The 288,358-nt window shown below is 44.9% G+C and overlaps 1 protein-coding gene across 3 annotated transcripts; it reads right to left on the bottom strand.

Moving 5' to 3' along the window:
* Positions 1-90,445: 90,445 nt before the first annotated feature.
* On the bottom strand, positions 90,446-244,194 carry LOC121002964 (sulfotransferase 2B1-like). Of its 3 annotated transcripts, none has more exons than XM_040434567.1 (7): positions 244,177-244,194; positions 176,195-176,338; positions 138,182-138,393; positions 118,231-118,357; positions 118,060-118,154; positions 107,204-107,384; positions 90,446-90,707 (listed from the first exon to the last, which is right to left on the bottom strand). In XM_040434567.1, the coding sequence occupies exons 1-7, from the start codon at positions 244,187-244,189 to the stop codon at positions 90,583-90,585; spliced, it is 897 nt and encodes a 298-aa protein (XP_040290501.1). In that variant the 5' UTR covers positions 244,190-244,194; the 3' UTR covers positions 90,446-90,582. The 3 variants fall into 3 exon arrangements, with proteins under 3 accessions (XP_040290501.1, XP_040290502.1, XP_040290503.1); XM_040434568.1 differs by lacking the exon at positions 244,177-244,194 and adding an exon at positions 230,725-230,828; XM_040434569.1 differs by lacking the exon at positions 244,177-244,194 and adding an exon at positions 209,525-209,550.
* Positions 244,195-288,358: the final 44,164 nt, after the last annotated feature.

Genomic DNA, 288,358 nt, shown 5'->3' with positions numbered 1-288,358 from the left:
GGCTACTAATGCACTCTTGAGGTGGAAAAGTGGACATCCTCACCCACTCAAAAGAGGCATTCCTAAGGGGCAATACCTTAGAATAAAACGAAATTGCTCTCAGTGGTCTGACTTTAAGGTATCAGCGGATGATCTTCGGAAACGGTTTGTGGAGAGGGGTTACCCAAAAACTGTCTTGAAGGAGGGCTATCAGTGTGCGGCCGCATGCGATAGGGAGAATCTCCTGCATCCCAAAAATAGGGTATCTGAGGATGCTCAACTACGTATCATAGGGACCTATGATACAGCACATAAAGAGATACGTGCATTGTTGACTGAACACTGGGAGATTCTGAGAACGGACCCAGATGTTGGGCATCTATTAGGAGGATATCCTATGATTACATATCGTCGTGGGGGGAATATAAAGGATAAGGTGATCCATAGTGCATTCAATTCCCCTACCAATGAAACCTGGTTAGCGGCGAATATACCAAATGGCACATATAAATGTGGTAATTGCATAGCCTGCAAAGTGATCTTGAAGGGTGCATATTTTACTAGCTCGACCACTGGAAATAGATTTAACATCAAATCCTTTATTAATTGCAAGACAGTAGGGGTGGTGTATCTCGCGACCTGCATTTGTGGATCACAATATGTAGGGAAAACAAAGCGCGAATTTAGGAGACGCATAGGGGAGCATTTACTGAAGATCAGAAGTCATGGTGATACCCCTATTGCGCAACATGTGGCAGCCAATCACCCCATGACAACAGACTGTTTTAAATTTCAGGGGATAGAACATGTGCGACCACCACCTAGGGGGGTAGATGTGGACACACTCCTCCTCAGAAAGGAAGCACAGTGGATTTTCATGCTGAATACAGTGAAACCAAAGGGTCTTAATGATGCTATCTCATTTGCATGCTTTATTGAATGAACAGCGTTGCCCTTTACTATTCAGTTCATATTATACATCCTCTGCCTTTCCGTCTATCCTGCTTGGTTGTCACCCCTACCTGTGATCTTTCTCTACCTGCCAGACATAGAGACAGGAGCTAATTAGTTCCATTACGTTTCTAGTGGGAGAGGTAGTGACTGACATTTCTGCTTAATGTGGGTCACTGTCTATGGCAGGTATGGTTTGACCTGTTCCAATCTATAAACATCAGTTTTAATCCAAATCTGGAGACACTTCATGGGCCCCATGTTCCCGTTTAGTTATAAGCCTAGCATTCGTCACCATAATACTAACTCCCCACTGCCAAAGCAAAAGATGACGACAGGAGGAGGCATGGCCGGCGATAGCGGTCGTGCGCATATTGGCTGCCATTCAGAAGTAAGTGATGACGGCAGGAGGAGGCGTGGCCAGCGGGAGCCTATTGGCTGCCTGTGAGAGGCTTGGCAGTGAGAGGGGAGGAGCCATCTCCATTTAACCAGCGCATACCTCGCGCTCGCCACGGCCACTACAGTGCCGGGAGGCTCATTGTTTGCTGCACGCACACCATCAGAGGCGTGCAGCGTCTGTAATCAAGTTACATAGTCAGCAATTAGATCAAGTGTACTGGCGTGATTGCTGCGTACCCACCATCAGAATCGCAGTGTATAGTCTTGGCCGGACACTTAGATCAATGCTCCTGATGAATCACCGACACAAATCGGAAGGGAAACGCGTCGAGCATTAGCACTGCAAGATATATTTGATACCTGCAGGCTGACTCTCTTCCTGTTAATTGAACCCCAATAGGGAACATTCCTCCTGCATATTGGTCCTATACAGATATAGGGTACGCACTGTTTATAGGGACTGCAGCCCTGAGGGACTAGTGCAGATACACTCTTAGGACTGCAGCAGGAGTGTTCCTTTGTTTTCCATACTCCTATACACAATAAGGAGTTCTTGTGGTAGAGTCAATTTAGGAACCAGCATAATTATTGGTCTGAATCCGTTCCAGTTCACCCTATCAGCCTATATTTGTGGAGATTACTTTTTAATAAAATGAAATAAAGTGTTTTTAATGTACTTCATTTAGGCAGTAAACGTTATTTTCAATTAATTGAATGTTCAAAAAATGTTTAGTCTCACTCTCATTTTTTCTTGTTGCATGTTGAAGCTCTACTTGGAACCTTGTTAAGATCCAACAATGTAAAATATGATTTTTTGCCATTTTTCAAGTGGTCTTAAACTTTTGATTAGGACTGTATTATAGGTATATCGCACCTCTGCCTCAATCAGATTTTTTTGGGGGCAACTGGTATATCACACCAGTTGTAATTAGTTGTTCCAATGTCATCTGTCCCTCTGTATAGCTGCGGTATCTCAGCAGAACCGCACACAAATGCTGCACAATACAAATGCACTATATAGAAATTATATTCTAGGCATATCACACCCCTGTCTCAATCAGATTTTTTGGGGGGGGGCAACTGGTATATCACACCTGTTGCAATTAGTTGTTCCAATGTCATTTGTCTCTCTGTATAGCTGCGGTATCTCAGCAGAACCGCACACAAATGCTGCACTATACAAATGCAGGAGAAAAAGATGGGTTATTGGTGGCTCACCTGATCACTGCAATGTATAGGTGCTCTGGTTCTGGACTGATTCACCCAATCAGGAGGGTAGTTTATAGCAATAAAGGTATATAATGGAGAACCGGCACTCTACATCTATCAACGTGCTAAAGAGGCAATAAACACAGGTGATGGTAAAAAATATATATTTATTTTTGTGAGGATGGGTTTGGGGAGTTCTAAAATTGTAGAGGTTCTAAAAAATGGGGTACTCAAGGAAAAAATGTTGATTTGCAACAGTGGGGGTGCACAGTAAAAAATTGTGCGGGGTGGGGGTATGACAATGCTGTGATTGTCTAGTGATGGTTGCCCCCTTTCAGTAGGTACAATGGGTAGCTGTGTCCATTAGTATCCAGTCCATAAAAATGTCTTTATGTAATACCACATAGAAATAATGTAAAAAATATATAATGTGGATAGGACAATAAAAGAATACAAGGTAAAAAATAAGTGAAAAATACTGGGTAAAAAATAAGTGGTATATCAGTCGGGTGCTGTACTTTAGTGTGGCGTCCCACACATTTGGTAAAGACTGCACCCTGACTGTTTACCTGCTTTGTGGGGTATGGATCTCCTGGCTGTTGGAGCAGCCTTACAGCGCTCAGCGGTGTCTGTTTTCCCGGTCTTCTCGGCGTGCCGCGTGTGTGTGACGTCACTTTTCTGGCGTCTCGCGTGTCTTTGCCGGATTCGGTATTGGGATCTTCGCTGGTGGTCTTTTTTTCGATCCAGGGGACTTGGACGAAGTTGATGGTGTGGAAGCGCTTCCAAAAAATAGAGTTCTTGGCAGGTTTCTAGAGGGAAGTCACCAGACGCGTTTCGAAGGACTGAGCTGCCTTCTTCATCAGTGGTAGCCCTCTGACTGCTGTTGTACTGCCTTTTATGCTGCCCGTGGATCTTTCAAAAACCTGGACTGGATCTCATTTTGTATGGTCCAGACTTTTGGATGTGATGGTTCCATCGAAAATCTGGGTAAGTGCTGTTTTACTGTTTTCCTATGTTTGCTCTTTTGTGTGTAACTATTTGCTTTTTCTATTGCAGTTGGAGGTATGGTGTGTGTGCTGGTTATTGTTTTGGTGCTTTATTGTGATTTCTGTTGTGATTTTGCGGTTTTTGCAGTGTCTATGTTTGCTGCGGTACCGCTGCGTTATCCGCCGGTCTGTTATGAGACTTTGCTTCTACTGCCGCTATGTTTTTCTAGTGGTTAGTTCTTTATTGGTTGCTGTTTTCTATTATGCTCTGGATTCTGTTTCTTTTTCTGCGTTTTTTTTTTTTTTGTCCATGTTGTGTTGTTGTTAGGGATGTTTGATGTCTAAGGTGCCGATTTTTTGTTTTGTTTTGTTTCTGTTGTTGCCCTGCGGTTTTTTCATGGTTGTTGTGTCAAGTGGTAGCGGAGGATGTGTCTTAGGTGACGTGGGTGATAGATAAAGGTGAGTGGTTGGGGTAGTGTGTTCTGCCCTGGGTGCTGGCGAGGAAGGATTTTTTGTTGCTGTGCGTTTTATCCTTCGTGAATTTAGGTGCATTTTTTGGGTTCTATTGTGGTGATTTGTGTGGTGTTTTTTTGTCGATGGTGTGTGTTTCGAAATACTAGTATCTGGTGATCCATATTGGAGATATGTGTGTGTATTCCTGCAATGTCGTAGTGTTTCTAAGTGCGTTTTTTGGTGCGTTTCTTTGGTGCGTTTTTTTAGTGCGTCTTTTCAGCACTGTGTTTTTTGGGGGTATTAGGGTTTTTTTGTACATATGGGAGTGAGCTTTGTGTTAAGGCGGCCTAACGTGATTTTTGTTTTGTGTTGTGGCTGCAGTGTTTGGTAGTGATGTGTTCTGGGGAGTGTTTGTGAGATGGTGATGTCTAAATGGGGGTATGTTGTGTGACGTGGGGGTGGTGTGTTGGGTGTGGGAATGGATTGTGTTGGTGGTGCTTGCGTGTATTGTCTATGATTGTGTTTGTATGCTCATTTTTGGTGCAGTTTATTGGGATCCGGTTTTTATGTATACTGTAGTGTGTAGTTGGGATTGTTGTTGCGGTATCTAGGAGTGTCTGTTAAGGTCTCTTGTGGTACTGCTGTGGGGTTGTGGGGCTCAGTCTTGAGTTGTGTGTTTTTGTGTTTGTTTTGTTTTTGTTTGGTCATTCTTGCGGTGGTTGGTTTTTCAGTCTTTTTGATAGTGTTTTCTGTAGGTATATCTATTTCTTCTTTTTCTTTTTCTTTTTTCAGTGTCGGTAGGGTGGCGGCCACGTGTCAAGTGTCGGTAAGGGTGCTGGTAGACAGCCGGACGCCTACCGCTAGTCAATTAGCGGCGGCCACTCTTTATGGTGATTTATAGGAATCCGAATAGTTCAAAGTCGGCGTTTAGGCCTCCTGGTATGATTGTATTGAACTCAAAGATGAACTTTGATTCAATACGGGACATCTTGGCTATGTAGTTTCCTCCTCTCCAGTCTGTTTTTACCTTTTCCAGTGCTGCGAAGGATAGTCCTGATGGGTCTTGTTTGTGGTGTGTTTTGAAGTGTTTGGAGAGTGAATGAGTTTCGAAACCTTTTTTGATGTTGTTTATGTGTTCTGATATACGTTTTTTTAAAGTTCTTTTTGTTCTGCCGATGTATTGTTTTTTGCAGGGACAGGTGATGATGTAAATTAAATTTGTGCTGCTGCAGGTAAGGAATTCTTTTATTTCGTGTTCTAGTGCTGTGGTTGTGGATTGTACTCTCTCGGTTTTTTTCTTAAATGAGGTGGTTTTACAATTGGAGCACTGATTGCATCTATAGAACCCTTTGAGATTTTGCCATGTGTTTATTGTGAGGTTGTGTTTTTTCTGTTGTGTTTTGACAGATGGCGCAATTTTCAGGCCTAGATTTGGGGCCCTGGTGTATATGATGTGAGGTTTTGTGGAGATGGATGGACCTATCGTTTTGTCCTTTTGGATGTGGTGCCAGTGAGTGTTGATAATTTTTTCAATATTTTTGTGTTGTGTGCTGAAGGGTAATATTAGTTTTGGGGTTTCGTTTGTTTGTATTTGTGTTGTCATTTTCTTCTCGGGCTTATCATTGAAGAAAGAGGTTCTGTTTAGTTTCCTTACTTTGGTGAGGGATGTTTCTATTTTATTTAGGGGATACTCTTTTTCAATAAATTGTGCTTTTAGGGACTCGGCTTCTTTTTCAAATGTATCGTCTTTTGTACAGTTGCGTCTCAGGCGTCTGAATTGGCTTTCAGGTATGTTGTTTAGCCATCTTGGGAGATGGCAACTGGAGTAGAGGATGAAACTATTTTTTGCTGTTGGTTTGTGGAAGGTGCAGCATGTGAGTTTATTGTCTTCTACTTTGATGTTTAGATCCAGGAATTCTATTTCAGTTTTGTTTATGTTGGCTGTGAATTGTAGATTTATTTGGTTGTTATTTATTTCTTCCAGGAATATTTTTAGATCGGCTTCACTTCTTTGCCAAATGAAGACCACGTCGTCGATGTAACGTTTCCATAGCACCAGATCCGTCCCCAGCCGATGCTGTATGTGGTCATCCTCCCATTGCGACTTGAAGAGGTTTGCATAGCTGGGGGCGAATCTGGTGCCCATCGCTGTGCCCCTGGTTTGTAGGTAGTAAGTGGAATCAAAGGAGAAATAATTGTGTCCCAGAATTAGCTCAACACCTTCTGCTATGTAGTTTATTTGTTCTTTTTTGAATTCCTTACTTTTTTCTAGTTGTGTAGTCAATGCTGCGATCCCATGTTTGTGGTCTATTATTGTGTATAGTGACTGGACGTCTAGAGTTGGGGTTGTAGTCTATGTTTTCCATTGTCTTGATTATCTGTGTACTGTCTTTGATGTATGTGTTTGTGTTTTTGACAACTGGTTGGAGTAGTCTGTCGATGTGTTGTGAAAGGTTTGATGTGAATGATCCTATACCGGAAATTATTGGGCAGCACAAATTTAATTTGCATCATCACCTGTCCCTGTAAAAAACAATACATCGGCAGAACAAAAAGAACTTTAAAAAAACGTATATCAGAACACATAAACAACATCAAAAAAGGTTTCGAAACTCATTCACTCTCCAAACACTTCAAAACACACCACAAACAAGACCCATCAGGACTATCCTTCGCAGCACTGGAAAAGGTAAAAACAGACTGGAGAGGAGGAAACTACATAGCCAAGATGTCCCGTATTGAATCAAAGTTCATCTTTGAGTTCAATACAATCATACCAGGAGGCCTAAACGCCGACTTTGAACTATTCGGATTCCTATAAATCACCATAAAGAGTGGCCGCCGCTAATTGACTAGCGGTAGGCGTCCGGCTGTCTACCAGCACCCTTACCGACACTTGACACGTGGCCGCCACCCTACCGACACTGAAAAAAGAAAAAGAAAAAGAAGAAATAGATATACCTACAGAAAACACTATCAAAAAGACTGAAAAACCAACCACCGCAAGAATGACCAAACAAAAACAAAACAAACACAAAAACACACAACTCAAGACTGAGCCCCACAACCCCACAGCAGTACCACAAGAGACCTTAACAGACACTCCTAGATACCACAACAACAATCCCAACTACACACTACAGTATACATAAAAACCGGATCCCAATAAACTGCACCAAAAATGAGCATACAAACACAATCATAGACAATACACGCAAGCACCACCAACACAATCCATTCCCACACCCAACACACCACCCCCACGTCACACAACATACCCCCATTTAGACATCACCATCTCACAAACACTCCCCAGAACACATCACTACCAAACACTGCAGCCAAAACACAAAACAAAAATCACGTTAGGCCGCCTTAACACAAAGCTCACTCCCATATGTACAAAAAAACCCTAATACCCCCAAAAAACACAGTGCTGAAAAGACGCACTAAAAAAACGCACCAAAGAAACGCACCAAAAAACGCACTTAGAAACACTACGACATTGCAGGAATACACACACATATCTCCAATGTGGATCACCAGATACTAGTATTTCGAAACACACACCATCGACCAAAAAACACCACACAAATCACCACAATAGATCCCAAAAAATGCACCTAAATTCACGAAGGATAAAACGCACAGCAACAAAAAATCCTTCCTCGCCAGCACCCAGGGCAGAACACACTACCCCAACCACTCACCTTTATCTATCACCCACGTCACCTAAGACACATCCTCCGCTACCACTTGACACAACAACCATGAAAAAACCGCAGGGCAACAACAGAAACAAAACAAAACAAAAAATCGGCACCTTAGACATCAAACATCCCTAACAACAACACAACATGGAAAAAAAAAAAAAAAAAACGCAGAAAAAGAAACAGAATCCAGAGCATAATAGAAAACAGCAACCAATAAAGAACTAACCACTAGAAAAACATAGCGGCAGTAGAAGCAAAGTCTCATAACAGACCGGCGGATAACGCAGCGGTACCGCAGCAAACATAGACACTGCAAAAACCGCAAAATCACAACAGAAATCACAATAAAGCACCAAAACAATAACCAGCACACACACCATACCTCCAACTGCAATAGAAAAAGCAAATAGTTACACACAAAAGAGCAAACATAGGAAAACAGTAAAACAGCACTTACCCAGATTTTCGATGGAACCATCACATCCAAAAGTCTGGACCATACAAAATGAGATCCAGTCCAGGTTTTTGAAAGATCCACGGGCAGCATAAAAGGCAGTACAACAGCAGTCAGAGGGCTACCACTGATGAAGAAGGCAGCTCAGTCCTTCGAAACGCGTCTGGTGACTTCCCTCTAGAAACCTGCCAAGAACTCTATTTTTTGGAAGCGCTTCCACACCATCAACTTCGTCCAAGTCCCCTGGATCGAAAAAAAGACCACCAGCGAAGATCCCAATACCGAATCCGGCAAAGACACGCGAGACGCCAGAAAAGTGACGTCACACACACGCGGCACGCCGAGAAGACCGGGAAAACAGACACCGCTGAGCGCTGTAAGGCTGCTCCAACAGCCAGGAGATCCATACCCCACAAAGCAGGTAAACAGTCAGGGTGCAGTCTTTACCAAATGTGTGGGACGCCACACTAAAGTACAGCACCCGACTGATATACCACTTATTTTTTACCCAGTATTTTTCACTTATTTTTTACCTTGTATTCTTTTATTGTCCTATCCACATTATATATTTTTTACATTATTTCTATGTGGTATTACATAAAGACATTTTTATGGACTGGATACTAATGGACACAGCTACCCATTGTACCTACTGAAAGGGGGCAACCATCACTAGACAATCACAGCATTGTCATACCCCCACCCCGCACAATTTTTTACTGTGCACCCCCACTGTTGCAAATCAACATTTTTTCCTTGAGTACCCCATTTTTTAGAACCTCTACAATTTTAGAACTCCCCAAACCCATCCTCACAAAAATAAATATATATTTTTTACCATCACCTGTGTTTATTGCCTCTTTAGCACGTTGATAGATGTAGAGTGCCGGTTCTCCATTATATACCTTTATTACTATACAAATGCACTATATAGAAATTATATTATAGGTATTTCACACCCCTGTCTCAATCATATTTTTTGGGGGGCAACTGGTATATCACACCAGTTGCAATTAGTTGTTCCAATTGAGTTTGTCCCTCCTTTATAGCTGCGGTATCTAAGCAGAACCGCACACAAATGCTGCACAATACAAATGCACTATATAGAAATTATGATCTAGGTATATTGCACCCCTGCCCTAATCAGATTTTTTGGGGGGCAACTAGTATATAACACCAGTTGCAATTAGTTGTTCCAATGGTGTTTGTCCCTCTTTATAGCTGTGGTATCTCAGCAGAACTGCACACAAATGCTGCACTATACAAATGCACTATATAGAAATTATATTATAGGTATATAACCCCCCTGCCTCAATCAGATTTTTTGGGGGGCAACTGGTATATCATACCATTTGCAATTAGTTGTTCTAATGGCGTTTGTCTCTCTGTATAGCTGCAGTATCTCAGCAGAACCGCACACAAATGCTGCACTATACAAATGCACTATATAGAAATTATATTATATGTACAGTACAGACCAAAAGTTTGGACACACCTTCTCATTCAAAGAGTTTTCTTTATTTTCATGACTATGAAAATTGTAGATTCACACTGAAGGCATCAAAACTATAAATTAACACATGTGGAATTATATACATAACAAACAAGTGTGAAACAACTGAAAATATGTCATATTCTAGGTTCTTCAAAGTAGCCACCTTTTGCTTTGATTACTGCTTTGCACACTCTTGGCATTCTCTTGATGAGCTTCAAGAGGTAGTCCCCTGAAATGGTTTTCACTTCACAGGTGTGCCCTGTCAGGTTTAATAAGTGGGATTTCTTGCCTTATAAATGGGGTTGGGACCATCAGTTGCGTTGAGGAGAAGTCAGGTGGATACACAGTTGATAGTCCTACTGAATAGACTGTTAGAATTTGTATTATGGCAAGAAAAAAGCAGCTAAGTAAAGAAAAACAAGTGGTCATCATTACTTTAAGAAATGAAGTCAGTCAGTCAGCCGAAAAATTGGGAAAACGTTGAAAGTAAGGGCTATTTGACCATGAAGGAGAGTGATGGGGTGCTGCGCCAGATGACCTGGCCTCCACAGTCACCGGACCTGAACCCAATCGAGATGGTTTGGGGTGAGCTGCACCGCAGAGTGAAGGCAAAAGGGCCAACAAGTGCTAAGCATCTCTGGGAACTCCTTCAAGACTGTTGGAAGACCATTTCAGGGGACTACCTCTTGAAGCTCATCAAGAGAATGCCAAGAGTGTGCAAAGCAGTAATCAAAGCAAAAGGTGGCTACTTTGAAGAACCTAAAATATGACATATTTTCAGTTGTTTCACACTTGTTTGTTATGTATATAATTCCACATGTGTTAATTCATAGTTTTGATGCCTTCATAGTCATGAAAATAAAGAAAACTCTTTGAATGAGAAGGTGTGTCCAAACTTTTGGTCTGTGCTGTATATCACACCCCTACCTCAATCAGATTTTTTGGGGGGCAACTGGTATATCACACCAGTTGCAATTAGTTGTTCCAATGGCGTTTGTCCCTCTGTATAGCTGCTGTATCCCAGCAGAACCACACAAAATTCTGCACTATACAAATGCACTATATAGAAATTATATTATAGGTATATCCCACCCCTGCCTCAATCAGATTTTTTTGGGGGCAACTGGTATATCACACCAGTTGCAATTAGTTGTTCCAATGGCGTTTGTCCCTCTGTATAGCTGCTGTATCTCAGCAGAACCGCACACAAATGCTGCACTATACAAATGCACTATATAGAAATTATATTATATGTATATCACACCCCTACCTCAATCAGATTTTTTGAGGGGCAACTGGTATATCACACCAGTTGCAATTAGTTGTTCCAATGGCGTTTGTCCCTCTGTACAGCTGCGGTATCTCAGCAGAACCGCACACAAATGCTGCACAATACAAATGCACTATATAGAAATTATATTCTAGGTATATCACACCCCTGCCTCAATCTGATTTTTTTGGGGGCAACTGTTATATCACACCAGTTGCAATTAGTTGTTCTAATGGCGTTTGTCCCTCTTTTTAGCTGCGGTATCTCAGCAGAACAGCACCCAAATGCTGCACAATACAAATGCACTATATAGAAATTATATTCTAGGTATATCACACCCCTGCCTCAATCAGATTTTTTTGGGGGCAACTGTTATATCACACCAGTTAGTTTTTCCAATGACGTTTGTCCCTCTGTATAGCTGCATTATCGCAGCAGAACCCCACACAACTGCACAATACAAATGCTCTATAATATACTTTATATGTTAGAAAGTAGATTATAAGTATATTACACCCCTCAGTATGTCACACCTATTGATAGCACACCTATACCAGTCCTTAAAAGGACTTTTGTGGCCCTATTAGCTAGCGTTTGGTGTCTCTATACTCTCTAACACTTTGTCCCTGCACCACACAGCAACCTCTCTCTACACTGGCAAAAGACTGAATGTAAAATGGCTGCCAGATAAGGTTTATTTATAGGGTAGGGGGTGTGTCCATATGCTGAAACATCTCATATGGCTGTCCTGTCCCACCTGATTGATGTGTCATGGGTCAAAGTTCTGCACAATGCAAAGAACATGGTGCCGGCGGACATCGGCGAACGAGCAAAGTTCGCCGTAAAACGACCGCCGGGTGAACCGCAAGGCCATCTGTAATGAAGATATAGACTTCCTGAGGTTTCTATGGTGGGAGGACGGAGATACAGATACAGAGCCAGTAGAATACAGAATCTGCAATCAAACTAGTGAAAGAAAGCCAAGAGTTATGCGGAAGAGGAATCCTGCGCCTTCACAAATTCATCTCAAACAACAGAGAGGTACTGGAATCCATCAGTGACTCTGAACGTGCATCAACATTGAAGAATGTGGATCTTAATTATGATTATCTTCCAGTTCATAACGTACTTGGATTGGGATGGATTGTAGAGAATGACAAGTTCTTTGAAGTATCTATTGAAGAGAAAGTAGCAACTAGACGCACCATTCTTTCAGCAGTGGCTTCTATATATGATCCATTGAGATTCTTGGCCCCAGTAATCCTCAGAGCAAAAAAAATACTACAAGAATTATGCAGACAGAAGTTAGGATGGGACGAGCCTATGCCTGAAAATTTGAGGCCAAGGTGGCAGAGTTGGATAAGAGACTTGCAAAACTTGAGAGATGTTTTGTACCTCATGATTTTGGAAAGTACAAGAAAATAGAATTTCATCACTTTTCAGATGCCAGTAGTTATGGTTATGGTCAGTGCTCCTACATCAGATTGATAGGAGAGTGATAGGAGAAGAAAATATACAGTGTGCCCTGCTTCTGTGACAGTCAAATACAAGCTTTAAATACTGCAATAATATTCTGGGTTTAAAAAAACACAAATCTTTGGCAATACCCTACATCTGGGGCCTTTGCTGCATTTTTTTAAGTGTGAAATACAAGCTTAAAATACTGCCATAATATTCTGGGTTTAAAAAAAAACCCATTTTGGGCTATACTCTACATCTGGGGCCTTTGCTGCATCTGTCAGTAATACGCCAAAGAGAGAAAGATAGGGCTCGCACTCAGTAATATTATGAATATATAAATTTTATTAGTGTCTCCATATGAGACAAATCACAATAAAAACACATAGAAAACAGTAGATGGTGGAAAATGAGCACACAGAATGACACGGAGCACAACTAATACCTGGGATGGCAAGTAGATACAAACAATGAGAATATAAATGTAGCACTAATGTGCATATGGGCCAAATAGGATATCAGAAATACATGTAGTTAGGCACCGCTGTAAAGGCTAGGTAAAGGTATCATATATAATAACCAACATATAAATATAAAGTGCAAAGTGCAAATATATCAAAGTGCATAGATAGCAAAAGCTAAGTAGTTAGTAAAGCCATAGACAAAGTACCTGTGTAATGCTCCAACAACCCCGACGTACGTTTCACGCAAGGCTTCTTCAGGGGGAGGTGTGTATGGCATCTGTCAGTGTAAAATACAAGCTTGAAATACTGCCATAATATTCTGGGTTAAAAAAACACCCATTTTTGGCAATACCCTACATCTGGGGCCTTTGCTGCATTTTTCAGTGTGAAATACAAGCTTGAAATTCTGCAATAATATTCTAGGCTTAAAAAAACACCCATTTTGGGCAAAATACAAAATTTGCGGCCTTTGCTGCATCTGTCAGTGTGAAATACAAGCTTGAAATACTGCAATAATATTCTGGGTTTAAAAAAACACCCATTTTTAGCAATACCCTACATCTGGGGCCTTTGCTGCATTTGTCATTGTGAAATACAAGCTGGAAATACTGCGATAATATTTTGTTATTAAAAAAACACCCATTTTGAGCAAAATACTAAATTTGCGGCCTTTGCTGCATTTGTCATTGTGAAATACAAGCTTAAAATACTGCCATAATATTCTGTTATTAAAAAAACACCCATTTTGAGCAAAATACTAAATTTTCGGCCTTTGCTGCATCTGTCAGTGTGAAATACAAGCGTTAGATACTGATGTTATATTCTATTATTAAAAAAACAACCATTTTGAGCAAGATGCTAAATTTGCGGAAAATTTGTAAAGGGCCAAATAAGGGACGTGGTCCCGGTCGTGGTGCTGCTGGTGGAGCTCCTGTTGCAGGGAGAGGACGTGGTCGATCTGTGCCAGCTACACGCACAAGTGAAACACCTTCGTCAGGTGCGAGTAGGCGACGACAGAACCTTCAGCGTTATTTGGTTGGGCCTAATGCGGCTCTACGAATGGTGAGGCCAGAACAAGTAAAGACGATAGTAGATTGTGTTGCTGACAGTGCCTCCAGTTCCGTCGCATTGTCTCCCACCCAGTCTCCTGCTGAAAGATCAGAGATGGCACCTGCAGCCAAAGTCCATCAGTCTTTCACCTCACCCCCTTGCAAATCAGCCAAGCAGTATGAGCCCCAAGTCATGCAGCAGTCTCTTCTGCTTTTTGATGACTCTGCTAGCAGGGTTTCCCAGGGCCATCCACATAGCACTGCCCCAGAAGTGGAAGAGATTGAGTGCACTGTTGCCCAACCAGTAATGTTTCAAGATGAGTTCATGAGAGGACCACCGCAGCACGTCTCGGATGATGATGAAGCACAGGTGCCAACTGCTGTGGCTTTCTGCAGTGTGCAGACCGACAAGGAGGGCAGGGGTGAAGACTGGATGGAAGATGATGTGGAGGACAATGACGTCCTCGACCCCACATGGAATCAAGGTCATGTAAGTGACCTGTGTAGCTCGAAGGAAGAGGCGGTGGTCGCACAGAGCCACCAGCACAGCAGAAGAGGGAGCAGGGTGCAAAAGCGGATTGGCAATCCCATAGACAATGTGCTGATGACAAGACATGAGTGGTTTGCATGCTGTGCAATCAGAGCTTGAAGCGAGGCATTATCGTTCTCATCCTGAGCACAACCTGCATGACCAGGCATCTAAGTGCAAAGCACGAGCTGCAGTGGAGTAGACACCTCAAAAACCAAGAAAGGTCTCTGGCTCCTCCTGCTTCCTCTTCTGCTGCAGTCTCGGCCTCTTCATCCCCCTCTTGAGTGACAGAGCCACCTGCCACCCCGCAAACAGAGGATCTGCCAGCAACACCACCACCTGGGTCACCAAGCATCTCCGCAATGTCCCATGGAAGCGTTCAGCTCTCTATCTCCCAAACACTGGAGAGGAAGAGGAAGTACCCCCCTACCCACCCGCAATCCCTGGCCCTGAATGCCAGCAGTTCAAAATTACTGGCCTTTGAAATGCTGTCATTCCGTCTGGTGGAGACGGAGAGTTTTAAAAGCCTTATGGCGGTGGCTATCTCACAGTATGTCGTGCCCAGCCGCCACTACTTTTCCAGGCGAGCCATCCCTTCCCTCCACAACCAAGTGGGGGACAAAATCAGATGTGCACTGTGCAACGCCATCTGTGGCAATGTCCACCTAACTACATATACGTGGACCAGTAAGCGCGGTCAGGGACGTTATATCTCCCTAACAGCACACTGGGTAAATGCAGTGGTGGCTGGGCATGAGGCGGATGGCAGTTTGGCGCATGTCCTTCCACCACCGAGGATTGCAGGGCGCTTCAGTTTGCCTTCTGTTGCTTCCTCCTCCTACTCCGCTTCCTCATCCTCTACCGCCTCCTCATCCGGTCAGCGTAACACCTTCACCACCAACTTCAGCACAGCCAGGGGTAAATGACAGCAGGCAGTTTTAAAACTTATCTGTTTGGGGACAAACCCCACACCGCGTAGGAGCTGTGGACGGGTATGGAACAACAGACCAATGAGTGATTGGTGCCAGTGAGCCTCAAGCCCAGCCTGGTGGTGTGCAATAATGGGAAAAATCTCGTAGCAGCCCTGGGCCTAGCTGGTTTGACGCACATCCCTTGCCTGGCGCATGTGCTGAATTTGGTGGTGCAGAGGTTCCTGAAAAATTACCCCGATATGTCAGAGCTGCTGCAGAAATTGTGGTCCGTCTGTACGCGCTTTAGGCGTTCTCACCCTGCTGCTGCTGGCCTGTCAGCGCTGCGGCATACCTTCAGCCTTTCCGCTCACCGCCTCATATGCGACGTGCCCACAAGTTGGAACTCCACCTTACACATGCTGGCCAGACGGTGCGAGCAGCAGCAGGCGATAGTGAAGTTTCAGCTCTAGCACGCACGGGTGAGTTGCTCTGCGGAGCAGCACCACTTCACCACCAATGAGTGGGCCTCCATGTGCAGTGTCCCACTACGTAGCCGCGGGCACCGCAAACTTTTTTTATTGTGTTTTATTGTCATATATTATGCCTGTATGCTGTACTTCATCTCATGTCATATTATCCCATGGCATTATATGATTTTTACATGTAAGGTCCTTTACACAGGCCTAGTTAAGGTGCACTACACTAGTTTCTCCACAAGATGGGGCAGTGTTACAGTGTATATATAGCTTAGCTCAGGCCCAAGTTAGGCAGTTCAGTCCAGTTCAGAGTAGTCTTTTCCTGAAGTTTAGTCAGAGAGCAGCCATGATGTAGCTGCCTGCTGGAGGGAGGCCTCCTTCCTCTCTGCTCTCTCCCTGTTGGCTCCACAGTCCAGGGTTAAAGCCTACAAGATTCAGCCCAGAGGTGAGAAGTCCACTTCTACAGCTCACTCCTCCAGGGTGACCAGTGACAAGCTGCAACTGCAGGTATTCAAGTGTATTATTATGCGTATTTCAAGTCAGAGGATATTAAACAGTCATACTTAAAGGCTTCCCAGGCACCTTTGCAAGCAGGTCTAGGACACAGCTTCTCACATCCACACCTTCCAGTTTAAACCCTGATGACAGATAGGCCGTCAGAAAAGCACTGGAAAATAGAGGTTCAAGGATTCTGAAAACCACCTTCAAGTCAGGTTAGAATTAGAAGGAGTCCAGTTAACTCTGAAACGCGTCTGGTGAAGGATAACCCCATGAGACTAAATATACATTGAAGCGCTTCAAATTGACCAGGAATAGTGGGATCGGTATCCAAAAAATTTGGTAAAGAAAAAACCTGAAATCAACAGCCGCAGTGACATCTGACCTGCTTGCTTGATTGAGCACCTGTGCAGGAACTAAACCACACAAAACCACTGAGACGGCACTCCTACAGTTGATTGCTGCAGATCCCTGAATCTATCTCCTGGAAACTACATCGCAGCCTGTAAGCGTACTATACGTGGGACGCCACGTCAACCGCAGTACAGCCGGCACAAATCTACAGAACTGTAAGTAAAACCAATGCCGTATGGATGTATACACAGGCAAAGTGATTGGATGTATTGCTAAACTTGTAGCAAAAGAAATGTGAGTGACTCAACCACACATCCTCACTTTGGCTACATTGAAACTAACCTGTGAACTTCCTAAAATCCTGATTACCACGGACTGCGTCCAAATAGCGTGGATATCAGGTCCACTGAACAATTAATGTAACACGGACATTCAGAGTAATAGAAAATAACAGAAAAATCTGAGACTCTATTCAGGACATTTCTTCCCTAGGATTTTTTACATAATTTTATATTTTAGTGTTGCTTTCTATGGATGTTTGCAATTTTAATAATTTTAAAGTGACTATAAGTCTATATAGCATGCAAATATATGTTTAATAATATTTTATGTATATATATATTTTCTGGTATAAATAAATTTATTGTCTAGAAAAACTCTTCCATGTGTATCTGAATGTAGGTGTGCCCTACTCCTTCAATTTATCTATACAATTTTCTTGAAGATTGGGTGTAACCTTCTTTGTAGGTGCACCCACTCCATTTTTTGTCTAGGATGTGAGCCTTCTCTAAATACATTTTCAGGTTAGAATTAGGCAAGAGTTTTTACCAGCCTAAGATTTTTATTACTTCAAAGCCTAGTCTGAAGCAGTAGCTTTCATATATATATATATAGACTAAGAGCCTGTTTCTTCTGAGGACTTACATTACCCTACCCCTGTATGCATGAGACTGTATTTCATACTTGGATGTACCAACAGACTGTTTATTACTTGGATGTAATGTTACCAGGAGCAACGTTCGGTAAAAGTTCTAAGTTGGATTGCACCATCCTTTTCTTAGTCTTCTGTTCCTCAATTAACACTACAGTAAATGGTTGTACCACCACAAAAGATACTAGCGTCACGACTAAAAGGAACCTTGCCATAGGCACATTAATACAGACCATCAAGGGCACCTTGAACCACCATCTGGCCTGTGTCCCATACACTAGAGTGTGCCCCAGAGAATTCCTGTGCCGTTCTCCTTATCACTTATGCGAGCCTGAATAGACTGTTAGAATTTGTATTATGGCAAGAAAAAAGCAGCTAAGTAAAGAAAAACAAGTGGTCATCATTACTTTAAGAAATGAAGGTCAGTCAGTCAGCCGAAAAATTGGGAAAACGTTGAAAGTAAGGGCTATTTGACCATGAAGGAGAGTGATGGGGTGCTGCGCCAGATGACCTGGCCTCCACAGTCACCGGACCTGAACCCAATCGAGATGGTTTGGGGTGAGCTGGACCGCAGAGTGAAGGCAAAAGGGCCAACAAGTGCTAAGCATCTCTGGGAACTCCTTCAAGACTGTTGGAAGACCATTTCAGGGGACTACCTCTTGAAGCTCATCAAGAGAATGCCAAGAGTGTGCAAAGCAGTAATCAAAGCAAAAGGTGGCTACTTTGAAGAACCTAAAATATGACATATTTTCAGTTGTTTCACACTTGTTTGTTATGTATATAATTCCACATGTGTTAATTCATAGTTTTGATGCCTTCATAGTCATGAAAATAAAGAAAACTCTTTGAATGAGAAGGTGTGTCCAAACTTTTGGTCTGTGCTGTATATCACACCCCTACCTCAATCAGATTTTTTGGGGGGCAACTGGTATATCACACCAGTTGCAATTATTTGTTCCAATGGCGTTTGTCCCTCTGTATAGCTGCTGTATCCCAGCAGAACCACACAAAATTCTGCACTATACAAATGCACTATATAGAAATTATATTATAGGTATATCCCACCCCTGCCTCAATCAGATTTTTTTGGGGGCAACTGGTATATCACACCAGTTGCAATTAGTTGTTCCAATGGCGTTTGTCCCTCTGTATAGCTGCTGTATCTCAGCAGAACCGCACACAAATGCTGCACTATACAAATGCACTATATAGAAATTATATTATATGTATATCACACCCCTACCTCAATCAGATTTTTTGAGGGGCAACTGGTATATCACACCAGTTGCAATTAGTTGTTCCAATGGCGTTTGTCCCTCTGTACAGCTGCGGTATCTCAGCAGAACCGCACACAAATGCTGCACAATACAAATGCACTATATAGAAATTATATTCTAGGTATATCACACCCCTGCCTTAATCTGATTTTTTTGGGGGCAACTGTTATATCACACCAGTTGCAATTAGTTGTTCTAATGGCGTTTGTCCCTCTTTTTAGCTGCGGTATCTCAGCAGAACAGCACCCAAATGCTGCACAATACAAATGCACTATATAGAAATTATATTCTAGGTATATCACACCCCTGCCTCAATCAGATTTTTTTGGGGGCAACTGTTATATCACACCAGTTAGTTTTTCCAATGACGTTTGTCCCTCTGTATAGCTGCATTATCGCAGCAGAACCCCACACAACTGCACAATACAAATGCTCTATAATATACTTTATATGTTAGAAAGTACATTATAAGTATATTACACCCCTCAGTATGTCACACCTATTGATAGCACACCTATACCAGTCCTTAAAAGGACTTTTGTGGCCCTATTAGCTAGCGTTTGGTGTCTCTATACTCTCTAACACTTTGTCCCTGCACCACACAGCAACCTCTCTCTACACTGGCAAAAGACTGAATGTAAAATGGCTGCCAGATAAGGTTTATTTATAGGGTAGGGGGTGTGTCCATATGCTGAAACATCTCATATGGCTGTCCTGTCCCACCTGATTGATGTGTCATGGGTCAAAGTTCTGCACAATGCAAAGAACATGGTGCCGGCGGACATCGGCGAACGAGCAAAGTTCGCCGTAAAACGACCGCCGGGTGAACCGCAAGGCCATCTGTAATGAAGATATAGACTTCCTGAGGTTTCTATGGTGGGAGGACGGAGATACAGATACAGAGCCAGTAGAATACAGAATCTGCAATCAAACTAGTGAAAGAAAGCCAAGAGTTATGCGGAAGAGGAATCCTGCGCCTTCACAAATTCATCTCAAACAACAGAGAGGTACTGGAATCCATCAGTGACTCTGAACGTGCATCAACATTGAAGAATGTGGATCTTAATTATGATTATCTTCCAGTTCATAACGTACTTGGATTGGGATGGATTGTAGAGAATGACAAGTTCTTTGAAGTATCTATTGAAGAGAAAGTAGCAACTAGACGCACCATTCTTTCAGCAGTGGCTTCTATATATGATCCATTGAGATTCTTGGCCCCAGTAATCCTCAGAGCAAAAAAAATACTACAAGAATTATGCAGACAGAAGTTAGGATGGGACGAGCCTATGCCTGAAAATTTGAGGCCAAGGTGGCAGAGTTGGATAAGAGACTTGCAAAACTTGAGAGATGTTTTGTACCTCATGATTTTGGAAAGTACAAGAAAATAGAATTTCATCACTTTTCAGATGCCAGTAGTTATGGTTATGGTCAGTGCTCCTACATCAGATTGATAGGAGAGTGATAGGAGAAGAAAATATACAGTGTGCCCTGCTTCTGTGACAGTCAAATACAAGCTTTAAATACTGCAATAATATTCTGGGTTTAAAAAAACACAAATCTTTGGCAATACCCTACATCTGGGGCCTTTGCTGCATTTTTTTAAGTGTGAAATACAAGCTTAAAATACTGCCATAATATTCTGGGTTTAAAAAAAAACCCATTTTGGGCTATACTCTACATCTGGGGCCTTTGCTGCATCTGTCAGTAATACGCCAAAGAGAGAAAGATAGGGCTCGCACTCAGTAATATTATGAATATATAAATTTTATTAGTGTCTCCATATGAGACAAATCACAATAAAAACACATAGAAAACAGTAGATGGTGGAAAATGAGCACACAGAATGACACGGAGCACAACTAATACCTGGGATGGCAAGTAGATACAAACAATGAGAATATAAATGTAGCACTAATGTGCATATGGGCCAAATAGGATATCAGAAATACATGTAGTTAGGCACCGCTGTAAAGGCTAGGTAAAGGTATCATATATAATAACCAACATATAAATATAAAGTGCAAAGTGCAAATATATCAAAGTGCATAGATAGCAAAAGCTAAGTAGTTAGTAAAGCCATAGACAAAGTACCTGTGTAATGCTCCAACAACCCCGACGTACGTTTCACGCAAGGCTTCTTCAGGGGGAGGTGTGTATGGCATCTGTCAGTGTAAAATACAAGCTTGAAATACTGCCATAATATTCTGGGTTAAAAAAACACCCATTTTTGGCAATACCCTACATCTGGGGCCTTTGCTGCATTTTTCAGTGTGAAATACAAGCTTGAAATTCTGCAATAATATTCTAGGCTTAAAAAAACACCCATTTTGGGCAAAATACAAAATTTGCGGCCTTTGCTGCATCTGTCAGTGTGAAATACAAGCTTGAAATACTGCAATAATATTCTGGGTTTAAAAAAACACCCATTTTTAGCAATACCCTACATCTGGGGCCTTTGCTGCATTTGTCATTGTGAAATACAAGCTGGAAATACTGCGATAATATTTTGTTATTAAAAAAACACCCATTTTGAGCAAAATACTAAATTTGCGGCCTTTGCTGCATTTGTCATTGTGAAATACAAGCTTAAAATACTGCCATAATATTCTGTTATTAAAAAAACACCCATTTTGAGCAAAATACTAAATTTTCGGCCTTTGCTGCATCTGTCAGTGTGAAATACAAGCGTTAGATACTGATGTTATATTCTATTATTAAAAAAACAACCATTTTGAGCAAGATGCTAAATTTGCGGAAAATTTGTAAAGGGCCAAATAAGGGACGTGGTCCCGGTCGTGGTGCTGCTGGTGGAGCTCCTGTTGCAGGGAGAGGACGTGGTCGATCTGTGCCAGCTACACGCACAAGTGAAACACCTTCGTCAGGTGCGAGTAGGCGACGACAGAACCTTCAGCGTTATTTGGTTGGGCCTAATGCGGCTCTACGAATGGTGAGGCCAGAACAAGTAAAGACGATAGTAGATTGTGTTGCTGACAGTGCCTCCAGTTCCGTCGCATTGTCTCCCACCCAGTCTCCTGCTGAAAGATCAGAGATGGCACCTGCAGCCAAAGTCCATCAGTCTTTCACCTCACCCCCTTGCAAATCAGCCAAGCAGTATGAGCCCCAAGTCATGCAGCAGTCTCTTCTGCTTTTTGATGACTCTGCTAGCAGGGTTTCCCAGGGCCATCCACATAGCACTGCCCCAGAAGTGGAAGAGATTGAGTGCACTGTTGCCCAACCAGTAATGTTTCAAGATGAGTTCATGAGAGGACCACCGCAGCACGTCTCGGATGATGATGAAGCACAGGTGCCAACTGCTGTGGCTTTCTGCAGTGTGCAGACCGACAAGGAGGGCAGGGGTGAAGACTGGATGGAAGATGATGTGGAGGACAATGACGTCCTCGACCCCACATGGAATCAAGGTCATGTAAGTGACCTGTGTAGCTCGAAGGAAGAGGCGGTGGTCGCACAGAGCCACCAGCACAGCAGAAGAGGGAGCAGGGTGCAAAAGCGGATTGGCAATCCCATAGACAATGTGCTGATGACAAGACATGAGTGGTTTGCATGCTGTGCAATCAGAGCTTGAAGCGAGGCATTATCGTTCTCATCCTGAGCACAACCTGCATGACCAGGCATCTAAGTGCAAAGCACGAGCTGCAGTGGAGTAGACACCTCAAAAACCAAGAAAGGTCTCTGGCTCCTCCTGCTTCCTCTTCTGCTGCAGTCTCGGCCTCTTCATCCCCCTCTTGAGTGACAGAGCCACCTGCCACCCCGCAAACAGAGGATCTGCCAGCAACACCACCACCTGGGTCACCAAGCATCTCCGCAATGTCCCATGGAAGCGTTCAGCTCTCTATCTCCCAAACACTGGAGAGGAAGAGGAAGTACCCCCCCTACCCACCCGCAATCCCTGGCCCTGAATGCCAGCAGTTCAAAATTACTGGCCTTTGAAATGCTGTCATTCCGTCTGGTGGAGACGGAGAGTTTTAAAAGCCTTATGGCGGTGGCTATCTCACAGTATGTCGTGCCCAGCCGCCACTACTTTTCCAGGCGAGCCATCCCTTCCCTCCACAACCAAGTGGGGGACAAAATCAGATGTGCACTGTGCAACGCCATCTGTGGCAATGTCCACCTAACTACATATACGTGGACCAGTAAGCGCGGTCAGGGACGTTATATCTCCCTAACAGCACACTGGGTAAATGCAGTGGTGGCTGGGCATGAGGCGGATGGCAGTTTGGCGCATGTCCTTCCACCACCGAGGATTGCAGGGCGCTTCAGTTTGCCTTCTGTTGCTTCCTCCTCCTACTCCGCTTCCTCATCCTCTACCGCCTCCTCATCCGGTCAGCGTAACACCTTCACCACCAACTTCAGCACAGCCAGGGGTAAATGACAGCAGGCAGTTTTAAAACTTATCTGTTTGGGGACAAACCCCACACCGCGTAGGAGCTGTGGACGGGTATGGAACAACAGACCAATGAGTGATTGGTGCCAGTGAGCCTCAAGCCCAGCCTGGTGGTGTGCAATAATGGGAAAAATCTCGTAGCAGCCCTGGGCCTAGCTGGTTTGACGCACATCCCTTGCCTGGCGCATGTGCTGAATTTGGTGGTGCAGAGGTTCCTGAAAAATTACCCCGATATGTCAGAGCTGCTGCAGAAATTGTGGTCCGTCTGTACGCGCTTTAGGCGTTCTCACCCTGCTGCTGCTGGCCTGTCAGCGCTGCGGCATACCTTCAGCCTTTCCGCTCACCGCCTCATATGCGACGTGCCCACAAGTTGGAACTCCACCTTACACATGCTGGCCAGACGGTGCGAGCAGCAGCAGGCGATAGTGAAGTTTCAGCTCTAGCACGCACGGGTGAGTTGCTCTGCGGAGCAGCACCACTTCACCACCAATGAGTGGGCCTCCATGTGCAGTGTCCCACTACGTAGCCGCGGGCACCGCAAACTTTTTTTATTGTGTTTTATTGTCATATATTATGCCTGTATGCTGTACTTCATCTCATGTCATATTATCCCATGGCATTATATGATTTTTACATGTAAGGTCCTTTACACAGGCCTAGTTAAGGTGCACTACACTAGTTTCTCCACAAGATGGGGCAGTGTTACAGTGTATATATAGCTTAGCTCAGGCCCAAGTTAGGCAGTTCAGTCCAGTTCAGAGTAGTCTTTTCCTGAAGTTTAGTCAGAGAGCAGCCATGATGTAGCTGCCTGCTGGAGGGAGGCCTCCTTCCTCTCTGCTCTCTCCCTGTTGGCTCCACAGTCCAGGGTTAAAGCCTACAAGATTCAGCCCAGAGGTGAGAAGTCCACTTCTACAGCTCACTCCTCCAGGGTGACCAGTGACAAGCTGCAACTGCAGGTATTCAAGTGTATTATTATGCGTATTTCAAGTCAGAGGATATTAAACAGTCATACTTAAAGGCTTCCCAGGCACCTTTGCAAGCAGGTCTAGGACACAGCTTCTCACATCCACACCTTCCAGTTTAAACCCTGATGACAGATAGGCCGTCAGAAAAGCACTGGAAAATAGAGGTTCAAGGATTCTGAAAACCACCTTCAAGTCAGGTTAGAATTAGAAGGAGTCCAGTTAACTCTGAAACGCGTCTGGTGAAGGATAACCCCATGAGACTAAATATACATTGAAGCGCTTCAAATTGACCAGGAATAGTGGGATCGGTATCCAAAAAATTTGGTAAAGAAAAAACCTGAAATCAACAGCCGCAGTGACATCTGACCTGCTTGCTTGATTGAGCACCTGTGCAGGAACTAAACCACACAAAACCACTGAGACGGCACTCCTACAGTTGATTGCTGCAGATCCCTGAATCTATCTCCTGGAAACTACATCGCAGCCTGTAAGCGTACTATACGTGGGACGCCACGTCAACCGCAGTACAGCCGGCACAAATCTACAGAACTGTAAGTAAAACCAATGCCGTATGGATGTATACACAGGCAAAGTGATTGGATGTATTGCTAAACTTGTAGCAAAAGAAATGTGAGTGACTCAACCACACATCCTCACTTTGGCTACATTGAAACTAACCTGTGAACTTCCTAAAATCCTGATTACCACGGACTGCGTCCAAATAGCGTGGATATCAGGTCCACTGAACAATTAATGTAACACGGACATTCAGAGTAATAGAAAATAACAGAAAAATCTGAGACTCTATTCAGGACATTTCTTCCCTAGGATTTTTTACATAATTTTATATTTTAGTGTTGCTTTCTATGGATGTTTGCAATTTTAATAATTTTAAAGTGACTATAAGTCTATATAGCATGCAAATATATGTTTAATAATATTTTATGTATATATATATTTTCTGGTATAAATAAATTTATTGTCTAGAAAAACTCTTCCATGTGTATCTGAATGTAGGTGTGCCCTACTCCTTCAATTTATCTATACAATTTTCTTGAAGATTGGGTGTAACCTTCTTTGTAGGTGCACCCACTCCATTTTTTGTCTAGGATGTGAGCCTTCTCTAAATACATTTTCAGGTTAGAATTAGGCAAGAGTTTTTACCAGCCTAAGATTTTTATTACTTCAAAGCCTAGTCTGAAGCAGTAGCTTTCATATATATATATATAGACTAAGAGCCTGTTTCTTCTGAGGACTTACATTACCCTACCCCTGTATGCATGAGACTGTATTTCATACTTGGATGTACCAACAGACTGTTTATTACTTGGATGTAATGTTACCAGGAGCAACGTTCGGTAAAAGTTCTAAGTTGGATTGCACCATCCTTTTCTTAGTCTTCTGTTCCTCAATTAACACTACAGTAAATGGTTGTACCACCACAAAAGATACTAGCGTCACGACTAAAAGGAACCTTGCCATAGGCACATTAATACAGACCATCAAGGGCACCTTGAACCACCATCTGGCCTGTGTCCCATACACTAGAGTGTGCCCCAGAGAATTCCTGTGCCGTTCTCCTTATCACTTATGCGAGCCTGAATAGACTGTTAGAATTTGTATTATGGCAAGAAAAAAGCAGCTAAGTAAAGAAAAACAAGTGGTCATCATTACTTTAAGAAATGAAGGTCAGTCAGTCAGCCGAAAAATTGGGAAAACGTTGAAAGTAAGGGCTATTTGACCATGAAGGAGAGTGATGGGGTGCTGCGCCAGATGACCTGGCCTCCACAGTCACCGGACCTGAACCCAATCGAGATGGTTTGGGGTGAGCTGGACCGCAGAGTGAAGGCAAAAGGGCCAACAAGTGCTAAGCATCTCTGGGAACTCCTTCAAGACTGTTGGAAGACCATTTCAGGGGACTACCTCTTGAAGCTCATCAAGAGAATGCCAAGAGTGTGCAAAGCAGTAATCAAAGCAAAAGGTGGCTACTTTGAAGAACCTAAAATATGACATATTTTCAGTTGTTTCACACTTGTTTGTTATGTATATAATTCCACATGTGTTAATTCATAGTTTTGATGCCTTCATAGTCATGAAAATAAAGAAAACTCTTTGAATGAGAAGGTGTGTCCAAACTTTTGGTCTGTGCTGTATATCACACCCCTACCTCAATCAGATTTTTTGGGGGGCAACTGGTATATCACACCAGTTGCAATTATTTGTTCCAATGGCGTTTGTCCCTCTGTATAGCTGCTGTATCCCAGCAGAACCACACAAAATTCTGCACTATACAAATGCACTATATAGAAATTATATTATAGGTATATCCCACCCCTGCCTCAATCAGATTTTTTTGGGGGCAACTGGTATATCACACCAGTTGCAATTAGTTGTTCCAATGGCGTTTGTCCCTCTGTATAGCTGCTGTATCTCAGCAGAACCGCACACAAATGCTGCACTATACAAATGCACTATATAGAAATTATATTATATGTATATCACACCCCTACCTCAATCAGATTTTTTGAGGGGCAACTGGTATATCACACCAGTTGCAATTAGTTGTTCCAATGGCGTTTGTCCCTCTGTACAGCTGCGGTATCTCAGCAGAACCGCACACAAATGCTGCACAATACAAATGCACTATATAGAAATTATATTCTAGGTATATCACACCCCTGCCTTAATCTGATTTTTTTGGGGGCAACTGTTATATCACACCAGTTGCAATTAGTTGTTCTAATGGCGTTTGTCCCTCTTTTTAGCTGCGGTATCTCAGCAGAACAGCACCCAAATGCTGCACAATACAAATGCACTATATAGAAATTATATTCTAGGTATATCACACCCCTGCCTCAATCAGATTTTTTTGGGGGCAACTGTTATATCACACCAGTTAGTTTTTCCAATGACGTTTGTCCCTCTGTATAGCTGCATTATCGCAGCAGAACCCCACACAACTGCACAATACAAATGCTCTATAATATACTTTATATGTTAGAAAGTACATTATAAGTATATTACACCCCTCAGTATGTCACACCTATTGATAGCACACCTATACCAGTCCTTAAAAGGACTTTTGTGGCCCTATTAGCTAGCGTTTGGTGTCTCTATACTCTCTAACACTTTGTCCCTGCACCACACAGCAACCTCTCTCTACACTGGCAAAAGACTGAATGTAAAATGGCTGCCAGATAAGGTTTATTTATAGGGTAGGGGGTGTGTCCATATGCTGAAACATCTCATATGGCTGTCCTGTCCCACCTGATTGATGTGTCATGGGTCAAAGTTCTGCACAATGCAAAGAACATGGTGCCGGCAGACATCGGCGAACGAGCAAAGTTCGCCGTAAAACGACCGCCGGGCGAACCGCAAGGCCATCTGTAATGAAGATATAGACTTCCTGAGGTTTCTATGGTGGGAGGACGGAGATACAGATACAGAGCCAGTAGAATACAGAATCTGCAATCAAACTAGTGAAAGAAAGCCAAGAGTTATGCGGAAGAGGAATCCTGCGCCTTCACAAATTCATCTCAAACAACAGAGAGGTACTGGAATCCATCAGTGACTCTGAACGTGCATCAACATTGAAGAATGTGGATCTTAATTATGATTATCTTCCAGTTCATAACGTACTTGGATTGGGATGGATTGTAGAGAATGACAAGTTCTTTGAAGTATCTATTGAAGAGAAAGTAGCAACTAGACGCACCATTCTTTCCGCAGTGGCTTCTATATATGATCCATTGAGATTCTTGGCCCCAGTAATCCTCAGAGCAAAAAAAATACTACAAGAATTATGCAGACAGAAGTTAGGATGGGACGAGCCTATGCCTGGAAATTTGAGGCCAAGGTGGCAGAGTTGGATAAGAGACTTGCAAAACTTGAGAGATGTTTTGTACCTCATGATTTTGGAAAGTACAAGAAAATAGAATTTCATCACTTTTCAGATGCCAGTAGTTATGGTTATGGTCAGTGCTCCTACATCAGATTGATAGGAGAGTGATAGGAGAAGAAAATATACAGTGTGCCCTGCTTCTGTGACAGTCAAATACAAGCTTTAAATACTGCAATAATATTCTGGGTTTAAAAAAACACAAATTTTTGGCAATACCTTACATCTGGGGCCTTTGCTGCATTTTTTTAAGTGTGAAATACAAGCTTAAAATACTGCCATAATATTCTGGGTTTAAAAAAAAACCCATTTTGGGCTATACTCTACATCTGGGGCCTTTGCTGCATCTGTCAGTAATACGCCAAAGAGAGAAAGATAGGGCTCGCACTCAGTAATATTATGAATATATAAATTTTATTAGTGTCTCCATATGAGACAAATCACAATAAAAACACATAGAAAACAGTAGATGGTGGAAAATGAGCACACAGAATGACACGGAGCACAACTAATACCTGGGATGGCAAGTAGATACAAACAATGAGAATATAAATGTAGCACTAATGTGCATATGGGCCAAATAGGATATCAGAAATACATGTAGTTAGGCACCGCTGTAAAGGCTAGGTAAAGGTATCATATATAATAACCAACATATAAATATAAAGTGCAAAGTGCAAATATATCAAAGTGTATAGATAGCAAAAGCTAAGTAGTTAGTAAAGCCATAGACAAAGTACCTGTGTAATGCTCCAACAACCCCGACGTACGTTTCACGCAAGGCTTCTTCAGGGGGAGGTGTGTATGGCATCTGTCAGTGTAAAATACAAGCTTGAAATTCTGCAATAATATTCTAGGCTTAAAAAAACACCCATTTTGGGCAAAATACAAAATTTGCGGCCTTTGCTGCATCTGTCAGTGTGAAATACAAGCTTGAAATACTGCAATAATATTCTGGGTTTAAAAAAACACCCATTTTTAGCAATACCCTACATCTGGGGCCTTTGCTGCATTTGTCATTGTGAAATACAAGCTGGAAATACTGCGATAATATTTTGTTATTAAAAAAACACCCATTTTGAGCAAAATACTAAATTTGCGGCCTTTGCTGCATTTGTCATTGTGAAATACAAGCTTAAAATACTGCCATAATATTCTGTTATTAAAAAAACACCCATTTTGAGCAAAATACTAAATTTTCGGCCTTTGCTGCACCTGTCAGTGTGAAATACAAGCGTTAGATACTGATGTTATATTCTATTATTAAAAAAACAACCATTTTGGGCAAGATGCTAAATTTGCGGAAAATTTGTAGAGGGCCAAATAAGGGACGTGGTCCCGGTCGTGGTGCTGCTGGTGGAGCTCCTGTTGCAGGGAGAGGACGTGGTCGATCTGTGCCAGCTACACGCACAAGTGAAACACCTTCGTCAGGTGCGAGTAGGCGACGACAGAACCTTCAGCGTTATTTGGTTGGGCCTAATGCGGCTCTACGAATGGTGAGGCCAGAACAAGTAAAGACGATAGTAGATTGTGTTGCTGACAGTGCCTCCAGTTCCGTCGCATTGTCTCCCACCCAGTCTCCTGCTGAAAGATCAGAGATGGCACCTGCAGCCAAAGTCCATCAGTCTTTCACCTCACCCCCTTGCAAATCAGCCAAGCAGTATGAGCCCCAAGTCATGCAGCAGTCTCTTCTGCTTTTTGATGACTCTGCTAGCAGGGTTTCCCAGGGCCATCCACATAGCACTGCCCCAGAAGTGGAAGAGATTGAGTGCACTGTTGCCCAACCAGTAATGTTTCAAGATGAGTTCATGAGAGGACCACCGCAGCACGTCTCGGATGATGATGAAGCACAGGTGCCAACTGCTGTGGCTTTCTGCAGTGTGCAGACCGACAAGGAGGGCAGGGGTGAAGACTGGATGGAAGATGATGTGGAGGACAATGACGTCCTCGACCCCACATGGAATCAAGGTCATGTAAGTGACCTGTGTAGCTCGAAGGAAGAGGCGGTGGTCGCACAGAGCCACCAGCACAGCAGAAGAGGGAGCAGGGTGCAAAAGCGGATTGGCAATCCCATAGACAATGTGCTGATGACAAGACATGAGTGGTTTGCATGCTGTGCAATCAGAGCTTGAAGCGAGGCATTATCGTTCTCATCCTGAGCACAACCTGCATGACCAGGCATCTAAGTGCAAAGCACGAGCTGCAGTGGAGTAGACACCTCAAAAACCAAGAAAGGTCTCTGGCTCCTCCTGCTTCCTCTTCTGCTGCAGTCTCGGCCTCTTCATCCCCCTCTTGAGTGACAGAGCCACCTGCCACCCCGCAAACAGAGGATCTGCCAGCAACACCACCACCTGGGTCACCAAGCATCTCCGCAATGTCCCATGGAAGCGTTCAGCTCTCTATCTCCCAAACACTGGAGAGGAAGAGGAAGTACCCCCCTACCCACCCGCAATCCCTGGCCCTGAATGCCAGCAGTTCAAAATTACTGGCCTTTGAAATGCTGTCATTCCGTCTGGTGGAGACGGAGAGTTTTAAAAGCCTTATGGCGGTGGCTATCTCACAGTATGTCGTGCCCAGCCGCCACTACTTTTCCAGGCGAGCCATCCCTTCCCTCCACAACCAAGTGGGGGACAAAATCAGATGTGCACTGTGCAACGCCATCTGTGGCAATGTCCACCTAACTACATATACGTGGACCAGTAAGCGCGGTCAGGGACGTTATATCTCCCTAACAGCACACTGGGTAAATGCAGTGGTGGCTGGGCATGAGGCGGATGGCAGTTTGGCGCATGTCCTTCCACCACCGAGGATTGCAGGGCGCTTCAGTTTGCCTTCTGTTGCTTCCTCCTCCTACTCCGCTTCCTCATCCTCTACCGCCTCCTCATCCGGTCAGCGTAACACCTTCACCACCAACTTCAGCACAGCCAGGGGTAAATGACAGCAGGCAGTTTTAAAACTTATCTGTTTGGGGACAAACCCCACACCGCGTAGGAGCTGTGGACGGGTATGGAACAACAGACCAATGAGTGATTGGTGCCAGTGAGCCTCAAGCCCAGCCTGGTGGTGTGCAATAATGGGAAAAATCTCGTAGCAGCCCTGGGCCTAGCTGGTTTGACGCACATCCCTTGCCTGGCGCATGTGCTGAATTTGGTGGTGCAGAGGTTCCTGAAAAATTACCCCGATATGTCAGAGCTGCTGCAGAAATTGTGGTCCGTCTGTACGCGCTTTAGGCGTTCTCACCCTGCTGCTGCTGGCCTGTCAGCGCTGCGGCATACCTTCAGCCTTTCCGCTCACCGCCTCATATGCGACGTGCCCACAAGTTGGAACTCCACCTTACACATGCTGGCCAGACGGTGCGAGCAGCAGCAGGCGATAGTGAAGTTTCAGCTCTAGCACGCACGGGTGAGTTGCTCTGCGGAGCAGCACCACTTCACCACCAATGAGTGGGCCTCCATGTGCAGTGTCCCACTACGTAGCCGCGGGCACCGCAAACTTTTTTTATTGTGTTTTATTGTCATATATTATGCCTGTATGCTGTACTTCATCTCATGTCATATTATCCCATGGCATTATATGATTTTTACATGTAAGGTCCTTTACACAGGCCTAGTTAAGGTGCACTACACTAGTTTCTCCACAAGATGGGGCAGTGTTACAGTGTATATATAGCTTAGCTCAGGCCCAAGTTAGGCAGTTCAGTCCAGTTCAGAGTAGTCTTTTCCTGAAGTTTAGTCAGAGAGCAGCCATGATGTAGCTGCCTGCTGGAGGGAGGCCTCCTTCCTCTCTGCTCTCTCCCTGTTGGCTCCACAGTCCAGGGTTAAAGCCTACAAGATTCAGCCCAGAGGTGAGAAGTCCACTTCTACAGCTCACTCCTCCAGGGTGACCAGTGACAAGCTGCAACTGCAGGTATTCAAGTGTATTATTATGCGTATTTCAAGTCAGAGGATATTAAACAGTCATACTTAAAGGCTTCCCAGGCACCTTTGCAAGCAGGTCTAGGACACAGCTTCTCACATCCACACCTTCCAGTTTAAACCCTGATGACAGATAGGCCGTCAGAAAAGCACTGGAAAATAGAGGTTCAAGGATTCTGAAAACCACCTTCAAGTCAGGTTAGAATTAGAAGGAGTCCAGTTAACTCTGAAACGCGTCTGGTGAAGGATAACCCCATGAGACTAAATATACATTGAAGCGCTTCAAATTGACCAGGAATAGTGGGATCGGTATCCAAAAAATTTGGTAAAGAAAAAACCTGAAATCAACAGCCGCAGTGACATCTGACCTGCTTGCTTGATTGAGCACCTGTGCAGGAACTAAACCACACAAAACCACTGAGACGGCACTCCTACAGTTGATTGCTGCAGATCCCTGAATCTATCTCCTGGAAACTACATCGCAGCCTGTAAGCGTACTATACGTGGGACGCCACGTCAACCGCAGTACAGCCGGCACAAATCTACAGAACTGTAAGTAAAACCAATGCCGTATGGATGTATACACAGGCAAAGTGATTGGATGTATTGCTAAACTTGTAGCAAAAGAAATGTGAGTGACTCAACCACACATCCTCACTTTGGCTACATTGAAACTAACCTGTGAACTTCCTAAAATCCTGATTACCACGGACTGCGTCCAAATAGCGTGGATATCAGGTCCACTGAACAATTAATGTAACACGGACATTCAGAGTAATAGAAAATAACAGAAAAATCTGAGACTCTATTCAGGACATTTCTTCCCTAGGATTTTTTACATAATTTTATATTTTAGTGTTGCTTTCTATGGATGTTTGCAATTTTAATAATTTTAAAGTGACTATAAGTCTATATAGCATGCAAATATATGTTTAATAATATTTTATGTATATATATTTTTTTCTGGTATAAATAAATTTATTGTCTGGAAAAACTCTTCCATGTGTATCTGAATGTAGGTGTGCCCTACTCCTTCAATTTATCTATACAATTTTCTTGAAGATTGGGTGTAACCTTCTTTGTAGGTGCACCCACTCCATTTTTTGTCTAGGATGTGAGCCTTCTCTAAATACATTTTCAGGTTAGAATTAGGCAAGAGTTTTTACCAGCCTAAGATTTTTATTACTTCAAAGCCTAGTCTGAAGCAGTAGCTTTCATATATATATATAGACTAAGAGCCTGTTTCTTCTGAGGACTTACATTACCCTACCCCTGTATGCATGAGACTGTATTTCATACTTGGATGTACCAACAGACTGTTTATTACTTGGATGTAATGTTACCAGGAGCAACGTTCGGTAAAAGTTCTAAGTTGGATTGCACCATCCTTGTCTTAGTCTTCTGTTCCTCAATTAACACTACAGTAAATGGTTGTACCACCACAAAAGATACTAGCGTCACGACTAAAAGGAACCTTGCCATAGGCACATTAATACAGACCATCAAGGGCACCTTGAACCACCATCTGGCCTGTGTCCCATACACTAGAGTGTGCCCCAGAGAATTCCTGTGCCGTTCTCCTTATCACTTATGCGAGCCTGCCCAGGGACGACATAACTGTGAGTAACCAGAACTGTATTTACCTCGGCTCACCTATTGCTCACACCGTGACCTTACATGTAATTCCCCTGTTGGTCTGGCATACAGCACATGCGAGACCTGTGTGCCTTGTTGCGCTGTTTCGAGTACTCCACCAACATGGCCAGTGCCGATGACGCCGTTCTCAGCGTTACTATCCCACTTCTATGCCTCCTTGAAAAAACTCTTTGGGCGATGATGGAAGAGGATGTGGCACAGGAGGAGGAGGAGGAGGAGGAAGAGGGATCATTTCATAGGGTTTCAGGTCAGTCATTCACAAGTGGCTCCGAGGGTGGGTTCCTGCACCCACAAACGCCAGGTACACAATTGTCCAGCCAGGGCACAGTTCTGGAGGATGACGAGGTGGAGGATGAGGAGATGGAGGAGGAGGAACCATGTTCACAACAGAGTTGCACCCAGACCAGCTCATGGCCATCACTGGTGCGTGGCTGAGGGGATACAGAGGGCACAGACGATACACCTCCCACAGAGGACAGCTTGAATAACCTGAATACCCGACAGGCGAACCGCTACATAGTAAAAGCGGGGAGCAAGATATGCTCTATGTGAAAGAATAATGTTCATTGCGGTGCTGACCTAGTTCGGGGTCAGCAGCGCTGCGGCTAGTCCGAACGCACTACTATAAGTATCACTACATGCGGCCATACAATGTATTATTAAATGTATCAATATGTGTACTATTAAATCTGCGATTGTAACAATATAACAATACATGTAACCTGACTGTGAAGCGCCTGACCCTGCGCTACCCAGTCTGTATACCACAGCAAGGGTCGGACACTTAACAGTAATTGCCACGGATCACTAGAGATACTGGCAATCAGGCTCACTATACCAAGCACGCCCACCCCACCCCCTGTACCTCCCCCTTTTTAACCCGCCAAAACAGCGTTTTAAATATCCCGATCACAAGTGTATCTTCATTCTGTATATTGTCCTGACGAAGGGGGCCCTTTGCCCTTGAAACGCGTTGACTATAATAAAAAGAATCTTATTCATCTCAAGGACTGATTTCTATGCCTGCAGCGCCGGACAGTGGTCTGAGTTTTTTAAGGAATTCTGCATATCTATTTCCCTGGAACCATTTGGACAGGAAAAGACCCAGGCAGCAGCACCCCCTAATGCTGGTGGGGAAATATACCAGCTGAGGCACATCCAGCTGTTGTGACTTTCACAACAGAATCCGGTAAGCGCAATACGCACCATAATTGTATATCTCCATAAGGCGGTACCACACATGAGGCGCTGTGTTTTTTTGTCTTTTCTCCTTCTATGATCAATCCGGATTGAGTGTTTTATACCAAGACCGGAGGACGTACGTCCAAACAGCTGCCCAGAAAGAGGAACGCCTTGACCGACTACTACCAACACACCATGGAATACTTCTCACAGAGAATCCAGCAACGGAAACTCATAATATCGCGGTTCACCGCTCGCAATGAGAAAGGTACTTTTACACTTGGGGCCACAAGTGAAAATATAACAAAGTTTTCAAAAGAAGAATCTGATAAGATGCTGGACTTGTTTAAATCATTAGAAAGCAACTTAAAAAGCGAACTGTTTCACTACCTTGATGTAATGTTTTTAGATATGTATCTAAAAGAGAATCTGGCCCCTAGAGGTTTAAGACTGTATATAAAACCAACATTTCCAGATGATCCGGATTTTATATACGAATGGAATAATCATCTTGACCAATGCTCTGCGGGCCTCATTAGAACGGTTCTTAATAAAAGAAAAATACTAACCGATATACACACTAAAGAAATAGAGGCAAATATTATGGAATTACAACAATTTAGAACACATCCCGACTTCTCTACTATCAATCTGAGTGTAACCAATAGAATATATGAAAATGAGCAGGATATAATAGCAAAAAAATCTCACAAACTAATAAGAGACAGACTGGATAAAGAACAAGACACCTACCGCCACCCTGCTAATAGGAATAAATCCAATATCCAGACACAGGAATCAGTACCTGGGGATCCCTATAAAAACGCGGGGAAAATAAGGGAGCAGACCAATAAAACCAGAAGATATGAAGGGAATCCAAAAACGAGATCCTTTACCAACCAGACATATACGAGGAAAACGAACACGGACATGACACAAAGAAGCTACACACACCATAGGATGGCAGAGTCCGATCCACAGTCCAATAAGAACACCCATACCAATAAAACAAAAACGGACGAACCCGCAAACACCTCCAGACCGTGCCAGGAGAATGGTAATCCCACCCACACCCAAACCGCTACCTCTAGCATTATACCGAACACTAAAACTGTGGAGACAGATGAATTTCTGGAAAGATTTAGAGCCCTAAAATCAAAGTACTTTGAATACAAATCCAAACAGAACTTACTCCACCATGATACACCACACAGTACCCACCATACCCCACCCACACCCATACCTATAAACACCATAGGATCCCCCATTATAGGATCCCCCGTCCTTGGTACCCTTTTAGATCTCAATAACATATCCCACACAGGGTCCCCCCCACAGGACCCATGCGACACACGCAATCTTCTGGATTATACTGTACACCTCTCCCCCACTCCCAGTTCCCATACCTACCCATTGATTGAAATTGAGGAACATATTTCTGTCATAGATAACACTGCGTCAGGTTCCAATGCATTCGTACCCTTTCTAAACCACGCCAGACAGTCCAATACACCAAGTGTCTCTTTTTTAGGGGCAAAGACATATCCCCTCAACCCCCCTGTAAAACCAAACGTACAGATCACCCAGTATTTCCAAAGATAAAAAGAAAATTAGAGCACGAGGAAAGAGAGGAGGACAACACCAAAAAAGGAAGAGTCGTATAAAGATACTTGAGCCCCCCATCTCCACCAGAGACACACCTACGGTGAAAATATTTAACCTATCCACACATATGCTTACAGCACATGAAAATAACCTTTTACAAAAAGGATTGTCTTTTTGCCCCCAAAATCGGGTCGACCCTCTAGGCCTATTCATAGACATCCAGAAATTCAGGCGCAATCTAACGATAAAGAGACATTTTGATATAGAAAAGAATAAACCACCACCCCAAAAAACAAGAGATAAACCTGTCAGCGACAAGGACAAGAAGACCATAGGAGACAATGGAGAAATCCAACAAATGGAAACAGACAACTATAAACATATAGAGGTCAGACCTAAATCCAATTTCTTCCCACTATATAGTCAGGGACACTGTATCCCGACCTTTTTTGATCTTGTATCAACAGACATAAAAAAACTAGCCAATGGAACAAAAACTGACAAAACCTATACACCGAAGGGAAATCTAACACACCACGAACGCAGAGCATTAGATGCCCTAAAAAAGAATGTAGAATTGATCATCCGACCTGCGGATAAGGGAGGGGGACTGATCATACAGAATTATGATGACTACGAAAAAGAGGCACAAAATATTCTTAGTGATACCAATTATTATGAACCTATTTCATATGATCAATTTCCCGAAATCACAAAGAAACTAAATTCCCTTGTTAAAAATGCATACGAGAAAGGGTACATAAATAAAAAAGAACGCAATTTTCTGTTCCCCAAAACACTGTGCACCCCATATTTTTACCATTTACCCAAAATACACAAAAATATACAAAATCCACCCGGCAGACCCATCGTATCCAACACAAAATGCGCCACCAGTAATCTATCACAGTTTATGGATATATATTTACAACCATACGTAAAGAAATTACCAAGCTACCTACATGATTCGAGCCAATTTATCCGAGAACTAAAACAAATAGAGTGGAAAGACACATATGGCCTACTTACTATGGATGTGACAGCCCTCTATTCCAATATCGAACACGACATAGGAATAGAATGTGTAAAAACAACACTACAAAAAGATGACACACTAACATCGCCCCAAATAGAATTTCTTCTGGAGAGCTTACGCTTTATTCTCCAGAACAACTATTTCATATACCACAATACGGTTTACCACCAGCGCAAAGGAACCGCTATGGGGACGCGAGTAGCGCCGGCGTTCGCAAACCTATTTATGGGTGAGTTCGAAGAAAAATTCATTACCAACCACCCAGAGTGCCACAAACAGATCGTGTATTACAAAAGATATATCGATGACCTGTTCATTATTTGGGATGGGAATGAAGATAAGGCGAAAATTTTCTGCAACTCCCTCAATAACACAGACTGGAGAATCTCCTTCACTCCAAATTACAATAAAATAGAGATAGAATTTCTGGACATCGTCATCTCATGCCACAACAACCATCTAAGCACGAAAACATATTTCAAAACAGTGGATACCAATAGCTATATCCATTATTCCAGTTACCACCACAAAAAGTGGCTTCAGAATATACCTTACAGTCAATGCAAAAAGATTAGACGTAACTGTACAAAAAATGAGGATTTCAAAACCCAGACCAAAATTCTTGAAAATAGGTTCCGTGATAAGGGCTACCCCAAAAAACTAGTTAAAGACGCTATAAAAAAGAGCAGCCTACAGTCACAAACAACAGGATCCTATAGAAATAGTCCGGTTCATTACACAATACAATACATCCAATGGACAGATACAAAAAATCTTGAAAAATCACTGGCATATCCTTCTTCAAGATCCGTATATAGCAAAATACCTACCTACCATACCGAAAATTACTTACAGACGAGCACCAACCATAAAAAATACACTGCTCAAAAAAATAAAGGGAACACAAAAATAACACATCCTAGATCTGAGTTAATTAAATTTTCTTCTGAAATACTTTGTTCTTTACATAGTTGAATGTGCTGACAACAAAATCACACAAAAATAAAAAAATGGAAATTAAATTTTTCAACCCATGGAGGTCTGGATTTGGAGTCACACTCAAAATTAAAGTGGAAAAACACACTACAGGCTGATCCAACTTTGATGTAATGTCCTTAAAACAAGTCAAAATGAGGCTCAGTAGTGTGTGTGGCCTCCACGTGCCTGTATGGCCTCCCTACAATGCCTGTGCATGCTCCTGATGAGGTGGCGGACGGTCTCCTGAGGGATCTCCTCCCAGACCTGGACTAAAGCATCTGCCAACTCCTGGAAGGTCTGTGGTGCAACGTGGCGTTGGTGGATAGAGCGAGACATGATGTCCCAGGTGTGCTCAATTGGATTCAGGTCTGGGGAACGGGCGGGCCAGTCCATAGCATCAATGCCTTCGTCTTGCAGGAACTGCTGACACACTCCAGCCACATGAGGTCTAGCATTGTCTTGCATTAGGAGGAACCCAGGGCCAACCGCACCAGCATATGGTCTCACAAGGGGTCTGAGGATCTCATCTCGGTACCTAATGGCAGTCAGGCTACCTCTGGCGAGCACATGGAGGGCTGTGCGGCCCTCCAAAGAAATGCCACCCCACACCATTACTTACCCAATGCCAAACCGGTCATGCTGGAGGATGTTGCAGGCAGCAGAACGTTCTCCACGGCATCTCCAGACTCTGTCACGTCTGTCACATGTGCTCAGTGTGAACCTGCTTTCATCTGTGAAGAGCACAGGGCGCCAGTGGCCAATTTGCCAATCTTGGTGTTCTCTGGCAAATGCCAAACGTCCTGCACGGTGTTGGGCTGTAAGCACAACCCCCACCTGTGGACGTCGGGCCCTCATATCACCCTCATGGAGTCTGTTTCTGACCGTTTGAGCAGACACATGCACATTTGTGGCCTGCTGGAGGTCATTTTACAGGGCTCTGGCAGTGCTCCTCCTGTTCCTCCTTGCACAAAGGCGGAGGTAGCGGTCCTGCTGCTGGGTTGTTGCCCTCCTACGGCCTCCTCCACGTCTCCTGATGTACTGGCCTGTCTCCTGGTAGCGCCTCCATGCTCTGGACACTACGCTGACAGACACAGCAAACCTTCTTGCCACAGCTCGCATTGATGTGCCATCCTGGATAAGCTGCACTACCTGAGCTACTTGTGTGGGTTGTAGACTCCGTCTCATGCTACCACTAGAGTGAAAGCACCGCCAGCATTCAAAAGTGACCAAAACATCAGCCAGGAAGCATAGGAACTGAGAAGTGGTCTGTGGTTACCACCTGCAGAACCACTCCTTTATTGGGGGTGTCTTGCTAATTGCCTATAATTTCCACTTGTTGTCTATCCCATTTGCACAACAGCATGTGAAATTGATTGTCACTCAGTGTTGCTTCCTAAGTGGACAGTTTGATTTCACAGAAGTGTGATTGACTTGGAGTTACATTGTGTTGTTTAAGTGTTCCCTTTATTTTTTTGAGCAGTGTATATTAGCCCCTAGCAAACCCAAACAACATACCCAAACAATAGAGGTAGACAAACCAAGCCGGGGAAAAGGGGAAGATAAAGAAAAAGGGAGCTATAGGTGCGGAGCTAAGAATTGCCTGTGCTGCAAAATTATCACACACAAACGGACGTCCTTTACCTCCAACTGCAATGGCACATCATTTCCCATAAAATATCACCTCACTTGCCATTCCACCTACGTCATTTACCTCATTGAATGCGGATGCGGCCTGCAATACGTAGGCCGCACTACCCAAGCCCTCCATTGCCGGGTGAACCAACACAGGTACAATATCCGTAAACAGTATTTGAAACATGGGGTGTCCAGACATTGCGCATCCACGCCGGAAAAAGAAAAACATGAGATTAAAATTACCCCAATTGATTTCATACCGGAAAACCCTTTTAACCGCTTTGAAAGACTACAAAAAAGGGAAGTGTATTGGATGTATCAATTAGACACACTGAGCCCACGAGGCCTGAACAAAATCAATGGGACCATCATATGATAAATAACATACATATATAGGCCAACACACATCAATAGGACCTAGGCTCCAGGACAGACACCGATATACGACTGTGTGCGTGTGCGTATTCATACACACGTGTATATAGAGAGATATATATCTGTTCAACATCTCGGAGAACTGTTAATAATATAGCGATTGAAGTATTGTTAATATACACCACAACACAATACTTATATACAGACCTAATCACGTATGCACCATTCATACGTATTTATTTATTATTTATTATTTATTATTATCCTTATTATTATTATTATTATTATTATCATCGTCATTATAAATTTTCCCCTACCAGTTATTATCCTACTGACTCATATATTAGACTATAATATATACATAAATATATGCCAGCTCCATTTGAACGTATCCTAATATATGCATACCAAAAAGTACACAATACAACCCTGCCTTATTGCAGTACATCCCTCATGTCCACAAACAAGGGATCAGTTAGGGATCTAGCGATCCATCTCATTATAATTATAGGTACATAATGACAGCTTTTAGACCACAGTGATAGTCATGAGTATAATACCAACAGATGTTTCTAATTCCGTTTTATACATATTTTATAACTTATTATGGATCCTGTATTGTTTAAGAGTTCTGTTACTCTTTTAAATAGATTTTACCCACTTCCCTAAAAAGACCATAGCTGGTCAAAAAGGGTTTTAAACAGTATCATTCATATTCCTGTACCACATATAAGTGGCTGGCATATGATGAGAAATGTAGAAATGTACCCCATAGCCTGGCGTTTTTTTAAAAAAATACCCCATCTGCCATATATATTTAATTCATGCCAATCCTTGGGAAAAAGGATTTAGAAGTCCCCAGAAGCGACCACACTAACTAACATGGAGAATGAAACTAATATAAACATCAGCACTATACTATACCGATCTGTGTCTGGGTCTGAGAGATCAGGCAGCGCTGAGTGTCACAGCACGCAGGAGAAGTCGGGAGATCCTGCTTGAATAACCTGAATACCCGACAGGCGAACCGCTACATAGGACAACGTACCGTCCTTAATTCCGTCACTGGAGCGTGATCGTGAGATGCGTGAGTACAAGTGCACGCTGGTAGACTTGCTGCTGGTGGCATTCCCACCTGACAGCGGGGGCACAGTGGAAGCACAAGGCGAAGGCAGAGGAGGAGGAAGAGGTCACCAATGCAGCTGGGGGAGCACCTCAGAAAGCAGGGTTAGCATGGCTGAAATGTGGAAAAGCTTTGTCAGCACGCCACAACAACCAGCTCCACCAGCTGATATGGAACGTCTTAGCAGCATTTCAGCAACATGGTGGAGCAGTATGTGTGCACACGCCTACACATACTGATGGTGGTTTTCAGAATCCTTGAACCTCTATTTTCCAGTGCTTTTCTGACAGATGGGCTATATTTCACTAATTTGTCTGATACATTGTTGGGTTACATATCCCAAATTTTGGGCTGAGATATACCCCTGCTCTACCTAGTGGAGAGGTTAATACATTTCAATAATTTTTCTGTTACATAGCTGGGTGACTCACCAATTTTTGGCTGTGATATACCCCTGCTCTACCTAGTTGACAGGTTAATACATTTCACTAATTTGTCTGTTACATTGTCGGGTGAAATTCACCAATTTTTAGCTGTGATATACCCCTGCTCTACCTAGCGAACAAGGAAATACATTTCACTAATTCGTCTGTTACATTCTTGGGTGACATTTTACCAATTTTGCCTTATACAAACCCCTGCTCTGCATAGGTGACAGCGACCTAATTTTAGTAAAATCATCTGTTCAATTGCTGGGTGATATGAACACAGTTTAGCAGTGAGAAAACCCCTTCTCTGCATAGTTGACAGGGCCCGAAATTTTTAAAAATCTTCTGTTCCATTGGTGGGTAACATTAACCCATTTTTGCCGATGAAAAACCCCTGCTCTGCATAGGTGACAGGGACTTAAATTTCTAAAATTCGTCTTTAAATGGCCCTTTCATTCGATCCTTCTGCTTTAATAACTTATCCCGCATTTCAGCTCGATCACATTGCAGCCATTGACCTCCCTTGGATGTGGTATCCATTTCTCATGCTCCCTCTCCGGCATGGAACCCTGATTCGCCGCTAACCGTGATCAACATGGTAGGCGCAGAAAAGAACATCGAAAGTTGATATAGAAGATATCCAATTGGATCGTGGACGTCACGGGGACGTGCGATCAGGCAGAAGTTATCCAGAGTCAACAAAGCGGCAGCGGGGCCTCTCCTGTCTAACGTTTCCAAATCCAAAATACCCCAGTGACATTCCCTATAATTTTTTATTAATCATTCCAATAACAGGGCATCTTAAGAGTCCTGTATTGTTATTTATCGTCACTAGTGCATCGAGTGGGTAATTGCAGCCGGCCCCTCCTTTACTTCTTCGGCTTCAATAATTTATCCTACATTTCCACTCGATCGCATTTAATTTCATCCATTGACCTGACTTGGATGTGGTATCCCTTTCTTACGCTCCCTCTCCCGCGTGGAACCCTGAATCGCCGCTAACCGTGATCAACATCGAAAGTTAATAGAGAAGATATCCAATTGGATCATGGACATCACGTGGACGTGCGACATGGTGGAGCATTATGTGTGCACACGCCTACACGTATGGCTGTTTTAAACAATTAACAAATAAAAGTAAAGTTTTGAAAAAATATACAGCACATAAAAAAAGACATATTAAGGTCAGAAGGACCATCTATATTAGTTACTTAAAAAGTTAAACGTCTATGTATGCTGTGAGGTCCCACCTATTTTGTATATTGCCACGCCTACACTTACTGACTGAAGGGGTCTGCCAAATTTAAACAAAAAAAAATTATATAATAAAATAAAAAAACAAAACAAAAAAACGGTGTTAGCTACTTCCTCCATCTCCACCACCGCTTCCACCTACACCGCAACATCCACCGCCTCCTCAACCTCCTCCGACCTCGTCCTCCTAGATGAAGATTATAATTTTTTATTTTTGCATATTTTATGTTATTTTAAGTCATATCCCTATCCACATTTGTTTGCAGAGCACTTGCCATGCTCTTAACCACATTTCGCTGCCATTTGCAGCCCTCTAGCCCTTTCTAGGACTTTTTTTTAAAGCCATTTTAGTGCTCAAAAGTTCGGGTCCCCATTGACTTCAATAGGGTTTGGGTTCGGGGTCAAGTTCGGGTCCCAAACTCAAACTTTTTTGTGAAGTTCGGCCGAACCCGTTTAACCCGAACATCGAGGTGTCCACTCAACTCTACCTATAACACCAAGGGCACCTCAACCAACATCTGGCAGAAAATCCCTGAACACCAGAGTGTGCCCCGAGGGAATACGGTGCTATCCTTTCCATCACTGGGTGCTGCAGAAACGTGATTGCCAACTACTACACCCATCGGCCCACTGCACTCACGCATTGCACCCCTGTGGTCCTGGTCTCTGCGCAATATGCATATTATTGCTGTTCTGGCCTGCAATCTCCTTCAGATTATTTGACAGTAAACACAGAATATTAATCAGCTCTGGCATACCCACTTCTCCAACCCCAGTGCTCTCCTGCCCTACAGTTGGGAGCCCTTTTTCTGCCATCTGCTTGAGAATATGTGATCAGGAACATCCAGCTCCTTGTCTCTCTGCATCTTGCTGACTCTTCTAGGACATGGAGACTTTGAAGGATGATTTGGAAATTAGGCCAGCAAAAGATAAGGATGGTCATTATTAAGACCTGGCCCCCCTAAGGGGGTGCAGACTGGATGGTATAGGTTGGCACGCTGGCAGTGGAATAATAAAGGCTTCCATCTTATTGGTATTAAATTATATATCTTAGTTTACAGCTGATGTAGGAATAAGTAAATAAACATGACACAGATGTCTCCCTGCACTCTCCCTGCAGTCTCCCTGCATTTTCCCTCTCCAATATTCTTCTATTAATCGTTTTCAGCAACACTGTCCCTTGCGCATAAGGGCTTGCCACGTCTCTCTCTATGCCCAGTAGTGATGAGTGGCAGGGGCAATATTTCATGAATTTTTTTTAGAATATTCATCGTATATTCGTGAATTTGCGAATTTCGAGATTATATTCTTGATTGCGAAAATCGGCAATGCAATATTCGCGTAATGCGCGCGAAATACAGGCGTGGGTCACTTATGCTACATTTTTCAAGCTGATATAAGTTTCATGAGACTGGAGAAAATGGTTGGCACGGCAGAACATTAGAATAGCTGTATATGCAGATAGAGTGCTCCAATATATTCGCGCTTGCGAATTTTCAGCATATGTTTTCGCTGGGGAGGTTCTTTTTATATAGTAAGGGGTAGGCAACTTTTCTATCGGTTGCTAGTGATGTTTCTAGCTGTGACAAAGCCTTCTCACTGGCCCACAAGCTAGAAGAAGGGAGGCATGATCACCTGATGTGTACTGTGTTAAAAAAAAAAAAAAAAGAAAAGAATATTCGTCATTACGAATATATAGCACTATATTTTAAATGTTTTCGAATTCTCGAAGTGCCGATATTCGCGATAAAAATGAGCTTTTCCAATATTCGCGCTGAACACTAATGCCCAGCTCACAGGACAATGGAGAAGACTGCACAGGATGAGGGTCGCACGGCATTATGGGTAATCTCACGTTCTCAGGCTTCTTACTTTCAATTTGTAACATGTGCAGCTGCCATTTTAGGAAAAACTGATTTGTTATCACGAAAAGCGAGGAAATTCTAATTCGTGTGGAATCAACACTAATCAAGTCCCAGGTCCAGGGTAGTGCTCAGTAGTTTTCTTATTCCCTATCCCTTTCCCTAAGTTCTGGCATAGTAATCACATAGAGAAGCACGTGAAGCTGGCCAGACATATTTCATTCATTAATCCCTACTTCTAAATCTACAGACATTTATATTTATATCTTGATCTAGACAGTGGAGAAGAAAATTGTGGGGGCAATACATACCATATGTATCTCTGGAGCTACAGTATACGTGAGGACTATTTTCCACACAAGGACAGACATGTAAGTGCTTATTACAATGTATACTGACAGATGTAGGCACTTAATTGTGTAAAAGGGAACAAAGTTCTGCAGATAAGTAGCCAGTAAAAAAAAAAAAATATTTGTTGGATAAGCCTTTAAAAAAGGATCAAATGAAGAGTTCTAAAATTTGCTTACACAGTATGGCCCCATGTTGCTATATACTTTAAACACTAGGTGGCACCATACTACTGTAAGTAAATATCACAACTTCACAGGATAGTTTTTTTGAAACACCATGTAGTGGGAAATATGCATATTTTATAATCTACAAAATGAAATTATGAGATCATGAAATATAATGGTGGGACAACCACTTTAAGCGTGCATTTATGCCACAGTAGCATCTCAGCTCTGTACAGAGAAAAGGACTCCTAATTTTTAATAAAGACTAATTGAAAAAATGATTTTTACCTCATTATAAGTACAATTCCGTAATTAAAAAAATTGCCACCAAAGGTGTGCATAGCCTATAAGGACTAAGCATATTTTTTTAATTCAACGTCGTATTCTAGGAGGCATAACATTTTTGTCACGGGTAAGGAAGGTAGAGAGGAAGTGCACCCCCTTAACTGCCACCCTCAACCCTGTCCCTGCCTACTTGCACCACCCGCCCTAGGTGATGGAGCGCAACTGGGCGACGGTCCCTGACCTACATAAGTGCAGAGTAGAGCGAACAGAGACAGGGAGGAACAGACAACCAAGGCAGAAGGCGGTACGCGAGACTTAGGCAAACAGATAGAAGGTTGATAAGACAAAAGTACCAAGTGATGGGAAAGGCAATGGCCGGTCAACTAGCCGAGATCGGTCCGGGAGGTCACGTCAATACAAGGGATGAGGCAGGAGACAAAATTCGAGAACGAGCCGAGGTCAAATCCGAGAGATAGCGTAAGTACCAAGGGAGCGGGCAAAAGCAAGGTCAGGAAACGAACTAGGTCAATACCAGAAGTCAAGTAGGATGCTAATAATAATAGTACACACAGCCCTAGAGACAAAATCACAGGCAACCTGTGGCCAGCAGGTTGCCTGTTTTAATAATAATGGAGGAGAGGGATCATGTGACGTGGACAGCGTCACATGATTCATCCTCCCTGACTGTAGCCGAGCGCCGAGTGCCCAGCTCAGCGCTCAGCCCCTCCTGGTTCCCATGGCGACGAGGAACGCTGACCGCTCCTGCAGGAGGAGTGCGGCCGGACGTACCGCGTCCCGCGTCACCATGGCGACGGAGACGCCGGGAGCCAGGACGCGCAGCCAGATGCCGCGAGCGTCCAGGCTGCAAGGAGATCGGGAGCATCGAGAGCGCAGGGGGACAGAAGCCCGCCGCCTGCCTCTCGTGACAATTTTTAAATTTTTCTATCGATGTTGCTCTATGAGGGCTTTTTTTGCAAGATAGGTTTTTTCAATGGCTCCATTTGGTGTACACATTGGGGAATATATAACTTGTGATAATACAAATTTTTGACTATTTCTGTGAGGGAGTAGACAAAAAAAATTAATTTCTACATTGTTTTCTGTGTAAAAATTCAGTGTGATTTAGTGTGGCATAAATAACACTTTTATGTTATGGGTCAGTACAATTAATAAATCAATACAAAACATATTAGAGTACGATAAGAAATACTCCTATATTAGGCGTATTTCTCTTGCAGATTGCTGCGCAAAGGATTTTTGTGCTGCAATCTGCGTCGTTTTCCTGCTCAAGCCAGGTCTAAAGAAGTTGGCATGGTGTGAATGGGGAAGGGGATGGGCCAGCAAGCCCATCTCATTCATCATTTTCTTTGCCTGTTTTAGGTATAGAAAATGGCTTGTGCCTCTACATAACTTCGGCGGATCCACCACCAGTGCAGGGACTTACTAAGTCCGCCGTATAAAACAATAAAAAACTCTTTAAAAAATAAAATATTTATTTTCAGGCAGCCACATTCTGAGATCCATAATATTTTTATTTTTCTACTGACAGCTGTTTCAGGCTTCTTTTTGAAGGATGATTTTTATGGGTTTGTTGGTAGAATTTTGTGGCACCTCAGACATAAGAAACATTTTTTTAAGCATTTTTTTAACTTTTTTCAGGACATGGGATGAACAAAAAACAGCAATTCTGCAATTTCTTTTCACACCATACAGATTTTTTACCATAATAATATTAGAGCTTGGCCATTATGGACACAGCAATATCAATTAGGAATATTTTTGTTTTGTTTTATATAATAAAATATTTTAATTAAGAATCACATTACGGCCCTTTCAGACAACAGGAAGCTCATCTGTGTTCTGACCAGACAAGTTTAAAATGGACAATGCACAAATTCTGTTTGATCACCTTTTTTTTCCCACAGGCCCATTCATTTAAATCAGGCATGCTCAACCTGCGGCCCTCCAGCTGTTGGAAAACTACAACTCCCATACAGCCTACAGCTATCAGCCTACAGAAGGGCATGGTGGGAGTTGTAGTTTTACAACCACTGGAGGGCCGTAGGTTAAGCATTTCTGATTTAAATGAATGAATTTTGGAGGGAAAAAAAACAGGCAAGGAAGATCATGCTGTAGTTCTCTCAGCAAGGACTGATGCTCCATCGGCAAATCACTCATGTGAAGATAACCAATTAAAAGGGTCAGTGTCCAGTCTCGGTGTATAAAGCCCAACAGTGGTATATCAGTGATGCTATAATGTGTCCACCTGAGATAAAAGTTCTGGTGAAGTATGGTGTAGCACTGAAATCAAATAGATAGTCCGATTAGTAGTAGAAGTCTCATATTATTATTTTTTTTTTAAGTGTCTGGCTATGAAGCTTTATAGTGCAGTGGTCAAAGTTTTGGGCTTTGATGCAGAAGCTGTGAGTTCAAATCCTGTCATAAACTTTTTCAGAAATAGAGGCTAAACTTAATTTAAATATATATATGTACCTTTTTAGCCATAATATATTTACACATATTATATATTTAGAATATATAACATATTATAATATATGTAAATACCGTATTTTTCGCCCCATAAGACGCACCCCCCCCCCCCCAAAAGTGTGGGGGGGAATGCCCCTGCGTCTTATGGGGTGAATTCTTCAATTTTACATCGCAGTCTGCGATGCTGCAGCATCGCAGACTGCGATGTATGAGCCGGGAGAGAGGAGGTGCTGGAGTCCGAAACTAGGGGCAGGTCCCGGTGCAGTCACTGTACTCTTACACCGGGCCCTGTCGCTCACCGAAGTATTTATAAACATGAATCCTTATCCTGTTATTAAGTTTAACTAACGCTTCGCTCTCCCATGTTCCCATGTTCCCCTGTATCCCCACAGCACTTACGAACAAGCTTCAATAGCAGGCAGAGCGGACGGCAGCAGTAACGTCACTCACTGACGTCAAGCGCCTGCTCCGCCCACTTTATGAATGAAGCAGGCGGAGCAGGCGCGCGACGTCAGTGAGTGCCTGCTATTGAAGCTTGTTCGTAAGTGCTGTGAGGATACAGGGGAACATGGGAACATGGGAGAGAGCAGCGTTAGTTAAACTTAATAACAGGATAAGGATTCATGTTTATAAATACTTCGGTGAGCAGAGGGCCGGTGTATTGGGGACCACTGTTATGAGGGGGATCTGTGGATGACATAGCAGTGTCATCCACAGATCCCCCCATAACAGTGCCATCCACAGATCCCCCACCCCATAACAATGCCATCCACAGATCCCCCATAACAGTGCCATCCACAGATCCTCCATAACAGTGCCATCCACAGATCCCCCATAACAGCGCCATCCACAGATCCTCCATAACAGCGCCATCCACAGATCCCCCATAACAGTGCCATCCACATATCCCCCATAACAGTGCCATCCACAGATCCACCATAACAGTGCCATCCACAGATCCCCCATAACAGCACCATCCACAGATCCCCCATAACAGTGCCATCCACAGGTCCCCCATAACAGTGCCATCCACAGATCCCCCACATGACAGTGCGTCATCCACAGATCCCCCATAATAGTGTCATGCACAGACCACCATTAATTCAAAACCCACCAAAAGCACACCTTTTGGTTAAAAATATTTTTTTCTTATTTTCCTCCTCAAAAACCTAGGTGCGTCTTATAGGCCAGTGCATCTTATAGGGTGAAAAATACGGTAGATTATGGCTAAAACATCAGTAGTAGTTTCCCACATTTTATGCATTCATATATATCAGAAGTATGATAATATATATATATATATATATATATATATATATAATTATTTTAATTTATTTTTTTCTTCTAGTAATTACACATTTATTTTGTGCCACACATTTTTTACAATTACTAAAAAAATATAAAATATATAACTCTATTTCTGAAAAAGTTTGTGATGGGATTTGAACTCACAGCTTCTGCATCATAGCCCAGAACTCTAACCACTACACTATATAGCTGCATACCCAGTTACTAAAAATATGAGACTTCTACTGTATAGGTCTCAGTAGAAGTACAGTACAGTAGAAGTCGATTTTTTTTTTAACAGTAACTGGCTATGCAGCCATTATAGCTGAGTGGTTAAGTGCCTTGCCTCTAATGCAAAAGGTTGTGAGTTCGAATGACAGCAGAAACTTTTCTGAAATACAGGCTAAATTAGATTTAAATACACTAGTCGCAGGATGCTCAACCTGCGGCCCTCCAGCTGTTGTAAAACTACAACTCCCACCATGCCCTGCTGTAGGCTGATAGATGTAGTCTGTCCAAGCATGCTGGGAGTTGTAGTTTTGCAACAGCTGGAGGGCCGCAGGTTGAGCATCCCTTTACTAGGGTGTCCCTAAGCACTGACTCCATATATTGACATAGCTATATATGGAGTCAGAGCAGGGACTCCTAAGCCGCTGACTCACATTGGGGGATTCCCTCACTGTACAGCGATCTTCTGCATAGAAATAGAGGCTAAATTAGATTTAAATACACTGACTCGAGCATCGCGCTCGAGCCAAACTGGTGTTCAGCCGAGCATGATCGCTCAACACTAGTTACCCAATACACAGCATCACATCCCAACAGCATCATCACAATTTTTTTTTTTACCATTGACTACATATAACCAAGCACTTGAACTTAGCTATCTCTGGCAGTCCTATAAAGATGAATGGAGCATGTGTATTGCACATGCTTAACCTACAGCTACTTCATTTTTGGGACACTGCGAGGTACAGGGGCTCGTTTGTTGTGGTTGCTGAGGGTCCTAGCACTCAGAGACCCCCATTTATGTAAGTATTTTATACTTTCCTTCACAAACATTGAACATTAGAATACCCCTTCGGGGCATTTTTCTTATCACAATTTTAGATAATTTTCAAGTTTTTGTTCAACATCCTTTACTTTCAGTATATCTGCAGACTGGTTTGCTTTCTGTTTCACATTCAATCCTTTAGACAGCAGCTCTGATGGCTCCATGTATGGCCCTTATCTCTGAATTCCCTTATCAAACTCATAAGGGTTTAGCTATAATGAGTATTTATATTTGTCAGGAGTTCAGAGATAGGCAGACAGAAAGTTTGACTTGTTGGGGCAGATGAGCTTGACTTGCTAGGACAGAGATGTTCATATCTTTTAAACTGCAAAACTTACGTATTTACCATATTTTAAATTTGAGACAAACTAGACTGCAAATAGACAGAAACAGAAAACTGTACAGGAAAAGCTGTTAAAAAAAATGACAAAATGATTTTTAGCTCAAAATGAGTAAAATGTAGTAATAAAAAAAATTGCCCCAAAGGTGTTTGTGTTGAGCAAAGCATTTGAAGTAGAATTTGGTCTGAAGATTACGAAAACGTAAATTCGCCTCAAATTTGGATTTTCTTGTGCTTCGAGGTAATAAATCAGGTTTTCCTAAAGTGTCGGCTGTACGTGTTACAAAGCGAAACTAAGTGTGGAGTAGACAAGCCCTGGAACACAACATCACTAGTGATGAGCGAGCATGCTCAGCCGAGTACTGGTTCGGCTCGAGCATCGCTATGCTAGGCATGTGGCGGTACTCGGCCGAATACCACGTGTGCTCGTCGCATTGCTCAAGTCTCCTCCCCGCACGTTTGGTGCCTCCTAAGCAGCCAATCAACGTTCAGGTAAGTAATTCCCTTCAGTGTAATGCCATAGCTATGTTAGCTATTAGCCTTACACTGATTGGCTGGCCGGAACACGTGATACCAGTTTATATAGGAGCAGATGTCCCGCGCTCGGATCATTCAGCGTCAGGGAGTACCGACAGTAGGCAGGGACAGATAGCGTTTTGCTGGAAATTCACACATTTAACTCCCCAAAAAATATTGAAAAACCAAACAGTCCTCTTAAGGACTACAGTGTTTGTTTGACAGCAGTGCAGCACCTTTTTTAGTTATTTTTTACCCGGGGTTAAATTCAGCAGTATCAGGGACAGGCGTCTTCAGGAAGGGACAGATAGTGCAGGGCTGGAAAATCGCTTTTTTAAGTACCCAAAAGCTTTTAAAAGACAGAACGATTTGATATTAGTGAGATCTACAGTACGACATCAGAAAGCAGTGTGTTTAGCAGACATTATAAAAAGGGGCTTATTTACTAGAGTGTGCCTGCTAGTGAGATATACACCACGCCATCAGAATTTTTTTTTCGGTGGAGATTAACCTAATTTGTGCCACATCTGTGTGTGCGTTCAATCCACACACGTTATATACAGTATTCCAGAAGAGAATTATTTGTATTTGGGACACATTTAACTACTTTTGGGCACATCTCTGTGTGTGCATTTAGGCTGCAACCATATATACAGTATTCCAGCAGAGAGTTATTTGTATTTGGGACACATTTAACTACTTTTTTTGGGCACATCTGTGTGTGCGTTGAATCCACAAACGTTATATACAGTATTCCAACAGAGAATAACTTTTATTTGGGACAAATTTAACTAGTTTTAGGCACATCTGTGTGTGCATTCAATCCACAAACGTTATATACAGTATTCCAGCAGAGAATTATTTGTATTTGGGACACATTTGACTACTTTTGGGCAAATCTGTGTGCGTTCAATCCACAAATGTTATATACAGTATTCCAGCAGAGAATTATTTTGCTGGGGGCAACATCTATTGAATAAACCTTTTAATATGAAGAAGGTGAGCACTAAGGGACGGGGAAGTGGGCGTGTTGCTGACGGTTCAGGCAGAGGCCTTGGCCCTGGGCGCAATGAAACTGTGCCAGCTGCCAGTGAAACTGGAAAAAATAAAAAATCAACCATACCTAGTTTCATTTCACAGTTAACCGGGCATTGCAGGACAACACTGTCCAAGTTGGACCAGTGCGACCGGGTGGTCGGTTGGATGGCAGAAGATAATTCTTCCACCCTCTCTTCCACCAAGACCAGCCTCATTAGCAAAGAGTCTGGTCCACAGAATCCTCACCTTGATCCTTCTTCTTCCCACCATGTAGAGTCAGGAGTCGGACAAACTGTAATAACTAGATTTGGCCCTCTCGTTAAGCTCGCTTGAAAAGGCACAGATCTTGTGCCTTGATTCACAACCTCTTGACCTATTACAGGGTCAAAAAGATGAGGATGAGACACAGTTGTCAATCACTGAGGTTGTGGTTAGGTCAAGTCAGAAGGATGGGGATGAGGAAGTGGAAGAGGAGGTGGTGGACGATGAGGTCACTGACCTAATTTGGGAAGGTGAAAAGCCGAGCAAGCAAAGCAGTAGGGATCTGCAGCACCGCAACAAGCTGTAAGAGGCAGTGGTGTGGCAAAAGGAAGAAGTCGGCCCACACAAAACGTGCCCGCAACCATTACACGGAGCACCCACATGCGTAAATCTCCCTTGCCAAGGGGTAGGTGTTCCGCAGTATGGCGCAACCTGTGCTGTACCAAAATGAGCCGGGGAGCGAACACCAGCAACCTCACCACCACCAGCATGATCCGCCACATGGCATCCAAGCACCCTAATCAGTGGGCCGAACGCCTGGGTCCAGAATCTGGGTCTGCAGGCCACCCCACTGCCTCCTCTTCCCCTGTGTTACGCACTTCTGGCCAATCCCCTGTCGAAGGAGCAGGGCCGGATGCCCCTTGCCCTGCATCTGGCCCTTCGCATGCACCATCAGCAACTATATCCACTTCCCTGTCCCAGCGCAGTGTCCAATTGTGCTTACCCCAGGCATTTGAACGCAAGCGGAAATACCCAGCCACCCACCCACTGTCCATAGCACTAAATGCGCAACTTTCAAAATTACTGGCCCTTGAAATGTTGCCATATAGACTTGTGGAGACTGAGGCCTTCTGCAGCCTGATGTCGGCGGCCGTCCCTCGGTACACAGTCCCCAGCCGCCACTATTTTTTAAGGTGTGCCGTGCCCGCCTTACACCAGCATGTGTCCCAGAACATCACCAGTGCCCTGACCAACGCAGTTACTGGGAAGGTCCACTGGACCACAGACACATGAATAAGTGCTGGTGGCCAGGGACGCTACATTTTCCAGACTGCACAATGCAAAGAATATGGCGCCGGCGGACATCGCCATATGTTCGCCTGTTTGGCGAACAGCAAACAAGCAAAGTGCGAAACGACTGCTGGGTGAACCGCAAGGCAATCTCTAATAGTGAGTGCCTAGCCGGGCAAGGATTTTTTTGTTTTGTGTTGATGTAACACATTGTGATGTGAAGCTACGACTTTATTGTGCCAAGTGATGCCAAAATTTGAAATGGGATGTGCTGTGTGACAAATAAAGCACTATTTGAGCTTGAAAACCCCCTGTTTGAGGATAAATCTGTCATTGCCGACCCCCTATGAGAGAGCGATCCCTTACAGGCTGGACACAATACAGTTCAAAGGACCAGAGCTTTACTCTGGGGCACAAATTGTAGTGGTTACAGACAATGACACTTGGTAGTTACAGTCTTAGATTGGTATGTAGCTTGGCGGTTACACGTCAATTGTAGTGTTGAGCACAAATATTCGAATCGCGAATTTTAATCACAAATATGGCCACTTCGAGAATTCGAGAATATTTAGAATATAGTGCTATATATTGGTATTCGCAAATAGTTTTGAATATTCTAATGGCAAATTTTTCGTGAATCTTTCGCAATCAAGTAAACAATGACTGGATATCATGAATTCTCAAATTTATGGCAAATATTCGGCGCCAAAGGCGCACTTGGTCTTGGTACCTATAACAATATCTCTGGGGGTTAATAAATGGCCGGGTAAGGCCTTTATTGGCTCTGGTTCAGCGGCCAGCTTTATTGACTCTGAGTATGCCATTAGACTGGGTATTCCAATTTTTTCTCTTCCTACACCTATCCATGTCATGTCTATTGACGCCACTCCCCTGGTAGGTGGTATGGTGAGGTCATGTACCTCAGAGATTTCTTTAACTGTGGCGGTGTGCCACTCTGAGAAATGTTCCCTCTTAGTCCTGGAGAACTTACTGGTCGAGGTGGTACTAGGGTTGCCTTTGCTCCGATTACACAACCCCACTATTGATTGGTCCAGGGTGGAGTTGGTAAAATGGGGACCTAAGTGTGACTCGTGCTTGTCTGTGGTACAAGCTGGGGTCTCAGTAGAATCTGATATATTACCCACGGTCATTAGGGAATATTCTGATGTGTTCTCATCACCTACCCCGGAGGTTCTACCACCCCATAGACCTTATGATTGCGCCATAGAGTTAGTAGAAGGTGGCAGGTTTCCTAAGGGGCGTATTTATAATCTCTCTAAGCCCGAACGCAAGGCCATGGAGGATTATATTAAGGAAAGCCTCTGTAAGGGGCACATTAGACCTTCTGTCTCTCCTATGAGAGCGGGGATTTTCTTCATTAAGAAGAAGGATGGTGTTCTTAGGCCTTGTATCGATTACCGGAAATTGAATAAGATCACTATCCAGAATAGATACTCTCTCCCATTGATTCCAGATTTATTTAACCAGGTTCTGGGGACAACCTGGTTTTCTAAGATTGACCTGAAAGGTGCATATAATCTAATCCAAATCAAGGAGGGAGATGAATGGAAGACGGCGTTAAATACTCCGGCAGGACACTTTGAATATCAGGTTATGCCTTTTGGACTCAGCAATGCCCCAGCTGTGTTCCAAAACTTTAAATTTATTAAGAATTTTTCAGTTATTGCTAAACCGTTGACCGACCTTACTAAAAAAAAAAGGGCGGATTTGGAGAACTGGTCTACTGAGGCTATTACTTTGTTTGAAACACTAAAAAAGGCATTCAGTAGCGCTCCCATTCTGATCCAGCCAGATCAGGAGAGACCTTTTATTGTGGAGGTGGATGCGTCTGAGGACGGCGCAGGAGCAGTCCTTTCACAAGGTCCTGCTAGTCTAACTAACCTGAGACCGTGTGCATTCTTTTCCAGAAAATTTTCTTCCACCGAGAGAAACTATGACATAGGGAATCGGGAGTTTCTGCCCATTAACTGGGCATTTGAGGAGTAGAGACATTTTCTGGAGGGGGCAAGGCATTGTGTAACTGTTGTCACTGACCATAAGAACCTTATGTTTCTCGAATCTGCTAAGAGGTTGAATCCCCGTCAGGTTAGATGGGCTCTGTTTTTTACTCGTTTTGAATTCTCCATTACTTTCAGAACTGGAAGTTAAAACGTGAAGGTTGATGCATTATCTCGGAGCTTCCATGCTTTTCAGCCTACAGAAGCACTGCCTGAATCCATCCTACCAGCAAATATCTTCGTAGCAGCCTTAACCCAAGATATCTCGGCTCTCATTAAGGCTGAACAACATCTGGCACCGACAACCACCCCAACAGATAAGTTATTTGCCCCCATAAAATTTTGTCTCCAGCAGTTGGGTGAGTGTCATGATTCTGCCTTTTGTGGACATCCTGGTTTTGAGGGCACTAGAGAGCTGGTTTCTAGAGCTTATTGGTGGCCTACTCTATTTAGAGATGTCAAGTCCTACATGTCAGCCTCTGAGGTTAGTGCTAGGTCTAAGACACCTAGGACTCGCCCTGCTGGTAACCTATGACCCCTACCCATTCCCAGTAGACCCTGGTCCCATATCTCGATGGACTTTATTACTGACCTGCCGCCGGCGGAGGGTAAGACTGTGGTTTGGGTAGTGGTCGATAGGTTTAGCAAGATGGTTCATTTCATTCCTCTGTCTAAACTCCCGAATGCCAAGACCCTGGCGTCTATTTTTGTGAAAGAAATTGTACGGTTACATGGTATCCCGGAAAATATTGTATCTGACAGGGATGTGCAGTTTGTGTCCAAATTTTGGAGGGCTTTCTGTCAAAGATGTCAGATTTCGTTGTCTTTTTCCTCCGCCTACCACCCTAAGAGTAATGGGCAGACTGAACACCAGTCTGTGGAACAACACTGAACATCAGTCTGTGGAACAATTCCTGAGGTCGTATGTTGCTGATGACCAGCAATTATGGGTTAAATACCTTCCGTTGGCAGAATTTGCTTTGAATAACCGTGTTAATTCTTCTGCTGGGGTCTCCCCTTTCTTTTGTAACCATGGTTTTCATCCCCGTTTTCATTCTGGGTCGTCCGTCTCCTCCTCTAACCCTGAAGCGGATAAACTCTCCTCCGAACTGTGCACAGTTTGGGCCCAGGTTCAATCGAACCTAGAAAAGGCTCAAAGTTCCCAAAAACTCAAGGCCGATAGGAGACGTTCCAAGGGGGTGAACTTTCAGGTTGGGGATAAAGTATGGTTGTCCTCCAAGAATCTATCTCTCAAGGTAGCTTCTAGACAATTTGCTCTTCGTTTATTGGACAGTATAAGATCAAGGAGGTGATTAATCCGGTATAGTTTAAGTTGGAGCTGCCCGAGTCGTTCCACATTCATAATGTATTTCATAAATCTCTACTTAAAAAATATTTTGAACCTGTTGTACCGTCGAAAGCCTCGCCTCCGCTGGTTCTTGTTAATGATGCTATCGAGTATGTGGTGTCTAAGATAGTGGATGTCAGGAGAGTGCGTAATTCCTTACAGTACCTGATTCACTGGAAGGGGTATAGACCCGAAGAGAGATCTTGGGTTCCTGCTAGGGAGGTTCATGCTCCTAGACTGGTTCAAAAATTTCATTTAGAACACCCTGAAAGGCCATCGCCTGAAGTCTTGGGTCCGGTGGCCCCTCGTAAAAGGGGAAGGGGTACTGTCACGGGGAGCCAAAGGTGCACTCGGTCTCCCATCAGCCGAAGACCTGCTGCTTAGCTTTGGGAGCAAGGATCTGTGTTTGGCCTCATCCTAGGTCTGCCTTGAGCGCTGAGCTGATCACTTGGTGCTCGACTTGTCTGTCTGTCGGTCATGTGACGCTGGCCACGACACATGACCCTCAGACCCCGCTATAAATACAGGCAGCCTGCTGGCCACAGGTTGCCTGTTAATTCTAGGTTCTCGGCTATTTGTCGGACTACTGATTACTCACCTGATCCTGTTCCCTGACAATCCTTTGCCTGCTCCTCCTGTACTGCGCATCCCTCCTGGTATTGTGACCTTGGCTCCCACCTGACTACTCTTTGCGGACTCCTCTGGTACTTCTCTACTCTGCTGGTATTTGACCCCGGCTTCTCCTGACCATTCTTTGCTTAACCCTTTGTACTGCGTAGCTCTCTTGGTTCTGACCCGGTCCATTCACATTCCGTTATTTGTCTTGTCTGTCTTCCCAGCACGTATCCTAAGTTAGGGACTGCCGTCCAGTTGTCCCCTGTCTTTAGGACTTGCGAGGCAAGTAGGCAGGGCCAGGGGTGAGGGTAGAGCGCAGTGGTCACTATCCTCCCCCCTGTGTGTAGTGTACGTGACAATATCGCAAATTTGAATATAGCTTGTGCCGCTCATCACTAGTCAATGGCATTCAACTTAGCATTTATAGCCTCTAATAGGTACTCAGTTTGGCAGTACTCGTCTTTAATAGACAAGAAGCTTGGCAGTTCCAGTTTCTAACAGATTTTTAATGTAGAATATTGGATTGGAACAGTGTGGGGAGATCATAGGTAGAATTTTTATACACTGTAGGGAGAGCATAGGGAGACTGCAGGAACAGTGCAGGCTCTGTGTAATCGCCCTGTGCATCTTGTTCATCTGCTGCGCCATTCATGCTTAATCTGTTCTGTTATACATAGACTTACTGTGCAACATACTTATTGCCAACAGGTGGTCTAATATACTGTATAGGCATATTTTTCTAGTTCATCTGCTGTGCTATTTAAATTTAATCTGTTCTGTTATACATAGACTTACAGTGAATCAAACTTAGCATCAATAGGCTGTCTAATATATAGGCACGTTTATCTAGTTGGCTTACAGCACCATTAATACTGGATCTGTTCTGGGATACATAGACTTACTGTGCATCAGACAGTCTTAACTGGCGGTCTAGGCACGTTCAACTTGTTCGCTTACTGCGCCATTAGTAATCTGTTCTGTTATACATAGACTTACTGTGCAGCAGATTCATTATCAACAGACAATCTAATATTTAGGCGCGCCTATCTAGTACACTTACTGTGCAATTCATACTTAATCTGTTCTGTTATACATACATTTACTTTGTGTCAGACTTATTGTCAACAGGAAGTCTAATATATAGGCGTGTCTATCTAGTACACTTACTGTTCAATTAATACTTAATCTGTAATGTTATACATAGACTTACTGTGCTTCAGCCTGATTGTCAACAGGCGGTCTAATTTATAGGCGTGTTTATCTAGTTTGTTTTCTATGCCATTAATACTCAATCTGTTCTGTTATACATACAGGGAGTGCAGAATTATTAGGCAAGTTGTATTTTTGAGGATTAATTTTATTATTGAACAACAACCATGTTCTCAATGAACCCAAAAAACTCATTAATATCAAAGCTGAATATTTTTGGAAGTAGTTTTTAGTTTGTTTTTAGTTTTAGCTATTTTAGGGGGATATCTGTGTGTGCAGGTGACTATTACTGTGCATAATTATTAGGCAACTTAACAAAAAACAAATATATACCCATTTCAATTATTTATTTTTACCAGTGAAACCAATATAACATCTCAACATTCACAAATATACATTTCTGACATTCAAAAACAAAACAAAAACAAATCAGTGACCAATATAGCCACCTTTCTTTGCAAGGACACTCTAAAGCCTGCCATCCATGGATTCTGTCAGTGTTTTGATCTGTTCACCATCAACATTGCGTGCAGCAGCAACCACAGCCTCCCAGACACTGTTCAGAGAGGTGTACTGTTTTCCCTCCTTGTAAATCTCACATTTGATGATGGACCACAGGTTCTCAATGGGGTTCAGATCAGGTGAACAAGGAGACCATGTCATTAGATTTTCATCTTTCATACCCTTTCTTGCCAGCCACGCTGTGGAGTACTTGGACGCGTGTGATGGAGCATTGTCCTGCATGAAAATCATGTTTTTCTTGAAGGATGCAGACTTCTTCCTGTACCACTGCTTGAAGAAGGTGTCTTCCAGAAACTGGCAGTAGGACTGGGAGTTGAGCTTGACTCCATCCTCAACCCGAAAAGGCCCCACAAGCTCATCTTTGATGATACCAGCCCAAACCAGTACTCCACCTCCACCTTGCTGGCGTCTGAGTCAGACTGGAGCTCTCTGCCCTTTATCAATCCAGCCACGGGCCCATCCATCTGGCCCATCAAGACTCACTCTCATTTCATCAGTCCATAAAACCTTAGAAAAATCAGTCTTGAGATATTTCTTGGCCCAGTCTTGACGTTTCAGCTTGTGTGTCTTGTTCAGTGGTGGTCGTCTTTCAGCTTTTCTTACCTTGGCCATGTCTCTGAGTATTGCACACCTTGTGCTTTTGGGCACTCCAGTGATGTTGCAGCTCTGAAATATGGCCAAACTGGTGGCAAGTGGCATCTTGGCAGCTGCATGCTTGACTTTTCTCAGTTCATGGGCAGTTATTTTGCGCCTTGGTTTTTCCACACGCTTCTTGCGACCCTGTTGACTATTTTGAATGAAACGCTTGATTGTTCGATGATCACGCTTCAGAAGCTTTGCAATTTTAAGAGTGCTGCATCCCTCTGCAAGATATCTCACTATTTTTGACTTTTCTGAGCCTGTCAAGTCCTTCTTTTGACCCATTTTGCCAAAGGAAAGGAAGTTGCCTAATAATTATGCACACCTGATATAGGGTGTTGATGTCATTAGACCACACCCCTTCTCATTACAGAGATGCACATCACCTAATATGCTTAATTGGTAGTAGGCTTTCGAGCCTATACAACTTGGAGTAAGACAACATGCATAAAGAGGATGATGTGGTCAAAATACTCATTTGCCTAATAATTCTGCACTCCCTGTAGACTTACTGTGCATCAGACTTAGTCGCATCAGGTGGTCTAATACATAAGTGCATTTATCTAGTACACTTATTGCACCATTAACACTTAATCTGTTCTGTTATACAAATCTACTGTGCATCAGACTCAGCGTCAAAAGGCGGTCAAAGATATAGGCGCGATTATCTAGTTCACCTGCTGGGCCATTCATACTTAATCTGTTACATTAATGATTCAGTTACTGTACACTATCACCAACAGACAGTTGCCTGGGCCTACAAAATGAACAGACAGTGGCAAAACTGTTGTTGGATTCTGCACAAGTAGCAGCAGAAGGGGTCGTAGAAGCAGAAGCCACAGTAGCAGGCTAGAGCTGCCATTCTGTCATCAAGTGATCGTGTTTTTACGAACAATCCAGCTGTATTGGAATGGTTGACTCACTCTTCCACATCATCTTAGATGACAACAGCTACACAGACAGGAATTGGTGGGTTTCTCTGACACCACACTTAGTTGGCATGGCCTAGGAACAACCTTTGTGCCCTCACCTGTCCTGCAACTACCTCTTTCTTTTGCTGCTCCTTTTGCTTGCGAAGTAATGCATGCTGTTGGCTCTGCTCAGCTTTTCAGTGAGGGCGAGCAGAGTAAGAACAGTCAGTAGCTACAGGCCAGCACAGACTTGTAGGTCCGCTGTGTCCTCCCTTGGCGGGCAACCAGCAATGATGACAGTCAGGTGGCAACACGTGTTGTGAGCGGTCAGGGACGTGACTGGTGAGGGTGACATAAGTGATGAACAGGCATTAGTTAATGATCATGTAGCCAATGGCATGTGGGAGCCGGGTGAAGAGGGGGCATCATCATCATCAGGGGGTGAGAGTGGCAGTAGGCTCCTGAGACAGCAGCAGGGTGCCAGCATGCCGATGAGCCAGCAGGGTGAAAGCAGGTGGAGATCAGGAGCAAAACGCACCTGCGTAGACCGTCTGCTACTCAGGAGCCTACCTGTCAGGAAACAACTAGCAGGGTATGGGTCCATAAATGCTGCGGCTAGCAGTCAGCACAAAATGTTGGGGGTAAAGTGCCATACTGCAGGATATGTGGGCAGAAGGTGAAGCACGGTCAGGATGCTAATGTTGGCACCACGGTCCTTCGTCAACACAAGTAGCATCACCATAAAGTGGCCTGGGAAAAATGTGGCACTAATATAGTGGTACAGCCTGACACAGCAAACGCTAAATCCTCGGGCAATTGAAATCTTTTGACAGATTGTGGTGTCTAATCATGATCTGCTGCTTGCAAGCAACCGTACAATTGGGGACGAGTATTGCTTTAACAATTACTCCTCCTTATGCTGTGAAGGAGATCGCTGCATGTAATAGCAGCGGTCTCATCCACTAACAAGCAGGCGATTAATGCGAAGGAACGCTTCTTTCCCGACAATCGCTAGCAGAATCGGGGTGTCTACAGTCTTAACTCCATTAATTATCATTCATTGTATGCAGAGGCTATATCATCAATAACCACCACTAGCATCAATAATATGCAAGTGGAGATGCTGATATAGTGTGCAGGCTGTACTTTAACCCCTTAGTGACCGGCCTGTTTTGGGCCTTACTGACCAAGCGGTTTTATTCCTTTTTTCATCGAGAGCTATAACTTTTGAATTTTTCCGTATATACAGGGAGTGCAGAATTATTAGGCAAGTTGCCTGTCAAGTCCTTCTTTTGACCCATTTTGCCAAAGGAAAGGAAGTTGCCTAATAATTATGCACACCTGATATAGGGTGTTGATGTCATTAGACCACACCCCTTCTCATTACAGAGATGCACATCACCTAATATGCTTAATTGGTAGTAGGCTTTCGAGCCTATACAGCTTGGAGTAAGACAACATGCATAAAGAGGATGATGTGGTCAAAATACTCATTTGCCTAATAATTCTGCACTCCCTGTATAGCTTTATGAGGGCTTGTTTTTTGCAGGACAAATTGTAGTTTTTAATGGCGCCATTTTAAGGTAAATTTTTATTAACTCTTTCTGGGAGGGAGATGGGAAAAACTGCAATACTGCCACTGCATTTTTATGTTATAAGTTTTACGGCGTTCATTTTTTGGTACAAATAACATAACATATTTATTATCTGGGTCAGTACGATTACAATGATGCTAAATACATATATATTTCTTTACGTTTTACTACTTTTTTGCAAAAAAAAAAATCTGGGTCTTGCCGCATTCCAAGACCCATAACTTTTTTTGTTTTCTTTCTATGGAGTTGTGTGAGAACTTTTATTTTTCATTGGTATCATTTTTGAGTAAATGAAACTTTTTGATCGCTTGTTATTAAGTTTTTTCGTTGACAACCAAGAAAAAATTATAGTGACCACTGCGCTGCACCCTCACCCCTGGCCCTGCCTACTTGCCTCACGAGTCCTGATGACAGGGGACAACTGGACGGCAGTCCCTAACTTAGGATATGTGCAGGAAGGACAGACAAGACAAATAACGGATAGTGAACAGACCGGGTCAAAACCAAGAGGACAACACAGTACAGAGGGATAAGCAAAGAAAGGTCAGGAGAAGCCGGGGTCATAAATACCAGGAGAGTCGAGAAGTACCAAAGGAGTCCGCAAAGAATAGTCAGGTGGAAGCCGAGGTCAATATACCAGGAAGGATCGTCAGGGAACAGGATCAGGTAAGTACACAGGTATCCAACAACTGCCAGGAACCTAAATTAACAGGTAACCTGTGGCCAGCAGGCTGCCTGTATTTATAGTGGGGAGTGAGGGTCATGTGACGTGGCCAGCGTCACATGACCGACAGACCAACCAGTCGAGCACCGAGTGATCAGTTCGGCGCTCAAGGCAGACCTAGGAGCAGGGAGCCTCCCAGCTAGCAAAGCCGCCCTGGGAACGAGGTCAAACACAGATCCTGGCTCCCGAAGCTAAGCAGCAGGTCTGCGGCTGATAGGAGACCGAGTGCACCTTCGGAACCCCGTTACAGTACCCCCCCTTTTACGAGGGGCCACCGGACCCAAGACTTCAGGCGATGGCCTTTCAGGGTGTTCTAAATGAAATTTTCGAACAAGTCTAGAAGCATGAACCTCCCTGGCAGGTACCCAAGATCTCACTTCAGGTCCATACCCCTTCCAGTGAATCAGGTACTGCAAAGAATTACGCACCTTCCTGACATCCACTATTTTAGACATCACATACTCGACAGCATCATTTAACAAGAAGCGGTAGAGGCGAGGCTTTCAATGGTACTACCGGTTCAAAATATTTTTTAAGTAGAGATTTATGGAACACATTATGAATGTGAAATGACTCGGGCAGCTCCAACCTAAATGATACCGGGTTAATCACCTCCGTGATCTTATATGGTCCAATAAAACGAGGAGCAAACTTTTTAGAATCTACCTTAAGAGAGAGATTCTTGGAGGACAACCATACCTGAAAATTCACCCCCATTGAACGTCTCCTATCGGCCTTGAGTTTCTGAGAACTTTGAGCCTTTTCTAAGTTCGATTGAACCCGGGCCCAAACTGTGCACAGTTCAGAGGAGAGCCTATCCGCCTCAGGGTTAGAGGAGGAGACGGATGACCCAGAATGAAAACGGGGATGGAAACCATGGTTACAAAAGAAAGGTGTACCCCCAGCACAAGAATTGACACGGTTATTCAAAGCAAATTCAGCTAATTGAAGAAATTTCACCCATAATTGCTGGTTATCAGCAACATACAACCTCAAGAATTGTTCCACAGACTGATTAAGGCGTTCAGTCTGCCCATTACTCTCAGGGTGGTAGGCAGAGGAAAAAGACAATGAAATTTGAAATTTTTGACAGAAGGCCCTCCAGAATTTGGACACAAACTGCACACCCCTGTCAGAAACAATATTTTCTGGGATACCATGCAATCGAACAATTTCTTTCACAAAAATAGACGCCAGGGTTTTGGCATTCGGGAGTTTAGACAGGGGAATGAAATTGACCATCTTGCTAAACCTATCGACCACTACCCAAACTACAGTCTTACCCTCCGCCGGCGGTAAGTCAGTTATAAAGTCCATCGAGATATGGGACCAGTGTCTACTGGGAATTGGTAGGGGTCGTAGGTTACCAGCAGGGTGAGTCCTAGGTTTCTTGGACCTGGCACAAACCTCACAGGCTGACACGTAGGACTTGACATCCCTTGTTAGAGTGGGCCACCAATAAGATCTAGAAACCAGATCCTTAGTGCCCTCAACACCCGGATGTCCACAAAAGGCAGAATCGTGACACTCACCCAACAGCTGGAGATGAAATTGTACGGGAACAAACAACTTATCTGTTGGGGTGGATACCGGTGCCAGATGTTGTTCAGACCTAATGTGAGCCGAGATATCCTGGGTTAGAGCTGCTATGAAGATTTTTGCTGGTAGGATGGATTCAGGTGGTACCTCAGTAGGTTGAAAAGCATGGAAGCTCCGAGATAATGCGTCCGCCTTCACATTTTTACTTCCCGGCCTGAACGTAATGGAAAAATCTAAACGAGTAAAAAACAGAGCCCATCTGGCTTGACGGCGATTCAACCTCTTAGCAGACTTGAGAAACATAAGGTTTTTATGGTCAGTGACAACAGTTACACAATGCCTTGCCCCCTCCAGAAAATGCCTCCACTCCTCAAATGCCCATTTAATGGCCAGCAGCTCCCTATTCCCTATGTCGTAGTTTCTCTCCGTGGGAAAGAATTTCCTGGAGAAGAAGGCACATGGTCTCAGGTTAGTGAGGTTAGCAGGACCTTGTGAAAGGACTGCTCCTGCGCCGTCCTCAGATGCATCCACCTACACAATAAAAGGTCTCTCCTGATTAGTCTGGATCAGAATGGGAGCGCTACTGAATGCCTTTTTTAATTTTTCAAATGAAGAAACGGCCTCAGTAAACCAATTCTCCAAATCCGCCCCTTTCTTAGTAAGGTCGGTCAACGGTTTAGCAATTACGGAAAAATTCATAATAAATTTACGATAGTAATTGGCGAAACCCTAGAACCATTGTAAGGCCTTTAAGGATGAAGGTCTTACCCATTCCTTAATTGCTAGTACCTTAATAGGATCCATCTTGAAGGCGTGAGGAGTCAGAACATGCCCTAGAAACAGAATCTCCTGTACACCAAAGACACAGGAAGGATCGTCAGGGAACAGGATCAGGTAAGTACACAGGTATCCAACAACTGCCAGGAACCTGAATTAACAGGCAACCTGTGGCCAGCAGGCTGCCTGTATTTATAGTGGGGAGTGAGGGTCATGTGACGTGGCCAGCGTCACATGACCGACAGACCAACCAGTCGAGCACCGAGTGATCAGTTCGGCGCTCAAGGCAGACCTAAGAGCAGGGAGCCTCCCAGCTAGCAAAGCCGCCCTGGGAATGAGGTCAAACATAGATCCTCGCTCCCGAAGCTAAGCAGCAGGTCTGCGGCTGATGGGAGACCGAGTGCACCTTCGGAACCCCGTTACAGGACCTTTATGCTTTTTATACGGAGGTCCCTTTTCAAACACTAGAGCATGAAGGCCCCCATTTGCACTAAATTGGAAGCAGTGGAGCGTCCTGGCTCCTGCTCATCGCCCAGCAGAATGTCGTCCTCGGTCTCCTCCCCCAGCCACGGACAAGACCAGGGATCCTTGAAAAGTTTAAAGCCTGCTCTTCTTTCTCCTCCCCCTTCTCCTCCTCCCCCCCAGCCATGATTCCTCCTCTGACTCCTCTTCAGACTCCTGCTGTATTGTCTCAGATTGAGTAGCCCCACTGGGAATTCATTCAGCATTGCAACTTCCTCATCTTCCAGCTCCTGCTCCTCGACGGCTTGATCAATGACACGATGCAATGCACACTCCAGAAAGAAGGCGTAAGGTACAAAGTCATTGATGGCGCCCTGGCTGCGACTGACCAGTTTGGTGATCTCATCAAATGGCCGCAGAAGTTTGCATGCGTCGCGCATGAACTGCCACTGGCGCGGTTAAAAAAAAAAAACCTCCCCAGGACCTGTCCTGCCGCAGAGTTCGTAGAGGTTAACGGCACGTTTCTGCTGGAGCAGCCTATCAAGCATATACAAGATGGAGTTCCAGCGCATTGGGCAGTTAAAAATCAGACGTCTGACGGGAAAGTGGTAGAATAATACAGGATAAGCAGCACTACAGATTCCAACAATTGGAAGAAGTATCTACCATTAGTAGGAAAGGTGGTGCTCGCGGGTAGAGATCCTGGCTGGGGGTCCCGACATGCACCAAAAATATGTAGAAATCAGCAGCACTGTTCCATTTGTGAATAAAAAGTCTTTTATTTAAATCAGCAGCATAGTGACAGCGACGTTTCGACCGTCTCTGGTCTTTATCAAGCAGTTCTTGATAAAGACCAGACATAGTCGAAACGTCGCTGTCACTATGCTGCTTATTTAAATAAAAGACTGGATTTTTTTTCACAAATGGAAGAGTGCTGTGAATTTCTACTTATTTTTGACGATCAAGTGGTTTCGACGCTAAACATCAGCAAGGAGAGCCATGGCTGTGTAAGATCTTCTAAAATGTCTACAGATTTTCCTGGCCTGCCGCAAGATGTCCTGGAACCTGTGGTATTTTGCAACGAATCGCAGCATGACTAAGTTCAGGACGTGTGCCATGAACAGCACGTGTGTCATTTTGCCCTGTTTCAGCATGCTTAGCAGATTGGCACCGTTGTCCCACAACACTTTCCCAACTGTCAAATTGAGCGGGGTTAGCCACTGATCGGCCTGCGACCGCAGAACTTAAAGGACTGCGGGACCAGTGTGGCTCTTGGCTTCCAGGCACAACAGCCGCAGCATAGCATGGCAACGTCTCACCTGGGATGTCAAATAGGTTCTAGGGAACTTGGGGGGTGCAGCGGAAGAAGCGGTAGTAGTGGAAAAGGAGAAGTCAGCCGAGGAGTAGACGGAGGATGGAGTAGGAGGAGGAGAAGAAGATGCAATCCTGAATGCAATCCGTGGTGGTAACACCAAATTCAAACAGGTGCCACAGGTTACATGCTTGACAGCCGTCAGAAGGTTCACCCAGTGGGCAGTAAAAGTTATGTATCTTCCCTGCCCGTGTTTGCTAGACCACGTGTCTGTGGTCAGATGTATCTATCTTTGTATAGTTCAGGGATACCCTTTTGGGAGAAAAATTTCCTTCCGGGGACCTTCCATTGCGGGGTGCCAATGGCCACAAATTTTCTAAAGGCCTCCGAGTCCACCGATTTATATGGCAGTACTTGGTGGGCTAGCAGTTCCGACAAGCCAGCCATGAGCCGTTGGGCAAGAGGATTATCCAGCGACATCAATTTTTTTTACGCTCGAAAATTTGGGCCACAGAAGCCTGCCTTGTGTCAGATGAACGCAAAGATGGCACAGTGGAGGACAAATGAGAGGAGATAAGAGAAGGAAAAGAGGCAGGACGTGGAGCGCCAAGAGTGTGGCTTTGTGGGTTCTGACGGCGTTGCTCCCACTGGGCTCGGTGATGGGAGGCTAGGTGCCTTCTTAAGGCAGTCGTCCCTAGGTAAGTGTTTGGCTTACCGCGACTTATGCGTTTACAGCACAGGCTACAGATGGCAAAACTATTATCAGCAGTTGACATGTTAAAAAAAGTCCACACTGCGGAGCCATGTGCCGGCGTCCTGGGTAGCGCAAGATGTGACCGTGCATGGTGGATGACTCGCTCCAGATACTATTGCAGTCTGCTTTTTGCCTCCTGTGCACTGCGAGTTCTGCCTGCTTCTCCTCCTTCTCCTCCTTATCTGCTGCTCCGTCTCTCTTCTTCCTCTCTTGTGGGCAACCACGTGATGTCCATCAACATGTCATCATCGTCACCTTCACCACCAATGACATTAGAGATCTCGAAGTAGGCAGCAACAGCGGGGACCACCCTAATTGGGCTGATCTGGGAACTGTCATCAGACTGCTGGGTGGCGGATGTTGCTACCTCCTCTTACTCATCCGATACGAAGAATAGCTGTGAATCAGTAAGGTCTGGGAATGGATGGGAAGAAAAATCTCTGACTCGAGTGGAGGGGCTATGGTGGTGGTAGTGGTGGTGGTGTCTTTGGGGGTGCACACAGCAGAGAATGAGAAAGGTGCAGATACAGAGGATGTGGAGGGTGCAGAAGCGGAAGGCTGAGTGAGCAACTCCACCAACTCTGGTGCGCCCTTTGAAGTTATCGTACACACCTTCTCCAACTTCCCAATTAGCCTCCGACCTGGTGCATTTGCCCGACCCCTACCATCCCTGTGGAATAGTCTGCATCTTCCTCTGCCTGTTATTTTCTAAATGACCCTCTGCCTAAGACTGTATGGAAGAGCAGTATTTCTGGAGGCAGGTATATCGCAGCCCTCAATCAGTATTTGGTGGAAAAAAGCATATAGCAATTGCACCCCTCAATCAGTATTTGGCAGAAACAGGAATATAGCACCCCTCAATCAGTATTTGGCGGGAACATGTATATGGCAACCCTCAATCAGTATATTGTGGAAGCAGGTGTATTGCAGCGCTCAATCAGTATTTGGTGGAAGAAGGTATATAGCAATAGCACCCCTCAATCAGTATTTCGTGGAAGAAGGTATATAGCAATAGTGATGTCGCGAACATAAAATTTTCAGTTCGCGAACAGCGAACGAGAACTTCCGCAAATGTTCGCGAACTGGCGAACCGGGCGAACCGCCATAGACTTCAATAGACAGGCGAATTTTAAAACCCACAGGGACTCTTTCTGGCCACAATAGTGATGAGAAAGTTGTTTCAAGGGGTCTAACACCTGGACTGTGGCATGCCGGAGGGGGATCTATGGCAAAACTCCCATGGAAAATTACGTAGTGGACGCAGAGTCGGGTTTTAATCCATAAAGGGCATAAATCAACTAACATTCCTAAATTGTTTGGAATAACGTGCTTTAAAACATCCAGTGTGTGTATACGATCAGGTATGATGTTGTATCGATCAGGTAGTGTAAGGGTTACGCCCGCATCACAGACATTGACAGACCAAACTCCCCTTTTAATGCACCGCAAACAGTTCATTTGCACAACCGCAAACTCCCCATTTGCACAAGGTTGGATACCAAGCTAGCCACGTCCCGGTGATGTCATTGAAGGTTTCTTCCTCCACCCAGCCACGTACAACACCAAGGGTCCCCGAAAGGTCAATTGAATTGATTTTTCGAACGGGGAGATGGTTAAAAAAACGCTGGCTCCCTCCCCTTTGTTTTTATCCACGGTGACTGCGTCTGCGCCGTGCAATTTACTGTCACACCCGATATGAGTGGTATTTTCTGTAGTACTATTCTCATCAGTTTAATCCCTCTAACGTCCCCGACTCCCCAATCTGGGGGCCATTTATTAAACAGATTTTTCGGACGGGGAGATGGTTAAAAAAACGCTGGCTCCCTCCACTCTGTTTTAATCCACGGTGACTGCGTCTGCGCCGTGCAATTTACTGTCACACCCGATATGAGTGGTATTTTCTGTAGTACTATTCTCATCAGTTTAATCCCTCTAACGTCCCCAATCTGGGTGCCATTTATTGAATAGATTTTTCGAACGGGGAGATGGTATCAGTGGTTGGCACTGGCAGTGGGCACACTACAGTCAGTAGAAGCGGGCCTGACACACACTGGCAGCAGGCAAGCAACTGAAATTACACTAAAGTGTAAAAATTAAATGCCTTATTTATCGGCAAGCTACTGTGCCACCCGGTATGAGTGGTTGGCACTGGCAGTGGGCACACTACAGTCAGTGGAAGAGGGCCTGACACACACTGGCAGCAGGCAAGCAACTGAATTTAGACTACTGTCTAAAAATTAAATGCCTTATTTATCGGCAAGCTACTGTGCCACCCGGTATCAGTGGTTGGCACTGGCAGTGGGCACACTACAGTCAGTAGAAGCGGGCCTGACACACACTGGCAGCAGGCAAGCAACTGAAATTACACTAAAGTGTAAAAATTAAATGCCTTATTTATCGGCAAGCTACTGTGCCACCCGGTATGAGTGGTTGGCACTGGCAGTGGGCACACTACAGTCAGTGGAAGAGGGCCTGACACACTGACTGGCAGCAGGCAAGCAACTGAATTTAGACTACTGTCTAAAAATTAAATGCCTTATTTATCGGCAAGCTACTGTGCCACCCGGTATCAGTGGTTGGCACTGGCAGTGGGCACACTACAGTCAGTGGAAGCGGGCCTGACACACACTGGCAGCAGGCAAGCAACTGAATTTAGACTACTGTCTAAAAATTAAATGCCTTATTTATCGGCAAGCTACTGTGCCACCCGGTATCAGTGGTTGGCACTGGCAGTGGGCACACTACAGTCAGTTGAAGTCGGCCTGACACACACTAGCAGCAGGCAAGCAGCTGAAATTACACTAAAGTGTAAAAATTAAATGCCTTTTTTAAGCAAAGTCCTGTGCCACTCGGGATGACAGGGGTGGGCACTGGCAGTGGGCACACTACAGTCAGTTGAAGTCGGCCTGACACACACTGGCAGGCAACTAACCTTAGATTAAAGTGTAAAAATGAAGTGCCTTTTTTTTAAGCAAAGTCCTGTGCCACACGGGATGACAGGGGTGGGCACTGGCAGTGGGCACACTACAGTCAGTTGAAGTCGGCCTGACACACACTAGCAGCAGGCAAGCAGCTGAAATTACACTAAAGTGTAAAAATTAAATGCCTTTTTTATGCAAAGTCCTGTGCCAGCCGGTATGAGTGGTGGGCACTGGCAGTGGGCACACTACAGTCAGTGGAAGTCAGCCTGACACACACTGGCAGGCAACTAACCTTAGATTAAAGTGTAAAAATTAAGTGCCTTTTTTTAAGCAAAGTCCTGTGCCACACGGAATGACAGGGGTGAGCACTGGCAGTGGGCACACTACAGTCTGTGGGCCTGCAGCTCCTCACACACAGGCAGGCCAGGCAACTGCAATATGTATATAAAGGAAAAAAAAAAAGCAGACTAATGTTGCAGCCCTAAAAAGGGCTTTTTGGGGTGCTGTCAGGACGCTGTCCTTACAGCAGAGATCAGATGAGTCTTTCAGGACTGGAGTGGACACTGAATTCACTAGCCTAGCTATCGATTTCCCAATTAAATCAGCAGCAGTTACAGTCTCCCTCCTCTCACTAAGACTGCAGCTTCAGAATGAATCTAAAATGGATGCTGTGCAGGAGGTGGGAGGGTCTGGGAGGGAGGGTATGCTGCTGATTGGCTGGAATGTGTCTGCTGACTGTGAGGTACAGGGTCAAAGTTTGCTCAATGATGATGTATAGGGGGCGGACCGAACATCGCATGTGTTCGCCCGGCAGAGGCGAACGCGAACAAGCTATGTTCGCCGGGAACTGTTCGCCGTCGGATAGTTCGGGCCATCTCTATATAGCAATAGCACCCCTCAATCAGTATTTAGAGGAAGAAGGTATATGGGACCCCCTCAATCAGTATTTGGCAGAAACAGGTATATAGCACCCCTTAATCAGTATTTGGTGGAAACAGGTTTATGGCACCCCTAAATCAGTATTTAGCGGAAACAGGTATATAGCCCCCCTCAATCAGTATTTGACGGAAACAAGTATATAGCACCCCTCAATCAGTATTTCGTGGAAGAAGGTATATAGCAATAGCACCCCTCAATCAGTATTTTGTGGAAGAAGGTATCTGGCACCCCTCAATTAGTATTTAGCAGAAACAGGTATATAGCACCCCTCAATCAGTATTTAGCGGAAACAAGTATATAGCACCTCTTACTCAGTATTTGACGGAAACAATTATATGGCACCCCTTAATCAGTATTTTGAAAGCAGGTGTATCGCAGTACTCAATCAGTATTTGGTAAAAGAAGGCATATAGCAATAGCACCCCTCAATCAGTATTTTGTGGAAGAAGGTATATAGCACCCCTCAATCAGTATTTGCCATAAACAGGTATATAGCTGCCCTCAATCAGTATTTGGTGGAAGAAGGTATATAGCAATAACACCCCTCAATCAGTATTTGGCGGAAACAGGTATATAGAACCACTCAATCAGTATTTGACAGAAATAGGTTTATAGCACCCCTGAATCAGTATTTTTGCGGAAACAGGTATATGGCAACCCTCAAACAGTATTTTGTGGAAGCAGGTGTATCGCAGCACTCAATCAGTATTTAGTGGAAATAGGTATATGGCACCCCTCAATCAGTATTTTGTGGAAGCAGGTGCATCACAGCCCTCAATCAGTATTTGGTGAAAGAAGGTATATACCAATAGCACCCCTCAATCATTATTTAGTGGAAGAATGTATATGGCACCCCTCATTCAGTATTTGGCGTAAACAGGTATATAGCACCCCTCAATCAGTATTTGGCGGAAACAGGAATAAAGCTGCCCTCAATCAGTATTTGGTGGAAGAAGGTATATAGCAATAACACTCCTCAATCAGTATTTAGAAGAAAAAGGTATATGGCACCCCTCAATCAGTTTTTGGCGGAAACAGGTATATAGCACCTCTCAATTAATATTTGGCGGAAACAGGCATATGGCATCCCACAATCATTATGGCAAGCCCACAATCAGTATTTGGTGGAAGAAGGTATATAGCAATAGCACCCCTCAATCAGTATTTTGTGGAAAAAGGTATATTGCACCCCTCAACCAGTATTTGGCAGAAATAGGTATATAGCACCCCTTAAACAGATTTGGCAAAAACAGGTATATGGCACCTCTAAATAAATATTTGGCAGAAACAGGTATATAGCACCCCTCAATCAGTATTTAGTGGAAACAGGTATATAACAGCCTTCAATCAGTATTTAGCGGAAACTGTTATATGGCACCCCTCAATCAGTATTTTCTGGATACAGGTGTATCGCAGCTCTCAATCAGTATTTGGTGGAAGAAGGTATATATCAATAGCACCCCTCATCATTATTTAGTGGAAGAAGGTATATGGCACCTCTCAACCAGTATTTATCAGAAACAGGTATATGGCACCCCTCAATCAGTATTTGGCGGAAACAGGCATATGGCACCCCTGAATCAGTATTTTGTGGAAGTAGGTGTATCGCAGCCCTCAATCAGTATTTGGTGGAAGAACGTATATTGCACCCCTGAATCAGTATTTGGCGGAAACAGGTGTATGGCATGCCTCAATCAGAATTTTGTGGAAGCATGTGTATCGCAGCACTCAATCAGTATTTGGTGGAAGAAGGTATATAGCAATATCACCCCTCAATCAGTTTTTAGTGAAAGAAGGTATATGGCACCCATCATTCAGTATTTGGTGGAAACAGGTATATAGCACCCCTCAATCAGAATTTGGCCTAAAAAGTTATATAGCACTCCTCAATCAGTATTTGGTGTAAACCGGTATATGGCACCTCTCGAACAGTTTTTGTGGAAGCAGGTGTATCGCAGCCCTCAATCATTATTTTGTAGAAGAAAGTAAATAGTAATAGTACACTTCAATCAGTATTTTGTGGAAGAAGGTATATGGCACCCCTTAATTAGTATTTGGCGGAAACAGATATATAGCACCCCTCAATCAGTATTTGACGGAAACAGGTTTATGGCACCCCTTAATCAGTATTTTGTGGAAGCAGGTGTATCAAGGCACTCAATAAGTATTTGGTGGAAGAAGGTATATAGCAATAGCACCCCTCAATCAGTATTTTGTGGAAGAAGGTATATAGCACCCCTCCATCAGTATTTGGCAAGAACAGGCATATAGATGCCCTCAATCAGGATTTTTTAGAAGAAGGTATATAGCACCCCTCAATCAGTATTTGGCGGAAACAGGTATATGGCACCCCTCAATCAGTACTTTGTGGAAGCAGGTGTATCACAGCCCTCAATCAGTATTTGGTGGAAGAAGGTATTTAGAAATCGCACCTCTCAATCAGTATTTAGTGGAAGAAGGTATTTGGCAACCCTCAATCAGTATTTGTCAGAAACAGGTATATAGCACCCCTCAATCAGTATTTGGCGGAAACAGGTGTATGGCATGCCTCAATCAGAATTTTGTGGAAGCATGTGTATCGCAGCACTCAATCAGTATTTGGTGGAAGAAGGTATATAGCAATATCACCCCTCAATCAGTTTTTAGTGAAAGAAGGTATATGGCACCCATCATTCAGTATTTGGTGGAAACAGGTATATAGCACCCCTCAATCAGAATTTGGCCTAAAAAGTTATATAGCACTCCTCAATCAGTATTTGGTGTAAACCGGTATATGGCACCTCTCGAACAGTTTTTGTGGAAGCAGGTGTATCGCAGCCCTCAATCATTATTTTGTAGAAGAAAGTAAATAGTAATAGTACACTTCAATCAGTATTTTGTGGAAGAAGGTATATGGCACCCCTTAATTAGTATTTGGCGGAAACAGATATATAGCACCCCTCAATCAGTATTTGACGGAAACAGGTTTATGGCACCCCTTAATCAGTATTTTGTGGAAGCAGGTGTATCAAGGCACTCAATAAGTATTTGGTGGAAGAAGGTATATAGCAATAGCACCCCTCAATCAGTATTTTGTGGAAGAAGGTATATAGCACCCCTCCATCAGTATTTGGCAAGAACAGGCATATAGATGCCCTCAATCAGGATTTTTTAGAAGAAGGTATATAGCACCCCTCAATCAGTATTTGGCGGAAACAGGTATATGGCACCCCTCAATCAGTACTTTGTGGAAGCAGGTGTATCACAGCCCTCAATCAGTATTTGGTGGAAGAAGGTATTTAGAAATCGCACCTCTCAATCAGTATTTAGTGGAAGAAGGTATTTGGCAACCCTCAATCAGTATTTGTCAGAAACAGGTATATAGCACCCCTCAATCAGTATTTGGCGGAAACAGGTGTTGTGGAAATTTTATTATGCGGACATTTTACTTTAGGATGTGTGTGTGTTTTTATAGTTTGTCATCTGTCTCCCTGTGTCTGATTTAGCCAGGGAGCGCTCTAGCAGAGGGTACCTTGGCTGAATCGGGACCAGTGGCAAAACCGTCAGTATGAAAACCTTCTCATTGGCTTGGAGACATATCTGCCTTTAAGACATGCATATCTGCCTTGTCGGTATACTAGTACCGTATACTGACAATAGCCGTAGCAATGCCTCGCAGATAATTTCAAACCTATGGGAACCAGTAGAATGATCTTTATTAGACACTGATCACCTTTGAGCAGTGTTGAATGAGGTCCATGCTGACAGTGATGGGGGGTGGGCGGCCACCTGGCTGATCAGACAGTGGACATGACTCATCCTTCCTTAGACAAGGATGGGGCGTGTGCATTGTCTGCCTGGCCACATTGATTGCCCCGCCCTGTCCTTTGACATCACTTCCTGCATGTTTTAACTTCCTGTACCCTTGTCTTGGGCCAGCCCCTTTTATACCTTTTGTTAGTAAATAAAGGTGAGCAGACTGAGAAGGGCGGGAGGAGTCTCTCAGAATTTTCAACCAAGATGGTAACATGGGTGTCTCTCTCTGACTGGGGCTGAAGAGGGACTTACCTTTTTCCTTACACAAACTTTGATGCGAGCTGATTACAACTATTAATATTTACCACAACACAGGTATATAACACCCCTCAATCAGTATTTAGCAGAAACAGGTATATGGCACCCCTTAATCAGTACTTTGTGAATACAGGAATATAGCACCCCTCAATCAGTATTTGGCAGAGACAGGTATATAGCACCCCTCAATTAGTATTTGGCGAAAACAGGTATATAGCACCCCTCAATCAGTATTTGGAGTAAACAGATATTAGGCACCTCTCAATCAGTATTTTGTGGATACAAGTGTATCTCAGCTCTCAATCAATATTTGGTGGAAGAAGGTATATAGCAATAGCACCCCTCATCAGTATTTAGTGGAAGAAGGCATACGGCACCCCTCAATCAGTATTTGGCGGAAACAGGTATATAGCACCCATCAATCAGTATTTGGCGGAAACAGGTATATGGCACCCCTCAATCAGAATTTTGTGGAAGCAGGTGTATCGCAGCCCTCAATTAGTATTTGGTGAAAGAAGGTAAATAGCAATATCACCGCTCAATCAGTATTTAGTGGAAGAAGGTATATAGCAATAGCACCCCTCAATCAGTATTTGGCGGAAGAAGGTATATGGCACGCATCAATCAGTATTTGGTGGAAACAGGTATATAGCACCCCTCAATCAGTATTTGCTGAAAACAGGTATATGGCACTCCTCAATCAGTATTTTGTGGAAGCACGTGTATCACAAACCTCAATCAGAATTTGGTTAAAGAAGGTATATATCAATAGCACCCCTGAATCAGTATTTAGTAGAAGATGGTATATGGCACCCCTCAATCAGTATTTGGCGGAAACAGGTATATAGCACCCCTCAATCAGTATTTGTAAGAATCAGGTATATGGCACCTCTCAATCAGAATTTTGTGGAAGCAGGTGTATGGCAGCCCTCAATCAGTGTTTGGGGGAAGACGGTACATAGCAATAGCACCGCTCAATCAGTATTTTGTCGAAGAAGGAATCTGGCATCCCTCAATCAGTATTTAGCAGAAACATGTATATAGCACCCCTCAATCAGTATTTGGCGGAAACAGGTATAAAGCACCCCTTAATCAGTATTTGGCGGAAACAGGAATATAGCTGTCCTCAATCAGTATTTAGTGGAAGAAGGTATATAGCAATAGCACCCCTCAATCAGTATTTGGCAGAAACAGGAATATAGCACCCTTCAATCAGTATTTGGTGGAAACAGGTATATGACACCTCTCAATCAGTATTTGGTGGAAGCAAGTTGATCGCAGCCCTCAATCAGTGTTTGGTAGAGGAGGTTATATAGCAATAGCACCCCTCAATTAGTATTTTGTGGAAGGAGGTATATGGCACCCCTTAATCAGTATTTGGCGGAAACAGGTATATAGCACCCCTTAGTCAGGATTTGACAGACATAGGAATATGGCACCCCTCAATCAATATTTTGTGGATACAGGTGTATCGCAGCTCTCAATCAGTATTTGGTGGAAGATGGTATATAGCAATAGCACCCCTCATCAGTATTTAGTGAAAGAAGGTATATGGCACCTCTCAATCAGTATTTGGCGGAAACAGGTATATAGCACCCCTCAATGAGTATTTGGCGGAAACAGGTATATGGCACCCCTCAATCAGAATTTTGTGGAAGCAGGTGTATCGGAACCCTCAATCAGTATTTGGTGGAAGAAGGTAAATAGCAATAGCACCGCTCAATCAGTATTTAGTGGAAGAAGGTATATAGCAATAGCACCCCTCAATCAGTATTTGGCGGAAACAGGTATATTTCACCCCTCAATCAGTATTTGGCGGAAACAGGTATATGGCACCTCTCAATCAGAATTTTGTGGAACCAGGTGTATCGCAGCCCTCAATCAGTATTTGGTGGAAGAAGGCATATAGCACACCTTAATCAGTATTTAGTGGAAAAAGGTATATGGCACCCATCAATCAGTATTTGGTGGAAACAGGTATATAGCACCCCTCAATCAGTATTTGGTGGAAACAGGTATATGGCACTCCTCAATCAGTATTTTGTGGAAGCAGGTGCATCACAGCCCTCAATCAGTATTTGGTGAAAGAAGGTATATACCAATAGCACCCCTCAATCATTATTTAGTGGAAGAATGTATATGGCACCCCTCATTCAGTATTTGGCGTAAACAGGTATATAGCACCCCTCAATCAGTATTTGGCGGAAACAGGAATAAAGCTGCACTCAATCAGTATTTAGTGGAAATAGGTATATGGCACCCCTCAATCAGTATTTTGTGGAAGCAGGTGCATCACAGCCCTCAATCAGTATTTGGTGAAAGAAGGTATATACCAATAGCACCCCTCAATCATTATTTAGTGGAAGAATGTATATGGCACCCCTCATTCAGTATTTGGCGTAAACAGGTATATAGCACCCCTCAATCAGTATTTGGCGGAAACAGGAATAAAGCTGCCCTCAATCAGTATTTGGTGGAAGAAGGTATATAGCAATAACACTCCTCAATCAGTATTTAGAAGAAAAAGGTATATGGCACCCCTCAATCAGTTTTTGGCGGAAACAGGTATATAGCACCTCTCAATTAATATTTGGCGGAAACAGGCATATGGCATCCCACAATCATTATGGCAAGCCCACAATCAGTATTTGGTGGAAGAAGGTATATAGCAATAGCACCCCTCAATCAGTATTTTGTGGAAAAAGGTATATTGCACCCCTCAACCAGTATTTGGCAGAAATAGGTATATAGCACCCCTTAAACAGATTTGGCAAAAACAGGTATATGGCACCTCTAAATAAATATTTGGCAGAAACAGGTATATAGCACCCCTCAATCAGTATTTAGTGGAAACAGGTATATAACAGCCTTCAATCAGTATTTAGCGGAAACTGTTATATGGCACCCCTCAATCAGTATTTTCTGGATACAGGTGTATCGCAGCTCTCAATCAGTATTTGGTGGAAGAAGGTATATATCAATAGCACCCCTCATCATTATTTAGTGGAAGAAGGTATATGGCACCTCTCAACCAGTATTTATCAGAAACAGGTATATGGCACCCCTCAATCAGTATTTGGCGGAAACAGGCATATGGCACCCCTGAATCAGTATTTTGTGGAAGTAGGTGTATCGCAGCCCTCAATCAGTATTTGGTGGAAGAACGTATATTGCACCCCTGAATCAGTATTTGGCGGAAACAGGTGTATGGCATGCCTCAATCAGAATTTTGTGGAAGCATGTGTATCGCAGCACTCAATCAGTATTTGGTGGAAGAAGGTATATAGCAATATCACCCCTCAATCAGTTTTTAGTGAAAGAAGGTATATGGCACCCATCATTCAGTATTTGGTGGAAACAGGTATATAGCACCCCTCAATCAGAATTTGGCCTAAAAAGTTATATAGCACTCCTCAATCAGTATTTGGTGTAAACCGGTATATGGCACCTCTCGAACAGTTTTTGTGGAAGCAGGTGTATCGCAGCCCTCAATCATTATTTTGTAGAAGAAAGTAAATAGTAATAGTACACTTCAATCAGTATTTTGTGGAAGAAGGTATATGGCACCCCTTAATTAGTATTTGGCGGAAACAGATATATAGCACCCCTCAATCAGTATTTGACGGAAACAGGTTTATGGCACCCCTTAATCAGTATTTTGTGGAAGCAGGTGTATCAAGGCACTCAATAAGTATTTGGTGGAAGAAGGTATATAGCAATAGCACCCCTCAATCAGTATTTTGTGGAAGAAGGTATATAGCACCCCTCCATCAGTATTTGGCAAGAACAGGCATATAGATGCCCTCAATCAGGATTTTTTAGAAGAAGGTATATAGCACCCCTCAATCAGTATTTGGCGGAAACAGGTATATGGCACCCCTCAATCAGTACTTTGTGGAAGCAGGTGTATCACAGCCCTCAATCAGTATTTGGTGGAAGAAGGTATTTAGAAATCGCACCTCTCAATCAGTATTTAGTGGAAGAAGGTATTTGGCAACCCTCAATCAGTATTTGTCAGAAACAGGTATATAGCACCCCTCAATCAGTATTTGGCGGAAACAGGTGTATGGCATGCCTCAATCAGAATTTTGTGGAAGCATGTGTATCGCAGCACTCAATCAGTATTTGGTGGAAGAAGGTATATAGCAATATCACCCCTCAATCAGTTTTTAGTGAAAGAAGGTATATGGCACCCATCATTCAGTATTTGGTGGAAACAGGTATATAGCACCCCTCAATCAGAATTTGGCCTAAAAAGTTATATAGCACTCCTCAATCAGTATTTGGTGTAAACCGGTATATGGCACCTCTCGAACAGTTTTTGTGGAAGCAGGTGTATCGCAGCCCTCAATCATTATTTTGTAGAAGAAAGTAAATAGTAATAGTACACTTCAATCAGTATTTTGTGGAAGAAGGTATATGGCACCCCTTAATTAGTATTTGGCGGAAACAGATATATAGCACCCCTCAATCAGTATTTGACGGAAACAGGTTTATGGCACCCCTTAATCAGTATTTTGTGGAAGCAGGTGTATCAAGGCACTCAATAAGTATTTGGTGGAAGAAGGTATATAGCAATAGCACCCCTCAATCAGTATTTTGTGGAAGAAGGTATATAGCACCCCTCCATCAGTATTTGGCAAGAACAGGCATATAGATGCCCTCAATCGGGATTTTTTAGAAGAAGGTATATAGCACCCCTCAATCAGTATTTGGCGGAAACAGGTATATGGCACCCCTCAATCAGTACTTTGTGGAAGCAGGTGTATCACAGCCCTCAATCAGTATTTGGTGGAAGAAGGTATTTAGAAATCGCACCTCTCAATCAGTATTTAGTGGAAGAAGGTATTTGGCAACCCTCAATCAGTATTTGTCAGAAACAGGTATATAGCACCCCTCAATCAGTATTTGGCGGAAACAGGTGTTGTGGAAATTTTATTATGCGGACATTTTACTTTAGGATGTGTGTGTGTTTTTATAGTTTGTCATCTGTCTCCCTGTGTCTGATTTAGCCAGGGAGCGCTCTAGCAGAGGGTACCTTGGCTGAATCGGGACCAGTGGCAAAACCGTCAGTATGAAAACCTTCTCATTGGCTTGGAGACATATCTGCCTTTAAGACATGCATATCTGCCTTGTCGGTATACTAGTACCGTATACTGACAATAGCCGTAGCAATGCCTCGCAGATAATTTCAAACCTATGGGAACCAGTAGAATGATCTTTATTAGACACTGATCACCTTTGAGCAGTGTTGAATGAGGTCCATGCTGACAGTGATGGGGGGTGGGCGGCCACCTGGCTGATCAGACAGTGGACATGACTCATCCTTCCTTAGACAAGGATGGGGCGTGTGCATTGTCTGCCTGGCCACATTGATTGCCCCGCCCTGTCCTTTGACATCACTTCCTGCATGTTTTAACTTCCTGTACCCTTGTCTTGGGCCAGCCCCTTTTATACCTTTTGTTAGTAAATAAAGGTGAGCAGACTGAGAAGGGCGGGAGGAGTCTCTCAGAATTTTCAACCAAGATGGTAACATGGGTGTCTCTCTCTGACTGGGGCTGAAGAGGGACTTACCTTTTTCCTTACACAAACTTTGATGCGAGCTGATTACAACTATTAATATTTACCACAACACAGGTATATAACACCCCTCAATCAGTATTTAGCAGAAACAGGTATATGGCACCCCTTAATCAGTACTTTGTGAATACAGGAATATAGCACCCCTCAATCAGTATTTGGCAGAGACAGGTATATAGCACCCCTCAATTAGTATTTGGCGAAAACAGGTATATAGCACCCCTCAATCAGTATTTGGAGTAAACAGATATTAGGCACCTCTCAATCAGTATTTTGTGGATACAAGTGTATCTCAGCTCTCAATCAATATTTGGTGGAAGAAGGTATATAGCAATAGCACCCCTCATCAGTATTTAGTGGAAGAAGGCATACGGCACCCCTCAATCAGTATTTGGCGGAAACAGGTATATAGCACCCATCAATCAGTATTTGGCGGAAACAGGTATATGGCACCCCTCAATCAGAATTTTGTGGAAGCAGGTGTATCGCAGCCCTCAATTAGTATTTGGTGAAAGAAGGTAAATAGCAATATCACCGCTCAATCAGTATTTAGTGGAAGAAGGTATATAGCAATAGCACCCCTCAATCAGTATTTGGCGGAAGAAGGTATATGGCACGCATCAATCAGTATTTGGTGGAAACAGGTATATAGCACCCCTCAATCAGTATTTGCTGAAAACAGGTATATGGCACTCCTCAATCAGTATTTTGTGGAAGCACGTGTATCACAAACCTCAATCAGAATTTGGTTAAAGAAGGTATATATCAATAGCACCCCTGAATCAGTATTTAGTAGAAGATGGTATATGGCACCCCTCAATCAGTATTTGGCGGAAACAGGTATATAGCACCCCTCAATCAGTATTTGTAAGAATCAGGTATATGGCACCTCTCAATCAGAATTTTGTGGAAGCAGGTGTATGGCAGCCCTCAATCAGTGTTTGGGGGAAGACGGTACATAGCAATAGCACCGCTCAATCAGTATTTTGTCGAAGAAGGAATCTGGCATCCCTCAATCAGTATTTAGCAGAAACATGTATATAGCACCCCTCAATCAGTATTTGGCGGAAACAGGTATAAAGCACCCCTTAATCAGTATTTGGCGGAAACAGGAATATAGCTGTCCTCAATCAGTATTTAGTGGAAGAAGGTATATAGCAATAGCACCCCTCAATCAGTATTTGGCGGAAACAGGAATATAGCACCCTTCAATCAGTATTTGGTGGAAACAGGTATATGACACCTCTCAATCAGTATTTGGTGGAAGCAAGTTGATCGCAGCCCTCAATCAGTGTTTGGTAGAGGAGGTTATATAGCAATAGCACCCCTCAATTAGTATTTTGTGGAAGGAGGTATATGGCACCCCTTAATCAGTATTTGGCGGAAACAGGTATATAGCACCCCTTAGTCAGGATTTGACAGACATAGGAATATGGCACCCCTCAATCAATATTTTGTGGATACAGGTGTATCGCAGCTCTCAATCAGTATTTGGTGGAAGATGGTATATAGCAATAGCACCCCTCATCAGTATTTAGTGAAAGAAGGTATATGGCACCTCTCAATCAGTATTTGGCGGAAACAGGTATATAGCACCCCTCAATGAGTATTTGGCGGAAACAGGTATATGGCACCCCTCAATCAGAATTTTGTGGAAGCAGGTGTATCGGAACCCTCAATCAGTATTTGGTGGAAGAAGGTAAATAGCAATAGCACCGCTCAATCAGTATTTAGTGGAAGAAGGTATATAGCAATAGCACCCCTCAATCAGTATTTGGCGGAAACAGGTATATTTCACCCCTCAATCAGTATTTGGCGGAAACAGGTATATGGCACCTCTCAATCAGAATTTTGTGGAACCAGGTGTATCGCAGCCCTCAATCAGTATTTGGTGGAAGAAGGCATATAGCACACCTTAATCAGTATTTAGTGGAAAAAGGTATATGGCACCCATCAATCAGTATTTGGTGGAAACAGGTATATAGCACCCCTCAATCAGTATTTGGTGGAAACAGGTATATGGCACTCCTCAATCAGTATTTTGTGGAAGCAGGTGTATCACAGCCCTCAATCAGTATTTTGCGGAAGCACGTGTATCACAGATCTCAATCAGTATTTGGTGAAAGAAGGTATATATCAATAGCACCCCTGAATCAGTATTTATTGGAAGATGGTATATGGCACCCCTCAATCAGTATTTGGCGGAAACAGGTATATAGCTCCCCTCAATCAGTATTTGGCAGAAACAGGCATATAGCACCCTTCAATCAGAATTTGGCGGAAACAGGTATATGGCACCTCTTAATCAGTATTTTGTGGAAGCAGGTGTATCGCAGCCCTCAATCATTATTTGGTAGAGGAAGTTATATAGCAATAGCACCCCTCAATTAGTATTTTGTGGAAGGAGGTATATGGCACCCCTCAATCAGTATTTGGCGGAAACAGGTATATAGCACCCCTTAGTCAGGATTTGACAGACACAGGAAACGGGCACCCCTTAATCAGCATTTTGTATAAGCAGGTGTATCGCAGCCCTCAATCAGTATTTGGCGAAGGAAGGTATATAGCAATAGCACCCCTCAATCAGTATTTTGTGGAAGAAGGTATATAGCACACCTCAATCAGTATTTGGCGGAATCAGGTATATGGCACCCCTCAAGCAGAATTTTGTGGAAGCAGGTGTATCACAGCCCTTAATCAGTATTTGGTGGCAGAAGGTACATACCAATAGCACAGCTCAATCAGTATTTTGTGGAAGAAGGTATCTGGCACCCCTCAATCAGTAATGAGCAGAAACAGGTATATTGCACCCCTCAATCAGTATTTGGCAGAAACAGGTATATAGCACCCCTTACTCAGTATTTGACGGAAACAGGTATATGGCACCACTTAATCAGTATTTTCGAAGCAGGTGTATCGCAGCACTCAATCAGTATTTGACATAAACAGGTATATAGCTGCCCTCAATCAGTATTTGGCAGAAACAGGTATATAGCACCACTCAATCAGTATTTGGCAGAAACAGGTTTATAGCTCCCCTGAATCAGTATTTGACAGAAACAGGTATATGGCAACCCTCAATCAGAATTTGGCGGAAACAGGTATATGGCACCTCTTAATCAGTATTTTGTGGAAGCAGGTGTATCGCAGCCCTCAATCATTATTTGGTAGAGGAAGTTATATAGCAATAGCACCCCTCAATTAGTATTTTGTGGAAGGAGGTATATGGCACCCCTCAATCAGTATTTGGCGGAAACAGGTATATAGCACCCCTTAGTCAGGATTTGACAGACACAGGAAACGGGCACCCCTTAATCAGCATTTTGTATAAGCAGGTGTATCGCAGCCCTCAATCAGTATTTGGCGAAGGAAGGTATATAGCAATAGCACCCCTCAATCAGTATTTTGTGGAAGAAGGTATATAGCACACCTCAATCAGTATTTGGCGGAATCAGGTATATGGCACCCCTCAAGCAGAATTTTGTGGAAGCAGGTGTATCACAGCCCTTAATCAGTATTTGGTGGCAGAAGGTACATACCAATAGCACAGCTCAATCAGTATTTTGTGGAAGAAGGTATCTGGCACCCCTCAATCAGTATTGAGCAGAAACAGGTATATTGCACCCCTCAATCAGTATTTGGCAGAAACAGGTATATAGCACCCCTTACTCAGTATTTGACGGAAACAGGTATATGGCACCACTTAATCAGTATTTTCGAAGCAGGTGTATCGCAGCACTCAATCAGTATTTGACATAAACAGGTATATAGCTGCCCTCAATCAGTATTTGGCAGAAACAGGTATATAGCACCACTCAATCAGTATTTGGCAGAAACAGGTTTATAGCTCCCCTGAATCAGTATTTGACAGAAACAGGTATATGGCAACCCTCAATCAGTTTTTTGTGGAAGCAGGTGTATCGCAGCACTCAATCAGTATTTGGTGGAAACAGGTATATGGCACTTCTCAATCAGCATTTTTTGAAAGCAGGTGTATCACAGCCTTCCATCAGTATTTGGTTAAAGAAGGTATATACCAATAGCACCCCTTAATCATTATTTAGTGGAAGAATGTATATGGCACCCCTCAATCAGTATTTGGCGGAAAAAAGGTATATAGCACCCCTCAATCAGTATTTGGCGGAAACAGGTATATAGCACCCCTCAATTAGTATTTGGAAGAATCAGGTATATGGCACCTCTCAATCAGAATTTTGTGGAAGCAGGTGTATTGCAGCCCTCTTTCAGTATTTGGGAGAAGACGGTACATAGCAATAGCACCGCTCAATCAGTATTTTGTAGAAGGAGGAATCTGGCACCCATCAATCAGTATTTAGCAGAAACAGGTATATAGCACCCCTCAATCAGTATTTGACGGAAACAGGTATATGGCACCCCTTAATCAGTATTTTGTGAAAGCAGGTGTATTGCAGCCCTTAATCAGTATTTGGCGGAAACATGTATATAGCACCCCTCAATCACTATTTGACGTAAATCGGTATATGGCGCCCCTTAATCAGTATTTTGAGAAAGCAGGTGTATTGCAGCCCTTAATCAGTATTTGGCGGAAACAGGAATTTAACATCCCTCAATCAGTATTTAGCAGAAACAGGTATATGGCCACCCTCAATCAGAATTTTGTGGTAAAGGTGTATTGCAGCTCTCAATCAGTATTTGGTGGAAGAAGGAATATAGCAATAGCACCCCTCATCTGTAATTAGTGGAAGAAGGTATATGGCACCCCTCAATCAGTATATGGCGGAAACAGGTATATATCACCCCTCAATCAGAATTTTGTGGAAGCAGGTGTATCGCAGCTCTCAATCAGTAATTGGTAAAAAAAGGTAAATAGCAATAGCACCCCTCAATCAGTATTTTGTGGAAGAAGGTATATAGCATCCCTCAATCTGTATTTGGCAGAAACTGGTATATAGCACCCCTTAATCAGTTTTTGACAGAAACAAGTATATAGCTGCCCTCAATCAGTATTTCGTGGAAGAAGGTATATTGCACCCCTCAATCAGAATTTGGCAGAAACAGGTATATAGAACCCCTCAATTATTATTTGGCGGAAACAGGTATAAAGCACCCCTGAATCACTATTTTGTGGAAGCAGGTGTATCGCAGCACTCAATCAGTATTTTCTGGATGAAGGTCTATGGCACCCATCAATCAGTATTTGGTGGAAACAGGTATATGGCACCCCTCAATCAGTATTTTGCGGAAGCACGTGTATCACAGACCTCAATCAGTATTTGGTAAAAGAAGGTATATAGCAATAGCACCCCTGAATCAGTATTTAGTGCAAGTTTGTATTTGGCACCCCTCAATCAGTATTTGGCAGAAACAGGTATATAGCACCCTTCAATCAGTATTTTTCGGAAACAGGTATATGGCACCTCTCAATCAGTATTTGGTGGAAGCAGGTGTATTGCAACCCTCAATCAGTATTTGGTAGAAGAAGTAATATAGCAATAGCACCCCTCAATCATTATTTTGTGGAAGAAGTTATATGGCACCCCTCAATCAGTATTTGCCGGAAACAGATATATAGCACCCCTGAATCAGTATTTGGCAGAAACAGGTATATGGCACCCCTGAATCAGTATTTGGCAGAAACAGGTATATGGCACCCCTCAATTAGTATTTTGTGGTAGCAGGTGTATCGCAGCACCTAATCAGTATTTGGTGGAAGAAGGTATATAGAAATAGCACTTCTCAATTAGTATTAAGTGGCAGAAGGTATATGGCACCCCTTAATCAGTATTTGGCGGAAACAGGTATATAGCACCCCTCAACCAGTATTTGACAGAAACAGGTGTATTGCAGCCCTCAATCAGTATTTGATGGAAAAAGGTATATAGCAATAGCACCCCTTAATCAATATTTAGTGGAAGAAGGTATATGGCACCCCTCAATCAGTATTTGGTTGAAACAGGTATATTGCACCGCTCAATCAGTATTTGGCGGAAACACGTATATGACACCCCTCAATCAGTATTTTGTGGAAGCAGGTGTATTGCAGTCCTCAATAAGTATTTGGTGGAAGAAGGTATATAGCTATAGCGCCCGTCAATCAGTATTTTGTGGAAGATGGTATATTGCACCCCTCAATCAGTATTTGACAGAAACAGGTATATGGCCCCCCTCAATTAGTATTTTGTGGAAGCATGCCAAGAAAACAATTCCTCTCCACCAAGTGCGGTATGGGCTGCTCATCGACCAATATACTTCTAGGGGAACCTGCCTGGCATGAACAGGCCTTTCAGTAGCTACAGACAATGAGAAGACAAAGCTCAAAGGGTTTCTACCACTTCGTTTTCACATAATTAGCTTTCAGACACTAGCGATCCGCTAGTGTCTGTTCTACCAAACAATCCTAATATAATAGCTTTTTGTGCAGCCGTTTCGCTAAAAAACGAACTTATATTGATATGCTAATGAGCCTCTAGGTGCTATGGGGGCGTCATTAGCACCTAGAGGCTCGGTCTACCTTCACAAAATGCCGCCGCCCAGCGCGTCCCTCCAGCCCGCCCATCTACTCCGGAATGCGATCCTCCCTGTGAGCCAGCGGACGAATTCTCGCGCATGTGCCGTGCGCGTCTGTATTCGGCGCAGTTAATGTCTGACTGCTTTCTGCACAGACATCTCCATTGCGCCTAATCCTCGGAGCACTATGACGTCATCGGCGCAGGCGCAGTGGAGATGTCTGAGCAGGGAGCGGTCAGACATTCACTGCGCATGCGCCGAATACAGACGCGCACGGCGCATGCGCGAGAATTCGTCCGCTGGCTCACAGGGAGGATCGCATTCCGGAGGAGATGGGCGGGCTGGAGGGACGCGCTGGGCGGCAGCATTTTGTGAAGGTAGACCGAGCCTCTAGGTGCTAATGACGCCCCCATAGCACCTAGAGGCTCATTAGCATATCAATATAAGTTCATTTTTTAGCGAAACGGCTGCACAAAAAGATATTATATTAGGATTGTTTGGTAGAGCAGACACTAGCGGATCGCTAGTGTCTGAAAGCTAATTATGTGAAAACGAAGTGGTAGAAACCCTTTAAAGATAGCTTGGAGCCTGGAAGAGACGCAAAGTTAATTAAGATTCAAACCAACCAACCATGCCCCGGTCTCTTCGTCTGGTGAAAACATTTCGGGTTCCCAGTCATCATGGAATTCAAAAGGAGGGCATACTGTGGTGCACGGAGATGGTGAGGGTCTTCGGATTCCCCCTGCACTATACGGACGTTTCAGAAATGAACCGCTTCACTTGGAAGGTCATGGAGCGTCCCGGTCATCCGGCATCTATTTGCCCCGCTGAAGGATTATTTTGAAAGTGTGTAGAAGCCGACACGGGGCCCCCACGTTGCAGATTTATCATGGAGACACAGGATTTTACCATATTAAATTATTATTTTGTGCATTAGCAATACTGATGGATTATTGAGCAAATGCTGACCGAGTGAAGGCGTATGCTCCACAGACAGGATCCGTTTTTTGTGGGTTATTGTTCTGACGGATCAGATGAAGGGCAAAATAATCAGTGACTTCAACACAAACTTACTGCTGACACCCTCTCGACTCTGTCGGGGGGGGGGGGGGGGGCTCTACTTGTATAAGCGTTTAATAGAACAGGTTCTATTTACATCTATGTGGAATCAGCTGACAATGGTGTAAAAGGAGTGCGCTTCTTCTTGACGCTAACATGGACCTGTAAGGCTGAGTTAATACTTGAGTTATTTTTTTAGTTTTGGCACAGTGACTGCCCAAATAAGTGAAGTGTGCAGTGATTCTAATAGCGACGCCTGTCATCCGCATGTCATACTGACTGACAGTATTATTTTACCACCCCAGCACACTCCCTATGTGTATTACTGCAAGGCACAGTGTTCTACACCCATATAAAGGCTCTATGCAGACCTGAAATAGCCATTTTTTATCGCGATTCTTCGAAAATATATTCGCATCGAAACAATTTTTTTTTTAAATTCGCTCATCTCTAGGTATAATACATGCTGTTCTATGCTTCTGCTAATTCACGTTATGCCTTATACTTATACAAGCCATTTGTATTCTTATAGTTTTACCAATTCACAATCCTGTTGACCAATAAACAAGTAGGACTACATAAAACAGTCCTCTTATTTGGAAGACAGGATGGTTTATACTGAATGTCAGACTGCACACTGTGTGAACATGTATGAAGACAGAACATATAGGGATGTCCAGAGTACAGCACTTCATCATAGGGGTTATCCAGAATTAGAAAAAAGGACCTGCTTTTTATCTGAAAACTGCACCACGTCTGTCCCCAGGCTGTGTCTGGTATTGCAGTCATCCCTAATAAACTTAATGGGGTGAACTGCAAAACCAGACACAACGCCAAGATAGAGAAGAATAGTCTGAGCGCATGTCAATTGGTGTACCACTTTTGTCACTGTGTGCCATGAGTGCAGTAAAATAGAATATATGAGGCCTGCCATCAATAGCTACGAGCTGCAGGAACCAAACAACCTGTTAGCTGTCGCCTGTGAAGCTTCATCATAAAAACATGGATCCCACTGTTACTGTATGCATTTATTTTCAATATTGAATTTATTTTTTCCATACATTAAGAAAAGGAGCAATTTCTTTTACTAGATTAATCTGTCAATTCAAAACTAGAACTTGTGACTGGTAGAACGCCTGCTGGCCTGTTATCTCTGAATGCTCGTATCCCAAGGAAACTTCACGCTGAAATTCTGCATTTCTTCATTGTAGATCTTGTCAAAATATTCATTTTGAGCGACAGTAAAATTATTTTTCCAGTCTCCAACTATTCCTGTGGGGAATCAAAAGTGTGGCAACAAAAATTTTTAAGTTAACTTCAAGAGATAAGTTATGTGCATATAGTAAAACCTTAAAAGGTAACTGAGTTTTAGAGCTTCTCACAAATAAATTTCTGCTTTTGTTGGGCACAGTGTGCGAAACCATTCCAGTGTACCCCAGTGCTCTGATCTTCTTATGTTGATTTCTAGCTGCCCCACTGTGCTGCTCCTGCATCCAGGAGTTCTCCAGGCTTTAGGAGAGCAGTGCTGGTATAGGCAGGAGCCGGGATGTGTTATGGAGCTTCTGCCAATCAGCGGGGCTATACTGCATAACGCTACACTGGGATGTTTTTTTTTGCAAAGCTTTAATAAATCTTTCACTCATTTAATTAAAGCAGCTGATCTCGTACTGACCCGTACCTATCTCTAGTACTGAGCCAGGCATGCAAAGGAGAGTGGACCATGCAAGCACAGCTGCCTTTTATTCATTTCTATGGTTCTACTGAAAATAGCCAAGTGCTGGCTGAGCTATTTCCATCAGGCCAATAAAAGTGAAAAGAGCACTGGCCATACTTGCGTTTGAGCTTCCCATTCATTTCTATGGGACTTCTGAAAATAGCCGAGCGCTCTGCTTTGCTATTTTTGGCAGTCCCATATAAATGAATGGAGGGCGGCCGGGCATGAACTGTCCGTTCTCCTTTACTTTGCAGGCTCCGTTCTAGAGATAGGTGTGAGTCTCAGAGTTGCTCATATCATAGCAATTAGAGATTAGCAAACCACTTGAGATTTGGTTCAGTTCAGATTCTCCTAGGACACAGAATTTTTAGGAAAAGTAATCTCTTTTCGTTGATTGTTTAGGAATTTTCTATTTTTTCCTCCCACCGCCCCAAACTCTGGAACACAATGACTACAATAGTAAATGATGTGTGAGTGAAACTGATATACATTGCTATGAGTAAATGTTTGTTTGACATCCTTAACATACAGTGCTGATCATGTATATGCTGGTTTCATTAAATTGAACAACCGCCCAAAAAAATGTACCCATATTTTTCGCCCTAGGTTTTAGAGGGTGAAATTAGGAAAAAAAATATTTTGAACAAAAGGTGCATTAATAATGGGCAACATGGGGATAAAGCATGAGGTACATGAACAGTAACTTACTATTAATGTTATCGGCACTGTCTTATGAATTTTGACTTCCATCATTCCATGTGCCTCACATTAATAATAAGTGGCCTGTATTCTGTAACTCACATTAACCTCAAGTTGCCCATTATTTGAGAAGGTATAATACTCACTATTAATGTGAGGCATATGGGGCCCACTTCAAAAGCATGTGCCCATCCTGAAATTAAAAATAAGTGACCCCCTATTCATGTTTAAAACATGGCAGTGAAAACATTGGGGTTAATTATTCACATTAACCCCAATCTTGCTGGCTGCCTGGTACATATGTTTTTGCCTGCCTTTGTTTTCAGGCAGGCTAATCACTTTTGTACTGGGGAGTTACCTGCTGGCTCCTGATGAGTGCAGCCCGGGCTGATACTGAGAAACACAGGACAGTCAGGAGGGAAGGCACAGCAGTTTTTTCTCTCCCCAGTCCCTCATCCTCCTTTAATTATCGTCATATTCATTGGTGGCAGTGGTGCATGCAACTTCAGAGCCTGCAGTTTTCATTGAGGCAGTGCTGGCAACATGATAGGAGGGAGGGACTCTGTCCCTCCTTCTCTGCTGTGCTGCCAAAGTAAACATGACGCACGCCAAGCAGCGCACACGCGCACATGCTGCAGATGGGCAGGAACGCTGCCGGCCAGGCTGTCCATTATCCATGCCACTTAGAAGCGCTGGGATCTTCCCTCTTCCTCATTAGGTATCTTACATGCCAGGATCGATGTCCGGTCTATCGCAGGCTGATGTCCTTATGCAGTACAGCCTGCGATGTATCGTCCACCCCTCTGTATTTGTTCTATAAGATGCACTATCATTTTCACCCCACTTTGGGGGGAAAAATAGTGCATCTTATAGGGTGAAAAATACGGTAATTCCAATCATGTAGAGAAAGAAATAAACAGAAATGGATAATTGAGGCCTGACGCTTAACCACCTCAGCTCCCCTAGCTTAAACACCCTTAATGACCAGACCACTTTTTACACTTCTGCACTACACTACTTTCACCATTTATTGCTCAGTCATGCAACTTACCACCCAAATGAATTTTACCTCCTTTTCTTCTCACTAATAGAGCTTTCATTTGGTGGTATTTCATTGCTGCTGACATTTTAACTTTTTTTGTTATTAATCGAAATTTAACGATTTTTTTGCAAAAAAATGACATTTTTCACTTTCAGTTGTAAAATTTTGCAAAAAATAACGACATCCACATATAAATTTTTCTCTAAATTTATTGTTCTACATGTATTTGATTAAAAAAAAATGTTTGGGTAAAAAAAAATGGTTTGGGTAAAAGTTATAGCGTTTACAAACTATGGTACAAAAATGTGAATTTCCGCTTTTTGAAGCAGCTCTGACTTTCTGAGCACCTGTCATGTTTCCTGAGGTTCTACAATGCCCAGACAGTACAAACACCCCACAAATGACCCCATTTCGGAAAGTAGACACCCTAAAGTATTCGCTGATGGGCATAGTGAGTTCATAGAACTTTTTATTTTTTGTCACAAGTTAGCGGAAAATGATGATTTTTTTTTTTCTTACAAAGTCTCATATTCCACTAACTTGTGACAAAAAATAAAAACTTCCATGAACTCACTATGCCCATCACGAAATACCTTGGGGTGTCTTCTTTCCAAAATGGGGTCACTTGTGGGGTAGTTATAATGCCCTGGCATTCTAGGGGCCCTAATGTGTGGTAAGTAGTTTGAAATCAAAATGTGTAAACAATGACCTGTGAAATCCTAAAGGTGCTCTTTGGAATATGGGCCCCTTTGCCCACCTAGGCTGCAAAAAAGTGTCACACATGTGGTATTGCCGTACTCAGGAGAAGTTGGGCAATGTGTTTTGGGGTGTCATTTTACATATACCCAAGCTGGGTGAGATAAATATCTCGGCAAAAGACAACTTTTCCATTTTTTTTATACAAAGTTGGCATTTGACCGAGATATTTCTCTCACCCAGCATGGCTATATGTAAAATGACACCCCAAAACACATTCCCCAACTTCTCCTGAGTACGGCGATACCAGATGTGTGACACTTTTTTGCAGCCTAGATGCGCAAAGGGGCCCACATTCCTTTTAGGAGGGCATTTTTAGACATTTGGATCCCAGACTTCTTCTCACGCTTTAGGGCCCCTAAAATGCCAGGGCAGTATAAATACCCCACATGTGACCCCATTTTGGAAAGAAGACACCCCAAGGTATTCAATGAAGGGCATGGCGAGTTCATAGAAATAATTTTTTTTTGTCACAAGTTAGCGGAAATTTGATTTTTTTTGTTTTTTTCTCACAAAGTCTCCCTTTCCGCTAACTTGGGACAAAAATTTCAATCTTTCATGGACTCAATATGCCCCTCAGCGAATACCTTGGGGTGTCTACTTTCTGAAATGGGGTCACATGTGGGGTATTTATACTGCCCTGGCATTTTAGGGGCCTTAAAGCGTGAGAAGAAGTCTGGAATATAAATGTCTAAAAATTTTTACGCATTTGGATTCCGTGAGGGGTATGGTGAGTTCATGTGAGATTTTATTTTTTGACACAAGTTAGTGGAATATGATACTTTGTAAGAAAAGAAAAAAAATAATAATTTCCGCTAACTTGGGCCAAAAAAATGTCTGAATGGAGCCTTACAGGGGGGTGATCAATGACAGGGGGGTGATCAGGGAGTCTATATGGGGTGATCACCCCCCTGTCATTGATCACCCCCCTGTAAGGCTCCATTCAGACGTCCGTATGTTTTTTACGGATCCACGGATACATGGATCGGATCCGCAAAACACATACGGACGTCTGAATGGAGCTTTACAGGGGGTGATCAATGACAGGGGGGTGATCACCCCATATAGACTCCCTGATCACGCCCCTGTCATTGATCACCCCCCTGTCATTGATCACCCCCCTGTAAGGCTCCATTCAGACGTCCGTATGTGTTTTGCGGATCGGATCCATGTATACGTGGATCTGTAAAAAACATACGGACGTCTGAATAAAGCCTTACAGGGGGGTGATCAATGACGGGGCGTGATCAATGAAAGGGGGGTGATCAGGGAGTCTATATGGGGTGATCACCCCCCTGTAAGGCTCTAGTCAGACGTCTGTATGTGTTTTGCGGATCCGATCCATGTATCTGTGGATCCGTAAAAAACATACGGACGTCTGAATGGAGCCTTACAGGGGGGTGATCAATGACGGGGGGTGATCAATGACAGGGGGGGGATCAGGGAGTCTATATGGGGTGATCACCCCCCTGTCATTGATCACCCCCCTGTAAGGCTCCATTCAGATGTCCGTACGTGTTTTGCGGATCCGATCCATGTATACGTGGATCTGTAAAAAACATACGGACGTCTGAATAAAGCCTTACAGGGGGGTGATCAATGACGGGGCGTGATCAATGAAAGGGGGGTGATCAGGGAGTCTATATGGGGTGATCACCCCCCTGTAAGGCTCTAGTCAGACGTCTGTATGTGTTTTGCGGATCCGATCCATGTATCTGTGGATCCGTAAAAAACATACGGACGTCTGAATGGAGCCTTACAGGGGGGTGATCAATGACGGGGGGTGATCAATGACAGGGGGGGGATCAGGGAGTCTATATGGGGTGATCACCCCCCTGTCATTGATCACCCCCCTGTAAGGCTCCATTCAGATGTCCGTACGTGTTTTGCGGATCCGATCCATGTATCCGTGGATCCGTAAAAAACATACGGACGTCTGAATGGAGCCTTACAGGGGGGTGATCAATGACAGGGGGGTGATCAATGACAGGGGGGTGGGTGATCAGGGAGTCTATATGGGGTGATCACCCCCCTGTCATTGATCACCCCCCTGTAAGGCTCCATTCAGATGTCCGTACGTGTTTTGCGGATCCGATCCATGTATCCGTGGATCCGTAAAAAACATACGGACGTCTGAATGGAGCCTTACAGGGGGGTGATCAATGACAGGGGGGTGATCAATGACAGGGGGGGTGATTAATGACAGGGGGGTGGGTGATCAGGGAGTCTATATGGGGTGATCACCCCCCTGTCATTGATCACCCCCCTGTAAGGCTCCATTCAGACGTCCGTATGTGTTTTGCGGATCCGATCCATGTATCCATAAAAAACATACGGACGTCTGAATGGAGTCTTACAGGGCGGTGATCAATGACAGGGGGGTGATCAATGACAGGGGGTGATCAGGGAGTCTATATGGGGTAATCACCCCCCTGTCATTGATCACCCCCCTGTAAGGCTCCATTCAGATGTCCGTACATGTTTTGCGGATCCGATCCATGTATCCGTGGATCCGTAAAAAACATACGGACGTCTGAATGGAGCCTTACAGGGGGGTGATCAATGACAGGGGGGTGATCAGGGAGTCTATATGGGGTGATCACCCCCCTGTCATTGATCACCCCCTGTAAGGCTCCATTCAGATGTCCGTATGTGTTTTGCGGATCCGATCCATGTATCCGTGGATCCGTAAAAATAAATCATACGGACGTCTGAATGCAGCCTTACAAGGGGGTGATCAATGACAGGGGGGTGATCAGGGAGTCTATATGGGGTGATCAGGGGTGATCAGGGGTTAATAAGGGGTTAATAAGTGACAGGGGGGGGGGTGTAGTGTAGTGGTGTTTGGTGCTACTTATTACTGAGCTGCCTGTGTCCTCTGGTGGTCGATCCAAACAAAAGGGACCACCAGAGGACCAGTTAGCAGGTATATTAGACACTGTTATCAAAACAGCGTCTAATATACCTGTTAGGGGTTAAAAAAAATCGCATCTCCAGCCTGCCAGCGAACGATTGCCGCTGGCAGGCTGAAGATCCACTCGCTTACCTTCCGATCCTGTGAACGTGCGCACGTTCACAGGAAATCTCGCGTCTCGCGAGAGGACGCGTATATTCGTCCAGGAGGAATGAATCGACCGCCTCCAGGACGCGTCGCTGCGTTCGGCGGTCCGGAGGTGGTTAATATCACTCACAGATAGTTTGGTGCACTACCCTGTGTATTAGTGTACTGATTACCTATATGCTGGTTTAATGAAATTGAACAAACTCCCCCCACCCCCCCAAAAAAAAAAAAAAAAGTTTGGATCTGTCTGGAGTTAGAAATAAACTGATTTAGACCTAATATTATTAATGTTAGGTTATTAATCACTGATGTTTTTTTTTTCATTACCCTGTGTATTTTATTCGGTTTTTAAAACATAAAAAAAATTACATTAACTATGTGAGATGCCCTGACATGGAATTAGGACTAGTATTTCAGATGTTTTCAATGAGATTTAAAATGCTAGATTTATGGTAGAACATGCCCCCCCACAAAAAAAATAATAATAATAATTCTGTCAAAATGGGAAAAATGTAATTTCTTTGCAGGTAGATGTTTTTGAGGTTTGCAGCAGCTATAGTTGTTCTAGGAGGCAAAGCCAGCCTCAGCTCCTCACTTCTCACTCCCTGGCTGACAGCTTTCCCTGCCTTCTAAGCACACAATTCTTCTTCTTTGTAATTCTAGCCTTTTCCTTCACTGTTCCTGGCAGTAGAATACAAGCTTTATTGACTTTTCACTGTCCCTGACTCACAAAGATGTTTTTTCTGGCAGACACTGTAAGACCCATCCACCCTCATTCACAGCCCATCACAGATTGACGTTCTGCTCATTCTGCAAAGGCATCTCTTTGCCCACTGCAGAACTGATTGGCTTATCTAGGCTGTCTGTTGGCCTGTGAGCCAATCAGGTCTAGCCCTCCCCCCCACTTCCCCTCAGGGTCATGTGAGCATCCTTCTTCTTACTCCCTAGTGCTTTTTTCCCACTGACACATGCAGTAAAATGGCGCTATGCACTGTTTTACTGGATTCCTATTGATATTAACTAAGTAGACACTGTGTGTTTCATTTGATTTATTTTATTGATCTGATTTGTTTGGTAGAGCTTTTACCTACTGGTTAATAATATCTGCACCTTGCCTGTTTAGTAGCTCTGATTTAGTTACAATTTGTATTGTCCCATATGGTATTGTGGGTGCCAGTGATGGAGCTTTTTCTGCTACTTATCCTTGTATCATGTACATTTTACCTACGTGTAACAATAAAGACTAAATGAGATTATTTTATGGGTATAGGATGGCTCATTTTTTATTGTGGGTGTTATATTATTTTTTGATCTTTACCTAGTATATAAACATTAGTATATATCAGAAGCACAATAGCATTGCCTTATACATTACTGTTTAATTGGTTATGAGTGCTTCTACATTTTGGTATCTTTTGTGTGTTCAAAATTTACAAAGAAACTGCGGACATTTAAATAAATAAATAAATCAGTGACCAAATATAGCTGCCCTTCTTTTCAATAATAAATTATAAGCCTTCCATCCATGGAGTCTGTCAGTTTCTTAATCTGTTGAAATCAACTTTTTGTGCAGTATTCACATGAATGACTACTGCTCCATTCAGCGTACATGAGATTGACAAAGATAGCCAAGTGCGGTACTCATTTTTCTCTGCCAGTCCCATAGTTTCAGCTGTCTTTATCTGACCTATAGACAGTTTATGGAGTCCTACATTAATACATGAATATTACTTTATTATAAATGTATTCCTAAATATCTTTCATTAGTTATAATGGCTCCTTTTTTTTTTTTTTAGAGAGCAATTATTAGGTGAAATAAAATGGCCACTGTCCCATTACTACACACAAAACCTGCCCTAATCACATAGTGATTAGAACAGGTTACTTCAGAACACTGAGCAAAAGAGTTGTCTCATCTTCATATCTGCTCTGCTTGTCAAGGATTATAATCCTGAAGAGCTTTAGCTGAATCTCTGTAGGAATTAAGTTAATGAGAAAACAAGTACAGAGAGGAGGTGAGGATGTGGCTAATGAGCAGCAGTACTTGTATGCAGTCGGCCACATTACCACAACCCCACATTACCGCAGCCCCACATTACCACAGTCTGTCTTGTCCATCCTCTCTGTACTTCAGATGTCTCCTCATAAACTCTTTTCCTACAGAGAATTATCTGAAGATCACATTAAACTGTATTCAGGATCATAATCCCTGACAAGTTTAGCATAGAGGAGGATGAGGCAGCTCTTTAGCTCAGTGTTGTGAAGTAACTTGCCCTGCTGTGTGATTAGGGCAAGTTTTGTGTGTACTAATAGGACAACGGCCCTTTTATGTCCCATGATGATTTCTCCACAGACAAAATGAGCAATTACAACTAGTGAAAATTATTTGGGAATATATTTGTAATAAAGTAATATTTAAGTATTTTAATTTTCTTAATTCCTGGAGAACCCCTTTAATTCCTGGAAAACCCCAGCAGTTTCCACTACACCAACATTGTCTTGTCTTGCATAAGACAGACAATGTTTTTATGCTTGCTACCATATTTTGAACAGCACTGGTGTTAGGAACCTGGTTGGTTGATCTATTAGTCTGGATGCTAGGCCATTCAGGTCCCTGGCTGGGCATCCAATCCCAGAGCTAAGTGTGGGATATAAATCAGGCATTTTCTGTCTTCCTGGTTCCTCTTTGCCCTCTGTTCTCAGAACATTGCAGCATTTTTGCTGTGAATTGATTCACTTTTAAAGTGATTAGGTTTTTGCTGATTCTCCTGGCTTTTACTCCTTGGCCTATTTCTGGATTAACCCATTGTCTTCTGTTTTGGCTTTTATTGATTCTCATGTCTTTGACTCTGGCTTGTTTTACTCTTCTATAGTGAGGGATGAACATCAAATGTTCGCGAACCGTGCGTTTGCAGTGGGCCTTATTGACTTTAATGGTAGGCAAACCTAAAAAACCTTCAGGTCATATTTGCAGCCACCAAATACTTACTAGAAGTGCACAAATAGTCTCAAAACATGGACAGTGACATACCAGAGCGGGATCATTGGCAAAAATTCCCCCCAAAAATATGTATTTTAATCAGGGGCCATTTTTAAAGGGAAACTCTCAAAAATGTGCCCTGCTGGAGCCTAGAAATTTTTTATTTTAGGCCACGGGAGTACAGGCCCCAAATATTAGGCATTCACCTGACAGATAAGAACTTGTGATTATGTGGCTTGAGGTACATTAGGGTGTCACTGGCTAAAAATTTTACTGTAGGCCAGTACAGGCACCAAAAATTAGGCATTCACCTGACAGAAAAGAACTTGTGATGATGTGGCTGAAGGTACATTTGGCGGTCACTGGATACAAATTTTACTGTAGGCCACTGGAGTACAGGCCCCAAACATTAGGCAGTCACCAGACAGAAAAGAACTTGTGATTATGTGGCTGGAGGTACATTAGGCGGTCACTGGCTAAAAATTCTACTGTAGGCCAGTACAGGCACCAAAAATGAGGCATTAACGTGACAGAAAATAACTTGTGATTATGTGGCTGGAGGTACATTATGCAGTCACTGGCTAAAATTTTTACTGTAGGCTATTGGAGTACAGGCCGCAAAAATTAGGCAGTCACCTGACAGAAAAGAACTTGTGATTATGTGGCTGGAGGTACATAAGGTGGTCACTGGATAAAAATTTTACTGTGGGCCAGTACAGACCCCAAAAATTAGGCATTCACCTGACAGAAAAGAACTTGGGATTATGTGGCTAGAGGTACATTAGGTGGTCACTGGATAAAACTTTTACTGTAGACCACTGGAATAGAAGCCCCAAAAATTAGGCATTCACCTGACAGAAAATGCCTTTTATGCTGCTGTATATACAGAAGACAAGGACCATTCTTTGTTGTGGGTGGTGGCGGATATGTGTGGGCTGAGGAAATTAAATTACACAAGATCGTCACAAGTGTTGAATTTCTCCAAGATCCATGCCTCATTCATTTCTAGAAATGTGAGGTAGTCCACACTGTCGTCAGCTAGGCGAGTGCGCTTATCGGTCACGATCCCCCCTGCTGCGCTGAACGTCCTTTCAGACAGGACACTCGACGAGGGACAAGCCAAGAGTTCCATGGCAAATTGTGCCAGCTCTGGCCACAGGTCAAGCCTGCACACCCAGTAGTCCAGGGGTTCCTCGCTTCTCAGAGCGTCCACATCGGCCGTTAACCTATGTAATGTAGTCGAACACCTTTCAGTCTAGGCGTTCCCTGAGGCTAGATTCGGAGGGCGGCTGTCGATGGGTTGTATGCAAGAATGATCTCATATCCTAAGTGACCAACACATAGGATTGGTACCCGCACCTGTTTCTCTGTGGGTGGAAATTCCTCTGCCAGCGCCCGCAACAGCAGAATGCAGCATCTCTCGCAGCAAGACCTGGAAATGCTGCATTCTGACAGCCCTCTGTGATGCTGGTAACATGTCCGCCATTTTGTGTTTGTATCGGGGGTGTAAGTATGTTGCCACCCAGTACTGGTCCTTACCCATCAAGCTCTTTATACAGGGGTCCCTCTTCAAACACTGGAGCATGAAGGCCCCAATTTTCACTAAATTGGAAGTGGTGGAGTGGCCTGGCTCTTGCTCATCGCTCAGGAGAATGTCGTCCTTTGTCTCCTCCACCCATACATGGACAACACCAGGGATCCCAGAAAAGTTTAAAGCCTGCTCTTCTTGCTCCTCCTCCTGCTCCCAACAGGCACCATCCTCCTGTGACTCCTCTTCAGATTCCTGCTGACTTGTCGCACACCACTTTACCAACTGTCAAATTGAGCGGGGTTAGCCACTGATCGGCCTGTGAGCGCAGAGCTGAAAGCAGTGCAGGACCGGTGTTGCTCTTGGCTTCCAGGCACAACAGCCGCAGCACAGCATGGCAACGTCTCACCTGGCACATCAAATAGGTTCTGGAGAGCTTGGGGGGCGCAGCGGAAGAGGCGGTAGCAGTGGAAAAGGTGGAGTCAGCCGAGAAGGAGACGGAGGATGGAGTAGGAGGAGGAGAAGAAGAGGCAGTCCTGCATGCAGCCCTTGGCGGTAACACCAAATCCACACGGGAGCCATGGGTTACATGCTTTACGGCCGTCAGAAGGTTTACCCAATGGGCAATAAAAGTTATGTACCTTCCCTGCCCGTGTTAGCTAGACCACTTACTTGTCTGTGGTCAGATGTATCTTGGCACCAAAACTGTGTGCCAGAGATATATTCACTTGCCACTGAACGTGGCCATATAGCTCTGGGATGCCCTTCTGGGAGAAATATATCCTTCCAGGGACCTTCCATTGCAGAGTGTCAAAGGCCACAATCCGAGTCCACCAGTTTATATGGCAGTAGTTGGCGGGCTACCATTTTCGACAAGCCATCGGTCAGCCATTGGGCAAGAGTGTTATCCGGCGTCATCAACTTTTTACATTTGGTCCACGGAATCCTGCCTTCTGCCAGATGAATGCAACGATGGCACGGTGGAAGGTGTAGTGGAGGACAAATGGGAGGAGAGAGGATAAGGAGAAGAGGCAGGACATGGAGCATTGGGAGTGTGGCTTTGTTGGTTCTGACGGCGTTGCTCCCTCTGGGCTCAGTGATGGGAAGTCAAGTGCCTTCTTAAGGCGGTTGTCCCTAGGTGAGTGTTGGGCTTACCGCGACTTATGCATTGACAGCACAGGCTGCAGATGGCAACACTATTGTCAGCAGCTGACACTTTAAAAAATGCCCACACTGCGGAGCCATGTGTCGGCGTTCTGGGAGCGCCAGAAGTGACCGTGCATGGTGGATGGCTTGCTCCAGATACATTTGCAGTGTGCTTTTTGCCTCCTGTGCCCTGCGAGCTCTGCCTGCTTCTCGACCTTCTCCTCCCTCTCTGCTGCTCCGTCTCTCCCTCTGAACTCCCCTCTTCTTCCTCTCTTATGGGCACCCACGTGACGTCCATTGACACGTCATCATCATCACCTTCACCACCACTGACATTTGAGATCTCGGAGTAGGCAGCAACAGCGGGGACCTCCTTGGGCTGATCTGGGTACTGTAGTCAGTTGCTACCTCCTCTTCTTCATCCAATGTCAAGAATGGATGCGTATCGGTAAGGTCTGGGAATGGATGGAAAAATAATTCCTCTGACTCGAGTGGAGGGGCTATGGTGGTGGTGTATTTGGGAGTGCACACAGCAGAGAGTGAGGAGGGTGCAAATACAGAGGATGAGGAGGGTGCAGAAGTGGAAGGGTGAGTGAGCCACTCAACCAACTCTGGTGCGCCCTTTGAAGTAATCGGACGTGCCTTCTCCAACTTCCCACTTAGGCTTCGGCCTGGTGCACCTGCCTGACCCCTACCATCCCTGCAGAATGGCCTATCTCTTCCTCTGCCTGTTATTTTCAAAATGACCCTGTGCCTAAGTCCCTAGAGAAGAGCAGTATTTGTGGAAGCAGGTATATTGCAGGCCTCAATCAGTATTTTGGGGAAGAAGGTATATCGCAGACTTCAATCAGTATTTTGTGGAGCAGGTATATCGCAGCCCTCAATCAGTATTTTGTGGAAGCAGGTAGGGGTGGGCGATATAGACAATATGCAATATAAACGATATAAATCTGGTCAACGATAGAGATTTTGTTTATATTGCCATATCTCATATCGCAGTAGAACATGACATGCGCCGCTCTCGGCACTCACCATGTTCTCCTGAGCCAGCACAGTGGAGAAGGAGAGAGTCCCTCCCTCCCCACTGTGTGCGGCTGCCGCTGACCACCAATGAAAACAGACTAGGAGGAGGAGGGGAGGGACTGTGGCCACTGCACCACCAATGAGAACAGAGAGGAGGAGGGGAGGGACTGAATACAAACGTAGCCTGAGGGGTTAATTGCGGCGGATCACAGCGCGCAGTAATAGAGGCCAGGTATGGGATATAGCTGGCATATGCAGGCAGCTACGTTTGTATTCGGGCATATTAACTATATTCATTGGTGGCACAGTGGCCACAGCCCATTCCTTCTACTCCCCCTCTTCAAAGTATTACATTAATTGCGGGCCTCCCCCCCCTCCCTTCCACACAATTAAATCATTGGTGGCAGTGGCCCCAGGGTGGTAGCTTCTGATCGGAGCCCCAGCAGTGTAATCGCGAGGCTCAGATCGGTTACCATGGCAGCCAGGACGCTACTGAAGCCCTGGCTGCCATAGTCGGCTCCCTATGTGTACTATGCACAGGGCAGCAGGGAGAGTGTGAAGTCCTATTCACCCTAATAGAGCTCTATTAGGGTGAGTAGGAAAAGGGCTCTAGCACCTAAGAAAGCTAATAGTTATAAAAAAAAAAGTTTAAAAAAAAAAGTTTACCCCCGAAATATAGAATATATTGCGATATATATCGCATATCGCACATGCTTAAAATTATATTGCAATATAGATTTTAGGCCATATCGCCCACCCTTAGAAGCAGGTATATCAAACCCCTTAATTAATATTTTGTGGAAGCAAGTATATCACAGGCCTCAATCAATATTTGGTGGAAGCAGTTATATCAAACCCCTTAATCAGTATTTTGTGGAAGTGGGTATATCGCAGGCCTCAATCAATATTTGGTGGAACCAGGTATATCAAACCCCTTAATCAGTATTTTGTGAAAGTAGGTATATCGGAGCCCTCAATCAGTATTTTGCGGAAGCAGGTATGTCAAACCCCTTAATCAGTATTTTGTGGAAGCAGGTATATCGCAGGCCTCAATCAATATTTGGTGGAAACAGGTATATCAAACCCCTTAATCAGTATTTTGTGGAAACAGGTATATCGTAGCCCTCAATCAGTATTTTGTGGAAGCAGGTATATCAAAGCCCTTAATCAGTATATTGTGGAAGCAGGTATATCACACCACTCAATTATTTTTTTTGCCACAACATTTATATCACACCACCCTGTTTATTTGGGGCAATAGGTATATGGCAGCCCTCAATCAATATTTTGTAGAAGAAGGTATATCACACCCCTCAATCAGTTTTTTTTTGTGGCAGCAGTTATATCACACCCATTGCAAATAGTTGTTCCAATAGCGCTTGTCCCTCTATATAGCTGCAGTATCGCAGCAGAACCGTACACAACTGCTGCACAATACAAATGCACTATATACTTTCTATGTTAGAAAGTATATTATAGGTATATCACACCCCTCAATCAGTTTTTTTGGGGGACAACAGGTATATCACACCCATTGCAATTAGTTGTTCCAATAGTATTTGTTCCTCTATATAGCTACGGTATCGCAGCAGAACCGCACAGAGCTGCTGCACAATACAAATGCACTATAATATACTTTCTATGTTAGAAAGTATATCACACCCCTCAGTATATCACATCTATCTATAGCACACCTATACCAGTCCTTAAAATGTATGGCCCTATTAGCTAGCAATTAGTGTCCCTAACAGCCTGTCCCTGCTCCACAAAGCAACCTCTCCCTACACTGGCAAAACACAGAATGTAAAATGGCTGCCAGATTGGGTTCTTTTATAGGGTGGGGGTGTGTCCATGTGCTGAAGCATCTCAATTGGCTGTCCTGTCCCACCTGATGGATGTGTCATGGGTCAAAGTTCGGCGCAATGCAAAAGAATATGCCGCCGGCGGACATCCCCATATGTTCGCAAGTTCAGCGAATCGCAAACGCAAAACGACCACCAGGCGAACCGCAAAGCCATCTCTACTCTTCTGCTACATCTAATTGGTCTGCTCCCTTTGCGCTTACACCTGTTTTTTGCTGCCTTGTTCCGCAGACATAATCTGAGTCTCTAGCAACCAGGTTCAACTGGCCTTATGGTGGGCTCTAGTGAATACCTATGGTAGCCTTAAAGTGGTGAAGAAAGATATGTAGCTGATTTAGAGTTTGCTGGTGGTGGTCACAGGCAGCGACCCTGTACTCATTTCTTACCACTCTATTCTTATATCTTAGTATTGATCATTTGGGACCGCCTAGACTCTAACATTGTCCTGATAATCCTTGAAGCATGATGGATATACTGTAGCAATTTGTAGAGGGCAAATAAATATTTAAAGACTAAATAAAGGGAAATGTCTAAATTCTGATCAATCTATCACTTCAAATACCTAGATTATTTTTGCTGTACAACATACAATTTAGGTTTTCCATCTATTAAAGATGTAAGCTTGTAATCATATATGCAGTGCTTTAAGTGGGCCAAAAGAGGTGCCGGTACTCTATTAGGCGCCGGTGCTCCCCCCCCCTGCACATCAGACCCCCCCATCACACACATATATATTAGTTCCTCTATGTACCAGTACAGTACCCCCCCCACCACCGCACATTCGTTCCTCTCTGTACCAGTACCCCCCTGCACATCAGACCCCCCCCCCCACTCATCACACACACACACATTAATTCCTCTCTGTACCAGTACCCCCCTGCCAGGGGGGGTACTGGTACAGAGAGGAATTAATGTGTGTGTGTGTGTGATGAGGGGGGGGGTCTGATGTGCAGGGGGGTACTGGTTCAGAGAGGAACGAATGTGCGGTGGTGGGGGGGGGGGGGGGGGTACTGGTACATAGAGGAACTAATATATATGTGTGTGATGGGGGGTCTGATGTGCAGAGGGGTACTGGTACAGAGAGGCACTAATGTGTGGTGGTGGTGGGGGGGGGGGGGGGTACTGGTAAAGAGAGGAACTAATGTGTGTGATGAGGGGGGGGGGGGTCTGATGTGCAGGGGGGTACTGGTACAGAGAGGAACGAATGTGCGGTGGTGGGGGGGGGGGGGCCTGGTACATAGAGGAACTAATATATATGTGTGTGATGGGGGGGTCTGATGTGCAGGGGCCCCCTACACATCAGACCCACCCATCAGACACATATATATTAGTTCCTCTATGTACCAGTACCCCCCCCCCCACCGCACATTCGTTCCTCTCTGTACCAGTACCCCCCTGCACATCACACCCCCCCCCCCCCCCCCCTCATCACACACATTAATTCCTCTCTGTACCAGTACCCCCCTGCCAGGGGGGGGGGTACTGGTACAGAGAGGAACTAATGTGTGTGGGGGGAGGGGGGGTGCCTGTCACTCACCAGTACTCTTCAGAAGTTGGATTCCAAAGCAAAGTCGATGTTCTTTGCTGCACCGTCCGACTCCTGACTCCAAGGAGGACCAGTCACTGGTCGCCGCACTGATCGCTCCTCAGTCACAGGCGCGCGGGAAGGAGTTGACGTCACCTAACGTGAGGTCAACTCCCTGCCTGCGCCAGCCTGAGCCGTACTCTGCAACGACCCGCCCCCCTCCACTAGCTGCCCAGCCAACGACATTAGGGAGGAGATACTGCCAGCTCTCCGCTGCGCTCCGGTACCGGAAACCCACGTACTGGGCGCACGGAGAGGTGCTGGTACTCTCCAGGGCAATTTTTGGAAGTGGCGGTACTGAGTACCGCCGCGTTCCGGCCCACTTCAAGCACTGCATATATGTTTACTTTCTACTGTGATACATGTTTTTACCTTTTCTCATAAAGGGGCTCTTCTCCTGGTCCATGTATCCGGGTGGGAGCATAGTGAAATTGGTCATCTTGTTCTCTTTCATGCTCTTGAAAGAAGCATTTTCAACCACAGAATCTATTGCTTTGTCATCTAACTCCTTTCCAAGAAATTTGCAAATGTTGATTACGCTTCCTCGTATATCCTGTAATAGATTTGCACACAGAGTAAAAATCATAATTTTGCTTCATATTAGAATAAGGGCTTATGCACACGACCATGTTTTTTGTCTGTATTCGATACGCTTTTTTTATGGGTTGGGTGCGGACCCATTCACTTCAATGTGTGTTCGCATCTGTACGTCTGTTCTGTGGCCCCACAAAAAAATAGAACATGTCCTAATCTTGACTTTTTTATGGACATGGATTGGACAATTCTAGCAGATGTGAACCTACCCTAAGGCATGTGTGCATAATTACAAGCAGTAAATATATAATACAAGTACAATGACTGTCTCCTCATCATGTCAACTGTCTTATATTAAGGACTAGCAGAAGGACTCGACTTCGCACTGGTATATTTCATATATTTCATTTAATGTTTGTGTGTGTCGTTAAAAGATATCGACAGTATCCCCCATAAGAGTGACCTCTACAGCACCCTGCCCCCTTAACAGTGAACTTCACAGCCCCTGACCCTTAACACTGACCCCCCCCACAGTGCTCCGCCTCCTTAAAATGGGACCTCCACAGCAGCCCACCCCCTTGACAGTGACCTCCACAGGGGCCTGCCCCTTTAACAGTGACCTCTACAGCACCCCGCTCGTTAACACTGACCTCCATAGCAGACCATTCCCTTAACTGTGACCTCCACCGTTCCTTGCCCCCTTAACTGTGACCTCCACAGTACCCCGTCTCGTTAACACTGATTTCCATAATAACACGCCCCCTTATACAGCTTTTCTCTTAGAGTCTGACGACAATTGTCCAATCAAATTCATTTTTTTTTACTGGGCATTATTGTCTTTAATTGACAGTATATAAAACCCCACAGAATTAGTATACACTTAAGGTCATGTGATTTACATCAGCCTCTACAACAACATTGGCTAAGCGTCGCAATCGAAATCATATTAAAGGGAACCTGTCACCAGTTTTATGGGCAACAAAACTAAGGGCAACATAAATAAGTGATTGATTCTCTTAGCACAATGCTGGGTCACTTTCTTTAATTGACCCAGTCAATCTGCCAACATCTTGTATTGAAAAGCTCCAGCTGATAATGATGAGTCATGAATATTCATGAGCTCCTGACTCTCCCCGCCCACCTGCTGCTGAATGACAGTTATTTTCCATATGAATCAGCAGCAGGTGGGCAGGGGAGTGGCTATAGCTCTGAATTAAATATACGCTGAACTCAATGACATCACGCCGGACTCGAATCAGCTCATTAGCATGCGGCATGCGGCATCTTTGTGTGTATATTATGAGGTAACCATCGGTCACACCAGTAAGTGAATACATCTAAGGCACTTTTTAGTAGTTAATGATTGTATATAATTAGTTAGATTATAATCAAATATCCACATGACAGGTTCCCTTTAAGTCACGCATAAGCTGTCTTATACTAAGAATGTCCTCCGTTACCTATAGCAACCAATCAGAGCTCATATTAATGTCCTGTAGCAAAATAGAAGCTGAGCTGTGATTGGTTGCTATATGCAACCTGATGAATATCCAGGCTAACTGCCACAACAGCCAACAGACAATGGCTTCTGTAGTTTGGCAGTTAGGTTACTAAGCGTATTGTGTGGCAAATAATTGGAAAGCGCGGGGTAAAAATTTCCACTCAAAACATAGTCTAGGACGTTCCCCGAGTCACAGGAGGCGGCTGTGCAAAATGTCATCATTGTAAATGTGAGTGTGTGGATTCTTTTAGTGGATATACATACATATATACAAACATACACTCAGCTTTACATATTAGACTAGCATTTAATGTTTGTGTATGTGTCGTTAAGATATCGACAGTATCCCCCATGACAGTGACATCTACAGTACCTCACCCCTTAACAGTAACCTCCACAGCCTCACACCTCTTAACACTGACCCCCCCACAGTGCCCCACCTTCTTAAAATTGAACCTCCACAGCAGTCCACCCCCTTAACTTTGACCTTCACAGCAGCCTACCCCTTTAACAGTGAGTTCCACAGCACTCCATCCCCTTGACAGTGACCTCCACAAGGACCCGCCCCCTTAAAATTGACCTCTACAGCACCCGGCCCTTTACACTGACCATAGGTTACAGTGCCCTTAACTGTGACCTCCACCATTCCAGGCCCCCTTAACAGAGACATCCACAGCAACTGCCTCTTTAACAGTGACTGCCACAGTACCCCGCTCCCTTAACAGTGACATCACAGTACCGTGCTGCCCCTTTAATAGTGGCCTTCACAGTCCCCTTGTCTCTTAACAGTGACCTCCACAATGCCCTCCCCTTTAACAGTGACCTCCATAGTGGCCTGCCCCCTTAACAGTAACATCCACAGCACCCTCCCCTTTAACAGTGACCGCCACAGCGGCCGCCCCTTTATTAATGACCTCTACAGTACCTTGTCTCCTTAACAGTGATTTCCACAATACACCACCACCTTAACAGTGACCTCCATAGCAGCTGCCCCTTTAAAGGGAACCCGTCATCTGGATTTTGTGTATAGAGCTGAGGACATGGGTTGCTAGATGGCCGCTAGCACATCCGCAACATCCAGTCCCCATAGCTCTGTGTGCTTTTATTGTGTAAAAAAACCGACTTGATACACATGCAAATTAACCTGAGACGAGTCCTGTACATGAGATGTGTCAGGAACAGGACTCATCTCAGGTTAATTTGCATATGTATCAAGTCGGTTTTTTTACACAATAAAGCACAGAGCTATGGGGACTGGGTATTGCGGATGTGCTAGCGGCCATCTAGCAACCCATGTCCTCAGCTCTATACACAAAATCCCGGTGACAGGTTCCCTTTAAGAGTGACCACCACAGTCCCCTGCCCCCTTAACAATAACTACCACAGCACCGGACCCTTTAACAGTGACCTCCACATAGGTCGGCCCTTTATTTGTGACCTCCACAGTACCCGTCTCGTTAAAAATGATTTCCACAATAACCCGCCCCCTTAACAGTGACCTCCACAGAGCTCCATTACCTTAAAATGTGACATCCACAATACCCTGCCCCCTTAACAGTGACCTCTACAGCAACCCGTCCCTTAACACTGACCTCCATAGCGGACCGTTCCCTTAACAGTGACCTCCACCGTTCCCTGCCCCCTTAGCAGAGACCTCCACAGCACCCGCCCATTTAACAGTGATCTTCGCAGCATCCCGCCCCCTTAACAGTGACCTCCACAGTGGCCCGCCCCCTTTAACAGTGACCTCCACAGCGGCCACCCCTTTATCAGTGACCTCCACAGTACCTCATCTCCTTAATAGTGATTTCCATGACACCACGCCCCCTTAAAAGTGGCAATCGGCCCCTGAACACTGACCTCCATAGCGTTCCGTCCCCTTAACTGTGACCTCCACAGCACTCCGCTCCCTTAACAGTGTCATCCACAGCGCCCTGCCCCTTTAAAGCTGACCTACAGCACTGAAGAAAAATGGCTTGTTATGGAAACCTGGTGAAAAACTGTGTGTATGTGGAGAGTAAGTGCCTGCAAGCTTCTATTGGCTAATAAGGGTCATGTGACCGTGTGTATGGCAGTTTCTATTGGCTAATGCATTTTTTGATAATATCTCAGGAACGGTACGTCCTAGAGAGTTGAGACCCGGTCTAAAACCTTCCCGGACACCTGATGTACCTGTGTGCAAATTTACGTGATTGTAAATGCAACAGTGCGGATTCCTTTAGCGGACATACAAACACACTAGTGTTGATCTAGCATGCTCGGCTGAACACCAGCTCGGCTCGAGCATCTCGATGCTCGGCACATAGCGGTATTCGACCAAATACCGCATGTGCTCGAGCGCAATGCTCGAGTCTCCTCCACGCACATTTGTTGGCTGCTACGGTAAGTACTGCCCTTCTCTGTAATGCCGTAGTCACGTTGGTTACTGGCATTACCGTGATTGGCTGGCTGGAACGCATCATCCAGTGCTAAATAGCACCCGATGACACGTGTTCGGCACAGTGTTAGTCAGGGAGAGCTGTGCTGAGGAAGGGAAAGATAGTGTAGGAAGTAAATTTTTTTTTTTTCAGTAGAAAAACTGGTCAGAGACCCAAAAGTCCTTTTTAGGACTATTATTGTGTGTGGCAGCAATATATATATATTAGCGCAACCTGCGCTAAATTGCGAAAACTTTACAGACCCAAAAGTCCTTTTAAGGACTATTGTGTGTGGCAGCAGCAATATATATTTTTAGCGCAACCTGTGCTAAATAGCTAAAGCTTTACAGACCCAAAAGTCCATTTAAGGACTGTTCTGTGTGACAGCAATATCTAATTTTAGCGCATCCTGCGATAAATAGCGTGCAATAGTTAGGCCGCTGCAGACAGCGACATTATCTGCCCTACATCTCCTGTGTAACGGGTGCACATCTTAAAAATATCTGTGACATCCAGTGTAATTTTTCCATAGATGGCGTCCGCTGCGGATAGTGACATTACCTGCACTACATCTCCTGTGTAACGTGTGCACATCCAAAAAATATCAGTGACATCCAGTGTACTTTTTCCGTAGATGGTGTCCACTGCGGACAGTGAAATTACCTGGGGTACATCTCCTGTATAACGTTTCCACATCCCAAATACCTGTGACATTCCCTGTAATTTTTTATTAGCCGCTGGTGACAGCCATGACATTATCTATGGTATATCTCCTGTGGGACGTTTCCACGTCCCAAATACCTGTGACATTCCCTATAAAATTATATTAGCCGCTAGTGACATCAGGGGCATTATATGCAATATTTCTCCTGTGTAACGTTTCCACATCCCAAATACCTGTGTCATTCCCTTTAATTTTTTATTAGCCGCTGCTGACATTAGCCACATTATCTGCGGTATATCTCCTGTGTGACGTTTTCACATCCCAAATACCTTTTTTTTTTTTTTTTCTTTGCGCATACACTTACAAATCCTACGCTACTGTACGTGTGACAGACTTTCAAGCATATGTAACATTTGATATGAAGAAGGCGAGCAGTAAGGGACAGGGAAGTGGCCGTGGTGCTGATGGTGCACGCAGAGGCCGTGGCCCTGGGCGCGTTGAAACTGTGCCTGTTGCCAGAGCACAAGAAAAACAATCATCCACGATATCAGGCTTCATGTCCCAGTTTGCAGGGCAGCGCAGGACAATGCTCTTGAAGTCTGACCAGTGCGACCAATTGGTCGGTTGGATTGCAGCAGATAATGCTTCCAGTCGGTAAAGCACCACCCTGTCTTCCACCAAGTCCAGGCTGAGTAGCCAAAAGTCTGGTCAACACAATCCTCATCCTGATCCTCCTTCCTCCCACCATGGAGAGTCTTGCCAAACAAGTGATCCGACATTCGGATATTCCGAGAAGCTCTTTTCAGCACCATTCCTTCAATTGGGCCTCTCGACAAGCCCGTTTGAAGGGGGACATGAGATATTGTGCCCTGATTCCCAAACTCTTCAGCATCCACAGTCACAAGAAGATGACGGCGGAAAACGGCAATTAGTGTGTCACGAGGTGGATGCTGATGATGAGACACAGTTGCTAATAAGTCAACGGCAATTAGTGTCTCAAGAGGTTGATGATGAGGATGAGACACAGTTGTCAATAACTAAGGTTGTTGTTAGGTCAACAAGTCAGGAGGATGAGCAGAGTGAGGAAGTGGAAGAGGAGGTGGTGGACGATGAAGTCACTGACCCAACCTGGGAAGGTGGTAAGCCGAGCGAGGACAGCAGTACAGAGGGGAAGGGATCCGCAGCACCGCAACAGGCTGGAAGAGGCAGTGGGGTGGCAAAAGGCAGAAGGTGGGCCACACCAAACAAGCCCGCAACTGTTCCCCGGAGCACACCCTTGCGGAAATCTCCCTTGCCAAGGAGTAGGTGTTCAGCAGTCTGGCGCTTTTTTGAGGAAAGCGTGGACGACAAAAGAATTGTAATTTGCAACCTGTGCCATACAAAAATGAGCAGGGGCGTGAACACTAGCAACCTCAATACCACCAGCATGATCCGCCACATGGCATCAAAGCACCATAATAGGTGGGCCAAATGCCTGGGTCCACAATGTGTGTTTCGGGTCACACCACTGCCTCCTCTTCCCCTGTGTTATGTGCTGGCCAATCCCCTATTGAATGTGCAGACCTGGATGCCTCCCACCCTGCACCTGGACCTTCGCAAGCACCATCAGCGACCACATCCACTTCCGTTTCCCAGTACAGCGTACAAATGTCTTTACCCCAGGCAATTGAACGCAAGCGCAATTTCCGAGCCACTTACCCACAGGCCATAGCACTAAATGTGCAACTTTACAAATTACTGACCCTGGAAATGTTTCCATTTAGGCTTGTGGACATTGAGGCCTTCCACAGCCTGATGTCGGCAGCCGTCCCTCGTTACGCAGTCCCCAGTCGACACTATTTGTTACGGTGTGCCGTGCCCGCCTTACATCAGCATGTATCCCGTAACATCACACGTGCCCTGACCAACGCAGTTACTGGGAAGGTCCACTTAACCACTGACACGTGGACAAGTGCTTTCGGCCAGGAATGCTACATTTCCCTGATGGCACACTGGGTGAACATTGTGGTGGCCAGGAGCGAGTCATACCCTGAGATGATACAGGTGCTACCGATGTCAAGGATTGCGGGCCCTAATTCCATCAGGGTTTCCGCCACCACCTACGTTAGTGGCTCCAACCCCCACTTCTCCTCTTCCACCTCCTCCTCCACTTCCACCTCAGAATTATCCTCTTGCAGCCCCAGTCAGCCATCAGTCGTTAGCTGGAAGCAGTGTAGCACTGCAGTGGGGAAGCGTCAACAGGCCGTGCTTAAGCTGATCTGCTTACAGCGCCGCAGGGCTGTGGCATGGTATAAGAGACCAGACTGATCTGTGGCTCTCACCACTCAACCTACAACCAGGAATGGTTGTGTCTGATAATGGCCGTAATTGGTGGCGGCTTTGGAGCTCGGCAAGCTCACACACATCCCATGCCTAGCCCACGTCTTCAACTTACTGGTTCATTGGTTTCTCAAAACCTACCCCAAAAGGCCTGAGCTACTGGTGAAGGTGCGCCGCATGTGAGCCCATTTCTGAAAGTCATCGACAGCTTATGCCGATCTGTCAAAGCTGCAGCAGCACTTACAATTGCCAGCTCACCGACGGTTGTGCGATGTGAGCACGCGCTGGAACTCCACATTCCACATGTTGGCCAGGCTTTGTGAGCAGCAGAGTGCAGTAGTGGAATACCAGCTGCAACATGGTCGTCACCTTTCCAGTCAGCTTCCGCTCTTCAAAAGCGAAGAGTGGGCATGCATGTCTGACCTCTGTGAGGTTTTAAGAACCTTTGAGGAATCAACACAGATGGTGAGTGGCAATGCCGCTATTATCAGCATCACCATCCCACTTCTGTGTCTACTCAAACGCTCGCTGTTCACAATTAAAGCCGACGATTTGCATGTGGAAGAGGTGGAAATGGGGGAAGACATTATACAGGGTGATAGCAAGACCACCCTCAGTTTGTCTTCTCAGCGCAAATTGGATGATGATGATGATGATGATAAGGAGGAGTAGCAGGAGACGGTTGCCTCCGCTACAGAGGGTAGTACCCATGGAAGTTTAATTCTATCTTTTCAGCGTGGATGGGCAGAAGAGAAGGAAGAGGATGAGGAGATTGAGAGTCATCCTCCTGATGACGACAGCAAAGTCTTGCCTGTTGGGACTCTGGCACACATGGCTGACTTTATGTTATGCTGCCTTTCCCGTGACCCACGCCTTTTGCGCATTTTGAACAACACCGATTACTGGTTGTTCTTCCTTCTTGACCTCCGCTACAAAGAGAACTTCTCATCTCTCATTCCTGTGGTGAAGAGGACGAGTAAAATGGTGCAATACCAGAAGGTCCTTGTGGAAAAATTGCTCTAAAAATTTCCAGCTGACAACGCTGGCGGCAAAGTACGTAGTTCTTTGGGCAACTGAGGAGGGGAGACGAGGGGAACACACAGCAGTTTTAACAGAGGCAGGGCAACACTCTCCAAAGCCTGGGACAGTTTCATGACACCCCGTTACGCGGCCTAATGTCACAAGGAGGGAAACATTTTCGAAGATGGTGAAGGAGTACATAGCAGGCCGTGTCAGTTTCTTTAATGATCCCTCTGTGCCTTACAACTACTGGGTGTCCAAGCTGGACATGTGGCACGAACTGGCGCTCTACGCCTTGGAGGTGCTGGCCTGCTCTGCCGCCAGCGTTTTGTCACAGCGGGTATTTAGTGCTGCTGGGGGCATAATAACTGATAAGCTCATCGGCCTGTCAACTGAAAATGCTGACAGGAAGACTCTTATAAAAATGAAAAAGGCATGGATTGCCCCTTGACTTCTCTACTCCACCAGAGGAAAGCGGCTGAACATAAAGGCACTTTAAATATGTTTTTTTATAATGTACTGAATACACTGCATTCCCATGCACCCCTTCCACCACAAAAAAAGGTATATGGTTCAATTTTCCTTTTCTTGTCCTCCTCCTCCTTTTCCATCATATCAACATGCTTATTAATCTGCCCCCGCTCCTAATGTTGTAGAGGTTCAGCTGACCTGCAGGCCCTGGCATATAAGGTTTTAGAGGGTCAGTTCACCAGCAGGCCCTCACCTACAAACTTTTAGAGGCTTAGCTCACCAGCAGGCCCTCGCATATAATGTTTTTGAGGGTCAGGTTACCAGCAGGCCCTCAACCATAATGTTTTACAGGGTCAGCTCACCAGCAGGCCTTCACCTACAATCTTATAGAGGGTCAGCTCACCAGAAGGCCCTTGAATATAATGTTTTTGAGGGTCAGTTCACCAGCAGGCCCTCAACCATAATGTTTTACAGTGTCAGCTCACCAGAAGGCCCTCGCCCATAATTTTTTCGATGCTCAGATCAGCAGCAGGCACTCGTCCCTAATGTTTTTGAGAGGCAACTCTGCAGCAGACCCTCACCCCTAATGTTTTAGATGGTCAGCTCAGCAGCAGGTCCCCGCCTGTAATGTTTTAGAGGGTCACCAGCAGGCCCTTGCTCCTAATGTTTTAGAGGGTCACCAGCAGGCCATCAATAATAATTTTTCAAGGTTGTATGATGCCCTCCATTATGTGTAATAAAGGGTGTATTGGAGTACCGGTTCCTTGTAATTTTTAGAAGCCCTTTCACTTAGTGCATAGGCTTTATAAGTGTAGGAATTCCACTACCTGAACAATTGTACCACAATGTGAATAAGGCCCTCTATTATGTGATATACAGGTTGTATCGGAGTGCCTCTTCCTTGGCCACACTTGCACTTTATATACAGTACAGACCAAAAGTTTGGACACACCTTCTCATTCAAAGAGTTTTCTTTATTTTTATGACTATGAAGGCATCAAAACTATGAATTAACACATGTGGAATTATATACATAACAAACAAGTGTGAAACAACTGAAAATATGTCATATTCTAGGTTCTTCAAAGTAGCCACCTTTTGCTTTGATTACTGCTTTGCACACTCTTGGCATTCTCTTGATGAGCTTCAAGAGGTAGTCCCCTGAAATGGCCTTCCAACAGTCTTGAAGGAGTTCCCAGAGATGCTTAGCACTTGTTGGCCCTTTTGCCTTCACTCTGCGGTCCAGCTCACCTCAAACCATCTCGATTGGGTTCAGGTCCGGTGACTGTGGAGGCCAGGTCATCTGGCGCAGCACCCCATCACGCTCCTTCATGGTCAAATAGCCCTTACTTTCAAAGTTTTCCCAATTTTTCGGCTGACTGACTGACCTTCATTTCTTAAAGTAATAATGGCCACTCGTTTTTCTTTACTTAGCTGCTTTTTTCTTGGCATAATACAAATTCTAACAGTCTATTCAGTAGGACTATCAGCTGTGTATCCATCTGACTTCTCCTCAACGCAACTGATGGTCCCAACCCCATTTATAAGGCAAGAAATCCCACTTATTAAACCTGACAAGGCACACCTTTGAAGTGAAAACCATTTCAGGGGACTACCTCTTGAAGCTCATCAAGAGAATGCCAAGAGTGTGCAAAGCAGTAATCAAAGCAAAAGGTGGCTACTTTGAAGAACCTAGAATATGACATATTTTCAGTTGTTTCACACTTGTTTGTTATGTATATAATTCCACATGTGTTAATTCATAGTTTTGATGCCTTCAGTGTGAATCTACAATTTTCATAGTCATGAAAATAAAGAAAACTCTTTGAATGAGAAGGTGTGTCCAAACTTTTGGTCTGTACTGTATATAAGTAAATATACAGGAAAGAATGTTTCCTAACAATTTTTCCTCTAAAATCGATTTTATCTTCGGTTTTGTGCGTATTATTGTTAGTCTGTAAAAGTGGCGTACTACTCGGACAACATCGTTCCCAGCAGCAACCTGCGAGTCCAAGATGCATCCAGTCATCCTCCCCATGCTGTTCCCGAACCATTTCAGTGGTATTTCCATAAATGTATAACCTTTTCCTATGAACCAGACACCCTCCCCTCTTCAGAGCAGGGGGTGCCTGGTTTAATGCTTGGGTTCTCCTATTGACTTCCATTGTGCTCGGGTTGCTCGGTAGAGCACCCGAGCATCCCGAGGTGTTCGACTCGAGAACCCGAACACCCGAGCACTTTGTTACTCGATCAACACTAATACACACACATGCATACACTCAGTTTTATATATTAGATTTACCCTATGAAGATCCTCATAGGTTTGAAACATAAAGTTTTCTTTTCCCAGCATTTCCATCCATCCCTTGACATGATTAAACCAAGATCCAAAGGGAACTGAAACAGACAAGATATGGTAACAAATGTTTGGCATTGAAAAATATGTAAGGTTGCATTCATTTTGACGACTTACTGTTTTCGAAGAAGAAACTTTTCAGAAAATGATCCATACTTTCCGGATCTTTGTAGAATCCACTCATTTTGGAAAAATAATAAAGGGACACTGCAGTATCTTTGGGATTTCTGATTGTATATATGACCTAAACCAAACATTTTAAAAGCAAGAAAAACTTTTTTTTGTATGTACATTTATAAAATACAAAAAAATAATCACAACCTTTATAATGAAATTATGGGTTAAATAGCCAAACTACACAGGTTGGAGAAAAAAATATCTGCAGCACTTGTCCACTTCAAGCAATGGTTATTTTATATCACCAAAAAGCAGAAAACTAAAATAATCATTGTTTAAAGTGTAGGAGTGCTGCAAATATTCTCTCTTCCTATATGCTGGGATCTGGAGCCAGGATCGAACACTGCATGCACCAAGACCCAGTACCCAGTTACTAGGATTTACTTTGGAGTGCTGCTTTCATTCTATTTCTTCAAAATACACAGGTTGTCAGGCAGAAGACTCAGGGTGAACATTCAATTTATTTGTAATTATTAGAGATGAGCAAATTGATTCTGCACAAAGAAAATTAATTAGGAATTTCCCAAAAGTTTTTAAAATCCCAAACTTTTGTTATTCATCCTGCACAATTTGCTCAAAATGGCAACCATCATTTTACAGTTTTGAACACAAAGAAAAAGACATTAACCAATAAAGTAGTTAAAGGGGTTTTCCGGGTTCATCCAGGTAGCCCCCCCTAGTATCATGCAGGGGAAGGAGCTATAGATATACTGTATACTGTGGGTGGGGGAGCTGTGCACATATACAGTATACTGTGGGTGGAGGAGTGATGCATATACTGTGGGTGGAGGAGCTGTGCATATACTGTATACTGTAGGTGGAGGAGCTGTGCATTTATTCTGTGGGTGGGAGAGCTGTTTATATGCTGTGGGTGGGGGCACTGTGCATATAGACTGTGAGTGGAGGAGCTCAGTTTTGGAGGGGGGAGGGTTGGGGTAAACATATGCCTCGGGCTCGTGCCCCTGATGTTTTAAGACCCTAGCAACACATCTGGCTAGAGGTAAATTAGGCGGTCACCTTGTAACAATTTTACTGTTGGCCAGTTAGATTACAGGCCCCAAAAATTATGCATTCACTGTATATAAATTATCAAGTGATTATGTGGCTGGAGGTATATTAGATGGCCATTTAATATAAATTTTACTGAAGGTCAGTACAAATAGATGTCAAATACATATGTTTAAAAGAACAAAAAATATAAAATTGGATTAAAAACATGGCTAACGAAATCCCCCCATCTTGAAAAAAAACCAAATGATAATAGTTGAAATTCGATAACACGTCGTCGTCACAGGTGTTGAATTCCTCCGAGGTCCAAAACATTAGGCATTCACTGGACACAAAAGGCCTTTTATGCCGCTATATTTACCTAAGACAGGGATCATTATTTGTTCTGGGAGGTGGCTGATATTTGTGGGCTGTCATGAGGAAATTCAATTAAATGTGGTCGTCACAGGTGTTGAATTCCTCCGAGATCCATGCCTCATTCATTTTTAGAAATGTGAGGTAGTCCACACTGTCGTGAGCTAAGCGAATGCGCTTATCGGTCACGATCCCCCCCGCAGCGCTGGACGTTTTTTCGGACAGGACATTCGATGAGGGGCAAGCCAAGAGTTACATGGCAAATTGTGCCAGCTCTGGCCACAGGTCAAGCCTGCACATCCAGTAGTCCAGGGGTTCCTCACTTTTCAGAGCGTCCACATTGGCCTTTAACCCGATGTATTCGGATACCTGTCGGTCTAGGCATTCCTTGAGGCTGGATCCGGAGGGCGGCTGTCGATGGGTTGACTGAAAGAATGATCTCATATCCGAAGTGACCAACACATCTTCAAACCGCCCTCTTCTTGCATGCGCTGTAGGATTGGTACTCGCAACTGTTTCTCTCTGGTAGGAAATTCCTCTGCCAGTGCCTGCAACAGCAGAATGCAGCATCTCTCGCAGCAAGTCCTGGAAATGCTGCATTCTGACAGCCCTCTGTGATGCTGGTAACATGTCCACCATTTTGTGTTTGTACCGGGGGTCTAAGTACGTTGCCATCCAGTACTGGTCCTTTCCCTTTATGCTTTTTAAACGAGGGTCCCTCCTCAAACACTGGAGCATGAAGACTCCCATTTGCGCTAAATTGGAAGTGGTGGAGCGGCCTGGCTCCTGCTCATCGCCCAGGAGAATGTCGTCATCGGTCTCCTCCCCCCAAACCCAGACAACACCAGGGATCCGAGAAAAGTTTAAAGCCTGCTCTTCTTGCTCCTCCTGCCCCAGGCACCCTCCTCCTCTGACTCCTCTTCAGACTCCTGCTGACTTGTTTCAATTGGAGTAGCCCCCCCTGGGAATTCATTCAACATTGCGACTTCCTCATCTTCTAGCTCCTGCTCCTCGACGGCTTGATCAATGACACTACGCAATGCACGCTCCAGAAAAAAGGCGTAAGGTACAATGTCACTGATGGCGCCTTGGCTGCAACTGACCAGTTTGGTGATCTCATCAAATGGCCGCAGAAGTCTGCATGCGTCGCGCATGAGCAGCCACTGGCGCGGTGAAAAAAAAACAAGCTCCTTAAAACCTGTCCTGCCGCAGAGTTCGTACAGGTAGTCATTAATGGCACGTTTCTGCTGGAGAAGCCTATCAAGCATATACAAGGCGGAGTTCCAGCGTTTCGGGCAGTCACAAATCAGACGTCTGACTGGCAAGTGATGTCACCGCTGAACTTCAGCAAGGCGAGCCATTGCTGTGTAAGATCTTCTAAAATGGCCAGATATTTTTCTGGCCTGCCGCAAGACGTCCTGGACCCCGGGGTATTTGGCAACGAATCGCTGTATGACTAAGTTCAGGACGTGTGCCATGCACGTGTGTCATTTTCCCCTGTTTCAGCTCGCTCAACAGATTGCCACCATTGTCGCACAACACTTTACCAACTATCAAATTGAGCGGGGTTAGCCACTGATCGGCCTGTGTCCGCAGAGCTGAAAGGAGTGCAGGACTGGTGTGGCTCTTGGCTTCCAGGCATAACAGCCGCAGCATAGCATGGCAATGTCTCACCTGGCACATCGAATAGGTTCAGGGGAGCTGGGGGGGTGCAGTGGAAGTGGCGTTAGCAGTGGAAAAGCAGGAGTCAGCCAAGGAGGAGACGGAGGATGGAGTAGGAGGAGGAGAAGAAGAATCAGGCTTGCATGCAATCCATGCAGTAACACCAAATCCACACGGGTGCCATGGGTTACATGTTTGACGGCCGTCAGAAGGTTCACCCAGTGGGTAGTAAAAGTTCTGTACCTTCCCTGCCCGTGTTTGCTAGACCAGATGTCTGTGGTCAGATGTATCTTGGCAACGACACTGTGTGCCAGAGATACATTCACTTGCCACTAAACGTGGTTATATAGCTCTGGGATGCCCTTCTGGGAGAAATATTTCCTTCCAGGGACCTTCCATTGCGGTGTGCCAATGGCCACAAATTTACTAAAGGCCTCCGAGTTCACCAATTTATATATGGCAGTAGTTGGCGGGCTAACAGTTCCGACAAGCCAGCGGTCAGCCGTTGAGCAAGAGGGCTATCCGGCGTCATAATTTTTTTACGCTCAAACATTTGGGCTACGAAAGCCTGCCTTGTGCCAGATGAACGCGACGACGGCACGGTGGATGGTGGAGTGGAGGACAAATGGGAGGAGAGAGGAGAAGGAGAAGGAGAAGAGGCAGGACGGGGAGCACCAGGAGTGTGGCTTTGTGGGTTCTGACGGTGTTGCTCCCACTGGGCTCGGTGATGGGAGGCCAGGTGACTTCATAAGGCGGTCGTCCCTAGGTGAGTGTTGGGCTTACCGTGACTTATGCGTTGACAAGACAGGCTGCAGATTGCATCACTATTATCAGCAGCTGACAAGTTAAAAAAAAGTCCACACTGCAGAGCCATGTGCCGGCGTCCTGGGAGCGCAAGATGTGACCGTGCATGGTGGATGGCTCGCTCCAGATACATTTGAAGTCTTCTTTTTGCCTCCTGTGCACTGCGAGTTCTGCCTGCTTCTCTTCCTTCTCATTCCTATCTGCTACTCCGTCTCTCCCTCTGAACTCCCCTCCTCTTCCTCTCTTGTGGGCACCCACGTGACGTCCATCGACATGTCATCATCGTCACCTTCACCACCACTGACATTAGAGATCTCGGAGTAGGCAGCAACAGCGGGGACCAACCTCCTTGGGCTGATCTGGGTACTGTCGTCAGACCGCTAGGTGGCGGCCGTTGCTACCTCCTCTTCCTCATCCGATGCCAAGAATGGCTGTACATGAGTAAGGTCTGGGACTCGAGTGGAGGAGCTATGGTGGTGGTGGTGGTGTCTTTGGGGGTGCAGAAGCGGAAGGCTGAGTGAGCCACTCAACCAAGTCTGGTGCGTCCTTTGACGTAATCACACGCATCTTCTCCAACTTCCCACTTAGGCTCTTGCCTGATGCACCTGCCCGACCCCTACCTCCCCTGCGGAATTGCCTGCTTCTTCTTATGCCTGTCATTTTCAAAATGACCCTGTGACAAAGTCCCTATAGAAGAGCAGTATTTGTGGAAGCAGGTGTATAGAACCGCCTAATGATTATTTGCTTGAAGCAGGTACGGTATATCAAACCTCTTAATCAGTTTTTTTGGGGGGCAACTGGTATATCACCCCAGTTGAAATTATTTGTTCTAATAGCGTTTGTCCCTCTGTATAGCCTGGGTATCTCAGTAGAACCGCACACAACTCCTGTAAATTACAAATGCACTATACGGAAAGTATATTCTCAGTAAATCACACCTCTGCCTCAATCGGTTTTTTTGGGGGGCAAATATTATATCACACCAGTTGAAATTATTTGTTCCAATAGCGTTTGTCACTCTGTATAACTGGCGTATATCAGCAGAACCGCACACAACTCCTGCAAATTAGAAATGTACTATATGGAAATTCTATTATAGGTATATCACACCCCTGCCTCAATCAGTTTTTTTCGGGGGCAACTGGTATATCACACCAGTTGAAATTATTTGTTCCAATAGCATTTGTCACTCTGTATAGCTGGGGTATCTCAGCAGAACCGCACATTCCGAAAAAGCATTTGCATGGCAAACTGGACGAGGACATAAATGCCTGAAGGGATGGAACTGCTGGCTAACCCTCTTCCCTAGGAAAACCTAATCACTTATAGCTACACACACACACTCAAGATCGAACAAAACATTACTATTTAACCTAAATCCTTACCATTCCTGTCAGAAGCCGAGGAGGAACATTCATCAATTATGTCCTGATATGTGTTAATTGTAGCAACGAGACATGTTAACTGAGTTTACTTTTATACCTTATGTGGGGATTTGCTCTGGTAGACAGGCTTGCGGACGCCGTATAGAGGCAATGACAACGTCTTTAACTTAAACAGTTCGGTGTTTATTCACACATAAGGATAAGCAAAACAAAAAGTCAGTTTCAAGGAAAACAGTCACCTTGAGTCTGGTGTTTGTTCACACCATGCAGCAATGCAGAAGTCTTTGGACATAGCAGAAACCACCTGCTCTCAACCCAACAAGGTAGCAGGCCTTTACGCAGGCCCAAACTACCAGATCCCATCACAGAGACTGACAGAGAGGAGTAAATTCCTACCAGTTGACAGTGCTGCCTGTGTTTTATAGCTCAAACCAAGACCCGGCTTGGAACGTCGGGAGCAGTCACCCACCCTGCACTTTGGCTGCTCCCAGTAAGAGCCGGATCGGCTTTACAGCCATACTAAATAGCAAAACCATGTCAGCCAGCACTAGCTGCCGCTAACTCATGAAATTACCGGCTCTTACCTCACCGAGGCCAGGAATCTCGGTGACACATATCTTCTGTCAATGACGGACCCTTGCGCCTTCCTACACTTACAACAAAACAAAATTACTTATTAGTTTATCATACCACCTCTGCGAAGTAAAAAGCAGAGACTAGCTTGTGCTTTGGACTTATTTTAAAGCCACAATGACTAGAAGACTAGATGTTAATAACGCTGTAACATACACAGCATTTTCTTTTATCTTTAAAACTTTTTTCTTTATTTCTATTTTTTGTTTATTTAAAAGATGATTATGCTTCCAGTGCAAATTAATGTACATACTCTTTAACAATACTACTTTAATATATCCAATGAAAATATGTATACTTAATATCAGTACGTACAGTGTTTTGTACGATCTTTTTTTTACAATAAAACTTGGAAAAACCCAATAAAAATTCATTTTGAAGGAAATTATATTATTGGTATATCACACCCATGCCTCAATCAAGTTTTTTGGGGGGGAAACTGGTATATCACACCAGTTGAAATTATTTGTTCCAATAGCGTTTGTCCCTCTGTATAGTTGCGGTATCAGCAGAACCGCACACAACTGCTGCACAATACAAATGCAATATATGGAAATTATATTATTGGTATATCACACCCATGCCTCAATCAAGTTTTTTGGGGGGGCAACTGGTATATCTTACCAGTTGCAATTAGTTATTCCAATAGCGTTTGTCCCTCTGTATAGCTGCAGTATCGCAGCAGAACTGTACACAACTGCACAATACAAATGCACGATAATATACTTTCTTTGTTAGAAAGTATATTATAAGTATATCACACCCCTCAGTATGTCACACCTATCGATAGCACACCTATACCAGTCCTTAAAAGGACTTTTGTGGCCCTATTAGTGTCACGACTGTGACTGATTCAGATAGGTCTGGGAGGAGAAGGTCGCAGCGACTTGCTACTCGCGATAGCTTGTGAGTTTGCTCCGTGGTTCAGGGTATGTCATCTGGGTTTTGCCTTGTGAACCTTTTTGTCCTGACTGGGAGTTTGTAGGCATCCTTCTCAGCTGAGTCCTGTCTGCCACTCCCAGCTACTATATTAGTTTCAGTTTCACTTGCAGTCATTTTTTGGAGGGGGCGGTTCATCCCGTCACTGTGATTACTGATCACAAAAACTTGTATAACTTGTATTATATCTGAAGTCTGCTAAACGTCTCACCCCTAGACAGACTCGGTGGTCGTTATTTTTTACTAGGTTTAATTTTGTAATAACCTATCGCCCGGGGGCAAAAAATACTAAGGCGGATGCAATGTCTCAAAGTTTTCCTGGAGGGGGTGATGTTGAGGTACCAGAGCCCATTTTGCAAAAGGGGGTGGTGGTCTCTGCATTACACTCAGGTTTGGAGGGGAGGGTGTTGGAAGCTCAGGGGGACGCCCCGGCCTCCTGCCCCTCGGGTAAACTGTTTGTGCCAGAAAATTTACGCCTGGAGATACTAAAAGAACACCATAACTCCACACTGGCAGGACACCCAGGTAGTAGGGCAACCTCTGAGTTAGTGTCTCGTCGATTCTGGTGGCCTAAATGGCGCCAGGAGGTGTTGAATTTTGTGTCTGCATGTGCTACCTGTGCTCGTTCTAAGGTAGATCATACTCGTCCGGCAGGGCGTCCTTTACCTCTGGCCATCCCCAACAGGCCTTGGACGCACCTGTCAATGGATTTCATTACGGATCTACCAGTATCAGCGGGGAAGACTGTTATTCTTGTAGTTGTTGACAGATTCAGTAAAATGGTGCACTTTATTGCTCTTGCCGCATTGCCTAATGCTAACACACTGGCTCAGGTTTTTATTGACCACATCGTGAAGCTTCACGGGGTCCCTTCCGATATTGTTTCGGATCGTGGTACCCAATTAGTTTCTAAATTTTGGAAAGCTTTTTGTTCTCGTTTAGGGGTTCATCTGTCGTTTTCTTCATCTTTCCATCCACAGTCCAACGGTCAGACTGAACGTACCAATCAAAACCTAGAGACATATTTGAGATGCTTTGTTTCCGAAAATCAGGAGGAATGGTCATCCTATTTACCGTTAGCCGAGTTTGCCATTAATAATCGTCGTCAAGAATCCACCGATAAGTCACCATTTTTTGGTGCGTATGGTTTCCATCCTCAGTTTTGTACGTTTAGTGAGGGGGGGCCGTCTGGGATTCCCGAGGAGGAACGATTTGCGTCTTCACTTTCTTCAGTGTGGCAGAGTGTGCAAGAAAGTTTGAAAAGAATTGGTGGTAGATACAAACGTGCGGCTGATAGGAAGCGCTCTGAAGGTCCGGACCTTGGGGTGAATGACTTGGTGTGGTTGTCTACCAGAAATATCAAGTTGAAGGTTCCCTCGTGGAAATTAGGTCCGAGATTTATTGGTCCTTATAGGGTAATTAAGATCATTAACCCGGTGGCTTTTCGTCTGGAGCTACCTCAGACTCTAAGGATCCATAATGTCTTCCACAGATCTCTGCTTAAGAGATATGTAGAACCTCCTGAACCATTGCCACTACCGCCTCCACCGGTGGTTGTTGATGGCAGTCTTGAGTTTCAGGTAGAAAAGATTGTTTATTCACGATATGTTCGCCGCTCTCTTCAGTACCTGGTGCACTGGAAAGGTTATGGTTCCGAAGAGAGAATGTGGGTGTCACGGGTGTATGTGAGCAACGATAGTAATTCACAGTACAGAGCAACTGACTGGACCCAGAACTAGGGAGGATAAAGGGTGACCCCTGTCCGACCCTCAACGCTTTCCCTATTCTGCTAAAGCACATGCCCGGATCCAAAAGGCGGAACGAGGCATGCCCACGTGCCTAAGACTAATGACCCCTGTAACCCCTACAATAGTGGAAGGGGCACGGCCACCAGTGCCCTACTCAGTATATGGAGGGAACCGTGGCCACCTCAGATCCAGTCAGAAAACAAACAGGAATACAACAATGTCTGCAGACTTAGCTGAAGGTGTTGTAGCCGCAGAGAAGACGGATCCAAGGACAGGCTGGCAAAATCCGGAGTGCTAGCTGCAGCAGAAGACAGGTCCAGTGGACTGATAGCTACAAGTGAAGAAACCAAAGCAAGAGCCACAACTGAAGTGAGAACTATAATCCACATCCTATCATAGGAGGAGGGGTGATATAAAGAGAGGGAAATCAAACACATGAAGGACAGCTGTGGTGAAAGAAACCAGAAGTAAACAGAGTAGTGAGAACGCCTCCCAGCTCTAGTAGTGACATCATCACAGGGGTGGAGAAACAGAGCTGTGAGAACGTCCCAAAGCTCTGGTAGTGACAGTACCCCCCCCTCTACGGGTGGACTCCGGACACCCAGGACCCACCTTCTCAGGATGAGCCCTATGAAATGCCCTGATGAGGCGAGTGGCTTTAATGTCCGACACCGGAACCCACATCCTCTCCTCAGGACCATAACCCTTCCAATGAACGAGGTACTGAAGAGAACCGCGGACCATGCGAGAGTCCACAATTCTGGAAACCTCAAACTCCAGATTGCCATCAACCAAAATCGGAGGAGGAGGCAAAGAGGAGGGTACCGTGGGCTGGACATATGGTTTTAAGAGAGATCTGTGAAATACATTATGTATCTTCCAAACCCGTGGAAGATCAAGACGGAAGGCAACAGGATTTATGACTGACAAGATTTTATAAGGCCCAATAAACTTGGGACCCAATTTCCAGGAGGGAACCTTCAACTTAATGTTTCTAGTAGACAACCACACCAGATCACCCACATTCAGGTCCGGACCAGGCACACGTCTCTTATCAGCCACACGCTTATACCTCTCACTCATCTTTTTAAGATTACTCTGAATCTTTTGCCAAATGGTAGACAAAGACGAGGAAAATCTCTCCTCCTCAGGTAAACCAGAAAGAGCCCCTCCCGAGAATGTACCAAACTGCGGATGGAACCCATATGCACCAAAGAATGGTGACTTATCAGAAGATTCCTGACGACGGTTGTTCAGAGCAAACTCAGCAAGAGGGAGAAATGAACACCAATCCTCCTGGTTCTCTGAAACAAAACAGCGCAAATATGTCTCCAGATTCTGATTGAGGCGCTCAGTCTGACCATTCGACTGCGGATGAAAAGCAGAAGAGAAGGATAGCCGAACCCCGAGGCGAGAACAGAAAGCCTTCCAGAACCTGGACACAAACTGCGTGCCTCTATCGGAAACAATATCAGAGGGAATGCCGTGCAATTTAACAATATGGTCGACAAAAGCTTGCGCCAACGTTTTAGCATTGGGTAAACCAGGGAAAGGTACGAAATGAGCCATCTTGCTAAAACGGTCCACCACCACCAGGATCACCGACTTCCCCGAGGAACGAGGAAGATCCGTGATAAAGTCCATGGACAGGTGTGTCCAAGGACGGGAAGGAATGGGTAACGGGAGAAGGGAACCTGAAGGCCGTGAACGAGGGACCTTAGCACGAGCGCACGTCTCACAAGCAGCCACAAAACCCTCCACCGACTTACGAAGAGCCGGCCACCAAAATCTCCGAGCAATGAGATCCACCGTGGCTCTACTCCCGGGGTGACCAGCAAGAACCGTATCATGATGCTCCTTAAAGAGTTTGTGACGTAGCTCAGGAGGCACGAACAACTTCCCAGAAGGACAACGGGCAGGTGTCTCAGTCTGGGCAGCCTGGACCTCGGCCTCCAAATCGGAATATAGAGCAGAAACAACTACCCCCTCCGCCAAAATGGGACCCGGGTCCTCGGAGTTTCCTCCTCCCGGAAAACAGCGAGAGAGAGCATCAGCCTTCACATTTTTTATCCCAGGTCGGAATGTAACAACAAAATTGAATCTGGAGAAGAACAGAGACCATCTGGCCTGTCTCGGATTCATACGCCTGGCCGACTCCAAGTATGCCAGATTCTTATGGTCGGTAAAAACGGTGATAGGGTGCCTGGCCCCCTCCAACCAATGGCGCCATTCCTCGAAAGCCAACTTGATGGCCAACAACTCCCTATCTCCCACATCATAGTTTCTCTCTGCCGGGGAGAGTTTTTTAGAGAAAAAGGCACAGGGTCGCCACTTGGCAGGGGAAGGGCCCTGGGACAAAACCGCACCCACACCCACCTCGGAAGCATCCACCTCAACAATAAAAGGTAAGGAAACATCGGGATGCACCAAGACGGGAGCAGACGCAAAATTCTCTTTAATCTTAGAAAAGGCTGCAAGCGCCTCCTCCGACCAAGAGGAAAAATCCGCCCCCTTTTTTGTCATGTCAGTGAGGGGTTTGACAACAGAGGAATAATTCAAAATGAACTTTCTGTAATAGTTCGCAAAACCCAGAAAGCGCATCAATGCCTTCTGATTCTCAGGAAGCTCCCACTCAAGTACAGCACGGACCTTCTCGGGATCCATGCGAAAACCAGAAGCAGAGAGGAGAAAACCCAGAAATTGAATCTCCGATACCATAAAAAGACATTTCTCCAGCTTGGCGTACAATTTATTTTCCCGCAGAATCTGCAGAACCTGAAAAAGATGATCCTGATGGGTCTGAACATCAGGGGAAAAAATCAAAATATCATCAAGATATACCAATACGAATTTCCCCATTAAATGATAGAAAATACTATTAACAAAATGCTGAAAGACGGCCGGAGCATTCATCAGGCCGAAAGGCATAACGAGATTCTCGAAATGCCCGTCAGGGGTATTAAAGGCCGTTTTCCATTCATCCCCCTCTCTGACCCTGACCAGGTTGTACGCGCCTCTCAAATCCAATTTGGAAAACACCTTGGCCCCAACAATTTGATTGAAGAGGTCCGGGATCAGAGGAAGGGGATAGGGATCGCGAATCGTGATACGGTTCAGCTCCCTAAAATCTAGGCAAGGTCTCAGAGAGCCATCTTTCTTTTTAACAAAAAAAAAACCCGCGGCCACAGGTGACTTTGAGGGACGAATATGCCCCTTTTCGAGACTCTCGGAGATGTAAGTTCGCATTGCGATTCTTTCCGGTTGTGAGAGATTGTAGAGGCGTGCTTTTGGCAGCTTGGCGCCGGGAATGAGGTTAATGGGACAGTCAAACTCCCGGTGAGGAGGTAGCTCCTGAACACCGCTCTCGGAAAACACGTCCGAGAAATCAGAGAGAAATGATGGCACCGTTTTAGTAGACACCTCTGCAAAAGTCGCTGTGAGACAATTCTCTCTACAAAAATCACTCCACTCATTTATTTGCCTTCCTTGCCAATCAATAGTGGGGTTATGTCTAGTGAGCCAGGGTAACCCCAAAACTAGAGGAGACGGCAATCCGTTAAGGACAAAACAAGATATATCCTCCACATGAGTGTCACCTACAGCTAGCCGGATATTGTGAACAATGCCCTTCAGAGATCTCTGTGAGAGTGGAGCAGAGTCAATAGCAAAAACAGGTATATCTTTATCTAATGTGCAAACCTGAAAACCATGCATGGCTACAAATTGAGTGTCAATAAGATTGACGGCCGCTCCACTATCGACAAAAATCTCGCAAGAAATGACTTTGCTCTCTAGCGCCACCCTGGCAGACAGGAGAAAACGGGAACTGCAGGTCAGAGGAAAAGCATCAAATCCTACATCAACTTTGCCCAAAGTAGCAGATGAAGCAGAACTTGATGATTTACCTTTTGAGATTTTTCTCTTATTATCGCTCTTAGTACGGTTCAAGAATCTCCTAGACGGACAAACATTAGCCAAATGACCTATGCCCCCACAACAAAAACATACCATACTCTGAGGACTAAATCCTCTTTTATCAGGGGCAAGTCGACCTAGCTGCATGGGCTCCTCCTCAGAGGGGAGCGAGACAGGATGAGGCCCCTGCACACTGAATGAGTCCGCACCACTGCCCCTAGACTGACAATGGCTGGACAGAGAGGTCTCGTTTCTTTCTCTTAGACGCCTGTCAAGGCGTACCGCCAATGACATGGCAGACTCTAAGGACGTTGGTCTCTCATGGAAAGCAAACGCATCTTTTAATCTCTCCGAGAGACCATGACAGAACTGACTCCGGAGTGCAGCATCATTCCAACCCGAATCAGCTGCCCATCTCCGAAATTCAGAACAATAAAGCTCCGCAGACCGTTTGTTCTGGCATAAAACACGTAGGTTAGATTCGGCCAGAGCAACACGATCCGGGTCATCATAAATCTGCCCCAGGGCCACAAAAAATCCCTCCACGGATCGAAGGGAGGGATCCCCTGATGGCAGCGAAAAAGCCCAAGTCTGAGCATTACCCCTGAGCAGGGAGATGACAATCCTCACCCTCTGCTCTTGATTACCAGAAGAGTGAGGACACAAGCAAAAATGGAGTTTGCATGCCTCTCTGAAACGAACAAAATTCTCACTGCCCCCGGAGAACGTCTCCGGAAGTGAGACTTTTGGCTCGCAACAGACTCCATGAGCCGGAGCAGGGCCCAATGCTTGAAGCTGGGTCATAGATTGACGGAGATCCGCTACTTCCAAAGAAAGACCCTGCATGCGGTCAACCAGGTCAGAAAGCGGATCCATGTCAAAAAAGGACGGTTTTGGTGGATTATAATGTCACGGGTGTATGTGAGCAACGATAGTAATTCACAGTACAGAGCAACTGACTGGACCCAGAACTAGGGAGGATAAAGGGTGACCCCTGTCCGACCCTCAACGCTTTCCCTATTCTGCTAAAGCACATGCCCGGATCCAAAAGGCGGAACGAGGCATGCCCACGTGCCTAAGACTAATGACCCCTGTAACCCCTACAATAGTGGAAGGGGCACGGCCACCAGTGCCCTACTCAGTATATGGAGGGAACCGTGGCCACCTCAGATCCAGTCAGAAAACAAACAGGAATACAACAATGTCTGCAGACTTAGCTGAAGGTGTTGTAGCCGCAGAGAAGACGGATCCAAGGACAGGCTGGCAAAATCCGGAGTGCTAGCTGCAGCAGAAGACAGGTCCAGTGGACTGATAGCTACAAGTGACGAAACCAAAGCAAGAGCCACAACTGAAGTGAGAACTATAATCCACATCCTATCATAGGAGGAGGGGTGATATAAAGAGAGGGAAATCAAACACATGAAGGACAGCTGTGGTGAAAGAAACCAGAAGTAAACAGAGTAGTGAGAACGCCTCCCAGCTCTAGTAGTGACATCATCACAGGGGTGGAGAAACAGAGCTGTGAGAACGTCCCAAAGCTCTGGTAGTGACAGTGGGTTCCAGCATCAGAGATAAAAGCGGACAGACTCATTCGGGCTTTTCATAGCTCCCATCCGGAGAGGCCTGGTCTTGAGGGTCCAGGGGCCCCTTTCGTAGAAAGGGGGGTACTGTCACGACTGTGACTGATCCAGACAGGTCTGGGAGGAGAAGGTCGCAGCGACTTGCTACTCGCGATAGCTTGGGAGTTTGCTCTGTGGTTCAGGGTATGTCATCTGGGTTTTGCCTTGTGAACCTTTTTGTCCTGACTGGGAGTTTGTAGGCATCCTTCTCAGGTGAGTCCTGTCTGCCACTCCCAGCTACTATATTAGTTTCAGTTTCACTTGCAGTCATTGCCAGATATAGTCCTTACTTCCAGTTCTATTCTGACCATTGAAGGAGATCGTTTGATGGTGTTGCTGTGGAGCCTCTTGTCCGGCGTGGACTGTTGTGATTGGGATCGCCTTCTCTGCTCGTGACTGGATAAGTCTATCTCTGCTATAGTTTGTTTGTTGCTGTCTTCCCCTGCTGTTCTCCTAGACATGAGTGATGGTGACTAGTGCTCCCATCGGCCTTTCCCCACTCTAGGCTTGTTAGGATGACTGAGTGTTTAGGCATCCAGCTCGCCGCACGGGTTCACACCCCGTCTAGGGTATCAGGGCAGACAGGTGCCAGCTTAGGGTTAGTCAGGGGTGGCCATTCTATTCCCATCCGTAGATAAGGGTCCCCCTTCCCCTCTGTCTGGTGCGACACGACTGCTGCTGGGATAGCAGTCGTGACAATTAGCTAGCATTTGGTGTCAATAACAGTCTGTCCCTGCTTCACACAGCAACCTCTCTCTACACTGTCAAAAGACTGAATGTAAAATGGTGGCCAGATCGGGTTTATTTATAGGGTAGGGGGTATGTCCATGTGCTGATACGTCTGAATTGGCTATCCTGTACCACCTGATGGATGTGATAGCTCTTGACGCAAAACCACACTTACGAGTGATGTCTTTTTAAAAGGTATTTATTCAGGTGACAACGCGTTTCGGAGTAAGGGTACACCTTTCTCAAGTCTAAAAGAAACAGTAGTATATGAAATAGTAGTGCTAAAGGGCAAAACATGAATGACTAAAATAAGGTAAAAATAAAACTAATAGACATGTATAATTCATCAGCAAGGTGCGAGGGTAATAGACAATATAATAATCACAAAAAATAATCACATGGATGTAAAAGGACATAGTCAGAAGGATACGATATAATCTAAAATTGGGTATCTGTATAGTAATAAAAATTTCCTTCACAATTAGGGAATATTAATACTCTTAATAATAATAATAAAAATAACTTGATAATAATAGTGAAAAAAATGGTGTTAAAAGTGGTAGACTTGATACAAAAAAACGGGACCCATAAAATACACAGGGCCCAAAAAACAAGGAGACTGATAAAATTTAACTACCAGGGGAATCAAAATTATGCTAATATCGTCACTGACATCATTGTAACTGCACTAGCAACAATGACACTCACAACAAAATAGACAATCATCACAGTGATAATGCATAGCAATAATCAAAACAATATAATGAAATAATGACAAGATAATTCCGCCAGGGTGTGAATCCATACATACACGTTTACATGCATACATATATGTACATACAGTACAGACCAAAAGTTTGGACACACCTTCTCATTCAAAGAGTTTTCTTTATTTTCATGACTATGAAAATTGTAGATTCACACTGAAGGCATCAAAACAATAAATTAACACATGTGGAATTATATACATAACAAACAAGTGTGAAACAACTGAAAATATGACATATTTTAGGTTCTTCAAAGTAGCCACCTTTTGCTTTGATTACTGCTTTGCACACTCTTGGCATTCTCTTGATGAGCTTCAAGAGGTAGTCCCCTGAAATGGTCTTCACTTCACAGGTGTGCCCTGTTAGGTTTAACAAGTGGGATTTCTTGCCTTATAAATGGGGTTGGGACCATCAGTTGCGTTGAGGAGAAGTCAGGTGGATACACAGCTGAGAGTCCTACTGAATAGACTGTTAGAATTTATATTATGGCAAGAAAAAAGCAGCTAAGTAAAGAAAAACGAGTGGCCATCATTACTTTAAGAAACAAAGGTCAGTCAGTCAGCCGAAAAATTGGGAAAACTTTGAAAGTAAGGGCTATTTGACCATGAAGGAGCGTGATGGGGTGCTGCGCCAGATGACCTGGCCTCCACAGTCACCGGACCTGAACCCAATCGAGATGGTTTGGGGTGAGCTGGACCGCAGAGTGATGGCAAAAGGGCCAACAAGTGCTAAGCATCTCTGGGAACTCCTTCAAGACTGTTGGAAGACCATTTCAGGGGACTACCTCTTGAAGCTCATCAAGAGAATGCCAAAAGTGTGCAAAGCAGTAATCAAAGAAAAGGTGGCTACTTTGAAGAACCTAGAATATGACATATTTTCAGTTGTTTCACACTTGTTTGTTATGTATATAATTCCACATGTGTTAATTCATAGTTTTGATGCCTTCATAGTCATGAAAATAAAGAAAACTCTTTGAATGAGAAGGTGTGTCCAAACTTTTGGTCTGTACTGTACTGTACATACATACACATATGCACAAACATGGGAGAGGGAGAGAGACATCGTACAGATAAATGTGTAAATAGTTAATTAATACAGATGGCTGATACTTGGTAGGTGTAATAGTGATGATGATAAGAAGCACAGGTGAGGGGGTGGTGGAGGTGGTTACCTTTGGAACCGGGTACATACAGTTGGCGCGACCAATCTAGATACTATCAAGAAAATTTGATGGTTAAGAACTTGAATAGTGAAATAGGATATAAGAATCTGGATGGAAGTTGAAAGTTATTATTGGTCTAGCGATCAAAACTTGTTTGTTGAAATGAAGGGAAATAAGAATTTGAAAGTATTACCTTGGTGTCGAAACGCTGTGTGTGCAGCGCGGCTTCCCACGTGTGGGAGAGCGCACGCTTACTTGAGCCGGGCGATGGGCGGGCGTGGCTAGTTGCAGGCTGCCGATTGGAGGATACGGGAAGTATCTAGATTGGTCGCGCCAACTGTATGTACCCGGCTCCAAAGGTAACCACCCCCTCACCTGTGCTTCTTATCATCATCACTATTACACCTACCAAGTATCAGCCATCTGTATTAATTAACTATTTACACATTTATCTGTACGATGTCTCTCTCCCTCTCCCATGTGTGTACATATATGTATGCATGTATACGTGTATGTATTATATCATTATATTGTTTTGATTATTGCTATGCATTATCACTGTGATGATTGTCTATTTTGCTGTGAGTGTCATTGTTGCTAGTGTAGTTACAATGATGTCAGTGACAATATTAGCATAATTTAGATTTCCCTGGTAGTTAAATTTTATCAGTCTCATTGTTTTTTGGGCCCTGTGTATTTTTTGTGTCCCGTTTTTTGTATCAAGGCTACATAGAAACATAGAATGTGTCGGCAGATATGAACCATTTGGCCCATCTAGTTTGTCCAATATACTGAGTACTATGGATAGCCCCTGGCCCTATCTTATATGAAGGATGGCCTTATGCCTATCCCATGCATGCTTAAACTCCTTCACTGTATTTGCAGCTACCACTTCTGCAGGTAGGCTATTCCATGCATCCACTACTCTCTCAGTAAAGTAATACTTCCTGATATTACTTTTAAACCTTTGCCCCTCTAATTTAAAACTATGTCCTCTTGTAGCAGTTTTTCTTCTTTTAAATATTCTCTCCTCTTTTACCTTGTTGATTCCCTTTATGTATTTAAAAGTTTCTATCATATCCCCTCTGTCTCGTCTTTCTTCCAAGCTATACATGTTAAGGTCCTTTAATCTTTCCTGGTAAGTTTTATCCTGCAATCCATGTACCAGTTTAGTAGCTCTTCTCTGAACTCTCTCCAAGGTATCAATATCCTTCTGGAGATATGGTCTCCAGTACTGCGCACAATACTCCAAATGAGGTCTCACTAGTGCTCTGTAGAGCGGCATGAGCACCTCCCTCTTTCTACTGGTAATTCCTCTCCCTATACACCCAAGCATTCTGCTAGCATTTCCTGCTGCTCTATGACATTGTCTGCCTACCTTTAAAGCGAACCTTTCACCTGGATTTCACTTAATAAACTATTACCAGTACCTTATAGATTATCCTCATTCTGTTTCAATGCATTCTTGTGCCGCTTTCCTGGGATGTATATTGATGAAAAAAACGACTTATAAAGTCCTCGTCTCCAGCTCCTGAAGTCACGCTAGAAGTCAAGGGGGTAGCCCTTCCCTCACTCCAGGCTGTAACTCCCCTGCCCTAACCCCTCCTCTAAGCAGTGTAACTGACACCCGGCTCAGTCGCCGGGACCGCGCTTGTACAGGCGGCGCATGCGCCGTCGGCCTCAGTAGCAGCGCGATCCCGTCTATCGCGTGGACTCAAGCGCGATCCTGTAACTGAATCGCGAATGCGCCGTCCATCCCCGATCGGGGACGGACGGCGGGTTGGCTCCTCAACTACTTGCTGTAGAGATAATCCCAGTAGGGAATTTAGAATATCTGTACTCCTGGCAGAACTAGCTATTTTGGTTTTCCAGTTTACATCTGGAAGATTGAAGTCTCCCATAATGATAGCTAAAATGACATTGAAGGGGGAAGTTATTTCCTCAACTAGTAGATCATCTAATTCTTTGACTTGGCTAGGTGGTCTATAGATCACACCTACACGAGTTACCTTATGATTATCAAGCTGCAAGGTAACCCAAACTGACTGTAATTGTTCTCGCTAAATTGTTCTCGCTACCACTTTTAACAGCATTTTTTTCACTATTATTATCAAGTTATTTTTATTATTATTATCAAAAGTATTAATATTCCCTAATTGTGCAGGAAATTTTTATTACTATACAGATACCCAATTTTATATCATATCGGATCCTTCTGACTATGTCCTTTTACATCCATGTGATTATTTTTTGTGATTATTATATTGTCTATTACCCTCGCACCTTGCTGATGAATTATACTGTACAAGTCTATTAGTTTTATTTTTACCTTATTTTAGTCATTCATGTTTTGCCCTTTAGCACTACTATTTCATATACTACTGTTTCTTTTAGACTTGAGAAAGGAGTACCCTTACTCCAAAACGCGTTGTCACCTGAATAAATACCTTTTAAAAAGACGTCACTCGTAAGTGTGGTTTTGCGCCAAGAGGTATCACATTGTGTGCGACCTAGTACACAGCTTTTCACAGTACTCTACATCACTCCTTTGGAGTGCTGGCAACTCCAAGGACTGAGAAGATACCGGCAGCATAACCCCCTTTACCCCCCCCCCCCCCCCGCCTTTGCAAGTGTTGTACTGACGCAAGCACAAAACCAGAAGGTGAGTTTAACAATTGACACAGCATACTCTTTGAATCTGATACCCAAAACTTACTACCCTATGAGCGCCTTGTTTCCCATTTATTTTGCCAAATTTACCTGATGGATGTGTCATGGGTCAAAGTTCGACGCTATGCAAAAAAATATGGCGCGTGCGAATATCGCCATATGTTTGCAAATTGCGAACGAGCAAAGTTCGCTGCGAAATGACCGCCAGGAGAACTGCAAGGCCATCTCTACAAATCAGACCTGAAACAAATTTAACAAAATCCGCTCATCTCTAATAATTATGTAAAGTTGTTCTACAGAGGAACAAAAGGAACAAAAAGTGGATTACTTGCAACAATGAAATAGCTGAATTTAGTTGTGATCAGTAACTTCTTTGTCACACATCTTGACCCACTGATTATAATTTTACATACAATAATAATAATAGCAACATCATTTTACCACAGAGTTTACTATTCTATGGTATTTGAGAATGTTATTTACAGAATTCAATTACCTTGGCCTTGGAATCTTGAAAGGTTTTCATAAAAATATGTTTAGGCAAGTGGCTGGTAATTAGACGTGGATGTCCCTCACTTAGTTTCAGTCTTTGAGCAATACCCAAGTTTTCAATCCAAGGTACTCTGTCCCAGTTTGGTACAGTCTTGTTCCATGTCGGGTCTCCATTCTTTTGGATGAGGCTTAAAATTTCTATCATCCACGTAGTTCCTACAAATTATTCTTATTCAAACACTTAACATGTAAATTACTTCTAGTTATTCATGCATCATATTGTTTATTTCTCCTATTAATAAGTATTAAATGATTAACCCCTTCAGGACTAAGCCCGTTTTAACCATAAAGGGGTTGTCTCACTTCAGTAAATAGCATTTATTGTGTAGACAAAGTGAATACAAGGAACTTACTAATGTATTGTGATTGTCCACATTGCTTCCTTTGTTGGCTAGATTCATTTTTTCATCACATTATACACTGCTCGTTTCCGTGGTTACGACCACCCTGCAATCCAGTAGTGATAGTCATGCTTGAACACTATAAGAAAAAGCACTATGGATTGCAGGGTGGTCGTAACCATAGAAGCGAGCAGTGTATAATGTGATGGAAAAATGAATCGAGCCAGCAAAGAACACAATATGGATAATCACAATACATTTTAGTTAATGCGCATTCACTCCTGGCCCCGGCCACCTAGTCAGTGCTGAGCAGTCTCTGGCAAGCGCTTAGGAAGTATGGCACAAGTACAGGGCACGCACTACAGCCCTGTAACTGTGCTATACAGAGATGCTCCAACCTTTAGGACTATCACAGCTGTCTCCAAGCTTATCTGGAGCTGGAACACCGAACTGTAAGCATCTTATGCAAACATATATGGAGATATCAGCATTCATATTCTCATATACTCGGTGCAGACAGCAACATGTAAGTTACCTTTCTTCTAAAATACTCCCTTATTTCTACTTACAAAATGTATCCAACCAATGATATTATAATTTCTTTCATGCTAAACACCAAGAAAGGTCATTTATCAAACTAGTGTAAAGTAGAGATGTCGCGAACATAAAATTTTGCGTTCGCGAACGGCGAACGCGAATTTCTGCAAATGTTCGCGAACGGGCGAACCGCCATAGACTTCAGTAGGCAGGCAAATTTTAAAACCCACAGGGACTCTTTCTAGCGACAGTAGTGATGGAAAAGTTGTTTCAAGGGGACTAACACCTGGACTGTGGCATGCCGGAGGGGGATCCATGGCAAAACTCCCATGGAAAATTACATAGTTGACGCAGAGTTGGATTTTAATCCATAAAGGGCATAAATCACCTAACAATCCAATTTTTTTTTGAACAACGTGGTTTAAAACATCCAGTGTGTGTATACGATCAGGTATGATGTTGTATCGATCAGGTAGTGTAAGGGTTACGCCCGCTTCACAGACATTGACAGACCAAACTCCCCTTTTAATGCACCGCAAACAACCGCAAACAGTCCATTTGCCCAACCGCAAACTTCCCATTTGCACAAGGTTGGATACCAAGCTAGCCATGTCCCGTCGATGTCATTGAAGGTTTCTTCCTCCACCCAGCCACGTACAACACCAAGGGTCCCCGAAAGGTGAATTTAATAGATTTTTCGAACGGGGAGATGGTTAAAAAAACACTGTCTCCCTCCCCTTTGTTTGAATCCACGCCACGGTCACTGCGTCTGCGCCGTGCAATTTACTGTCACACCCGATATGAGTGCTATTTTCTGTAGTTCTCTCTTCTCATCAGTTTAATCCCTGTTACGTCCCCAATCTGGGGTCCATTTATTAAATAGATTTTTTGAACGGGGAGATGGTTAAAAAAACACTGGCTCCCTCCCCTTTGTTTGAATCCACGCTGCAATTTACTGTCACACCCGATATGAGTGCTATTTTCTGTAGTTCTCTCTTCTCATCAGTTTAATCCCTGTTACGTCCCCAATCTGGCGTCCATTTATTAAATTGATTTTTTGAACGGGGAGATGGTTAAAAAAAGCTGGCTCCCTCCCCTTTGTTTGAATCCACGCCACGATCACTGCGTCTGCGCCGTGCAATTTACTGTCACACCCGATATGAGTGCTATTTTCTGTAGTACTATTCTCATCAGTTTAATCCCTGTTACGTCCCATATCAGGGTGGGATTGCCTTTTGTGAAAATTTTTTTAGGCCAGGTACCTTCGACTGCCTTCACAGTGACAGACCAAACTCTGATACACCAAACTGAATTGATTTTAGGAACCGGGAGATGGAAAAAGCAGCTTGGTCGGTCCTCTTACTCCCAAGTTGGGGCACTGCGTGTGCACGGAGCAATGTGCTGTGACACCCTATATGAGTGGTGTCTTAACTAGTACTATTCCTATCAGTTTAATCCCTGCTACGTCCCCTATCCGGGGACGTGTGTCGAATTGATTAACCATTGTCGAATTAACGAACCATTACGACATCCTGGAATAATTTAGTTCTGAGCTTTGTACTTGCTTTGTATTGGAATTGATGGGGATTTTTTAAATTGTCTGCATTATTTCTAATAAACTATTAAGAGACTGTATTATGATTTTTTTTATTTTATGTATTAAAAACCCACCCATACAACTTAAAAAAAAAAATAAAATTTAGTTTTTTCTATGAAAAATTATCCAGCCGATCGCTTTTGGTCTGATCATAATGAAGCAACGGCCTTATCATCTGGGGTGTGGCAACATTGCCAACACACTCATAGAGGTGATGATCGCTTCATTGTGATACGCAAGCCCCTTCACCACAACAAGGTAACGATCACGAAGGGGAATTGACACTTGTATGTGCCTTTTTGTTTTGTTTTGTTTTTGCAGCCACAGTGCAGCACCAGAGGCCAGAAAAATTAGGCATGTACACATGCCTGAAAAATAATGTTATTTTTGCAGCCGCTGTTGTAGCAGCGGCCGGAAAAATTAATGTTTTCAAGGCAGAAAGGTGACTAAAACATTGCGGCTTGAACCCTAGTTGGTGGCGGAGAATTCACGAAAGTCATCCGGTATGCAGACCTTAAATACAGCAGCGTGGGGACCATTTTGAGGCCAAGGCATGTCATCAGGCCTTTTGTTAGTCAAACGTATCCCCCACTGTCAGTCCCTTCATGCCTCATTCATCTTAATGAAGGTGTGGTAATCAACACTTTTTTGACCGAGGCGACTTCTTTTGTCAGTGACAATGCCTCCTGCTGCACTGAAGGTCCTTTCTGACAGGACACTTAAAGCGGGGCAGGCCAGAAGTTCTATCGCAAACTGGGATAGCTCAGGCCACAGGTCAAGCCTGCACACTCAGTAGTCAAGGGGTTTATCGCTCCTCAGAGTGTCGATATCTGCAGTTAAGGCGAGGTAGTCTGCTACCTGTCAGTCGTGTCGTTCTCTAAGGCTGGATCCCGAAGGGCTGTGGTGATGTGTAGGACTGAAAAAGCTCTGCATGTCCTCCATCAACAACACATCTGTAAAGCGTCCTGTCCTTGCTGCCGTGGTCGTGGTAGGAGGAGGATTACTTTCACCTCTTCCCCTGTTAGATTCCCGTTGTGCTGTGACATCCCCCTTATAAGCTGTGTAAAGCATATTTTTTAGTTTTGTTTTGAACTGCTGCATCCTTTCTGACTTTCAGTAAGTTGGTAACATTTCCGCCACTTTCTGCTTATACCGGGGGTCTAGTAGCGTGGCCACCCAGTACAGGTCGTTCTCCTTCATCCTTTTTATACGAGGGTCCCTCAACAGACATGACAGCATGAAAGACCCCATTTGCACAACGTTGGATGCCGAGCTACTTGTTTCCCGTTCCTCGTCCTCACTGATGTCATTGACGGTCTGTTCTTCACCCCAGCCACGTACAACACCACGGGTCCCAGATAGGTGACAACAACTAGCACACTGGGATGCCTGCTGTGGTTGGTCTTCCTCCTCCTCAAAGCCACATTCCTCCTCTGACTCCTCTTCCTCATACTCCTCTTGCAGCGTTGCCGCAGGTCCGGCAAGCGATGATGACAAGGCTGTTTCTGGTGGTGATGGTGACCACAACTCTTCCTCTTCCTCTTCACGCTGATCTACAGCCTGATCCAGCACTCTTCGCAGGGCACGCTCCAGGAAGAAAACAAATGGGATGAGGTCGCTGATGGTGCCTTCGGTGCGACTGACTAGGTTTGTCACCTCCTCAAAAGGACGCATAAGCCTACAGGCATTGCGCATGAGCGTCCAGTAACGTGGCAAAAAAATTTCCAGCTTCGCAGAGGCTGTCCTAGCACCCCGGTCATACAAATACTCGTTGGCGGCTTTTTCTTTTTGGAGCAGGCGGTCGAACATTAGGAGTGTTGAATTCCAACGTGTCGGGCTGTCGCAAATCAAGCGCCTCACTGGCATGTTGTTTCGGCGCTGAATGTCTAAAAAGTGCGCCATGGCCGTGTAGGAACGCCTGAAATGGCCACACACCTTCCTGGCCTGCTTGAGGACGTCCTGTAAGCCTGGGTACTTAGACACAAAGCGTTGTACGATGAGATTCAACACATGTGCCATGCACGGCACATGTGACAACTTGCCCAAATTCAATGCTGCCAACAAATTGCTTCCATTGTCACACACCACTTTGCCGATCTCTAGTTGGTGCGGGGTCAGCCACTGATCCACCTGTGCGTTCAGGGGGGACAGGAGTGCTGGTCCGGTGTGGCTCTCTGCTTTCAGGCAAGTCAACCCCAAGACAGCGTGACACTGTCGTATCCGGGATGTGGAATAGCCCCTGGGGAGCTGGGGGGATTCAGTTGATGTGCAGCCAGACACCGCAGCAGAAGAGGACTCAGCCGAGGAGGTTATGGAAGAGGATGGAGTAGGAGGAGTAGAGGAGGTGGCAGTAGGCCTGCCTGCAAGTCGTGGCGGTGTCACCAACTCCGCTGCAGAGCCACGCATTCCATGCCGTCAGCAGGTTGACCCAATGCGCAGTGTAGGTGATTTACCTGCCCTGACCGTGCTTTGCAGACCAGGTATCAGTGGTCAGATGGACCCTTGCCCCAACACTGTATGCCAGAGATGCCACGACTTCCTTTTCAATCACTGAGTAGAGGTTTGGGATTGCCTTTTTTTTTTTTTTTATTCCTCGGGGTACCTTCCACTGTGGTGTCCCAATAACGACAAATTTTTTGAAGGCCTCAGACTCCACCAGCAGGTATGGTAAAAGCTGGCGGGCTAAGAGTTCTGTCAAGCCAGCTGTCAGGCGCCAGGCAAGAGGGTGACTCTGTGACATTGTCTTCCTACGCTCAAACATTTCCTTTACAGACACCTGACTGTGGGCAGATGAGATGGAACTGCTGAAGGTGAGAGGCGGAGTGGCGGGTGGTTGAGAGGGGGCAAGGACAGCAGTGGTTGACATGGCTGAAGATGCTGGACCAGGAGGAGGATGGTGGCTTTGAGCTTGTGTGCTGCTTCTACTCGTCATCATGTGTTGATCCCATAGGCGTTTGTGATGTGCGATCATGTGCCTTCGCAAAGCAGTTGTACCTAGGTGGGTGTTGGATTTCCCACGACTCTGTTTCTTTTGGCACAGGTTGCAAATGGCATTGCTGTTGTCACAGGCAGACACACAAAACAAAATGCCACACTGCTGAGCTTTGCAATGACGGCATTCTGGTGGTGGCAACAGCATGTGTTGATTGGCGTGCTGTCTGGCTGACCCCGGGTGCCGATACATGCTGTCTGACTGTGCCACTAGCTCCTTGCAACGACCTCCCCCTGCTTCCAACTCGTCTCCTCCTTCTCTCTGTCTCCCCTTCTGAACTTTTCCCCTCTTCTTCTTCTCTTCGAGCAGGCACCCACGTGGCATCCACGGACACATCGTCATCATCAACCACTTCACTTGTATCTGACACCTCAGCAAAGGAAGCAGCAGCGGGTACAACATCATCATCATCACACTGTACGTCCATGTGTGTAATGCTGCCTGACTGAGACATATCCCTGTTATCTCCATCCTCTGGCAATAATGGTTGCGCATCACAAATTTCATCCAACTGATGTGTAAATATCTCCTCTGAGGGATCAAGTGAAGCGGCTGTGGTGGCTGTGGTGGTAGTGGTGGTGGTGGCGGCGGGCGGGAGAGTGGTAACTTGAGAGCAGGTGACCAAAGCTGAGCTGGAGGAGGATGGTGAGTCAAGGTTCTTAGCGGAAGCTGTTGAAGATTGGGTGTCCTGTGTAAGCCAGTCAACAATTTTTTTCTCAGAATTTTTTGGGTTCAGGTTACGTGGCCTCTGAACACTGGGCATTATTCCAGGGCCAGTGGAAATCACAGCACCACGAACACGAGGGCCCCTGCGGCGTGGCCTGCCTCTGCCTGTCATTTTTTATTAGATAAGTGTTACTATGCTTGCAAGGTACTGTGCCACCCTATATAAGTGGTGGGCAGTGGGCACAGTACAGTCTGTGTGGGCCTGACACACACTGGCTTGCAACTGTGATTATATCACAGAAAAATATTAAATAGAATTTTTTTTTATCTGCAAGGTATTTGTGAGTGAGTGACACCCTGTAACGGTATAAGTGGAGGCCTAGCCACTAGCCAGTGGCCACAATACAGTCTGTGTGGGCCTGACACACACGGGCTTGCAAATGTGATTAGATCACAGAAAAATATTAAATATAATTTTTTTATCTGAAAGGTATTTGAGTAAGTGACACCCTGTAACGGTATGAGTGGAGGCCTAGCCAGTGGCCACAATACAGTCTGTGTGGGCCTGACACACACGGGCTTGCAACTGTGATTAGATCACAGAAAAATATTAAATAGAATTTTTTTTATCTGAAAAGTATTTGAGTGAGTGACACCCTGTAATGGTATGAGTAGAGGCCTAGCCAGTGGCCACAATACAGTCTGTGCGGGCCTGACACACACGGGCTTGCAACTGTGATTATATCACAGAAAAATATTAAATATAATTTTTTTTTTTATCTGCGAGATATTTGTGAGTGAGTGACACCCTGTAACGGTATAAGTGGAGGCCTAGCCACTAGCCAGTGGCCATAATACAAATACCTCGCAGATAAAAATATAAAATATGATATTTTTTTAACTGCAAGGTATTTGTGAGTGAGTGACACCCTGTAACGGTATGAGTGGAGGCCTAGCCACTAGCCAATGGCCACAATACAGTCTGTGTGGGCCTGACACACACGGGCTTGCAACTGTGATTTTATCACAAGACACGGAGGCTCATATTGCTTTACCTTTCTTTACTGAATCTACCATAGCAGCAAAGAAAAAATGGTACAACAAATGGAAACCATGGTAACAAACTCCTCCCCTTATCCCAGTATATCAGTCCTTGTCTGTCTGGGATCCTCCTCTTTCTTTGCTGCTACCAGGCAGATAAGTACCTTCCAGCTCTGAACTTTGGCTCAGGGTCTGGTATATCGTTTTACTTAATTGTGATTTAATCCTTTATTTAGGGTTATTGCTCTTCTCAAGTTTTCTCCCTTAATAACTTATTATTATTCTGGGGTTTCCTGGTATTCATTATATATATATATATATATATATATATATATTATGCGTTTTTCCCTACAGTTTTTCCTTTAACTGTTTTTCTTTTCCTTGCTGTCCCTTGCGGCCCCTCTGCCCTCCTGACGTGGGGTGCGCTACCTCCAGGTTTCCCCCTCTTGTATTCAACTCTATTTACCTTTCGGTCGCCATTTCGCACGCTCCGAACGTTGCGATCCTTCTTCTTCTCCGCCCGAGATCTCGCGAGACGAGATTTCGGGCGCCTTTTTCTCTTTAGCTCCGTCCGGCCTTTCGCGAGCTCTGCGATCTCGCGAGACTTCGGCTTCTTCTGGGATTTGCTGTTTTGAGCGCACCGGACATTCACCGCTGTCGCCGGATCGTTGCGGTCGCTTATATTCCAATTGTAAGTGTCTTTTCCCCACTTACTACATTACCGTTTGCCAGCAGGAGATATATCTATATCTATTTCTGTTTTTTCTCTTCTAGGTCCCTTCTTCTACTGTTCTCTGGCTGGGGTGACAAACTCCTGCCATTTTTCTTATTCTACCATGTCCACTAGGAAAAACTCCATTGCCTCTGTAGCCCCTACTGATCCTTCCCCTGTAGGTCAGAGCTCTCCTGCTGAGGATAGGAGATCCGAGGTGCTGCACCCGGATGATCCCAATTTGGCGCTGCAGCAATCTATATCAAATGCTATTATCGCCGCCATGGGTTCAATGTCCTCTGCATTAACCCATTCTATCTCGCAGGCCCTCATAGCTCTCCCTAATACCACTATTCAGGCCCCGGCCCCATCTATAGGTTTGCTCCCATCTACCTCCAGAACACCTCAGATTGATGGGCCTTCCCCATCCCATGATAACGCGCATAATTCGCGTAAAAGAGCCTGTACCCGCCAGGCAGAATCCACGCGGGCATGGAAGACTGCCAGGTCACTACCTGAGCCAGTATCAGACTCTGATAGAGAGTCAGAGGAAGAGGCACCTGATAAGGAGGATGATCTGATTTATGATGTGGAGGATGATTTAGCTGATGTAGTTGTTGACCCAGCTATTCATATTTGCCCGGAATCCTTACAAAATCAGGGGTCGTCAGTGGATCTCTTAACCACCTCCGGACCGCCTAACGCAGGATCGCGTTCCAGAGGTGGCAGCGCTGCGCAGAGTCACGCATATACGCGTCATCTCGCGAGACGCGAGATTTCGCTCAAAGCCGGCCCGCGCATGCGCATCGCGGGCCGGCAAAAGTTAAAGAAGAAGTTCGTCACCAGCCTGCCAGCAACGATCATTGGCTGGCAGGCTGGCGATTTTTAAAAAATCCAATCACTGGCCATATAACAGATCATATTAGTAAATATGATCTGTTATATGGCTTCTCTGCTGGTCCTTTTCGTCGGTTGGATCCAGCAGAGAAGCAGACTGAACTGTGAGTAGCACCAAACACTTCACTGTAGCCCCTGATCACCCCCCTGCACCCCAATTAACCCTTTGATCACCCCTTTGATCGCCCCCTGTCAATCACTTAGTGAAAGACAAAAAGTGATCAGTGTAAACTGTCACTTTTTTTTTTCACTAGTATTGGCTGTTAGGTTTTAGGGATAGTTTAGGCCCCTTGGTTAGGTAGTTAGCGTCAGTTAGCGCCCACCCCACCGCACCGCAGTCACTTTTATTCGCTGATTAGCGTATCGCTAATCAGCATTTGTACTTTTATAGTATCTGTAAGTGATCAAAACTGATCACGGTCAGATCTATAATAGTATTAGTGTCACCTTAGCTCGCCCTCCACTCAAAACGCAGTGTTTGCCCGATCAGGCCTGATCGGTCGCCCACACGTGCGTTCACCCACGCCCGCCCCACCGCAGTGACAAAAAAATATTTTTTTTTGATCACTGCACATTCACTTTACACGCACTGCGGCGATAAAAAAATCTGTTTTGATATTTTTTATCAACCGCAGCGGCCTCCGGTACTTCGCTAGCCTCCCCTTTGTAAGACAGGTTTGCTTTTTTTCTTGGGTAGTCTCAGGGAATACCCCTAAATTTAGTAGTCCAAAATGTCAAACAGGGGGTATTCTTCTGAAGAGGCCTACAGGATTCTGACCCAGTCGGATGAGGAGTGGGAACCCTCATCTGACGAATCTAGCGGGTCAGAATATGAACCTGTGGAAAGCAGTGGCTCTCTGACCCAAAGTTCGGACGAGGAGGTGGAGGTCCCTGGCAGCACCAGGCGTACCCGGCCCCATGTCGCTAGACCACAGGTTGCGCAGGATCCGCTTCAAGAGCAGCAGAGTGGGGCTGTCGCTGCCGGATCACGTGGTGAGGCATACACCAGCAGCGCAGCCCTTCCTGGACCTAGTACCAGCACTGCCGTACAACATGGTGAAGTAGCGAGCACCAGAAGGGCAGTTGAAGCTGGTACGGTGGCACGTGCAATAGTTACCCCGTCGCATCCACCGCACAGACAGGCCCGTAGAGCCCCTAGAATCCCTGAGGTGCTGGCAAACCCTGATTGGCAGTCACCAACTTCAGCCGCACCAGTAGTTCCCCCTTTCACCGCCCAGTCTGGAGTTCGGGTTGAGACGGCTCAAATCGGTTCGGCCCTGGGATTTTTTGAGCTGTTCTTGACTGCGGAGCTCTTGGACTTAGTCGTGGCAGAGACAAACCGGTATGCCACACAATTTATAAGCGGAAACCCGGGAAGCTATTATGCCCAGCCTTTCCGGTGGAAACCAGTCCAAGTTTCCGAACTTAAAATTTTTCTGGGCCTTCTCCTCAACATGGGCCTGACAAAAAAGCATGAATTGCGGTCATATTGGTCCACGCACCCGATTCATCACATGCCCATGTTCTCTGCTGCTATGTCCAGGACACAATTTGAGACCATCCTGCGTTTTCTGCATTTTAGCGACAACACCACCTCCCGTCCCAGAGGCCACCCTGCTTTTGACCGGCTCCACAAAATTCGGCCCCTCATAGACCATTTCAACCAGAAATTTGCAGATTTGTATACCCCTGAGCAAAACATCTGCGTAGACGAGTCCCTAATACATTTTACCGGGCGCCTTGGCTTCAAACAATACATCCCAAGCAAGCGTGCCCGGTATGGGGTCAAATTGTATAAGCTCTGTGAAAGGGCCACAGGCTATACCCACAAATTTCGGATCTATGAGGGAAAAGATCAGACCCTGGAGCCGGTCGGTTGCCCTGACTACCTGGGGAGCAGTGGGAAGACAGTCTGGGACTTGGTGTCACCCTTATTCGGCAAGGGGTACCATCTTTATGTGGACAATTTCTACACAAGTGTGGCCCTCTTTAGGCATTTGTTTCTAGAACGGATTTGCGCCTGTGGCACCGCGCAAACTAGTCGCGTGGGCTTCCCCCAACGGCTTGTAACCACCCGTCTTGCAAGGGGGGAGAGGGCTGCCCTGTGTAACGAAGAACTGCTCGCGGTGAAATGGAGAGACAAGCGTGACGTTTACATGCTCTCCTCCATTCACGCAGACACGACAATCCAAATTGAGCGAGCAACCCGTGTCATTGAAAAGCCCCTCTGTGTCCACGACTATAATGCGCTCATGGGAGGGGTGGACTTCAATGACCAGATGTTGTCTCCGTATTTAGTTTCCCGCAGAACCAGACGCTGGTATAAGAAGGTGTCTGTATATTTAATTCAATTGGCGCTGTACAATAGTTTTGTTCTCTACAGTAAGGCTGGGAGAACACGATCTTTCCTCAAATTCCAGGAAGAGATCATCGAGAACCTCCTTTACCCAGGAGGTTCCGTGGCCCCATCCACCAGTGTAGTTAGCCGTCTACACGAGCGACATTTCCCCAGTGTCGTTCCTGGTACCTCAACCCAACCGTCACCCCGAAAAAGATGTCGTGTCTGTAGCAGGAGTGGAATAAGGTGTGACACCCGCTATTTCTGTCCTGACTGTGCTGACCACCCTGCCCTATGCTATGGAGAGTGTTTCCGGAAGTACCACACACAGGTACACTTAGCATAGGGATTGCATCTCACAGGACAGGCACACAGGGCTATTAGGGCCCTTTTACTCACAGCTGCTGCAAACCTCTCCTTTCACCTGGGATAAAGTGCATAACGTACTTTGCCACATCTTTGGGCGATTTGCGCTTTGCACATTGTCCCATGGGGAAGGAGAGGTTTGTTCTATAAAGGTAAAAAAAAACGAAACAAAAAAAAAATTTCTGGTAAGTAAAAAAGTTAAAAAAGTTTAAAAAAAAGTTAATATGTTCTGTTCTAAAGTTAATAAAGTTATTGCTTTGCGGCCTGGTTTTTTCTTTTTTGTTTTGTTTTTTTTACCTTCCAGGTGGACCAACTGATCGACTAGCTGCAGCACTGATGTGCATTCGGACAGAAGCATTGCGCTGCTGTCAGATTACACGCAAGTCGGTGTATGCGGCGCTGCAAGACGAGATTTCTCCTCTGCAGTAAAAGATACGTTTGCCGAGGCATATGAGCTGAGGAGGTGGCGGTGTTCATATACTTTGGCAAACACTTTGTATATATATATAAAAAAAAAAAATCCCGGCAATGATTTATTCATCCACATCGATTGATGTGAATGGAGAAATCGGGTTTGCCAGGGCATACGAGCTAAGTGGGTATGGATGTTGGGCGGAGCTCCTATGTCCTGGCAGACGCCTTTCCCCTCCTTTTTCTTTTTTTGGCAGAGATTTTTTCATCCACATTGATCGATGCGAATGAAAAAATCTGTGCCGTTCATTTTTTTCTTTCAGCCCAGAGGCTGAACGGAAAAAAAAAATCTCATTACCCGTATGCTCTATATAAGGAGAATAGCAGAAACTCCTAATGCTGGGCATACATGTAATGATTGCGGAAACCCTCAAATGCCAGGGCAGTACAAACACCCCACAAATGACCCCAATTTGGAAAGAAGACACCCCAAGGTATTTGCTGAGGGGCTTATAGAGTCCATGAAAGATTGAAATTTTTGTCCCAAGTTAGCGGAAAGGGAGACTTTGTGAGAAAAAAAAAAAAAAAATCAATTTCCGCTAACTTGTGCCAAATTATTTTTTTTTCTATGAACTCGCCATGCCCCTCATTGAATACCTTGGGGTGTCTTCTTTCCAAAATGGGGTCACATGTGGGGTATTTATACTGCCCTGGCATTTTAGGGGCCCCAAAGCGTGAGAAGAAGTCTGGTATCCAAATGTCTAAAAATGCCCTCCTAAAAGGAATTTGGGCACCTTTGCCCACCTAGGCTGCAAAAAAGTGTCACACACGTGGTATCTCCGTATTCAGGAGAAGTTGGTGAATGTGTTTTGGGGTGTCATTTTACATATACCCATGCTGGGTGAGAGAAATATCTTGGTCAAATGCCAACTTTGTATAAAAAAATTGGAAAAGTTGTCTTTTGCCAAGATATTTCTCTCACCCAGCATAAGTATATGTAAAATGACACCCCAAAACACATTCCCCAACGTCTCCTGAATACGGAGATACCACATGTGTGACACTTTTTTGCAGCCTAGGTGGGCAAAGGGGCCCACATTCCAAAGAGCACCTTTCGGATTTCACAGGTCATTTACCTACTTACCACACATTAGGGCCCCTGGAAAATGCCAGGGCAGTATAACTACCCCACAAGTGACCCCATTTTGGAAAGAAGACACCCCAAGGTATTCCGTGAGGGGCATGGCGAGTTCCTAGAATTTTTTATTTTTTGTCACAAGTTAGTGGAAAATGATGATTTTTTTATTTATTTTTTTTCATACAAAGTCTCATATTCCACTAACTTGTGACAAAAAATAAAAACTTCCATGAACTCACTATGCCCATCAGCGAATACCTTGGGGTCTCTTCTTTCCAAAATGGGGTCACTTGTGGGGTAGTTATACTGCCCTGGCATTCTAGGGGCCCAAATGTGTGGTAAGGAGTTTGAAATCAAATTCTGTAAAAAATGACGAGTGAAAACCGAAAGGTGCTCTTTGGAATATGGGCCCCTTTGCCCACCTAGGCTGCAAAAAAGTGTCACACATCTGGTATCTCCGTATTCATTAGAAGTTGGGGAATGTGTTTTGGGGTGTCATTTTACATATACCCATGCTGGGTGAGAGAAATATCTTGGCAAAAGACAACTTTTCCCATTTTTTTATACAAAGTTGGCATTTGACCAAGATATTTATCTCACCCAGCATGGGTATATGTAAAAATACACCCCAAAACACATTCCCCAACTTCTACTGAATACGGAGATACCAGATGTGTGACACTCTTTTGTAGCCTAGGTGGGCAAAGGGGCCCATATTCCAAAGAGCACCTTTCGGATTACACTCGTCATTTTTTACAGAATTTGATTTCAAACTCCTTACCACACATTTGGGCCCCTAGAATGCCAGGGCAGTATAACTACCCCACAAGTGACCCCATTTTGGAAAGAAGAGACCCCAAGGTATTTCGTGATGGGCATAGTGAGTTCATAGAACTTTTTATTTTTTGTCACAAGTTAGTGGAATATGAGACTTTGTAAGAAAAAAAAAAAATCATCATTTTCCGCTAACTTGTGACAAAAAATAAAAAGTTCTATGAACTCACTATGCCCATCAGCGAATACCTTAGGGTGTCTACTTTCAGAAATGGGGTCATTTGTGGGGTGTTTGTACTGTCTGGGCATTGTAGAACCTCAGGAAACATGACAGGTGCTCAGAAAGTCAGAGCTGCTTCAAAAAGTGGAAATTCACATTTTTGTACCATAGTTTGTAAACGCTATAACTTTTACCCAAACCATTTTTTTTTTACCCAAACATTTTTTTTTTATCAAAGGCATGTACAACAATAAATTTAGAGCAAAATTTATATATGGATCTCGTTTTTTTTGCAAAATTTTACAACTGAAAGTGAAAAATGTCATTTTTTTGCAAAAAAATCGTTAAATTTCGATTAATAACAAAAAAAGTAAAAATGTCAGCAGCAATAAAATACCACCAAATGAAAGCTCTATTAGTGAGAAGAAAAGGAGGTAAAATTTATTTGGGTGGTAAGTTGCATGACCGAGCAATAAACGGTGAAAGTAGTGTAGGTCAGAAGTGTAAAAAGTGGCCTGGTCTTTCAGGGTGTTTAAGCACTGGGGGCTGAGGTGGTTAAAGGATCCTTCCGGAGAGCCATTATTTAACCCTGACGAGCTGCACCATCCCCGCTCTGCGGAATGGATGCCCGCCACACATGTGGCACAGTATTTGGAAGCTCGCATTCGCAATCCTCTTAGCAAGGAGGCGCGAAATAAATTACGGGCCGAATGTCCGCGCCCATTGATACCACACAAAGTGTGTGGTACCCCCTCAGTGGATCCGAAGATGGTCCAATTTTTATCAAAGACGGGGTTTAATCCCCGCAATGGTCTGGACGCTGCCTTAAGGGCTGTCCAAGATAAGTTACTGGACATTACAGGTCCTTTAGCTAAAATGTTTGACATGGCTGAATCCGCTAAGGCGGCAGGTAGCCAAGTAGACCCAGAAGAACTGAGGGGTTGGGTCCAAAGAGCCATCTGCGTGGCGAGCAATGTAAATGCCTCGCTCGCCATTGAAAGGCGTAAGGCGATACTCATAAAAATAGAGCCGAAATTATCCAACTTGGCTCTGACGGAAGCGGGCAAAGAGGCCCAAGGTTTGCTATTTGGCGACTCTTTTATTAAAGAGTTGGGCAAGTATGTAGGAGCCTTTACGGCTCTCGATAAGGCCCAGACATCGATGCGTCGAGTCTTTCAAGGGCATTTTTCCAACAGGGCCGGCAGTTCTAGGGGCCGACTGTCCGGCCGTTCCAATTTCCATGCCCGGGGTTGCAGAGGCTCCTTTACCTATCGTGCATCCCTCCAGGATCAGAGACACCAGCCGGCCTTTTTTCCATCACGAGGCGCCCCCTATCGTTCCCGTGGCTTCAGAGGAAATCCGAGTGCCCGACGGCCTTTTGGTAAGTCCTATTCTTCATCAGTTACCTTTTTTAGACCACTGTGTCGGAGGCAGACTCCGGTTCTTTACTCATGTGTGGTCAGGCGTGACCTCCGACCACTGGGTTCTTTCTACTGTGCAGGGGTTCACAATAGATTTGATTGCCAACCCAAGTTCCATTCCGGCTCCCCCGCCAATTCCGCTGTCCATTTCGACACAATCCCTCTTTCAGAAGGAGCTGTCAGATTTACTGCGCAAAGGCGTGATAGAACGTGCACCCGAGAATCTAAGGGGAGTGGTCAGCAATATTTTCCTGGTGCAAAAGAAAGGGGGCCAGATGCGTCCCGTCGTCAATTTGAAAGCCTTAAACGCTTTTGTACAGTACCGGCATTTCAAGATGGAGGGAATCCATCTTTTGAGAGATCTGCTTCTTCCAGGCGACTGGATGGCCAAAATAGATATCAAAGACGCTTACCTCACGGTTCCAGTGTCTCCTTCCTCGAGGGACCTTTTTCAGTTTCTATGGAACAATCAAACTTGGCGCTTCACTTGCCTCCCGTTTGGCCTCTCCTCCGCCCCCTGGTGCTTCACCAAGATCATGCGTCCAGTGGTGGCGTGGCTCTGCAGCAGAGGAGTCCGTCTGATCGTCTACTTGGACGATATACTGATCATGGCCCAATCACATGCTCTCCTGCTGAAACATCTACACATGTCGGTATCCCTCATTTCCAATTTGGGTTTTATTGTCAACCAGGAGAAGTCTTGTCTGACCCCCGCCAGGTCAATGGAATTCCTGGGGTTTCAGGTAGATTCAGTGGAATTATCCCTCAGTCTCCCTCTCTCCAAGGTCAAAGCCATTCGCAAAGAACTGCGGCATGCTCTTCGCCTGCCCCAAATGTCCTTGCGGCATTTGGCGAGAGTAATCGGCCTTCTGGCCGCCTCAATCCAAGCCATTTTTCCAGCCCCCCTCCATTATCGGGCGTTGCAACGCCTCAAAATCGCCCATCTGCGGACGGGGGCCTCTTATGCCGATTTCGTCACGTTAGATGCAGAAACGAGAGACGAACTGAGGTGGTGGATCCACAACCTCTCGGCCTGGAATGGCAGAGCTATCATGGGTCCCCAACCGGACCTGATCATAGAATCCGATGCGAGTCTTCACGGATGGGGAGCGCATTGCAGCGGAGTATCCACGGGAGGTCCATGGTCACAGGAAGAATCCCGTCTGCATATCAACGCCCTGGAGCTACTTGCAGGGTCATTTGCCATTCGCAGTTTTGCCAACGGGGTGATCAGTACAGCCATCAGACTGCGCATGGATAATATTTCGGCTGTCCGATATGTCAACTGTATGGGAGGAACACGTTCTGTGGTTCTTCCCCACTTGGCGAAGGATTTTTGGGAGTTTTTTCTCGATCGGAACATTTCAGTGGTAGCAGAATATCTTCCGGGTCTTCACAATACCCTGGCAGACTGGAATTCGCGCTACATCTCGGACTCCAGTGACTGGAGATTAGACGTCACGGTATTCTCTGCTATCTCTTCTCTTTGGGGTCCTTTTTCGGTCGACTTGTTCGCCTCCCGGTTGAATACCCAGCTCTCCAGGTTCTTCAGCTGGAGGCCAGATCCTTTGGCGGAAGCGGTGGACGCTCTGTTACAACACTGGGGAGGTGCGCTGATGTATGCATTCCCTCCTTTCGCACTCATCCCGAGGGTTCTTCTGCAAGTCCGTCAGCAGCTGGCGAACCTGACTCTGATTGTGCCTTTCTGGAAAACACAGTCCTGGTTCCCTCAGATCTTAGAACTTCTAGTAGATTTTCCGATTCTTCTTCCCGATCAGTTGTCCCTGCTTCAAGGTCCGTCAGGAGAACTTCATCCGCTCCTCCAGAACGGATCGTTACGTTTCCTGGCCTGCAAGATCTCGGGAATTCAGGAGGAGACGCTGGCTTTTCAGGAATGACTAGGTTCTTACTGGACAACGCTTGGGCACCCGGAACAAGACGAGCTTATGGAGCCGCCTGGGACTCTTGGTCTCGCTGGTGCGTCCAGTGGACTCTGGATCCCGCTACAGGATCTGTAAATTCCATTTTGGCCTTTTTGTCCTCTCTGTTTGAGGCAGGGAAGGCTTACCGTACCATCAATGTTTTTAGGTCGGCTATTTCCTCCAGGCATGCCGGATTCGAAGGGCGTCCAGCGGGACAACACCCTTTGGTATGTCGTTTGCTTAAAGGTTCACGCTTGGCTCGACTGCCTCGACCGCGTTTTGCTTCAACTTGGGATGTTTCAGGGGTCTTAAACTTTTTGATCGGCTGGCCCTCTAATACCCTATTATCCTTACGCCAATTATCGGCCAAATTGGTCACTTTATTCTGTCTTATCTCTTGCAAAAGAGTGTCAGATGTGCGTGCCTTGGATTGTGACGCTAGATCCTTCACCCCTGAGGGAGTTTACTTTAACATTTCTCGTCGCACTAAGACCAATATTCGGTCAGTTTTCTACCCCCGTTTTCCGGCATCGCCACAACTATGTCCTGTAGCTTGTCTACTTGAATACGAGGAGAGAACCCGGTCCGTTCGGTCGCCTTCTGTTCCCCACTTATTCATTTCTTTTCGTAGTCCTTTTAATCCAGTCACCAGCGTTACTTTATCTCGCTGGGTTAAGTGGATTCTCTCCCTTTCCGGGATTGATACGACCATTTTCACGGCACACTCGGTTCGCAGTGCTGCGGCTACTTCAATGACGACTTCGGGAGCACGCTTAGAGGACGTAATGAGGTTGGCGGACTGGTCCAGGACTTCCACATTTCGTGAGTTCTATTTTAGACCGGCAACACACGCTTTTGACTCGGTAATGGCTCAGCTTTAAACTAGCAATATGAGCCTCCGTGTCTTGTGATAAAATTACAAGATTTTCCTAAAATATGACGGAAAGTCATGATTTTATTAAAGACACGGAGGCGAGTATTGCCCTCCCTGGACCCACCCTAATGTAGACCATGGGTGAGTATGTAACGACTGTTTATTCTATGATCAAGATTTTGAGTTATTTGATGTTTCTCTGCAGTTTGTTCTCTGCTTGATGCACTGGATCATGGTTTAGGATGTTTTGTTTTTCTCTTCCCTTCCTAGGTTGAGAGGCTAAGGCTTCCATCACTCGAGTTATGCAGTTCCTGATTAGTCGGATGTCCGTTTGTTCACCGCGGTCCAAGCTGACAAGTTTTCAAGAGATATTGTCGTTGTCCGGTTATTCAACGTCAGTAGTTACGGTTTTGGTCAGCGCTGGTTGAGGCGCAAAGAAAGAGGAGGATCCCAGACAGACAAGGACTGATATATTGGGATAAGGGGAGGAGTTTGTTACCATGGTTTCCATTTGTTGTACCATTTTTTCTTTGCTGCTATGGTAGATTCAGTAAAGAAAGGTAAAGCCTCCGTGTCTTTAATAAAATCATGACTTTCCGTCATATTTTAGGAAAATCTTGTAATTATATCACAGAAAAATATTAAATAGATTTTTTTTTTATCTGCGAGGTATTTGTGAGTGAGTGACACCCTGTAACGGTATGAGTGGAGGCCTAGCCACTAGCCAGTGGCCACAATACAAATACCTTGCAGATAAAAATATTAAATATAATATTTTTTTAACTGCAAGGTATTTGTGAGTGAGTGACACCCTGTAACGGTATGAGTGGAGGCCTAGCCACTAGCCAATGGCCACAATACAGTCTGTGTGGGCCTGACACACACGGGCTTGCAAATGTGATTAGATCACAGAAAAATATTAAATATAATTTTTTTTATCTGAAAGGTTTTTGTGAGTGACACCCTGTAACGGTATGAGTGGAGGCCTAGCCAGTGGCCACAATACAGTCTGTGTGGGCCTGACACACACTGGCTTGCGACTGTGATTTTATCACAGAAAAAGATTAAATATAATTTTTTTTTATCTGCAAGTTATTTTCTGTCACACCCTGTATGAATGGTGTGCACACAGTACTGTCTGTGACTGAGCCTGCAGCCTCTCACACACGGGGCAGGCAACTGCAATATATGTATATATAAAAACAAATTAAAAAGCAGACTGATGTACCAGCCCTGAAAAGGGCTTTTTGGGGTGCTGTCAGGACGCTGTCCTTACAGCAGATGAGTCTGTGAACACAGAACACTGCCCTAGCTAACGCTTTCCCTATTGAATCAGCAGCAGCAGCACTGTCCCTCCTCTCACTAAGAATGCAGATTCCGAATGAATCTAAAATGGAGCTGTCCAGGAGGTGGGAGGGTCTGGGAGGGAGGGTCTGCTGCTGATTGGCTGGAATGTGTCTGCTGACTGTGAGGTACAGGGTCAAAGTTTACTCAATGATGATGTATAGGGGGCAGACCGAACATCGCATCCCATATACTGGGAAGGTTTGGTGTACATGGTGTACATTTATATATGTACACCAAACCATATCTATGTACATGATTTACAAATATATATATATATATATATATATATATATATATATATATATATAGACCAAATAGAAATAAATAATTTTCTTATTTATTTATTTTTATTCTATTTATTTATTTTATACAAAATGTATTAAATACTCCTTGTGAAACATAATTTAAAATGTCATAACATCCTAACATTGTTGTTTTTAATATGAAATAAACTTGGATGAATGGTTTGGGCACAATTAGGTACAGTTCATAATGCTTTCTTTTGGCACTGATTTTAGAGGGTTTTGGTGTCATTTATCAAACTGATGTAACATGGAACTGGCTTAGTTGTCCTTATGAACCAATCAAATTTGATCTTTCATTTTCCAAAGGAGCTATCAAAAATGAAAGGTCAAATCTGATTGGTTGCTATTGGAAACTAAGCCAGTTCTACTAAATTACCCCATTTATGTCTCAAAATCAGCTCCAAAATATGCCTCCCAACAGCCTTCCATTGGTTAAAATGTGAAGCAAATTTGTTATTATTAAGCGTAAGAAAAAAAAAATTGGGGGAGATTTATCAAACTGGTGTAAAGTAGAGCAGGCATAGTTGCGCATAACAACCAATCATTTTCCACCTTTCATTTTTGACAGCTACTTTGGAAGGCTGTCCTCTCTTGGTGTGTAATCTGCAATGATGCAGCTTCTTATTGAAATGAGCACCCATTGTTGCAAAAAAAAAGCATACAAGCACAAACAAACAAAACTGTACTTGAAACAACAGCAAAAAAAATTGACAAAAAGGCAACACAGGTATTTTGGCCCATTTTTTTGTCAATGCATTATTATAAATCTGGTAAGGGTAGTGTTGGGCGAGCATGCTCGGCCGAACACTAGTTCGGCTCGAGCCTCGCTATGCTTGATCTCGATGCTCGAGTCAGTGTATTTAAATCAAATTTAGCCTCTATTTCTGAAAAGTTTCTGGCGGGATTCAAACTCAAAACCATCTACATTACAGCCAAGAATGTTAACCACTACACTATAGAGCTGCATGGCCAGTTACAAAAAAATAAATAATGAAATATGAGACTTATGCTTTATAGGAATCCTTACTAATAGTAAGTATTCCTATATAGCAGAAGTCTCATATTTTTTATTTTTTTTTTAGTAACTGGCCATGCAGCTCTATAGTGTAGCGGTTAAGGTTCTTGGCTGTAATGTAGAAGGGAATATGAGACTTATGCTGTATAGGAATACTTACTAGTAGTAAGTATTCCTATATTGCAAAAGTCTCATATTTATATATTTTTTTTAAGTAGCTGGCCATGCAGTTTTATAGTGTAGTGGTTAAGGTTATTGGCTGAAATGTAGAAGGTTCAAATCCTGCCAGAAGCCTTTAAGAAATAGAGGCTAAATTAAATTTCTATATTTTAGATTTTTTTAGTACTTGTAAAAAATGTGTAATTACAAAAATATATATATAGGAAATTTTTTATATACAGTATATATATATATATATATATATATATATTGTGGGGATCTGCTCTGGTAGGCAGATGGTAGCGAGTGCAGTATAGAGGCATCACAGACCGGTCTTGGTGTAAAACACAATGCTTTGTTTATTCACATGGTGCATATTTGTGAAAGACGGGGCAGTTCATAGGGAGGGTGGTCACACACAGCAAAATAATATTTCAAACACAGCAAGTCCCTGCTGCAGGCTACTTGAGGCCTGTTTCAGTCACATAAAGCAAAGTCTATTTAAAGCCAGGAGTAATGTCACCTTTTCTCCTTGGTGAAGTAAGTCCATGGTCCGGCTCCTAGCCACAGGACATGGATCCCTCCTGGATTCAGCTGCGGGTCCCTGCACACTCCTTTACAGGCCTCAGCACGCAGCCCAGCTCACCTCCACTCCTCACTCTCACAGCCAGAGAACACAGAAGCTCCACACTGTGTACCACACCCTTGTTGCTGGTCAGGTTTTAACCCTTCCCTGCAAAACCTGGCCTGGACCGTGGGGAGACAGGCACCCGCCCACATATCTGCCTGCTCCCAATAAGAGCCGGCCCGGATCCGTTGTTAACAGCGTAACCGCTGCAAAATGCACTTTTCCGGCTCTTACTCCACCGGGGCCAGGACCCCCGCTGGCACGTACCTCCCGTTTACCACCACCCCAGGTACTCTCCTACAATATATATATATATATGTATATAATCATACTTCTGATATATATGAATGCATAATATGTGGGAAACTACTACTGATGTTTTAGCCATAATATATCTACATATATTACAATATATTATATATTCTAAATATATAATAATATATGCAAATATATATGGCTAAAAACATATATATGTTTAAATTAAATTTAGCCTCTATTTCTGAAGGGATTCAAACTCACAACCTTCTACATTAATTTATACAGAAGATTCTTTGCGGACTAACCACCAAGACAGGAAACCATGCTTTTTTGCCTCCCCTGTACTGAGAAACCCAAAGTTGTCATGTGTGCAGAGTGTGCCAGTAGCAGTGGTGTACCAAGGTGGAATGGGGGGAGGGGTACACCACTGCTACTGGCACACTCTGCACACATGACAACTTTGGGTTTCTCAGTACAGCACCTTCTCAGTAAGCACCTTACACCAATTACCATCAAGGGCACCTCAACCAACATCTGGCTGGTGTTCCCTGCAACCGAGAGTGCCCCGGAGGATTTTGTGATGTCTTCCCATCCACCTCACTGCCGGCCCCAAGGGACAACTAAACGGTGAGTACTACTATCTTCGGCACCTTATCACTAGTACACTCACGAGCGCATCCTCCATAGGGAGCCCTGGCTTGTTGCATGAATTGGCGTCGCTACGAACAGGATTCGTGCAATATAACTGTGTGCCATTGCCTTATGAGAATAAGCCCCACTTGTTTGCCTGAGAGACTGTCAATGTGCTTTAATACAGTGCAAACTTTAAATGCTTTTATTGAGCTGCAGAACTGTCCAAATATATATTGAGAGTTGCCTGGATATGCAGTACTAGTCACCTGTAAATTGCAGTGTCAAAACTGAAAAAAATCGCAAATTTCTGTGTCATTGTCATCGCTTGCTGTCAGTGAATGGACTTTTCTATGCATCTAAAATGGCCGCCTGAAGTCTCTTTATTAGTTGTGCTGCGCTATTGCTGTGAGGCCACGCCCCCTATAAAGTGGGAAAAGAGAAGCCAATCCTCTTATGCAAAATAACTTTTTACAGTTGTGCCAATACTAACGCTGCTACTTATACTTGCAAATCAGCGCCGCCCCTCCTGCCTTGCAAACGGACCTACGCATGAGAAAGGAGTGTGACGTGTGCGCGCACGCTTAAGAGACACGAGACTACGTGAGGGTGAACGAAAAAAAAAAAAGGGAGATCAACAACCCTTTCCACAGAACAAATATAATCATGTTCCAATTCCCCTGCAACCTGAGAACCTTCCAGGAATGTCAGAGTGAGTGCAGAACTGTTTGGGAGCATAATCTGCCTTACAGAGCACCATACTGCTCTATATTAAGTTGTCACAATGACTCTTAAAGGACCAGACACCTAAAAAGTAGCAGTTGCCCATAGCAATGCAACACAAAAAAGTGTGTAAAACTATTTTTAACCTGCAGTATTTTGAGGCCTGTCACTGCCATGTCTGAACAAGGAGATAGTGAGGATAGTGAGCAGCCTGACCTTAGCAGGTCCCTTGCAGGAGCCGCAGCTGGTCCTAATGCATCACCAGCCACTGCAGCACCAAGCATGATGCCTTTAACAATGCCTTATTTCTTTAGAGCACTCTGGTTCTGACAATAAGCGGGGGAAGCTCATACTTTAAGGGAATTTAAATTAAAAATGTTGACTATATTCAGATTGTACCCTGTGTCAGCAGATCAGCAAATGGAAATCCTCATTGCACAATCGGAAGGAGCTGTGCCTTTCAATGAAGTGAAATCCTGGCCAAGCTCAGAGAGAAAAACACTGAAGCAGATATTTGAACGACTCTACACCACCTTCGAACCCAGGACTGTGTCAGAGGTCAAGATGAGATTCTTCAGCATGAGACAGCAGCCAGGTGAGTCCCTTAGAGACTTTGTTACAAACTAGAAGTGGACAGGCACTCATATAGTTGGAGTCTCCGTTGAGATAACACCAATCCAAAATTTATTGCATTAAAATTTTAAATATGTACAGTACAGACCAAAAGTTTGGACACACCTTCTCATTCAAAGAGTTTTCTTTATTTTCATGACTATGAAGCCCTCAAAACTATGAATTAACACATGTGGGATTATATACATAACAAACAAGTGTGAAACAACTGAAAATATGTCATATTCTAGGTTCTTCAAAGTAGCCACCTTTTGCTTTGATTACTGCTTTGCACACTCTTGGCATTCTCTTGATGAGCTTCAAGAGGTAGTCCCCTGAAATGGTCTTCAAACAGTCTTGAAGGAGTTCCCAGAGATGCTTAGCACTTGTTGGCTCTTTTGCCTTCACTCTGCGGTCCAGCTCACCCCAAACCATCTCGATTGGGTTCAGGTCCGGTGACTGTGAAGGCCAGGTCATCTGGCGCAGCACCCCATCACTCTCCTTCATGGTCAAATAGCCCTTACTTTCAAAGTTTTCCCAATTTTTCGGCTGACTGACTGACCTTCATTTCTTAAAGTAATGATGGGCACTCGTTTTTCTTTACTTAGCGGCTTTTTTCTTACCATAATACAAATTCTAACAGTCTATTTAGTAGGACTATCAGCTGTGTATCCACCTGACTTCTCCTCAACGCAACTGATGGTCCCAACCCCATTTATAAGGCAAGAAATCCCACTTATTAAACCTGACAGGGCACACCTGTGAAGTGAAAACCATTTCAGGGGACTACCTCTTGAAGCTCATCAAGAGAATGCCAAGAGTGTGCAAAGCAGTAATCAAAGCAAAAGGTGGCTACTTTGAAGAACCTAGAATATGACATATTTTCTGTTGTTTCACACTTGTTTGTTATGTATATAATTCCACATGTGTTAATTCATAGTTTTGATGCCTTCAGTGTGAATCTACAATGTTCATAGTCATGAAAATAAAGAAAACTCTTTGAATGAGAAGGTGTGTCCAAACTTTTGGTCTGTACTGTATATACATAAAAACAGTAAAACAATTAATATAAAAATTTGTATAAAATTAGTATACAAACAGTAGTAACAGTTGGAGCACTTTGACATAACAGGTATCATAGATCAAGTTGATATCAATAATCTATTGGGGATAGTTGTATTGCTCCCAATTGCAAAAGTGCTCTTTCTGTCTTCATTAGTATTTATTCACTGTTAGTATATTCCTGATATTACACATAGGTTAGTCCTGAAAACCAGCTTAGTATGGTCAATCTCAGTTAAATGTTCATGTGTCCAAACCCTATCAAAAGTTAGTAGAGGGTTAATAGTCTCTTGATATTACCCCAACTTTGGTATAAAAGACCGGACTCGTACAATGCGAGTAGAACCATTGAGGAAAAAGTAGTGATTTACTTTGAAAAGCGTCTGGTGTTATAATTGTCCACTCGCTGTTAATTTTAATACTCTAAAAGCATGGCCATGCATTAAAAAGAATTACAAGGCTGTAAAACAAGTGATTTCACATTTAAACACTTCTGCAGCAGTAGGAGATGACACGGGACTTACAAAGAAACATCCTCTCATTTCGCGAGACCCCGAGGCGGGAATAGAAGACGAAACATACGAGACGCCAAGTACACAAGCCGGCCGCTCTCCCGCTCCTGCTCCAACTGCAGAAGTAAGGAACAAGCGCCCACATGAGGGACGCCACAGAAAACACCCGATAACATCAAACCGTGAGTTCAGACAATTATATTGTTTATATTGCCACACCATACGCAGAGGCTTCATTAAAAGGAAGTATTATTATATGCACCTACTTTCAAGATATCTGGAAATATCAAGAGACTATTAACCCTCTACTAACTTTTGATAGGGTTTGGACACATGAACATTTAACTGATATTGACTGATATTGAGCGTACTAAGCTGGTTTTCAGGACCAACCTATGTGGAATATCAGGAATATACTAACAGTGAATAAATACTAATAAAGACAGAAAGAGCACTTTTGCTATTGGAAGCAATACAACTACCGTATTTTTCGCCCTATAAGATGCACTTTTTCCCCGGCAAAAGTGGGGAAAAAATAGCAGTGCGTCTTATGGGGCGAATGCTGTGGCTGTCGGGTGTATCGGCTGAGAGGGAGGAAGGGCTGGGGGCCGGCATCTGGTTCTGTAATGGCAGCGGGGCCCGGTGCAGTAGTATTCTACTACACTGGGCCCCGCTCACAGTATTATAATCATATATATCCTGTGGGTATTGTTAAACTCTTCAAATCATCTGAAATCCAGCGCTTGTAGTGCTTACTACTAAGGGTACTTTCACACTTGCGGCAGGACGGATCCAACATGCTGTTCATTGACTATAATGGGGACGGGGCGGAGCTCCGGCGCAGCACGGCGGTGCACGGCGAAAGCCGCCAGACTAAAAAGTCTGGCATGTCCGACTTTTTAGTCCGGCGGCTTTCGCCGTGCACCGCCGTGCTGCGCTGGAGCTCCTCCCCCGTCCCTATTATAGTCAATGGGGACGGAGCGGCAGTCCGGCGGCACGGCGAAATAGCGGAAGGACCGATCCGACATGGTGAACAGCATGTCGGATCCGTCCTGCTGCAAGTGTGAAAGTACCCTAACTTCGTAGCAGTCAGGAGGCCGGGCAGGCGGCAGCGTAACTCACTACGTCACGCGCCTGCCCGGCCCACTTTATGAATGAAGCAAGCAGCGTAGGTGCGTGATGTAGTGAGTCAATCTGCCGGTGCCCGCCCGGCCTGCTGCCTGAAACAAAGTTAGTAGTAAGTAGTATATGCGCTGGATTTCAGATGATTTTAATAGTTTAACAATACCTACGAGTTAGATATGATTATACTACAGTGAGCGGGGCCCAGTGTAGTAGAATACAGTGACTGCACCAGGCCCTGCTGCCATTACAAAATCAGATGCCGGCCCCAATTTACTACACAGGGACACTGTTATGGGGGATCTGTGGATGACACATTAGATAAGATGCTATATATGTGTCATCCACAGATCCCCACATAGCAATGTCATGCCATGCCATCCACAGATGCCCCCATAACAGTGCCATCCACAGATTCCCCCATAACACTGCCATCCACAGATGCCCCCATAACAGTGCCATCCATAGATCCCCCATAATAGTGTCATCCACAGACCACCATTAGTTCAAAACCCACCAAAAGCACACCTTTTGGTTCAAAATATATTTTTTCTTATTTTCCTCCTCAAAAACCTAGGTGCGTCTTATGGGCCGCTGCGTCTTATAGGGCGAAAAATATGGTATCCCCAATAGATTATTGATATCAACTTGATCTATGATACCTGCTTATGTCAAAGTGCTCCAACTGTTACTACTGTTTGTATACAAATTTTTATATTAATTGTTTTACTATTTTTATGTATATACATATTTAAAATTTTAATGGAATAAATTTTGGATTGGTGTTATCTCAACAGAGACTCCAACTATATGAGTGCCTGTCCACTTCTGGTTTGTAACAATTTAACCATTCGAGATATTTCGCGAATATTAGATTGAATATTCGTCTTATATTTGTCGAAATCGAATATTCGTCATTATTCTATTTATTGCGAATAATATGCAATTTAATTATTCGAGTATTGCGATTTTTGTGTAAGGCAACTTTCCTATTGGTTGGCTATGGCTATTGGCTAATATGTGTATTTTACGAATATTCGCAATATTGCTATATATTCTTGTGTTAGAATATGACGAATATTCTAAAAAACAAAGTTATAGCAATATAGCAAATATTTGTAAAATACACATATAGACTGCAATTGAGCTAATATAGTGCTATAATCTTTTTTTATAGTCAAATTTTTTTGTCTCTTCTGAACATCAGATTTGGAAAAAATGTACACTATTAAAAAAAAATATACTATAGCACTACATTATCTAAATTGCAGTCTATATGTGTATTTTAAGAATATTCTCTATATTGCTATAACTTAGATTTTTAGAATATTCTAAAAAACAAAGTTATAGCAATATAGCGAATATTCGTAAAATACACATATAGACTGTAATTTAGCTAATATAGTGCTATAATATTTTTTTATACCATCGGATCTGAGTTTTCACAATCTCAGGGAAAACTCAGATCCGATATTCTTTTCTAACCCACAGGCGTTCCCATGGTGACGGGGACGCTTGTCAGGGAGGAGTATGCGAACAACTGTACAGATTGGAAAAAAAGGTGAATATTCTAAATAACGAATATATTCACCATATTGCTATATATTCGTTTTTTAGAATATTCGTCATTTTTTCCCCATATGAAAACATGATTCCTTCCTGCTTAAGTTGCTTGTGGTCCAATGACTCATTGACCCACAAGAAAGAAGCAGGGAGGAATCATGTTTTCAGATGTAAAAAATGACGAATATTCGATATAGCAAATATATAGCACTATATTCGAAATATTCTCAAATTAGCGAAGTTGCGATATTCGCGATTAATATTCGCTATTCGAATATTCGTGCTCAACACTATTCCTAACCAAAAGTCTGGAGAAAGTATGCCAAAAACTAGAACAGTGGGAGAAATCCTTATTGCTGGAGGATGAGACATCGTCACCAAGGAAACATTTCCCTCCTGATTATAAAGAGACTTATCCCAGAAACTCTGGTAGACGTCCCACTGACCGCTTTAACGAGCCGAAGCAACCCATTTGTAGATACTATCACAAGCCAGGTCATACAGAAATGATGTGCTGGCAGTTAAAAGGTCAACTCCCGAGGCCAAGGACCGCCCCTCGGGAGGTAGAGCAGTAGGTCGAGAACAGGGCCGGACTGGGGATAAAAACCAGCCCTGGAAAAAGTTGCATACCAGCCCCACAGCATTGCGGCATTATTTACTTGTTTATAATAGGAGAAAGCATTAATTTTAAAACACGTGTGTAAACACGAATATGAACTTTGCCCCACTATAGCTCTTTTGTAGAACCCCCATTGTTCATATTATCACAGTGTTTCCCCAACCAGGATGCCTCCAACTGTTGCAAAACTACAACTCTCAGCATGCTCAGACAGTGTTTTACCATGCCCTTTGACCCGCCCCTTTTTTTTGGCCACCCATTTAATGATTGTTGCAAGCAACATTTTACTTGACCAGCTATTTTAGATATTCTACGGCAGTCCTGTTACAATCCCCCCCAATGAGCCTTTCGACCAAATAATAAAAATATTTATAAAATCTCACCCATATGTTGCAAAAAAAATAAAAAAATCTGCAATGTAAAATCGATAATAAAGATCAACTACAAACATAAACATATTTCACATAAAAACTTACAGTTACTTGGCTTGGCCCTTGGGGATCTCGGAAACCACTTCAACACTTGGCCGGGGGCTCGGCGGAGCTGATGTTGTGCTTTATCCTAATGAGAAAGATTTCATAATAAGGATTTGGAGAAGGGGCAGAGGGATAGCAGAGCAGGGAGAGGCTGGTGCTGCTACTAGGGGGTCATACCATGGGGGGGTAATAAAGCCCACCATAATGCCCCCCAGTAGTAATAATTCTCCTTATAATGTGCAAAACATACCCCTTTGTAATGCCCCCAGTTAAGCTAATGTTCCCATAATGTGCCAATATAAAATACCCCCTCTCAGTGCCCCCGTAGATGACCCCCATAGTGCTGCCCCTTCCCCATAGTACCCACCATGTTTCCCATTATAAAATGCCCCTATACAGAGCCCCCCATATAATATACCCCTTCTTTTTAGCCTCAGTAGATTCCCCTATAATGCCACCCAATAAACTGCCAGTAATAAGTGCCCCAATAGATGCCCCCAATCATGTGCCAGTAATAAGAGCCCCTCAACCATCATGTCCCAGTAGCCAGAGCCCCCCCATATCATGTGCCAGTAGCCAGAGTGCCCCCTATCATGTGCCAGTAGCCCCCCCTATCATGTGCCAGTAGCCCCCCTTAATATGTGCCAGTAGCCCCCCCTTATGTGCCAGTAGCCGCCCCTTATCATGTGCCAGTAGCCGCCCCTTATCATGTGCCAGTAGCCGCCCCTTATCATGTGCCAGTAGCCGCCCCTTATCATGTGCAAGTAGCCGACCCTTATCATGTGCCAGTAGCCGCCCCTTATCATGTGCCAGTAGCCGCCCCTTATCATGTGCCAGTAGCCCCCATATCATGTGCCAGTAGCCCCCATATCATGTGGAAGTAGCCCCCCTTAACATGTGCCAGTAGTCCCCCCATCATGTGACAGTAGTCCCCCTTATGTGCCAGTAGCCCCCTTTATGTGCTAGTAGCCCCCTTATCATGTGCCAGCCCAGTAGTCCCCCCTTATCATGTGCCAGTATTGTACCTATATATAAAAAAAAAAAAACACTTATACTTACCTCCAGCGATGCAATGCAGCCTCTTCCGGCCTGTGTCCCTCGCTATACGGCGCAGGCGGCGCGATGATGTCATTGCGCTGCCTGCACTGGCCTCTGATAGGCTGCCAGCATTAGGCCAGCAGCATATCAGAGGAACAGGAGGGGACACACCTCTCCCTCCCCTGCCGCAGCATAGACATCTGTATCGCCGTCCTGAGGACGGCAATACAGATGACTATGGAGATGAGCGCTTCCACAATGGAAGCGCTCATCTCCTGCTGTGCCCTGCCGCCGGCTGCCCCCACTTGTCACCAGGGCCGAAATTTCCCGGCATTCCGGCAGGCCAGTCCGGCCCTGGTCGAGAAGATCCCAGCTGGATGCCCAGATATGTAGGCTACCATCCAGAAGTGGTTCTCCGAATCAATGGGGTTCCCTTTGTTGCCTTATTGGATACCGGGTCTCAAGTCACAACTATCCAACGGAATGCCTTTAAGGAATACTGGGACCAAAACCAGCTGACACAGCCACCAGAATCCTGGCTGAGCATTATAGCCAGCAACGGCAAACCTGTGCCAGTGCATGGATACTGGGAGCCAACTCTTCAAGTGGGAGGAACCACACTACCCCAACAAAGTATCATTGTTGTACAAGTCAGGGAAGATAACAACCCTCCAGTAGTCCTAGGAATAAACCTCCTTAAGAACTGTTATACTGAAATGTTTGGAGCTTTGCAAAAGTCTATGCCTACCGCTTAACCTGCCTCCAAAAAGGTGATACAACAGACCATCTGTTTATTAAGTGCACAACAGAAGTTTGCTAATGAGAAAGGATAAATTTGTTGTGCTCGCATCAAAGATAACCAACCAGTGATACTGAAACCCAGTACTGAAACACTCCTATGGTGCCGAGGCACTCTTGGAATCCAAGGTCAAGACTTAGTTTTACCTATCAACCTACAGGACCATCCTCTAGTCCAAACTGCAAGAAGCCTAGTGACTGTTTCTCAAGGTAAAGTGCCAATTCGTCTTCTAAACTTAAGTAGTAGCAGTATAACTGTTGCTCAGTTGTTACAAGCCACTTTTCAAGATGTTATCAGTGTACCTGCAGCTACGACTGAAGTCTACTCAGAAGCTGAATATTCAAGATCATACTCCAAATAAATCATGGTGGACAGAACTAAATGTTGGAGATACTTCTACACTGAGGAACAAATTGAAGGAGTCTTAAAAGTCGTAAAGGAACATCATCAAGCCTTCAGTAAGCATCCTTCAGATTATGGAGAGGTCAGTGTAATCAAGCACACCATCCCTACTGGTTCACACCTTCCAATTAAACAAAGGTACCGGCCTATACCACTAACGATGTACCAATATGTGAAAAAGATGATCCAGGAGATGAAGGATTCAAAAATCATAAAAGACAGCCGTAGTCCATGGGCTACACCTCCTAGTCTTTGTCCGAAAGAAAGATGGTAACATTCGGTTCTGTGTGGACTACAGGAAGATTAATCAAATTACCCACATGGATGCCTATCCTTTACCAAGAATCGAGGAGTCCTTGACAGCATTAGGATCCTCAACTTACTTTTCTACTCTGGATTTAACCAGTGGGTACTGGCAGGTAATCATGGCTCCTGAAGATCGTGAAAAAACAGCATTTACTACCCCCTATGGGCCTATTTGAATTTAACTATATGCCGTTTGGACTTTACAATGCACCTGGAACTTTCCAAAGACTAATGGAACACTGTTTAGGCCACAAGAACTTTGAAACTGCTATACCTAGATTATGTCATCATCTAATCTAAATCCTATGAAGACCACTTAAAATATCTTGCAGAAGTTTTTCAAGTCCTCAACAAGCACGGACTAAAGATCAAACCCTCTAGGTGCTGCCTACTGAAACCAGAAGTCAAGTAGCTGGGACATATTGTCAGTTCCGAAGGTGTCAAGCCAGATCCAGAGAAGATAGATGCAGTCCGGAATTGGCCTACTCTTCCCACAGTAAAAGAGGTGAGACGTTTTCTTAGTTTTGCAGGATACCACAGACGTTTTATCCCTCACTTCGCCCAGATTGCTGAGGCGATACAAGAACTCCTGAGAGGACATCCCAAGAAGTACCAGAAAGCCCAGATACCAATCGAATGGAATGAAAACAGAGATATCGCTTTCCAACTCCTGAAGAAAAAGTTGACCGAACCACCTGTCTTAGGCTATCCAGATTACCAACAGTCATTCCATCTCTACACTGATGCCAGTAAGAAAGACCTGGGAGCTGTCCTGTCTCAACTGCAAGAAGGTAAGGAGCGAGTGATCGCTTTTGCTAGCAAATCTCTTAGAGGTGCTGAGAGAAATGACCAGAACTACAGTTCCTTCACCTGGAATTCCTCGCACTTATGTGGGCTGTCACTGACAAATGTAAAGACTACCTCGCAGCAACCCCAACTTCATGGTCAAGTACAGAACAGGCAAATCAAATGAGAATGCAGATGCCTTATCCCGTTTGCCTACCAGAGAAGACCCTACTGAACAGGAAGACATATGGGAAGAAGTAGAGATGGCAGCTTTCTATAAACATTTTGCTCAACAAAATGTTATCACCATCAAAAGCCAAGGTAAAGAAGTCCTCAACTTCCAACAGGAGAGAAATCCAGAACCCCAAGTTGAGAAAAAAAGGTGGATCAAATTGCAAGCAGAGAGCAGAGTATTAGGTGAGTTAAGATTTCTTCACTAGTGTAAGAACACCAGAAAGAATCTGCAGAAAGAATGCTCAAGCTATGGAGACACAGAAAGCAACTCTTTATGCAAAAGGCACTAATAATGAGAAGAACCCTAGATCCCATCACCAATGATCAGCTGTATCAAATTATAGTACCATGCCGAGATGCCAGAATTGTCCTCGAAATGTACCACAACAGGTCAGGACACTTTGGTGTACAAAAAACAGAACCTATCATCCGCCGAAGATTTTATTGGGTTGGAATGAGAGAAGATATTGAGAATTGGTGTACAGAATGTTCCACTTGTGCCATTGGAAGAAATGAGAGACATGACCAAAGAGCACCATTACATCCCATTATAAGCAAAACACCTCTAGAAATAGTGGTTATTGATCACGTAAAGCTAGAACTAAGTCGCTCAGGATATGCCTACGCCATGACAATAATTAATCACTACACCAAATTTGTAGTAGCTCTACCTGTTAAAGACTTGACAGCCAAAACCACTGCAAATGTTTTCTGGAAGAATTTCCTGTTGCCCTCTGGATGTCCTGAAAAGATTCTCACAGATCAAGGATCTGCTTTTGAATCCCAACTATTCCATGAACTATTGTTAGAAGATGAGAACAACAGCGTACCATTCTCAAGGTAACGGACTTTGCGAGAAAATGAACCAAATCTTGATTGAGATGTTGAGAGCTGAACCACCTGCTAAAAGAACTGATTGGCCAAGTCTACTACCTCAATTGATATATATTTGCAACAACACCATTCATTGTTCTACTGGATACACTCCATATTACCTTATGTTTGGCCGTCAAGGAAGATTACCTGCAGATCTCGCCTTGGATGTACAAGTTCCAGATTCCATCAATCCTTTACCACAAACAAATTGGGTCAGTGAACATCAAAAATGCCTAGTTGATGCCCTAGAGATTTTCCAAATCCTCATGGCGAATGTACGCCAAAAAGCAACAGAAATACTATGATCAGTCTGCAAAAGCAGAACCCTTAAAACTTGGTAACCATGTGTGGCTGAAAAATAATCATCGCACCAATAAACTATAGGATAGTAAATGGGAAAGAGAACCCTACGTCAGGGATGGCCAACCTGAGGCTCTCCAGCTTTTGCAAAACTATATCTCCCAGCATGCCCACACTGCCTACAGCTATCAGCCTACAGCAGGGCATAGTGGGAGTTGTAGTTTTACAACAGCTGAAGAGCCACAGGTTGGCCATCCCTGCCGTACGTCATCACAGTTATTCCCAATCCTGAGACTGATATCTACGAAATCACCAAAGAGAACAGAGCACCACAAATAGTGCATCGCAACTGTCTCAAGCTGTGTTTGAAGGAAGAAACTCCAATCCAAGAAGAAACTCCGTCCATAGAGCAAGTGTGTGAAAAATCACCTGATCCAGAGGAACCAATGCAGTCTATTGCAAAACTATTATTGGAATCATATTCCCTACAGTGGTTTCTTGTGCCGGGACTTAACTTTCTTGTTTCGGCCACGACTAATACAGCCCCATCTCAGCCAGAAGAAGTACCTCGTGAAGGATCCTCAGAAGCTCAATATGTACCAAGTGACCTTGAACCAAGGCCTATAGCGCCACAGCCACATCGGAAATCCGACCTGATTACTAAAGGTCAGCCGCCTGCCCGTTATAGGGAGTTCTTTCAACACCAGCCGAGGAGGAGACTTCCAGCCCTTCCAGTTAAACTGTGATTACATTCTTACATCATTTGGAGCTACAGAGCCAGAGTAAGAGACTCATTGCTTTGATTATTTGCCTTGTGCTAAGGACTCTCTAAAGACTCCTTTGCCCTTGTTTTGCTACGTTCAAGTCATGTGCCCGGAGATGGACTTTGACGCACTAGAGCCCTCCGTTATGTTCTACAACCTTTAAGCTTCATGCCCAGGGAACGGACTCATGCCCTGTGAGCCTCCTGAGAAGTTTCCCTTTTTGTTTTATATTATGGACTATCCTGGTCCTTACTGTTCGCTGTACCAGGTCAGCGCCCCCAGTTCCCCAGTTACAAGAGAAACTGCGGCCCTTGTCACTCATTTTATATTGTGATGCTCCTGATATAGGTATGCCTAACCCAATTCTCTTGCAGCAAAAGGAAAGAGAAACCGCAGGAAAGGGTTAATGGTATTGTGTATATGCATGCATGCTTTTTTTTGTATTTTTCAGGTGATGCATCATCGTGGCAAGAGTGCGTCAAGGACGACTTTCATTAAAGAAGGGGGGGATGTAGTGTCCTGAAACACACTGCTTAATGTTGTGATTGTGTTTCATGTAAACTGTGCTTGTAAATCTGTTCTCATAAAGTTGCATTGGGAGGGGGAGGTTCTAACAAGCCTCAAAGGGTTAACTCTGCCCTACACTCAGTGTGTGCACAGTGCAGGAAGAAGAAGGTCAGTGTATGATGATGTCTGAGGACAAGCTGAACCTCAGCAGCCATTTTGCAGAGATATAAAAGCTCCATAGTTAGTTCCATGCGCCAGCACATAAAAGGGAAAAGATTACAGTATCTCCAGGCAACTCAGAGAGGGGATGAGTATATTGACAAAGGAAGGTAACTGTCATTTTTCAGACTCCAGACTCCTTTGCATTAGATGAAGAGATCTCAAGCTACAAGCTATCCACAATAATTAAAGACAAAAAGGCCATTTGTCAGAGTATAGTATTCCTAGAGGAGGATACTGAAGTATAGGATTATACTGGACAGCAGAGATAGTACATCCCTCCAGCCTGGAGAAACAAGAGAGAAAGACTGATTGTTATAGAGAACGATTCCTTATGCAACTTCTGGGAACTAATATGAATCACTGTGAGAGCTGCCTTTATGTAAATGACTGTTGCATACCTTTATGATCTGTGGAACAGCTTCAGTAAAGTACTGGGAGTTTGTTAAAAGCTCTAGTCTCCCTTATTCTACAGGGTGGGCCATTTATATGGATACACCTTAATAAAATGGGAATGGTTGGTGATATTAACTTCCTGTTTGTGGCACATTAGTATATGTGAGGGGGGAAACTTTTCAAGATGGGTGGTGACCATGGCGGCCATTTTGAAGTCGGACATTTTGAATCCAACTTTTGTTTTTTCAATAGGAAGAGGGTCATGTGACACATCAAACTTATTGGGAATTTCACAAGAAAAACAATGGTGTGCTTGGTTTTAACGTAATTTTATTCTTTCATGAATTATTTACAAGTTTCTGACCACTTATAAAATGTGTTCAATGTGCTGCCCATTGTGTTGGATTGTCAATGCAACCCTCTTCTCCCACTCTTCACAAACTGATAGCAATACCGCAGGAGAAATGCTAGCACAGGCTTCCAGTATCTGTAGTTTCAGGTGCTGCACATCTCGTATCTTCACAGCATAGACAATTGCCTTTAGATGACCCCAAAGATAAAAGTCTAAGGGGGTCAGATCGGGAGACCTTGGGGGCCATTCAACTGGTCCACGATGACCAATCCACTTTCCAGGAAACTGTTCATCTAGGAATGCTCGGACCTGACACCCATAATGTGGTGGTGCACCATCTTGCTGGAAAAACTCAGGGAACGTGCCAGCTTCAGTGCATAAAGAGGGAAACACATCATCATGTAGCAATTTCACATAAATAGTGGCCTTGAGCTTTCCATTGATGAAGAATGGCCCCACTATCTTTGTACCCCATATACCACACCATACCATCAATTTTTTTGTTCCAACAGTCTTGGAGGGATCTATCCAATGTGGGTTAGTGTCAGACCAATAGCGGTGGTTTTGTTTGTTAACTTCACCATTCACATAAAAGTTTGCCTCACCACTGAACAAAATCTTCTGCGTATACTGAGGGTCCTGTTCCAATTTTTGTTTTGCCCATTCTGCAAATTCAATGCGCCGATCTGGGTCATCCTCGTTGAGATGCTGCAGTAGCTGGAGTTTGTAAGGGTGCCATTTGTGAGTAGCTAATATCCGCCGAAGGGATGTTCGACTAATGCCACTCTCCAGTGACATGCGGCGAGTGCTACGCTCTGGGCTCTTGCTGAATGAAGCTAGGACAGCCACTGATGTTTCTTCATTAGAGACAGATTTCATGCGTCCACATTTTGGCAAATCCAACACTGAACCAGTTTCACGAAACTTAGCAAGCAGTTTGCTAACTGTAGCATGGGAGATGGGTTGTCTCGTAGGGTGTCTTGCATTGAAATCTGCTGCAATGACCCGGTTACTGCGTTTACCAGACATCAACACAATTTCTATTCGCTCCTCACGTGTTAACCTCGGCGACATGTCAATGGCTGTAAACAAAGAGAAACTTGTAAATAACTCATGAAAGAATAAAGTTACGTTAAAACCAAGCACACCATTGTTTTTCGTGTGAAATTCCCAATAAGTTTGATGTGTCACATGACCCTCTTCCTATTGAAAAAACAAAAGTTGGATTCAAAATGGCCACCTTCAAAATGGCCGCCATGGTCACCACCCATCTTGAAAAGTTTCCCCCCTCACATATACTAATGTGCCACAAACAGGAAGTTAATATCACCAACCATTCCCATTTTATTAAGGTGTATCCATATAAATGGCCCACCCTGTATATCATCATTTCAACTACTACCACCAACATTTGCACCTAATGGTGCTGGCATCACAAACCAGTGGCCCAGCCGCAAAAGCACCTTACATCAATTACCATCAAGGGCACCTCAACCAACATCTGGCTGCTGTTCCCTGCAACCAAGAGTGACCCAGAGGATTTTGTGCTGTCTTTCCATCCACTGCACTGCCGGCCCCAAGGGACAACTAAATCGTGAGTTCTATGATCCTCGGCACCTTATCACTAGTACGCTCATGTGCGCATCCTCCATAGGGAGCCCCGGCTTGTTGCAATGACATCCTCTGGAGCGAGCACGTACCTGACTTAGGATATGTGAGATTGAAGACGTCATCATCCCGGACTTGAAATTCATTTTCCACAAACTCCAGGTCTTCCAGACAGGATGACATTCGCGGGAAAAGAGTTCCCTTGTAGTCTATGTAAAGATCAGACATTTTCTTCCCTTAAAAATAAATATGTAAAACATAAGAGCCTGTATTATCAAACAACAGTGTTTTTTATATATATATATATATATATATATATATATGTATATATATATATATATATACAGTGGTTATATAATATCTACACACCCCTGTTAAAATGTCAGGTTTCTGTGATGTAAAAAAAAATGAGACAAAGATAAATCATTTCAGAACTTTTTCCACCTTTAATGTGACCTATAAACTGTACCACTCAATTGAAAAACAAACTGAAATCTTTTAGGTCGAGGGAAGAAAACAAAACAAAAAAAATAATATTGTGGTTGCATAAGTATGCACACCCTCTTATAACTGGGAATGTAGCTGTGTTCAGAATTGAGCAATCACATTCCAAATCATGTTAAATAGGAGTCAGCATACACCTGCCATCGTTTAAAGTGCCTCTCATTAACTTCAAATAAAGTTCAGCTGCTCTAGTTGGTCTTTCCTCAAATTTTCTTAGTCGCATCCCACAGCAAAAGCCATGGTCCACAGAGAGCTTCCAAAGCATCAGAGGGATCTCATTGTTAAAAGGTATCAGTCAGGAGAAGGGTGCAAAAGAATTTCCAAGGCATTAAATATACCATGGAACAGAGTGAAGACAGTAATCATCAAGTGGAGAAAATATGGCACACCAGTGACATTACCAAGAACTGGACGTCCCACCAAAATTGATAAAAAGACGAGAAGAAAACTGGTCTGGGAGGCTACCAAGAGGCCTATTAGCAACATTAAATGAGCTGCAGGAATATCTGGCAGGTACTGGCTGTGTGGTACATGTGATAACAATCTCCCGTATTCTTCATATGTCTGGGCTATGGGTTAGAGTGGCAAGACGAAAGCCTTTTCTTACAAAGGCTTTCTTTGCTGACTTTTAAATTTTTTTTTAATCCAAGACCTGATCCCAATTTTACTACCCCATCTGAACAGGAAGCCTTGAATGTTCTGACATCTTTGCTGGAAGAACAAGATGAGGGGGAAAGATCTGGTGAGTTTCCTAAAACTTTAATCCCTAAGTCAACTAATTTTCCTGCTCTTTCCCTGTACCCAAATGTGGGTCTTTTCGTTAAACTAGTTGAGAATGAGCTTTCCAAAATTACCAACTATGGGGGAAAAGATAATTGCACCATTCAAGAGAGGAGAGCCCTTAATGAGATTGAAAAGTGGTCAGACGTTGTAATCAAACCTGCAGATAAGGGCGGAAATATTGTCTTGTGGCCCTCTGTCATATATGAGAGAGAAGCCCGCAGACAATTACAGGATGGCGAGTGTTACAAAAAACTTACGTTCAACCCCCTTATAAAATTCAAACAAGAGTTAGGAGTAATGACTTAATAGGATGGAAGATCATTTCAGTCATCCACTAAACCTTCCCAACTAACTACCCTTCCCCCAATAAGACACATGAATACCTTCTTGGATAAAGAGGCCTACTCGGCACAATTTATTAAACATTTACATAATTCACCAACTTTTCAATGTTAATAATAAAACACAGGAAAAACATATCAAAAGCATAGCAAAATAAATGACAACATTCCGAACCTTGAAAGACTAATAGGATCCTAGAAGGCAACAAGGCAAGCCATTCTCCTCACTCTTCCCCCCATTTTTCATACCACCTTACCCTTGGCCGCAGTCACCGACCCAAGGGCACCAAATCCGCCAATTCTAATTCCATCTACCTCTGTGGACCCATTTTGCCTAACAGGGGCCCCAACCACCAGCTTACCGATCCTCATGCGATGCACGCTCCAACTTGTCATGCACCTATTAAGCCTTGAATTGCCTTCCAGGACCCTCCGTTAACCTGCTCATTAGAATGCTCCCCTAACATAATAATAGGGAGGGTGGGCGGGAACCGTGACAAATCCCTGCATGCCGGTGAGAGGTGACTCCTCCCCCAGGCATATATAATGCCCGCGAAATTCCTAGCCCAACCCCTAACCCAAAATAAACCTTAACCCTTTATCTGCCTTCAACTTCCCCCTAAGTCAAGTTGCACTACGCTATGCTGCGCCCTGCTCCGTTGCTCTCATGACTTAATAGGATGGAAGATCATTTCAGTCATCCACCAAACCTTCCCAACTAACTACCCTTCCCCCAATAAGACACATGAATACCTCCTTGGATAAAGAGGCCTACTCGGCCCAATTTATTAAACATTTACATAATTCACCAACTTTTCAATGTTAATAATAAAACACAGGAAAAACATATAAAAAGCATATCAAAATAAATGACAACATTCAGAACCTTGAAAGACTAATAGGATCCTAGAAGGCAACAAGGCAAGCCATTCTCCTCACTCTTCCCTCCATCTTTCATACCACCTTACCCTTGGCCGCAGTCACCGACCCAAGGGCACCAAATCCGCCAATTCTAATTCCATCTACCCCTGTGGGCCCATTTTGCCAAACAGGGGCCCCAACCACCAGCTTACCGATCCTCATGCGATGCACGCTCCAACTTGTCATGCACCTATTAAGCCTTGAATTGCCTTCCAGGACCCTCCGTTAACCTGCCACCAACGACCTTAGGTGAAACCTCACCTATGGGCGTCCTGCCACACCCTCAAAGCTGTCTCCAATCCCTCCTGAAGCCCCAGGGCCCACATGTCGATACCCACATCATTGAGATGAACCCCGTCATCCCTAAGGAACTGAGGCGAAGCCGCCTCCAATTCTCGGTGACGCACCACTATGCCGCCATGCCGCCGCACAAAGCGGCCCACTTCCTTATTTAGCTTCGCCCTAGCCTTATTAATCCGGACAACCGACCGCGCCAAGCGCCAAACCCTCCGAGCAACCACCTTCGACCACACCACCAACAGCCCCGGAAAATCACACCACAACCGCAACAAATCCAACTTTATATCCCGAATCACCTCCCTAGAACTACGCACCCCCAAGTCATTGCCCCCACATGTAAAACCAAAATATCCGGTGCCCTGTCCAAAGCAACTGACGCATGGAATTCCTGAAGAACCCGGCCCCATAATAGCCCCCGCAAACCAATACACCGAATTTGCAACTCATCGGGTAGAAAACCCAACTGCCTTCCGTTCCTTCTCACATCGGCACGCATGGCTCCCAAATGAACGTAGGAGTGTCCAAGAATCCACGCCAAGCACGGTGATGCACCTAAAAAAAAAGACGATCAGACTTGCTGAACTGGAAAACACCATGACAAATGCCAACAATCACAACCACAAGTTACAGCATGTGAGGACGAATATACGAACGGTAACACGCCGATTCCCACCTCCCTATCCACTTGATAGCCTCCTCACCCAAACCCCACCTAGCCGCATCAGTCGCCGCGCCAATCGTGAAAGAATGAGAAGCAAACTCCTGAGCCGGGAAACTCGCGGCTGACAAACATTTCCGAAACACAGCCACAAACTGAAAACGTGACAACGCCGAACCATCCTTATGCATCAATAAAGATCCCGGAACATCAGGCCGAACCCACAAAAACTCCTCCACACTCCTCAACGGACGCAAAACCGACCCCTTCAATGCACACAACACAATCCTCACCCCTTTGCCCTCCTGGTCAGTCTTAGACCTGCACAACACGCAACACAGCCCATTATCACAAAAGGAAATGTCTTCGCGTAACAAACCGCCCCCTCCAAACCGACTTCTAGCCACCAACTCTGAGACCCGAAAGGCACCAAAAAAGGCCAAAGAAAAAGCAGCTCTAAACAAACTCACCTCAAAAACAGACGAGCACACCACCCCCGCCTGTTCCCACAATTTCTGCAACACAGCAAACGAAACCGGACGTTGAAAATCCAGCCTCGTCACACTACGCCGGTAACCTTTTAAAGCCTGGCGCACCAAAAAACTCTTAGACACATCCGGCCAACCCCGCAAACGCAACCAAAACGCCACTGCCGCCACCCCTACTGAAAAAGACACACCCAAACTGAACGACCCCCCACATAATGCAACAATAAGGAGTGAAAATCCTCCACCTCCCCACAACAACCCACTTGCTCAATTAACCTCTCCCACTGAGACCACACAGTCGCATATGCCGACCACGTACCCCTACTCATAGAGCGCCCGATTAAATCTGAGGAGACCCCAAGGCCACGCTCCAGAGCCACTGAGGACAAGATAGACCCTCCGCATCCGTGTCCGGCACCAGCCTGTGAAAACGATCCCACTGAAACCGAGAAAGTGAGTCAGCAATAGAATTTTCAACACCAGGAACATGTACAGCAACAAAACAGACATTCAACCGCAAACCCTGCAGGACCAAATGACGCAGCAAGCGCAAGACTGGAGGGGAATTAGCCGACTGCCTATTAACCGCCTGCACTACGCCCAAATTATCGCACCAAAATCGCACTCGTTTATTCGCGAGCAAGTCCCCCCACAATTCCGTAGCCAACACAATTGGGAACAATTCTAACAAAGCTAAATTGCCCAAAAAACCTGCCGCTCTCCACTGCCCCAGGCAAAATTCTCCATAACCACACGACCCTGACGCATCTGTGAAAAAGTTCCAAATCAGCATTAGACACAGGGGCCTCCATCCACACCGACCGACCATTGAACTCGCCCAAAAAACGCTCCCAAACCGCTAAGTCCGCCCTCACGTCAGCTGACAAACGCAAGAAATGAAAAGGCACCGAGACACTCGCCGTAGCCATGGCCAAGCGTCTACAAAAAACACGACCCATTGGTAAGATTCTACAAGCGAAGTTCAACTTTCCTAATACGGACTGCACCCGCCGCAAATGTACCTTCCTAGCCCTTCTCAGAAAAAACACCTCACACAACAAGTCCGCCACCTTCTCCTCAGGCAAGCGACATTCCATTGCCACACTATCGATCACAATCCCCAGAAACTTGACCGTCGTAGCCGGCCCTTCAGTTTTTTCAGGCGCTAACGGCACGCCAAACTTGTCCGCCACCCGTTCCATCTTCCGCAACAACACCGAGCAAACCCTTGACCCTGCCGGTCCCAAAAATAAAAAATCATCAAGGTAATGCAACACCGAATTCCAACCCGCTTCCTGCTTAACTACCCACTCCAAAAAGGAGCTAAACGTCTCAAACAACGAACATGAAATAGCGCAGCCCATCGACAAGCAACAATCAACATAAAACTGCCCCTCCCACTTAAAACCCAGCAAATGAAAACTATCCGGATGAATGGGCAACAAACGAAACGCAGCCTCAATATCCTTTTTTGCCAACAAAGCCCCCTGACCGAAGCGACGTACCCACCGGACCGCCTCATCAAAAGACGTGTATGACACCAAACATAACTCCTCGCTAATACCATCATTGACTGAACCCCCCGCGGGAAACAACAGGTGATGAATAAGCCTGAACTTGCCCGGCTCCTTCTTAGGGACCAACCCAAGAGGGGACACCCACAAATCCTGCAAAGGACATTCAGAAAACGGGCCATCAATTCTCCCCGCAGCCACTTCTTTACCAATCTTCTCCGCAACCACCTCTGGTTGCCGCAAGCCAGAAGACAAATTGCGAGCCGCGACCTCAACCTAAACTGAAGCACAGGGGATCACAAAACCGTCCCTAAAACCCCTCAACAACAACTCCGCAGCCTCTCTATTTGGGTATATCCTTAGCCACAGTACCATCTCTGCCACCATCACGGGAGTCACCCCCTTTGTGCGCAGCTTCAAACCCTCTGCTCTTCCCACTCTTAAAACACAGAGACAGACTGTAGGACCCCCCGCAACCTGAACACTCGTGCTTGAACCTGCAATCGGCAAGGTATCTACAGAAACCCTTGTTGTACTGCCAACAGCACCCCTTCCTATTCCCACTAGAGACCTCTGACGCCGAGGAACCCCCGGCGCTGGACCGAAAGGGCTGGACAACACCTTTTGGAGCCGACATAAGCCGCATCCACAGACCAATATCTTTATGGTCCCACCTGATACTCGATCGCACCGCCTTTCTCTGCCTGAACTGCTCATCATAGCGGAGCCAAGCCACCCCACCATACGTCCTATATGCCTCCCCAATCGCATCCATGTAACAAAATAAGGCCAAACAATTCTCCTGAAGCCTGAAGCCAGTTCAAAAACGTCCGCGGAATCAACCTATACCGCCGCTTCTCCTCCTCCTCATTTTTGCTTTCATCCGGCTTACCCCTCTCTAAATTAAACTTCTCCAACGGCAGCAACGAGAATATCTCCACATACTCCCCCTGCCAGATTCTCTCCCTGACCTCAACCTTCAAATGCGCCCCCAAAGGCCCTTCAAAGCAAACATACACTTCCCCTTTTGCCGAATCCGCCATTCTGACGTCCTCACACGCCTGGCCTCTGCTACCCCCACACACCGCCATCTCCCCCACCACAGCACCCGCCGTGACAGCCTCCGCCTTAGCACACACACCCCCTCCCACCACCGGCGCAGGTGACCACACCGCCGCCGGGGACGTGCCAGCACCCGAACCCAAGCGCTCCACCAGCGATAGCATCCCCGATATAAAATCCCACACTAAACCCTCAGACCCAGACAGCCCCCCCAATCAACCCCCGACCCGACCCACCAAGGGTCTATTGTTGACACGAAGTTCACTCACCTGGCTGTCCCTGGGGCGTCCTCCCAGCAGCTGCCGACAGTCCTGTAGATCCTCCCGTCCACGATCCGCTCCGCACCAATGCTGAGGAAGGACCGGCACCCGCCGAAACGTCAAGGCCGCCATCCGCATCCCCTTCGTCCAAACTCACTTCGCCCTCCTCCAAGGCACTGTAGTCCTGTGAGCCACGGCCAGCGTCCACTGGGCCTGGCCGCAAGTCATCGTCCTCAAAGCCGCCCGGCCCACCTCCTGATGGCCGCCTGCCCAGCGCACCTCCACCAACAGGAAATACTTCCGCCATTCCCGGCTAGCCGGCAGGAAAACCGGCAGCTGCATTAAGTCCTGAAACCGCTGTCACACTCCTCTGCTGCACCACAGGGGACTCGAACCCAGAATCCACAGCCAGCGCTTGGGAAACATCCTGACCAGCAGTACCGCCTACGACCACCGGTGTCGCTGTTCCCCTCTTCGAGCTCCTCCGCTGAGCAGACGCAGACCACGGCCGGCCAGTGGATGCAGGCCGCGGCGCCCCTTGATCCCGCACTGCAGCTGCGCTCCCGGACAGGCCCTCACCAACCGCCAATGAGGCCGCACACTCCGCCGCTCTCCCAGATCGGACTCTAAACGCGGGCTGAGCAGGTAAGATCCAACCGCCGGCTCGCTCCCCTCCAGAAGGCACTGGAGAGGGAGACACCGCTCTGGAACTTCTCCCCCTCTGTCGCGCAGAGGACGAGAGACGCGGCGCAGCACGTCCCTCTCCCGCCGATGCCCGGCGCTGAACAGGATTCCTCCCACTGCGCCGGCAAGGGTTAACAGCCTCAGCCCCAGCCAGCGGCAGCGGAGGGTCCCTGACAGGGCTCCTTAAGCGCCGCTGCACCCGGGGAGTAGCCTCAGGGCTCAGTCGCTCAGGAGGCACTGATCTCCTGGCCCTGGGCCTGGCTGCAGGTGCCGCAGGGGGCCCGGCCGGACCCGATAAAGCCACCCTTAAACAATCCTGCAGCCAGTCCTGCCCGTGCCGCTCAGCAGCAGCCCTCACAGCCAAAACTAAATCCTCGACAGAAGACATAATGCGACTAACCGTGACAAATCCCCGCACGCCGGTGAGAGGTGACTCCTCCCCCAGGCATATATGATGCCTGCAAAATTCCTAGCCCAACCCCTAACCCAAAATAAACCTTAACCCTTTATCTGCCTTCAACTTCCCCCTAAGTCAAGTTGCACTACGCTATGCTGTGCCCTGATCCGTTGCTCTCATTCTTGAAACAAGGGTGGAAGATGGCGTTATTTCAGCGAAACAATGCTCTTACTTAATATCAGAATGTCCTGTGATACCCACCCTTTATCTTTTACCGAAGGTGCATAAAAACCAGTTGAATCCACCCGGGAGACCGATCATTGCAGGAATAAATGGTTTGAATGATGCAATCTGCCAGTATGTCGACTACTTCTTACAGCTACTGGTGGAAGAATTGCCTTCCTATTTGAAGGACACGACAGATGTCTTAAAGAAGTTGGAGAACATCCATTTGGAACTGGATATGCTTATCGCTACATGCGATGTTGAGTCACTATACAGGGTGGGCCATTTATATTATACACCTTAATAAAATGGGAATGGTTGGTAATATTAACTTCCTGTTTGTGGCACATTAGTATATGTGAGGGGGGAAACTTTTCAAGATGGGTGGTGACCATGGCGGCCATTTTGAAGTCGGCCATTTTGAATCCAACTTTTGTTTTTTCAATAGGAAGAGGGTCATGTGACACATAAAACTTATTGGGTATTTCACAAGAAAAACAATGGTGTGCTTGGTTTTAACATAACTTTATTCTTTCATGAGTTATTTACAAGTTTCTGACCACTTATAAAATGTGTTCAATGTGCTGCCCATTGTGTTGGATTGTCAATGCAACCCTCTTCTCCCACTCTTCACACACTGATAGCAACACCACAGGAGAAATGCTAGCACAGGCTAGAACAGAGGTTCATTCAAGTGTTTTCGATCAGGTATTGAAAACACCTGTGGATGTCAAGGAGCAGCAATCAAGCATAATAAGCACCAATTAGGCAGATTTAAAAGGACTGTAATACTCAGCTCCTTCTAGACATTTACTGGTGTGTTTACAAACATGGTAAGTCAAGAGAATGGTCCAGGAAGACAAGAGAAGAGGTGATTTCTCTTCACAGGAAGGGCAATGGCTATAAGAAGATTGCAAAGATGTTAAACATACCAAGAGACACCATAGGAAGCATCATTCGCAAATTCAAGGCAAAGGGCACTGCACTGTTGAAATGCTACCTGGTCGTGGCAGAAAGAAGATGCTGACTTCGACTGCTGTGCGCTACCTGAAGCGCAAAGTGGAGAAAAGTCCCCGTGTGACTGCTGAGGAACTGAAAAAATATTTGTCAGATGTGGGTACTGAAGTTTCAGCTCAGACAATAAGGCGCACACTGCGTAATGAAGGCCTCCATGCCAGAACTCCCAGGCACACCCCCTTGCTGTCTCCAAAAAATAAGAAGAGTCGACTGCAATATGCCAAAAGTCATGTGGACAAACCACAAAAGTTTTGGGATAGTGTTCTGTGGACTGATGAAACAAAATTAGAACTATGTTTGGAGGAGGAAGAACAAGGCATATGAACGCTATGTTTGGAGGAGGAAGAACAAGGCCTATGAACAAAAGAACACCTTGCCTACTGTGAAGCATGGTGGGGGGTCAATCATGCTTTGGGGCTGTTTTGCTTCTACAGGTACAGGAAAGCTTCAGCGTGTGCAAGGTACCATGAATTCTCTTCAGTACCAGGAGATATTGGATGAAAATGTGATGCAGTCCATCACAAACCTGAGGCTTGGGAGACGTTGGACCTTTCAACAGGACAATGATCCCAAGCATACCTCCAAGTCCACTAGAGCATGATTGCAGATTAAAGGCTGGAACATTTTGAAGTGGCCATCGCAGTCACCAGACTTAAATACGATTGAGAACCTCTGGTGGGACTTAAAGAAAGCAGTTGCAGCGCGCAAGCCTAAGAATGTCACTGAACTGGAGGCTTTTGCCCATGAAGAATGGGCAAAGATACCCGTAGATCGCTGCAAGACACTTGTGTCAAGCTATGCTTCACGTTTAAAAGCTGTTATAACTGGAAAAGGATGTTGTACTAAGTACTAAGATTGAATGTCACTTGGGGGTTGAATGAAATTGATAATGATGTGAACACAGAAAAGACATTTGTGGTTATTTCATTATAAATGTTATGTTATATTTGTCTGACTTAAAGTGCCTCTTTGATTTAATTTTAAACAAGATGACTGAAATGATCAAAATCAATGTCAAACTGGCCAAAACACTCAATTTCAGTGGGGGTTGAATAATTTTGAACACAACTGTATATACATCACAATGAATTTATATTTGTTTATTTATTATTATTTGTATAATTTACACTGGTGCACTTTATAGTGCATAATGCGTCCTAAGAAGTCATCACTTATTAGTACTGATGGCTTTCAGTTGTTGGTCATCTATGCAAACGTATTTGCTAGTAGGCTGTGTATTGGGCACGATTTACATTGTACTCTACTATTTTAGATGTATCGCTATTGTATCATATGCCAATAGTGCTAATACCACCTTTTATCACAATGTTTATATAATATTATACTTATACAGACACATGTCCACGGCGATATTCTGTTCTCCCGTTTAGAGATGGTGTATATGTGATCATGTGACTTGCCTGGGCGAGGTCTTGCGCGATTTGCTGCTAAGTGACGTCACAGTCACGTGACTGCGGTCAGGTGAACTTTTCTCGTGCGTAATCTCGCGCGATTAGCCACTGAGTGACCAGTGACGCTACACTGGGGGATGGCTACCGGTCATGTGACCGCGATGATGATAGATGACGTCGCTGCATCAATCTCGCCTGAGATGAGCGGAGATGATCTATTGGTCCATCCACATGTGTCCCATATATTCAATTAGTATCTGGGTATATAGTGTGGCCGAGTGTTCAAATCAGATACGCCCCTTGAAGAAGCAGAGCGAAACATGCACCGGGGTGCGCTCACAGCTGACTGAAGGTTGGATCCCTGTATTGTACCATTTCCCAGGTATTTTCTGTCCCTTTTCCCTTTCATCTGCCTGCAGCTATTATATCCACAGATGGTCTCCTTGTTGGTACCTTATGTGGATTTTTGCACGGCTTATGGGGTTATGAGATTATTGGTATACCTTGTTTTTGTTCTATTTTCCTTGTATTGAGCAAGATTAGATTTTGGGATATCATACCTTGTTAGTCAGCAGGTGAGCTACTTCTCGCAGCGCTACCTGCATTGCTGCTTTAGATTTTTTAGATATTTGTCTCGATTCATGTGTTGTAATTATTTGTCATTATTAATTACCTAATAAAGCTTTATATTTTTCGTATGTGTGTCCCTACGGGTCTTTTGGTGTTTCCTTTTCTTACAAAGAAAAACATCCAAGCCAGGCTACATTTTGCAAATACACATCTGAAGTCTCCTAAAAGCATGTGGGAAAAGGTGTTATGGTCTGATGAAACCAAGGTTGAACTTTTTGGCCATAATTCCAAAAGATATGTTTGGTGCAAAAACAACACTGCACATCACCAAAAAAACACCATACCCACAGTGAAGCATGCTTTGGGGCTGTTTTTCTTCAGCTGGAACTGGGGCCTTAGTTAAGCTAGAGGGAATTATGAACAGTTCCAAATACCAGTCAATATTGGCACAAAACCTTCAGGCTTCTGCTAGAAAGCTGAACATGAAGAGGAACTTCATCTTTCAGCATGACAACAACCCAAAGCATACATCCAAATCAACAAAGGAATGGCTTCACCAGAAGAAGATTAAAGTTTTGGAATGGCCGAGCCAGAGCCCAGACCTGAATCCGATTTAAAATCTGTGGGGTGATCTGAAGAGGGCTGTGCACAGGAGATGCCATCGTAATCTGACAGATTTGGAGTCTTTTTGCAAAGAAGAAGTCAAAATGTGCCATGCTGATAGACCCAAAAAGAGTGAGTGCTGCAATAAAATCAAAAGGTGCTTCAACAAAGTATGTTTAAGGGTGTGTACACTTATGCAACCATATTATTTTATTTTTATATTTTTTCTTCCCTCTACCTAAAAGATTTCAGTTTGTTTTTCAATTGAGTTGTACAGTTTATAGGTCACATTAAAGGTGGAAAAAGTTCTGAAATGATTTATCTTTGCGTCATTTTTTTTACATCACAGAAACCTGACATTTTAACAGGGGTGTGTAGACTTTTTATATCCACTGTATATGTGTATATATACAGTTGCAAGAAAAAGTATGTGAACCCTTTGGAATGATATGGATTTCTGCACAAATTGGTCATAAAATGTGATCTGATCTTCATCTAAGTCACAACAATAGACAATCACAATTAATACTCAAGGTGGTGGCTCACTTCAGGCAGAGTTCTGGATAAGGTGCCTGCTAGCCCAATAAGAGGGACACCCACCCTCTAAAAGTGAATAATCATTATATAACCAGGGTTAGGGCGAACACACAACACTTGTACCACAATATTTGATGAAGTGTATAAAATTTAATCAAATCACAATCTAATTACACGTGTACAATATAAAATCACAATATGCATGCTTTATAAAATACAAATAAAATATTCAAAATAAAATCAATCCTTGTAGATATCCACACAAACAGAATTCTTGGGTGGGATGAGTCCCTGTATCCACAACACACTGCTGTGTGTATGTATCTGCACCTGTATGGGTAACTGTGCAGTGGCTGAACTTTAATGTCCAATAATATATGTGTCCATGGGAGTTGATATTACATTGTGTTAACTGCAAGTTCCAATCTGTGCAGTGCAATTTAGTCCAGCTACACTCCTGCTCATATGATATACCACTCCACAATACTGTTTGGCAGAGTATACGCAGTGGGATAATTTGTGCTGGTTTTTATCTCCTGCCCCTCATATAAGGTTTTACAGATGAAACCTTCTTACCTTCCTGTTGGTTTGTGTCCCGTAAGCCTCTTTGAGGCCATGCAGGTAGAAGGCGATGCAAGGTGAAGGCGAGCGGTGCGGGGCACTGCCGGCGTCTCGCTCCTACTTCTGATAGTCCTCTTACCCAAAATCTTGCGGGACTTAGAGCGTGATCTGTGTCCAGTCAATGAAGAGCCGTAGATGTACAGCGATTTACTCTGCGTCCTGTTTGTCCAAATATTCCTCTATTTAGGTATTATTAGCATAGCCATGCATAAGGGTGCGGAGGTGCTTCTCCCACAGGTGTGCAGTCCAGAGGCGTTTCGGGAACTCTCCTTCCCTTCGTCAGTGGTACAGCATCACCTGTCTGCCTCCGCCTTTTATATCCTTGTTGAGCACCAAATCTTGGAACACTGGATTCATTTCAGGAGAAAAATCGCTTGCGTTTTTCTTATGCGTTTTTTCATGCGGTTTTTTGTGTACATGCGTTTTCCACAGTATATATTCTTTATTGCATTCTATATATCTTGTATGAACAGAATTCTTATTACAGATTGCCTTTGTGAGTTATTCCTATTTTTCTGAATCTCCAATATAGGATAATGAAAACTATTCTGCGGATACATTCATTTAACATTACTATTAGTCATTTGACTTCAATATACAATATTTTGTTAAAATATTCACAATAAATACATAGTCCATAAAAATATAATATAAAATATAAAATATTAAATATACTTTAATTAGGACGAATGAGAGAGAAGAATTCATATAAGAGAAAAATGCATATAAAAATATATGTATAAAAATGTATATAAAAAAAATATATAAAAAAATATATATAAAAATGCACGGTCAGGTATAGTGAGGGGTACACGAGTTATAACGTCCAAATTGTCTCGGACTTGATCGTAGTGTGTAGAACTGGGGGCCCCCCTCCGAGTCCACGACTCAGTGTCGATAAACGACCCGACTGAGTCGCAAGAGTCGGCATGGGGGCACCCAGTCTATAGGAACCCAAAGATCTCTAATTCTGCATTTAATCCTACTGGCAGCAACGAACCAAACTCATAGATGTGTCTTGATTCTATTCTAGACATCTGCTTGATATAGTTCCCCCCCCCCCCCCCCCACCGCCAGTGCTTTTCCACTTTTTCAAGTGCCATAAACACCAGGCCTGACGGGTCTTTGTTGTGGATATCCTTGTAGTGTTTGGATAGACAATGTTTGTCATACCCCTTTCTTATGTTGGCTATATGTTCAGCCATCCTGATCTTCATAGGACGTTTAGTTCTGCCTATGTACTGTCTCCTACAAGGGCACTGAATCAGGTAGATGACACCTGCAGTGTTGCAAGTTAGGCAATCTTTGATCTCCCATGTATGGTTATTTTGTGTTGAAGAGATTGTATTGGTCTTCCTGGATGTAGAATTGACCTTACATGCCATACATTTACCGCATTTAAAAAAGCCCTGAAGATTCATCCAGGTGCCCAAAATTGTATTCTTATTTTTCGATATCTTTGGTGTTTTAGTCGATGGGGCTATTTTTAAACCTAGATTAGGTGCCTTTGTAAAAGTTAATGACGGCGTAACTGATAGGAGATGACCTACTTTTTTATCACTCAGAATGTGGTGCGAATGGCTTTTTATGATTTTCTGTAAACTCTTGTGGCTGCGGTTAAATGGGAGGATAATTTTAGTATTAATGGCTTCACTCTTCTGTGTTGTTTCCGTCACTGATTCTTTGCTTGTGAACCAGGTCCTTCTATCTAATCTCCTGGTTCTCTCTAGTGCAGTATTGACCACCTGTTCGGGATATTTTCTTTCTATAAACTGATCCTTCATTTTAGTTGCTTCTACCTCTTGATCCTGTGTACAGTTTCTTCTAATTCTGCGAAACTGGCTGAATGGGACATTCATCAGCCAGCTAGGCAGATGGCAGCTTGAGAACTGTATGAAGCTATTCTTAGAAGTAGGCTTAGAAAAAGTATTGCATATATATCTATTTTCTGATACTTTTATTTTCAAATCCAGAAATTCTGTCTCCTCCCCAATATTGGAGGTGAATCTCAGATTTAACTGGTTTTGATTAATTTCTTTCAGGAATATTTCCAATTCCTCTCTGCTCTTTTTCCAAATAAAGATGATATCGTCTATAAATCTCCGCCATAGGGCCAGATCAACCCCCAGCTTGGGCCCAATGATGTTGTGTTCCCATTCTGCCAGAAATAAATTAGCATAGCTGGGGGCGAATCTGGTCCCCATGGCGGTCCCACACTTCTGTAGGTTTTTTGATATATATTTTTTTATATATATTTTTTATATACATTTTTATACATATATTTTTATATGCATTTTTCTCATATATGTATTTTTCTCTATCATTCGTCCTAATTAAAGTATATTTTATATTTTATATTATATTTTTATGGACTATGTATTTATTGTGAATATTTTAACAAAATAGAGTATATGGAAGTCAAATGACTAATAGTAATGTTAAATGAATGTATCCGCAGAATAGTTTTCATTATCCTATATTGGAAATTCTGAAAAATAGGAATAACTCACAAAGGCAATCTGTAAAAAGAATTCTGTTCATACAAGATATATAGAATGCAATAAAGAATATATACTGTGGAAAACGCATGTACACAAAAAAACGCATGAAAAAACGCATAAGAAAAACGCAAGCGATTTTTCTCCTGAAATGAATCCAGTGTTCCAGGATTTGGTGCTCAACAAGGATATAAAAGGTGGAGGCAGACAGGTGATGCTGTACCACTGACGAAGGGAAGGAGAGTTCCCAAAACGCGTCTGGGCTGCACACCTGTGGGAGAAGCACCTCCGCACCCTTATGCATGACCATGCTAATAATACGTAAATAGAGGAATTTTTGGACAAACAGGACGCAGAGTAAATCGCTGTACATCTACGGCTCTTCATTGACTGGACACAGATCACGCTCTAAGTCCCGCGAGATTTTGGGTAAGAGGACTATCGGAAGTAGGAGCGAGACGCCGGCAGTGCCCCGCACCGCTCGCCTTCACCTTGCATCGCCTTCTACCTGCATGGCCTCAAAGAGGCTTACGGGACACAAACCAACAGGAAGGTAAGAAGGCTTCATCTGTAAAACCTTATATGAGGGGCAGGAGATAAAAACCAGCACAAATTATCGCACTGCGTATACTCTGCCAAACGGTATTGTGGAGTGGTATATCATATGAGCAGGAGTGTAGCTGGACTAAATTGCACTGCACAGATTGGAACTTGCAGTTAACACAAGCACCGGATTAGTGTGCAGGAATTAGGAGCTGTAATATCACCTCCCATGGACACATATATTATTGGACATTTAAGTTCAGCCACTGCACAGTTATCCATACAGGTGCAGATACATACACACAGCAGTGTGATGTGGATACAGGGACTCATCCCACCCAAGAATTCTGTTTGTGTGGATATCTACAAGGATTGATTTTATTTTGAATATTTTATTTGTATTTTATAAAGCATGCATATTGTGATTTTATATTGTACACATGTAATTAGATTGTGATTTAATTAAATTTTATATACTTCATCAAATATTGTGGTACAAGTGTTGTGTGCTCGCCCTAACCCTGGTTATATAATAGACAATCACAGTCTGCTTAAACTAATAACACACAAAGAATTAAATGTTACCATGTTTTTATTGAACACACCATGTAAACATTCACAGTGTAGGTGGAAAAGATATGTGAACCCTTGGATTTAATAACTGGTTGAACCTCCTTTGGCAGCAATAACTTCAACCAAACGTTTCCTGTAGTTGCAGATCAGACGTGCATAACGGTCAGGAGTAATTCCTGCCTATTACTCTTTACAGAACTGTTTCAGTTCAGCAATATTCTTGGGATGTCTGGTGTGAATCGCTTTCTTGAGGTCATGCCACAGCATCTCAATCGGGTTGAGGTCAGGACTCTGACTGGACCACTCCAGAAGGCGTATTTTCTTCTGTTTAAGCCATTCTGTTGTTGATTTACTTCTATGCTTTGGGTCGTTGTCCTGTTGCAACACCCATCTTCTGTTGAGCTTCAGCTGGTGGACAGATGGCCTTAAGTTCTCCTGCAAAATGTCTTGATAAACTTGGGAATTCATTATTCCTTCAATGATAGCAATCCGTCCAGGCCCTGACGCAGCAAAGCAGCCCCAAACCATGATGCCCCCACCACCATACTTCACAGTTGGGATCTGTGTTTCTTCCAAACAACTTGATTTTGGTTTCATCTGTCCACAGAATGTTTTGCCAGTACTGCTGTGGAACATCCAGGTGCTCTTGTGCAAACTGTAAACGTGCAGCAATGTTGTCACGGATGGTGTACAGGAAACAAGACAATGCAAAATAATCTATGACTCACTGGATCCACAACTAAGGAACAAAAGGGAGACCCCTGCATGAGACCTGGCACACTCTCCCTGACTGCTCAGCCTATGCGAACACCCCAAAGGTGGATGGTCGCATATCCACGTACCTCGACTATCTAACGCCTGAAGACCCTACAATAGTGAGGGGACACGACCACCGGCTCCCTACACTAGACACGGAGGGAGTCAGGGTCTCCTAAGATCCAGCAAACAGAAAATCACAAATAAATATACTGCACTTATCTTGCAGAAGACTGGGATATAGGAACAGCATGCACACACACTCCAGGAAGTTGTATAAGCCGCACACTACTGCATTATGGGGAGGAATTTAAAGGGAAGCAATCAGTCCAACTGAATGACAGCTGAGAGAGGCTAACGAGATGAGGAACTGAAACCAAAACAAAGAAAACTCAAGGAGGAGGTTCTGAAAGGCTTCTGTCAGAGCTTCTCAGCTGTCTGGTTGTGACAGTACCCCTCCCTCTGCGAGTGGACTCCGGACACTCAGAGCCCACCTTCTCAGGATGGGACCTATGGAAAGCCCTGATGAGACGAGTGGCCTTAATGTCCGTCACTGGGACCCACATCCTCTCCTCAGGACCATAACCCTCCCAATGAACGAGGTACTGGAGAGAACCGCGGACAAGACGAGAATCCACAATCCTAGAGACCTGAAATTCAAGATTCCCATCAACCATAATCGGAGGAGGAGGCAAAGGCGAGGGTACAATGGGTTGAACATAAGGTTTCAATAAGGACTTATGAAAAACATTATGGATCTTCCAAGTCTGAGGAAGATCAAGACGGTAGGCAACAGGATTGATGACAGACAGGATCTTGTAAGACCCAATAAACCTAGGACCCAACTTCCAGGAGGGAACCTTCAATTTGATATTCTTGGTAGACAACCACACCAGATCACCAACATTCAGGTCCGGACCAGGCACACGTCTCTTATCTGCCACACGCTTATATCTCTCACTCATGCTCTTTAGATTATCCTGAATCTTTTGCCAAATAGATGACAAAGACGAGGAGAATCTGTCCTCATCAGGTAAACCAGAAGACTTCTCTCCCGAGAAAGTCCCAAACTGCGGATGAAACCCATATGCACCAAAAAATGGTGACTTATCAGAGGACTCCTGACGACGATTATTTAAAGCAAACTCAGCATAGGACAAAAAAGAACACCAATCCTCCTGATTCTCCGCCACAAAACAGCGCAGATATGTCTCCAGATTCTGATTGACGCGCTCCGTCTGGCCATTCGACTGCGGGTGGAAAGCAGAAGAGAATGACAACCGAACCCCCAAGCGAGAACAGAAAGCCTTCCAGAATCTGGAAACAAACTGCGTGCCCCTATCAGAGACTATGTCTGAAGGAATACCATGCAATTTGACAATGTGGTCAATGAATGCCTGCGCCAGCGTCTTAGCATTGGGCAAACCCGGAAAAGGGATGAAATGCACCATTTTGCTAAAACGGTCCACTACCACCAGAATCACAGTCTTCCCCGAGGAACGAGGCAGGTCCAATATGAAGTCCATGGACAGATGTGTCCAAGGACGGGAAGGAATGGGTAAGGGAAGTAGAGGACCTGATGGCCGTGAATGAGGGACTTTGGCACGAGCGCAAGTCTTGCAGGCTGCCACAAAACCCTCAACCGACTTACGAAGCGCAGGCCACCAGAATCTCCGAGCGATGAGATCGAGTGTGGCTCTTGCCCCCGGGTACCCAGCAAGGACCGTATCGTGGTGTTCCTTAAAAATCTTGTGTCTCAAAGCGAGAGGCACAAACAACCTCCCAGGAGGACAAAGATCAGGAGCCTCTGACTGTGCTGCCTGCACCTCTGCCTCCAATTCAGGAAAAAGAGCAGAGACCACCACACCTTCAGCCAAAATGGGACCCGGGTCTTCAAAATTCCCACCTCCCAGAAAACAACGTGACAGGGCATCTGCCTTCACATTCTTAACCCCAGGGCGGAACGTAACAACAAAATCAAACCTTGAAAAGAACAAAGACCATCTGGCCTGTCTCGGGTTCAGACGCTTGGCTGACTCCAAGTAGGCCAGATTTTTATGGTCAGTAAACACGGTAATAGGGTGTCTGGCTCTCTCTAGCCAATGGCACCATTCCTCAAAAGCCAACTTGATGGCCAACAATTCCCTATCTCCCACATCGTAATTTCTCTCTGCGGAGGAGAGTTTCTTCGAGAAAAAGGCACACGGTCGCCATTTGGCAGGAGAGGAACCCTGAGACAAGACCGCACCCACACCTACCTCAGAAGCATCAACCTCAACTATGAAGGGTAAAGAAATATCAGGTTGTACCAGGATGGGAGCGGAAGCAAAACTCTCCTTGATATTAGAAAAAGCCTTACGCGCCTCTACTGACCAGGAAGAAAAATCTACCCCCTTTCTGGTCATATCAGTGAGTGGTTTAACAACAGAGGAATAATTCAAAATAAACTTCCTGTAATAATTGGCAAAGCCCAAAAAACGCATCAGCGCCTTCTGATTCTCAGGAAGCTCCCACTCAAGCACAGCGCGGACCTTCTCGGGGTCCATGCAAAAACCAGAAGCGGAGAGAAGAAACCCCAGAAATTGAATTTCTGGAACTGCAAACACACATTTTTCCAGTTTCGCGTATAATTTATTCTCCCTCAGGATGAGCAAGACCTGACGTAAGTGTTCCTTATGAGTTTTGAAATCAGGAGAAAAAATCTAAATGTAATCCAAATACACTAATGCAAATTTTCCCATTAAATGATAAAAAATGCTGTTCACGAAATGCTGAAAAACGGCTGGGGCATTCATCAAACCAAAAGGCATAACTCAATTCTCAAAATGGCCCTCAGGGGTATTGAAGGCCGTCTTCCATTCGTCTCCTTCTCTGACCCTGACCAGGTTGTATGCCCCTCTTAGGTCTAATTTGGAAAAGACTTTAGCCCCAACAACCTGGTTAAACAGGTCCGGGATCAGAGGAAGCGGATAAGGGTCACGAATAGTGATACTGTTCAGCTCCCTGAAATCCAGACAAGGTCTTAAAGAACCATCTTTTTTCTTAACAAAGAAAAAAACAGCGGCAACAGGTGACTTCGAGGGTCGTATGTGTCCTTTTCTCAGACTCTCAGAGATATAAGTACGCATAGCGACCCTCTCAGGTTGGGAAAGATTATATAAACGAGATTTAGGCAGTTTGGCGCCTGGGATGAGATTAATAGGGCAATCGTACTCCCTGTGCGGGGGCAAATCCTGAACTCCACTCTCAGAGAAGACATCCGAAAATTCAGAGAGGAAAGGTGGTACAGTCTTAGTAGAAACCTCAGAAACAGATGTCGTGAGCCAATTCTCTCTGCAAAAGTCACTCCAACCATTTATTTGCCTCGCTTGCCAATCAATGGTGGGGTTATGTTTAGTGAGCCAGGGTAGCCCCAACACTAGAGGAGTAGGCAAACCGCTAAGGACGAAACATGACACATCCTCAACATGAGTATCACTCACAATTAAACGGATATTGTGAACTATGCCCTTTAATGATTTCTGAGAAAGTGGAGTGGAATCAATAGCAAAAACAGGAATATCCTTTCCCAAAGTGCATACCTGGAAACCATGAGTTATTGCAAATTGACTATCAATGAGAATGACAGCTGCTCCACTATCCACAAAAATCTCACCAAAAATGCTTTTGCTCTCTAGCGCCACCCTAGCAGGCAGGACAAAACGGGAACTACAAGCAAACGGAAAACCTTCAATTTCCGCCTCAACCCTGCCAATAGTAACAGACGGAACATTTTTAAAAGATTTTTTCCTTTTTGTTTCTTTATTACTCCCAGAAAACTGCCTGAATCTCCTAGAGGGACAAACATTTGCCAAATGATTTATACCTCCACAACAAAAACAAACCCTGCCATGCGGGCTGAATCTTCTATTGTCAGAGGCAATCAACCCCAGCTGCATGGGCTCCTGCTCAGAAGGGGCTGACAGCGACTGAGACCCCTGTGCACAGAATGAGACCGCTGCACTGTCCCGGGACTGAGTATGACAGGAAGGAGAGATCTCTCCTCTCTCTCTAAGACGCCTGTCAATACGAACGGCCTGAGACATAGCAGAGTCCAAGGAGATAGGCCTCTCATGAAAGGCAAATGCATCTTTCAATCCCTCTGAAAGACCATGGCAAAATTGACTTCGGAGTGCAGCATCATTCCAACCAGTATCAGCTGCCCATCTCCGAAATTCTGAGCAGTATATCTCTGCGGATTGTTTACCCTGGCATAACAGACGTAGTCTAGACTCAGCCAGAGCAATACGATCCGGATCATCATATATCTGACCCAGGGCTAAAAAGAATTCATCCACTGAACAGAGGGGCCGTGCCCCCTCCGGCAGCGAAAAGGCCCAGGACTGAGCGTTACCCCTGAGCAGCGATATAATGATCCCCACCCTCCGTTCTTCATCACCAGAGGAATGGGGAAGAAGGCGAAAATGGAGTTTGCAAGCCTCTCTAAAACGTACAAAATTCTCACTACCCCCGGAGAACGTATCCGGGAGCGAGATCTTAGGCTCAGAACAAACTCCATGAACGCAAGCTGAACCGGTCACTTGAAACTGAGAAAAAGTCTTACGGAGATCAGCTACCTCCAATGAAAGACCCTGGAAGCGTTCAGCCAAAAGTGAAACCGGATCCATGCTTAAGACGGTTTTGGCGGCTTATAATGTCACGGATGGTGTACAGGAAACAAGACAATGCAAAATAATCTATGACTCACTGGATCCACAACTAAGGAACAAAAGGGAGACCCCTGCATGAGACCTGGCACACTCTCCCTGACTGCTCAGCCTATGCGAACACCCCAAAGGTGGATGGTCGCATATCCACGTACCTCGACTATCTAACGCCTGAAGACCCTACAATAGTGAGGGGACACGACCACCGGCTCCCTACACTAGACACGGAGGGAGTCAGGGTCTCCTAAGATCCAGCAAACAGAAAATCACAAATAAATATACAGCACTTATCTTGCAGAAGACTGGGATATAGGAACAGCATGCACACACACTCCAGGAAGTTGTATAAGCCGCACACTACTGCATTATGGGGAGGAATTTAAAGGGAAGCAATCAGTCCAACTGCATGACAGCTAAGAGAGGCTAACGAGATGAGGAACTGAAACCAAAACAAAGAAAACTCAAGGAGGAGGTTCTGAAAGGCTTCTGTCAGAGCTTCTCAGCTCTCTGGTTGTGACAAATGTTTTTTTGGACAGCAGTGGCTTCCTCTGTGGTATCCTCCCATGAAATCCATTCTTGCTTAGTGTTTTACGTATCGTAGATTCGCTAACAGGGATGTTAGCATATGCCAGAGACTTGTGTAAGTCTTTAGCTCATGCTCTAGGATTCTTCTTCACCTCATTGAGCAGTCTGCGCTGTGCTTTTGCAGTCATCTTTACAGGTCAGCCACTCCTAGGGAGAGTAGCAGCAGTGCTGAACTTTCTCCACTTATAGACAATTTGGCTAATCGTGGACTGTTGAACAGCAAGGCTTTTGGAGATACTTTTATAACCCTTTCCAGCTTTATGCAAGTCATCAATTCTTAATCGTAGGTCTTCTGAGAGCTCTTTTGTGCGAGGTATCATTCACATCAGGCAATGCATCTTGTGAAAAGCAAACCCAGAACTGGTGTGTATTTTTTTTATAGGGCAGCTGTAACTAACACCTCCAATCTCATCTCATTGATTGGACTCCAGTTGGCTGACACCTCACTCCAATTAGCTCTTGGAGATGTCATTAGTCTAGGGTGCACACTCTTGGCATTCTCTTGATGAAATTCAAGAGGTAGTCCCCTGAAATGATTTTCACTTCACAGGTGTGCCCTGTCAGGTTTAATAAGTGGGATTTCTTGCCTTATAAATGGGGTTGGGACGATCAGTTGCGTTGAGGAGAAGTTAGGTGGATACACAGCTGATAGTCCTACTGAATAGACTGTTAGAATTTGTATTATGGCAAGAAAAAGCAGCTAAGTAAAGAAAAACGAGTGGCCATCATTACTTTAAGAAATGAAGGTCAGTCAGTCAGCCGAAAAATTGGGAAAACTTTGAAAGTAAGGGCTATTTGACCATGAAGGAGAGTGATGGGGTGCTGCGCCAGATGACCTGGTCTCCACAGTCACCGGACCTGAACCCAATCGAGATGGGTTGGGGTGAGCTGGACGCAGAGTGAAGGCAAAAGGGCCAACAAGTGCTAAGCATCTCTGGGAACTCCTTCAAGACTGTTGGAAGACCATTTCAGGGGACTACCTCTTGAAGCTCATCAAGAGAATGCCAAGAGTGTGCAAAGCAGTAATCAAAGCAAAAGGTGGCTACTTTGAAGAACCTAGAATATGACATATTTTCAGCTGTTTCACACTTGTTTGTTATGTATATAATTCCACATGTGTTAATTCATTAATTGATGCCTTCATAGTCATGAAAATAAAGAAAACTCTTTGAATGAGAAGGTGTGTCCAAACTTTTGGTCTGTACTGTATATATATGATAAAATTAACAAAATGCTAAGTGAATGAACAAAACAGAAGTCTAAATCAAATCAATGTTTAGTGTGACCACCCTTTGCCCTGTTGAGTGAAGCGAAGCATTTGCAGCGGAACTCGGTCTAAAGTTTAGGAAAACTTCAATATGAAACTAATCCGAATTTCTTTGCTCTTTGTGGTAACAAATGAGTTTTTCCTAAAATGGCAGCTGTACGTGTTACAAAGTGAAAGTAAGAAGCCCAGGAATGCGAGATCACCCATAATGCCGTGCAGCCAGCGAATCCGCAGATAAACATGCCCTGTGATGTCACAGCCCTATAAAACCCTCATCCCGCAGGGTCTCCACTATTGTCCTGTGAGCTGAACATAGGGAGAGAAGTTGCAAGCGATCATGCGCTAGGGACTGTGTTGCTTAAAATAATTAATAGAAGAATATTGGAGAGGGAGAGTGCATGGAGACTGCAGGGGGAGTGCAGGGAGACTTATTCTGTGTCAGTTTTATTTATTTATTTTTACATCAGCCGTAAACTAAGATATGAAATTCAATACCAATAAGATGGAAGCCTTTATTATACCAAAACGTAATCCCTGACCTGTAGATAATAGAGAAGGCTCACCTACTGATCAAAATATGGAATGGGTGCACCTACAGAGAAGAATTCACCCAATCTTCTAAAAAGGTAATTGTAAAAATAGAAAGATAGCAGGGCACACCTGTGCCCTGCTATCTTTCTATTTTTAATCCCTGACCTGTCTGATACGTTTCTTGGTTTTCATAATGCTGTTTAAATTTGATTACTAATGTTCTCTAACAAACCTATGAGGCCTTCACAGAACAGGCTGTAGGTATACTGAGAATAAATTACACAGAGGTGGACTCTATTTACTTATTAGGTGATTTCTGAAGGCAATTGGTCACACTGGATTTTACTTAAGAGTACACGGGCTGAATGCAAATGTACACTAATCTTTAGATATAGATTTTATTTATTAATAACTTTTAAAACCATGTATCATTTTCTTTTCACTTCACACATACAGTACTTACTACTTTGTGTTGGTCTATCATAAAAAATCCCAATAAAATACATTTAATTTTGTGGGTGTAACATGAAAAAAATATGCAAAAAGGGTTATCAATACTGTATTATGTACTATATTATTAACATTTACATACTCCTGAATATAGTCCTTTAAGAGTACTTCAAACATTATTTTTCCACAGCAGAAGTTAAGCTTAATGGTCTATATTTACCTGTGGAAGACCTGAAGACCCTTTTGAATATAGGCATCAAATTTGCCTCGTACCTGTCCACTGCACCGTGCACCAGTTGACACTGTACCAGTCCTTAGAGAATCTAAAAAAAATTTGAGCAAGGACACAACAATAACTGAACTGAGTTCTCTAACAACCCTTTGGTGTAATTCATCTGGACCTGGAACCTTGTTCACATTTACCTTATTTAAAGAGGACCTTTCACTTGTAAAAAAAATGTGAACTAAGTATGCTGACATGTAGAGCGGCGCCTGGGGATCTCACTGCACTTACTATTATCCCCGGGCGCCGCTCCGTTCTCCCGTTATGCCCTCCGGTAATTTTGCTCTGTAAGTTATAGTAGGCGGTGTCTTCCCTTGTCCTGTGGGCGTCTCCTTCTCCTAGGCTGCAGCGCTGGCCAATCGCAGCGCACAGCTCACAGCCTGGGAGAAAAAAAAAAACAGCACAAGCTGCCACCAAGTCCATTTAACCATCAATAGTGTGTTGTTTTTTTTGCTATATCCTACATCAGGGGCTGGGCTGTGCTTGCTATTTTATTGAGGGGTGAAATACAATTGCCAAAATAGCAGTACCCTAAATCTGGTGTTTCAGCTGTGGCTACCCAATTGTAATACTGTCTGGCAAAGGATATATTTTTTTCTGGGTTGAAATACAATTCCCAAATTAGCAATTCCCTAAATCAGTGGTTTCTGCTGTAGCAGGCCAAGTTTAAATCTATCCATAAAAGGGTATATTACATTGAAGATGCTGATAGGGTCATCCTCAATAACTTCACATGCTACAGTGCATTTCCAAGTCTAATTCTGTCAGTAAAAGGGATACCTGTCATCCATGGCCTAAATACGAGGCCTACAATTTATATTCAGCTAAATCTGTGGTTACTGCTGTGCCTGTATTAGTGTAATACGGTACCTAAATAGATAGCCAGATAGTGTTAGGTGCCTGTAAAAAAAGGCCTGAATTTGAATTCAATACATTGAGCCAAATAATTATTTTCTTATTGTGGTGAACGGTAACAATGAGGAAAACATCTAGTAAGGGACGCGGACGCGGACATGGTCGTGGTGGTGTTAGTGGACCCTCTGGTGCTGGGAGAGGATGTGGCCGTTCTGCCACAGCCACACGTCCTAGTGAACCAACTACCTCAGGTCCCAGTAGCCGCCAGAATTTACAGCGATATTTGGTGGGGCCCAATGCCGTTCTAAGGATTGTAAGGCCTGAGCAGGTACAGGCATTAGTCAATTCGGTGGCCGACAGTGGATCCAGCACGTTCACATTATCTCCCACCCAGTCTTCTGCAGAAAGCGCACAGATGGCGCCTGAAAACCAAGCCCATCAGTCTGTCACATCACCCCCATGCATATCAGGGAAACTGTCTGAGCCTCAAGTTATGCAGCAGTCTCTTATGTTGTTTGAAGACTCTGCTGGCAGGGTTTCCCAAGGGCATCCACCTAGCCCTTCCCCAGCAGTGGAAGAGATAGAATGCACTGACGCACAACCACTTATGTTTCCTGATCATGAGGACATGGGAATACCACCTCAGCACGTCTCTGATGATGACAAAACACAGGTGCCAACTGCTGCGTCTTTCTGCAGTGTGCAGACTGAACAGGAGGTCAGGGAGGAAGACTGGGTGGAAGAAGATGCAGGGGACGATGAGGTCATAGACCCCACATGGAATGAATGTCGTGCCACTGACTTTCAGAGTTCAGAGGAAGAGGCAGTGGTGAGACCAAGCCAACAGCGTAGCAAAAAAGAGGGAGCAGGGGGCAAAAGCAGAACACCCGCCGCCAAAAGAGTTCGCCTGCTACTGGCCACCGCCACCAGGGACCAAGCACCCCAAAGGCAGCTTCAAGGAGTTCCCTGGTGTGGCAGTTCTTCAAACAATGTGCTGATGACAAGACCCGAGTGGTTTGCACGCTGTGCCATCAGAGCCTGAAGCGAGACATTAACGTTCTGAACCTTAGCACAAGCTGCATGCCCAGGCATCTGCATGCAAAGCATGAACTTCAGTGGAGTAAACACCTTAAAAACAAGGAACTCACTCAGGCTCCCCCTGCTACCTCTTCTGCTGCTTCCGCCTCGGCCTCTTCCTCCGCCTCGAGGGGAACGTTGGCACCTGCCGCCCAGCAAACAGAGGATGTACCACCAACACCACCACCTCCATCACCAAGCATCTCAACCATGTCACACGGCAGAGTTCAGCTCTCCATCTCACAAACGAGAGAAAGCGTAAATTCCCACCTAGCCACCCTTGATCCCTGGCCCTGAATGCCAGCATGTCTAAACTACTGGCCTATGAAATGCTGTCATTCAGGCTGGTGGACACAGACAGCTTTAAACAGCTCATGTCGCTTGCTGTCCCACAGTATGTTGTTCCCAGCCGGCACTACTTCTCCAAGAGAGCCGTGCCTTCCCTGCACAACCAAGTATCCGATAAAATCAAGTGTGCACTGTGCAACGCCATCTGTGGCAAGGTCCACCTAACCACAGATACGTGGACCAGTAAGCACGGCCAGGGACGCTATATCTCCCTAACTGCACACTGGGTAAATGTAGTGGCGGCTGGGCCCCAGGCGGAGAGCTCTTTGGCGCACGTCCTTCCGCCGCCAAGGATCGCAGGGCAACATTCTTTGCCTCCTGTAGCCTCCTCCTCCTACTTGGCTTCCTCCTCCTCTTCTTCCACCTGCTCATCCAGTCAGCCACACATCTTCACCACCAACTTCAGCACAGCCCGGGGTAAACGTCAGCAGGCCATTCTGAAACTCATATGTTTGGGGGACAGGCCCCACACCGCACAGGAGTTGTGGCGGGGTATAGAACAACAGACCGACGAGTGGTTGCTGCCGGTGAGCCTCAAGCCTGGCCTGGTGGTGTGCAATAATGGGCGAAATCTGACGCACATCTCTTGCCTGGCGCATGTGCTGAATTTGGTGGTGCAGAAGTTCATTCACAACTACCCCGACATGTCAGAGCTGCTGCATAAAGTGCGGGCCGTCTGTGCGCGCTTCCGGCATTCACATCCTGCCGCTGCTCGCCTGTCTGCGCTACAGCGTAACTTCGGCCTTTCCGCTCACCGCCTCATATGCGACGTGCCCACCAGGTGGAATTCCACCTTGCACATGCTGGACAGACTGTGCGAGCAGCAGCAGGCCATAGTGGAGTTTCAGCTGCAGCACGCACGGGTCAGTCACACTGCGGAACAGCACTACTTCACCACCAATGACTGGGCCTCCATGCGAGACCTGTGTGCCCTGTTGCACTATTTCGAGTACTCCACCAACATGGCCAGTGGCAATGACGCCGTTATCAGCGTTACAATACCACTACTATGTCTCCTTGAGAAAACACTTAGGGCAATGATGGAAGAGGAGGTGGCCCAGGAGGAGGAGGAAGAGGGGTCATTTTTAGCACTTTAGGCCAGTCTCTTAGAAGTGACTCAGAGGGAGCTTTTTTGCAACAGCAGAGGCAAGGTACAAATGTGGCCAGACAGGGCCCACTACTGGAGGACGAGGAGGGCGAGGATGAGGAGGAGGTGGAGGAGGATGAGGATGAAGTATGTTCACAGCGGATGGCACCCAACGCAGCTCGGGCCCATCACTGGTGCGTGGCTGGGGGGAAACGCAGGACGATGACGATACGCCTCCCACAGAGGACAGCTTGTCCTTACCTCTGGGCAGCCTGGCACACATGAGCGCCTACATGCTGCAGTGCCTGCGCAACGACAGCAGAGTTGCCCACATTTTAACATGTGCAGACTACTGGGTGTCCACCCTGCTGGATCCCCGGTACAAAGACAATGTGCCCACCTTACTTCCTGCACTGGAGCGTGATAGGAAGATGCGCGAGTACAAGCACACGTTGGTAGACGCGCTACTGAGAGCATTCCCAAATGTCACAGGGGAACAAGTGGAAGCCCAAGGCGAAGGCAGAGGAGGAGCAAGAGGTCGCCAATGCAGGTGTGTCACGGGCAGCTCCTCTGAGGGCAGGGATAGCATGGCAGAAATGTGGAAAAGTTTTGTCACCACGCCACAGCTAACTGCACCACCACCTGATACGGAACGTGTTAGCAGGAGGCAACATTTCACTAACATGGTGGAACAGTACATGTGCACACCCCTCCACGTACTGACTGATGGTTCGGCCCCATTCAACTTCTGGGTCTCCAAATTGTCCACGTGGCCAGAGCTAGCCTTTTATGCCTTGGAGGTGCTGGCCTGCCCGGCGGCCGGCGTTTTGTCTGAACGTGTATTCAGCACGGCAGGGGGCGTCATTACAGACAAACGCAGCCGCCTATCCACAGCCAATGTGGACAAGCTGACGTTCATAAAAATTAACCAGGCATGGATCCCACAGGACCTGTCCATCCCTTGTGCAGATTAGACATTTATAACTACCTCCCCTTAACCATATATTCTTGAACTCCAGGGCACTTCCTTATTCAATCCTCTTTTTTTAATTTTACCATTATATTGCGGGGCAACCCAAAGTTGAATGAACATGACATGAAGCCTGATTCTCTGCTATGAGACATCTCTCCTCTGTCTGCGCGCCGGGGCCTAAAAATATCTGACAATGGCCTATTCCAGTGGTGGGTGACATGAAGCCTGATTCTCTGATATGGGAACTCTCTCCTCTGTCTGGGTGCCGGGGCCTAAAAATATCTGACAGTGGCCTGTTCCAGTGGTGGGTGACATGAAGCCTGATTCTCTGCTATGACATGAAGCCTGAATCTCTGCTATGGGGCCTCTCTCCTCTGTCTGGGTTCCGGGGACTAAAAATATCTGAACAGTGGCCTGTTCCTGTGGTGGGTGACATGAAGCCTGATTCTCTGCTATGACATGAAGCCTGATTCTCTGCTATGACATGAAGCCTGATTCTCTGCTATGGGACCTCTCTCCTCTGTCTGGGTGCCAGGGCCTAAAAATATCTGACAATGGCCTGTTCCAGTGGTGGGTGACATGAAGCCTTATTCTCTGCTATGACGTGAAACCTGAATCTCTGCTATGGGACCTCTCTCCTCTGTCTGGGTGCCGGGGCCTAAAAATATCTGACAATGGCCTGTTCCAGTGGTGGGTGACATGGAGCCTGATTCTCTGCTATGACATGAAGCCTGAATCTCTGCTATGGGGCCTCTCTCCTCTGTCTGGGTTCCGGGGCCTAAAAATATCTGAACAGTGGCCTGTTCCAGTGGTAGGTGACATGAAGCCTGATTCTCTGCTATGACATAAAGCCTGAATCTCTGCTATGGGGCCTCTCTCCTCTGTCTGGGTTCCAACTACTAAAAATATCTGAACAGTGGCCTGTTCCAGTGGTGGGTGACATGAAGCCTGATTCTCTGCTATGACATGAAGCCTGATTCTCTGCTATGACATGAAGCCTGATTCTCTGCTATGGGACCTCTCTCCTCTGTCTGGGTGCCAGGGCCTAAAAATACCTGACAATGGCCTGTTCCAGTGGTGGGTGACATGAAGCCTTATTCTCTGCTATGACGTGAAGCCTGAATCTCTGCTATGGGACCTCTCTCCTCTGTCTGGGTGCCGGGGCCTAAAAATATCTGACAATGGCCTGTTCCAGTGGTGGGTGACATGGAGCCTGATTCTCTGCTATGACATGAAGCCTGAATCTCTGCTATGGGGCCTCTCTCCTCTGTCTGGGTTCCGGGGCCTACAAATATCTGAACAGTGGCCTGTTCCAGTGGTGGGTGACATGAAGCCTGATTCTCTGCTATGAGACATCTCTTCTCTGTCTGCGTGCCGGGGCCTAAAAATATCTGACAGTGGCCTGTTCCAGTGTTAGGTGACATGAAGCCTGATTCTCTGCTATGACATGAAGCCTGAATCTATGCTATGGGGCCTCTCTCCTCTGTCTGGGTTCCGGGGCCTAAAAATATCTGAACAGTGGTGTGTTCCAGTGGTGGGTGACATGAAGCCTGATTCTCTGCTATGACATGAAGCCTGATTCTCTGCTATGGGACCTCTCTCCTCTGTCTGGCTGCCGGGGCCTAAAAATATCTGACAATGGCCTGTTCCAGTGGTGGGTGACATGAAGCCTGAATCTCTGCTATGACATGAAGCTTGGATCTCTGCAATGGGGCCTCTCTCCTCTGTCTGGGTTCGGGGCCTAAAAATATCTGAACAGTGGCCTGTTCCAGTGGTGGGTGACATGAAGCCTGATTCTCTGCTATGACATGAAGCCTGAATCTCTGCTATGGGGCGTCTCTCCTCTGTCTGGGTTCCGGGGCCTAAAAATATCTGAACAGTGGCCTGTTCCAGTGGTGGGTGACATGAAGCCTGATTCTCTGCTATGGGACCTCTCTCCTCTGTCTGGGTGCCTTGGCCTAAAAATATGTGACAGTGGTCTGTTCCAGTGTTGGGTGACATGAAGCCTGATTCTCTGCTATGACATGAAGCCTGAATCTATGCTATGGGGCCTCTCTCCTCTGTCTGGGTTCCGGGGCCTAAAAATATCTGAACAGTGGCCTGTTCTAGTGGTGGATGACATGAAGCCTGAGTCTCTGCTATGACATGAAGCCTGATTCTCTGCTATGGGACCTCTCTCCTCTGTCTGGCTGCCGGGGCCTAAAAATATCTGACAATGGCCTGTTCCAGTGGTGGGTGACATGAAGCCTGATTCTCTGCTATGACATGAAGCCTGAATCTCTGCTATGGGACCTCTCTCCTCTGTCTGGGTTCCGGGGCCTAAAAATATCTGAACAGTGGCCTGTTCAAGTGGTGGGTGACATGAAGCCTGATTCTCTGCTATGACATGAAGCCTGAATCTCTGCTTTGGGACCTCTCTCCTCTGTCTGGGTGCCGGGGCCTAAAAATATCTGACAATGGCCTGTTCCAGTGGTGGGTGACATGAAGCCTGATTCTCTGCTATGACATGAAGCCTGAATCTATGCTATGGGGCCTCTCTCCTCTGTCTGGGTTCCGGGGCCTAAAAATATTTGAACAGTGGTGTGTTCCAGTGGTGGGTGACATGAAGCCTGATTCTCTGCTATGACATGAAACCTGATTCTCTGCTATAGGACCTCTCTCCTCTGTCTGGCTGCCGGGGCCTAAAAATATCTGACAATGGCCTGTTCCAGTGGTGGGTGACATGAAGCCTGATTCTCTGCTATGACATGAAGCCTGAATCTCTGCTATGAGGACTCTCTCCTCTGTCTGGGTGCCGTGGCCTAAAAATATCTGACAATGACCTTTTCCAGTGGTGGGTGACATGAAGCCTGATTCTCTGCTATGACATGAAGCCTGATTCTCTGCTATGGGACCTTTCTCCTCTGTCTGGGTTCCGGGGCCTAAATATCTCACAGAGGCCTGTTCCAGTGGTGGGTGACATGAAGCCTGATTCTCTGCTATGGGACCTCTCTCCAATTGATATTGGTTAATTTTATTTATTTTTTTTTAAATTAATTTCCCTATCCACATTTGTTTGCAGGGGATTTATCTACATTTTGCTGCCTTTTGTAGCCCTCTAGCCATTTCCTGGGCTATTTTACAGCCTTTTTAGTGCCGAAAAGTTCGGGTCCCCATTGACTTCAATGGGGTTCGGGGCGAAGTTCGGGTCGAGTTCAGATCCCGAACCCGAACATTTTCGGGAAGTTCGGCCGAACTTCTCGTACCCGAACATCCAGGTGTTCGCTCAACTCTACCTATGACATACAATACACAAAGGCCATATGCCAAAAGCCGGGTATGCACAAGCCAACACTCTATCCATGAGACAGATACAGTCAGCGCACCTTACAATAGGAGTCTTGTGCACTATGAAACATTCAAAGCCAGCTATCATCTGACTGACAGCCAATAAGCCTCAAAGTTGAGTTTGCATGACAAAACTATATAGAAAGGTTATTAAATATTATGTTAGGACAATCAGAAAACTTTTTGTCACCCTAATGATAATGATCTAGGTGCGCAGGTTCACCCAAGCCATCCAACAGTTATGAAGGAACTTACTGGCTTACTGGCTCTCAGTCAGATGAGAGCTGGTTTTAAATGTCTCATTGTGCACAAGGCTGCCATTGTAAGGTATACTGACTGTATCTGTCTCATGGATAGATTGTTGGCTTGCACATACCCAGCTTTTGGCATATAGCCTTTGTGTGGTTGTCTATTGTATGTCATAGGTAATGGAGTCCACAATGCATCCAGACGTCCTTCCCATGCTGTTTTCAAACCCTTTTGGTAGTGTTTCCTCAATTTCTAACCTTTTTATGTGAACCGGACACCCGCTCTTCTTCAGAGCAAGCGGTGCCTGGTTTAATGCTCGGGTCTCCCATTGATTTTCATTGTGTTCAATTGTGCTCAAGCATACTCTGAACTGCTGTTCAGCCGAGCATGCTCGCTTAACACTAGTACTGAAATTACATCTGTGGAAGAATTTTCAGTTTGCATCATTTGCTTTTCATTAATATTTGCAAAATAACTGTGAGGTCAAATGGGGCCACTTCTGGGAGGTTCTATTTATTATTTCACCCCATATTCTCTACAGTTGTCCGCACAAGACGTGTAAATCATCATATTGGGCCTCAAATGCACATGGTGCTCTTTTACTTCTGAGCTCTGTTATAAAAATTTAAAGGGTTTATCCCATGATTATTGTAAAAACATGAAAATCAGACATCATATAGTAAATGCCAATCTCTTTCTAACGAAGCTAGAACCAGCCCTGTACCTCACATGGATCCAGAGATCTCCCCATTCTTTGCTCTGCTAGATTTATACCAAGCTGACAGCTCAAGAGGAGTGTCTTTTCTGCTGCAGCTAAGCGGGGTGTGTCTCAGATCTCCCTATCACAACTCAGGAGACAGTTGAAGGATAAAAATGAGCATGTGCGGTCTTCTCAGTGAACAGGACAAAGAAATAAGAAAATGAAGAAACAGCAGGTGGCGCTATACAGATACATTTTATTAAATAACTCAGTGGCTATGCTAAATTTTTGATTACATGCAAGTACAAAAGTATTCAGATCCAGGTGCTGATTTAAAAACTGTCAAATATTTTTTGTGGGACAACACCTTTAAGGCCACATATAGGGTGTTTATAAAACCAGGAAGCACAGCATGATAATAGGGGGGCTTGCGTTTCACACTGACACTTGATGGGTACAACATATTGGGTACTGAAATGGCATATCTGTACAAAATTTACTTTGTACCATCTACCGTGAGTTAATTTTTGCAAAACACCTGTCAGTTCAAAACGCTCACTATACACCTTGGTGAATTCTGTGAGGAATGTGGTTTCTAAAATGTCACTTCTTGGGAATTTATTTTTTGTTTAACCTCAGAGTCTATGCAGTTGTGGACCAGGGCTATATAAATCACCAAACTAGGCCTCAAAATCACATGGTGTGCTTTGTCTTCTGAACCCTGCAGGGTGCTCAAACAGGCGATTATAAACAGAAAACAAAATATGGCAGCATGCTTTTATACATTGTGGGGATTCGCTCTGGTAGACAGGGTGTGCGGATGCAGAACAGAGGCAAATTACCAGTTATTAAATCAAACGTCCGTGTTTATTCACACATAAAGCAAAAACAAAACGTCACTTTGCAGTCTTGGTGTTAGTTCACACACAATGGAAAGTCCACATAGAAAAATATCACCTTGTTGTCAGTTCTACCTCCAGCTTTTAGGGTGCCCGTTTCCCTTACACACTGGTCTCAGACGTCCAGCACGGCACAACCCTCAGATTCCAGCGCACACACCTCCTGAGCTTCACTGTCAGACTGAGGTAATCCCCCCCATCTGGCAGTGCTGGCAGTTTTTTAGGCCTGGCAAAACCCAGCCTGGAACATAGGGAGTAGTCACCCACCCAGTACTTTGACTACTCCCAGTAAGAGCCGTCCCGGATCAGCTATTTAGCCACACTAAGTATTAAAGAGGACCTGAATTTTATTTTTATTTTAAATTCTCCCCGTTCGTAACCCTGTGCCCCCCCCCCCGAAGATTTGGCACACTGTATTATAATGAGCAGTAAACTCGCAACGGGGAGGAGACGCAGTCTTCTGCTGTGGGCATCTCCTTCTCCCTGGCTATGAGCGCGATCCAATCAGAGTGGACGGCTCACAGCCAGGGAGAAGAAATCTCACTCTGATTAGTAATACCATAATTAGCTTATGTCAAAACTGATGAAAGGTCCTCTTTAAGGTGTCAATACAGCACCTAGACCTACTTTGCTTGCACTGTCTGCACTATGAATTCCCGCTTGCAGTTGGGCATCACCAAAACCGGGGACACACACAGCGCCAACTTTAAAGCGGAGAAAGCCTCTTCTGCCCGGTCATTCCAGTGAACCATCACTGACATGGCTACAGTAGCAAAGTGGGGAATAAATATCATGTAATAGCCTATCATAACTAGGAATGACTTTACTTGTTTAGTGGTCACAGGTCGGGGCCAATTTCTTATCGCCTCTATTTTGTTTACTTGGGGTTTGATCACTCTGCCCCCAATGACATACCCCAGGTATTTAGTCTCCTCTAACCCTATCGCACATTTTTTTGGGTTAGAGGTTAGTCCCGCCTTCTGAAGGGAGTCCACTACAGCCTGCACTTTGGGTAGGTGACTTTCCCAATCGGTACTGTGAATGATAATATCGTCCAGGTAAGCGGAAGAGTACGGACAATGTGGACGCAGCACAATGTCCATGAGCCGCTAAAAAGTGGCGGGGGCACCATGCAGACCAAAGGGTAGCACCTTGTACTGATACAGCCCTTCAGGTGTGATGAAGGCAGTTTTCTCTTTGGCAGCCTCTGTTAAGAGCACCTGCCAGTACCCTTTCGTGAGGTCAAAAACAGAAAAATACCGGGCTTGTCCTAACCTCTCGATAAGCTCATCCACCCGGGGCATGAAAAACACATTTAATTTGGAAATCTCGTTGCAGAACCAGATTGTCCCGTCCGGCTTGGGTATTATCACTATAGGACTAGCACACTCACTTTTAGACTCCTCAATGACGTCTAGCCTCAGCATCATCTGCACTTCCTCTGAGATGGCTTGTCGCCAAGCCTCGGGTACCTGGTATGGTTTCAGCAAGACTTTCGCCTGAGGCTCAGTGACAATGTCATGCTGAATTGTGGAAGTGCGTTCAGGGAGATCCGAAAACACATCCGTTTTCCGGCTAATAAACTCCCTGGTTTTCTGAGCCTGCTTAAAGGAAAGGCTGTCAGCAATTCTTACTGTGGCAGCCGCTTCCCTTGCTTCAGACGGAGGGGCCAAAACCGCTTCCCCTAGAAAACCTGTCCGCGGGCTGTCTTCAGTACAGGTTTCCCTATCTTTCCACGGTTTGAGTAGATTCACATGGTACACCTTTCGCCTCCCTGGCTGGTGTACCTTGTAATTTACCTCTCCAATTTTTTCAAGTGCCTCGTAGGGACCCTGCCACCTGGCCAGGAACTTACTGTCACGGTCGGCACCAGAACCAAAACCCGATCACCCAGGTTAAAGATCCAGACCCGAGCCTGCCGATTATAGATCCAACTCTGGACTCGCTGAGCGGCCTCCATATGCTCCCTGATAAGAGGCAATACGGTCTCTATCCACTGTTGCATCTTGATAACATACTCAAGGACACTTCTATGCAGTGTGGGTTGCTGTTCCCATGCCTCTTTGGCTACGTCCAACAAACCGCGAGGATGTCTGCCATATAGTAATTCGAGGGGCGAGAACCCAGTAGAGGCCTGGGGCACCTCTCGCAGAGCGAACATGAGATAGAGCAGAAGAAGGTCCCAGTCCTTCCCATATTTAGACACCACCCTTTTTAACATGGTTTTTTATGTTTTATTAAACCTTTTAAGCAGACCGTCCGTTTGCGGATGGTAAACGGACGTTTGTAACTGTTTGATATGCAGCAACTTACAGAGCTCCCTCATTACCTTAGACATAAAAGTGGTCCCCTGGTCAGTCAGAACCTCTTTAGGTAGCCCCACTAGGGAGAACATTTCCATTAGCTCCTTGGCTATCAGTTTAGCCAATTTAAGTCTCAGTGGCACGGCCTCCGGGTACCCAGTGGCGTAATCTAGGACGACCAGGATGTGTTGGTGTCCTCTAGCGGACTTCGGTACTGGGCCTACGAGGTCCATCGCAATTAGCTCAAACGGTACCTCAATGATCAGGAGATGTACCAAGGGACTGCGGAAAAGGTGCTGGGGGCTAGTTGCCTGGTAGGTCGGGCAAGACTTACAGAAGTCATCCACCTCACTAAAGACACTGGGCCAGTAAAACCGTTGTAGTATCCAGTCCTGTGTCTTTTGCAGTCCCAAATGACCCCAAGAACATGTTGGTGGGCTAACTCTAACATGAGTTTTCGATAGGCCTGGGGCACCACTAACTGTTCAATATGTTCACCTCGTAGTTTGTTTACCCGATACAACATATCCTGATGAACCACAAAACGGGGAAACAACTACTCTGCCCCTGGTTGTTGTGGTTCCCCATATACTATTAATACATTTCTCCAAGCTCGATATAGGGTTGGGTCTCGGTGCTGTGCAGTACCAAAATTATCCCCAGACACATTAAGGTCGGCCAGCTCAGGCCACGGCGGCAAGTCCTCTGGATCTCCCACCATTACATTCAGTGTGGTTGTCCGCCCCTCTTCCACCAAAGTGGCAGTTACCCCTACTGCTGGCCCTTCGGCCTCGGGTTCCCAGGGTTCTGGCCTCCCCCTGGAGCCACGCCACTCTTCCTGGGTTACCCCTGTCTCATAGGTATCAGTCACTCTCATAGCAGGCCACAGTGCCTGCTTGTTATAAGTTCATAGTGTAAATTTGTGGCAACTGCCACTTCGTGAGTCCACCTGCCGGCCCCTTGTGGTTAGAGACACCAGAGCGTTGAAATAGTCTTTTACGTCTCCATGAATGCACATGACCCCGACTTTCCGGCAAATATACTCCGTGGACTGTACCAGGGGAGCCCTTACTAGGGATATCAACCTCCGCTGGAGTGTCTCCCACTTCCACCCGGCACAAGTGGTTTAGAGTTTCTGGGGTACCTGTCGCTCACAGGTTTCTGGCCTATAACGACTGACGGTAGCCATAGTTAGTATCCATGGATTCCACCTGATGTGGACAGTCAGCTCTTACATGGCCAGGCTCCTGACACCGCCAGCAGACTTTCGGAGCCAGGTTTATAGGTACATCCCGGCTGGGTTTGGTTGGTACAAGTCGCCGGGTATGGGATGGAGATTTACGGGGTTTGAATGCCCCCTCCCAAAAGGACCCCCTGTCAGATTCTTAGTAGCCTCGTAGCACTCCACCAGGTACACCATTTCCAGGGCATTGCCAGGAAACGCCTGGCCGATCCAGTGCTGGATAGGGGATTCGCAGAGCCCTCCAGAATATATCAGCCAATAGTCTATCCAGCATAGCCATGGGACTCAGCACATCAGGCTCTAGCCACTTTTGCAAGAAGTGGAATAAGTCATAATACTGGGGTCTCGCAGGCTCCGCCGGCTTAAACCCCCACTGATGTACCAGCTGGGCCCGGACCAACACATTCACCCGCAGTCTTGGCAAAATTTCACCCTTTACTTTTTGGTAGTTGGCCGCTTGATCGCCTGGCAAGTCGAAATACACTCGCTGGGAATCGGATGCCAGGAACGGAGCGACGACCTCAGCCCGCTGGTCTTGGGGTAGCTTCACCCTGATGGCCACTTTCTCATACATCGCCAGGTAGGTTTTGATGTCATCTGCAGTGGTCATCTTAGGAATCGTGGCACGGACTGCTTTCTGGGCATCGTGGACGTTCAGGGTTGCTCCTGCTGTCTGCAAAGCCATCACATGTTGTAGCAGCAACTGGTTGGTCTCCTGCTGCTGCTTATTAGCCTCACATTGGTGCAGGTGTGTCTCTCGCTGCTGCAGATTAGCCTCCATGAGGGCCTTCACAACAGCCTTCATTTTGTCACGACATACAACCGTGCCTGAAAAAATTTAGAACCCAAAAATATCGGCATTCACGCCAGCCTCACTGCTCTTGTGCACATCCTCCACCAATTGTGGGGATTTGCTCTGGAAAACAGGGTGTGCGGATGCAGTACAGAAGCAAATCACCAGTTTTTAAATCAAACTTTCGTGTTTATTCACACATAAAACAAAAGCAAAATGTCACTTTGCAGTCTTGGTATTAGTTTACACACAATGGAAAGTCCACATAGCAAAATATAACCTTGTTGGCAGTTCTGCCTCCAGCAGTCCATAGCAGGCTTTTATGGGGCCCGTTTCCCTTACAGACAGGTCTCAGCCCTCCAGCACGGCACAAGCCTCAGATTTCAGCACCAACACCTCCTGAGCTTCACTGTCAGACTGAGGTAATCCCCCTCATCTGGCAGTGCTGGCTGGATTTTAGGCCTGGCAAAAACCAGCCTGGAACATGGGGAGTAGTCACCCCCCCAGCCCTTTGACTACTCCCAGTAAGAGCCGTCCTGGATCAGCTATACAGCCACACTAAGTATTAAGGTGTCAAACAGCAACTGCTGCTGACACATAAAAAACGGTTCTTACTCCACCGAGGCCAGGAACCTCGGTGACACGATGATCTACGATGATTCCTTGTACCTTCTTACAACATGCAAACAATAGAACCAGGGATTAGAGATTATTCTGGATCCATAATAATCCCTAGTCCTATTGTTTGCACTTATAACAGTATGCTGCCATATTTTGTTTGCTGTCTGCATGTTAGCTTTATGGATGTGAACCTGGGACTTTGGATGTAAATTTTCTTGCAGTGTGTTTGGAATTTATATTAAAGGGGTTATCAAAGTTAATAAAAAAAAAAAAAAACACTTAAAATCTATCAGGATATACATATAATTTGGTTAAGCTTGATTTCATCAAGTTAAAACCCATATTTGCACCTTTTCATGGTCCTGTCATTGCTTTGTTTACATGCTGAAGTACATGCTGAGGGGGCGTGTAACAACAAAGCCTGAGCTCTGCCTCATGAATATTTCTGGGCGTGAACAACCTGACCTTCCCCTCACCCTGCTCTGCACTTTGCAAAAAAAAATAAAAAATACACACACAGGGCAGAAGACCTTCCTGTCACATTGCAGCTGCACAGTGTAAGTTATGTTATTTTACATACATTTCTTTCATGTTTGGTTTTGTTTCTAGTCTAAAAATGTTCTTTCTGTTATTACAGTATATCAAGGAGGACGTATATTTGCACTAATTCCAAATTCCGTCACCATAGAAAATGAATGGGTCCGCACCCGTTCCGCAAAATTGCAGAACAAATGCGGACCCATTTGCGGATGTGTGAATGGAGCCTAAGGGTACTTTCACACTAGAGGCAGGATCGATCCAACAGGCTGTTCACCCTGTCGGATCCGGCCAGCCGCTATTTTGCCGTGCCGCTGGACTGCCGCTCTGTCCCCATTGACTATAAAGGGAACGGTGGTGGAGCTATGGCGCAGCACGGCAGTGCACAGCGAGCGGCCACTTGACTAAAAGTCCTGGATTTTCGACTTTTTATGGTACTTTCACACTAGCGTTAGTGTGATCCGGCAGGCAGTTCCATCGTCTGAGCTGCCCGCCGGATCCGCCAATCAGTGTGACAACTGACAGCATTTGTAGACGGATCCAGGTGCGGATCCGTCTAGAAATGCATTGCAATAACGGATCCATCTATCCACTTGCCATGTCGATGGACGGATCCCTCTTGCAGTCTTTTTCACAGTTTTCATGTTCTGCGCATGCGCAGACCGGAAGGGCGGATCCGTCCTTCAGTTGTTTTGCAACGCCGGAGCTGCAAGGCAGCTCCGTCGTCGGAGCTGTGTGCCTGCTGGATGCGCCGATCAGTGTGACAAGTGACAGCATTTGTAGACGGATCCAAGTGCGGATCCGTCTAGAAATGCATTGCAATAACGGATCCGTCCAGCAGCACCGTCAAATAGCGACAGGGCGGATCCGACAGGGTGAACAGCCTGTCGGATACGTCCTGCCACTAGTATGAAAATATCATTAGCATTATATGTATCTAAGCAATATCTATATTATTCAAATATATATTCAATATTGATATTGCTTAGATAAATCCATATATTGGTGGCAGATAAGGATTTTATATAGCTGAATAATGATGTTGATGATTATAATAATGATGGCCAATAATTTGTTTATATTTCCCAGGGGGTGTTCAATGTGTACTAATGGGGGGGAGGGGGGGCAGGGCTGTAATAACGATCCCCAGATGCAGAGAAGAACGTTTACAAACTGCCACCTCTAGCCCCAGTGAATGCAGGAGGGACAAACATACCCTGTGCTGCTGGAGATCACCTCGGCTCTGGTATGTACTGCACATGAGCGATCGCATAGCAGAGCCGAGGCAGTGACAAGAGCTGGAGGGGGGAGGGCACCAGAGGCTCTGACGTCTCGTTTACAGAGCCTGGACCCTCCCTCAAGCAGGGAGACGGCTGTAAACGAAACATCATCAGCAGAGCAGAGCCGGGCAGTGTGAGGAGAGCTGGAGGGGGGAGGGCACCAGAGGCTCTGACGTTTCGTTTACAGAGTCTGGACACTCCCTCAAGCAGAGAGAAGCTTGTAAACGAGACGTCAGTGCCTGAGCAGGGTTACTGACGTCAGGTGTAACATGACCCTGAACTGAACTGGCCAAACAGTGATAGATAGGTAATGAAAGTGATTTTAAGAATCTTTCACTGGTCTACAATAAATGCAATTAGAATAGATTTATTTAAGTCGGATAACCCCTTTAAGCACTACCCGTCCATCTTCCCAGGGCTTCTTAGCAGAGTATAAATATAGCTGGTTCCTACACTCCTGTGGGGTGAAAGAACTCACTAAACCTCACAATAAATTCCTTGAAGGGTGTAGTCTACAAAATGGGGTCTTTTTTAAGTGGCTCCCAGTGTAGGGATACCTCACAGTCTCTCTACATATGATATGGTACCCAAAACCCATTCCAGCAAAATCTACCCTCCAAAAGCCATATGGTTCTCCTTCCCTTCTGAGCCCTGCCATGTGTACATACAAAAGTTTATGACCACAAAATGAGTGTTGCTGTATACAGGAGAAAATGAGCATCAAATCGTGGGATGATTTCCTCCTATTATCTCTAGCGAAAAAGAAAAAAATGGGCCTTAAAATTTAATTTTTCAGTGCTTCCACATTTTATGAAACACTTGTTAGATCAAAATGCTCTCTATAACCCTTGAATAATTCCTTGGGGTCTGTAGTTTCCAAAATAGGGTCATTTTTGGGGGGTTTCCACTGTAGGGGTACCTCAAGGTCTTTTCAAATGCAACATAGCACTCAAAACCCATTCCACTAAAATCTGCCCTCCAAAAACCACAGGATGCTCATTCTCTTCTCAACACTGCTGTGTGCCCATACAGCAGTTTACAACCACATATGGGCTGTCTCTGTAAACTGCCAAACCAGGATAATAACTATTTTGTTTTGTTTTGATGCTAACTGTTGCTGGGATACAGAAAAAATGGTTTAAAGGGGATAATCTGCAAAACAAAATGACATTTTACCTCCATTTTGCTTTGCTTCCTGTGGAACACCTAAATGGTTTATAATTACAAAGTTTCTAAGGCTACTTTCACACTTGCGGCAGAGTGATCCGGAAAGCATTTTTTTTTTTTTGTCCCCCCTCTCTCTCCCTTTAGGGTGGTGGGTGGGTATTTAAATAGGGGAGAAAAGAGAAAAAATTTCTGTAATTTTGTAACTTTAATGGTCAATTTGAAATTTTTCTATTGTTAAAGTTGGTGTGTTTCGAGTGTAGATGTGTATGTTTCTCTGAAATTGAAATAAAAAGAGTTAAAAAAATAAAAATAAAAAAAGAACTGCCTGCCGGATCCGGCAAAACGTATGCCAACTGATGGCATTTGTAAGACTGATCAGGACCCTGATCAGTCAGGAAAATGCATTGAAATACCAGATCCATCTTTCCAGTGTCATCTGGCAAAACGGATCCGGCATTTATTTTTTTCACATTTTTTTTCGGTCTGCGCATGCGCAGAACGGAAGGACGGATCCGGCATTCCGGTATTTTGAATGCCGGATCCGGCACTAATACATTCCTTATGGAAAAAAATGCCGGATACGGCATTCAGGCAAGTCTTCAGTTTTTTTCGCCTGAGATAAAAAACGGTTTTATGTATTGCCTGATTAGTCAAAATGACTGAACTGAAGACATCCTTATGCATCCTGAACAGATTACTCTGCATTCAGAATGCATGGGGATATACCTGATCAGTTTTTTCCGGCATTGAGCCGTTTTGATGGAACTCAGTTACGGAAAAGAAAAACGCTAGTGTGAAAGTACCCTAAAATGAGTTTTTAATAATGTAAATTGTTTCATTTCTCAAATGTGGTCATTTATGGGTGGTTACTATTATTTAAGCCCCTCAAAGTTACTTCAGAACTGAAAAAAAAGTGGGCTTTGGGAATTTTCTTGAGCATTTTAAAAATTGCTTCTAAAATAGCCTAACATCCCATAAAAATAAATGTACAAAATTATTCCAATATAAAGTAGACTGTGTGGTAAATGTTAATCAATAAACATCTTGAGGTATCAATATCTGTTTTATAAGAAGAGAAATTCAGCCCCTCCTGCAGCAAAACATCCCCACAACATGATGCTGCCACCCCCGTGTTTCACAGTTGGGATGGTGTTCTTAGGCTTTCAAGCTTCTCCCTTTTTCCTCTAAACATAACGATGGTCATTATGCCAAAAAGTTCAATTTTAGTTTCGTTAGACCACAGGACATGTCTCCAAAAATGTAAGTCTTTTTTCCTGTGTGCATTTGCAAACATTAATCTTGCTTTTTTATGTTTCTTTTGGAGTAATGGTTCCTTCCTGGCAGAGTGGCCTTTCAGCCCATGTTGATACAGTACTCGTTTCACTGTAGATATTGACACAATCTTACCAGCTTCCGCCATCATCTTCACAAGGTCTTTTGCTTTTGTTCTTGGCTTGATATGTGCACGTCCACAATTCTCTTCCTGATATCTTGGCTGATTTCATTAGATTTTCCCATGATGATACAAAGAATCAGTGTGTTTCAGGTGTGCTTTTAAATACATCCACAGGTGTGTCTCTAATTAACTCAGATGTTGCCAACAAAACTAACAGAAGCTTCCAAACACATGACATCATATGGCAGTCCAGAATTGTTTAAAGGCATAGTAATCTTAGTGTATGTAAACTTTTGACATTGCAGAAAGTAATAAAATTGCCTTAAAACATTCTCTCTCTTATCATTCTCGCATTTGGCAAATAATAATAATTATGGTAATCCTAATTGACCAAAAACAGGAAAGGTTTATTCTGTTTTCATGTCTGATATTGAGCAAAAAATGCATATGTGTCTTTTTATATAGTGCATGTAAACTTCTGGTTTCAACTGTAGATGTCCAGTTACAGGTGTTCCATCGACCTGACGCCACTGCTCTCAAAGGCTATCATGGTGTACAGCAACATAGCAGTGGAGGCTGCAATGGAGGTCTGTCTTCTTCAGCAATGAGTCCTGCTTTTGTTTTAACGTTAAGAATAATTCGGTGGCTCACCCATTGAATGCAACAAAATGGGTGCACACCTCCTGGACTCGCCCATACCAAGAAATGCAAAATTAATAGAAATATGGAGGGGCACTCACTATATGGGAATTATGGTACACAACAATGTTTAATACAATCACTCCAAATAATTAGACATAATAAAACATATCATCAATTGCACATATCTTAAAATACATATGTTAAAATTCATGCAGTGTTATATAATATATTAAAACTTCAAAACAGGCATAAGTGAATAAATTAGTTCCAAAGGCACTGATGTATCCTAATAGCATACAGCCCAAAGTTGATATGTCCCCCGGATCAGGTAGTAACCTAGTTCAAATCGTAGATGAGTCCGGACTAGTATCGAATATCCGGCAGTTTAAAAGCACACAGCCCGACTCAATTAGTAACGGTATGGCCATGTTAGTAGAAATAATATTCCTCCCTCAATTTGGGTGGAAAGATGTTAGTTAGTAACACTACAATCGTAGTACTTTACCACTCACGAAGTCTCCGGTTCGTGCTATGGACGGTGTCAATTCTGGCAGGATCAGCGCGGCGTCCAGCACGGTCTCTGGGCTCAAACGTAGTGTCCCATGTCACTCAGTAGCCGCTTCCTGTAGCTTCTTTCCAGTCTGCTGGGTCCTAGATTCCCCTCAGCCTCTGGGACAGCCGTCTTCTATTTCATAAGAAGGAGATAGAATTAGATGACCTTGGGAGCCTTTTATCCAGTCTTCACCTTCTATTTCATAAGAAGGAGATAGAATTAGATTGTCTTGAGCCTTTTATCCAGTCTTCACAGGAAATTCATAACAGGAAGCTATCTGAGGGGAGATCGGGTCCATGCGTCACCATGTAGTATCTGCCGGACAGCACGCCCTCCTATTGTAATACTGCGCATGTCCTGAAGTCACACTGACCACTCAGTGGTCTAGTGGTCAGTGTGACTTCAGAACATGCGCAGTATTACAATAGGAGGGTGTGCTGTCCGGCAGATACTACATGGTGACGCATGGACCCGATCTCCCCTCAGATATCTTCCTGTTATGAATTTCCTGTGAAGACTGGATAAAAGCCGCCCAAGAAAATCTAATTCTATCTCCTTCTTATGAAATGGAAGGTGAAGACTGGATAAAAGGCTCCCAAGGTCATCTAATTCTATCTCCTTCTTATGAAATAGAAGGTGAAGACTGGATAAAAGGCTCCCAAGGTAATTTAATTCTATCTCCTTCTTATGAAATAGAAGACGGCTGTCCCAGAGGCTGAGGGGAATCTAGGACCCAGCAGACTGGAAAGAAGCTACAGGAAGCAGCTACTGGGTCATGTGGGACGCTACATTTGAGCCCAGAGCCCAGAGTTGTCGCCCCTGAGGAAGCCAGAGAGCGAAACCCGGGTCGGGCAGGAGTTCGAATTGATTTTATTATGCCTGTTATCTACCATTGTTTGTGAGTAGAATAAAACCTTTTATTAATAACAACTAAGAGGGTACTTCACTATATGCTGGTCATTTAATCCTACAGAGGAGGTGTCAGAGGAGGACTGAACCCCTTGAGAGAGGAGGACGGAGGCTAATACCCTGATTCTTACACCTGTGTAGCGTTCGACTGGATCCTAAGCAGCGCGGTTTCAAATCCTTTTACTACATTTGAGCCCAGAGACCGCACGGGACGCCGTGCTGGTCCTGCCAGAATTGACACCGTCCATAGCACAAACCGGAGACTTCGGGAGCCGTAAAGTACTACTATTGTAGTGTTACTAACTGACATCTTTCCACCCGAATTGAGGGAGGAATATTATTCTACTAACACGGCCATACCGTTACTAATTGAGTCGGGCTGTGTGCTCTTAAACTGCCGGATATTCATTACTAGTCCGGACTCATCTACGGTTTGAACTAGGTTACTACCTGATCCGGGGGACATATCAACTTCGGGCTGTATGTTATTAGGATACATCAGTGCCTTTGGAACCAATTTCTTCACTTGTGCCTGTTTTGAAGTTTTAATATATTATATAACACTGCATGAATTTTAACATAGGTATTTTAAGATATGTGCAATTGATGTTTTATTATGTCTAATTATTTGGAGTGATTGTATTAAACATTGTTGTGTACCATAATTCCCATATAGTGACTGCCCCTCCATATTTCTATTAATTCTGCTTTTATTTTGGCTGCAATGATAGCTGGAGATTGGTATGGAGACCACATGGGCAATGCCATGAAGAAGCCTTCACAAAGGAACCTCACACCAGTCCCACTCCCAGAATTATGGTGTGGAGTGGCATAATATACAGTATGTTAGCCAGACCCCTCTAGTCTTCATTTCTGGCACACTAACAGCTCAGTGTTACATTGATTTGATCATAGAACCAGTAGTACAGCCATTTTTCCAAAGTGTCATAGGAGCAGTTTTTCAATAGGACAGCACCAAGTCACATGTTGCTTGGTGCTACTATGAGCAGCCTGCATGACCTAAACTTGCTCCCATGGCCTGCAGTTCCATTCGACTTGTCTTCCATTGAGCACATCTGGAACGTCATTGGTTGGCAATTGCAAAGGGAGCTGCCAACATTGGATCTTGATGAGTTGCATTCAGCATGGCAGAACATTCCTCAGGCAACCAATACTGAATTAATTGAGATCTTATGACTAAATTGTTTCCATTTTTATTGCTTGCATATCATTAACATGCATTATAGCAATGGCGACTGCATGCCCTATGAAACTTACTTGACGGGCCAGACCCAACTCTCACTGCTTTTTCCTCTCCTCCTGCTACCATAGGGCGCGCTCTTCATCCAGCTCTTAAAGGGCTACTGTACGTGTCCCAATCTTCACCACTCAATGGCTAGCAAACCTGGGGTATTTCAGGCAGATTAAGCAGTGGAAGGGTTCCTGAGCAATAACGTTTTTCAGGTGTGCTGTTCTTTTGTCTGCCCATGTAATGACTGCTGCCTATTTACCTGTATAGACCCACCACGACTTGACCTGTGTCTGATTAGTGTTTTTACTTAGTTTTTTCATCTTATCTCTGACCTGTTTCACAGTCACAAACTCTGCCTGCCCCAACCTCTGCCTTTTATTGACTACAAGTAACAGGCAGTGGCATATTCAAAAGTGACTTGCCTCAGTGACAACAGTCTTATAGTTTTTTAGCTCTGTAGCTCTAGCTCTTACAGAAGAAACCACAACCCATGTGTACTATGCTGGCAACTTTTTGTATAACAAGAGACTTTATTTTTTTAATCCCATATAGGAACAACAAGTTGCAATTTGCGGGGCAATCTGCGCCCGAAATACACCTAATATAGGAGTATTTCAGCTTAATAAATCACCCCTTAATCTTTTATTTTTTTTGCATAGTTTGTAGATAAGAGTTAAATGCTCAACTTCCAGTTATTACCGTGAACTGATAGTTGGTCTAGATATATGAAGGGATTTATCACTACTTAAATAGGAAAATTTGGAATTCAGTAGTTTGGGAAAGCTTGGCAACAACCTCTATTGAGATGTAATGGAGGTCTGATACACATATTCTATATACACTTTACTACCACTTTTCAAGATAAGCCCAAAACACCCAAGACCTCCAGTGACAAAACTACATCCTAAAAATTACGTCCACTGTCTATAAGTTTACACCAAAATAAAGAATACCTCATATATAATCAATGTCTATATAAGCTTTATTAATAAATCAATAGATTAAAAAAAAACTAATAATGAGTTGGCTTCAAACGATTACCCATAGGACATAAGAGGGCGCTAACATATCAGATCATTATAATCAATTACATAATTCAAAGAACTGTGTAGCAAGAGAACCAGCCTATTAGAAAATAAGTAAGCTCCAATGGGAGTTACCAATAAATATCATATAATACCACACTGTAATACAAAAGAAAAATAAATAGATTACTGACTGATATGATAGCGCCCTCCTCCAAACACAGTTTCGTCCAGAGGCTTCTTCCAGGGATTAGTCCTAATATAGGCGTATTTCAGCTTAATAAATGACCCCCTTAATCCTTTATTTATTTGCATAGTTTGTAGATAAGAGTTTAATTATCAACTTTCAGTAATTCACAGTTTATTGCTCGGTCATACAACTTAGGCTACTTTCACACTAGCGTTCGGGGCTCCGCTTGTGAGTTCCGTTTGAAGGCTCTCACAAGCAGCCCTGAACGGATCCGTACAGCCCTAATGCATTCTGAGTGGACGCGGATCCGCTCAGAATGCATCAGTTTGGCACCGTTTGTCCTCCGCTCAGCAGGCGGACCCCTGAATTTTTTTTTTTGTTCATGGTAATGCAAACGGATCCGTTCTGAATGGATCTAAGCGTTTGCATTATAGGTGCGGATCCGTCTGTGCAGATACCAGACGGATCCGCACCTAAGGCCTCTTTCACACTTGCCGGAATTACACGCCGGATCCGTAAAAACGCAAGTGTACTGAAAGCATTTGAAGATGGAGCCGTCTTCAAAATGCGTTCAGTGTTACTATGGTAGCCAGGACGCTATTAAAGTCCTGGTTGCCATAGTAGGAGCGGGGAGCAGGGGAGCGGTATACTTACAGTCCGTGCGGCTCCCGGGGCGCTCCAGAATGACGTCAGAGTGCCCCATGCGCATGGATGACGTGATCCATACGATCACATGATCCATGCGCTTGGGGCGCCCTGACGTCACTCTGGAGCGCCCGGGGAGCCGCACGGACGGTAAGTACACTGCTCCCCCGCTCCCCACTACACTTTACCATGGCTGCCAGGACTTTAGCGTCCTGGGAGCCATGGTAACCATTCAGAAAAAGCTAAACGTCGGGTCCGGCAATGCGCCAAAACGACGTTTAGCTTAAGGCCGGATCCGGATCAATGCCTTTCAATGGGCATTAATTCCGGATCCGGCCTTGCGGCAAGTCTTCAGGATTTTTGGCCAGAGCAAAAAGCGCAGCATGCTGCGGTATTTTCTCCGGCCAAAAAACGTTCCGTTCCGGAACTGAAGACATCCTGATGCATCCTGAACGGATTTGACTCCATTCAGAATGCATTAGGATAAAACTGATCAGGATTCTTCCGGCATAGAGCCCCGACGACGGAACTCTATGCCGGAAGAAAAGAACGCAGGTGTGAAAGAGCCCTAACGCAGGTTTGAAAGTAGCCTTACCACCCAAATGAATTTTACCTCCTTTTCTTCTCACAAATACAGATTTCTTTTGGTGGTATTTGATTGCTGCTACGATTTTTCGTTTTTCCGATATTAATCAAAATAGGCCGCAATTTTCTCAAAAAAAGTGTATTTTTAACTTTCTCTGGTTAAATTGTTCAAATATAATTACATTTCTATACAAGTTTGTGTCAGAATTTATTGTTCTACATGTCTTTGATAAAAAAAATCCAATAAGTGTATATTTATTGGTTTGCGCAAAAGTTATAGCATTTACAAACTATGGTACAAAAATGTGAATTTCCGCATTTTGAAGCAGCTCTGACTTTCTGAGCACCTGTCATGTTTCTTGAGGTGCTAGAATGCCAGGATAGCATAAATACCCCCCAAATGACCCTATTTTAGAAAGAAGACACCCCAAAGTATTTGCGGAGGGGCATGGTGAGTTCACGTATGATTTAATTTTTTTTCACAAGTTAGCGGAAAATGACACTTTCTGAGAAAAAAACCTAATAATAAAGTTTCCATTTCTGCTAACTTCTGGCAAAAAAAAAAAAACAATCTCCCACCGACTCATTAGAATACCTTGGGGTGTCTACTTTGCAAAATGGGGTCATTTGTGGGGTGTGTTTACTGTTCTGGCATTTTGGGCAGGGCTAAATTGTGAGCAACCCTGTAAAGCCTAAAGGTACTCGTTGGACTTTCGGCCCCTTTACGCACCTAGGCTGCAAAAAAGTGTCACACATGTGGTGACCGTACTCAGAAGAAGTAGGGCAATGTTTGGGGTGTATTTTTACATATACCCATGCTGGGTGAGAGAAATATCTCTGTAAATTGACAACTTTGTATAAATTTTTTTTAAAAGTTGTGATTTACAGAGATATTTCTCACACACAGTATGGGTATATGTAAAAATACACCCCTAAAATACCAGGGCAGTATAAATACACCACAAGTGACCTCATTTTGGAAAGAAGACACTCCAAGGTATTCCGTGAGGGGCATGACGAGTTCCTAGAATATTTTTTTTTTGGCACAAGTTAGCGGAAAGTGATATATATATATTTTTTCTCTTACAAAGTCTCATATATGGGTATATGTAAGAAGACACATCAAAACACATTGCCCTACTTCTCCTGAGTACGGCGATACCACATGTGTGACACTTTTTTGCAGCCAAGATGCGCAAAGGGGCCGAAAGTCCAACGAGTACCTTTTAGGAGGGCATTTTTAGGCATTTGGATTCCAGACTTTTTCTCACGCTTTAGGGCGCCTAAAATGCCAGGGCAGTATAAATACCCCACATGTGACCCCATTTTGGAAAGAAGACACCCCAAGGTATTCCGTGAGGGGCATGGCGAGTTCATAGAAGATCTTTCCAAAATGGGGTCATTTGTGGGGTGTTTGTACTGCCCTGGCATTTGAGGGTCTCCGCAATCATTACATGTATGGTCAGCATTAGGAGTTTCTGCTATTCTCCTTAGGCCTCATGCACACGACCGTTGTTTGGGTCCGCATCCAAGTCGCCGTTTTGGACCCATTCATTTCAATGGGGCCGCAAAAGATGCGGACAGCACTCCGTGTGCTGTCCGCATCCGTGGCTCCGTTCCGCGGCCCCGCAAAAAAATATAACATGTCCAATTCTTGTCCGCGCTTTGCGGACAAGAATAGGCATTTATATTGCCGGCACCCATTCCGTTCCACAAATTGCGGAAGTCAACATGGACGCCTTCCATTTTTTGCGCATCTGCGGTTTGTGGACCGCAAAAACCGTCACGTGTGCATAAGGCCTTATATTGAGCATACGGGTAATGAGATTTTTCTTTTCCGTTCAGCCTCTGGGCTGAAAGAAAAAATGAACGGCACAGATTTCTTCATTCGCATCGATCAATGTGGATGAAAAAATCTCTGCCAAAAAATGTGCAAAAAAAAAAAAAAGCTGCGATCGCTAATAAAGATCCAAAAAGCTCAAAAGTGATCTTTATAGCGCTGCAGCGATTTTACGGTGTTTTTGCAGTGATCAGAAAAAAAACATTTCTGTCACTGCGGTGGGGCGGACTGAACGTAAGTTTGCGCACAAGATCAGGTCTGATCGGGCGAACACTGCGTTTTTTGTAGAGCCTAAGGTGACCCTAATGTACTGATATAGATCTGATTGCGATCAGTCTTGATCACTTACAGATACTATATAGTACTAGTGCTGATTAGCGACAGCGATGACTCTAATCAGCGACTAATCAGTGACTGCGGTTCGGTGGGCGCTAACTACCTAACAAGTAGCTAATTAACTGGCGGTGATAAGGGACCCTTAGGCCCCATTCACACGTCCGCAATTCTGTTCCGCATTTTGCAGAACGGAATTGCGGACCCATTCATTTCTATGGGGACAGACTTTGTCCCGCTCGGATCCGGAATTGCGGATCTGCACTTCCGGGTCTGCACTTCCGTTCCGCAAAAATATAGAACATGTCCTATTCTTGTCCGCAATTGCGGACAAGAAAAGGCATTTTCTATATAGTTCTGGCAATGTGCGGATCCGCAAAATGCGGAAAGCACATTGCCGGTGTCCGAGTTTTGCGGATCCGTGGATCCGCGGATCCGCAAAACACATACGGACATCTGAATGGAGCCTTACAGGGGGGTGATCAATGACAGGGTGGTGATCAGGGAGTCTATAAGGGGTGATCAGGGGTTAATAAGTGACAGGGGGAGGTGTAGTGTGGTGCTTGGTGCTACTTACAGAGCTGCCTGTGTCCTCTGGTGGTCGATCCAAGCAAAAGGGACCACCAGAGGACCAGGTAGCAGGTATATCAGACGCTGTTAACAAAACAGCGTCTAATATACCTTTTTGGGTTAAAAAAATCGGATCTACAGCCTGCCAGCGAATGATCGCCGCTGGCAGGCTGTAGATCAACTCGTTTACCTTGCGATCCAGTGAGCGCACGTTCACAGGAAATCTCGGCTCACGCGAGATGACGCGCCGATGCGTCAAGGAGGAATAACCCAGCCGCCCGCAGGACGCATCCCTGCGTTAGGCGGTCGGGAGGTGGTTAAAGGGATTTATCACTACTTAACAGCTGGTTCATACCTGAGCGTTTTACAGCGCGTTCCTACGCGCTGTAAAACGCTCAACAAGGAGAAACCAATGCTTCCCTATCGGCATGGTTCTCACCTGGGCGTTTTACAGTGCGTACAATGGCGCTGTAAAACGCCCGATGCCCCAAGAAGTTCAGGAGCTTCTTTGGGGCGTAGTGTCGCGCATTCCCGTACATAGACTTCTGGGAACGCGCGACACTGGGCGTTCGCTTGTCTCTGTATGCGCGATTGCAAACGCCCGTGCAATCGCACATACAGAGCGTACGTTCAGTACGCTCTGGTGTGAACCCAGCGTTAATAGGAAAATTTAGAATTCTGTAGTTTGGGAAAGCTTGATAACAACCTCTGTTGAGATGTAATTGAGGCCTGATACATATATTCTATATACACAAGTCCCCAAAGTTATGGGGGTCAGAATATGATGATGTAAAAAAAATGTTTATATTTCATTTTACACTATTTAGACATAAAAAACCTATACATATGTGGTATCGTTGTAATCGTACTGACCTAGAGAATGAAGGGCACAGGTCAGTTTTGCTGCAAATGGAACGCCGTGGGAGGAATTATTATTATTTTTTTTAATTCTAACCCATTTCGAATTTTTTTTCCTGCTTCCCACTACATTATATTCCACAATAAATGGTGGCATTAGAAAGTACAACTTGTTCTGCAAAAATTAAGCCCTCATACAGCTATGTGAACAGAAAAATAAAAAAATTATAACAGGCATGGTTCTCACCTGGGCGTTTTACAGCGCGTACAATGGCGCTGTAAAACGCCCGATGCCCCAAGAAGTTCAGGAGCTTCTTTGGGGCGTAGTGTCGCGCATTCCCGTACATAGACTTCTGGAACGTGCGACACTGGGCGTTCGCTTGTCTCTGTATGCGCGATTGCAAACGCCCGTACAATCGCACATACAGAGCGTACGTTCAGTACGCTCTGTATGTTCAGAACGTACGCTCTGTATGTGCGATTGTACGGGCGTTTGCAATCGCGCATACAGAGACAAGCGAACGCCCAGTGTCGCGCGTTCCCAGAAGTCTATGTACGGGAATGCGCGACCCTACGCCCCAAAGAAGCTCCTGAACTTCTTGGGGCATCGGGCGTTTTACAGAGCGTACGTTCAGTACTCAAGGAAGATAGAGAAAAAAATTAAAACGCAAAAAACAAAAACCCTCCGGTATCCTAAGGGTTAAACTGCTGATAGGCAGGGGTGCCAGGTGTTGGACCTCTGCTGATCAGATACTGATGACCTATCTTTAAGATAGGTCACAAATATATACTACTGTGCACAGCCCCTTTAAGTCTTTAATATAAGAGGGGAGTTTTAAGTCTTTCTTCTTCTTCTTCTTCTTCAGCGCAGTGTCTCCACCTTAGTCTTGATAGGGGCTTGTAAGGGGCACTTGTAAGGTATGCAGAAGGGTTTCTCTTCTGCCAGGGACTGACTCAGGAAACCCCAGCCCTGCTTGATATACTCAATACACCATAATGTAGTCATACGCTAACAGAGAAATGTACAATTTAATGTGAGGATAGGGAAAAACAATATTGGATTTCAGTAAGTTATAAGCTAGTAGTGCGTTAAGAAAATACAAATCCTGCAGTATACAATCCTCTCATGCTGAAAAACACTCAATAGGGATAAAATGTTCAGATAAGACAAATGGCACTAACAAAAAGTAAAAAGGTTAATGGTGGGATCACAATAAAATTATGGACTCTTGGAAATGACTGATCTTTTCAAATGCAGTTTAGAGCTTTTGCCTACCTTCTCCGAATCCCAAACGTGAAGGTCTTGCTCGTCACAGTTTTAGGTTTCAGTTCATTTCATAATTAGAATTAATTTGTGGGTGGTTAAAATGGATTGTTGGCATTATAACTTACAGGACACAGGCAGTTAATAATTTACCTTTATTTGAGAATTGTGGGTTACAGTTCAGAAACTCCCATCACCTTACTTGGCATGCATTTTAATACACATTGCAAAACCTGTAAACTTTGTTTTTAATAGAACATAAAATAATACACTTCACAATTATATTAGCACACTCTATTCTTTAAACTAAAGATGAACAAACTGGATTTTTTCAGGTGACGGATGAACCCAAACTTTTTCAAGTTCATTTCAGGTGAATCCAGTACGTATTTTACTGCAAATGTCAGCGGTAAAAAAGCACTAGGGAGTAAGAAGAACGATGCTTACATGATCCTGAGATAAAGTAGGAGGGGCTTGCCTTTATTGGCTCAGAGGCCAACAGCCTAGATGAGCCAATCAGTGTTTCAGTAGGCAGGAAGGTTCCCTAGCAGAATGAACAGAACGCCATTCTGTACTAGGCTGTGAATGAGGGTGCATGGGTCTATGTGTCTGTTAGAGAAACGATCTTAGGGAGTCAGAGACAGTAAAAAGTCAAAAAATCTTGCATTTTACTGCCAGGGATAGTGAAAGGAAAGGCTAGCATTACAAAAAAGAAGAATTGTGTGTGTGGAATACAGAAAGGAAGCGAACGCTGGTGCAGCTCAGCCCCATTCAAGTGATACCAAGCACAGCCGCTTTACAATGTATGTTCAACGGTCGGGTACACACACACACACAGGGGGGAAGATAGTGACCACTGCGCTCCACCCTCACCCCTGGCCCTGCCTACTTGCCTCGCAAGTCCTAATGACAGGGGACAACTGGACGGCAATCCCTATCTTGGCATAAGTGCTGGGAGGACAGACCAGACAAACAACAGAGAGTGAACGGACCTAGTCAATACTAGGAGAGCAACGAAGTACAAGTGGTAGGCAATTAAGAGTGCCGCATTTGTGTGAGGGGAGGCGGGGCGTTCACTATTTAAACCTGGCCCTCCTCCCCCCACTTGTCGGTTCGAACGATTTCGAATCGGCTAGTGGGTTGGTGCCAGAGAAGGGCATGCGTCACTGGAGGATCGGGGGATCGGCTGCGTCGAGCTCGTCGCTACGGTGATTAGGTAGGCAGGGTGGCTTGCACACCCGTCTCGCTATGTATAACATGTGGGGCTGCCGAGCGTGCCGCCGGTCCCCAGCTGCGCTGGAGACTGCCCGCACTCCCGATCGCTTCCGGCACCCCGAGACAGGCACCCCGATCCGCTCCAGGCCCTGCGCTAAGCACCCCCGCTCCCACATGCAGCGTCCCCCAGGCAGGCACCCCTCACCTGTGGCTCAGCAGCGACGGGTCACGACGTCCGCTCGCATACCCTGAGCATCGGTCACGCCGGCCGTCGGCTCCACGACGCAGCGTTATATATCTCACTCCCGTATCAGAACGTTCCGCCGTAGAGGAAAACGCCGTCCGCTCACACAGGGGTCTATTCATTAGCTGCAATCAGTAAGCGGAGGTCCAGCTGCAGGATCAGGGGACGGAAGCCGAAACCTATAGGCGATTAATACGCCGCGGCTTTCCCTGTACAAATAGTCGATAGCGGTGGGCACGGGATGCAATGTTCCACATGGCGGAGCGCAAATCCCTCACAGCCGATCCTGATGCACGTTCTCTTGGTAATTACAATTAGCGAGGCAGTGAAGGTGGACATGCTTATGTGACTTTCAGTCATGTCTAGGAATCCGCTGCAGAATAAACTCGTCTTCTTTACTGCGCCAAACTCAGGCAAGACAAGATAAGCAGATACTCAGACATGTGCACTGTATAACAAGTTATGATTTCAATGGTTAATTCTAACCTAGAAGGGAATCACTGGCTTGCTGCGCTCCAGCAGGTCCTGGCTTGAGAGAGGGCGGGGGATGGTCGACACCTACAGGCCCATACTGGTACTGCAGTCCAGGTGCAGGGCTCCTCTGCTCAGGCACAGTGGCTAGGTACTAAGGCAGGAGTATAAAAAAAAAAAAAAAAAAAAAAATTAAATAAAATTTGGAATATGTTCAAGGATCAAATATAAAGAGGGCTTCAAGGAGGGGGGCTGGCCACGTCACTTTGCGCACGCAGCCGGGCTGCCCGTAAGCCCATACGGTCAGTCAGGGGGTTGAATCGGGCGCAGTCACAATAATCCGGTGGTTAGCTAGGGAGCGGTGGCATGAGTGAAGTGTCGCCCAGCTGGCGTGCGCTCACTCACACGTCTGTCCTTGGTTATTCAGGTCCACGGGTGGTGGGCTAACTTACGATACTGTGGGGTTCGTGGCTGTCATGGCCGCCAGGTGAGTCAGGGGTGGTGCATGCGGGGGCCAACCCCCTCTTTTCTCCTGCATAGGCTTGGGGGACGGGGGATGGTGGAATATTATGTCCAGGCCTCTGGCGCATCTCTTACAGGGTGGCGCCTACAGTCGTGGCCTTTGGTGGGGGGAGAAAAAAATAAAATAAAATAAAATAATAATAATGGTATAGATAGGAATGTTGCTTTGCCAGGTCTGTCACGACTACAGACTCCTTATAAAGCCCTGCCACGACTGCAGGCATCAGTCTGTCACGACTACAGACCCGCTCTAAAGCCCTGCCACGACTGCAGGCAACAGTCTGTCACGACTACAGACCCGTTATAAAGCCCTGCCACGACTGCAGGCATCAGTCTGTCACGACTACAGACTCGTTATAAAGTCCTGCCACGACTGCAGGCATCAGTCTGTCACGACTACAGACCCGTTATAAAGCCCTGCCACGACTGCAGGCATCAGTCTGTCACGACTGCAGACTCGTTATAAAGTCCTGCCACGACTGCAGGCATCAGTCTGTCACGACTACAGACCCGCTCTAAAGCCCTGCCACGACTGCAGGCACAAATCCGTTACGACTACAGACTCATTATTAAGACCGGCCACGACTGCAGGCATTAGTCTCATGTCAACAGACTCATGAGGTAATACTACCACGTCTACAGGCGATGGTCCGTTACCGCTACTCTCGATGTAGGGTCCCCTCACGATTACAGGGGCTAGTCAGTCACATCCACAGACTCGGTCGCACTCCCGTTAACTACAGGCACTGGGTGGGCATCTACGGGTAGTTGTGTCACGACTACGCACGTGGGTCAGCCACGGCCTGGGAGGTCAGCCTTCACGGTCACAGGTAGGTCCAGTTAGGCTTCAGTCTCCCAGCGGGTTCCAGTCACAATAACCAGCCCCTAGGTGAGGTGGGGGGCACTCCCGCACCGGCGCACAATGCCAGGGAGCTGTGCGGCTCCTCACGCGGCACACGGTTCAAACCAGCGGGGGCCGGGGCCCACGGTAAAGGAAGGGCTCCCTCTGATCCGGTGCACATTGCCAGGGAGTGGCGCTGCTCCCCACGCGGTACGAGTGTCCAGCCGGCGGTGGGTCGGCCCTAGCTGAGGGGGGGGGGGCTCCCCCGCACTGGTGCATTCTGCCAGGGAGCAGCGTGAGCTCCCCACGTGGCTGGGGGGTAAGGCTCCTCATCTTCAATAAAGTCTGGCACGGGCCGCCGTGCCGTTAGGTAGGCAGGGATCTGGGGAAGGAGTACTAGGCTCGGGCAGGGGGAGCAGATCATAGGCGGTGGCTGGCTTCCTGCTGCCGGCCGTACATAAGGTTCCAAGGGGGTTATTTAGGCTCAGGATGTTAGTTAGTCCGTGCAGGTGATCTGCGTTATACCATGCTCTTCATGCTCGTACTCAGAGCTGTGCCCATACGAGAGCTGCTTAAGTGGTTGATAGAGAAAAAAAATATATATATATATATATATATAAATAAAAAATAAAAAATACATTTTTGAGTCTCTCACGCATGGCTTCTCCGTTTTAGGTTTACACATATGACTCCGCCATCTGAGTCTCTCACGCATGGCTTCTCCGTGTTAGTTTTACACATACGGATCTGCCATTAGAGTCTCTCACGCATGGCTTCTCCGTTTAGGTTCACACATATGTCTCCGCCATTAGTCTCTCACGCATGGCTTCTCCGTTTTAGGTTTACACATATGACTCCGCCATTAGAGTCTCTCACGCATGGCTTCTCCGTTTTAGGTTGGCACATATGACTCCGCCATTAGAATCTCTCACGCATGGCTGCTCCGTTTTAGGTTTACACATATGACTCCGCCATTAGAGTCTCTCACGCATGGCTTCTCCGTTTTAGGTTACACATATGACTCCGCCATTAGTCTCTCACGCATGGCTTCTCCGTTTAGGTTCACACATATGTCTCCGCCATTAGAGTCTCACGCATGGCTTCCCCGTTTTAGGTTACACATATGACTCCGCCATCTGAGTCTCTCACGCATGGCTTCTCCGTTTTAGGTTTACACATATGACTCCGCCATTAGAGTCTCTCACGCATGGCTTCCCCATTTTAGGTTACACATATGACTCCGCCATTAGAGTCTCTCACGCATGGCTTCTCAGTGTGAGTTTTACACATACGAGTCCGCCATTAGTCTCTCACGCCTGGCTTCTCCGTTTTAGGTTGGCACATATGACTCCGTCATTAGAATCTCTCACGCATGGCTGCTCCGTTTTAGGTTTACACATATGACTCCGCCATTAGAGTCTCTCACGCATGGCTTCTCCGTTTTAGGTTACACATATGACTCCGCCATTAGTCTCTCACGCATGGCTTCTCCGTTTAGGTTCACACATATGTCTCCGCCATTAGAGTCTCACGCATGGCTTCCCCGTTTTAGGTTACACATATGACTCCGCCATCTGAGTCTCTCACGCATGGCTTCTCCGTTTTAGTTTTACACATATAACTCCGCCATTAGTCTCTCACGCATGGCTCCGCCATTAGTCTCTCACGCATGGCTTCTCCGCTTTAGGTTTACACACAGGACTCCGCCATTAGAGTCTCTCACGCATGGAGATTAAAAAAAAAAAAATTTCCTCACCAGGCCCAGCTGCGCTGGGACAAGTCTCCCATCTCACCATAGCTAAGAGACTGATGGCCAATTCCTTGGCCAGTAATACTCTGAGGGCTTACAAGACAGCTTGGCGCCTGTTTCAGAGATATGAGAACACCTACCCGGCCGCTGGCCGGGGGCCTATCACTCACCTATTGGGCTTTGTCAGGGTTTTTGCCACTCTCAATTAAACCTGTCCTATAGCATTGTTAACTATACATGGCAGGTATTCAGCACCATTGGTACAGGCTACATCCGGACCTACCGTCACTCTTCTCCGCCCACCCGATCAAAGCGGCGTTGAAGGGTTTGCGCAAGATGTCTGTTGTGAAACGAAATGGGCGTCAGCCATTTACCGGTAGCTTGTTCAGGCCGTGACAGGCAAACTGCAGGGGCAAACCGTTCGGGCAACAGGTTAGCGCTCTGGTAGAAACAGCCTTGTACCTGGCCTTCCATGGATTCCTCAGGTCAGGCGAGCTCATGGGCACCAATACGCTGGCTGGGTGCCTGCGGAAAGGTCAGCTCATCCGGCGCGGGTCCATCTATGTCCTCACCTTGGCCTCGTCCAAGACGTCACGGCCGGGGCAACCAGTGGCGGTCAGATACTTTCCCACGGACAGCAGATGGTGTCCGGTGCAGGCCTTGGAGGCTTGGCTGTGTAGTATTTAGTCCAAGCGGCATGTTCTCCCGTACTCGAACTAGGCAATGCCCGGCTAACCACCGCAGCCTTTCTTACGTACATTCAGGTTAGTTGACAGGTTCAGGGGTCGGTCCTCGCTGGATCACAGGACATTCCTTCCGCATGGGCGCGGCAGCGGCGGCGTCCATGCATAAGGTGCCAGTACATGTCATCAAACAGTTGGGTCATCGCAGTTCCGCGTGTTCCATGCGTAATATCCCGGATCCTTATACGAAATATCATTGGCTTTCGAGTTTTGGTCTGTAGTTTCTGTTATCAAGTTTTCTAACTCCTATGCATGGTTCTTTTGGCCCCTTTAGGCTACCCTTCGATAAGCAGTTCCGGCATAACTCTGCTGCTTCTAGGTTGGGGGGGTGGAGTATAGGCTTAGGTAGGGTACCCTCTCAGCATGAGCCGATCCGAGCACAAGTGGTAGGCAATTAAGAGTGCCGCATTTGTGTGAGGGGAGGCGGGGCGTTCACTATTTAAACCTGGTCCTCCTCCCCCCACTTGTCGGTTCGAACGATTTCAACCCACCCAGGAGCACTCCCTTCTTTCAGGTCTCATCATTGGGGTAGCCCCCTTTAGGCTACCCTTCGATAAGCAGTTCCGGCATAACTCTGCTGCTTCTAGGTTGGGGGGGGTGGAGTATAGGCTTAGGTAGGGTACCCTCTCAGCATGAGCCGATCCGAGCACAAATGGAGAAAGCAAAGAATAGTCAGGAGAAGCCGGGTTCATAAATACCAGGAGCGTCGTGAAGTACCAAAAGAGTCAGCATAGGATCGTCAGGAGATAGCCGGGGTTTGAATACCAGGAGAGCAGCGCAGTACAGAAGGAGCAGGCAGAGGATCGTCAGGAGATACACAGAGGGTAAGTATGCCAGGTATGCAAAATCACAACAGAACCTAAATAACAGGTAACCTGTGGCCAGCAGGCTGCCTGTTTAAATACTGAGTAGCAGGGATCATGTGACGTGGCCAGCGTCACATGACTCGCCCTGCTGTTCATGGCTGAGCACCGAGTGCCCAGCTCGGTGCTCAGGCTTAATCAGGTTGCTGGGGGAACCGAGGACGCCGGCCACGCTGAAAAAACGTGCGCGGCTGGGTCCCCCCCATCACCTAGGAGACGAGGACGCTGCACGCGTCCTTGCTCCTGTGCAGAGGCGGGGCACCGTCGGCGCTGTGGAGAGTCAGTGCGTCCGCGGCGCCCCGTAACAGTACCCCTCCCCTTATGCAGGGCCACAGGACCCAAGACTTCAGGCGATAGCTACCAAGGATGGCCAGCATGAAATTTTCGAACCAGTCTAGGGGCATGAACCTCCCTAGCTGGTACCCAAGACCTTTCCTCGGGTCCATAGCTCTTCCAGTGGACCAGGTACTGTAAAGAATTGCACCCTCTTCTGACATCCACAATCTTAGACACCACATACTCTACAGAATCATTAACAAGAATCGGCGGAGGCGCGGATTGCGATGGTACGACAGGTTCAATATATTTTTTAAGTAGGGATTTATGAAACACAACCTAAACGATACCGGGTTAATCACTTTCGTAATTTTATACGGCCCTATAAAACGAGGAGCAAATTTTCTAGAAGCTACCTTCAGTGAGAGATTCTTGGAGGACAACCACACCTTATCCCCAACCTGAAAGTTCACCCCCTTAGAACGTCTTCTTTTGGCCTAGACGTTCTGAGTATTTTGAGCCTTTTCTATGTTTGATTGAACCCGAGCCCAAACTGTGCACAGTTCAGAGACCTTATCCGCCTCGGGGTTAGAGGAGGAGACGAATGACCCAGAATAACAGCTATGGAGCGAGGCGCAGACATAGCAGGGTGCACATTGACTTGGGGGGAAGATCTCAGACTAGGAAGGGGTTAAGGTCAGGAAGATTGCTGGGGGGAGGAGTAGAATTTTCGCGGGCAGTATATAGGGTTTGGGGGAGTGGTTTGTGAGGCAGTCGTCAGTGCAAGGCAGAGTGTTTCCCGCCCTCCCGCCCTTATTTGGTAGATTGAGGTAAGTGTGGTAGGTGGAATTGGGGGCTGATTGATATGAGATCCTGGGGGAGCAATACAATGGTTTAAGAGATGCAGGACATGTTGGAGCCTGTATCTCATGTGGTTTGTGAATGCCGAGGATGGGGCTCCTGTTTGGGCTAAAAGGTCTACAGGAGGAGATACTTGGATACTTCAAGGATTTGGTGCCCTTGGGTCGGTGAGTGCGGCCAAGGGTAATTTTGAAGTATAAGGAGAGATGGTTACGGAAGATACCGCTTGTTTGGGTTGCCCTCCAGGATCCTTGTTACGGTACAGTGGCTCATAATGTTGAAGGATGTATTAAAGTGCTTGTTGTTATTATTTTATTTGTGTGTATAATAAAGTTGGCCGTAATGGTCATTTTAGCAAGCAAGAAGGTGTCAGTGTGGTTATTGGTAAGGAATGGGGCTTAGTGAGGCTAGCCGGAGGAAGATTCTTCCATCCTTGTAAGTCATTAAAACGAGGATGAAAACCATAGTTACAACAGAACGGGGAGACATCAGCAGAAGAATTAACATGGTTATGCAGAGCAAATTCGGCCAACGGAAGATATTTAACCCATATTTGCTGGTCATCAGCAACATATGACCTAAGGAATTGTTCCATAGGCGTTCAGTCTGCCTATTACTCTCACCATAGTAGGCGGACGAAAAAGACTATGAAATCTGACATTTATGACAGAAGGCTCTCCAAAACTTGGACACAAACTGCACACCCCTGTCAGATACAATATTCTCTGGAATACCATGTAAACGTACAATCTGTTTCACAAATATAGACACCAGGATTTTAGCATTCGGGAGTTTAGACAGGGGAATAAAATGAACCATCTTGGTAAACCTATCGACCACTACCCAAACCACAGTCTTACCCTCCGCAGGCAGCAGGTCAGTGATAAAGTCCATCGAGATATGGGACCAGGGTATACTGGGAATGGCCAGGGGTCGTAGGTCACCAGCAGGACGAGTCCTAGGTGTCTTAGACCTGGCACAAACCTCGCAGGCGACAGAACTTGACATCCCTAGCTAGAGTGGACCACCAATATGATCTAGAAACCAGCTCCTTAGTGCCCTCAATACCAGGATGTCCACAAAAGGCAGAATCATGACACTCACCCAACAGCCGGAGACAAAACTGTACGGGAACAAACAACTTATCTGTTGGAGTAGGTGACGGGGCCAGATGTTGTTCAGCCTTAATGAGAGCCGTGATATCCTGGGTCAAGGCTGCTACAAAGATATTAGCTGGTAGAATGGATTCAGGTGGTGCATCTGTAGGCTGAAACGCACGGAAGCTGGGGGGATTCAACCTCTTAGCAGACTTGAGGAACATTAGGTTCTTATGGTTAGTGACAACAGTGACAGAATGTTTTGCCCCTTCCAGAAAATGCCTCAACTCCTCAAACGCCCATTTAATGGCCAGCAATTCCCGATTCCCTATGTCATAGTTTCTCTTGGTGGGGGAACATTTTCTGGAAAAGAAGGCACAGGGTCCCAGGTTAGTAAGGTTAGCAGGACCTTGTGAGAGGACCGCTCCTGCCCCGTCCTCGGACGCATCCACCTCCACAATAAAAGGTTTCTCCTGATCTGGCTGGATCAGAATGGGAGCGCTACTAAATGCCTTCTTTAGGGTTTCAAATGAAGTTACAGCCTCAGTAGACCAATCCTCCAAATTCACCCCTTTCTTAGTGAGGTCGGTCAACGGTCTAGCAATTACCGAAAAATTCTTTATGATTTTACGGTAGTAATTGGCAAACCCTAGGAAACGTTGTAAGGCCTTTAAGGATGAAGGCCTTACCCATTCCTTAATTGCTAGTACCTTACTAGGATCTATTTTGAAGGCGTGAAAAGTCAGAACGTGACCTAGAAATAGTATTTCCTGTACTCCAAAGACACATTTCTCTTGCTTAGCGGATAACTGATTTCCCCTCAAATCCTCCAACACTTGCCTAACATGAAACACCTGAGATTCGAAATCAGGGGAAAACATCAAAATGTCTTCAAGGTAGACAATGACAAATTTACCCAAGAACTCCCTGAGAATATCGTTCATGAAGTTTTGGAACACAGCTGGGGCATTGCTGAGTCCAAAAGGCATAACCAGATATTTAAAGTGTCCAGCCAGAGTATTGAATGCTGTCTTCCATTCGTCTCCCTGCTTGATTCGGATAATGTTATATGCCCCTTTCAGGTCAATTTTAGAAAACCAGGTTGCCCCAGTACCTGGTTAAATAAATCTGGAATTAATGGGAGGGAGTATCTATTCCGTATAGTGATCTTATTTAATTTCCGGTAATCGATGCAAGGTCTGAGACCACCATCCTTCTTCTTAACAAAGAAAACCCCGCCCCCCATCGGAGAGACAGAGGGTCTAATGTGCCCCTTACTGAGGCTTTCCTTAATATAATCCTCCATAGCCTTGCATTCGGGCTTAGAAAGATTATAAATATGCCCCTTAGGAAACCTGGCACCCTCTACTAATTCTATGGCGTAATCATAAGGTCTATGGGGTGGTAGAGCCTCCGGGGACGATGATGAGAACACATCTGTATATTCCTTACTGTGGGCAATGTATCACATTCTACTGAGACCCCAACCTGTACCACAGACAAGCACGAGTCACACGTAGGTCCCCATTTCACCAACTCCCCTCTGGTCCAATCTATAGTGGGTTTGTGTAATTGGAGCCAAGGCAACCCCAGTACGACCTCGACCGGTAAGTTCTCCAGGACTAACAGGGAGCATTTCTCAGAGTGACACACACCCACAATTAAAGAAATCTCTGAGGTACACGACCTCACCATACCACCCACCAGGCGAATGGCATCAATAGCCATGATGTGGATAGGCGTAGGTAGAACAACAATTGGAATTCCCAGTCTTATAGCGTATTCAGAATCAATAAAGCTGGCCGCTGAGCCAGAGTCAATAAAGGCCTTACCGGACAACTTATTTACACCCAGAGATATCGTTATAGGTACTAAAGGCTTACATTTCATAATATTAGGGTGTACCTGGTCTTTAGGTTGCCTTTCCTTGGGAGATTTGATGGAGAGGATCTTCTTAGGACACTGGTTTATCCAATGGTCAGGATCTCCGCAGTAAAAACACACTCCACGTCTGCGGCGCAGATTCCCTCGGGTCATGCCGACCTGCATGGGTTCTTCGGAAGAGACCTCTGCTTCGTTCCTGGGACAGATCTCAGGCTGGACCACCGTCTGAGAAGAGAACTGTCGTTCCTGTCGTCTCGCTCTAACCCGTCGGTCGAGTCGAACAACTAGGGTCATCATCTCCTCTAGAGTTTCTGGAAGCTGATAACTCACTATTAGGTCTTTCAGGTTATCAGACAGACCTGACCTGAACTGACTCTCAAGGGCTGGTTCATTCCACCCTGAGGGAACACACCACCTTCTAAATTGGGTGCAATAACCTTCCGCAGGTTGATCGCCCTGAACCAGTGCCTAAAGAGCGGTCTCGGCTACCAGTGCCCTGTCTGGTTCATCATATGCAAAATAGTTGTGGAGCCCCATTTATGGGTCTACAACACAGTGAAATCCAGATATCACTCAAAGGAAGGAAAACCAAGCAAAGGGGTTTTGTTTGGTTTATCATACAGGGTACCCAGGGCCTGAAAAAAACCCTCTACAGATGCTAAACAACTGGCGTCAGCTGGTAAGAAGAACGCCCACTCCTGAGGATCACCCTGTAATCGGGAAATGACAATGCCCAAGCGTTGACTCTCAGAGCCGGAGGACAAGGGGCGCAGACGGAAATAAAGTTTACAATTATCCTTAAAGGAAAGAAACTTCCTCCGGTCTCCAGAGAAGGGTTCAGGAAGCTTAATCTGCGGCTCTCAATGCGGACTGGAGGCATGAGGAGTGGAAGAACCTTGTCCTAACTCAAAAGAACGGAGTTTCTCCCCTAGCTCCTGCACTATCTGCATCAAGTTAGAAACGTGATCTGTCAGGGTCACCAGAGGATTCATGATTCAGTGGTTAGGTAGGGCCTGTATTCTGTAACGGTCGCGTACACACACACACACAGGGGGGAGGATAGTGACCACTGTGCTCCACCCTCACCCCTGACCCTGCCTACTTGCCTCCCAAGTCCTATTGACAGGACAACTGGACGGCAATCCCTATCTTAGAATAAGTGTAGGGAGGACAGACCAGACAAACAACAGAGAGTGAACGGACCGAGTCAATACCAGGAGAGCAACGAAGTACAAATGGAGCAAGCAAAGAATAGTCAGGAGAAGTCGGGGTCATAAATACCAGGAGTGTCATGAAGTACCAAAGGAGTCAGCATAGGATCGTCAGGAGATAGCCGGGGTCTGAATACCAGGAGAGCAGCGCAGTACAGAAGGAGCAGGCAGAGGATCGTCAGGAGATACACAGAGGGTAAGTATGCCAGGTATGCAAAATCACAACAGAACCTAAATAACAGGTAGCCTGTGCTTGATACAGAGAAGGCCGCATTGGTGCTCTCTCAAATAGCTGACCGGCGGGGGTCTCATGTGACGGACCCCCACCAATCAGATACTGATGACCTATCCCAGCAGCACTGTTTAGTAGGCACTAGTCTTTGGGGCACTGGATTGCTGTCAATATTCCTGGTAAGCACTGAATGGCTGGCACTGTTCTTCAGCATGTTCTTCAGGGGGCTCTGTTGTGGATGCTATTCCTAGGGGCCCTGTATGACACTATTCTTATAAGCACTAATTGTGTGGCACTTTCAAATAGCCACAAATAGCCACAGTACAGAATGCTTCCTTGCTGTCACACCATTTATATGAAGCTAATGGTAATAATATATATAAATAAAAGTGTATAGTATATTGACCGACGAATACAAAAATATTTATTTCAGGTCCAGATTAATGTGTATTGGCAAAGTATGGGAGAAGAACAATTCAATATAGTGCACTATGTATACCGTAGCCATACCTTTGTTAGCCAATTATGGAACCTGTACTCGGCTATCTTCGGAACTCCCATAAAAATGAATGAGCAGCTGTGTGCATGCCCATCCAAACGCTCTGTTAATTTCTGGGGGTTCCACAGAGTATAGGGTTCCCATTCTCATTATTGGTTGAGGACCCCTATCAATCTAATGGCTATAGCTTCACATAACCAGAATACCCCTTTAATAATGTTGGATTATTACTGTGGGGGCTTAAGTGGAATCTGCACAGTAATAAGTCCTAGTAAAATTCCAATTGGCCTTTTGTGCAGACTCCACTTAGGCCCCCCCACAGTAATAATATTAAGCCATTCCTATTTAGACTCCATGCCCCCAGCCAGCCCCACTGGGAATTTAATTTGTACTACTCTCAGTTGGGCTGAATGGGATTCAGGAATGGAATTCCTTTCTGACCCCTGCAATAGTACGTCACCGGAGCGCAAGAAGTGTATGTTAAGAATCATCCGCTGATCCCATGCTATACATGGCAGGGGTGTGTGGGGCATGGTTCTATAAATAGGGAGCGTTTCTGCAGGTTAGGGGGTGCAATACTTGGCTTTCCCTGGGAGCCGGCAATGCACACTAAGCCACTGTGTGAGCCTAAAGGGAACATAAGCAGTGTGGGAGGTACTAAAAGCAATGCTATAGACATGTGGGCTCAAAATGGTAGTACAGCAAAATGCAGTAAAGATTATCAGCTCATCACCAGTCCAGGTCTGCGGACATACAGTACGTGTTCATAGGGCTTTGTTCTGATGAAAGGAAACAGGAGACACCAAGTCAATGTTGATAGAAGTCCATCAGCACCAATAAACTTTAAAACCAAGAGGGATATACATGAAATATTGTAGGCCATGTGTCTAGCATTAAAATGTCGCTGGTGCATGCACATTTTGTGAATTTTCCCCCCTGCACCACCCTATGCCCCTTTCAAAAGTGTGCTGGGATTAAGGCCAAGTTTACAGATTAGGTCAAGTCTCATTTATCTTCTGCGACATTCACAAAACACGTGCAAATGTTGCAGTGGCTAAAACCACATCTCACTTGCACCAAATTCATTATTACTGTGTGCCATTTCATAAATTAGTTGCACCTACACAAACCAAAGGCAGACCAAAACTGAAAACCCAAAAAACAATCCAAACAATCCACCAATGAGGTTAAAACAGTGGGTTCACATTCAAATAAAAAGTCCTGGCTTTTACATTTTAAACATAGTGAAACCTCCGAATATAAAACCATAAGGGGACGTTTACTAGTCTGTTTAACCACTTAGGCCTCATGCACACGACCGTTGTTGTGTTCCGTTCCGCAAAATGGGGTTCTGTTGTTCCGTGATCCGTTTCCGTTTTTGTTTCCGTGTGTCTTCCTTTATTTTTGGAGGATCACCAGACATGAAGGAAAGTAAAAAAAAGTCTAAGTCAAGTTTGCCATGCAAATGATAGGAAAAAACGGACGCGGACGCGCAGACGACAATCTTGTGTGCCTCCGCGTTTTTTCACGGTCCTATTGACTTGAACGGGTCCGCGAACCGTTTTCCGTGAAAAAAATAGGACAGGTTATATTTTTTTGACAGACTGGAACCACGGATCACGGACGCGGATGACAAATGGTGCATTAGCCGAGTTTTCAACGGACCCATTGAAAGTCAATGGGTCCGCAGAAAATCACAAAAAACGGAACAACGGACACGGAATAAAACAACGGTCGTGTGCATGAGGCCTTAAAGATTGGATACATTTGTGTTTTTCTAATTATTTTTTTTTGATCCCTATATTCCAATAGCCATAACTTTTAAACATTTTCAGTCACATAGTCTTATGAGGGCTTATTTTTGCAGGACACAATGTATATTTTAACCCCTTAGGGACCGGGCTCATTTTCACCTTAAGGACCAAGTCATTTTTAGCAAATCTGACCAGTGTCACTTTATGTGGTGATAACTTTAAAAAGCTTTGACTTATCCAGGCCATTCTGAGACAGTTTTTTCGTCACATATTGTACTTCATGACACTGGTAATATGAAGTAAAAAAAAAATCATCTTTATTTATAAAAAAATACCAAATTTACCAAAATTTTGGAAAAATTTGCAAGTTTCAATTTCTCTACCTCTATAATACATAGTAATACCTACAAAAATTGTTATTACTTTACATTCCCCATATGTCTACTTCCTGTTTGGATCATTTTGGGAATGACATTTTAGTTTTTGGGGACGCTTCAAGGCTTAGAAGTTTAGAAGCAAATCTTGAAATTTTTCAGAAATTTTCAAAAGCCCAATTTTTAGGGACCAGTTCAGGTCTAAAGACACTTTGTGAGGCTTACATAATAGAAACCACCCAAAAATGACCCCATTCTAGAAACTACACCCCTCAAGGTATTCAAAACAGATTTTTACAAACGTCGTTAACCCTTTAGGTGTTCCACAAGAGTTAATGGCAAATGGAGATAAAATTTGAGAATTTAGATTTTTTGACAAATTTTCCATTTTAATCCATTTTTTCCCAGTAACAAAGCAAGGGTTAAAAGCCAAACAAAATGCTATATTTATTGCCCCGATTCTGTAGTTTGCAGAAACACCCCATATGTGGCCATAAACTACTGTACGGGCACACGTAGGGCATAGAGGGAAAGGTGCACCGTGTGGTTTTTGGAAGGCAGATTTTGCTGGACTGGTTTATTTACACCATGTCCCATTTGAAGCCCCCCTGATGCACCCCTAGAGTAGAAACTCCATAAAAGTGACCCCATCTAAGAAACTAAACCCCTCAAGGTATTCAAAACTGATTTTACAAACTTTGTTAACCCTTCAGGTGTTGCACAAGAGTTATTGGCAAATGGAGATGAAATTAGAGAATTTTCATTTTTTGGCAAATTTTCTATATTAATCAATTTTTTCCAGTAACAAAGCAAGGGTTAACAGCCAAACAAAATGATATATTTATTGCCCAGATTCTGTAGTTTGCAGAAACACCCATATGTGGCCGTAAACTACTGTACGGGCACACAGTAGGGCATAGAGGGAAAGGTGCGCTGTGTGGTTTTTGAAAGGCAGATTTTGCTGGACTGGTTTATTTACACCATGTCCCATTTGAAGCCCCCCTGATGCACCCCTAGAGTAGAAACTCCATAAAAGTGACCCCATCTAAGAAACTATACCGCTCAAGGTATTCAAAACTGATTTTACAAACTTTGTTAACCCTTTAGGTGTTGCACAAGAGTTATTGGCAAATGGAGATGAAATCTGAGAATTTCAATTTTTTGGCAAATTTTCCATTTTAATCAATTTTTTCCAGTAACAAAGCAAGGGTTAACAGCCAAACAAAATGCTATATTTATTGCCCCGTTTTCTGTAGTTTGCAGAAACAACCCATATGTGGCCGTAAAAAACTGTACGGGCACACAGTAGGGCGTAGAGGGAAAGGTGCGCCGTGTGGTTTTTGGAAGGCGGATTTTGCTGGACTGGTTTATTTACACCATGTCCCAATTGAAGCCCCCCTGATGCACCCCTAGAGTAGAAACTCCATAAAAGTGACCCCATTTTGGAAACTATGGGATAAGGTGGCAGTTATGTTGTTACTATTTTTAGGGTACATATGATTCTTGGTTTATCTATATTACATTTTTGTGAGGCAAGGTTACCAAAAATCGAAATTCTGAAATTTCATCTCCATTTGCCATAAACTGTTGAGGAACACCTAAAGGGTTAATAAAGTTTGTAAAATCAGTTTTGAATACATTGAGGGGTGTAGTTTCTTAGATGGGGTCGCTTTTATGGAGTTTATACTCTAGGGGTGCATCAGGGGGGCTTCAAATGGGACATGGTGTCAAAACAAAAGGCCATCAAAATCTGCCTTCCAGAAACCATACGGCGTAACTTTCCTTCTGCGCCCTGCCGTTTGGTCTCACAGCAGTTTTTGACCACATATGGGGTGTTTCTGTAAACTGAAGAATCTGGGTAATAAATATTAAGTTTTGTTTGGCTGTTAACCCTTGCTTTGTTACTGGAAAAAAAATGATTAAAATGGAAAATTTGCCCAAAAATTGCCCTTTTGGCACCGTTTTTATTTAATTTATTTGACCGTGTTCATCTGAGGGGTTATGTAATGGGGTATTTTTATAGAGAAGATTCTTACGGACGTGGCGATACCTAATATGTCTCCTTTTTTTAAATGTATTTATGTTTTACACTATATTATTTTTTTTTTTGTTTTTAGCCGATTATCTTAGGTAGGTTTTCATTTTTTGCGGGATGAGAGGATGGTTTTATTGGCACTATTTTGGGGGGCATATGACTTTTTTTTTATCGCTTGCTATTACCATTTTTGTGATGTAAGGTGACCAAAAAAAATTTTTTTTTGCACCGTTTTTTTTTTTTTTTTTTACCGTGTTCATCTGAGGGGTTAGGTCATGGGGTATTTTTATAGAGCAGATTCTTACGGACGTGGCAATACCTAATATGTCTACTTTTTTTATTTATTTTAGTTTTACTTTACTTTTTGAAAGAAAAAAATAATATTATTGTCTCAAGTTTTTATCCAATTGTCAGTGGCTAAATTGGGGAAGAGGAATATAAATTTAGTACTCCATGAAAGTGTGGTACTCCCTGAAGCAACCAATAATGCAGAGGCCCGGATGATCGGGGCACCTGTCACACTGAGTAGTGGTGTCCTTCCGTATCCCCCTCCTGTGACACACTCTGCACCTTTTTGGGGTCCGTCCTTTCTTTCTAGTATGGGGACCACACCTGGAAAGTGTTGGTCAGGGACGATCCGGGCGCCTCGAGTTCGCGAGGTACTCCGGCCTGCTTTTTCCAGGTCAGAAAAGATAAGGTCCTTGAGGACTGCCTCATAGAACTAAAGGAATTTCCCTGTGTTGCCAGTGCTCCGGGACAGCACAAAAGAGTTGTACAAGGCAACCTGCACCAAGTAGACCGCAACTTTTTTGTACCATGCCTGGGCTTTGCGCATGGCATTATATGGCTTGAGGACTTGATCAGAGAGATCAACTCCTCCCATATACCGATTGTAGTTGACGATACAATCGGGCTTGAGGAGCGTTGCCGCGGTACCTCGCACATTGACAGGGGTGATGCCGTTACCATGAATTGTGGACAGTACAAGGACATTCCTCTTGTCCTTATATCTGACCAGCAACAGGTTTCCACTGGTAAGGGCACGGGTCTCACCCCTGGGGATAGGTACCTGGAGGGGGTGGGTAGGGAGGCCGCATTGATTTTTCCGCACGGTCCCACAAGCGGATGTGGATCTGGCAGAGAGGGACTGGAACAAGGGGATACTAATATAAAAGTTATCCACATACAGGTGGTAACCCTTATCTAGCAGTGGGTGCATAAGGTCCCACACAAGTTTCCCGCTAACACCCAGAGTGGGGGGACATTCTGGGGTTTGAATACGGAATCTCACCCCTCGTACACACGAAACTTGTAAGTGTACCCTGAGGTACTCTCACAAAGTTTGTACAGCTTCACGCCATACCTCTCCCGCTTAGAGGGAACATACTGACAGAAAATGAGTCTCTCCTTGAAAGCAATGAGAGACTCATCAACCGCGACCTCCCTTCCAGGTACATAGGCCTGCACAAATTTGGCCCCAAAGGGATTGATGACCGGCCTGATTTTGTACAGGCGGTCATAGGCAGGATCACCTTGGGGGGGACATGCTGCATTATCTGCATAATGCAGGCATTTCTGGATGGCCTCAAACCGGGCAGCGTGTCATGGCTGTACTGTAAAGTGGGGTCTGGTAGAGGACATCCTCACTCCAGTAATGCCTGACACTAGGTTTTTTACTAGGCCCATATGCAGCACGAGGCCCCAAAACGTCCTCATCTTGGCTGCACTGACCGGAGTCCAGCCACCGGCCCTAGCCAAAAAGGAGCCCAGGTTTTGAGCAACGAACTCTTGGGCGTACAGGTTCGTTTGCTCCACCATCAGATTTACAAAGTGGTCACTGAAAAAAAGACTAAAATAGTCATATTCAGTGAAGCCCACTGTGGAAATCTGGATTCCTGGTTGGCCTACAAAATCAGGAATCGCGGGCTCAAAATGCTCTGGGGTACACCAGACAAGTTCACCGGCAGGTGGACTTAACTGGTGGACCGAAAAACTAGTACGAGCCCCAGAGCTGCTCGTACTAGTGTGGCCACAGGGTCCCTAGCATGGCGGTCCCCTTATTCCGCCTGGCGGCGTCTCCGCCGCCTTGGGGGCTCATCATCATCGCTAGATGATGAGGAGGACGCGGATGACAAAAGGAAAGTGGGGTCATCCTCGTCCTCACTGGGGCTCTCGGACTCGAAGGCAAGCTGGGCGTATGCCTCCTCAGCCGAGAACATCCGGCGGGCCATAGGGGAGTGTGTGTGTGCATGTGTGCGTGTGTGTGTGTGCGTGTTAAACTTTATTTGGTGTGCGTGTGTGTGGGGGCACGGGTGTTCACCAACTTAAACTAAAAATTTGAAAAAAGTGTGTTGTACGATGCGCTAACAGTGGTCGGACGCAAAGAGTGCCGGCCACAGTCGTACGCTGTAATACTGTCTGCTGTCTGGCAAAGGATATAATTTTCTGGGTTGAAATACAATTCCCAAATGAGCAATTCCCTAAATCAGTGGTTTCTGCTGTAGCAGGCCAAGTTTAAAAGGGTATATTACATTGAAGTTGCTGATAGGTCATTCTCAATAACTTCACACGCTACCGTGCATCTCCAAGTGTAATTCTGTCCGTAAAGGGATACCTGTCATCCATCCAGGGCCTAAATACCAGGCCTACAATTTATATTCAGCTAAATCTGTGGTTACTGCTGTGGCTGGTAAAGTTATTTAGTGTCCGTCAAAGCACAGTTTTTGTTCTGGGTTGAATTTCAATTCCCAAATTAGCAATTCCATAAATCAGTGGTTTCTGCTGTAGCAGGCCAAGTTTAAATCTATCCGTAAAAGGGTATATTACATTGAAGGTGCTGATAGGGTCATTCTCAATAACTTCACACGCTACCGTGCATCTCCAAGTCTAATTCTGTCCGTAAACGTATACCTGTCATCCAGCGCCTAAATAATAGGCCTACAATTTATATTCAGCTAAATCCGAGGTTACTGCTGTGGCTGGTCAAGTTATTTAGTGTCCGTCAAAGCACAGTTTTTGTTCTGGGTTGAATTTCAATTCCCAAATTAGCAATTCCATAAATCAGTGGTTTCTGCTGTAGCAGGCCAAGTTTAAATCTATCCGTAAAAGGGTATATTACATTGAAGGTGCTGATAGGGTCATTCTCAATAACTTCACACGCTACCGTGCATCTCCAAGTGTAATTCTGTCCGTAAAGGGATACCTGTCATCCATCCAGGGCCTAAATACCAGGCCTACAATTTATATTCAGCTAAATCTGTGGTTACTGCTGTGGCTGGTAAAGTTATTTAGTGTCCGTCAAAGCACAGTTTTTGTTCTGGGTTGAATTTCAATTCCCAAATTAGCAATTCCATAAATCAGTGGTTTCTGCTGTAGCAGGCCAAGTTTAAATCTATCCGTAAAAGGGTATATTACATTGAAGGTGCTGATAGGGTCATTCTCAATAACTTCACACGCTACCGTGCATCTCCAAGTCTAATTCTGTCCGTAAACGTATACCTGTCATCCAGCGCCTAAATAATAGGCCTACAATTTATATTCAGCTAAATCCGAGGTTACTGCTGTGGCTGGTCAAGTTATTTAGTGTCCGTCAAAGCACAGTTTTTGTTCTGGGTTGAAATACAATTCCCAAATTAGCAATTCCCTAAATTAGTGGTTTCTGCTGTATCAGGCCAAGTTTAAATCTATCCATAAAAGGGTATATTACATTGAAGGTGCTGATAGGGTCATTCTCAATAACTTCACACGCTACCGTGCATCTCCAAGTGTAATTCTGTCCATAAAGGGATACCTGTCATCCATCCAGGGCCTAAATACTAGGCCTACAATTTATATTCAGCTAAATCTGTGTTTACTGCTGTGGCTGGTAAAGTTATTTAGTGTCCGTCAAAGCACAGTTTTTGTTCTGGGTTGAATTTCAATTCTCAAATTAGCAATTCCATAAATCAGTGGTTTCTGCTGTAGCAGGCCAAGTTTAAATCTATCCATAAAAGGGTATATTACATTGAAGGTGCTGATAGGGTCATTCTCAATAACTTCACATGCTACCGTGCATCTCCAAGTCTAATTCTGTCCGTAAACGTATACCTGTCATCCAGCGCCTAAATAATAGGCCTACAATTTATATTCATCTAAATCTGTGGTTACTGCTGTGGCTGGTCAAGTTATTTAGTGTCCGTCAAAGCACAGTTTTTGTTCTGGGTTGAAATACAATTCCCAAATTAGCAATTCCCTAAATTAGTGGTTTCTGCTGTATCAGGCCAAGTTTAAATCTATCCATAAAAGGGTATATTACATTGAAGGTGCTGATAGGGTCATTCTCAATAACTTCACACGCTACCGTGCATCTCCAAGTGTAATTCTGTCCATAAAGGGATACCTGTCATCCATCCAGGGCCTAAATACTAGGCCTACAATTTATATTCAGCTAAATCTGTGTTTACTGCTGTGGCTGGTAAAGTTATTTAGTGTCCGTCAAAGCACAGTTTTTGTTCTGGGTTGAATTTCAATTCCCAAATTAGCAATTCCATAAATCTGTGGTTTCTGCTGTAGCAGGCCAAGTTTAAATCTATCCATAAAAGGGTATATTACATTGAAGGTGCTGATAGGGTCATTCTCAATAACTTCACACGCTACCGTGCATCTCCAAGTGTAATTCTGTCCGTAAAGGGATACCTATCATCCATCCAGGGCCTAAATACTAAGCCTACAATTTAAATTCATCTAAATCTGTGGTTACTGCTGTGGCTGGTAAAGTTATTTAGTGTCCGTCAAAGCACAGTTTTTGTTCTGGGTTGAAATACAATTCCCAACTTAGCAATTCCCTAAATCAGTGGTTTCTGCTGTATCAGGCCAAGTTTAAATCTATCCATAAAAGGGTATATTACATTGAAGGTGCTGATAGGGTCATCCTCAATAACTTCATACGCTACCATGCATTTCCAAGTCTAATTCTGTCCGTAAAAGGGATACCTGTCATCCAGGGCCTAAATACTAGGCCTACAATTTATATTCAGCTAAATCTGTGGTTACTGCTGTGCCTGTATTAGTGTAATACGGTACCTAAATAGATAGCCAGATAGTGCTAGGTGCCTGTAAAAAAAAGCCTGAATTTGAATTCAATACATTGGGCCAAATAATTTTTTTCTTATTGTGGTGAACGGTAACAATGAGGAAAACACTAGTAAGGGACGCGGACGCGGACATGGTCGTGGTGGTGTTAGTGGACCCTCTGGTGCTGGGAGAGGACGTGGCCGTTCTGCCACAGCCACACGACCTAGTGTACCAACTACCTCAGGTCCCAGTAGACGCCAGAATTTACAGCGATATTTGGTGGGGCCCAATGCCATTCTAAGGATGGTAAGGCCTGAGCAGGTACAGGCATTAGTCAATTGGGTGGCCGACAGTGGATCCAGCACGTTCACATTATCTCCCACCCAGTCTTCTGCAGAAAGCGCACAAATAGTGCCTGAAAACCAAGCCCATCAGTCTGTCACATCACCCCTATGCATATCAGGGAAACTGTCTGAGCCTCAACTTATGCAGCAGTGTCCTATGCTGTTTGAAGACTCTGCTGGCAGGGTTTCCCAAGGGCATCCACCTAGCCCTTCCCCAGCGGTGGAAGACATAGAATGCACTGACGCACAACCACTTATGTTTCCTGATGATGAGGACATGGGAATACTACCTCAGCACGCGCAGACTGAACAGGAGGTCAGGGAGGAAGACTGGGTGGAGGACGATGCAGGGGACGATGAGGTCCTAGACCCCACATAGAATGAAGGTCGTGCCACTGACTTTCAGAGTTCGGAGGAAGAGGCAGTGGTGAGACCGAGCCAACAGCGTAGCAAAAGAGGGAGCAGTGGGTAAAAGCAGAACACCCGCTGCCAAGAGAGTCCGCCTGCTACTGGCCACCGCCACCTGGGACCGAGCACCCCAAAGGCAGCTTCAAGGAGTTCCCTGGCGTGTCAGTTCTTCAAACAATGTGCTGACGACAAGACCCAAGTGGTTTGCACGCTGTGCCATCAGAGCCTGAAGCGAGGCATTAACGTTCTGAACCTTAGCACAACCTGCATGACCAGGCATCTGCATGCAAAGCATGAACTGCAGTGGAGTAAACACCTTAAAAACAAGGAACTCACTCAGGCTCCCCCTGCTACCTCTTCTGCTGCTGCCGCCTCGGCCTCTTCCTCTGCCTCGGGAGAAACGTTGGCACCTGCCACGCAGCAAACAGAGGATGTACCACCAACACCACCACCTCCGTCACCAAGCATCTCCACCATGTCACACGGCAGCGTTCAGCTCTCCATCTCACAAACATTTGAGAGAAAGCGTAAATTCCCACCTAGCCACCCTCGATCCCTGGCCCTGAATGCCAGCATTTCTAAACTGCTGGCCTATGAAATGCTGTCATTCAGACTGGTGGACACAGACAGCTTCAAACAGCTCATGTCGCTTGCTGTCCCACAGTATGTTGTTCCCAGCCGGCACTACTTCTCCAAGAGAGCCGTGCCTTCCCAGCACAACCAAGTATCCGATAAAATCAAGTGTGCACTGCGCAACGCCATCTGTGGCAAGGTCCACCTAACCACAGATACGTGGACCAGTAAGCACGGCCAGGGACGCTATATCTCCCTAACTGCACACTGGGTAAATGTAGTGGCGGCTGGGCCCTAGGCGGAGAGCTGTTTGGCGCACGTCCTTCTGCCGCCAAGGATCACAGGGCAACATTCTTTGCCTCCTGTCTCCTCCTCCTCCTACTCAGCTTCCTCCTCCTCTTCTTCCACCTGCTCATCCAGTCAGCCACACACCTTCACCACCAACTTCAGCACAGCCCGGGGTAAACGTCAGCAGGCCGTTCTGAAACTCATATGTTTGGGGGACAGGCCCCACACCGCACAGGAGTTGTGGGGGGGTATAGAACAACAGACCGACGAGTGGTTGCTGTCGGTGAGCCTCAAGCCCGGCCTGGTGGTGTGCGATAATGGGCGAAATCTCGTTGCAGCTCTGGGACTAGCCGGTTTGACGCACATCCCTTGCCTGGCGCATGTGCTGAATTTGGTGGTGCAGAAGGTCATTCGCAACTACCCCGACATGTCAAAGCTGCTGCATAAAGTGCGGGCCGTCTGTTTGCGCTTCTGGCGTTCACACCCTGCCGCTGCTCGCCTGTCTGCGCAACAACGTAACTTTGGCCTTCCCGCTCACCGCCTCATATGCGACGTACCCACCAGGTGGAACTCCACCTTACATATGCTGGACAGACTGTGCGAGCAGCAGCAGGCCATAGTGGAGTTTCAGCTGCAGCACGCACGGGTCAGTCGCACTGCGGATCAGACCCACTTCACCACCAATGACTGGGCCTCCATGCGAGACCTGTGTGCCCTGTTGCGTTGTTTCGAGTACTCCACCAACATGGCCAGTGGCGATGACGCCGTTATCAGCGTTACAATACCACTTCTATGTCTCCTTGAGAAAACACTTAGGGCGATGATGGAAGAGGAGGTGGCCCAGGAGGAAGAGGGGTAGTTTTTAGCACTTTCAGGCCAGTCTCTTCGAAGTGACTCAGAGGGAGGTTTTTTGCAACACCAGAGGCCAGGTACAAATGTGGCCAGACAGTGCCCACTACTGGAGGATGAGGAGGACGAGGATGAGGAGGAGGTGGAGGAGGATGAGGATGAAGCATGTTCACAGCGGGGTGGAACTCAAAGCAGCTCGGGCCCATCACTGGTGCGTGGCTGGGGGGAAACACAGGACGATGACGATACGCCTCCCACAGAGGACAGCTTGTCCTTACCTCTGGGCAGCCTGGCACACATGAGCGACTACATGCTGCAGTGCCTGCGCAACGACAGCAGAGTTGCCCACATTTTAACGTGTGCGGACTACTGGGTTGCCACCCTGCTGGATCCCCGGTACAAAGACAATGTGCCCACCTTACTTCCTACACTGGAGCGTGATAGGAAGATGCGCGAGTACAAGCGCACGTTGGTAGACGCGCTACTGAGAGCATTCCCAAATGTCACAGGGGAACCAGTGGAAGCCCAAGGCAAAGGCAGAGGAGGAGCAAGAGGTCGCCAACGCAGCTGTGTCACGGCCAGCTCTTCTGAGGGCAGGGTTAGCATGGCAGAGATGTGGAAAGGTTTTGTCACCACGCCACAGCTAAGTGCACCACCACCTGATACAGAACGTGTTAGCAGGAGGCAACATTTCAATAAGATGGTGGAACAGTACCTGTGCACACCCCTCCACGTACTGACTGATGGTTCGGCCCCATTCAACTTCTGGGTCTCCAAATTGTCCACGTGGCCAGAGCTAGCCTTTTATGCCTTGGAGGTGCTGGCCTGCCCGGCGGCCAGCGTTTTGTCTGAACGTGTATTCAGCACGGCAGGGGGCGTCATTACAGACAAACGCAGCCGCCTGTCTACAGCCAATGTGGACAAGCTGACGTTCATAAAAATGAACCAGGCATGGATCCCACAGGACCTGTCCATCCCTTGTGCAGATTAGACATTTATAACTACCTCCCCTTAACAATATATTCTTGTACTCCAGGGCACTTCATTAAATCCTCTTTTTTTTTATTTTACCATTATATTGCGGGGCAACCCAAAGTTGAATGAACCTCTCCTCTGTCTGGGTGCCGGGGCCTAAATGTGTGACAGTGGCCTGTTCCAGTGGTGGGTGACGTGAAGCCTGATTCTCTGATATGACATGAGGACTGATTCTGCGCTGACATAAGGCCAGATTCTCTGTTACGGGACCTCTCTCCTCTGCCTGGGTGCCTGGGCCTAAATATGTGACAGTGGCCTGTTCCAGTGGTGGGTGACGTGAAGCCTGATTCTCTGCTATGACATGAAGACTGATTCTGCGCTGACATAAGGCCAGATTCTCTGTTACGGGACCTATCTCCTCTGCCTGGGTGCCTGGGCCTAAATGTGTGACAGTGGCCTGTTCCAGTGGTGGGTGATGTGAAGCCTGATTCTCTGCTATGACATGAAGACAGATTCTGTGCTGACATAAAGGCAGATTCTCTGTTATGGGACCTCTCTCCTCTGCCTGGGTGCCGGGGCCTAAATGTGTGACAGTGGCCTGTTCCGGTGGTGGGTGACGTGAAGCCTGATTCTCTGCTATGACATGAAGACAGATTCTGTGCTGACATAAGGCCAGATTCTCTGTTACGGGACCTCTCTCCTCTGTCTGGGTGCCTGGGCCTAAATATGTGACAGTGGCCTGTTCCAGTGGTGGGTGACGTGAAGCATGATTCTCTGCTATGACATGAAGACTGATTCTGTGCTGACATAAGGCCAGATTCTCTGTTACGGGACCTCTCTCCTCTGCCTGGGTGCCTGGGCCTAAATGTGTGACAGTGGCCTGTTCCAGTGGTGGGTGACGTGAAGCCTGATTCTCTGCTATGACATGAAGACTGATTCTGCGCTGACATAAGGCCAGATTCTCTGTTACGGGACCTCTCTCCTCTGTCTGGGTGTCGGGGCCTAAATGTGTGACAGTGGCCTGTTCCAGTGGTGAGTGACGTGAAACCTGATTCTCTGCTATGACATGAAGACAGATTCTGTGCTGACATAAGGCCAGATTCTCTGTTACGGGACCTCTCTCCTCTGCCTGGGTGCCGGGGCCTAAATGTGTGACAGTGGCCTGTTCCAGTGGTGGGTGACGTGAAGCCTGATTCTCTGATATGACATGAGGACTGATTCTGCGCTGACATAAGGCCAGATTCTCTGTTACGGGACCTCTCTCCTCTGCCTGGGTGCCTGGGCCTAAATATGTGACAGTGGCCTGTTCCAGTGGTGGGTGACGTGAAGCCTGATTCTCTGCTATGACATGAAGACTGATTCTGCGCTGACATAAGGCCAGATTCTCTGTTACGGGACCTATCTCCTCTGCCTGGGTGCCTGGGCCTAAATGTGTGACAGTGGCCTGTTCCAGTGGTGGGTGATGTGAAGCCTGATTCTCTGCTATGACATGAAGACAGATTCTGTGCTGACATAAAGGCAGATTCTCTGTTATGGGACCTCTCTCCTCTGCCTGGGTGCCGGGGCCTAAATGTGTGACAGTGGCCTGTTCCGGTGGTGGGTGACGTGAAGCCTGATTCTCTGCTATGACATGAAGACAGATTCTGTGCTGACATAAGGCCAGATTCTCTGTTACGGGACCTCTCTCCTCTGTCTGGGTGCCTGGGCCTAAATATGTGACAGTGGCCTGTTCCAGTGGTGGGTGACGTGAAGCATGATTCTCTGCTATGACATGAAGACTGATTCTGTGCTGACATAAGGCCAGATTCTCTGTTACGGGACCTCTCTCCTCTGCCTGGGTGCCTGGGCCTAAATGTGTGACAGTGGCCTGTTCCAGTGGTGGGTGACGTGAAGCCTGATTCTCTGCTATGACATGAAGACTGATTCTGCGCTGACATAAGGCCAGATTCTCTGTTACGGGACCTCTCTCCTCTGTCTGGGTGTCGGGGCCTAAATGTGTGACAGTGGCCTGTTCCAGTGGTGAGTGACGTGAAACCTGATTCTCTGCTATGACATGAAGACAGATTCTGTGCTGACATAAGGCCAGATTCTCTGTTACGGGACCTCTCTCCTCTGCCTGGGTGCCGGGGCCTAAATGTGTGACAGTGGCCTGTTCCAGTGGTGGGTGACGTGAAGCCTCATTCTCTGCTATGACATGAAGACAGATTCTGTGCTGACATAAGGCCAGATTCTCTGTTACGGGACCTCTCTCCTCTGCCTGGGTGCCGGGGCCTAAATGTGTGACAGTGGCCTGTTCCAGTGGTGGGTGACGTGAAGCCTGATTCTCTGCTATGACATGAAGACAGATTCTGTGCTGACATAAGGCCAGATTCTCTGTTACGGGACCTCTCTCCTCTGCCTGGGTGCCTGGGCCTAAATATGTGACAGTGGCCTGTTCCAGTGGTGGGTGACGTGAAGCCTGATTCTCTGCTATGACATGAAGACAGATTCTGTGCTGACATAAGGCCAGATTCTCTGTTACGGGACCTCTCTCCTCTGTCTGGGTGTCGGGGCCTAAATGTGTGACAGTGGCCTGTTCCAGTGGTAGGTGACGTGAAGCCTGATTCTCTGCTATGACATGAAGACAGATTCTGTGCTGACATAAGGCCAGATTCTCTGTTACGGGACCTCTCTCCTCTGCCTGGGTGCCTGGGCCTAAATATGTGACAGTGGCCTGTTCCAGTGGTGGGTGACGTGAAGCCTGATTCTCTGCTATGACATGAAGACTGATTCTGCGCTGACATAAGGCCAGATTCTCTGTTACGGGACCTCTCTCCTCTGCCTGGGTGCCTGGGCCTAAATATGCGACAGTGGCCTGTTCCAGTGATGGGTGACGTGAAGCCTGATTCTCTGCTATGACATGAAGACTGATTCTGCGCTGACATAAGGCCAGAATCTCTGTTACGGGACCTCTCTCCTCTGTCTGGGTGCCGGGGCCTAAATATGTGACAGTGGCCTGTTCCAGTGGTGGGTTACGTGAAGCCTGATTCTCTGCTATGAAATTAAGACTGATTCTGCGCTGACATGAAGCCAGATTCTCTGCTATGGCATGAAGAGACTGATTCTCTGCTGACGTGAAGCCAGATTCTCTGCTATGGGACCTCTGTCCAATTGATATTGGTTCATTTTTATTTTTTTAATTTTTATTTTAATTCATTTCCCTATCCACATTTGTTTGCAGGGGATTTACCTACATGTTGCTGCCTTTTGCAGCCCTCTAGCTCTTTCCTGGGCTGTTTTACAGCCTTTTTAGTGCCCAAAAGTTCGTGTCCCCATTGACTTCAATGGGGTTCGGGACGAAGTTCGGGTCGGGTTCGGATCCCGAACCCGAACATTTCTGGGAAGTTCGGCCGAACTTCTCGAACCCGAACATCCAGGTGTTCGCTCAACTCTAGTCTTGTCCATTAAATGGCAGCTGATGGAGGGTCATATGACCAGGCAATTCACCTCCATGTGATGTCTCCTTCATCCAAATTCACTTTATCTGCACAAAACTCCCAACAGAACAAGTGCAGATGTCAGGTGCAGTGTATTTGAAAGAAGGAGACATCACATGGAGGTGATTTGCCTTGTCACATGACCCTTCATCAGCAGCATTTTATGGACAGGACCTATGTGTGGAGAGCACAAAAGATTTGGCAAACAAGGGAGTATACCTTATGAAATATGGAAAATGGTGCAGAATATCAACAAAGGCTATATTAGTTAGTGCAGTGGTGGGCAAACTTTTTTGTCAACTGAGCCAAATATCGCCAAAACCACGATTGGAATTTCTTTCGAGAACCACATTTTTAAAACCTAAAATATTGCGTCAACAGTACCAGTGAGGACTATTAGGCTCATGCACATGACCGTGTGCCAGCAAAAAAGTAGCGCATGCTAAAGTGAATGGGTCCATGATGCGTGCTGCACACGGCCGTGTGCATCCCGCATCAAGGACCCATTCACTTCAATGCATGCACTACTTTTTTGCGGTGCGGAGGCACAGCCAGAAGCGCCACGGAAGCACACTGTAGCACTCATATCCCGGATCCTGGACCCATTGAAGTGAATGGGTCCTTGATGCGGGCTGCACACGGCCGTGTGCAGCACGCATCATGGACCCATTCACTTCAGCATGCGCTACTTTTTTGCGGTGCGGGCAGTCGGATGCGAATCGCGAACCCCATTCAAGTGAATGGGTCCGCGATCCTCATGCAGCTGCCCCACGGTCTGTGTCCGTGCATTGCGGACCGCTATTTGCGGTCCGCAGCACAGGCACGGCGCCCTTACATTCGTGGGCATGAGCCCAGAATGTGTTTTTACATACTTTTATACATACTTTCTTTTATTTGGATGTTGATTATTATTTCATTTTATCTTTATCATTTTTTACTTGATGACGCACTTATGGGGGATATCTGTGGATGACGCTTTTATGGGGGATATCTGTGGATGACACACTTATGGGGGATATCTGTGGATGACGCACTTATGGGGGATATCTGTGGATGACGCACTTATGGGGGATATCTGTGGATGACGCAATTATGGGGGATATCTGTGGATGACGCACTTATGGGGGATATCTGTGGATGACGCACTTATGGGGGATATCTGTGGATGACGCACTTATGGGGATATCTGTGGATGACGCACTTATGGGGGATATCTGTGAATGACGCACTTATGGGGGATATCTGTGGATGACGCACTTATGGGGGATATCTGTGGGTGACGCACTTATGGGGGATATCTGTGGATGACGCACTTATGGGGGATATCTGTGGATGACGCACTTATGGGGGATATCTGTGGTTGACGCAATTATGGGGGATATCTGTGGATGACGCACTTATGGGGGATATCTGTGGATGACACATATATAGCATAAGATGCTATATATGTGTCATCCACAGATATCCCCCATAAGTGCCCTCCACAGATATCCCCCATAAGTGCCCTCCACAGATATCCCCCATAAGTGCCCTCCACAGATATCCCCCATAAGTGAGCCATCCACAGATATCCCCCATAAGTGCCTTCCAGTAAGTAATGTATTAGTGGGGGGAAGGAAGGAGGCAGGGACACTTGCGGCAGGGCCGGTGCAGTGCACACACCGGGGGCAGCTCCTACCTTTCTGCTGCAGGACATTTCGTTCCTCCTGAGCGGCGGCCTCTTCACCACTCCACCCCTCCTCACAGTGGGCAGCCGAACTAGAGCCGCGCTGCCCGCCCTTCTGCTGCTGTGCGCAGCGTGACATCTCTCCCTCCGTCATGCGCCTCCTGCCCCGCCTGCCTCCTTCATTTATAAAGTGGAAGGAGCAGACAGACGGGGCAGCAGGCGCATGACGGACAATTTACAAGCAGCTTGAGCGGCGCGATATGGCTGCGCGGCCGCCCACCCGCCAGCCCGCACCAAAGAGCCGCAGTGAAGGATCAAAAGAGCCGCTTGTGGCTCGCGAGCCGCAATTTGCCGACCACTGAGTAAGTGCTATGTAATCATGATACACACACATTGGTCATCAGTAAACAGAAAGTGGCCAACCCCTTTAATAAAGTACCTAAAACGGACTTAGAGGTCTCAAAGGACTATTTGTAAGAGAACCTCCCCACACAACAAAGTTCACAAGAGAACCAAAGAAAGAGGTCAAATATTTCAATAGACAAGTACAAATATTTCATAAATAAATCCCAAGTAAAATAACCAAAAATAACCAGCAAAAAAGATAGCATATGCAGCACAAATGTGTATAAATTCATAAATAAATAAGACAGAGAAAACTCTGTGAGATAAAGTGACATCACATGAACAAGAATCAATAAAGTGCTAGTGCATCAAATTATATGCAGTGCAAAAAATTTGACCATAGAGCCTGTTATTATAGAAAAAGACCTCTTTCAAAGTGTAGTGGGGCTGGACCCTCTGCATGTCGTGTTTTTATGTATTGTCCTACATTGAAAGAATCTATGGTCAATAGCTTTTACAATTACTATTTTGCTATAGTAATGCTTCTTCACTGCCTGTTCTTGCCCTGTAGAGTGTAATTATGCATGCACAAGAAAGGCACAGCAGAACATGAAGCCAAAATGGTTTGGGGAGCTGTAGTTTTTAACTCTAAAATGGTGGCCACATATGCCACTTGGAAGGACTACCCAATGTACGTAGACAGTGGCCCACATTTACTATGATTCTTAGCATTGTTTGTGCCAGAATTCTAGCACACCTCATTTTAGACACATCAAGGAACATTTATCTAGACTGGCCTACTCATTCGCCAGTCTTGATCACCCTGTGTGAGATGTATCTAATTTATTAAGAGGCAGATGTGCAAAGCCTTGCCCCTCCCATTAAGCCCCGTCCCTTATCTTGACTCTGGAAAAGTGGCCAGAAGCTATATAAGTTGCAAATTATGGTGCACATATGGCGTGCACCATAATTTGCAATTTTTTACGCTATAATAATGGCTTAGGGTACTTTCACACTAGCGTTATTCTTTTCCGGTATTGAGTTCCGTCCTAGGGGCTCAATACCGGAAAAAAACTGATCAGTTGTATCCTAATGCATTCTGAATGGAGAGCAATCCGTTCAGGATGCATCAGGATGTCTTCAGTTCAGTCACTCTTACGGTATTTGGCCAGAGAAAATACCGCAGAATGCTGCAGTATTTTCTCCATCCAAAATTCCAGAACACTTGCCAGAATGCCGAATCCGGTATTATTTTTCATTGAAATGCATTAATGCCGGATCCGGCACCAAGTGTTCCGGCAAAATGGATCCGTTTTTCCGGTGCGCAGACCTTTAAAAATTCAAAAAAATAAATAAAAATACCAGATGCGTTTGTTTCAATACATTTGTTAGACGGACCCGCATCCGGATCCGTCTACAAATGCTATCCGTTTGCACACGGATTTCTGGATCCGGCAGGCAGTTCCGGTGACAGAATTGCCTTCCGGATCTTCACAATGCAAGTCTGAAAGTACCCTTAGGCCCCTTTCACACAGGCGAGTTTTCCGCGCGGGTGCAATGCGTGAGGTGAACGCATTGCAGCCGCACTGAATCCGGACCCATTAATTTCTATGGGGCTGTGCACATGAGCAGCGATTTTAACGCATCACTTGTGCGTTGCGTGAAAATCGCAGCAAGCTCTATTTTGTGTGTTTTTCAGGCAACGCAGGCCCCACAGAAGTGAATGGGACTACGTGAAAATCGCAAGCATCCACAAGCAAGTGCGGTGCGATTTTCACGCAAGGTGCTAGGAGATGAACGGGATGGGGACCCGATCATTATTATTTTCCCTTATAACATGGTTATAAGGGAAAATAATAGCATTCGGAATACAGAGGGCTGGAGGGGTTAAAAAAAATTTAAAATAATTTAACTCACCTTAATCCACTTGATCGCGCAGCCCGGCTTCTCTTCTGTCTTCTTCTTTGCTGTGTACAGGAAAAGGACCTTTGATGACGTCACTGCGATCATCACATGGTCCGTCACATAATCCATCACCATGGTAAAAGATCATGTGACGAACCATGTGATGAGCGCAGTGACGTCATCAAAGATCCTATTCCTCAAAGAAGAAGACAGAAGAGATGCCGGCTGCGCGAACAAGTGGATTAAGGTGAATTTATTTTATTTTTTTTAACCCCTCCAGCCCTATTGTACTATGCATTTTGTATTCAGAATGCTATTATTTTCCCTTATAACCATGTTATAAGGGGAAATAATACAATCTACTCCGGACACGCCTTATCCGGACACGCTCGTGTGAAAGAGGCCTTAAAGCGTTTAGTAAAATGTCCCTTATTTATTATTCAGATGTACCAAAAGGAATGATTTTTTCTGACACACTTCACAATTCCTGACTGTAAACTAGAACGTCGGCATGGTTAGCTTTTGCGTACCTTCTAGGCACATTTATGAAGCTAAAATCTATGATTCTGGTGCATCAGATTATGCCAATTTAGAGTTGGTGCAAAGTTTTTGCAGAACAGAATTTTGGGTCATCGGAACAGATTTGTGTCTCAGAGACAGAAATATGGCACATTGGGACAGATGTTCAGGGCAGGTTGGCACATTTTCCAAGCTAAGCCAATGAATAGGTGGTATAAACTAAAGTAGACAGTCTAAAAATGAACTAGATTTGTCATCAGTTTGGATCATTTTCACACTGTCTAGCACTGCATATGACTAAAAATCAAAGACAAATAGTAGCCAAATAAACAATTTAAATATACATTGTAAAGTACCGTAGGGCATGTAACAAAATGTATTAAGAACGTCGGGTGGGGATTGGGCTTTCAATAAAAATGAACAATTCTGGGCTACCCCAAGAATTTTACAGAAAACAATCCATCTTTGTGCAGTATTCACATTCACAGAGCAGATAGCGCTTATATCTAACTACTGATTACACTAAACATATTTCAGCAGATTAATGAAGTTAATTAAGCATTTGTAATAGCACCAGGTAAATTAATGCGCAACAGCAGCTAATTATGACTACATACAGTAGTATGTAATTTACTATAACTATACAATTTAGAAACGACAATCTAAATGTATTGTAATTACCGGTACATTCAGCAGAAGTACTCAGGTTTTTAGTAAAACTTCTCTTTCACATGTATGAAAGAGCTTAGTGGTAACACGATCAGTCTCATACCATGAACAAGGGTTTTGTTCACAAATCTCCAAATGCCATTGTAATCCAGCACTCTGTAATCCATTCTGCAGAAAGATACCTGCACCCCTTTGGCAAAATATTTAAAAGTGGAGAAAACAAAACAAAACGGTTGATGAAGAAATAAAAGCCGTGAAGTATGCTAAAGCTAATCTTACCAAAAGCCACGTTTATAAAATGATGGGAATGGCTGATATCACAATTGCTGCAGTGACTGTCACAGTTTTCCCATGCTCCTGAATGCCAAATATGTGTTGTTCATTAATATGGCCTCCTACTCAGTTTTCACAATTAGAAGTCTGTAAAAACCCGTTAAACTTGTACGCGGGCTGTGAGACTATGTGCCCACACAGTGTCTATTTTCCTCTACAGTGATGGCCCAAAATGCCATACAAAATGCACACCTATGGATATATGATAAGATAATCCTTTAATAGTCCCACCATGGGGAAATTCACAGCAGCACAGAGAATACAAAAACTCCAAGATAAAGGCATTACAGTGACAGAAGATTAGAGATAAAAAATGTAGAAAATAAGTGATATAGATATCACAGCTTATAGAATTTGGTCAGTGGATGGAATGATATTCACAGGAACCCATAAGCGATGAGTGCAGTTTATCTCCACTTGGGTCTGTGTTGGTTTTACAGCCTAACCGCAAGCAGGGAGGAATGACTTCCGATAGCGCATCTTCTCACACTTGGGGTGAAGCAGTCGGTCACTAATGGTACTGCCCAATGCTATCACTGTCTCATGGGATGTGAGTTATTCTCCAGCATGGAGATCAACTTGGATAGTACCCTTCTCTCACCTACCACCTGCACTGGTTCTAGGGGGCTCCCCAGGATTGCCCTTCTAATCAGTTTGGCAAGTCTCTTCTTCTCCCTGGTTGAGATGCCGCTACCCCAGCAGGCCACTCTGAAGAAGAACGCGCGTTTGTGATCAAATGTTCGTGAACCATGCGTTCGTGGTGGGCCCCATTCACTTTAATGGCAGGCTAACCTGAAAATCCTTCAGGTCATTTTTGCAGCCAGCAAACACTTACTAGAAGTACACAAATAGTCCCACAACATGGACAGTGATATACCAGAGGGGGATTATTGGCAAAAATTCCCACAAAAAATGTTTTTTAATCAGGGGCCATTTTTATGCGTCTTAAAGGGAAACTCTCAAAAATGTGCCCTGCTGGAGCCTAGAATTTTTTTATTTCCTATCGGTTTGATGCATACAAATGTGCAGCACTCCACGTTTTTGTATCCTGCAGAGTGCATTAAAAAAATGGATAAGTTAACGTAATTTTTTTTTCTACCATGGAACTCCATGGTGAACGGACGCCACTGTACGGCATCAGTCTAAGGCCTCTTTCAGATGGGCATTGTGGGAAAATGTGCGGGTGCGTTACGGGAACACCAGCGATTTTTCCGCGCGAGTGCAAAACATTGTAATGCGTTTTGCACTCGCGTGAGAAAAATCGCGCATGTTTGGTACCCAAACCCGAACTTCTTCACAGAAGTTCGGGCTTGGGATCAGTGTTCTGTAGATGGAATTATTTTCCCTTATAAGGGCTCATTCAGACGGCCGTATGCTATCCGCAAAAATGCGGATCCGTTTTTTTGCGGATTAGATGCTGACCCATTCACTTCTATGGGGCCCTTTTCTATTCCACAGTTCCGCAAAAAAAATGAAACATGTCCTATACTTGTCCGTGAAAATCAGGACATGGCCCCATTGAAGTCTATGGGTCCGCAAAAATACTGAATGCTATCCTTTTTTTTGCAGATCCGTTTTTTTTGCGGATCCGCAAAAAAACGGATAGCATTCAGTATTTTTGCGGACAGCATACGGCCGTCTGAATGAGCCCTTACATGGATATAAGAGAAAATAATAGCATTCTGAATACTATTATCGCTGGAGGGGTTAAAAAAAAAATAATAATAATTTAACTCACCTTAGTCCACTTGATCGCGTAGCCTGGCATCTCGTTCTGTCTTCATCTGATCTCTGTGCAGCAACAGGACCTGTGATGACGTCATTCCGGTCATCACATGATCCATCACCATGGTAAAAGATCATGTGATGGATCATGTGATGACCGAAGTGACGTCACCACAGGTCCTATTGCTGCACAGAGATCAGATGAAGACAGAAGGAGATGCCGGGCTACGCGATCAAGTGGACTAAGGTGAGTTAAATTTTATTTATTTTTTTAACCCCTCCAGCGATGTTTTACTATGCATTCTGTATTCAGAATGCTATTATTTTCCCTTATAACCATGTTATAAGGGAAAATAATAATAATCGGGTCTCCATCCCGATCGTCTTCTAGCAACCGTGCGTGAAAATCGCACCGCATCCGCACTTGCTTGCGGATGCTTGTGATTTTCATGCAGCCCCATTCACTTCTATGGGGCCTGCGTTGCGTGAAAAACGCAGAATATAGAACATGCTGCGATTTTCACGCAACGCACAAGTGGTGCGTGAAAATCACCGCTCATGTGAACAGCCCCATAGAAATGAATGGGTCGGTATTCAGTGCGCGTGCAATGCGTTCACCTCATGCATCGCATCTGCACGGAATACTCGCCCGTGTTAAAGGGGCCCTGAGGCATCTGTTAACGCATACATTTTTGGTATGCATTAAATGGATGGCAAAAATAGGATGTGAACCCAGCCCTAGTGTCAGAATAAGCACCAGTACACAGCGGAGCAGCATGGCGGAGAGGGGAGGCCACCATGTACTGACAGACCTGGTCCTAGTGGTCAGGGATGAGGACTGTGTTTCCCAAGGATCATTTTCTACTGGGAAATAGAGGACACAGTATAATACACTAGAATCTATATAATATAAAGATATTAGCCCTACCCCAGAAAAATAATACAATTAGGTGGTCATTCATTACGTATATAGAAATATGTCTATATTAGGCGTATTTCTGACACAGATTGTGCATATTTTTCCCGCTCATGCCAGGTCTAAAAAAGGATGCTGTGGGAAGGGAAAGGGATACAGTTATGGCCACCCAGTTATTGGATACCACCGCCATACATTGACCGGATAACACCTCTGCACAGTGATCGGATAACACCGCCATACCGTGACAGGATAAAAGGGTATAAGAGAGCACAGTACAGGGAATGACAAGGGGCACTGCACAGGGTGTGGTAATAAGGCACAATGCAGGGTATAAAGGGGCACAGTACGGGGTAGGGGGCACAGTCACATGACCCTGTGACATTAGAAGGTCCTTATGGTGAATGCGGTTCATACGCCACCATAATGAGAGGCAGAGGAGTGAGACAGGGGTGTGATTATGTGGCTAGAGATAAAAAAAAGTACAGGCCCCAAAAATTATCCAATAGGCATTCACCTGACAGCAAATACTTTGTATTCTGTGGCTGGAGTTACATTAGACGGTCACAGGATAAATACAGTGGATATAAAAAGTCTACACACCCCTGTTAAAATGTCAGGTTTCTGTGCTGTAAAAATGAGACAAAGATAAATCATTTCAGAACTTTTTCCACCTTTAATGTGACCTATAAACTGTAAAACTCAATTGAGAAACAAACTGAAATCTTTTAGGTGAAGAGAAGAAAACTAAAATAATGTGGTTGCATAAGTGTAGGGATGTAGCTGTGTTCAGAATTAAGCAATCAAATTCAAAATCATGTTAACCACCTCCCGACCGCCTAACGCAGGGATGCCGGGTTATTCCTCCTCAACGCATCTACGAGTCATCTCGCGAGACGCGAGATTTCCTGTGAACACGCGCTCACAGGAGCGCACGTTCACAGGATCACAAGGTAAACGAGTTGATCTACAGCCTGCCAGCGGCGATCATTCGCTGGCAGGCTGTAGATGCGATTTTTTTTAACATCATAAAGGTATATTAGACGCTGTTTTGTTAACAGCGTCTGATATACCTGCTACCTGGTCCTCTGGTGGTCCCTTTTGCTTGGATCGACCACCAGAGGACACAGGCAGCTCTGTAAGTAGCACCAAGCACCACACTACACTACACCCCCCCTGTCACTTATTAACCCCTTATTAACCCCTGATCACTCCATATAAACTCCCTGATCACCCCCCTGTCATTGATTACCCCCCTGTTTAGATCCATTCAGACGTCCGTATGTGTTTTGCGGATCCACGGATCCGCGGATCCGCAAAACACGGACAGCGGCAATGTGATTTCCGCATTTTGCGGATCCGCACATTGCCAGAACTATATAGAAAATGCCTTTTCTTGTCCGCAATTGCGGACAAGAATAGGACATGTTCTATATTTTTGCGGAACGGAAGTGCGGACCCGGAAGTACAGATCCGCAATTCCGGATCCGAGCGGAACAAAGTCTGTCCCCATAGAAATGAATGGGTCCGCAATTCCGTTCCGCAAAATGCGGAACAGAATTGCGGACGTGTGAATGGGGCCTAAGGGTCCCTTATCACCGCCAGTTAGTTAGCCACTTGTTAGGTAGTTAGCGCCCACCGCACCGCAGTCACTGATTAGTCGCTAATTAGCGTCACCGCTGTCGCTAATCAGCACTAGTACTATATAGTATCTGTAAGTGATCAAGACTGATCGCAATCAGATCTATATCAGTACATTAGGGTCATCTTTGGCTCTACAAAAAACGCAGTGTTCGCCCGATCAGGCCTGATCTTGTGCGCACACTTGCGTTCAGTCCACCCCACCGCAGTGACAGAAATGTTTTTTTTCTGATCACTGCAAAAACACTGTAAAATCGCTGCAGCGCTATAAAGATCACTTTTGAGCTTTTTGGATCTTTATTAGCGATCGCAGCTTTTTTGGCAGAGATTTTTTCATCCACATTGATCGATGCGAATGAAGAAATCTGTGCTGTTCATTTTTTCTTTCAGCCCAGAGAAGCTGAACGAAAAAAAAAAAACTCATTACCCATATGCTCAATATAAGGCCTCATGCACACAACCGTGCCGTTTTTTGCGGTCCGCGGTTTGGACATGTTATATTTTTTTAGCGGGGCTGCGGAACGGAGCCACAGATGCGGACAGCACACGGAGTTCTGTCTGCATCTTTTGCGGCCCCATTGAAATGAATGGGTCCGCATCCGAGCCGCCAAAACGGCGGCTCGGATGCGGACCCAAACAACGGTCGTGTGCATGAGGCCTAAGGAGAATAGCAGAAACTCCTAATGCTGGCCATACATGTAATGATTGCGGAGACCCTCAAATGCCAGGGCAGTACAAACACCCCACAAATGACCCCATTTTGGAAAGAAGACACCCCAAGGTATTCGCTGAGGGGCATATTGAGTCCATGAAAGATTGAACTTTTTGTTACAAGTTAGCGGAAAGAGAGACTTTGTGAGAAAAAACAAAAAAAAATCAATTTCCGCTAACTTGTGCCAAAAAAAAAAATCTTCTATGAACTCGCCATGCCCCTCATGGAATACCTTGGGGTGTCTTCTTTCCAAAATGGGGTCACATGTGGGGTATTTATACTGCCCTGGCATTTTAGGGGCCCTAAAGCGTGAGAAGAAGTCTGGAATCCAAATGCCTAAAAATGCCCTCCTAAAAGGTACTCGTTGGACTTTCGGCCCCTTTGCGCATCTTGGCTGCAAAAAAGTGTCACACATGTGGTTTCGCTGTACTCAAGAGAAGTAGGGCAATGAGTTTTGGGGTGTCTTTTTACATATACCCATGCTGGGTGAGAGAAATATCTCTGTAAATTGACAACTTTGTATAAAAAAATGGGAAAAGTTGTTATTTACAGAGATATTTCTCTCACCCAGTATGGGTATATGTAAAAATACACCCCAAAACACATTGCCCTACTTTTCTGAGTACGGCGATACCACATGTGTGACACTTTTTTGCAGCCTAGGTGCGCAAAGGGGCCCAAATTCCAATGAGTACTTTTAGGATTTCACAGGGCATTTTTTACGCATTTGGATTCCAAACTACTTCTCACACTTTAGGGCCCCTAAAATGCCAGGGCAGTATAAATACCCCACAAGTGACCCCATTTTGGAAAGAAGACACCCCAAGGTATTTCGTGAGGGGTATGGCGAGTTCATGTAAAAAAAAAAATTTTGTCACAAGTTAGTGGAATATGAGAAAAAAAAAAATATCATTTTCCGCTAACTTGTGCCAAAAAAAAAAAAATTCGAGGAACTCGCCATGCCCCTCACGGAATACCTTGGGGTGTCTTTTTTCCAAAATGGGGTCACTTGTGGGGTATTTATACTGCCCTGGTATTTTAGGGGCCCTAAAGTATGAGAAGTAGTTTGGAATCCAAATGCGTAAAAAAAGCCCTGTGAAATCCTAAAGGTACTCATTGGAATTTGGGCCCCTTTGTGCACCTAGGCTGCAAAAAAGTGTCACACATGTGGTATCGCCATACTCAGGAGAAGTAGGGCAATGTGTTTTGGGGTGTATTTTTACATATACCCATACTGTGTGTGAGAAATATCTCTGTAAATGACAACTTTTTAAGCAATTGTATACAAAGTTGTCAATTTACATAGATTTTTCTCTCACCCAGCATGGGTATATGTAAAAATACACCGCAAAACACATTGCCCTACTTCTCCTGTGTACGGCGATACCACATGTGTGACACTTTTTTGCAGCCAAGGTGCGTAAAGGGGCCGAAAGTCCAACGAGTACCTTTAGGCTTTACAGGGTTGCTCACAATTTAGCCCCGCCCAAAATGCCCCGCCCCAAGGTATTCACTGAAGGGCATAGTGAGTCTGTGGGAGATTTTTATTTTTTTTGCCAGAAGTTAGCAGAAATGGAAACTTTATTATTATTATTATTAATTTTTTTTCTCAGAAAGTGTCATTTTCCACTAACTTGTGAAAAAAAATTAAATCATACATAAACTCACCATGCCCATCCGCGAATACTTTGGGTTGTCTTCTTTCTAAAATGGGGTCATTTGGGGGGTATTTATACTATCCTGGCATTCTAGCACCTCAAGAAACATGACAGGTGCTCAGAAAGTTGCTTCAAAATGCGGAAATTCCCATTTTTGTACCATAGTTTGTAAATGCTATAACTTTTGCGCAAACCAATAAATATACACTTATTGGATTTTTTTTATCAAAGACATGTAGCACAATAAATTCTGACACAAACTTGTATAGAAATGTCATTATATTTGAACAATTTAACCAGAGAAAGTTAAAAATACACTTTTTTTTTAGAAAATTGCGGCCTATTTTCATTAATATCGGAAAAACAAAAAATCTTAGCAGCAATCAAATACCACCAAAAGAAAGCTATATTTGTGAGAAGAAATGGAGGTAAAAATTCATTTGGGTGGTAAGTTGTATGACCGAGCAATAAACCGTGAAAGTAGTGTAGTGCAGAATTGTAAAAAGTGGTCTGGTCATTAAGGGAGTTTAAGCTAGGGGGGCTGAGGTGGTTAAATAGGAGTCAGCATGCACCTGCCATTATTAAAAGTGCCTCTGATTAACCCCAAATAAAGTTCTGCTGCTCTAGTTGGTCTTTCCTCAAATTTTCTTAGTCACATCCCAGAGCAAAATCCACGGTTCACAGAGAGCTTCCAAAGCATCAGAGGGATCTCATTGTTAAAAGGTATCAGTCAGGAGAAGGGTACAAAAGAATTTCAAAGGCATTAGATATACCATAGAACACAGTGAAGACAGTCATCATCAAGTGGAGAAAATATGGCACAACAGTGACATTACCAAGAACTGGACGTCCCTCCAAAATTGATGAAAAGACGAGAAGAAAACTGATCTGGGAGGCTACCAAGAGGCCTACAGCAACATTAAAGGAGCTGCAGGAATATCTGGCAAGTACTGGCTGTGTGGTACATGTGACAACAATCTCCCATATTCGTCATATGTCTGGGCTGAGGGGTAGAGTGGCAAGACGAAAGCCTTTTCTTACAAAGAAAAACATCCAAGCCAGGCTACATTTTGCAAAAACACATCTGAAGTCTTCCAAAAGCATGTGGGAAAAGGTGTTATGGTCTGATGAAACCAAGGTTGAACTTTTTGGCCATAATTCCAAAAGATATGTTTGGCGCAAAAACAACGCTGCACATCACAAAAAAAAATATATACCCACAGTGAAGCATGGTGGTGGCAGCATCATGCTTTGGGGCTGTTTTTCTTCAGCTGGAACTGGGGCCTAAGTTAAGTTAGAGGGAATTATGAAAAGTTCCAAATACCAGTCAATATTGGCACAAAACCTTCAGGCTTCTAGAAAGCTGAACATGAAGAGGAACTTCATCTTTCAGCATGACCACGACCCAAAGCATACATCCAAATCAACAAAGGAATGGCTTCACCAGAAGAAAATTAAAGTTTTGGAATAGCCCAGCCAGAGCCCAGACCTGTATCCGATTGAAAATCTGTGGGGTGATCTGAAGAGGGCTGTGCACAGGAGATGCCCTCGCAATCTGACAGATTTGGAGTGTTTTTGCAAAGAAGAATGGGTAAATCTTGCCAAGTTAAAATGTGCCATGCTGATAGTCTCATACCCAAAAAGAATGAGTGCTGTAATAAAATGAAAAAGGTGCTTCAACAAAGTATTAGTTTAAGGGTGTGCACACTTATGCAACCATATTATTTTATTTTTATATTTTTTTCTTCCCTCTACCTAAAAGATTTAAGTTTGTTTTTCAATTAAGGTGTACAGTTTATAGGTCACATTAAAGGTAGAAAAGTTTTGAAATAGATTTTTCTTTGCATAATTTTTTTTACATCACAGAAACATGACATTTTAACAGGGGTGTGTAGACTTTTTATATCCACTGTATGTAACTGTCAGCCAATACAGGCCAAAAAAAATAAGGCATTCACCTGACATTCTGTAAAGGCCTTTTATGCCGCTGTATTTACATAAGGCAAAGACCATTCTTTGTTCTGGGTTGTGGCGGATATGTGTGGGCTGGCATGAGGAAATTCAATTACACGTGGTCATCACAGGTGTTGAATTACTTCGAGATCCATGCCTCATGCCACGTGAGCTAGGCGAGTGCGCTTATTGGTCACGATCCCCCCTGCTGCGGTGAACGTCCTTTCGGACAGGACACTCGACGAGGAGCAAGCCAAGAGTTCCATGGCAAATTGTGCCAGCTCTGGCCACAGGTCAAGCCTGCACACCCAGTAGTCAAGGGGTTCCTCGCTTCTCAGAGCATCCACATCGGCTGTTAACCCGATGTAGTAGGACACCTGTCGGTCTATGCGTTCCCTGAGGCTGGATCTGGAGGGCGGCTGTCGATGGGTTGGCTGCAAGAATAATCTCATATCCAAAGTGATCTACACATCTTCAAACCGCCCTCTTTTTCCAGGCGCGATAGGATTGGTACCCCCACCTGTTTTGCTGTTGGTGGAAATTTCTCTGCCAGTGCCCGCAACAGCAGAATGCAGCATCTCTCACAGCAAGGCCTGGAAATGCTGCATTTTCACAGCCCTCTGTGATGCTGGCAACATGTTCGCCATTTTGTGTTTGTACTGGGGGTCTAAGTACGCTGCCACCCAGTACAGGTCCTTGACCTTTATGCTTTTTATACGGGGGTCCCTCTACAAACACTGAAGCATGAAGGCCCCCATTTACACTAAATTGGATGCGGTGGAGCGCCCTGGCTCCTGCTCATCGCCCAGGAGAATGTCATCCTCAGTCTCCTCCCCCCAGCCACGGACAACCACCACAAATAAAAAGGGGGTTAGTCAGCACCTCCCAATGCGCAGGTGCACGCTGTCATGGCTGAAAATAGAAAAAAGAGGAATGCAGCAGCACCCTGCAAATCAGATAAAGTACAATAATGCCATAGTCACAAAAATTATAATAGTGCTAATGCTACGCTTATTTATAAAGTGAGATGCTTGGCAAATGCATTTTGTACAAAACCATCTGAGCCCGTCAACACCAGGGATCCCCAAAAAGTTTAAAGCTTGCTCTTCTTGCTCCTCCTCCTCCTCCCCCCAGCCACCATCCTCCTCTGACTCCTCTTCAGACTCCTGCTGACTTGTCTAAGATGGAGTACCCCCCCTGGGAATTCATTCAGCATTGCGACTTCCTCATCTTCCAGCTTCTGCTCCTCGACGACTTGATCAATGACACGACGCAATGCTCGCTCCAGAAACAAGGCGTAAGGTACGATGTCACTAATGGCTCCCTGGCTGCGGCTGACCAGTTTGGTGATCTCATCAAATGGCCGCAGACGTCTGCATGCGTCGCGCATGAGCAGCCACTGGCGCGGTGAAAAGAAAACAAGCTCCCCAGAACATGTCATGCCGCAGAGTTCATACAGATAGTCATTAACAGCACGTTTCTGCTGGAGCAGCCTATCAAGCATATACAAGGTGGAGTTCCAATGCGTCGGGCTGTCATAAATCAGATGTCTGACGGGCAAGTGGTGTCGCCTCTGAACGTCAGCAAGGCGAACCATGGCTGTGTAAGATCTTCTAAAATGGCCAGAGATTTTACTGGCCTGCCGCAAGACGTCCTGGACCCCGGGGTATTTGGCAACAAATCGCTACACGACAAAGTTCAGGACGTGTGCCATGCCCGACATGTGTGTCATTTTGCCCTGTTTCAGCACGCTCAGCAGATTGGCACCGTTGTCGCACACCACTTTACCAACTGTCAAATTGAGCAGTAGCCATTAATCGGCCTGTGACCGCAGAGCTGAAAGCAGTGTAGGACCGGTGTGGCTCTTGGCTTCCAGGCACAACAGCCGCAGCACAGCATGGCAACCTCTCACCTGGCACGTCAAATAGGTTCTGGGGAGTTCGGGGGGTGCAGCGGAAGAGGCGGTAGCAGTCGAAAAGGAGGAGTCAGCTGAGGAGGAGACGGAGGATGAGTAGGAAAAGAAGAGACCGGCCTGCATGCAATCCGTGGCGGTAACACCAAATCCACACAGGTGCCACGGGTTACATGTTTGATGGCCTTCAGAAGGTTCACCCAGTGGGCAGTAAAAGTTATGTACCTTCCCTGCCCGTGTTTGCTAGACCACGTGTCTGTGGTCAGATGTATCTTGGCACTGACTCTGTATGCCAGAGATATATTAACTTGCAGCTGAACGTGGCCATATAGCTCTGGAATGCCCTTGTGGGAGAAATATTTCCTTCCAAGGACCTTCCATTGCAGTGTGCCAATGGCTACAAATTTTCTAAAGGCCTCTGAGTCCACCAGTTTATTTGGCAGTTCCAACAAGCCAGCGGTCAGCCGTTAAGCAAGAGGATTATCCGGCATCATCATCGAACATTTGGGCCACGGAAGCCTGCCTTGTGCCAGATGAACGCGACGACGGCATGGTGGAAGGTGGAGTGGAGGACAAAAGCGAGGAGAGAAGAGAAGGAGAAGGAGAAGGAGAAGAGGCAGGACGTGGAGTGCCGGGTTCTGACGGCGTTGCTCCTACTGGGCTCGGTGATGGGAGGCCAGGTACCTTCTTAAGGCGGTCGTCCCTAGGTGAGCGTTGGGCTTACCGCAACTCAAAATATGGAGACAGTAAAACATGAATTGCTTTGTTTCAACAATGCTTTTATTGTCTAAAATAGAAATAACAAAAAAATAAGGAAAAATATTTGGTCTGGCCGCATCTGTAACAACCAGCTGTGTAAAAATATCATACCAAATAACCCCTCAGGTGGACACCTTTTTTAAACCAAAATTTAAAAGTCTCCAAAAAGTAAATTTTTTGGACAACTTTTATCACAAAAAGGTGTAATAGCAAGCGATCATAAAGTCAGATGCACCACAAAATAAAGGTTTAAAGGTTTAATAAGAGTTGCAAATAATGTTCATATATTTTTTTTCAAACAGGAATGAAGACATTGAAGGCCAAATTGGCCAAAATACAAAAGGAGCAGCGCCAGGATATGCGGGCTATTCAAGAGCGCTTGAAGGCTATGGAGGAGAGGCAACGCCAGGCCATGAAGGGGGTGCAGGAGATGATCATCCTTTTGGAAAAGTTGCCATAATTTTTCTAATAAGTTATATAAGTAGATACAACGAAGGCACGTCTATTTTCAAAATAATTATAAGACGGCACTGGGAAATACTAAAACAGGATAAACAAATCGGCAAAATGATGACAGCACACCCTAAATTTATATTTAAAAAGGCCCCTAACCTTTCTAACTTGGTGGCACCCTCCACTATAACCAAGAAACCATCTACAAATAAATGCACTATGAAGAAGGGCTTCTATCCATGTGAATTATGTACGAACTGTAAATTGACAAACAAATTCACAAAAGGACCAATACTGGAAATAAAGGAAAAAGACTCTGTTTTCAAACTTAATCACTATATGACTTGCAATACCGCAGGAGTCATATATTACATAAGATGCCCCTGCCAGAAAATATATGTGGGGAGAACAAAAAGACAACTGAAAATCAGGATTAGAGAACATGTGAAAAATATACACAAAAAATTTGAGGGACATCCATTATCTCGCCATTATGCCATTATGCCCAAAATCATGCGGGTAACTTTATGGGATCTACTTTTGGAGGGATTTTTAAACTAAACAGCCTGGCCCCATATGGCTTGAACCAAGAAATTAAACTATTTGCGTTTGACTAAGATACGTGACTGACCTATAAACCATACGGGATTAAACACTCCTTGTCAAAACAAACCAGTGGTTGTCATGGGAACGAATGCCTATTTATTTTCAGGACTGAAAAATCCTACCATCCCTGACGAAGGAGCCCGACTGGCTCAGAAACGCGTCGGATTGTTTTTGTCCCCTGAAGGCATCCATACACAGTGCGGTGACGTCACACGCCGAAGTTCCCGGACTTCAAACTGGTGGTTCCCTCGCACGAGTGATTTGCTGCCGGCCGGAGCACCACTCATGCTAAGAGGTTGAGCCTGAAGCTATCCGAACATCTGCTTCCCTGACCTGACAAGGAGAATACTCCACGGATACATCGTCCTCTCAAAGAAGGTATTCATTCAGAGTACCCCTTCTTTTATATACATATCTATCCCTTTTAACCCTTGATCACTCCTCAATCAGAGCAGGTTCCTATTCTGATTCATACTGACTAGAGTTGAGCGAACACCTGGATGTTCGGGTTCGAGAAGTTCGGCCGAACTTCCCGTAAATGTTCGGGTTCGGGATCCGAATCCGAACCGAACTTCGTCCCGAACCCCATTGAAGTCAATGGGGACCCGAACTTTTGGGCACTATGAAGGCTGTAAAACAGCCCAGGAAAGAGCTAGAGGGCTGCAAAAGGCAGCAACATGTAGGTAAATCCCCTGCAAACAAATGTGGATAGGGAAATGAATTAAAATAAAAATTAAAAAAATAAAAATGAACCAATATCAATTGGACAGAGGTCCCATAGCAGAGAATCTGGCTTCACATCAGCAGAGAATCAGTCTCTTCATGCCATAGCAAAGAATCTGGCTTCATGTCAGCAGAGAATCAGTCTCTTCATGCCATAGCAGAGAATCAGGCTTCACGTCACCCACCACTGGAACAGGCCACTGTCACACATTTAGGCCCCGGCACCCAGACAGAGGAGAGCGGTCCCGTAACAGAGAATCTGGCCTTATGTCAGCGCAGAATCTGTCTTCATGTCATAGCAGAGAATCAGGCTTCACGTCACCCACCACTGGAACAGGCCACTGTCACACATTTAGGCCCCGGCACCCAGACAGAGGAGAGAGGTCCTGTAACAGAGAATCTGGCCTTATGTCAGCACAGAATCTGTCTTCATGTCATAGCAGAGAATCAGGCATCACGTCACCCACCACTGGAACAGGCCACTGTCACACATTTAGGCCCCGGCACCCAGACAGAGGAGAGAGGTCCTGTAACAGAGAATCTGGCCTTATGTCAGCACAGAATCTGTCTTCATGTCATAGCAGAGAATCAGGCATCACGTCACCCACCACTGGAACAGGCCACTGTCACACATTTAGGCCCAGGCACCCAGACAGAGGAGAGAGGTCCTGTAACAGAGAATCTGGCCTTATGTCAGCACAGAATCTGTCTTCATGTCATAGAAGAGAATCAGGCATCACGTCACCCACCACTGGAACAGGCCACTGTCACACATTTAGGCCCAGGCACCCAGGCAGAGGAGAGAGGTCCCGTAACAGAGAATCTGGCCTTATGTCAGCGCAGAATCTGTCTTCATGTCATAGCAGAGAATCAGGCATCACGTCACCCACCACTGGAACAGGCCACTGTCACACATTTAGGCCCAGGCAGAGGAGAGAGGTCCCGTAACAGAGAATCTGGCCTTATGTCAGCGCAGAATCTGTCTTCATGTCATAGCAGAGAATCAGGCATCACGTCACCCACCACTGGAACAGGCCACTGTCACACATTTAGGCCCCGGCACCCAGACAGAGGAGAGAGGTCCTGTAACAAAGAATCTGGCCTTATGTCAGCACAGAATCTGTCTTCATGTCATAGCAGAGAATCAGGCTTCACGTCACCCACCACTGGAACAGGCCACTGTCACACATTTAGGCCCAGGCACCCAGGCAGAGGAGAGAGGTCCCGTAACAGAGAATCTGGCCTTATGTCAGCGCACAATCAGTCTTCATGTCATAGCAGAGAATCAGGCTTCACGTCACCCACCACTGGAACAGGCCACTGTCACACATTTAGGCAGAGGAGAGAGGTCCCGTAACAGAGAATCTGGCCTTATGTCAGCACAGAATCTGTCTTCATGTCATAGCAGAGAATCAGGCTTCACGTCACCCACTACTGGAACAGGCCACTGTCACACATTTAGGCCCAGGCACCCAGGCAGAGGAGAGAGGTCCCGTAACAGAGAATCTGGCATTATGTCAGCGCAGAATCTGTCTTCATGTCATAGCAGAGAATCAGGCATCACGTCACCCACCACTGGAACAGGCCACTGTCACACATTTAGGCCCAGGCAGAGGAGAGAGGTCCCGTAACAGAGAATCTGGCCTTATGTCAGCGCAGAATCTGTCTTCATGTCATAGCAGAGAATCAGGCATCACGTCACCCACCACTGGAACAGGCCACTGTCACACATTTAGGCCCCAGCACCCAGACACAGGAGAGAGGTCCTGTAACAGAGAATCTGGCCTTATGTCAGCACAGAATCTGTCTTCATGTCATAGCAGAGAATCAGGCTTCATGTCACCCACCACTGGAACAGGCCACTGTCACACATTTAGGCCCAGGCACCAAGTCAGTGGTGTAGTACAGTCGATATGAACCACATGAAGTTTCACCAAATATCCAGTCTGCAGGTTTGCAATAGGGTCATACCAATATACAGGAGCTGCAGCAATGATCACTTGTTAAATATAGTTCCATATATTCATAAGCTGTTAGCAGAGAGTCAGGACATGCTAAATAAACCTCTTCAAATGTGCTATTAGATAACTGAGGAAAGTTTTAACAGACAGAGTCTTTACAGTGGACTCTTCCAGAAAGCCCCCTGTGTATTCTGCTACTTGGTTTGGTCTCCTCAGTGCAGACATTTACTGTGAAGGAGGTAGGATCTCTGTCTAAGTTCTCTAAAGCTAAAGTTCATTTATCTATTGTAAAAAGTTATAATATATACCCATAATAGTTCTGTAGAATGTAAAGAGGTGACTGTATGTTTTTAGCAGCCTTTAAACCCTGCAGCACACGCTAGGCTGAGTAGATGATGTACAGTTAAAGAGACATGTGTTCTTCCTAAAATGGCTGCAAGACATGCTGTATTCCAGGTCACCCTGCTGCAATATCTTTGTAAATGATTTTCTCTTGTTCATTTTTCTGTATGCTTTGTTATATCCTGTAACATGTATGTGGGAATGTAATATAATGACTGCCTGTTATGATATAGGTGGGCTGGTGACCTGGCTGCATACCACATAGTGGCAGTGTTTCCCTGTTGTATTACAGGCTCCAGCCAAGTGCACTACACCTCAATAAAGCTTTAAACCACAGAAGACCTGAGTGTCGTCCCTTAGAGTCCACTTAGAGTTTATGCCTGGAGGAGCTGGTGACCGAGTGAGTGTGAAAGCTGGAGGTGTCGCAGATGGTGCAAGGAAAAGAGGGTTACATTTGGTGCCGTGACTCGGATGTCATCATTCTGCTCAAAGTGACCAGTGAAGATACCTAAAGTCACCAGTGTGCGAGTTCTGAGGTGATTGTGCCACGGCGGAGCTGCTAGGCGGCAGATTGACCTTATTAGCAGTTTATATCCTCTCAGGAATAGAAGATGAGTGGACGAGCCAGAGCCCGCGGAAGAGCACGTGCCAGAGGGCAGCCCAGCCAAGGACAGCCTGGACAGGAGCAAGAGGCTCAAGAACCTAGACGCATTGAAAGACCCCAGCAGCCACCAGCCGAGCCTTTGCTTGTGGGAAGAGGGCGCCAGAGAGGCCCGCCAGTAGTGGAGAGACCTCCGACTGATGTTCTGCAGCTTTCAGCTGGATTTCAGGACATATCCCTCGGAGAACGGGGTGGCCGCAGGCGTGACTTCCATGACCTTGGAGTAAACACCCGGCAGACCATTGAATAGAAATGTGAGACCTGTTTTTTTTTTGCACTGTGTGACAGGTTAAGGTTTAATCACAGAATCAGACTTCTATCTGCACGGTAGCGTGTGTCTTAGATTTTTCTGAATGACACTATCAGTACCTTCAATGTAAGATATCCTTTTTGGGATAGATTTCAAGTAGGCCTCAAATACCACAAACTAGTTATTTTGAGAATGGCAAATTTGGGAATAGTTTTTCAACCCAGAAAAAAAATAGGGCTTTTACGGTCGCTACAAATAACTTGACCAGATTAAACAGTACAGATTTGCTTGAATAGAAATAGGAGACCTGTTTTTTTTTGCACTGTGTGACAGGTTAAGGTTTAATCTCAGAATCAGACTTCTATCTGCACGGTAGCGTGTGTCTTAGGTTTTTCTGATTGACACTATCAGTACCTTCAATGTAAGATATCCTTTTTGGGATAGATTTCAAGTAGGCCTCAAATACCACAAACTAGTTATTTTGAGAATGGCAAATTTGGGAATGGTTTTTCAACCCAGAACAAAAAGTCTGCTTTTACGGTCACTACAAATAACTTGACCAGCTAAAATAGTACATATTTGGTTAAATAGAGATGTGAGGCCTGTTTTTTTTCTGCGCTGTGTGACAGGTATAGGTTTAATCACAGAATGACACTTCGATCAGCACGCTAGCGTGTGTCTTAGGTTTTTCTGAATGACACTATCAATAACTTCAATGTAAGATTTTCTTTTTGGGATAGATTTCAAGTAGGCCTCAAATACCACAAACTAGTTATTTTCAGAATGGCAAATTTGGGAATGCTTTTTCAACCCAGAACAAAAAGTCTGCTTTTACGGTCACTACAAATAACTTGACCAGCTAAAACTGTGCAGATTTGGTTAAATAGAGATGTGAGACCTGTTTTTTTTTTGCGCTGTGTGACAGTTATAGGTTTAATCACAGAATGACACTTCTATCAGCACGCTAGCGTGTGTCTTAGGTTTTTCTGAATGACACTATCAATAACTTCAATGTAAGATTTTCTTTTTGGGATAGATTTCAAGTAGGCCTCAAATACCACAAACTAGTTATTTTCAGAATGGCAAATTTGGGAATGCTTTTTCAACCCAGAACAAAAAGTCTGCTTTTACGGTCACTACAAATAACTTGACCAGCTAAAACTGTGCAGATTTGGTTGAATAGAGATGTGAGACCTGTTTTTTTTTGCGCTGTGTGACAGTTATAGGTTTAATTACAGAATGACACTTCGATCAGCACACTAGCGTGTGTCTTAGGTTTTTCTGAATGACACTATCAATAACTTCAATGTAAGATTTTCTTTTTGGGATAGATTTCAAGTAGGCCTCAAATACCACAAACTAGTTATTTTCAGAATGGCAAATTTGGGAATGCTTTTTCAACCCAGAACAAAAAGTCTGCTTTTACGGTCACTACAAATAACTTGACCAGCTAAAACTGTGCAGATTTGGTTGAATAGAGATGTGAGACCTGTTTTTTTTTGCGCTGTGTGACAGTTATAGGTTTAATCACAGAATGACACTTCTATCAGCACGCTAGCGTGTGTCTTAGGTTTTTCTGAATGACACTATCAATAACTTCAATGTAAGATTTTCTTTTTGGGATAGATTTCAAGTAGGCCTCAAATACCACAAACTAGTTATTTTCAGAATGGCAAATTTGGGAATGCTTTTTCAACCCAGAACAAAAAGTCTGCTTTTACGGTCACTACAAATAACTTGACCAGCTAAAACTGTGCAGATTTGGTTGAATAGAGATGTGAGACCTGTTTTTTTTTGCGCTGTGTGACAGTTATAGGTTTAATCACAGAATGACACTTCTATCAGCACGCTAGAGTGTGTCTTAGGTTTTTAATGAATGACACTATCAATAACTTCAATGTAAGATTTTCTTTTTGGGATAGATTTCAAGTAGGCCTCAAATACCACAAACTAGTTATTTTCAGAATGGCAAATTTGGGAATGCTTTTTCAACCCAGAACAAAAAGTCTGCTTTTACGGTCACTACAAATAACTTGACCAGCTAAAACTGTGCAGATTTGGTTGAATAGAGATGTGAGACCTGTTTTTTTTTGCGCTGTGTGACAGTTATAGGTTTAATCACAGAATGACACTTCTATCAGCACGCTAGCGTGTGTCTTAGGTTTTTCTGAATGAGACTATCAATAACTTCAATGTAAGATTTTCTTTTTGGGATAGATTTCAAGTAGGCCTCAAATACCACAAACTAGTTATTTTTAGAATGGCAAATTTGGGAATGCTTTTTCAACCCAGAACAAAAAGTCTGCTTTTACGGTCACTACAAATAACTTGACCAGATAAAACTGTGCAGATTTGGTTGAATAGAGATGTGAGACCTGGTTTTTTTTGCGCTGTGTGACAGTTATAGGTTTAATTACAGAATGACACTTCTATCAGCACGCTAGCGTGTGTCTTAGGTTTTTCTGAATGACACTATCAATAACTTCAATGTAAGATTTTCTTTTTGGGATAGATTTCAAGTAGGCCTCATATATCACAAACTAGTTATTTTCAGAATGGCAAATTTGGGAATGCTTTTTCAACCCAGAACAAAAAGTCTGCTTTTACGGTCACTACAAATAACTTGACCAGCTAAAACTGTGCAGATTTGGTTGAATAGAGATGTTAGACCTGTTTTTTTTTTGCGCTGTGTGACAGTTATAGGTTTAATCACAGAATGACACTTCTATCAGCACGCTAGCGTGTGTCTTAGGTTTTTCTGAATGACACTATCAATAACTTCAATGTAAGATTTTCTTTTTGGGATAGATTTCAAGTAGGCCTCAAATACCACAAACTAGTTATTTTCAGAATGGCAAATTTGGGAATGCTTTTTCAACCCAGAACAAAAAGTCTGCTTTTACGGTCACTACAAATAACTTGACCAGCTAAAACTGTGCAGATTTGGTTGAATAGAGATGTGAGACCTGGTTTTTTTTGCGCTGTGTGACAGTTATAGGTTTAATCACAGAATGACACTTCTATCAGCACGCTAGCGTGTGTCTTAGGTTTTTCTGAATGACACTATCAATAACTTCAATGTAAGATTTTCTTTTTGGGATAGATTTCAAGTAGGCCTCAAATACCACAAACTAGTTATTTTTAGAATGGCAAATTTGGGAATGCTTTTTCAACCCAGAACAAAAAGTCTGCTTTTACGGTCACTACAAATAACTTGACCAGATAAAACTGTGCAGATTTGGTTGAATAGAGATGTGAGACCTGGTTTTTTTTGCGCTGTGTGACAGTTATAGGTTTAATCACAGAATGACACTTCTATCAGCACGCTAGCGTGTGTCTTAGGTTTTTCTGAATGACACTATCAATAACTTCAATGTAAGATTTTCTTTTTGGGATAGATTTCAAGTAGGCCTCAAATACCACAAACTAGTTATTTTCAGAATGGCAAATTTGGGAATGCTTTTTCAACCCAGAACAAAAAGTCTGCTTTTACGGTCACTACAAATAACTTGACCAGCTAAAACTGTGCAGATTTGGTTGAATAGAAATGTCAGGTCTATTTTTTAGGCGCTGGGTGACAGGCTCAACTTGCCCCTGATGTAATATATGGCCAAAAAATAACCACACTGTTTATGGTTTAATGCACTTGGGTGACACAGGCTCAGCCTGCACCAGATGTAGTATATGGCCAAAAAATAATCAGACTGTTGATGGTTAAATGCACTTGGGTGACACAGGCTCAGCCTGCAGCTGATGTAGGATATAGCACAAAATAACCACACTATCGATGGTTAAATACACTTGGTGATAGCTCGTGCTGGCGCACCACAAGTCACAAAATGGCCGCCGATCACCCCAGAAAAAAAGTGATGTAAAAACGCTCTGGGCAGTCTCAAAAAAGTGAGCAAGTCAATAATAGCACTTCAATGATCCACAGCTGCAGATCGATCACAGAATGAAGTCTTTTGGAGGAGTTAATCTGCCTAATCTCGCCCTAACGTCGCAGCTGCAACCTCTCCCTATACTGATCATAGCAGAGTGACGTGCGGCGCTACGTGACTCCAGCTTAAATAGAGGCTGGGTCACATGGTGCACTGGCCAATCACAGCCATGCCAATAGTAGGCATGGCTGTGATGGCCTCTTGGGCCAAGTAGTATGACGCTTGTTGATTGGCTGCTTTGCAGCCTTTCAAAAAGCGCCAAGAAAGCGCCGAACACCGAACCCGAACCCGGACTTTTACGAAAATGTTCGGGTTCGGGTCCGTGTCACGGACACCCCAAAATTCGGTACGAACCCGAACTATACAGTTCGGGTTCGCTCATCCCTAATACTGACCTTTATTGTATTCAAATCTAACGGTCACAGCAGCAGACCGTGTCAGTGAACCTAGCAGCGATTCCCTTACGGGTAAGGAGTGCTTAGTGAGTACGGGAGCGCGGGTGGGCATACACATATTTTACAAAGTTATATAAATCGTTATACAGTTATAACGTGTATTTTCTTTTTTGTAATATTGTATGGTTTTAGTGTAATAGATCAGCCTAAATCAGCCAGAACTGACAGCAGTCGGTAAATACATGTCAAAAAAATATAGGGTCCATTCACACGTCTGTAAAATGTGTCAGCATCCGTTACACAATTGAGAGGAACGTTTACAGACCCATTGATTTTCAATTCCAGTCTGAAAAATTAGGCATTCACAGGATATAGAAGTAAGTGTGGGCCTTTACAGGCCCCAAAAATTAGCCGACAGGCGTTCACCTGACAGCAAATACAGTTGTATTCTGTGGCTGGAGGTACATTAGGCATTCACAGGATACAGAAGTAAGTGTCGGCCTTTACAGGACCCAAAAATTATCTGACAGGCGTTCACCTGACAGCAAATACACCTGGGTCTAAGTACGTTGCCACCCAGTACTGGTCTTTGCCCTTGATGCTTTAAAACACCAGTTTTAAAAAAAAAAATATTAAAATTTTATCACTGTGTGTAGCAGAGGTAACGCAGTGAAAGCGGATACATTTCTTCAGCACCCAAATACACTATTTGAGTAGTATATTCTTAGATAACACCCCGCTTCAATATGTGGTTTTGGGGGCCACTGGTCTATCACACCAGTTATAATACTTTTTTCTAATTGCGTTTGTCACTCTTTGTAGTTGTAGTATCGCTGCAGAACCGATCACTAGTCACAATGCTGCACAATACAAATCCACTATAATATGCTTTCTATATTAGAAAGTATATTATAAGTATATTACACCCCTATATACTGCACACCAATCAATAGCACAACTATACCAGTCCTTAAAAGGACTTTTGTGGACCTATTAGCTAGCGATTTGTGTCACTATTAACACTCTAACAGCCTGTCCCTGCTCCACAGCAACCTCTCCCTACACTGACAAAAGACAGAATGTAAAATGGCGGCCAGATCAGGGCTATTTATAAGGTAGGGGGTATGTCCATGTGCTGAAATGTCTCAATTGGCTGTCCTGTACCACCTGATGGATGTGTCATGGGTCAAAGTTCTAACAATCTAAAAAAAATATAGCGGCGGCGAATATCGCCATATGTTCGCACGTTCGGCGAACCGCGAATGTGTAAAGTTCGCCGCAAACCGTCCGCCAGGTGAACCGCAAGGCCATCTCTATATAGCACACCTCAATCAGTATTTAGTGGAAGAAGGTATATAGCACCCCTCAATCAGTATTTGGTGGAAACAGGTATATAGCACTCCTCAATCAGTATTTGGCGGAACAGGTATATGGCACCCCTCAATCAATATTTTGTGGAGGCAGGTGTATCACAGCTCTCAATCAGTATTTAGTGGAAGAAGGTATATAGCAATAGCACACCTCAATAAGTATTTAGTGGAAGAAGGTATATTTCACCCCTCAATCAGTATTTTGTGGAAACGGGTATATGGCACCCCTCAATCAGTATTTTGTGGAAGCAGGTGTATCGCACCCCTTAATCAGTATTTGGTGGAAGAAGGTATATAGCAATAGCACCCCTCAATCAGTATTTTGTGGAAGAAGGTATATAGCAGCCCTCAATCATTACTTGGTGGAAACAGGTATATAGCACCCCTCAATCAGTACTTTGTGGAAAGAAGGTATATGGCACCCTCAATCAATATTTGTCGGAAACAGGTATATAGCACCCCTCAATCAGTATTTGGCGGAAACAGGTATATAGCACCCCTTAATCAGTTTTTGGCGGAAACAGGTATATGGCACCCCTCAATCAGTATTTTGTGGAAGCAGGTGTATCACACCCCTCAATCAGTATTTGGTGGAAACTGGTATATAGCACCCCTCAATCATTACTTGGTGGAAACAGGTATATAGCACCCCTCAATCAGTACTTTGTGGAAAGAAGGTATATGGCACCCTCAATCAATATTTGTCGGAAAAAGGTATATAGCACCCCTCAATCAGTATTTGGCGGAAACAGGTATATAGCACCCCTTAATCAGTTTTTGGCGGAAACAGGTATATGGCACCACTCAATCAGTATTTGGTGAAAGAAGGTATATAGCAATAGCACCCCTGTTGTGGAAATTTTATTAGGATGTGTTTCTAATATATTGTGTATTGTCATCATGTCTCTTAGTGTCAGGGTAAACCATTGGCGTGGATATCTTCCTGTGTATGTCCTGTCACAGCTGCTGGGCGCAGAGGTCTCCGTCGGCGAATGGCCCATATGCTAAGCACTGGGCTGTGGGCCGGGGGAGACTGATGTGTTCAGCAGAGCAGTGTTTTGTTGGCTGATGTATGGACGCCGGCTAGGGCCCCCGCGCAAGACGCAGATTTATTGGCTTGGCGTGGATGCATTTGTTAAGAGAACAATATATGAAAGGAACGTGTATTTGTTGTCTCTAGTGCGCCTGATCAGCCGCTGGAGATAATGACGTTGTCCTGTAAATAAACATGCATGAGGATCATAGTAACTTTATCTGGCATTGATCACTGAGCAAGGCTGGATAACGTTAACTCCAGTGGTTATAGTATAGGTTATGGGAGGTTATAGTATACATGTGTTTGTTAGCTGGCTATGTTATTCTAAATGATGGTGTCTTGTCTTCCTATGTCATCA

Source organism: Bufo bufo, chromosome 1 (genome assembly GCF_905171765.1).
Source record: "Bufo bufo chromosome 1, aBufBuf1.1, whole genome shotgun sequence".
NCBI lineage: Eukaryota > Metazoa > Chordata > Amphibia > Anura > Bufonidae > Bufo > Bufo bufo.
The sequence above is the reverse complement of the archived record's forward strand: the minus strand, read 5'-3'. Positions and strand labels throughout refer to the sequence as shown.

What these genes read in the sequence shown, in the direction of transcription:
- LOC121002964 (XM_040434567.1), bottom strand. An exon ending in TCTCACATATCCTAAGTCAG is followed by an intron (nt 138,394 to 176,194) that starts GTACGTGCTCGC and finishes AATAATTTGTAG; the next exon opens with GAACTACGTGGATGATAGAA. An exon ending in TTCAAGATTCCAAGGCCAAG is followed by an intron (nt 118,358 to 138,181) that starts GTAATTGAATTC and finishes TGTTTGGTTTAG; the next exon opens with GTCATATATACAATCAGAAA.